Genomic DNA, 210,376 nt, shown 5'->3' with positions numbered 1-210,376 from the left:
TTGACACTCTTTTAGGGCTAGAGCCAAAGCCTCAGGTTCAGGCCCCTAACAAGCAGACAGCAACACTTCTTCCAGGTTGTGCATCAATCAGCTATTGATTCCTGGAGTGCCTCTGGCTTGGTTTGCTGCAAGATCTTATTTGGTAGCAAGTTACAAACCAAGCCTATGCTTGTGCAGCCACGAGCAACTGTCTCCTTCTTGCTAAATAAGCAATTCAACAACAGTTTAATTATTTTTTTTTCTGACATTCTTCTTTCTCTATTTCATTATTAGTGTTTCTTGTAAGTTAATTTTCTGATCTGGGCCAGCAAACAGCGGTGGCCACCTTCTGCCTTCTTCCAGCCCATGTGAGGAGGATGGCCATGAAGATGTTACTCTGAGCCTGAACCAAGAGCTGGCTGCCCAGGATCCCAGACGTCCTTCCTGTGAAGCATTCAGGTTTGTGAATATTACTCTGAACAACACTGACAAACTCAAAAGTTACTATAGGAGTTTAAGGGGGTTGTGTACTCCGTCTTCTTGATGTATATTGCAGGAAAACATGTTTCTGAGAGAGGGAAATAGGGCCAAACAAATTGTGGCCCTAGCTTGGAACAAGACATCTCACTATCTGGACTCGAGAAGGCTCAGATCAGACAAAGTGGTCACCTGCTCACAGAAAATAATTGGAATGATTTCCCCTTCTGAAAAGGCTCTTGGTCCGTTCATACTTAGGAAGAGCTGCAACGCCTCTGAGACAGGAACAACCGCCCCAGGCACACCTCTGAAGGCAGTGGCAGGCACAGGTAAATAGCACCAGCCTCTCTGGGTGCCTGCCCACAAGAAAAGCAGCAGGAGCTGCCACTGCCACTGCGGGAGCTTTTTTTCAACATGATCCTTTAGCAGTCCGTTCCCCAGGATAGTTAACTATTATACTTAAACACCATGCATCTGCATGTGTCTCCCAATACTACTGCTACCGCAAATAGTAAACAGAAGCATCTTTTGTATCTTTTCTGTAATACATCATTTTTTACCTTGCTGTGCTCTTCCTCTTTCTTGCCCATTATCTAAAATACATGCTGTTATCCCTGATTGCTCTTCAAAGAAATTTTTGACACCCTCTTCAGTCTCCCTGAGCTCTGAGCAGGACTTACACTGTTTTCTAAATGTCAGGTCACCATCGGTTCCTGTTAAAAAAAGTATTTTTTATTCCACACGTAAGGATTGTGGAATTGGACACAGCTTTTAAAATGTTTTCTTCTATTACCAATAATCTGTCTGCTTTTTTATGTGGCTCCTACTGTCATAATATGCAAATATCAATACCATTCTTCTTTGCAACAACACAGTGGGGAAGGAAAGTGTTCTTAGTCACTCTGCAGAAGAACAGGTGCCAAGAGACTTAGGTTCTGGTCCAGAACAGTATGTGGGCTCCATTTCCTACTGCCATTGCTGTCTGTGACAGTCTGGAAGTCTAAAGTCTTAATTTGGACTTTTTCAAGACATGAAAAAATTATAGTCCAGATGAGAATTGAATATATGTATCTGTATGCATAAATAGCTACCTTGTATTACTAACCAAACACAGTAACCACAGGTGTGACCATTTCTTGGTCACAGTCTTTAAAAATGGTCTTTTTCTAAATAGCTTTTCCACCATCGCTGTCTGTTTCATGAGCCCTTGCAGCTCTGAAGGTGAAAGAGTCTCTGTTTGTAGTCGTAACTACTATTGCTTATGGAGGGGCAAATACCTGAGTGTTGTAAGTAATGGTCACGGGGTCAGGAGGACAGGATAGGTCACAGATGTAACTTAAGGGGCTTACGTTAAAGGAAGAGTATTTCTAAACTCTGAGATTAGATATTATGGTAAAAATTCTCCTTTCCCTTTTCACAGTGTAAACAGTAAGTAAGCACAAAAACTATAAATTCTAGCTTATTAGGAGCAATGGTAACAAAGTAATGATTTTAATGCACTTAAAAAAAAACACACCACTGAACATATTCATTTGAAATATCTAAAAGGTTTAATTATACTGAATTTTTATAGTCATTGAATTCTAAACCACTCTTCCACATTAAAAAAAAAAAAAAAAAAGTTAAAGCATTTCTCAAATTTCTGAATATCAATGATTTAAACTACATTTCATGTTTAAGATAACTATCCACTAAGAGCAACATAATCAAGACTGAACTGGGCTTGTATTCGTAATTCATTAGTGGAACTGCAAGGCCCTCTTCTGGATTATAAATTACTGCACGGCCAAGCAAAGTACATGGAAATGACAAAACTAACCAGCACTATGAAAAGATACAGTATCTCAGATATTTTATTCATTCTATTAGCAATTTCCTATCCTTGTGTTGACATGTATCTGACCATTTTAACGAATGTAATGTAGTAGCTGAGAATGACTCGTAGCAGATTCTTAATGATAAAGCATTTCTTGTGCTAAAGTGCTAATATTCATGAGAGGAGTGGATAGTCTGATGAGATTTCACATTCTCCACAACTTTGTATGAAAATGCTGCTGTATGAAAAGCCAAGTGATGTCTGTTTATGTTTATTAGCAATAGCATGTGCAAACTGAAACATGCTGTTTTGCATATAGTCTTGTCTAGATATCTATATGACTTCTAGAACCTTTTTGAAATTTTGGTGTACGCTAGAGGGGGTGTAAACAACAATGAAGAACTGTTATAACAGTCTTATCTCAAATCTTCAAGGACCATACAGTGCCTTAGAATCTTTAGATTAAACATATGCACCAGAATGGTGAAGGCCTTACAAATGTAAGCTTCTGAGAGATTTACGTACTTGCCTAAGCAAACATTTGCTATTGAAAAGCAAGATGCTTCTCCAGACAGATGAAAATATCCTAGAATGTGCTGTACAGAATGGCTTCATTTTAGTGGATCCATCGGGCTGTAAATATCTCAACCTGAACCATAAATCTTCCCCTCACCTCAGAACAGTCACTTATTGTTCTGCTTGGTAATATATATTAAGAAGAAATCACAGACATGGGCAGAGACGCAGGAACAGGTAGTATCTTATTAGTAAAAACACCACATAGAACATATTTAACATAGTTTAATTTGACCATACATTCTGAAAAAGACGGATGCTGAAGAAACCTTCGCATATAATGTTTTTGTAAACTTCTGTTTCACATCAGCATAGGCCTACTTACGACGATCTTTTTTCCGTACTTTTGATTTTGGTGCTACCATGAAGAAACAGAAAGGGAGAAAAAAACATCAGAAGTGAATTGCAAAATATGAGTGCCAGCATTTAAGTTGGGAACAAAATAGATCCATTAATGTGAAACCTACCATTAGGATTTTCTTGTCTGTAGAAAGCTTTTAACAGTTCCACTGCTTCTTTGGCATAATAGCCAGACATGCACTGTTCAAATTAGAATAATGTTTATGAGTGCATCTGAAAATAACATAGTCCATGCTTCAAAATAATGCCTTAAGTATAGAGTAATTGTAAACAACTGCACTGTCTATTCTGCTAACTTAACATGTGCCTTTAACTATTTGGGGGTCAGAAAATCATCTTTCCAGGCAGAATACCTAATGTATTTTAAAAATACAATGTCCAGACTCAGCAGAATAAGCCATTTCCCTAGTAACTTAAAAGTTAAACTCTATTACAAATTAGTGTGTAAAAATTTTACTTAAGTTACTTCCGTGCATTTTCAACTTACACCATATACTTGGCAAGCACTTGGAAATGTAAGAGATATACGTTTGGGTATTTGTGGAAATTACCGGAAAACATTCTTTCACACACCATTTTTTATTTCTAATACTTCCTCTTAGACCTTGTTGGTCCTTCCAAAATATTTTTCCCATCCATGAACACTGATGACAAAGCATTTAAATGTCACTAACACTAAAGGAAATCCCCATCCGCAACAGAAAGGAATTCATTACACCTATACATCCCATTGCAGCTGCCTAAAGAAACAAATGAAGGATCTGTAGTTATCATAAATCTTCTCCTTTCTTTCCTCTGAACATATAGAAAGATTAAATACCACGTGCCAATGTGAGCAAATGAACGCTCCTGCAGTATGGACAATACTAATTAATTCAGATGATGGTCTCACAAACACCCTGCCAGAAAGATGCTTACTTAATATGTTAGCAGAAGACTGCCAAATGGTATTGTCTTGGTGACTTAAATTCTTTCTGAACCTAGAGCCTTTAGTGTTTATTTACAATGCTGAAATATATTACCTTTTACATTCATTAAATCATAAATGTTAAGTGCAGAAAAATTCTAAGAACCCTAATCTTAAACGACAAAGATGTCTCTTTCTCCCCACTCAATTCCAATACTTCAGTATCCTTACAGTTCAGAAAAACTTCCTGATACCTAAACCTCTGCCACTTTTGCAGTCCATATTTATTTTGGGATTTGAACTGTATGAAGTCAATCTAAGGTAACACATTTCACCTCATGTATGAATAAACCAAGAGCACGAATACAATCACTTCCAGTGGCTCAGCTAAAAAAATAACCTAGTAAGTTGCTGTTACCTGATCTTTATTGATTATATGTTTACATATTCTACAGCTTAGAACAATTTTTCCCTTGTCTCCTCCTGTAGCTGTTACTGTTCTGAGTACTGCTCATCTTTTAGATATACTTGTTCTTTACCTTGTACCATGAGTATAATTCTTTCCTCTCCTCTTTGATGCATCCTTTTAAATAATTTATGATTACCAGGCTTTCCCTCAATTTTCTTTTCTTTAAGGACTTATAGTTCTCTTCTTAAGTCAAGTTTCCTTGACATCTTATCATCTTTCACCTGAAACCCCTTAATCTGATCCATAACATTCTCAAAGCAGAGTACCCTAAGCTAGGCATAGTACCCTAGCTGAAAACAAAGGAAAACGTTTTATAGCTTACTTCAAATGGTTCTCCTGTGTCTACCATATCATCAGATGAGATGCTCAAAACTGAGCCACAGCCTCCAAATCGCTCGTTTTGACAGCCATATACGACCCGTGGAATTTATGTGAATGAGTTAAGGTATTAAGTGAAAACCAAGCAGGAAGTAAAGTAGCCTGATTAAAGTAGTCATTAAATTTCACTAAAATGTGCTTGTACTTTTCAAACAAAATTAGTCTGCACTGTAATTCCTCCCTCCTAAAATCAGAACTTATTTCTGAATAGTCTAAGATGCACTGCTGAAAATCCACAACATTCCTCAGAAGCATGAATTCCAAAACAGAGGCATACAAAACCTTGTTTTACTACCTCTCACACTGTTCAGAACTGAACACTGAACTGAGACTAGCTGATTTTATGTAATAACAGATATTTCTAAAGCGTATTTTTATATCCCTAAGAGAAATCATTGTTTGTTGAAACTGCTCTTTTGTTCTTGAATCTCTCCTTACTTACCGTGCAGTAAATGGAGGATGGCACAGACTCTCAAGCAGTAAGATGGTAACCTTGTTGGCTTTGCCTGACAGTGTCAAGCCCCTCTCTGTAGGCTCAATACCAAACGACTGACATTTGGATGTGTGGTTTCCCAGCATGAGAACCATTAAAGGATACTCATCAAGCGCACTGCAGCCGCACACATGATGCAAGGCTCCACGGTTACGTACAACACTGAGTTTGAAAACACTTCTTCGTGATTTTTATTGTTTTGCTGGCACCAGTCCAGGACCTGATCAATTGCCACCATTTCTGCATGTCGAGTAGGCTAGGACATAAAAATAAACATTTTCTTAAAGTTCATATTGATTCACAGCTTGGAACTTCTCACTTATACAGACACAATGGAAACAGAATACAGTGCCATAAAATTATTCGTTCAAGTCAAAAGCACAATAGCCTGATGTCTAATTTATTAGTAGTGCAATTATTTTCACTTCTGTTGAAGAAGTAACACAAGACTTTCTTGAGAAGGCTCATGTTAGCATACTACTTTGCTCATTCAAGTTGCAGAAGAGATTTTATGAGAAAACATTTCCAATTCTGTGCAGCCCAAACTGCAGAAGAAATACTCAACCCAAGGAAGAATACATTCAACTTCAGTCTCATACGCAGCACACACAAGATCCACAAGCTCAAACCTGTTCTTTCTTCTACCTGTTCATAGAGAGAGGAGTCTGCTTGGAAATTCTCCTCTCTGTCAAGCCAGCATAAGAAAAGCTCTATTTGCAGATCATGGGACATAAAAAACCCACTAGAACAACTCATCCAGCCCACAGCTTGCTTCCAAGACCAAGGATGCAGGTCAGGTGAATTTCTCTGGCAACAGTAAGAAACTGCTCTCAGCTGGTACCTTTCCCTCTGACAATTTCAGTGTGCATGCACAGAACTGAATATATGGTAAGTACTTAATAATTTCAGTGCATTTCTGGAATTTGTTGGCCTGCTCTGGTAGGCACAGCACTTTCAGTTTGCATGAGGTTTAACACTGCTCAGGAATACATACGTACACAGCAAGTCTCATCTAACAGGCAGGGAATGCAGCACATGCCTGATTACAAGGATATTGATTTCTCTTTTTTCAGTCCAAGATGACTGAGTGGTAAGTAGCACAGAGGTCATAGCAATGGGTATGGCACAAAAATGTGAACACAATAGAAGTGCTGAATTTAATTGCAGAGAGCCCCAGAACCATCTGTGTTCTCCCAGTACTGCTCTGTAATGGCTGCAGCAGCGTGTTTTGCCGGTGTTTTGCCGATCAAATGTTACAGTAAAAACACGACAAAGTACTAGCTATGCAAGAAGTCTCTGGTTACACAGCCTGATACGTATTTAAAATAAGACTGTATTTTTCTTGTTCTTAATCTTCTTGGTAGAAGGGATGTTTCTGATCCAGGAGCTAGATTAAGACTTCAGCAATACAAATTCTACTCCTGCTACATATGTCTTTGTGTGATCTTAGATAACTTCCTCTCAATACATGAATTTGGGTTAGTTTCAGTACTGCAAAGATAAGTGGCGATAACTGCAAGTTGCTGTATGCTATATGGCAAAGGACTCACGTATAAATAAGTTAATGGTAAGTTTAATATTGTTTAAAAACGTTTTAAAACTCCTACAGAGATCTATGTTGCCTGCGCCTACATTAACAGCAAGAGCATATCCACAGAGCAGAACAGTGCTGAGGACTTGACACCAATTCAAGGGAGATCACACTGGACTAGCTCCAGTTTAGTCGCATGGAGTATATTCCCATGGACAGCTGGAGTGCATTAGGTATGCTCTCTGAGTGCATCTTTTCAGCATAGCTTCAGCTGAAAGGACAAGTTTGCCTTCTCTGAGACACAAACCAAAGCCTGGTAAGCAGACAAGGAATTTATTCCAGGAGCACACTTGTAATTTCAACTAACATAGTAATGAGCCCCCTAGGAATGAAAACATGGATCTGAATCAATATGCAGACATGATTCCTCCAGGCCTACTAGTGAAATGCTGTCGTGAAGGTTCCCTTGTTGAATAAATGAGACCACATCAGCTGAAGTCTCAGTGCAGACACATTATGGAGACACCAGATGCAATGCTCTCCTGCAGAACGATCCCTCAGAACTACTACAGCTACCGTAACTCAAAAGTGTAAGTTGAGGCTATTCTAGTTCTGTGCCCCTCAAATCAAAGAGACATAAACAGCATAGTGGCTTTTCAACTTTTGAGCAGGAATTCAAAAAATACAAACAATCAGCCCTCGTTACCAGAGCACAACGTGACTCCAACCTACAACACTGCTTTATACAGTGAGTAAACGAAGTGGCTTTTAGGCCTCTGCTCATCTTGGGAGCACAAATTAAGAAGAGCCACACAGTCAGTGTAAGTCATACCAGCTTCTGTGGTAACAGAAAAGAGAGACACTGAAAAGATTATTACACTACCATAATAAAAAATATTATTAGCTCCTGGTGCAGCCACAACTTCAGTGATGCATAGTGTTTTGCTGTCCTCACCTCATCAAGTTATGGGAGCGCCAGAACAGATTCACCACAAGGTGAAAAAAAAGGTCCCGTACAGAGACTAACGGGACTATGTCTCTTAACTCACCAGATGGCACCATTAGTTTTCCAAGTAGAGACAACTATGGTAGAGGTTTATAAAAATAATGAAAAATGTGGAAAAACCACAGTAAATTTTGATCTATTAATTCCCCTAACAAGTGGGCACCCAATGAAATTATCAGGCAGCAAATTTAAAACAAACAAAAGGAAGTACTCCTTCACAAAGCTCGTAATTAAGTTGAGGAACTCATTCCCACAGGATGCCATGGAAGCCAACAACATAAAAGAGTTCAGAAAAGGTTTAGACAAATTCATGGAGGATATGTGCACAGACAGCTATCAGAAGCAATGATCCAGACGCAGTCTTGGGCTCTGGAAGTCCTGAAGTTATTCACTTCCAGAAGTGGAAAGGATATGCAAGGGAAGACTGTACACTAGGCTTTTCTTGTTTCTTGAGCTTCCCCCCTAAGCATCTGCTAAAGGTCACTCTTAAAGACAAGACACAGGGGTGGAAAAGAATGGCCTTCTAGGTCTGTCTTATGGTTTTAATTTATACTGAGCTGTGTCTAGATAACTCATTTTACTGACATGCTGTGTATAAAATAACATATGAAAAAAAAATGATTTTCATCTGAGTCACTGACTCAGTTCAACGTGTTCTATAAGCCCTATAATTTTTTAATTTGCCCAATCTTTTATGGTACTGTAAAGCCAAGACGACAAAAGCAGGTAAAAGTAGAAAGGGGAAAAGAAAACTTATAGAGTGGCAAATGGTGTTCCAAGGAGGAATGAGAAGCTGATGTCACCAGGGAAAAAGCCTTGACATTATTAAAATAGTACCCCAAACTGTACAAATGTCTTTACAGAGAAATAAAGATATCATCAGCACCCTGAAAACCTCACCTTCTGGAACTCAGACAAGCATTAACAAGTAAGAACAAAGGGGGCCAAAGCTCCAATTTCTATATTGTCCTGCGGCCTCATTAGTAATTTAAGAGTGCAAACAATACTTAATTTCCAATTATCACGTACTGTACATGCAAGATGCTGTGGGCAAAGACATATGCTACAATGACCCAAGAGGAGATAACAAAGATGAGAAGCCTGCATGTATCAACAAATGACCTAGAAGAAAGAACATTTCAGTGGGAAACATACGATTGCAACATACATGGAAATAAAGATGCCAAAAAAAAAAAAAAAAAAGCTCTAGTTGGGAGGGGTCATACACATTATAAGGAAGAAAATTTTCAGGTTGGTCTGAGGCGAGACTGCGAACAAGCAAACAGATGTGGGAGCTGCCAGAGGGAACACAGAACTGGCACGAGCTGGAGAACTATCGCCAGGCTGTTGAAAACGAGCGCCTTACACAGACATTTGTTGCACTATTGCCCAATGAATGCAAGTAGTGACATGCCTAACTATTTTTGAAATGCTGACGCCACAGCCATGCTCCTAAAATAAATAAATAAATAAATAAAATAAAGAAACAGAGCTGTATGTAAACTCCTGTCTTCCAATATCAGCTTTTCCCAGAAGAATATGACGATGATCAGTAATTTTGAAAATCACTCCCACTGAGTAAGAAGCAGTATCTCTAATGTTAGTGTGTTCTGCTATGGACACGCAGGGCAGAAACAAAGTATGCAAGGTGACGAGAAACAGACCGAAAAAATCTGAAAGCTTTCAGCAACTTTTGACAAAACAAGCAGTTTAGGAACTGGATGAAGGAATATAGAAGATACTACCTGCACCTAATGCCAGTCAGTTACATCAGAAGATGCAGGGACTTACAGAAGGAGAAGACAGGGAATTTATCTCACCCAAAGCTTAGCGGTAATCTGATTCCTGAGCAAGGGCAAAGATGTAGGGAAGGACTGCAGACCTAACTGGATAAATGACTGTTTTTTCAAACGTGAAAAAAGTTTTCTAGGAATGAAGAATGACATCATGAATCTACATTTTGGATGTCAGCAAGCAAAGGCTAAAGTAAGAATCACCAAAAGTCGACCACGTAATATAAATTATGTAAACAGTAAAAATGTCTTGAGATAAAACATGTGAAAAGGTTAGAGCTACTACAGTGACCTTGACGTGAGACTTATATATAACGCTACTCCAAAAGCAAATTAATATTTTGGTTCTTCAGTAAGGATGATACTGAGAATGGGGTGAAAAGGCAGCATAAGAGTACAGAAGTTACTGTGAGATACAGAACTGAGACCTTGAAAACACTGAAAATACTTGAGGCACAGAGGAGGGGCAAAAAACAAGTTGATCATATCCATCACAGAAATACCAAAGAACTTGTGCAAGTGGCTGCCAGTCCCATAGCAATGCTTTTAATACATCAAGGAGAGTATCACATCACTGAAACCTGTCAGAGCAAACAGAGTCACTGCAACAAAAAATAGGAAGGACAAACTATTCTGACACCAGCAGATCCAGGCTGGTCTCAACAGAACAGCCAATGCAACAACCTTTGGGCATAATATGAGGAATAGTCTGTAAAAGGGAAACAAAACAAAATACAACATGGATATACATCCATTAGTTGGCACTAAATTAAACTAGTAACTTTCTCTGACAAATGTATTTTCTAGGCAAAAGAAACATTGATCTCTACTCTCTGGGCTTCAACAAAGTATCTGGCATAGCACAAGGCAAGTAAGTATTGTCAGTCTGGGGAAAACAGCACAGTATGAAAAATCTAGGGTGGGCAACCAAAGAAGAGAAGTTGCACCGAGAGGGGAAATCTTTGCACAGAGGGAACTGATCAGTAATGATGCTCAAAGATTATTTTGATATAAACATTTTGATTATAAACATTTTCAGCTGAGACACTGGCATTAACTGGATAAACACCTAGATAAAATAGCTAGCAACATGTGATGAAGACATCATCAGAAAAGACAGGGTCAGAGTATCACTCAAGAAATGGACGGTCTTCTTAAAGGCAGGAGTGGGGAGAAAGCAAAATACTAAGCATTACAAAATGGCACTAAAGACAAAGGCAGCTCCAAAAAAGAGGAGCAGACTTACTTCCAGGGAGAGTGGAAGTATTACTGCTATCAAACAAGGCGCAAGAGAAAGTCCATCTGGAATAAAACATACAGTTCTGGTTAACTGAATTCAAGAAAGATGAATCAAAACTGGCATGGATGTACAGAAGAATTAGAATGAACACAAAAAGAGAGCTTGTCTTCTGAGAGGCTTGGGGAAAACAAAAGCTGAGAAGGGTTGTGACTTTAAATACATCCAAGCTATGTAAAACAAAGGACGATGCTGGCAGGAGAACAGACATAAATGGGTCTTAAGTTTAAACTGGAAATCAGATGTTTTCTAGCCATCTAAGGAATGATGTTCTGGAGAAGTCCTCCAATATGAGACGAGGCAAAAAATTAGATTTAAAGTGGAACTTGACAAATTTCTGATGTCTGCTGGAACTGTCTCAGTGGTTCCAGAGTTGTTTTTTTTTTGTTTTGTTTTGTTTTTTCCTTCCTCTCCAGGACTGTTCCTAAACAATGCCAGAAGTCCTTAGGAGAAAACTGAAAACACTTTCCCACATCCACATGTCCCAGTAAGTGCTTCTTTGGAGCTCACAATTTCTTTCACACTGTGTGGAGCAATTAACTGCATGGTCGGAAATTTGGATGCAGTGAGCACATCCAGTGTTTCCTGTCACTACAATGTAAATGTTTATGAGAATTAAGTGACAAAAGAATTGCAACTTGAGCTAAACAGAAACTTAAAACTGACTTGGCTTTCAAAGATACTAACAGCGTACTGTTTCCAAAATGCAGCTGGAAATTTTGAAATCAAGCCACTTGGATTTATGTACGTACATTCAAGCAAACCTGATGCTAATATAAAAAAGGCAGAAAACTTCCCTAACATTTTAAATCGATTGTGATTTAAATTGATTATGATTTTATTATCAGCCTCACCAGTTATGTTCTGACCATCTACTATCACACAATTTGTACACAGCATTAGTATCTCTGGCAGACTTTTCCCAAGAACTATCTGCGTTCCTCTGGTGTTTGCATGGATATAAATTGAAATACCTGCCTTCTATGCCACCGAACTTTCTGGAGTTGTAACAAAATAGTTTTAATATGTTATGAACGTCTTATTACAATTAGTATAATGGTTCATCTTTACTCATATGTTTTTGAACCTACGAGACTTATTTTCACCTTTTATCACATTTTGAGATTAGAGACACTGAATATAAATTTCAGGTAGATCTTGCAGTCAGATCCATGTATACAGATCTTCCAGCTGCACAAAATCCTTGCTGAGTTTAATGGGTCTTTCGGCATGTGTAAGACCTGACTTTACGGCTAAAACTGCGAGCATCAGGTCTAAAACTCTAAAGGTGATGCTTTTGTGAACGGAACAAGTGTGGAAATGACCCGTCAGGTTTTGCGAGCCTACACACTCCGCAACCGCACACCACTTCCCAGCTCCTCGTCTTCTTTATCCATCCGAAACGATCCCTCTGGTTGCATGGGAGCTTTCCTAGAAAAGCAAGAGAGCTGGATTTTCCGTTCACATTTCATGACATGCCCTTATCGTGTAACACGGCATCGGGAAGAACCTCTCCGTGGAGGGGGCGGCCAGGCAGTGCAGCAGCAGCCCTCGGGTGCCAGGAGCACCACCAAGGGAGGCAGATAGCGACGCCGCCTCCTCCCCCCGACCCTCCCCAGCCCCCCCGGGGACCCCCCAGCCCCTCACTCACATTCTTGGTCTCGTTCACCTCGTTCCTGCCCTCCCCCAGCACCCGGCCCTCGTACACCAGCAGGCAGCCCACGGGCACCTCCCCGACCTCCAGCGCTCCTCGGGCCTGCGGGGGGGACACAAACGGCGGGGGTGAGCCGCGGAGGGGGGGGGGGGGCAAGGAGCACACGGATCCCGGCCGCCCCCCCGGTGTCCCCCGGCACCGACCACGTCGAGGGCCCGCTGCATGAAGGCGACCCGCGTCGCCTCGTCCTCCATGGCGGCCCCGGCGGAGCGCGGCGCCGTTTTCCGGGGGACGCCCGGCGAAGGCACCGCGGGCGGAGCCGGGGCCGCCGCCGCCGCCGCCTCCTCCTCCCCTTCCGCCGCCGTGGGGAGGCGAGGGGCGGCCGGGCTGAGGCGAGCCGATCCGAGCCGGGTGGGCAGGATGCTCCGCTCCCTCTGGAGCTTCCTCAAGCGCCACAAGAAGAAATGCCTCGTCCTCGGCACCTTCCTGGGCGGTGAGGGGTTTGCCCTGCGTGGGGGGAGGAAAAAAAAAAAACAAATCCCAGGGAGCCTTCCCGGGTCTGCACGGGGTTTGGAGGGGCTCCTCGGGGGTTAAATATTGGGGGCTGAAGTGTCTCAGCAGCACGTCTCGGCTCTCAGCTTCTGACTGAGGTGAGGGCTCTCGGGGAGGTGGCTGGGTGTACTGCTGCCTCCCCTCATCTGTTGTGGCCTCCGCATCCTCCTAGCACGAATTCCTTGGGTCACAGGCTAGCTGGTGGGTGCTGAAAGCAGCCCTCCAGCAGCTCTGCCCCTTCTCCTGCAGGCTTTCTGGCTCTACGAGTACAGCAGAAAGTGATGTTTGCCGGCTCCTGAGCCACCCTGCTTGCAGGTGTACCCTCATGTGCCAGGCTGTAACCTGGAGGCTGTGCTTCTCCCCTTAACCACCCGTGTGGGACTGCCAGGTGGGCAAAGGGGGCTAGGAGAAGTGCAAGTTCTCCTGGGCTGGATGGGAAAGCAGTTATCATGGGGCTTGGTAGTCCTGATAGCCTGAAATCCTAAATTCATCACATGTAAGTGGCCTTCTGCCAGCGTGGGAACCATCCTAGTGTCCCTGGGCTTGCAGCTTCTTGCTTACGATGGATGCTGTTCAGGTAGTTTGGTACAAGTGGCACTGACATGCTACTGACTGCATGAAGTACACTGAAAAGTAAAAATTTGGGACTCTGTAGCAAATTGGAGCAACCACGAGCAGGAGAACATCGTTAGCTGCCATCAGCTGCAACTTGAACCATAATATTTTAAGGCAGCTAAGGAGATGGAGGGGTTTACTGCAGAATGCTACGCTTGTTTTGCAGCTGAATCAGGAGTGCTTTGGCCATCTGAATGTTAGTTATGGATCAGACCTTAATATAACTCCAGGAGTTATGTCACTGCTAATGAACGAGAACCCCAGAATCCACGACTGATTCTCCAAAAAATACTGCTTAATGCTGAAAGGTTGAATGCAACTTCACCCGATTGCTTTTATTTAAAGACTTATTCTGAGTTGGCTGAATGATGTGCGAAAAGCAACCTAATAGTCTGCTGATAAAATGTCAGAGAGTGGACGGTACGTCTCTCTGATGTATTTTTCTTAAGAGCTGTAGTTGCAGTTTCTGGGAAGGGGGATGTAACAAAAGAAAATGGGACATCACAAGCTTAATGATTTTAAGTCTTTGACTGGCAAGTGTTCAGAAGTTAATGTGAATATTTAATTATTCATTAGACAACACAGGAGAATCCCTACATTATTACTGGTACAATGTTATATCAGTGTTGCATTACTGAAGAATAACAAACATCTGAGTTGGTTGGTACCTTTGCCTCTGCTTACAAATTCCATGCATGTTATCAGTGGCTGTCGTTAATGTAATTTCTGTGGCTCCCAACACTCATATCTTCATAAACAGAAAAATCTGATGCAAAACCCATGAGGTTAGAACTCAGACTGATGGAAAAGCAACTGAACTGTGTGCAATTTTCCCTTTGATTAAGAAGACCTCAACTTTGTGAAGATCTTAGACCCATTCTTCAGGGGTTTGTTCTTTTAGCAAGAACATACTTGAATCTCTTCCAGCAGGTAAAGATCTAGTGTTCAGGATTCAGAAACATTATTTAAAGAAGAGAGAGTCTGAGTTCCAAGGATGTAATAGATTTACTTGTTCTTGATGGATGGGTAGATTTAAAGTGGGTTATATTTCAGTGCCTGGCACTGAAGGCAAGTTAAAAAGGATACTACAAAATGATTCACTGGTTAAATCCTCGTTGCCTTAGAAGAGCAAGTTCAGCGTGTTCGAAATGTATGGTTCTGATTTCAGTGGTGAATGAGCTGTTACTCAATTTCATCTGTTGCAACCTTCAGCTTGCAGAAGGAGCATTTCAGTTCAGATGTCTGCCTGCTTGCCCAAGACAGTAGTGTTGGCTTGTGAGCGAGTGAAAGGGCATTACGTGGGTTTTGGTAGAAGTCACTGGTGCCAACAGAATAAGGCTTTGGTGCTTTCCTATTTTATATATAATCTTTAACCATAATGAGATGGTTGTATATCCGTTGATGCATGGTCTGCTCGAACAAAAGAACAAATGACAACTTCGGGAGCTGTTGATGTTCAGGAAGGATCCAGGCTTCTGTGTGTTTTCATTTCTAAATAATTAAATTCTTGGGGGGCGGGGGGGGGAGAGGGAAGAGGAGGGAGATATGGCAGTGAGAGTAAAGTTTGCACGTGGTTGGAAGGAGATTTCCTGAAACTTGGTGCCTCCCAGTTACTGGTTCCTCTCTTCTGCTCACCTTTCCATCCCACCTGTGAAGAAGGGAAAGGGCTGAGGGAGAAAGTCATAATTTATGCGATGTAAGAGAGATCCCACCTGTTTGAGGCCACTGGCATGAACATGTGACAGCTGGTGGATTTTGTAAGCTGCTTCCGTTACTTATGTTTGGATGGGAATTAGCTGTACAGCAGTGATAATTACCTCAGTTCGCTGCTGAGAGGAGAATCACAGTGTCGCTTCTCAAGGAGATGGGCATTGTAGACCCCAAATATTCATGTGGTGTAGGACAGCCAATACAAATGTAAATGCATTTCACTTTGTAGATCAATTTGAGAGCAATGTGAAGTGTAGTTGCAGGTCCTTACTGAGGCTCCTGTACCTGAATTCATCGATGCCAGCTGCTGTAATCCTTGTTTGTATTTTCCAAACCATGTGCGGTTCAGAAATGCTGGGACTGTAGTTGTTTGTGGAGTTCATACATGAAGAAGAAAAAAAGATTTACATAGAAATTAGCCTTTGCGCAGTCTCATCATTGCTCAATTTTCTTTATTACTCCTGGTTCTGTTTGGGACATAGGGGAAATGTACTACGAGAAGTTCTATCGACACGACTATGTAGCTAATCAGACATGAGTAAAGTGTTGCTGCTGATACTTTTTGCTGACCTCCCATCCCCTGCTGAGAGTACAATTGAGATACCTTATCTGTTGTAAAAAATTGGTGTTTCCTCTGTTCTCAACAGAGATTTTCAGCACGTCAGTTTAGTTTCTTACCATCACATTAGCTGATGTTGACTTTATGGCAGTTCTTAGGACATGGCTTCCTCTGGTCCTGCTTCCATCTCTAAGCGATGGTATCGTCATGTAGTGCATTCAGCCTGGACTTCTAAGTCTTCATTATTTTCTAGTCTTCCAAATTACTGTTCTGGATACCCATACGGATACACACAGCAGTTCTACAGCAAAACATGAACACACACACAGACTCCAGGCTGGCTCTGCTACTGAGTACAGGCAAGAGTCACCCCTGTGCAGGCATCCCTTGTCAGGGCTGGAATTTCCCAAGCACCATGTCAAGTCCTCCCAGCTGCTCAGGGGCACTGAGGAGAGCCCTTCCAAGCCATGCAGTTAGTAACAGACTCAGTTTGCTGCGCACATGCATTTTTATTTCTATTTTTTTCCTTAAGCTGCGTGCATGATGCAACTTTTCCCTTGGCTGGCTTCTAACGCGTTGTGTTCTCAAAGATGAAACAGGAGTGCGTGATATCGATTAATGATGGGTCAAAGTTACCACTTCGCTCTGGGCAGGAGGAGAGAAATGCAGCTGCTGATATCTGGTGTTGCATCACTTGAACAGAGTGGTGTGTTTTTTTTCTGGAAACTCCTTGTTAAACCCGGGCGGCTGCTAATGCAACTTTGGACCCTGGTGAGACGCAGCGGTTGGTAGTGCAGAACACTCGCACCACTTCAACAATCAGCTGTTAAGCAATTAGCTGTCTCAATCTTAATTATAAAGGTACTGCTCCAGCCTATCTCTCTAGGGCATGCACGTGATTCTTCTTGAGTTGTTTTGCTTCTTATGGTCTCATGACTGCCTCTGCCCTGCATACATGCAAGAAGAGCCTTTTTTATTTTATTTTTTTTATATACCTGTGTAACCTTTCTGCCAAAAAAAATTGAGGGAAATGATTTATTTGGGGTGGAAAAATGAAGCAAATGTTGTCTTTTGGGTGAATGGTTTTGTCTGGATGCATTGGGAAAAATGAGGTTGGAAAGAAATGATTGGGAAAATATTGTTTTGAAAAACTTTGCTTATACTAAAAAAAAAAAACTAATTGTTGCTGGTTCAGTAAGCAGCAAAAAATAAACTCAGTACAATGAAGGTCATGTCCGAGATACACATTTTTGTCAGGAAGGATTATTCTTTGGAGAAAAATAATTGTTAGTTTTGAAGTCTCGTTTTGGTTAGCAGTTTCCAGGGGTAAAATTGCACTTAATGTCTATGGAGCCGTAACATTGAAGTTTGTGTCTAATGGGGCAAATCTTCCACTTCTGACAAGTGGTCAGTCTGCTGAAAGGTTGAGGCAGGAGGGACTGATTTCCACTTCTTATTTTTGAGGCTTTGGTGAAATAAATGAAAGTGATTGCAGTTGTTTTGAACTGATCTGGTTTGCAGTTGCCTATTAGGAAGCATACTACTGGTACGAATTACCAAATTTATTTTTTTTGTGACCGTAAATATTAGGGCACAGAGCTGACAAGGCTCCTGAAATACTGGTGATAGTTCTGGCGAACATATTGAAAGGTTTTAATGATCTAAAAATGTAGCTGAACTCAAAATCGGGGGTGGTGGTGTTAGTTTTTGTGGATGGAGTTGTAAAAATAGTTCTACAACTCCCAGGGTTCAGTAAGTGTTACAAGCCTCCTTCATTCAGATAATAATTTTGGATCGAGAAAAGTGGGCTTCAGACTGTTTATGACTCCTGGAAGTGCTTGGTGGACAAAAAGACTCAATTTGATACTCAGATTTCTTCTGTGTAGCATTATTAACTTGAAAGAGTCGGATCTGGCACGCTGTGGAGGGATGTCAATATTTAGGGGATTGCTCCCCACCTTGTACAGTGGCCTTTTCTGCTTGTTTGCTCTTCCCTTTTTCTCCCCACTCTCTCTGCAGTGGGCAAAGGCACTGATAAGCAGCACAAGAGGCATAGCAGCACCTCGAGGGATGGCTCAGAAAGGGAAGCGGAGATGAGGAAGGATGAGAAGAGGGCTGTAGGCAGGCTGGGGATGCCTGCGAACCCCCAGAGGTGTGGGAAGAGCGGCTGGGGGAGCCTTCAAAGGGTTGTGTGTTGGGAGGGGAGGAAGTGAAGAGCAAATATTTTTGGTGAGTCTTTGTGGAGGTTCATAGTGAGGGTGAGGTAGGGTGATTAGGTCCTCAAGGGTTGGAAAAGAATGGAGCTGGAGAGTAGGAAGCAGGCATGGTAAGAAGTAAGATCTGAGGATGGGAAGAGGGAACGGAGGGGCCCGTGGAGTTGGTGGGGCACTGAGGGCTACGCTCAGGCCCTGCTAGCTAGCCAAGGTTCTTCCTATGCACACGTTACAGACCAATACTTCCTCTGTTTGGACCTGAAATGTTTTTCTTACATGAATTTTAAGATTGAGTTTTATCTTTAACTTCTGCTGTTCATTTTAGAAAGATATCTTGAAAGAAAAACTTTTCGTCCTTTTCTAGGCTTGTGCATTTTCTTTCCTGTTCCTTGTTTCTGTTGCCCTACGCCTTTCTCTTCATAATACTTTCTTCAGTCCCTTCAATTGTTTGAAAGGCAACGTATCTCTTAAAAATGTTTCTTTTACTGATTAAAGACTCTTTACATTTTACTTCATTTTGTAAATGCTATTTCTGATTATTACCTTTGCTAATTACCATTAAAATACTCAAGACCCACTTATCTCCCTCAAGAACACTCACCCTTATGGCTTAAAACCAGTGAAAAGGGCTGAAGGGGGGGCTTTGCTCACATTTTGAAAGCAGCTTGTAATCTGAAAATCTCTCTGCAGGAGTCTATTTACTGGGAAAATATGGACAGAAGAAAATCAGAGAAATCCAAGAACGAGAGGCAGCTGAATACATCGCCCAAGCACGAAGGCAGTATCATTTTGAAAGTAATCAGAGGACGTGCAATATGACAGGTAAGACAAGGAAATAGTTACTGTTCTTGATAGCTGGAATTATTTGGGGATTTATACTACATATAGACAGCAATGAATAAGAATTCAAAATCTTAATTAAATACTAGTACATAAATATAGTAATCTTACAGCATCTTACTGAATCTGAAGAACAGAAGATTGAAGAGATTTTGGGGGGTCATGTCAACCCTTAGCTTGAATATACCCATTTATAATCCGTACAAATATAGATACAGGCTATAGTTTTTCTCAGTTAAAGATCCTTGTTATATTGCCCTAAACTGCACATAGTATAAGGTGTGAAGCAGCACCCAGAACTTACAGCACAATTAATTAATTACCTTATTCACATAGTAAATTGGTAGTAAGCTACACAGATCTTTGTGGGTAACTTTTATTTACAAATAAGAAGCATATCAGTCTAGTAATTCCCTACATTTGAACAGTTAAAAGGTACTTCACTATATGGGGAGCAAAAATGAAAAGTCATTTTATTGTAGTGTTTGTCTTTGGATTGTTTAGAGGTAATGGGTAGAATTAAAAAAAAAAAAAATCCCTGTCATTCTTACAAATAGTTTTGAATGGCTTGTATTTCTATAAAACAAATTGGGCAGCATTTTCTTCTGTTGAAATTTGTAATGGCTTCTCAAGTGGCTGCAAATGGATTCTGTGTCCCTTGTTTACCCTGACCAATTTGTATTTTATTTTCATGTTTTCCATTTTGTAGTGCTGGGATTGATTTTCCTGCATGGACTAATTTTTTCTTTGCCATTCTTTGTGCAAAGTACATACTGTCTGGTAGCATGCATTCCTGTCAAGATTTTTCATATTTTGTTCATGGTATTTATTATGTTACCTGCATGCTTATTTACTGTTTTCTGTTCCCATTGTACAATAGCAGATGAGACCTTGAATCTTCTGAAAGTCAAGGACTTTATCCCACCAGCTTTCCTTTGTTTAAAACAGATCTTTCTCGAGTTTTCTTGTAATAAATAAATAAATAAATAAATAAATAAATAAAATAAAAAATCAATTTTTTCTTCCCATTTGGAGAAATGCAGCAGTATAGATTTTCACCAGTTCTTCTTCAGCAGAGTTGAAGGCATTTGTATGCAGACCTGCAGGATGTAAGCACATATCTGCAGACAGGCTAGGAAAAGCTATGTAGCCACGTAAAGGCATTTGTGCCCAGAATCATGAGGCGAGCAGGTAATTGTACTTCTGAGTACTTCCAGGATTTCCTATGTTGCTTGTCCTCCCAGCTTTGCATGTTGAGCAAATAGGACCAACACTGTAGCAGCTATTGAGAGAGAGCGGGGTATGGATTTATGATTTTTTTTTTATGTTGACAGATTTTGGTTTGTTTTTTTGTATTTTTTTATTTAATAACAGTGCTGTCAATGCTCCCAACACTGAGGGATACCTTAATGCATCAATTAAATTCTGAAAGTCTCACATCTCTTCTTAAAAATAGGTAAGACTGTTTCATTGTGTTAAATATAACTTGTTTTGATCACAAGATATTTTTTTTTCAAATTATGTATTTATAATGTAGAGAGAGTCAAGCATTTTGTTCTTGTGTCCCACTGAATCACTTAAAGTATTTTGAAATTACCACATAAATATTTTGTGTCTTGTTAGATACAGTTTGACAGGTATGGTTGGCATTCTACAAACATTACTGGAAATAATTGTTACTTTAAGATGCTGCAATGGGAGCCATGGTTTTTGTTGAGTTTGTTTAGGATAGATAAAGTACTTAAAGTATCTAGTCTTCTCTTAAACTGTATCGTGACCAAGTTGTTGTTGCGTTTGTAAAAATGTTCATGTAATCTCATCGAGGTCAGACATGTTGAATGGTAGTGGAAAGTACCAAAATGAGTTTACAAATGGAAGTGAGCTATAAGAAGCAAAAGGGGCATGTCATAACTTAAGACAAATGTCTCCCTGTCAGAAAACACCTTTATTCTCATTATAACTGCAAGAACAAATGGCATATTTTTTAAATACATAAAATGCATAATAGCATACCTTAAAAACTGCTTGGCATTTAGCAAGGAGTAGAAGTGTTATGTAGGAAGTTAACACAGGGTTTCTGACTCACTCAAGGCTGTCTTTTCAGTTTACCTCCCACTAACTTATTTATATAGCTTTAACTTAATCTGTCCAGCATTTAATAAATTACCTGTCCTATCATTCTCTTTTTTCAGTCAAAAAAATCTCTTATAATACAACAGAATGTGATATTTAATATAGGAGTTATAGCCTACGTCATGTTTTTGTAATAGTGGATCTGAGAACTGGCTACTGTAATTGAGGATTATTTATCCCAAACAGCAAGAAATTGGAAAAAAAGTTAGCTTCTATGGAACATTTAATATGTTTGCCAAAATAAGAATTTTACTTAATAAAAAATTAACCTGAATGAACAAGAAATGTGGATGATCAAATTTGTCTTCTGGACTGTACAACAAAATATTCTACAAATGCTTGTAGTCCATTGTTCCATGGTAAAGACAAGTAATGGCTTAGTTTATTTTTTGTAGCATATGTTCTTTTATCAAAATATATCTGTTATCTCTGACTTGTTTGACTAGTTGGAGCAGTTTACAGGTACAGTGACGTATTTCTGAATTCCAATAATACATGCAGCTGAGGTCATGAGTATTCTGTAAGCATGGGCATCCATTTAGAGTCTATCTTAGAGTAGAGTTTGTGTCTTAATGCTTCCTTTTTTTTTGACTTACACTTAGAAAGTTTTAAATAGATGCTTACCCTTTTTGATCTGAGAAGAGTTTGAATGAAACAAGGCTTCAGAATTAGCTTTAAAGTCAGTCTTTCAAGGAGCTTTCTTGTGTTGCACATGAAGGTATAGATTTGTTTTCTTTCCACTTTGATTTCAGAAGATGAATCAAAGGGTTCCCTTCCAGTGTCAGTCAATATATAAAAGGGTAGATGGGGAGTTTTACCTTTCTTAATGTCTCTGAAGATACAGTCTCTTTGTTATATTATCTATGAGAAGATGTTATTATGTTACTATGTTCTTCCTTAAATCAACTGCTTTATCTTGAATTCTTCTCAGTTCTTAAATTTAAATCCTTTTTACATTGCTTTAGTAATTTGGTATGGCTAGGGTTAGGTTGGATGTTGTCAGTCTTCCAAAGAAACTTTTAAACAGGAAGCACCACACAAGACCACTGATATTCTTGCTCTGTCTGTCCTCCTCTTCTTAAAGCAATGTGATTGAGTGAGATCAGGTGAAGCAGTTGCTGCTGTAGTCTTGCAGGTGTTACCTATCTCCCACTTATTCAACCTAAACTTTGTTCTAAACCTCTAGTTTAGTTTTGCATTACTTTCTGCCTTGCTTCTGTAGCCGATAATGGTTTTCCAAATAAAGAAATGTGAAATAAAAGTTGAGTAGCAGCTGAGTATTAGTAAGTTGCAGCAAATGAAGACTAAAATATCCGGTTCCATTGTTAGGCTTAATACTCACAGTATTAAGCTGTTACCTGGTTGTTGCCTTATGTTGTGAGGAGAAACTTTGTAAGCATGAGCTCTGTGTTTTGACATGATGGTTGGAAATGTAGTTGGCTGATGTTGACGTATTGGCTTCTTTGTCTTGCTTCAATTGGCATGGAAAACTTACCACTTATAAGCAAAAGGTGTAGTTTTGAGTCCTGTCATGTGTTTCACCTACAGAAGTATTACTGTATCTTCTCTTTTTTCTTTTCTTTTCTTTTCTTTTTTTTTTTTTTTTTTAACTCTTCGTTTGGCTTTTGAATGGCTTTTAAAACTGTTGACTTTGCTTGCATAATGTAAGGTGTGTAAACTGTCCTTGTATGCGCTATGGATCCTTCTTGTATCTCTTCTAGCTATCTTCTTTAAATCTCTCTCTGCTTTCTGGAGTTTAATAGTGCTTTAATAGGTTTAATAGTTTATAATACCTGTTCATTTGCATTATTTGATAGCAATGAGTTTAAAAATTAATTGTTTACGTAAGTGATATAATGGGCAAACTAGTGCCAAAGTGCATGTGTTTGTTTCAGAAAGATAAAAACATTCCTTCGTGGTTAACTGGGCCTGTAAGGAGAAATGATTTCTAATGAAAAGTGTGTTCTTTTAATAAATTATGTTACTGTAAAATCTAAGCACAGGCTATTCTGAACCATCTGTGCTAAATATTTAAATACTACTTCTGATCCCAAGAAATTACCAAATGTTTTCCTAAATTACTTTCAGAAATTGTTTCCTCCACAATAGAGATACAGTAGCCATTCTTTACTAACAGTGCTTAACAGAAGGGAATGGTTGATTAAATTTCTTGGATGGTTAGCTTGCTCTTACCTCTGCTACTGCTGCTGTATTGTTAAAATTGCATCTGGTTAGTAGTTTTAAGTAACTTAGGTGGTTCAGATGTCTTTATACACACAGAGTAGGGGACAGGAGGTTGGAGAGCAGCCCCACAGAAAGGGATCTGGGGGTTCTGGTTGACACCAAGTTGAACACGACCCAGCAGTGTGCCCTGGCAGCCAAAAGGCACAACCACGTCCTTGGGTGCACTGAGCACAGCACAGCCGGCTGGTCGAGGAAAGGGGTTGTCCTGCTCTGCTCTGCGCTGGTGTGGCCTCACCTCGAGTGCTGTGTGCAGGTTTGGGCATGAAAAGACAACAAGGTCATAAAACTATTAGAGAGCCTCCAAAGGAGGGCTACAAAGATGGTGGAGGGTCTAGAGGGCAAGACATGAGGAGCAGCTGAGGGCCCTTGGTTTGCTCAGCCCCGAGCAGAGCAGGCTGAGGGGAGGCCTCATGGCGGCCTGCAGCTCCCTCACGAGGGGAGCGGAGGGGCAGGCGCTGAGCTCTGCTCTCTGGGGACAGCGACAGGACCCGAGGGAACGGCATGGAGCTGGGACAGGGGAGGGTCAGGCTGGGGGTTAGGGAAAGGGTCTGCACCCAGAGGGGGGTCAGGCACTGGGACAGGCTCCCCAGGGCAGTGGTCACAGCAAAACATTTGGACAACGCCCTCAGCCATAGGGTTTGCTTTTTGGGTGGTCCTGTGTGGAGCTCGGAGCTGGACTCAACGATCCCTGTGAATCCCTTCCAACTCTGGATATTCTTTAATTCTGTACAATCTGCAGTCTTGCTTTTTGACTGCAGAATATATATAGTCTTAGGAATCAGTCAGGTCAAAAAGGTAGATGTTTTTTTAGAGAAGAAAAGAACAAACGATTTATGTGGATGGTGCAAGACTCCTTTTCCACAGATGGTCATGATCTATTTGTTTTTAGATTATCAAGTCTGAACTTTAATAGAAAGCCAGGGAATGGTAAATCCTGTAAGAAGGTAGGATAGAAATTCTGATCCTGTGCTGTTTATGCACAAGTAGATTACCTGGGCATACTTACTGAGCTGAGGTTTGTGTTAAATATACCCAGGATCAATGCCCCAGAAAAGACTTACTGCTTTGTACCATCAGTGGGCTTTTTCTAACTGCTTAGTGTAGGAACTCAAATTTGGTAATATAACTGTATGTCATTGGTATCAATAAACACTATACTTACACGTTGAAATGTGAAAATTTTTCCTGTGACTTCGTAATGCATAGTTTATGTACTGTTTTCTTGAATGAGGCAGATCAATGTAGGTGTAATCTGATGTGAATAATTATAATAGTTAAATGAACTTGCCTTAGAGCACTACAGTTTTAGTTAATGTTTATTAATTTCCAAGTAAAATATACAATGGCTAATATTTGCATTTATTTTTCCCACAGGCCAGCAAACAAGTTAGAAATATGGGAGGATTTAAAGATAATAAGTAAGTGTAAATAAAAGATTACATCTACATAATATCTAATATAAATTCTAAAATCTTTTATACCGTTTAAAATGCGCACTTCACACTACAGTGAGTTGTCCTTTCAGTAGATATGAAGATAATGTAGCATACTACATAGCAAACTCCTCCATGCTCTGCCAAAGCTCCTCATTAAGGATTTTTTTTCATATCCCCCAGGGAAATCAGATGCTCAAAAAACACCTTGAAGAATCTTTTTGGCTCTCATGTTACCCTGCTCAACAAAACTTTGTGCAGGCTTTCTGTACCACCACAGAAAAATCACACCTCCCAGAAATGCAGACCAGCCGTTATATGGCCAGTGATATTCTCTTTTTGAGCCTGTTTGAGATAACCACTGCTGTGGTGGTTATGAACCCTATCATTCATCATTTTATGTACTGGCTGGTGAAAGCAGTGGAAGGGAAGCAATAACAGTGAAGTCAGATAATTATGTAGTGAAACATTACTGAGATGCTTTTATTTTTTTTGTTCACTACTTCTGTTTCCTTAGTGCCATTTGTTATCCCCACCACCACCACTGCCTCTCTGGTTTTCTTTGCTTCCTTAGAGTTTTGCTTCTCCTTGTCACGACACCTCTATAGATCCTGCTTTTGATCTGGTTCGTTTTTCCCTGTGTCTTTGATAATCAGCACTCATCCAAATTTATTTGTCACTTCCCCGCATCCTCTGCTACCTGGTGGCTGGTAGCTGATGCTCATTTTCATTTTCTTTATGTAAATATTATCTGCTTCTGCCTTAGGTAACATTTTTCTTTCTCTGAAACTGCTGTTGTGCCTTCTGTGTCTTGACTGCATGATGAGGGCTAACATACTATGTGTATTTCGTGGCCTTATGATGAAGGAGGGTTTGGTGGCACTGTTACGTGATGCACCTTCTGGAGCAACTTGTACAGCCTGTTTTTTTTTGTTGTTGTTGTTGTTTTTTGTTTGTTTGTTTGGTTTGGTTTGGTTTGGTTTTTGTTTTTCCCAAAATAACTTGTGTAATGTGCTAAATTATATTAACATAGGACTTTGGGGCACTGGAACAGGCTCCCCAGGGAGCCCCCAGGTCATGGCAGCAACCCTGACAGTGTTCAAGAAGTGTTTGGACAGTGCTCTCACATACAGTCTGATTTTTGGGTGGTCTGTGTGGAGACAGGAGCTGAACTAGATGATCCTTGTGAGTCCTTTCCAGCTTGAGATATTCTACGATTCTTGGATTTAAATGGAACAACACTTTAGCTGTAGCTCCTGTACATATTAGACTCATGAGCATTTGGGGCATGGTATGAAAATACATGTTATGACAACCAATGGGAGGAATTGCTATGTATTTAAGAATCATTAGCACTTCTTGAGTCTTGGAAAATACTCTTCCTCTTGACTCACCCTTTTTTCATTGACTTTGAAGTATTTTTTTTTTTGTCTGTTTTCAAGGTTTCACAAGAAGTATTGTAGCGGTGTACAGCACCTGTATGCTAGTAGTTCTTTTGCGAGTCCAGTTAAATATTATTGGTGGTTACATCTACCTAGATAATGCTGCTGTCTGCAAGAACGGCACGGTAAGTTTCTTGTTTTGTTTCAAAAGTTGAAATTACACATTCTTGGAGGTGAAAGAATTATTTAGATAAAAAGGGCATAGCTTGAATGAAACAGTTTTCTAAGGGTGGAAGATGTGAAAGCATTACTGACAGTAAGGTATATTGATAAGTTGTTACAGTTTCTAAATTTGGATGATTTGGTGATACTGTTGCTGACAAAATACTAGCAATATCAAATAATACCTTTTTGTCTGCATTTGTATTGCTTAAAGAAGGCTTCTTCATATCTGAACACCAAACTAAAATAATTTTTGCTTTCATTAGACATTTTTGAAACAGTAATACTGTATGAATGACCCAAGATACGTAAGCAAGTATGTATAAATGCTTAGCTCTTCATAGCTTGTACATTAATTCCCCCAGTTATTTTTTTTCTAGAGTTAAAGAAAAGCATTGTCTTAGAAATTTTTACTATTTTTAAACTGCAAAAGGTCATTTACCGAAATGTTTCTTGATGAGGCCAAGCAAAGTAGAACGGGTTTTGCTTACATGTTTTATCTGTTGCTCAATAACAGTAAATCCTAGAGTAAGCAAATACGCAGAGTAAGTTGTAAATTGTTGAACAGATCACCTAAAAATAATGGGTGCAAATCTTAATTAGTTGTCATATGCCCCTCTGTGATATCTCTTACTGAGAGTCAAGGAAAAGCAGCATGTGAAGGCAGGTCTGAGGGTTTTGAAAAGCTTTCATTAGGGAGGCCAGAGATGATGGAGGTCATGTTTCATTTTGCAAAGTCCAAAAAACTTTTTAGACAAGAGGATCTGGAGTAGAAATGTTTCCTTTCTGCAACTTTTCCAGTAGAGGAATGGGTTGATGGGATCAACTCTGAGGCACTCTGCTGGAGCGATTTGAGAGGATATCCTCATTTCTGAAAGCTCCTGTTCTGTCAGGAGATATCTATGGCTTTGGTTAGGGTTGAGCTTAAATATCCTATTCCACCAGGTTTAATTCTTAGCATGGTGGAGAGTCTCATTCTATTTGCAATACAATTTTTTTAAGAAATTTTCCTATGTAAATGAAAAGTGAAAGAAGATTTTAAAGATTCTTCCGTGACACCAAAATAGAAGAGATGTCTATAGCACGGAAGAGAGCAATGCCATAGTACTCAAAAGATCTGTAGGTTGGTGGCAGGAAGGGAGAATCAGAAGCTACAGCATCCAACTGGTGAGAGAGGATATGCTTTGGGACTCTTGTCTCCCAATTCAAATATGACAGCCTGCAAGTGCACATTTGGATCTTCAGAAAAGTGTCCTGCTATTCCTTGCGGTCTGCCTGAGTATAATGACGGTTGGTGGATGGGCAAGTGCTTGGCCATTACGTTTCTGACTGTGATGATTCACATGTGGTTGGAAGGATGGCCACAGCAAACTGAAAGACTACAGGGAAGTCATGATCTATTTTTGATGTCTTCTTTCTCAATTTTTATTTGAATAAATTTTTAATCTCCTTATTCTGTTTTGAAACTAGCGTGATTAAGAAGGAACCTCTCTTTAGCAGGGAAACCAAATATAGTTGTTTTCTAGAGCTTCATTGATAATGGGGGAATCCATCTGCTACATGGTATTAAAATATTAAGGAAGGTGTTTGTAACCTGTTTGAAGCAGGTTTTGTGTTGTCTACTGTTGATGTGTCACAGAACTTCTTTTTTCCCCACAGACTCCGCTAGCTCCCCCTGAAGTTCAGCAGCAATATTTATCAAGTATTCAGCACCTTTTAGGAGATGGTAGGATGCTTGTTATATATATACCACTACACTTACAAAGTGCTACTTTTTTCTAGACTTGAGTGAAACATTAAAATAATTCTGACACTTTTCTTGTTCTAGGACTGACTGAGTTAATAACTATTGTTAAACAAGCTGTGCATAAAGTTTTTGGAAGGTAAGAGTCCGTATTTTTCTGTGGTTAGCTTTTCGTCTTTACTGTGATGACAGTTCCCAAAACAATGAGTTGTATTAGAATCAAAACCAAGGAAGGCACCACTGACTTTATTCAGACAAAGATTTTGGCAGGCTATGAACCTGACATTGCAAACCAACTTAGCAGACTGGGGTCCTGTTACTTGTGAGCGTATTATCAGCAGATAAACAATGCATCATTACAATGTTGGCTGCAAAATTAACACTTTTTCCTTTCCAGTATTTCCCTTAAGCATGCCCTTTCCCTTCTGGAGCTGGAACAGAAACTTAAAGATATCAGGAAAGTAGTGGAACATAAAGATTCAGATCAGAGCGCACCTTATTCTCCCTTATGTCATTATCTGATGCCAGATGAAGAAAACCCCTTGGCTACCCAGGTACTTGCTTCAGTTTTTCATCTGCCTTTGTTTGTTTATTTTGAAGAGGGAGGGGTGCATAACAGTCCTCCAGATGCACCATGGTAACCGTATCTTTGATAAAAGATCGTGCCTCCTCCTTTGTAAGTGAAGTGTCCTTATCTCTTACCTTCTTCAGACTCGATTGAAAACAAGGGTCTTCCTCAGAATGCCAGCTTTGAACTCAGAAACATAGCCAGATTAGTTGCTTTTAGTCTGTGACGTACGCTGTAACATTGTGCAGCTCAATGTGGCCCTAAGCCAAATTGTATTATCTTGTACTTGTGTACCAGCAAAGAGTGTGGTCAATTGTAGCATCTCTGAGAGAGAAGCTTTGCTGGAAGAAAGTGATGGTGTGCTGGAGTTTTTTTGTTGCTTTGGGCTGGAAAATGAAGTCTTGGAGTCAAGGGAAAGGTGCCTCTGATCTCAGTTGTAACATTAAGTTCCAAAATTTTCTGAAGGTGTTTGTCTCCAGCCACATCATGGATTGGTGAAAACTTGTTCTTAATTTGTAATATTGCTGGTATAAAGACGAACTGAGGCTTCAGTGTGTAGCCACATGCATTTATCCTTTAACTTATGCTAACATGCAGTGTTTATGTCAATTTTGGTAGTCAAAAGTAGAAAACATCCTGCTGGATTAGTCTGATATTTCTTGCTAGTACTAAGAACCAAACAATAAAAACACACCACACACACACACAAACAAAAAAAAAGCAATCAGTCTGTGTACATGCACAAATTATAAAGAAATCTGATTTACTATCACAAATCTTTTATTTTAAATAGATTTGACTTAACACTCATCTTGACTTAATTCCATGGTACAAAACTATTCTATTTCTACCCTTAGAGTTGCCAATGCATTTCTCACTAAATAGCATCTGTCTTTGCTTTTTCCAGGCCTGTGGACTCACAGAAAGAGACACTGCTACGATTAAGCTACTTAATGAAACTAGAGATATGCTAGAAAGGTATACAGAAATATTCTCTAAGCATATTAAATTCCTCCCCCCAACTATAGTTTATATAAGACAGTTAGTTTCATATAAAAAGCTGGTGAACTTTCATTTGCAAAATGTGACCGTTCAGCCACCGTGTTGCATTAAATATTGATTTATATTCACTGATCGCAGGCTGGGATTTTCAAAATCTGAGTGTTCTGAAATTCATTTATAAAAAGCAATCCTGCTTTAGTAAGATGACGAGGACATCTTTCCCCTTATCTCTTCCTCACGTTTTCTGTACTTACGTAGGAACAGAGGAGTACTTCTCTTCTGTTATACCAGGGTAAATTGAGTAGTAATTTTATTGCATTTACTTGCTCTGATAAAATGAACATCAGTTTTGGCTTATCAGAATTTGTTTTTAATGCATAGTTTAATGAATGGTCGTATGCATCCTTCTGCAGGAGCTACTGCAGTGAGGCTTTTATGATAAGCATTGAATAGGAGTGAACTGAGCCAAAACATTCTTAGAATTTAACTGCAAGAGATCTGGGGCATTTTAAGGACAGGTCCCTTCTATGTTACTGCTTAGTAAGAAATAGAGAAGTGAGGAATGCTTTAGATTTATGTCTTTGAGTGTTGACTAGTTTGCTGTGGAGACACTTGGGGAGCCGGTCTCTTGAGATTTGCAAGGTTTTTTAGTTTGGAAAAATAAATCCTAGGAATGAAAACAGCACTTATTTACTTTTTCAGTCCAGACTTCAGTACAGTTTTGAGCACGTGTTTAAACAGAGGATTCAGTCAGCTGCTGGACAACATGGCGGAGTTTTTCAGACCTACAGAACAGGACCTGTTTCAGAACGGCTCTGTAAATAGGTGAATGTTTCCTTTTGTTGTGGTTCTTACACAGTAATTCTTTTAGCCTCACAGTGAATTCTAAAAAGGGCTAGTGATTATCTTGCCTTGTTGAGGTTCTCATGCTGGAAAGACTTCTGTTTCCTGTTGTTTAAGAATAAATACAGTCTCCTCACTTCAGTCAAGCAGAGCTAGGAGTATGGCATGTTTCTTCTCACCCATGAGCTTGCAAGAATTTTTTTGAGTTAACTTCCCCACTGTTACTTGCAGATGTAACAGAAATCAGGAGACCTACACTTACCAGGGTTTCCTAGTGCTGTACAAGCAGACTGCCTTTCTAGGTTGGAGGACTTATGCCACTGGTGGTGTAGTACTTGCAGTACTCCCGAGAAAGATAGCTCTATAGGCCCCACTTTCTGATTGTTAATTATTGTAGTTCTCGAGGAAGCTGGGTATTGCTGTGGTTCTCCAAATATGTATAAGCATAAGTACCTACTGAGCTTTTGTTTTTTGACTGGTATGCTGAAAAAAATCTAACATTGAGGATCTTCTGCCTCCTCCCAAAGGACTGTAACAATGTAGCTTTAATTCTGAAGTTGGTTTTAAAACAGTGTGTTAGAAATCTGAAAGCTGAGTTCCAATCCTAGAAATATAATTTCTAAAATATTAAAATGAAGACTTTGAATAATAACTAGCTTATAGATGTTTATTTTAATAACTAATGGCTTTTGAGTCATAAGTTTGTATTTAAATGTAGACTATTTGCAATGCTTAGAATAAGCAAAAGTCTTTAGGTTGGCTCTCTCTCCTAAGCTTGGTTTTGAGTTTGAAAGTGTGTGATCAGAAACTGACACTTCTAACAACTGTTTACATACAAACACACACAGACTGCAGCTAAATCATGTTTCCCTTGCATGCGATGCAAATGTGAAACTGTGTAATAGGAACACCAACAGGCAGGATAAAATTTGCTTTGGTAGTTCTCTGTATTCAATGAAAAAGACCTAACAGGGACAGAACCTTCATTTGTATACTCCAGTTTGTGGTCTATGCAAAACTAAGTTCTTCCAACTATTAGTTTTGAAGTAGTCATTATTTAGAATAGTAGTATTCACTGTTTAGTAGTTTTACAGATACCAGAGCGGGTCTAAATCATTATTTTTTGTTCTCTTCTAGTCTTTCCAGTGTCAGTCTTCCTTTAGCCAAGATAATTCCAATAATAAATGGACAGATCCATTCAGTATGCAGTGAAACACCCAGTCACTTTGTTCAGGTAAAAATCTTACTTTATTTAAAATATCCCAAATAAAATCTTGAGATTTTGTACGTTTCTTTTTAGGTAACATATCACGTTTTGTTTAATTTCAATGGTTTAGAGGAAAAAAAAAAAGTAGAAACTGGCATAACTTAAACTTTACAAAAAGTTGTATCTTCCAAAAAGATGTTTCTTTTTTTCCCATGCAATCTCTTCTTTGCACTAAACCGTGCAGAAGCAGAAAAAGGTCTCAACTTGGTTCTATTTGGAGTTCTCTTTATCAACCTTTCTAATGCAAGAAATTTGAGTTAGATCTCTGTGGGAGTGCCAGGTGCTTTTCTCATGATGAGTGCAATCATGCACTGCAGCAAAACCAGAGAGATGGCTGTGTGCTTTTGATTAAGTGGTGGGTGTGTTTTTGATTAAGCAAATTCATTCCTTAAATTTCTTCCAGGACCTGTTGATGATGGAACAAGTGAAAGATTTTGCTGCTAATGTTTACGAAGCTTTTAGTACCCCTCAGCAACTAGAGAAATGAGCTGCACACTAATAGGAATAGATCATGTATTTATAACACAACCCGTGTGACTACTGATGAGATTTGGGTTAATTTTATAATGGTGTAGGAGTGGTAGACCAGCAGAAAGAACATACTGAAAAAACTGGGAGCGAGCCGTATTTGTTCTATCTAATAGAATTCTGTTTCAAACACCCATTAAAAATATTCTTGTTGAAAGAATCATTGTATGTAAAGACTTTTCTATTAAAAGTTGTTAAACTCTTGCATAACTCATTTGATTATTTTTATTGCATCTGGAAGGCATCTGGTGGCAGTGTTACAACAAGTTATTTAAGAAAAAATAACTTGTTTGTCTGGGGTGTGTTAGGTTTTGGGAAAAACACGAATGACGGTGAGCTAAGAATAGCAGTATGAAGTACAGCTTTTCTATTCTTCCGCCAGATTTTTCTTTCTGTAAAGAAAAACTCTTCTTTCCTTGACTTTACAAGTGTTATTCCAGAGGGTTTCTCATTCTTCAGAAAGCCTTTGCCAACGGATGCACGTGCCTCTTGAACAGGCTGGGGGTGGGGGGTGCTCTCTTTGTTACTTAAAAGAATGTGGATTTTTAGAAGTTGTTTATGCTGTTCAAACAGCTACACTGTACACATTGACTTGTAAATATTTTAGCTTAATTTGTATTAATTTTGAGCCCAATTGTCTGTATTGTAATAAAATATTTTAATGTAAAATTTGTGCGTGTGATAACGTTACTAGCAGAAAAGGCAATACCTTATTGGCCTATTACTTAAAGACAGTAATAGTTCTGCATTTATTAACGTTACTCAGGAAAAAAGTCTACATTAAAACTACTCATGCTTTTTGTTGTCCTGTATCTCCCCCTTTTTGCAAACCTCACATTGCAGGTCTACAATTACTAATCCTGACACATGATGCGTTTGGGAATTTTTCAAATTGGACACAATCCACCCTCTGCTTAAGCTGCTGTCTTCCTGCCAAAGCTGAGGATTCCTAGCAACTCCTCATTATTTCTCAAAAAAAAAAAAATATTGTTGAAATATATGGGGGTTTTGATTGTTTAGTAGTCCACAGAAGGCACCCTGGTAACTGTAAAAACAATGGATGTAAACAGGAGTCAGCCTTAACCTATGAAATCATACAAAACAAAAAAATAGACAGAATTACTCAAAGGTAGGAGTGTGTAAAAATGAGTGATTCTCATGATGAAGAAATGTACATATGCATTGCCTCCATGCACTGGTAATGAATTCCTCACCTTTATAAGATGGTTTTTGTAGATGCATTATCCATCTCACCTGAAACTACCAGCTGCTGGTTGTAGCACACAATGGGGAAATTCATTCTTTTCTCTAGAACTGATGGGTTTTCACAATGCAGGTTTGTGGAAGTTAAAATTTCTTTCATTAAAGAAGGTATACAACAAACATACGTGTGCAGTTGTCTGATCCCTTGACTATAAGCTTGATCTAGCTTTTGTTTTCTCATGGCTTTAAAAAAAAAATCTACTGCCCCTATTCTTCCCTTCCTTTCAACTTGACCTCTGCTTTTTTTTTTTTTCTGTCCAGTTCCTTGGCAAGGTAGATGCTCAGTTAGTCACACAAGTTCAAAGAAGCAAGTTGTACACAGATACAACAATCTAGTGCTGGATTTCATTTGAGGTTCATTTAATTCCACCCTTTAAAACTTTTTTTTTTTTATAAAGGTAGTCAAGCAAATAGGAATTAAACAGTGCAGTGAAGAAGATGGGCAGGAAAAAACAAACAAACCCTACTATCTAAGGCTCCAAGGTACGGCTCACTTTACGTCAGTCAGTTGCAAGGTCCAGCCCCACTGACATGGCAGTTGCTTAAGCGTTAACTGAGGTAGAGCTATCATCATTCCCTTTTCTCCTAATGCAATCCATTTCAGTGGCTCCTTGTAGCCAACAAGCTTCACCTGAAATAGAAGCCAACAGGACAATTAGAACAATGGAGTTTTAAAGTGCATATAATTGCATTTTCATCAGGGGAGGCATTCTTCCATCGCTACTATTTGATTATCCATAAATGCTTTTAACAACCAAATTAATGTAACACAATGAATAGAAGTAAAGGAAAAAGAATTGTGAAGTAGGTATGTAAGTAATAAAGCTTGTGATGTTTTGTCTAAATCAGTACTCGGGTCTGTAAGAGGTACGTAAACCTCTGTCAAGAGTATCTGGGATGGGATTTGGGTCTCAGCAGGTGGGTAGGTTGTGAAATGCCTGCTTCCTATGGCAGAGCTTGTAGTTGTGAATAAGCATCAACATTTCTTACAGAGTGCAGCCAGAAATTCCAAAGCTGACTGAAGAACCTGCTCCACTAAAAACAATGTTTTGCAGGGAGACTTGTACGCTAGCTAGTATGAAACGCTAAAAATAGTGGAGCAGCTTAAGGAAACAGTTGAAAATGTCTCTGCCCCTGAGGAACATGATTCTTTTGTGCACAGATAGTCCAGGCGCCTCTCTGAAATTCAAGATACATCTACATTTGTATTCTACATGATGGTTGGAGTGCTTTTGAAGTGAGACTCTTCACCTCACAGAGCCACCTCACTAAAAATGAGATATTTTTTCAGATGACACTATACAAGAAGCCACAGTCCAGAAAAACACCATGCATTTCAACAGCTAGTGGACATCGACCGCGTGAGACCAGAACTGACCTAAGCCAAAGCAAAGCCTTTAAGTGCAGTAGCGTGGATATTAAGTCCTGAGCACCGTGTGTTCTGCTCTATAATTCTGCTTCTAATGGGTCAGGCTACTTGGAGGTGTGGTATCAGCATCCTCAGCTTCTGACCCCTGCTTGCTCTGAAGTGCACATTTAGAGTCACATCCAGTAACTGTTTTACACTCCCAGGCAACCCAAACCTCTGTGTGCGTTCCCTTTGTGCAAGGCTTTCACGTGAAACTACTGGACCATTACAGCAATTACAGGAGCATGAGGGTGCGCATTTATAAAGAAAGGTCATCCTGGGATAGATTCTACAGCGGAAACAAGAGGTGGCTCTGTTGCTTTCCCGCTACTTGGCCTCTTTTTATGATCCTTAGTTTGAAAGCTAAAATATATCCCAGCAACAACTCGGTTTGACTTTAAGAAGAAACATCCCACTGGGACGACTATGACAAGGAAGGTCCCAGAACAAAAAAATAACATTTTGCTGGGTCTCTTCCAAAGTACTCTGTATGCATTCCCAAAGATGCCAGAAACTAAAATAAACACTGATGGAACATGACAAATCCTGGAGTTGTTTTCCACATCCCTTCAGAGCATGTTCATTCCTTGTAACATGTTAAAAAAAAAACTCACAGTTCTAAACACAGGGTACGAAGAGTCTTTTTACCTGTGTTTCCCCAAGCTTAGCCTGTGGCTCACCAAGTTCCAGAGCCCCAGAGATTGGCCAGTTAAGGAAGATGGCATTAACTTTGCCTTCTGTAGGTCTGAATGTGTACCTGTTGGAAATGGGGAACAGAAACACATTTCAGTCTTTCCTTGTAAATTTTCTGAAGCAATCTATATCATTCTTTCAAGACTGGAAAAAAAAAAAAAAGATTCGCAAAGTCAGCGTTAATTACATTTTCACATGCATAACTTTCACTTCATACAGTCTATACCCTTTATTAAAGTACTATTCCTTGAAAACACATTCGGACAAACTAGAGGTAATAGAGATTATTCAAAAAGTTTATTTAGAAGTAAACGTTCTAGTTTAGAAGTAAACACTCTAGTAACTTTAGCAAGCTTTTATAATTCTGCTTGGAGCAGGACTAAAGAAAGCCAAGTGAGGCAGAGAAGAGGGTCAGAACAAAAGCCTCATGGATCGCGACGGAGCTGTAACAGCTAGGAAGCACAAAGGCACAGCAGAGCTCAGAGGCTGGCTGAGCTTTTCACTGACCAAACAATTGCTATTATTTTCCTGTGCGTTTTTACCTTAAAAAGAAATATATTCTTCTAGTTTTCTAGATTTCTAGTTTCTTTCTCTCCTCTCTAAAGATAAAGCATTCCTATTATACAGGTAAACACCACCTCAGAGCAGTTTTACGTGTCTGGATATTTTATTTACTATTTTTTGTTGTTTCTGCTGCCAGCTCCACTAATAAGCACAAGATCATTAAGGAAACTCTTGCAACCGTCCCTTCAGCCTTGGCATCATCCCATTAGTACATTCTCAGACACCCACTGTCCACCTACATTTTTATACACACTTCCATGCAGTTTCTTAAATAGACAAAAGGGTTCATTTCTTCAGAGCACACAAAGCAAGCTGGTGCTTTCCGTAGTATCACACCATGAAGAATTCAATAATTTCCTCACACACCGCTGTACACAGCCTGTGTATTGGTTCCGTGGCCTTACCACACGCCTGGTGTGACCGTGTCGTTCTGTGCTCTCCACGGCTTTGTTCCATAGATGGCTTCTCCATTGACTTTCAGCCAGGCACCCATTTGCCTCAGGCGTTCCTCAAATATAACAGCGATGCGACCGTCGTGAGTGGGCCCAATATTCATCAGGAGATTTCCTCCACAAGACACTGTTTCTACAAGTTGCTGAAATGTTTTTAAACACATACACAGAACATATGGTCACGACAAATTAAATGGTATATTTGAAGTTCTTACTAAAGCCTGGTGTGCTCCTTCAGAATGATGGATTGGGCTAGGTGCATTACTGCTGCGTGCTCAGGCTTTGGACGCCATCTCAACAGCCAAGACAAAATTGAAGCTCCCATAAAACAAAGCTCTGCTGTCAATTTGCGTGGCAGGAAGTAGCCCCAACTACATTTTCACACCAGTATATCTGACTGAATCTACATTAGAATCAGATCCTACAACTTTTTAACATTTTGACTTCTCAATTTCATGAGAAATTTCTCCATAGAACAGGCAGAGGATTATTTCTCTGCATGAGAGGAAAACAGGGCTAGTAGATGCCACTTCACTTTTGACTGAAGCTGGGAAAAGCAATTTCATACTTTTCCTCTGTGTGATGCTTTCCCTGTTTTACGGGGACATCTGTAAAACACTATGAAGCTCTACATATTTAGTATTTTTCATAAAATATTCAGAAGAAAATGAAGCAGTCTCAATAATTTATGTAGAAAAGAATAAATCTCGTCTCTGAGAGTACTATTAGGATCTACCTAGTAGTCTACCTTTTGCAAATGGAGCCAGTGACAGAACGGGTGTTCATTTTTATGCACAGTAGTCATAGACCTTAGTGCCTGTAAAACTCACATTGTACATAACTATTTCTATAACACACAATGCACAGACTGGGATTCAAATGAAATGTTCCTACTATTAAGAGTGGGATGGAAGAGGATGAAAAAGGGGATGGAAGATTGAATGTGTTTTCATGTCTGTGCACATGGTAGCAACAAAAAAAAATCCAACATCTAATCTAGATTTTCAAAGGGTTCATTCATCCAGGAGCACAGCTTTTCCCAGACCTATTAATCCAACTTAAACAAGAAGAGGCAGGCAATTTTACTGATACTTTTTTTTCATCTCATCTTCTTAAGATCACATGTTCACCGAGTCTACGCTAGTGCCGTATTATAAACTTAACAATCTGCAAATAGATTGATGATCCTTCTAGGAAGTCCATAAATGTGTTTCCATCCACACTGGCCTCCAGAGATCAGCCTGAGATACACAAGTCTGAGGAACAGACAACTGGAGACAAGCTATTGAATGAATTTAAGACCTCCTCCTCTGAAGAAAGGTTACTTCAGTTTGAAATTATCTTTTGCAAAGACAATACAAAGGACAGATTTGGATTAAGCAACAACAATCTTCCTCTTCACTAGCTGAGTTTTGCAATTAAATGCATTTTATCTGAAAGATAAGTCTTCCTTTCATTCAGTTTTTCCAAGCTTCAAGTCCTCTTTTTTAGTACCGTAGACTAGCTAATGGAATCAATTTTCCATTAATACGGGCTATCTATGTGTCTGGGAGTTTTTTGTTTTCATTTTTTTCTTTTCTTTTCTTTTTTTTTTTTTTTTTTTTTTTAAATATGAAGTAGAATGGAAGGCAAGTTTCTAGCTACCAGGTGAAAGACTGTTGAGTTATAAAATGTTTCTAGCTAGAAGGGGGAAAAAACATAGCCTTCAGACAGGAGTCTCTGTGAAACTGCAGCTGTTTGCTTCTTGTCAACTCAGAAGTGCAGTCACTAGAAAAAAATCCTAGAACAACGATTATCCAGATCAGTCTTTGACCACTTCCTCACAGAGGGAATAGCTTGTAAGAAACTGACTGAATTTTTACTAGCTAGTATTTTTCACAGTATTTTCTATGACATTAGTAAGAATTACACAGCTATTCCATGCTGCCACTGTTAGGCTGCAAATGAACAAAATTATTTCATTGTTTCATTATTTAATTAATAATTTTCATTAAAACAGATGTATAATTGAAATGTACAGTCTAGCACAATAACCAGGAGTTGGAGGCAACTCCTTTGCCCCACCGTACCTTCACCAGTTCCTCAATTGTGAAGTAATCGTCGAGTTTCGCGTTCCTCCTGTACCCCCATGACCACCTGTCAATGGTCATACAGTTCTCCCACTTGTGAGGCAGAAGGTGTCCGGGGTTGTATCGGTCACTGCACGTGTAGAAGCCGCCGTGCTTACAGATGCTGCCAAGTCCCCAGCGGTCATTGGTCACAACGGTGTCCCGAACTGGGCTGAAAGCAAGGAATACTTAAGTTTATGATTTTTATTCTAGAAATTACAGTCACAGCTAGCATCATCTCTCCCCACCACCCAACCACGTCCCTCCCAGAAACTAACATTCTGATGACTTCTGCACTATTAATTCATTACTATTAGTTTAAGTGCAATTTCAGGAATCCAATTCTCATCCTTTTCTAGTAGAAAGTCCAGCTTGGCATTGTTGGGGAAATATGCTGCAGACTTTCATAGAAGGCCTGCCAGAAAGCAGTCTGCTCTTCATATCCACTGCCAGATATTTGGGGTGTGTTGACAACAATGCACCCTATTCTCAAATTATCCCCCTATCCTGTTTGCCTATGCAGCAGACAATACTTAGGAAAGAAAATGATTAGATAGAATAACCATTGCCATCTTAACTGATGAACTTGCAAACATGGTTTAAAAAAAAAAAATAGTATGAAAGTCCTTTTCTAAAGTAAGCTTCAATAGTTTTAGGGAAGACCTGGACTCCTGGCACGCTGAGTTTCAAGAAAATTAAGATTTAATGAAGTGCCCATAAGTAGAGGTAACAGGTTCCACAAAATACACAGAAAACGAGACAAACTAGACACAGAGCAGAATTTCAGATTAGGAGCTAAAATAGCATCATGATACACCTGTCATTATACAGCCAAGCTAGAAAGCCAGTGCTGTTCCAGTAAGTATCTGGTGCATTTCCATCCCCATCAGACCAAACTATTTCTGGTTGGTACTTGGTCACAATTTCATAGAGTTCTGGTAATGATTTACTGGTTGGAAACTTTCTTGTCTTGAAGACGTTGGTGGCATCTTCACAGAAGAGAGGATTAAACCATTCAAACAAGGAGTGATACAACCCAAAACGCAAGTCGGTCCTGTTTCTAACAGACGTTGCAAGTTCAGCCACAAGATCTCGTTTTGGTCCCACATCAACAGCATTCCAGTTCCAAGAATACTTGGAACCCCACAAAGTAAAGCCTGCAAAAAGATAATTAAAAGGTAAGAAAGAGAAGCAGAAGAGGGGACATAACAGTTCTTCCTTCTGGGAAGTAATTTACAAGTGTGTTGCAAATAAATAAATAAATAAATAACCATATTAGTACATTTATTATTTTTATTTATTTATCATGGTATAAAGTACGCCTATAATCTGTTTATGCATTGTGGCAGTAGCCATAAAATTAGAATACAATGCCTGATACATTTATATATTTTATACACAAACGTGCATTTTCTAGTACTGGACTGCTTAGAATAATTATTCCTTCCTCTTTCGCTGTTCACTCATACAGATGTCCCAATTAAATTAACCAAAAATGCAGCAACTTCTGAGGCAACTAGAGTTTCACGCAATGCAGTAAATATGAACTCTGAATACACATTCAACAACTGGAAGATGAAACACTGTTGCAAAATACACAAGCTATCATTTTCATTCAGGTTATGCTCCTCCCTTGTGTTTACATCTTATGCAAATGTTCACTAGTCATTTGTCTTGACATTTAGAACGGCTCAGTACATGTATATAAGCAGAGTGCAAAACCTCCTGAAACTGCTTTTAAAGTATCAGCATTAAGTATCAGGAGAGATTTCACTTTTCAGGCATTTGGCAATCCAGCCTGAGCACTTCAGGTACTACTGCGCTGCAGACTTAAGCCACTGTCAGAGGAGCTCTGCTCTCACCTTCACGCTTATTGCCTAATAAATCTTGCAGTATTTTTGTGAACTGGAAACGTGTAATCATATCAACCAGAGATAAACAAGCTAAAAATTCATGCCCAAGGCTACGGGACAGACTAAATGAATCTTGGTTCTTTTGAAGTCAGTGGGAATTACACCACTGGCATCATCAGGATCAGGATTTTGTTTGTCAGAGATGGAATTAAAATTCACACGTTACTAGCTGAGCCCACATCTCCCCAAACACATTCACTAAATGCACCGTCATATTGCTGCTTAGTATTTTACACTTTTCTTTGATATTATGTTGCCTTCTAACCACTTCCTTTTCTTTACTTTTCTCTGCAGAGTATCTTGACTCTTGGAACATACTGCTGAATTCCCTGGGGAAACCCACAAAGCTAGTTAACTGCCTGTACACAGCAGCTCTCTGTACATGAAACAGTGCAGGATGCACTTTTGTGCTTGCTTGAGCAATAAATTACACAACAATCAGAAATTAACTCATCTAGAAGCTGACCCTACTTGACCCCACCACTTCAGGCAGTCTTACATATAAGAAGAGAAACAGGGCACATTCTATTCTTCCTTCTATGCAAGCCTCATGACCATACCATAGCTTTGTGTATGCATTTTCCTGACTCTAACACATTTCCTAGGCATTTTTAAACTCATGGCTTGGTCAGGGCAGGTAACTGTAGCTTTCTCTCTCTCCTAGTAGGCCAGGAAGTCAGGGGGATTTTTCTTCAGTTAACAGAAATGCAACAATTGCTAACATTCACAAGCTTTCCACTTACCTTCATGATGTTTTGAAGTTAGGACCACATATTTTGCACCCGAAGCCTGCAGAATATCTGCCCACTGGTTGGGATCAAAGAATTCTGCTGTAAACATTGGCCCAAAATCTTCGTAACTGAACCCAGGTGGGTAGTTTGCCTCCATAAATTTCACATAGGGCTCTCTCTTTTCCTTCTGCCAGTACCACCTACAAGATACAGATAAAAACCACATACGCTGGTGATGTTTTAGACAAAGAAGGCAGAACTGAAATGATCAGCTCTTACTTGTGTTCATGCTGAGTAGCACATGACACTGGCAACCAGATAAAATTGCTTCAGAACCTAGCAGTATTGCTAATAAAAGACTTCCTTTTCTCTGTCCTCTTTCCCCACGCTCTGCTTCCTTTACTCATTTCACTTTGGAAAGGTCCCAGGATTTCACGTGTCAAGTCCTCATCCAGCAATGTCACTACTCCAACTGTTCCCATACACAACAAGGTTTGGAGCTGCTCTGTGGCCTGAAGGTGGGCTCTCACCCTCACCATGGGCAGAGCTCATAAACTGCCAATAGAGCACTATTTCTTTTTCGGACTGCTCTTTCGCTCTCTCCCCTAGAAATGAAAAAGGGATTCCAAAGACAGCATGCAACAGTCCTTACAGAATGAACAGCTTTATTGCTGGAAGCCTTCTCACAATATATGTTGTGATTGCTAATATTTAGGGGAAAAGGGTTTGAAAGCATTCACCTTCCTGTGAATTAAGCCAAGCAGCAAAGCTCCTGTTGGCAAATTAAGGCATACATGAATACAGTTTGAAAATGAAGGAAAAAAAAAAAAAAAAAGGAATAAAAAAGAAAAAACAAAGGAAAAAAAGAGGAAGAAAAAAAGGAAAGAAACAAAAAATAAAAAGGAAAAAAAAAAAAAAAAAAGAAGAACAGAATCTGAATGTCTGAAATGTGCTTCTCTCTCCTGTCCTGAGCTGGTCTCTGACCTCAGCTTTGCATGACCACAGCAGCTGCACGGAACTTGTTGTAACCTTCCCAAACAGACTTCAGCATAAGCAAGCAATCTCTAGCAGCCAATGAGGGAAAAAAAAAAAAAAAAAAAAAAAAAAAAAAAAAAAAAAAGAGGCTGTGACAGTCTTCCTCCATGCAAGAACATGAAAAAAAAAAAACAAAAACCCTCTGATTTTAAAGTATGTAATTGCATAAAGAGAGGTAACATCCTTCCTTCTTTTAATTTGTCAACAGCTGGCTAACAACATGAACACTTGTGTTCTGGCAGGATTATGTTTTAGAACCGTACAGACCACGGCTGTGCAGCTCTGAAGGGAAGAAGGCAGAGTGGGTGACCATAGGGGTTTTTGACCTTCCCTTTGAAGCTGTCAGCAAAGGACCTCAGCCACCTGACTGTGCATGCTGCCAGAAGGCCCTGAAGCAGCTCCACACCTATACATACCTAAGGATGGGAGGCAACGGGGACATAAACAACTTTATCAACTAAGAAGAACCAGGGGTTGTTTTTAGAATAACAACAGAAAATTAATACTTGAGCCTGAATCTGTGTATGAATCCTACTCTGGGAGCACAGCACTCAGAGTAAGGCTTGATCCAAAACCTAGCTTTTTTTTTTTTTTTGCCCCACAGAGTCATTACTTCGTAAATAGAGCATACATTAAAAAACTCCTGGTATCCTTAAACATAACTCTGTAAAGATGAAGCCAAATACTGCCTTCAAAAAACAGTGGTTTGCTTACACGGAAGTTGATTTGTTTTATGATTGTTGCATTTAAACTTTCCGGTAGCTCTGCTGGAAAGCTGTTAACCTTCACGCTGTACACGATGCAGGGCGCCTCACTCCAAGTCCTACAGGAAGCATTTGGTAGAGAAGGGAAAGAAGGCGGCAAAACAAATGGCCACAGCCAAAGGGCCTGAGCCAGCGAGCACTCAACAAACCCAAGGTTTCATCCAGCCTTTGAACTATTATTATTTGAAGGATCTGGGCTTTAGGTTAAGTGGAGAGCAGTGCTTAATAATACCAAATAAAACCAGCACAAAAGGTGCAGAGGAAAGCAGCAGGCAGCGTGCCAAGCAAGGGAGGCAATGTGGGGAGCGACGGGCTTCACAGGGGCTGCTCGAAACCCTCTCTCTGGGGCTGTGGGATCTGCAGTGCCTGTCCCGCACAGATCCTGGGGCAACCTGCTCCTTCTGACCCTTCACTGTGGCACCTGAGCGGTCTCCCTCTGCTGCTTTATCTCCTTGACGAGCACCCTCCAGCTCAGGTCCCCCTGCTCACCGGGTGGCTGCCGTTAGCCCACCCGCTCAGCAGTGCCAGGGTTGCACACACACCTGGCCGTGTGTACCAGCCTCATTCTCCTCCTTAACCAGGGCCACGAAGCCCGAGGTCTCTCTGCTCGACCCCACCTGGGGTACAACCCCCTTGGGCTGCGACCCCCGCCCTCGAAGCGCTGCTCCCCGGGGGCCGCCATTTCGGGGGCGGGGGGCGAGGGCGAGGCGGGGAGCTCACCAGAACCACTCGCTGCCGAAGCTGGGCACCGAGAACACGCCCCAGTGGATGAAGACGCCGAATTTCGCCTCGTCAAACCAGGCGGGCAGCGGCCGGGCGTCCAGCGAGCCCCAGGTGGGCTCGTAGCGGGGCCGCCCCCCCAGCAGCCCGGGCAGCCCCAGCAGCAGCAGCAGCCCCAGCGGGGCGGACATGGCGGCGGCAGGCGGCCGGGCGGGGGCCAGGCACAAGGCGGGGCTGGGGGCGGTGGCTCCTGCACAAGGGGCCGGCCCCTGCCCGGAGTGAGAGCCCGAGCGCAGCCGGGGCTGGTGGGGCTCAACCCGGCCACGCTTATCCCGGCATGTGCCGGGTTCCTGCCGCTACCTGTGCACCCAACCCTAAGCCTTGCTCCTTCCCTGCCTGCCCCCAGGCTGGGCGACTGAGCCTCGCTGTTCCCCTCTTCTTGTGTGGAAAAGCATTCGAGTCGAGGTGTTGCTGCCTGTCAGTGCTGCTTCACCTGGCTGCTCTATCAGCAAGGATTGCCTGAATAGGAGGATTTTAATAAAAAGTAAATAAGTAATTGGCTTCTGTCTTGGTCGATAACCTGCCCTTCCTCTTCCTCATGCCACAGGCTGGAAGTGCCTGGCCACGCACGGCTGGTGTCCCAAACACCCAGCTTTCACCCTGCAGTTTTTTTTATCAAAAAAAAACCTGCTTGCAGGGAGCAGCAGGGCCTGCAGCCAGCACCAGGACTGAAGGTTGGCTCTGCTGCCAGCACCCGCCTCAGAGGCAGCCCCAGCAGCTGCCCCGTGGTAGATAAGGGCTAGTTCAATTCAGCTCCAGAGGGACCTGCTGCTGACCAGAGGTGAGCCAATATGTGACACTGGTTGTGTTTCTGTGACAGCAGATTTAAGGAAGGGAAAAACAAACAAACAAACAAACTGCAACAGCAGCTGGGAGAGAGGAACAAGAACCAGCTGTGCAGACCCCCAGGTGAGTGCAGCAGGAGGTGCTGCAGGCAGGCAGCAGCAGTTCCCCTGTGGGCTGTGGAGAGGCCCCTGGTGGAGCAGGCTGTTCCCCTGCAGCCCATGGGTCCCACATGGAGCAGATCTCCACGCTGCAGCCCCCCCATGGGTGGAGGAGCCCCCAGTGGAGCAGGTGGATGTGGCCTGGAGGAGGCTGCGGCCCATGGAGAGCCCTCGCAGGAGCAGGGCTCGGGGGGATAGCTGCTGCCCACCTGTGGGGGCCCCGTGCTGGAGCAGTTTGCTCCTGGGGGATGGACCCCGTGGGATGGAGCCGTGTGGGAGCAGTGCTTGGAGAGCTGCTGCCTGTGGGCAGCCCCAGCAGGCTCAGTTGGGGAAGGACGGCATCCCATGGGAGGGACCCCACAGGGAGCAGGGGCAGAGTGACTGTGAAGGAGCAGTGGAGGCAAAGTGCTATAGACTGACTGCAGCTTCCATTCTACTAAAAAAGGTAATGAATTTCTCTAATCTCCCTACACTGAGTTTGTTTTGCCCATGCCAATAACTGTTGAGTGATTTCCCTGTCCTTATCTCAACCCTTGAGCCCTTTCCATCATATTTTCTCCCCCTTTCCTCTTGAGGAGTGAGAAAGCAGTTGTGGTGGAGCTCAGCTGCCCGCCTGAGTAAAACCACCACACTCACCTCAGAAGGTGAAGCTCTTGTGCAGCAGATCATGGGTTGCAGGCACCATCTTTAAGACATGCTTTTTCCAGCATCATTTTTGCCCAGGCTAATGGTTCTCCACTCTCTGATGCCTGAATTGCATATGTTTTCATCAGGCCCTAGTGGCCACTGGACGGCCTTTGTGAAACAATTTGGCTTAATCATCAAATAACAGCTTTCCAAAATCATCACAACGAGTGACAATTTCTTTGGCAATCTCATCAGAACAGTTAATAAATAAGTAAATAAATAAATGAGCAGTCAACTAAATTAATCTTTCTCGACGTCTGAAAGATGTATACTGCTAGGGCTTTTCCTGATCTAGGGAAATGGAACTTCAGTTTCCAGAGCCGTTAACCACAGCTGTTACATTGCATCCAAAATTATTTAAAGGGCTGTGTAAAAAAGGGAAGTACCTTAAGTACCTTCTTTTTTTTTGATGAAGGGAGGAGGGCAGCGTTCTCAGTTATATACCTCTATGATAGAGGCTGATAAAAAAACATTTTTACTTTCACAATATCATTTTTTCTGACTGATCATTCACATTACTCTGATCTACAAGTGCACTTTGATATCACACTTAGGAGCCCTTAGTTTTATTTTATTTTATTTTATTTTTTTTCATCTTCTGCCTCTTCATATTCAATGCTGACCTACTTTCTCTGGGTCTTCTTTTACCTTCGTTTCTTTAGATGTCATTTTGCTTCTGAAAAGAAACCCTTAAGCACCTTTGACCTCTTGCTATGGTATCTTTTCTAGTTTATCTTTAGATTTCTTCATATTCTGCAACCTTTCTTTTTCATTGCTGCCAACAATAAAGGATTAGATATGGAGTGGCTCCTTAACGTGGGAGTTTTGAAGTAGACTCTGAAGCTTATTCTTTACAGCACGACAACATTACAATTGCTCTGTGGCCCAAAATACTTTGAAGGAAAAATAATCAAAAAAAAAAAAAAAAAAAAAGTCTCACTCAAAGCTCACCACCATCAGTGAACTATTGACTTTAGTGAGATGTAAAGCATGAACTGTATATTTTGTTTAATGACCTTTCTCACATCCTTTGAATTAAAAAAACAAAGGTAGAAAATGGTAAATAGAAGTTATGAGTACACTTCCGATTAAGTCTTAAACAGGTTCAGAAAATGTCACCAGCCCACACATGTTGACTCCTCCTGTGAGAGAAAAGGTCCTCAGTACACAGCCACACCTGTAACAATGCAAGCTGTAAAATCATGAAAACAACATGTTATTAGACTTGGTGAATAGTGCAGGACCGGTGTCCGTGACTTTGCAGGAAGCTTTCTAAACACAATTTTTCCTGCGCAATGCTGGAGTAACCTGGCCCCACACAGGAAGGTCTGCAAACATGGAGCTCCCTGCCTCTCCCAGCACAGATCTACTGAGAAAGCTGTCTGCAGATGGGAGAGGAGGAGAGGAACTAATGGAAGCAGTCCCCTGGGAGGTGCTGAGCAAAAAAGACCTGCCTAATTGCCGACATGTGAGCCTCGTGTACGGGATCACTTGCTCGGAGAAAGGCGAGTGGTGTGACTGCTGGGAAGGCTGCAAAACGAACGCACCTGGGGAGCTGTGAGGGTTTGGCATTGCAAGGAGGGCCTGGTTCCTGAGCGGGAAGCAGAAGACAGAAAATGAACAGACGTGGGTGCATTTCAGACCTGATAGGATTTGGTTCAGACCTGGCGAGGATAGATGTGAGGGTGTTTTCATGTGGTCTGAATGGGACCTTGCACTGGATAGTGGGTTATCTGAGAGTGGCTGGGTTAAAAACATTAAAATGTTTTAAATGCCCTGTTGATCTTTGCTATTAATAAAACTTCGGGTTTTCTTCAGGGCAGGATGTGAACTCACTTGCCCAGCAAAAGCAGTGGAACCATTCCTCTGACGTTGAACCGCGTTCGCAAAGTATGTCTGCGAGACAAACAAACAAAGAATGGAAACCGCAGGGCTCGGCTTCCCTTTGCACCGAGCTGAACGTGGATCCTGCTTCTCAGACGAAAAGCTTCCCAGCCTGCTGGGCAAAAAAAGTTGAGCTGTGGGGCTGCAAACTTGTCCCTACAGCACTGCCGGAGAGCCGGGGTGTGTGTTTGACTCATCGCGGCTATAGGGGGGGGTTCCCCCGCGTCCCCTCCCTCCGTTCCTCTGCACCCTCCCGGCTCTTCTGCATCCCCCTGGGGCTCTTCTCCCCCCGCGGTACCACGGGGGCTGGATGCTGGCAGCCTCTCCGAAATCGCTCACCCCCCAAAAAACCCCATCGCCCTCGCGGCGGGGCGGCTCCGCGGCGGGGCGGTCGGAGCCGAGGGGCGGCTCTTCCTCTGCAAACTTTCCCTCTGCCCTCCCCTCCGGGCTCTCCCTCGCCTCCCTCCTTCTCTCGGCTCCCCGATGGCGATGGCCGGGCGGCCGGGGACCGGAGCGGGGGAGCCGCATCCCGCCTGGCCCTTGCCCGGTCCCCGCGGCCGCTCCCAGAGCGACATCTCGTCCTTCTCCTCCTCCCGGAGGAGCTGCCTGCTCAGGTCCAACGTGGGCGGCTCAGGTAAGGGGGTGCAGGGGGCGAGGGAGCGGGGGGAGGCAGCGCACAGGCTGCCCGGACCCCCAGCGCGGGGGTCGTCCTGGTCCTTTGCTCCTCCTGCTCGTTTTGGCGATGTGGGGTTGGAAGCTGGCCCTGTGAGGCCAAGCAGGCTTCCTGCAGCACTAGGAGCAACTCTGCTCTGTGAACGAGAGGAAGCGAGGACCCTACTTCACAGCGTGGATATTTAAAAGTGGCCGAAGTAAAATCAATGCATACTTGGTAAAGGCTGTTCTTTGCTCAGGCTGTTTCCTCAGGTTGGGTATTAAGGAAAATGAAATTCTGGTCTCACATTTTGGAAACGTGTGCTTGCCCGGTTACAGATCAGCACTGCCCTGCTGACTAAAACCAGATTGTGAGCACGTGTCCCTGGTGCTGCGGATATTTTGGATGGGCTCACGCACCGTTGCACAGAGGTACCTGTGATCCCCATCACCACCAAGGCTGTGTGTGAGCGAGGCAGAGCAGCTCAGTAAGAGCCCCAGAGCACGCAGGGACCTCCTGTGCCACAGCATCATCTGGACAGCATGGTGTGTGGTTGGGTCTGCACCTTGCACATTTGCTCCTCAGGGGGCATTAAGACAAAGCACACCATTTGCCTGGGGAAGCTCAAGTATAAGGGTACCTGAGGAGTAGAGAGGGAGGGAGGCTTGCAATAGCCAGGTAAGTGCAAGGAGCCTGTAGCAGATTCAACTCACAGGGCCAGAGGCTGCAAACAAAAAGAAGCGTACGTGCCATCTTCTGCATCATTTTCTGCTTTACATTTTTATGTTTTTCTACACAATTTGCATTCAAGCACACGTGGGGCATGGGGAGGGAGGAAGTGTCAGCAGTGTGACCAAACCAGAAAGGACCACTTTTAGGTGTAAGGCGTTTCATCTGGAAGAGCGCTGCATGAACAACACCCTCCAGCTCGATGTGTACACGAGATGTTTTAACCTGGACGCAGAGGGATCGTCACACAGGTGGACAGGGCTGAGCCTATGTCAGTGTTAGCATGCATTTGTTGTCAGCTTAACTTCAAAGACTACTAGCAATGAGCTGGGTGCTTTAAATGAGAATGGTAAATCCAGTAGAGGTAAAAATGGTGGTGTTTCCAAAGATGTGTTGTAATTCATAGTTTTCTCAAACAGAAAATTTAGGTCTCCCTGTTGCCCTACTAGATTTTTTTTTTCTTTTAATTTTGAGGATGTGCTTCCTGCCAGCTAGTGACAAGTGTTGCTTTCTCTGTTTTTAATTTTTTCAAAATCTCTTCTTTCATTCTACATTTTCTCCATCGCTGCTTCCTGTATATCCTTCTGGCTGCTCATTGGGCACAAAAAAAATACTTATGTGCTGGCACACAACTGTTGATTTGCCCTGTAAAAAGGAAAGCACACATTAAAGATTGAAAGCCGTTTAATTTTTAACGTGGTGGTCAGAGAATAGTTTTTGTACAGAGATGCCATTAAAATAACCTGCTTTTGCATTCCCCCACTAACCTGGAGAGCAACCGTAATGGGGACAGAAATGTGAAGCACTTAGGGGAACCGTATGAACTGCCTTATTATTATTGCTTCTACTTCTTTCTCTGGCTGCATCATTTGATTAATTTAAAGTAGGTCACACATTTACATCAGATGTTACCTGTGCTGTAGCTGCCCCATTTAGAAAAGAACAACTTGCATCTAAAATAACCTGCAAAATGTTTGCTTACTGCCTGTTCCTAGAGTAGTTCAGCTCCAGCTGTTAGTCACAAGTTGCAGTTTCTGTTGTGTGCTTTCTTTTTTTCTTTCTTTTTTCTTTTTAAAATTTCTAGATTCTGACTCTGGTTGCGTTGGGAAGATGATTTTGTCTCCTCACACTCCCAGCGTGATGGGTTGGTACCTGCCAATGATTCACACCATCATTTTGCCACCTCCCAACCCACCGCTATCAGTGCAGGGTCTGTCAAGAGATGGTATCTGTAGAGACCCTTCTAGTTAAGGAAAACACATCATCCTTTCTAAAAGCAGATTTGGCAGTAGTTTGTGAAATCCACCTGCCTGTTATTCCAGGTCAGAACTGCACATATCTCATTAGCACAGTGAGTCTGATGAGGTTCTCCCAATGCTTGTGCTGCCTTTGCTTTCTTACCCCCCCTCCTTCCTCTGCTGCTAGCATGTGCTGAAAGCAGCAACTTCCTGGTATCACCGTACAGAATCTCACTTCATCAGCCACAGTCCAGTTAGTGAGGATAATAAATTTTCAAGTTCCCCCTACTTCTTAAAGCTGGCCTTTTCAGTTAGGGTTAGCAGTAGAGGTTTACTTACTTTCCCTCTCTGGGTTGCATCACATCACCCACTGTTGTGTCAGGCCTAACCTTTACCTTCAAACACTTTTTCTGGTGCAACCCTGGGAAGAAAAAAGTCATCCTTGGCATGAGTAAGGGCAGCACAACCTAGGCTTTGATCTGTACCCGAAAAGGTTTAATGTCATACAAGTTCATAGTCTCTGTGGAGGGCATCGCTGTGAATCATTTAAGCATCTTGGCACACCCTGCCTAACAAGGGGCTGTAAGAGCATCTCGAGGAGATTGGTGAAGAAAAGATGCTCTCCTAAAGTTTCAGAGCAGTGTTGGTGCCACTCCAAGACCCCTGCTTGGGTTGCGTACCCTTAGGCAGCCTTCCACATTGAGCGACTAGACTGCAACCCAGCTGATGGCAGGTCACATTAGCTGGTTTTCTTGATTTGCCCAGCGCAGAGGGGACTGAACTACATTTGAAATGCAGACTCTATTCAAATGTGTGCTCAGAAGTTATTCAAAACCCAGGTTTGGTGGCTGTGGGGCCAAGGGCAGCTCTGAGTCCGAGTGCTGGGACCCAGGCCCCAGGCGGAGGGGGATGCCTCTGTTTTGTGTCAGCTGCCTGCAGTGCAGTTCGTGACAGGTTTTATGCTCAAACCCCAGCTGCTACAGCACACAGCCAACACCTAGCCATGCCCATTCTTTATCTGCATGTCCACGTAGGCAGTTTTTGGTTTGCTCTCTTGTTGTGGGTTTTGCTGTACAGCCTGAAGCACAGAGTCTTGCATTTTATTCAGAAGGTGGTGAGGTTTGTGGTGAGGTGCGTCTTCATGAAAAGGGAACTTTACTTCTCAGACCAGAAGTCAAAAAAAAAACACATTTCTCCACTCCATTTAGTGTACTTTGTGCGATTGACACTGTCATATTGTTGCAGTTCCTCTTGAGGTTTACTCTTTAGCAAGAAGTAGACATGTCGGATAATTTGTTTCACTGCTAAGAAGTGCACCTTTCAGACAGAGAGGTGAGCTCCTAATGCTTGTTTCCAGTTCCTTTTTTCCTGTCTTTCTGATGACAGATGAAAAAAAAAAAAAAACTACCCAAGAATTCAGACAGGAATTATATCAGGCCATACATCAGATGCACACCTTTCAGGTGAAAGGCTGAGTGAAAATGACAGTCCTGACTCAAAATTCATGCATCCCAGGTTTATCCTGGGAATATTGGGGTAGCAAAGTGGTCATTTGCACATTAGCTTACTCAAAATGATAATGAGTAACAGCTAGGATTGCTCTTTCTGCTGCCCCAGAAGAGGGTGGGTGAAGAGGTGGCTTAAAATCACCCCCTTCATGCCATCACCAGAACATCAGAGTGGCTGATGCTGGATGGGAAGGAAATTGATGAATTTTGGACATATTGTAGCTTCCCATAAACAGAGCACTCCATATTGCAAATTTCAGATTCTCTTCTTAAAGTACAAAGGTTTTGGTTGATACAAAAGAAATAAAATACTTTTGACAACTGGAGATATTTTAGCATCTAGCAAGAGTGAAACCCCAAAAAACTCTTATTTTAGATGTCGGCCTGGCTATCTGGTGCATAAAACCTAGGGAAAAAGGTAACTTATGGGCAAGTGGGTACGTAGCTGTTTATGTTTGCCTGTATTTCTTTGTGTTTGTACAAATATTTGCCAGAATGACTACAGCTCACATCTTCTTGGATCTTATCGCCATGTACACCAAGCAAGAGTCCTACCAAGGTCAATGGGAATGGAGCTCAGTGTTTGTAAAGAAGGCATCAGATGTGCTTTGGGAGGGCTGTTAGGAAGACTGTGTCTTTCACTTAGCACACAGGGGTGAAGGGGGGCACAGCCTCATGATGTGGAAGTATACTCACAACTAAAGCATATCGTTTTGGTACATTATATGAAAATACAGAAGTTGGGGAAAACATATTTCTCCATTGGATTTTTTACAGCATAAATCAAACTACAGAGTTTTGCAAGATAAGGCAGATAATTCAAGATAGAAAACTATAGTCAAAGTAAAGAGGAATCATCAGCCTTGTGATTCAGAGTCTAAACTCAGCACCTGTGACTGGACTGTGTCATTTCCCTAAATCCACATTGATATTTTCCCACCAATTTGGAAATTTGAGCTGTCAGGAATAGGCAGCAATCACAAGCACATGCAATTTAACCTGTACTTATACAATTGGAGCATCTACTTCTTTGTAATAAACTGGAAACCTGCTTAGGCCATCATCTGATTAAATCTGATCCCTGTCATTCTTATAACTTGTAGTTTCCAAACCATGCTGAGGAAAAATCCAGGAATAATTAAACATTATGCAATGAAGAATCTGCCTGTTTTATACTGGACTAAAAGACATTATTCCACAGCAGCTCCTGCAGGATAACAAGAGTAAATTCATGATATGAGCTCAGATTAACTCAACAATTTATAATATGACATTTACATATGACACAGTTTCTGGAAAAGCAACTTTGCAACCAAATATTCAGACTTGGTTTGGATAAAAAAAAGAGTATTTTCTAAATGTGGCAATAACCACTGTGGTTGGCTAAGTAGAGATTAGATTGCAAACACTTGCAGCGTGTGATTGAATGTGTCTTTTGCAGCAAGAGATCAGTGGCTCACTCTGTGATCTGTTCAGCATTTTGCCACTGTGTGTGCTTTAGTTTCTGAAGGCCCTTTTGGTATTTAGCACTTCCTGCTGATGTGTGGCTTCTAGCAAGTAACCATTTAGTATCAGATCTCACTTCAAGTCAGCAGCCTGAAGTTATTAAGTGGCTGAAGAAGAATTTGTACTCCTTTAGCTGAATGCAAATAATCTGTTCTGAAAAAATAAACTAAAAAAAAAAAATAAAAAAAAATGTTTCTAGAACCTAACTGTTTCATCAGTCAAATCCATCGTTATTGTATACCATGTAGCTTTCTTGCCCTCTCCCAGCATGGGATGTGGGAATTTTTTGATGTGGGAATTTCTCGGTGTCAGAAACCCTGTAGGATTTCATTTTTAACTAACGTTGGTATTAGTCTTGCCTCTGAATTTTTTAGTGGTTCTCACTGAATATATTCTAACAGAAAACTAAAATTTTACCTAGTAAGTTGTTATTTTTAACAGATGCCAAAGTTTTTCCCAGGTACAAAGCAAGTGGAACAAAATAAAAAATACTGAGAAAAAAATAGGAAATCCTGATTTTGTTTTGAGTTTGTAATTACTTTAAAAAAAAAAAAAAAAGTCTTAAAATTGTTAGTCTTAAAAACCAGTACAAGAGAAGCTCTTGCTTTTCACTCACGTGGAAAGCATCGTGGTATTCCTGAAACACAAGCAGAATTTATAAGAAGACAACACTTCCCTGCATAGTCAGATGAGAAAAGTTGTTCCTCGTTGCACAGTTTTGAGGCAGAAGTGGACTTTTAATAATACGTGGTGTTGTATGAATTCCGAGTGCCATCAACGTTAGTGAGATTTTTGAGTTTTAAAAGGCTGAAACAGTGAAATATTGGTAAGGTTTATCAGTATCAAGGACTTTAATATAGCCTTCATTAACTCACAGATGATAAAACGCAAGTCAGCCTTGCTCTCAAGTAGAGTATTTTGTAAGAAGTGTGGCTAAGGAGCAGCTTAAACCACTGACAGCTTCAGTGGTAAGATATTTTTCTATCTCCTCTTCTTTCTTATTTTTCTTGTATATTTCTGGCAGAGACTAGATTGCCCTTCCCATTTCTTGTGTTATTTCTTGTGTTAAAACCACTTTGCTGTATTCAGAGAAATACTCAGCCAAAACACTGGGGGCTGAGAGGCAAGTGAAGAAGAGGAAGTGTTCTGCCAGTGATGGCAATGTGACTGCTGTTCAAATGCTAAAACACTGTGTGAACATGAATACTCATTAAAATAGTTGTCATATTTTCCCTAAAAGCTTTATTTTTTCAGAATATATAGCATTGAATGGTTATTTTTAATTAACTGTATTTTACAGCTTGCCCCATATTTTTTAACGTTTGCACAGTCTTATAGTATCACAGAATCACAGACTGGTTTGGGTTGGAAGGGACCTTAAAGCCCACGAGTTCCAATCCCCTGCCATGGGCAGGGACACCTCCCACCAGACCAGGTTGCCCAAAGCCCCAGTGAAAAGGCTGAACTCTGGCACAATCCTCTCATTATTTAAAGTTTTTTTTAAAGTCTTTGCAAATATATTTTCAATAAAATTATTTAAAGTTTTTTAAAGTCTTTGCAATTATATTTTCAATAAAAATGTATTCTCTTGGAATAAAGTCTTGTAAAAATCTCCCCCTCCCTCCCCCCCCCCCCTTTTTTTTTGTCTAAACAATTCTGATATCAATAACAATTCTGATATCAATAACATTTCTGTATTTTTCAGGAGAAATACTTGACAAAGTTTGAAAATGTTAACTTGTCACTTCAGAAAATCATTCTGCAATTTTTAGAAAGTTTCATCATATGAAAACTCAATATATTTTTTTTTCCTTCTGATTTGGGGAGCAGGAATAGGAACAAAAGCAGCAGAGAAGTGTCAGAATTTTCCTGGCACAGAAATTTCACTATGGCAATTTCATGTACCCCATCCACCTGCACAGGGAACACGGATCAGTGCCACTTTATTTTGTTATGACCAAATTAGTAGATAACATTTTTTTTAAAGGTTAAAATGCTGTCTTAAAGGAGTAAGAAATTTCAGGATTTCATGGCTCCAGAACCTAGGGAGCATGCTGAACAAAGGTACCCCCCCCCCCAAGTGCACATTTTTTCTTTTCCATTTTTGGTGGAGAAGCACAGCCTTTAAGATACATCTGTGACTAATATACCCAATACTCAAGAAAATTACAGGCACTGACTGGAGTTGGTGTTGAGGTATTGTTTTGTATCATCTACAAGCAGAGGAAAAAAAGGGGTTGTGGTACATTTGTAGTTGAACATGTCCTAATTGTAGGCCTTCTTTGTGTGCAGTCAGGGGCAGCTATGTTTAAACTTTGTGAGTGAACAGATAATTAGCAGTCATCTTTTTCTTTCTTTTTTTTTTTTTTTAATTTATTTATTTCCACTCTTGCCTAGTGTCATTGTTGACAGCTAATGTTAGTGGTTTAAACCACTGTTGAAATGATGGTTATTTTTAGTCTGAAAAAAAAGATGTGTACTACCAAAGCAAAGAGTGAAAAGGCCATGTCTGCAAGGCATAATTCTGATTTTATTTTCTGATTAAGAGCAGTTTGGACAAGATCAGAGTGCTTGGATTTGAAACATGTCCTTATGCTTACACAACTGGCACAAGTGTAATCCATAGCAGACGAGTGGCAGTCCTGAGAACATCCCAACACATGACATTAACTGCTCCAGCCCCAGGGATGGAGCATGGTGTGCTGCTTTCATTACTTGGGCTGCAGTTTTATGGTGTTTCTCTGAATAGACTCCCAATTCTGTTCTTAGGAGTGAGCAGAGAGGTAGATTTACAGATCCTCAGGGATACAGCATCCCTCTTCCATCCTTTTGAATTTGGAGTCCTGAACCTTTTTTTTTTTTTTTTTTTTAAATGGTATCTTCCTGTTATGCCTTGCTGCAAACAAAACTGAATGGCAATATTTCACATGATGTTTATTTCAGTGGATGGCAAATATAAAAAATATGCTGCCACCCAGCTACCCAGCTATTTAAGTCTTTGGAGGCACATCTGCTATGAGTTTTGTCATATTCTTTGGAATTTGAGAGATAAACAATGGTTTCTGATCTGCAAATAGCAAAAATCATTTTGGAGAAAATTTTCCAAAGGACTGATTCATTCCTTTTCAGAGTTTTCTGTTATTTACCTAATGAACTTGGAATTTGTCCAAAAGGACCTTCACATGGTGAGCAAGTCAACATGTGATTGTGTAGGTGCTTGTAGCTCACAAGCTAGCAGCACCCATTTCACTGTGTGGCATAGATGTTTATCACAGGGTATATGGTACGGTAGGTTTTTCTCTAGGATACAAAGACAAACATATTTTTAAACTCTAATAGAGCTTTTAGTACATATTGATATATTTATCCTTAAAGAAGAAGGCCAGTGCCTTCTAATGCAGTTCAAAGCAGAATCTGCTTTTTCAGCCAAGTCTATCTAGCTAGCACAATGAGTTAAATTGTGAGAGGAAGGGCAGGAGCAGTTCTGAAAAAGGAATATAGCAGGTTTCTGAAACAGCTCTCCAGAGAGGGGAATATTTCTGCCAAAGAGGTTTCCTTTCCCCCAGCTGCCACATATCTGAGAGTAACAACCAACCTCCAAAAGACCATGTTGTACAATAGTTTGTGCATTTAGTGGTCTGACAGAAAGCTACAGCCTTGTTGTGCAGAGTCAGCCAGGCCTGGAGGAATACAACAGCATAAATTATTTTATTTCAGCTATCAGGCTGACAGACCTTGGGGTGAGCTCAGGGCTTCGGACGTGCTGCAAGCTCTTTTTTGGCTCTGTGTCAAAGAGCTCTCCTGACCATCCCCAGAGCCTGGAAGAAAGTTCCTCCCCTTGCAGCTCCCATGGGGATGCCCAGCACCGGCCTCTGGCCGTGGGGCAGCGCCAGGAGGCGGCAGCTCTGCAACTTCACCCGTCCTTGGGTGGTGGGGTGGCACACGATCCTGAGATAGCAAGCTCGTTGCTGCTCCCAACTCCCGCTGGATTAAGTAAAATGCAAACAAAGCCACTTTTAAAGTGTCTAAAATTGCACAGTTGCCAGTGTCTTGAAAAGGCAGAGGAAGCATCTCTGACAGAGGGAGTGCTGAAAATGTAATGTCTGTAATGGGTCTGCTGAATTTGGGGCAAGAAAGACCTGTCAGTATAGGTCTCAGTGTCAGTAGTATATAGAAAGAGCTTCTTTCCTATTTTTTCTTATGTATTCCATAGAGTTTGTAATTATATTGTCTGTTTGGGATGTTTTTGCACTCTGGTGGAGAAGTTATCATTTTTTAAAACTAGAAATCTTCTATTGCAAGAAGCACACAAGCTGGTATCACATAAATTCCTGTCAAGTAAGCGGAGCACACAGATTTTGCAACTTTATTGCATTGTTTCATAAACTCTGTGGGGAAGAAAATTCTGGTTGCCCTAGTTCTAGGCCAAGACTGGCAAAACGGTGTTAACACAGACAGGGACATGTAGAAAATAGTTTTCTTGGGAGTGGGATTTATTGGGATGCGGAATAGTCTCCTGGGAGAACCAGGGAAAGCCACCCTGCTGGAGGCACTCAGAGTCAGAACTGCAAACATGCTGAAAAGGATGTGGAAAGAAACAGCTCTGCACTGGCAAGAAACAGGATCTTTTGCAGTTGTGGTGTTATTTGTTTGTTTGTTTGTTTGTTTGTTTGTTGTTGTTATGTGTTTAGGCCAACTACACAGGAGGCAAAGGAGGTAAAGACGAATCTTGGGTTTTGGCTGGGTGGAAGATCCACATCTGTGTCTTCCCATCTGTAGCAGAGTGTCCTCTCCACCTCCAGGGAAAGGCCAAGGGAAGCAAATGAAAAGGGAAGAAATCTTCTGGAGCAGCTGAGAAATAGCTGACAATAAGAAGAGAAAAGGGAATGGGCAAAACCAAAAGAAATCCCTCTGTACTTTGAAGAATTGTGTTACACTCACCTTTACCCTATGATTAAGATAAACATACATTTACATGAAGTTAGATGGATATTTAGATATTTAGATGTTTAGATGAATTCTAGTCAATAGGATCTTGGCAGTGAGAAGTCCATTGAATAAATTTTGTCTGTCTTCTAAACCCATCACTAATTTTAAAGACTTGATGTCAAGTAACTTCATACTTCTGCTTCAGCCCCAGAAAACTAAACTTTGTACATATTACACATGAAGTAAATGAGATTTGATGCAAAATGTTTTTGTACAAACACTGATTATCATAACAATGAGGGAGACAAAACCCAGAAAGAGCTCTGTAAATGGCAGGTATGCATCTGCCTCAGACTCGGGATTAGATGCTCCAGATTATGCACATTTATAAAAAGGATATGAGTTTGAAAAATGCATGCAGAAATACATCAGAAACTATTTGTTTCTGATACTAATCCTTTTATATGTCAATAAAAGCTATCAAAATATGCATACCTTCCAATAGGCCTAATCTCCATTTTTTTTCATAGGAGCTTAATCTTCTTGAAACAGAGTTGTTGCCGCAATAGCTTTCATGTTTGGAGGCAATTTGGGATTACTATGGAAGTGATTTGGCCAGTGTAGTAATTGTGTTGAGGAGAAATCAGAAGCTAGTTTCCTTCGCATTTGCTAGATGCCAGATGTCTGCACTATTCACTGTGGCACTGAGGACTCCTGTAGCAAAGGCTGGGGTGTTTCAGGGCACCCAAATTCCTTGCTTGTCTCCTAATGGCATGTCTTCCCTTGGTGCTGCTCTGAAGAGTGCAGTTTCCCAAAGCTTACTGCTCTGAGCCCAGGAATTTCAGAACAGCACTGAACATAGCTTGAGTTGCATGGATAATGGCATTGAAAAAGTTTGATACCCACCTGCAGGGTGTTTTTTAGTAGAGGAAAATATTTTATATGTAGAATTGCAGTGTGGGTTCCTCTGTTGAGAACTCAGGATATGCAAGGAATAAGAGTGCACTAGGCACGCCCTGTCCGTAGTCATTGATAGTTTCTTGGTATGATGATGTGTGCTTATGTGAAGAATGTAATTAACCACCTTCAGTTCAGCCCAGTTCATTTAAATGCCATTTGTCTAAGTGACTGAAGTGTAAACATCGAGCTGCCAGGCTGGTAGGGCCTTGCTAGAAAATACAAGTATGTATCACAGATGAGGAAGGACTCTGTTGGTACTGACCAGGCACCTGCAAGAGAAAGGCTGTAGGCTGCCACATGGCCCCTTGCTCCCAGCGGGGCGGCAGGTTTTGGTCACTGTGCTTTTAGGCTGCTACTGTCAGAGAAAAGGCTGAGCACCTGCTTCCTTTCCCCCCCTCCAGCCTGTGCCGATGTTCTTCCTCTGATTGCAGTGTACTCTGTGTAGCATTGGTAGGATACATGGACATTTTGATCCCTCAGCTAATGCACTGGCTTTGAGAAAAGAAGACTCTCTGCTTTTAGCAGAGAGCACTCCTCTCAGGAGCATGCAGCTCGGGCGGTGGCTGCACGCCAGCCTGCCCCAGCCAAGCCTTCGCTGAGGCTGCCACCCACCCACCCACTGCCCGCCTTCAGCCACTGCACAGCCGCCTCCTCGTACCCAGCAGGACGCTGCTGCCGAAAGCTAAAGCTGAGTTTCTGGTCTTGAGATTTCATTAAGACTTACCAGAGTTTACTGCTGTTTTGGTTGGGCTCTGTTGTCTCCTCTGTTGTTTTCAGTGGCTGCTGGGCTTCTTTGGTGCAGAAAACTTCTGAAAATATGAGCCTGTCATGCTTGGGCATTCAGAAATTAGAAGAAAGAAACATAGAAATCTACTTTTTATTTTATTTTATTTTATTTTATTTTATTTTATTTTATTTTATTTTATTTTATTTTATTTTATTTTATTTTATTTTATTTTATTTTTTAATTAAATTATAATATGCTTTGTAGGTCGTCCTCATGTTTCTGGAGGCCTGATTCACGTCTGTAAACTTGCGGCTCGCACTTCTGTCGTCTTCAAGGGGCTGTGGCTCAGGATGAAATATATTGCTGCAGCTTTTGTCCCAAAAAGGGCCCTTCACAACGCTTTACAGAGACAGGTGACTTGTAGCTTGATACCACAGTCCTTTGGGAGGCTGTTTTGTTTTGTTTCATTTCCCAGTTCCAGTCTATTGAGAAAGTGCTGATTTGAATAGACATGAGAAGTATTAAGATAACCTGTGATCACCCAGGCTTAGCAATGATTAAAATAATTAAAATAAACTTGCCATCCTAAGTACTGGGAGATTGTTTTCCAAGAGAAAATAAACAAGGAGCAAGTGGAAAATATAACCATTTAATGACAGGTAATGTTATAGAGCAACTTCTAACTTCTTTCTCTGAAAGCCCCATGAAGGTACACCTGAGGATGTGGGGTATCCAGGCAGCCTAGCTTCATGCAAGAGAATTTTCTTGTGGGATGAGAGCCCTACTTGGGCTTCTTGTTATCTTGCTAGGGACAGGAACAGGGTGGAAATGTCCGTGGTACATGGAGTTACTCCCACCTCTCCTTCCTGGGAGTGGGGCTGAGGAGAGCGCTGGTTCTCTTCTTTGGTAATCCATTATGTCCACAAACAGAGCAAGTGACTTTTTTTTTTTTTTTTACTAGAAAAATCATTTTATTCTCTTCCACCTCTTCCATTATATCCCCAGCAAGCCACCTTTTGATTCTGCTCCCTTGGTGCCTGCTCAGTGGAAAATCTATATTCTCCAGACCCGTTGTATTGCAATACCCAATGAGTATGGAGGTAGTGGGGAAAAATAATTGCTCACCATCTGGCATTGGTTACTGCAGGAGCCCATCTGCCTGTGCTGGCCAGCAGAGTTGATGTGCTGAACCCTTACCAGCACTGCCCATCCATGGAGATGAGGAGAAAAATTGTACACAGCTCAGGAATTTTTGAGCAGCCTGAAAGCACTGTGTCTACAACAGAAAACAGCGAGTGAGAAGGCTGTTGCTTTTAAACAATTTGTTTGCATTAAAGTTACTGAAGAGAGTCTCACTTGTAGGAGTGATCATTTTTATTTCTCCTTGTGCAGGGAATGTATAAAGCTCTTTCACCTCTCCAGCTCATCGAACCCCTCCAGCTGCAGGGCTGGTGGCCGGGGGTCAGCTGTGTGCAACTGGGGGTTGGACCGATGATCTCTTGAGGTCCCTTCCAGCCCCTCCAATTCTGTGATCCTGTGACTGATGTCGCAGGGCCAGCAGGCGGCTGCTGCATGGGGCCGGCACGCTAGATGGGGCGGTTGTAATGTCAGATCCCAGCCCTTCCCACGGCGCGGAGAATTCAAAATGTTGGGCTTGCTTTTGTCAGTGCGCAAACCCTTCTGCGGCAGCACTAAGAGACCGCTCAGAGCCGGCTTTGTTTCACGTCTGAGCCTTTCTGGATGTCCTGGCAGAGCCTTTATTAGTTTTGGTGTCTTTAAATGCTAACTCAGCAGTCTTTAAAGGCATAAAACCAGAATGCGATAGGATAGCATGGCGCTGTTTTACACTTCCTGAAGCACCCCCTTTTAAAAATCTTTTTCTTTTAAGCAATACAATGTATATTTATTTAAACAATACAAACTGTTATCATCAGTCATCTGCTCTTCGCTCAGCTGAGGTAATGCTGCCGGCTTGGCATTATCGGTTGCACTGGTGAAATGGGATCTCCTCGCAGCATTGATTCTGCTGTACTTTGGGTCCAGGCTCGCGGTTTCTGTATTGATCCATCAAAGAAACTGCTGAGGAGCAGGTGAGCAAGGTCTGTTGTCTGTGCTGTTTGGGAACTAACAGGAGCTATTATTCTTGGTGGGAAGCCTGTTGCACACGTAGACATTGATCCATTATGAGAGAAGTCTGCTTTAATTAGAGCCACGTTTTCCAGTATTCGTACAGAGTGCTTCGACCCTGCTCCACAGCAAGTTCATAAATGCAGACTTTCAGGCTGAGTTGTTCATTTATTATGTAGTCTTCTGGAAAAGAAACCATTAAAAAGGATCAGACTGAAATTTTTGTACGTGCTGAACTCTGAAGTAGCCTTTTCTAAAATGAAACTCAATGGGATCTATACAATGTATTCAGAAGTACATACTTAGACTTCGGTTGGCATTGTGCATGGAAGCAGATGCTGCTCATCTTGGTGTTTTCCTGGCCAGCTAGAGATTTAAAGGTTATGTATGCAGCTGTAAGGGCAGAAGTAGAATCCCTTAACTGAAAGAGACTGAAAATAAGAATTCCTTCTCTCAGCCTAGAAATTCTGGAATTGGAATGACCTTCCCCAGAAGCATAAAACAGAAATATCCCTCATTATTTGCAATTTAAAAACAATTTAATGGCAGGGAAAAAAAAAAATATATATATATATATGCATATATATATATATATTATTTCTTTATTCTTGGAGGAGGATGGCCTGTCTAGGTTTTTTGCTTTTAGGCTGTCTTTCATGATAAACACCCTGGCAATGTTAAGTGCTTCACATACGATTGATAAATATCAAAGATAACATCAAAATATTCATGTATGCTAGTACATGTGCTGCAGATTTTTTTTTTGTCTATGAGAAGAAACAAAAGTATAAACACTAAATATGACTACAAGTAAACAAAGACATTTCCCCTTGTCACATCCTTATGCTTTATTGTTTTCCAAATGAAACATAAAAAGAACACTCTTACTAAATTACCAAATCGTCTCTCAATAATTTATTCAATATTGGCTGAAATGATCATGAAAATGTCTTAGTCATTTCTCACTGAGTCAATTTTATAGAACGTACTCCATGTCCTATAAAATGATGGCATTGTAGTAGTACAAACAAAATCAGAATTTCAGTAAATTATATCTGTAAGTTTTGGCCTTTTCTGATAGAGTTGTACAGATTAATGTAACAGGAAAAAAAAAAAAGTGCCCCTACAATATCTCTTATTAGCCAAGTTCTGTTTGAGTACAAGCATCTAGCAGGCGTACACCTCCAATCACCCCCCAAACAGCCATTGCAGCATTTACAAGGCTAATGAACCCCAATTCCCTCACCCCACAGCAACCACAAGAAGTGCTTAGTGTTTTTCAGCTCCAGTGTCTCAAGAACAGACAGGACTGCTGCTGGCTTTCCAAAAACTTTGGGGTAGGCTGTGTTGCTAGAGCAAAGTGGTGAGAGATCTTCATGACCTGGACTCTGGTGGAGGAAGCATGGTGTACTTCCATCCATGTCACAAAGTGTGTAGTTTTATCCTTACAACAGAATATTGTTATGTCAGGACATAAGAGCATAGCTATTTCTTTACTGATTTGAAAAAAATGCACCAACTTATTTCAGATTCACACATAACCTTGACCTAAAGATGCAATAAATAAGGTGGCCTACTTCACTGCTTGTTGCAGCCTTAGGACGATGTATTATCTGAACACTTCCTTTTACGTTAACTGTTCAAAATGCTGCCAAAGTGATTTAATTCTTGATATGGACATAAAAACCTGTTGCAGACATATATCAGAGAACCAGCAAGTCCTGGCTAAGCAGATTAGAAGGTTTACCTATGGCACCCAACTTTTCTGTCGTCAAATAGAAATGTGATAGTTGGATTTGTAATATGACGGTCTCTTTGTGGACTAGTCTAGTTAAATATATATACACATATATACATGTACATAGTTTGCTTAGTTACCTTTAAACATCATTGTTTTCCAAACGAAGTATGTAAAACGAATACCAAGTCACTAAAAACATTAAATTCCTGAAATATTATAGGTGTAGTGTAACTGTGCAGAGGATGACCGGACTGCATGTCTGATTTCTCACATGGATAAGCAATTGGCAGGATTGATCCTTTATTTGATATGGGCTCATTGAAATATGCAGGACAAGCACAATCTTTTTTGATCAACTTCATCTCTGCCAGGCTATCTTGTAGACCACGTGGCAGCAGCTTGAGAGATTGTATCATCCCAACTGATTATGATGCTCATCATAACTACTTCATTTACACTGTTTTCTTCCTCTGTATTTGCTGGGCGTCTCTATGGGTTCTTATGCTTAGTTTGTAGGATTTTCAGGGGCAGGATGTGTTGCTGTTTTTTATTGATTTCTGTACATTAATCAGAACCTAGTACTGGAAAATTCTCAAGCTCAACAAATAGGCCATGCTATTCCTGCTATAAATTAACTGTAGTAAATTGGCTAATCACTGCCACTGAAAAGCGGTATGAATTCATGAAAAACTTGATGCAACCCAAGAAAAAAATCTTGTCCTAGTAATTCTTGTTCTGTGCATTCATAGATCTTTATCAAGACAGTAGATAGTGAATAATCACTAAACATTAGTCGTTTGGGGATAAGGGTTGGGATGGGGGGAAGTAGGGTGTGGGGAAAGCTTCTCTACTGCAAAGAAGAGTATTAGTGAGTGACTTGGTATTCCTTTGTAAAAGGTGTGTTGAAAGGGGGAGTGGACAGGAACATGATTTACCACCATGTTTCTATATGGTAGCTGTAGCATTTCTCCAAAGCATTTTTTCAAACATGTTTATTTTAAGAACAACCTGGATGTGTTGTTGTTTCCATGTAGGCAAACCATGACCATGTTGGCACAGCAGCCCACTGCATGGACCTAGGGCATCTGCCTCAGCACATAGCCGTGGCTTGTTAGGGTGATATCCTGCAAATTACTGTTGTTTGGCTGTGCCCTGGTCTCAGCGTGGTGTTTTGTAACAAAAGGTGGAGACCAGTCACGCTAAATTTCATCTCAGGAACATTCCAGAGTGAGATCTGTTGAACTGAAGACAATACAGTCGATAAATAAATGAAACCAAATGAGTGGCAACTCCATTGAATTTTCTACTTTTCGAGGGCTAAGTAGCCTACTGAAGGAAAACACTAGATGTGTCTTGCTTTGATATGTCTTGACTTCAAAGGGGTTTTGAGACTGCTCCACAGGACTGTGTTTTACTGATGAGCTAAGGAAACATGGCCTAGATGTAATCTCCATGAAGTGGGTGTACAACATTTTGATAAACTAATCTCAAAAATATTTCTCAGGGGTTTTCTGTCAGATTAAAAGGGCATCTCAAGCAGAATCTTGTGGAGGGCTGCCCTTGACCCAGTTCTACTCAATATTTCAGTTTTGATTTGAATGTTGCAAAATTTGCAACTTTTAGCAAGCCAGAAAAGATGCAAGCACCTGAGAGGACAACACTGGGAGTCAAAGCAGTAGTCGCAAGCTCAAACAATGGGGTAATGCAGCTTTCCATTAGTTGGTATAGTCTTTCTTTGGGCTGATTTTCTTGTAAAGCATTATCAAAACATCAGTAAAATTCCAACAAGCTTGAAAGATTAATCACTGTCAAATAATTTGTGCCCAACAGTAAGGTTTCACATGGATTAGAATAAAAAAGTCTGAAAAAAAATGCTTTGGAGAAACACAGCAGTTAACATGTAGAAATATGCCATTTCAAGCTTTCATTAAAACTCTTGGAGTTCAGGACTCTCCAACGTGAAAACTGTGGGATGAGAGGGCAAGTAAGAGCAGGAGGTTTGGGAGATTATGGCTGTGTATGATCATGCCTCAGTCCCACATTGCTAAAGAGAAAGCAAATTAAAGGAAGGGAGTTATAGAAAGCCAGTGTACCTGTGCTTGAAAACCAAGATGGGAAATTGGGAGTAAAAGAAGAAACAATCCCCATTGTAGTCCCATTGTCCATACTGACTGCAATGACAAAGGAAAAGGTATCAGCAGTGAAATAATTAGCTATTTCAAATTCATTACATTTTAATAATTCAAACATTATCAATAATGCAGGTAAAAAGAATATTTCAAATATACTTTTTGCCAGGGTCCCTCTATAATATTCTCCTCCTCACTGAAACAAAGCAGATTATGCTTCTCGCCACCCTGCAATGTAAAGAGAAGGGCAGTGTAGCTCTAAAATGCCTAACCACCTTTTGTAACATTTTAATGAGCTTTTCCATATTGCTCTCAAGAGGGCAGCTTTCCCTGCATTTCTAAATATGTTCTCTGGGTAAATTCAAGCAGCAAGTTCCTGATGAAATTTTGTTATTTTTAGAAATAAATGAAGCAGGATACATCATTTTCCCTCCTACACCTTTGTTGATGCCTTAATATAAAGACCTGTGTTCAGAAGTTAATTACAGCATCCTAGATTGTGCACCAAATAGGCATTGCAACGGCAAGTGGGTGCTATTGTAAGGGGAAAATAAAAGGAACAATGCCATACAAATGTCACTTTGGAGTTCTTTTTAGGTCTGATTACCACCCCAGGAAAACAGTACTGGCTTGTTTGCCACAAAAAGGATTAAACTGCCTCACATGACACTCCGGGAATGGATGCCCAGGTGAAAGGCGTATTACGGTAAACATGGTATTTTGGGTAATAGCTAAGGAAGGAAAGAAACATCACAAAACAAATTGCAATGCGTATTTGTCCCGTTTTTGAACTTTTATGCAATCTTATACACTGTTTCACGTAGGAGAAGGAATTGTTAGTAGGAACAGTAGTCACTTTGGTTTCTTCATCTGTTTGTACACCGGCTTCTGTGTCCGTGAAGACAGCAGGAGTCAAATGACAGGGCATAGTTTCATTGCTCACAGCTCAGTCTTTTTTTCAGCTGGCGTTTGGTGAAGAAGATCTCCCTAGATTTTTTGGGAGATGTTTTTCCATAGTTGCCCTGGCTTCACTGTGGCCTCCTCGGTCAAAGATTCTGGTCTTTCTGCCCTTCTTACCTGGACACTCATGATTTTGAGCAAAGTAGCTTTTGCTCCCAAAGTTTTTAACCAGATTTGTAACATTTATAACATGTCATTGAGTTCATCGTGATGCACCTCTAAGCAGCGGTGCATCACCAACAGTTACCCCCTGCCTCTGTGCACAGCAGAACACTGTCAGGGTTTTGACTCAGGATAAAAAGCTTCAGCTGCTGAACTACCAGCAGTACTACCTGAAACAGCTGTGAGGGGTCATTTTTCTTCTGACACATTGGACAAACATGGTCTATTGAAAGTACGGCCTATGGTGACACAGCCGCATCCTGAGCTGAAAAATATTTATCTTGTCTGTTCATTCACCAAAAGCAAATTGTCACTAATGCATATTTTCCCAACACCTGAATATGGCACGCTTCCAGCTTGCCAATTTGTCTGATGTGCTTTGCTGATATCAGTTTTGCTCTGTGTTTGTTACACATGCTTTCCAGTAAGTTCTGGCAAACACATTCATTATTAGATCACAATGAAAATAACTAACGCAATAAACTAGCCTTTTTCAGGGCAAATGTATTTTTATAAGACTTGAAATATACCTGTCCATTTGTTACTTTTGGAGTGTGTTTGAACATCTGCTTTGTTGCTGGTTTTGGAAAATCACCAAGTTGTGTGAGGTACAGCAGTCCTCTCTCTACACGGTACCTAAGGCAGTGAGGACAGGCGTTTAGCAGAAGTGAAAGAGAACAGACCCTTGTATGACTAACAGAGGTTCTGAGGGTTAAGTAACACATCCATCAACATGCAATCGATTCACCACACTTTCTGCACTTGAAAAATGAAGTCAATTTCTGACTATTAGTCATTAAAAAAGTATCCTCTGGTGCAAGTGCGAAGCACCTTGTACTGTCAGTATCTGGAGCCATGATGCTGGTCTAGATGTATCCCTCGAGGAGGTTGATCAAATACAGGAAGTTCTAGTGCATAAATATCTCACTTTGCATCAGGAAACAGCAGGTGAAGCAGACACAGGGAAAAACATGAGCGTTTTGTTTCAGGTGTCTCTGCGGGCATGATGTAGATTAATCCACTTGGGCATGGCTCACAGTTACACAGCCCATTCAGCTCATGCTCCTGCCCATGTAGGAGGAAAGTAATCCTTGCAAATCCATGGAAACTCAGGGGCTGATGTGATAGTAATCCTAAACTTGAACAGATGAGACTTGAGTCTGTCAGACCTCATACAGTTGCTCAGACAGATGCCATGACTTGGACTTTTAAGTGGGTAGAGTGAATCCCTTCCATAGGGAAGAGAAGCTGCAATTACGAGAGAATGCAATTCTAGTTCAGTAGTGTAGAAAGCATATTCATATATAAATATAGTGAGGTAGCCTTTAAGTCATTTAGGGAGACACACTCAAGCAGAGTCCTGTGCTCTGCTTTGGTTAAGTCCTCCTGCCATTCTCTTGTTTCTAACATTGCAGAACATCTGGCAGCACAGAGATGCTCCTTTATTTAATGGCAACTTCTGGCTGATGGATTTTACTTTTTTCAGGTACAGAACGGAGCACAAAAGCCAACCCTTAGCAGTGAGACTGATGTGATAACTAGCTGGACCTCAGGGGGAGAGATAGTAAGGAAACAAACTGGAGTTATAGCTGTCTTTACTGGATCTTGTTAAGTGTCTCTTCTGGTTGTTTCTGATTTATGTTTGTTCAAATTTCTGTCTCGTGAATAAAGTTATAAAACACTAACCTCCAAAGAGGCAGTCAAGTTTGGCAAAATGTACAGTGCATAATGTACAGACCATTCACACTAGATGTTATTCATCAGCTTTCAGTTTTTGAAAGGCTTCTTTTTCTCACTCAGTATTTATTTGATGATTTTCCTAAGAGTGGCATTTGACATTTAAGTGATAATTGTCTAGCTGTCACTTGCCTAAATTTTACTCCAAGTGGGAGAGAGGGATTAAGCCAAATGTCAATATATATCTCAAATTAACTCAATTCCCTTGCTTGAGTCTTTCTTCTTGCATTTTTACTCATACTCCTATCCTTAATACAAACCTGACCACATGTTTTATGTGCAGAGATGAAGACCTGGCCCCATAAAATGGAAATTTTGGTGCTGGCTTGACTGTACTTGGGATCTCACATCAGCTCCTCAGACCAGAATATGTTGTTTCTCCTTGGTCTCCCTTTCCTGAATTATCTGTTTGCACATTTTAAGAGAAAATAGAAAGAAAGCTACATTTATGCCTCTCAGTAAGGTTAAATTCCTTTTTTTTTTTTTACTTTACATAAGATTACAAGAGAGAAATCAAATCAAAACAAAACAAAACAAAACAAAAAAAAGGAGGAAAACTAGTGAGCAGAAGCCGAGAATAAAGTCCCAAGATAAGGAGCAGGGTAAAAATGTTTTGTAAATCTATTACATACAGTCATTAAGGCATGATAGAAGTCTGGTATTTCATTTCGGCAGGGATAATGAGGACAGGCCTTTTTACATAGATTCATAGCACCAATGACAGAGGGGTTATTAGGTCTGATTTGTGCAATATAAGCCCTTAAATTACTCTCATTTACCTTTCTGTTGAGCTCAGTAACCGCTGTTTGATTGGTGTTATCCAGAAAGACACCCAGTCACGATATGATGACCTCCAAAGACAGAAAATCCACAGGTAGCCTTGGTAGCTTAATCACATTTGCTGTTGCAATAGATACTTGCTTTCAAGTATCTACTTGATAGCTATCTACTTGCCTGTTCTCAGTTTCCAACCATTGTTTCTTATTGTGACTGTCTCTGCCAGACTAAACGTCCTCTTTTTAACCTGGTACTTTGTCCCTTGTGCAGCAGAAGGCTGCAGCATCTATGTTCATGGGAGCCATCCTCATCCAGTCAAATGCTGAGAGTGGATGCTGTAGCCAGAGCTTCAATTTTGTCTCTTTATGCAAAATCTGTCCAAATACAAATATTGCATCTAGCCAAATACCACGATGGTTTCAGAACATTCAAAGATGTTCATGGATTTTCAAAGCCAGAACATTTGATAAACAGGCTTGAAAATTGCCTAGTCCAGGTGTGGGAAGCTTGCAGCCCATAAAACGGGCTTTGAGTCTGGGAATTTTTTCTGCATTGTACATATGGATACAGATTTTCTGCTCTTTCTTATTACTGGATAATAAAGAGGATTATATCAGCCCTCTCCTCTACAATTACACTCAAAATTCTTATTTTGCCCTGATTTGCCCCTTTTCCTGTACCTGATTTAACCTGGCACTCTGGATAGCAAAGGCCAAGCTCTGAGGTAAGGCTTCTGTTGAAGCTCATCTCTGTTTCCATAGGAATTGCAACATGTTTCAGTGCACTTGTTTGTGATATTTAAAGAGAAAAGGAGAGAGGCTATTTCAGTTTGCTTGACAGAATTCACTTATGTGAGCAATATGCTATATTAACAGATGAACACTGATAATAGACATTATAAATATCTGTCCAGGCCTTGCAGTCTTTCTTGCAGAAGAACACGATATCCCTAATTCCTTCATAGCCATTCGATTTTTTCAAGTCATTTCCATTTTGGGGAGATGTCAAACAGCAGGACATGTTTTGTTTCTGAGGGTTAACACGTTGCAGTTCTGTGGAAGATGTGGCCGTCTGGGGCACAGGCACCCTTCCTCCATCCAGCCCTGCCCAGGCATGCAGGAGCTGGCACATGGCAGGCTCTGAGAGCTCGGGGTGCCTGTGTGTGGGTGTGAGATGGAGACAGGGAAAGAAGAGTAAGTGCTACAGCAGTAATATCTGTCCAAGTGGGAGGAGAGGGCATGGATGAGTCTGAGCATCCAGGCATTTTTACCAGCATGTCAATTAACCCTGGCTCTGAGTAGATTTAATTGGACTCTGAAGGCAGCCAGTCTGCCAGTAGTTCGGAGCTGGTCTAAGGAGCAGTAAAAATGTTGGAAGCCATGAGCCAGCTTGTTTCTGGGGCTCCCCCTGCCAGCTCTGCAGCTGTGTCTGTGGTCACGCAAGCAGGTCTTTCAGTTTTGGTTGTGTCAGGATGTGGAATAACTCGTTAAAGCACATCCAGCTCCAAGAAGTCCTCTGCAGGTCTCCATGGCTGGGTGGGCAGCGAGGCAGGCATGGAGCTGCCTGATGCCACAGCAGGATCAGTGAGAAAACCAAAGGAGAGAAACAGGTGCTTGTTTTTCAACAGTGGCTTGTTCATTGCAAATAGATGCTGTCTCTGGAAGAATAAAGCCAAACACATGCCGCACTTCTTTCTAGGTGTGCATTTGTTAGAAGCAGCAATTCAGGAACAAGTTAGAGTTTATTTAAAGAATGGAGCCTTTAGGGGTGTTTTCCTTGTCCTTGCCTGTATCTCCTGCTGAGCACCCCACTTCACGACATGCTGAAATCTCCTTCTCAACCTCACCCCGTGCCTCTGCCTTCCCCTCCCACCGCCCCCATGCCTCCCTCCACCCAGCCTTTCCCTGCTCTCCCTGCACCATGTACTGCTGTGCCAAGCCCCTTCCTGCTCCCTCTGCAAACCCATCTGTGCTGTGAAACTCCCCACCTACAAAGACCACACGCTGCTGTCTGGATCCCACTCTCTTCTTGTTTTGTATCAGTTTAAATCTGTTGGCTTCAATGGTGTTGCTTCTCCCCTTGCAGCTTGAAGCAAGAATCACAACTCGGTATCTGGCCGGGCTGTTCAAGGATAAAATCTTCCTGGGGAACAAAAGGCTCCCATTGTTTTCTCAGCAACATAAAGCTTCCTCTGCACTTAGATCTGCATGTTTTTAATTGTTACCATGTATAACTGTATTTTTTTTCCCAGGCAAAGAGCATCTTTGCTTGCTGCTGTCCTGCTCTCAAACTCTTTTGTCTCAGTGAGGTGGGGGTAAGGTGTTTGCAAACCCTTCTCCCACTGATACTGGGTATGGTTGCTGAGGCTGGACTGGCCATATTGCAAACACTTAGCCCTGGCCCTGGGAAATGTGCTCCAGGTACACCAGAAGATGTACACAGGTACACAGGTTCACTGCTTCCTTGAGAGACTCTCCCTGAACATGCCAGGAGGGAGACAGTTCTCATATACCTCGGGCCCGAAGACCATGAGTCTAATTACTGGGACATAGGGATGTTCCTAATCACGAGTTTTGGTGTGTTGTACAACACATTCTCTTAGTGTTAGTGACAATCTTGGTTACTGGCTGGAAGATTGGAATTTAGCTATAGCAGAACCCATTCCTCTACCTCCAGCATGTCCTTCCCCTTTCCCCCATGAAACCACCCCACTGCTGACAAAGAGCAGGAGGATGCTTCGCAGGAGGAAACACCTTTTGGAGGGACACATGTCCCTTGTACTGAGAGGTCGTTGTCCTGAGACTTGGTGGATACCCAGAAGAATCACATGGAGCTGTGTATGTAGAGAGTTGGCGTTGACTATAAAAACCCACCGCATCTAAAAACAAGGACAGCTTCTCCCAGAGACACCTGCACGATGCTTTCTGCGTGGGAAGAAACAGACACAGTGAAAGCGAAGTGCAACATTTTGCCCGAAATGGCATCTTACCGAGTCAGAGCTTCACAGTGACAGCTCCGTGCCCAGCCAAGCCAGCTTCTACATTTTCTAAATGTATTCTCCGGCGCCTTTGTCATGATTGGAAACACCACAGCTGAAGCTGTTCATCGATTCTGTGGGTTTGTCAACCTAAAGTGTTTTAGATGGCCATGCGGCGAGGTATCTGTTTACCCTGCTTTCTCTATTTGCTTCTTACCTGGGCAGATTGCTGAGCCTCTGTGAATCCTCATTGATTTTCCTGGGAGTGAAATGTCATTACTGCTGCAGGCTGCACACATCAGGTACATTGGAGAACGGGATCATTAGGGGGCTGTGTCATTAGCTGCGCTCCTAATGTACTCCACAGTGCTTTCTTCTCGAGGAGGTGACACTGATTATCCGAGCTGGCTGCCTCATCTGCTCTCAACACAGTACCACTGGGTCTTGTACAACCTCTGGTGTGTTTATCCCCACACAGCTCAGGTGCAGGGTACACAGCGTTCCTGCGGGAGGTCGGGTGCTAGAGGGACCTACACAAAATCACTCTGCGGCCAGGCAAGGAATTGAGCCCAAGCCTTAAGAGCCTGTGGCTGAGGTGAACGGTGAGGCAGGGCTAGCTTGTAGCTGGAAGACACCGTGACAGGACCTTTGGGCCCCTTCAGCCCTGGTCTCTCAGTCCTTACCCAAAACTGCCCTTTAGCAGACTGAGGTATTGTGGTATCGTGCAGCTATGGGTTGTGATGAGGTTGTTCTGTCCTCAGAGTTTAGTTTATGCCTGCAATATACGCATATTTGGCTTTTAAATAGCAGTCACAGCCTGCTATTCAACTCCGCCCAGTATCTGTATCTTTCCTTCGCCTGTGTGCAGTCAGGGAGATATGGCTTTAATCCAGCAATTGCATCTGATCACACACATCTGTTAATTCCTGTTCAATAATCTAATTGCCTACAAGAAAAAAATGCCGTGTGTTTTGTAAAGTTTTCTATTTTTGGAAAGTTCCTAGTGAGATATTTTATGTTCAAACGGCAGAGATATAGGTCACAAATCATATTAAGTTTCCATTTTTAGTCATCTTTCAAGAGTTAATAACATTTTACTTGTCACACAGCCCCGATAAAGCACCCAAACTCATGGCTTATCAAGCTGTTGCAACTGAGACTTCCCACACCCTCGTTAGCACCTTGCAGTCCTGATCCTCAGCTGACCTGAGGCTGTGACTATATCTGAATTGCATGTCAGGACGGGGTCTGGGCACACATTATCACCTTCCAGGGCTTCTTGGGAAGGAAACGTGTGCGTGGGCAGGAAGGGACATGTGGCGTGCTCCCACGGGTCTTCTTGTCTGCGTGGTTGGGGGTCCAGCACCCTGAGGGTCACCATGAAGCCCATCTGCCCTGCAGGTGGGGTTCAGCCATGGTGCACACACTGGGACCTGCCTACTACATAGAAATAGTCACTGCCCAGACCTCTTCATTTACCTGAGCTCTGAGTAGGTGCAGCTTTGTATCTTCCCTTGGGCTCTTGGGCACTAGCTGTTGCCCACCTTTATCCCCAGCCACCAGGGTCAGGCCTGGTTTCCTCCATTGCCTGATGCATAGTCCAAGTGAAACTCACAGCAGATTGGTTTAAAAACCAGCTGCTTTTTAAACCTCTTAGCTTTAACCATCACAAAACATTAGCATACTCACTAGGATTTAAGATGCTTGCATGCCCTTCTGCCCTGACATGGCTATGATACTGGATTCATCTACCAGGTGGCCATCTCACCACCTCCAGCCAGGTGCTCCCAAGCAACCAGATTTCATCAGGTGTGCCTAAGCCAATAACCTCAATTGCCACATGAATCAATTGTCATTAACCGATACAGGATCCAGCAGGCAAACAAGCTCCTTATTGGTCATTTTTAACCTCTTGCATCAGTGTAGCTACAGCTATCTGAAACACACACTAATGCAACATGCTCATGATGGCTTCTATTTTTTTTATAAGCTCTTTATAAGCCACTTATAAATAGAACCTTAATATGAAGTGTGACAGATTTCTAGTCTTTATTCTCTCCTTAGCCCTCCAAGCGCTTCCTTTCTGTAATACAGAATATATCCAGCGTGCCCTAGATATTCTCCATTCTTGCTGATGACTTTAGCTCTCAGCCATTGATTCTCTCCACTGCTTTGTCAGTGCAAATGGATCAGGGCTGCAACTGTCTTTTCATTTAACATTTAGAAAGGACAAATAAGATCAAAGGGGCAGTGAAGGGGTGATGAATGGATGATGTATTTTGTTGCTCATGTGATGCCCTGAGGTTGAGGGGTTTCATGTCAATATAGTAAAGACACAAAAATCTGTATTTCATTTCCATTGCAGAAGAGAGAACTGGAGTAGCCAAGTGAATTATTAAAAAGAAAGAGAAAAACATGGTGAGGACATTGTGTGACGTTTATGTAGCATCAGTACTTTGTGATATTCTGTCTCACCAATGAACTTCACCAAATTCAGTGTATAATAGTCTCGCTTTCACCCCTAGGCAAACACAGTGGCACAAAATGCCCAGTTTAGGGTTACACAGAGAATCAGTGGCAAAAGGGGGATGGAGCCCACATTCACTGTAGCCTCCAAATACTGCTTCTGTTCACCCTCTGCTGCCAGGAGAAAAATTTTTTATATATATATATATATGCGCGCGTGTGTGTGTGTGTATATGTATATATATATATTTCATTTATAAGGAGAAAACTCTAGAAGTGTATGAAAAATAAATGTTTAGAAGTCTATTCTGGTTTTGACTTTTTTTTCTATGGGGGAAAATTCCGTGCATCAAAGACTTGTGTGGTGTTGAAAATTTAGAAGTAATACCTGTTCACTTCAACATATGTTGTTCAGATTTTACTGATCCCAGTCCCTTCAGTGTGCTCTTACTTTACCATTAAAACAAGCAAAGCCCTGTTGTTTCTCTTCATCCTTTCCTTACATTTAGCTATGAACAGTATAATGATGGATGTCTTGAGACAGTTAATAGATTGGCAGGCAGTTGCAGATAAGCACATCTTCTGTTTCTCACGAACCCCAGAGAACATCAGGTGTAGAACTTGTAGGATTTAAAGCACAGCCACAGCTGAGGTCTGCGGACTATAATCTAACCTAATACTTTCTCAGCCATAGATTCCTTCCCCTTTATTTCCTTAAAACTTTTGCTCTTGCGTCACTGATAAATCATAGCCTTTTGCTTTGTAATATAGCCCCTTTTTATTTAAAGTTTTGCCTCCCTACCCATTAAACATATCCTCATTAGTGCTGCTTTTACTTTTCAGAAACGTATATTCAATATTACAGGCTTGGAGTTCTTTTGTTTTCTCCCTGAAGAGGTAAAACCCTGGGGGATTTAAGTATCTACTTGATAGGCTCACACAATCTTAATCAGCCTATAATGGAGCTAATGGCTGTTTGTCATCCTTGGAGATATAAATTTCCTGGTGATGTCTACTGCAGTCAGTGCATGAAGTATGCTCTGACTGCCAGCAAGGTCTAATAACCAGGAGAAGGGCAGCCAGCTTCAGCAGTGAGCAGGAGACTGTACTGGCTGCTTTTCTGGGGAACTCTGCTTTTTCAGTACCGAACGGGGGAAAATGGATAATGCTGGTAAGTGAAATAAAACAGATCTTCCTTCTTAGCGGAGCTACGGGGCTCGTTTTCTGCCTCTCTCACTTGCTGCAGGAGATGTGTTGCTTTAGCCTTTAGCTCCTTCCATTTCAATGTCCTTTATTAGAGCAAATTTCTATGTGTAAAATGTGACACGCTTAAGTTTTTAACCCTTTATCAGTCAGCTTTTCTGTTTTAAGTCTGTTTTTCCTTGAAATGTGATCAAAACTGTAATGTAGGATCTGCCTTCCTAAGATTTTCGGTTCTGTTTGAAAAGCTGTATGCAGGAAATGTGGAAGGAATGGGAAATGTATATAGCTGAGTAGGAAAATATCTTTCACAGACTGCAATAGGTGTGTATAGGTAACTAAAAAAGCCGACCAAAAGTGGATAGTGCGTATCTTGTACCTGCATCATTTTAAACTGCTTCTATTCCCTCTATATACTAGTTTGCTCTCTTATATTTAGAACATAAAATACTGAATACATTTGCACTTTTTATTGTTTTCTTTGATGTTCCAACTTTAGATCATGCATTTTCATGCCAAATAATGCACTGCATGGTTTCTAAGGAGGTGCACACAATACCACCATTGCATATGTGATGAAATGGGTTATTTGCATTTCCCTCTTGCATTACCTTGTATCCCTAAGCGTTACAAAAAGTGCTTTTTTGTGATAGATGTTTTGCATGTGGCTTTGACTGCTGTAAAACTTGAAGGTGTCAGTGTCTCAGTGATTCACTGATAGTAGGACAGTTCGTACTGGGATATAGAATTTGCAGGAGACTCTGTGACCTTTGAAACCTGCTCCAGTCATCAGATTTGTCTAGTATTAACCTTAAAAGTGATGATCACCTCTACAATGTATGAGAAGAAAATCTATGGTAGAATTCAGAAATGATGCTATGAGTGCAGCTTTCTTATTTTCCTATTATTATTTTTTAAATCTTATAATAATAGGAAAACTCGTACCTATGTCTGCTTAGCTGTCCTGGTCAATACCACCTCAGGTGTGCTATGTTTCTATGACAAAACAAATTCTTGCTCTTCTCTCTATAAAATGCAAGACCAAAAAAAATCCCCTTTCTGAATTTAAAATGTTGCCATCATGGAAAACTACATTGCTGGTACCTGTGAGCTCAAAAACTAACTCTGTCCTTATATAATGTTCATTTCTGTGAAGCAAGTAAGATGAGGAATACTCTGCGCTTGGTGCTTTGGCTAGCTCCTGAGAAGACTTAACCTAATAAATGTTAACAATGTGTGTTTGATATTCCATGACGAGGCAGAATTTTCCAGTTAGAGGGGAAGGATCCCTGTTCTCCAGTACAGACTGCCTTTGGGCAAGAGATACCCTAAGCAGTTAATTCCTCCAGGTTTTTAAACTCTCCAGCATCAGCAACTAATACTACTGAAGTCTTGACAGAGCTATCACTTTAATCCAGCTATAAGAATCTGCTTTGGAATGAGTCACATTTATTTTAAAGGCCATTTTTTTGGAGGGGGGGGTGAAGAGGGAAGCTGGTATCTGAAAACCATAGAAACAGATTTTCCTATGCGTTTTTTTTTTTCTGCCTTAGGAAGATTCCAGTTTCCTTGAGGTCTGCAAAATTTGGAAGTTAAAGTAAGTAAGGCTTTGCCCTCTGCACAACTTTACCAACTATTTGCAAAGCCTCTTATAAGGCCAGTTTGCTGAATAGCTCCAGATTTATTTATTTATTCAATTTCATGCAGAAACAGTGACTGATACTTTTTTTTTTCTTTCTTTTTTTTTTTTTTTTTCAAGAAAACAATTTATATACAATTGAACTTCATTAAAATAATGGAAGAATAGTTAAGGACTGGGTAAGAAAACCCAACAACTGGTGGCAGTAAGCCTCACTGAGAAGGTCGATTTGTTCCCAGAGTACCTGCAGAAAGACTTTTAAGGCACTTGACCCCTAATTGAAACCACACGGAGCTGGGTGCCAGCATGGGAAGTGCACAGCTGGCACCTCTGTGGGCCTGGTCCATTCCCCCCTTCATTTCACAGGGATGTCTTGTGCTGAAATCTGGGCATTTACCAGTTGGTGATCAAACAGAAAGGAGCGGGCTATCTGCAGCCATAAAACCAACTGCCCTATCAGTTTGTTCTCCAGTAGCTCACCAATTGAAATGTAAACATGCCCGTGTATACAGACTGGATTACCTGCCTGGATTCCTCCTAAAGAGATGACATTTCTGGCAGCACAGAATGGCATAGTCCTAGCTGAGCTGGAAGTTTTAGCCGCCGAGTGTCAGAAATAACAATTTAGCTATCGGTGTCAGTGAATCAGGCCTTTGTTATTACATTCATCATGCTGCCAAAGAGACTTTCAGAGTCAGACCATGGATAATTGTTGGGCAAAACTCCATCCCCTGCTCCACATAGCAGAAATATCTCTGTAATTCATCAGTCATATTCTGTGCCATCATCAAAATCATTTTTTCTGGTCCAAACTGTTATTTAGAAAAATCAGTGTTACTAATAAGTCAGCTGATTAGGTCCATGCTATTTCATGGTTTCAAGAAACAAGGTTTTCATTTAAGAAGTCCCTTCATTTCAATGTTGGGTTGCTTATTTTAATCCATGCCACTGAGACGGCTCCACACAACTGTTGTCTCATGTGCTCTTTTAAAAGCCTTTCCTGGAATAACAATAAAATATTCATCAATCTGTGTATGGCATGGCAGGGCAGTTCTAGCAGCATTTTTTGGCCTGTTTTGGCAGCCCTTGTCTCTGACAGTTTGGCCGCAGGTATTCAGCTGTGAGACTGCCTGCTGCTGCAGGGGAGGCACCAGCAGCCCCCCTGCCCACCTCCCCCAGTGGGGCCAGGGCTGCAGCTTTGCTGCCTGCCTCTGCTTCGATCCAGGCACACGGCTGAAGTCAGTAATGATACAACAACACTCACATCAAGAAAAAAAACAACAAGGGAGGGCTGGAAATAACTCATGGGAAAGAAAGAGAATATAAAAGTAGCAAGAAACTTGTGTAGCAGGAAGAGAGGAGCTTGCGGAAACAGACGTGCTCCCAAGTGATGCTTTTTTTGGGATTTCCTGCCAGAAGGAGTGAGATCAGCACTATCCCTTCCCCCAGAGCTCTTCCTCCACTCTGTCCTGCCTGCCTGGTATCTCACCTTCAAGTGGACGAGTCTCGCGTGCTAATTCATAACCACAAGGCATGCTGGTGTGAGGTGCCTGGGGGCAGGGGTTTGACAGGGTGAGCCACACCACAGTGAGGTGCCACATTGTGAATGTGATCCTAGCCTCAGACAAAACCAGGGGGCCTTGTTTCATCTTTCTTGGGGATTTACGTGACTTCTTTGCACTTGGAATATTACTGTAGCAGTAATGAGCTAGCTGTGGTTAATTGTTACCCTGAATTATGTCGACTATATGGCTGGGGTTGTGGGCTGTGCTTCCCAGTAAATAAGCTGTTTTAAAGGGACTGGCAGTCTTGGATACTGAATATCCTATCTTTGATCCAATAGCATACTGAACTTCTTCTCTGACCAGCAGTGAAATTTAGATTAGTCCACAGAAGCAAGACTGCACTCACTCGTGGTGGGGCAGGGTGAATAGCAAGTATCAGCTGAGCCTTCTTCTGCATGATGGCACGTGTCACAGGAAGGTTAGGAGACACAGGAAGCTGTCTGCTGGCTGTAACTCCCTTGCTTTTGAATTAATGTATCATTTTTGTCTTTCAGTAAGTCAGTAGGACTTATTTAGCATCCTTTAGATGTAGGAATGCCAGGATTGAAAGCTTGTTAAGAATTGAGGTTATAGATACCTTGTAATGTCTTACCTATACTTGTGGCAAACAGTGGACGTCTTATTAAATTTTGAGGAAAAAGAGTAGTTGTTATTAAATGTTAAGGAAAAACAAGTAGTTGGAAGAGGAAGCTGAGATCTGGGATTCAGATTATGTTCCTGGTTTTCTGATGAACTCTCCATGTTCTAAGTCTGGTGTGGCACAGCTTGTCTGTGTGCAGAGCCAGCCTACCCAACAGCCTCACCATGTTCTGTAAGGTTCACTTGGTGCCCACAAAGGGCTCTGAAATACTTTGGCCATCCATGGCTTAAGCTTGGCTGAATTGTCCCTTTCCATCCTTATCAATTTGGAAACCTGAAACAAAACAACTTGCCCCGCAGACACTGGCAGTGTGTGTAACTGTGGGTTTGCCAGCTCTTAGCGCAATGACAGCTCCAAACTCCAGCAGCAAAATCAGCCTTGTCCTACTGGCAGCTTCTGTTTTGACCTTGGGTAGTACCTTGCCCAAGTGACTTGTGTATGTGTGCTTGTTCTCCCCCCACCCCTCCTTTTTTTTTCTCCATCAGTGTGAAGATGTTTTTGGAAAGCACATCAGCATCTCCTTCCTCTCTCCACCCCACGCTTACGTAAAAGTTCCCTCAGTATCTTTGCAAAGCATGGTTATTAGTGAAGTCACGCTGACTTCTGCTGGGTTCACATGCTTTTTGCTATAGATCACAAAATGGTTGTCACCTGGACAATAAAATACAAAGCAACCATCAGCTCTTTTACACTACAATGTGTGTCTTTATTTGCCTCCTATTTGTGTTCATGGCCTCAGTTGAGGCAGATGTTGTAGTGTGTCACAGGTCACCACCATCTCCTAGAAAGCTGACTTTCTTCCTCCTGTAATTTTAGAATAATACCCGTGGCATATGCCCCTTTACCCAGAAGCTGGAACAGAACATTTATAAAGTCGTATTCTTGGAAAATGTTTGTCAGGATTAAACTTTCCCGTGAGGATGCAGCTCCCAGTCTGTTTTCAAGTTGGCATTGATGTAGCCTCTGAGTATCTGTAGAAACTTGTGCAAGACTAAAATGATGGTACATCTTCTAACCTAGTGATGGTCCACCAACTCTGCCTAGAATGGTTTTTGGGTAACCTCTTGGCCGGAAATGCTGGGGTTGCACTTCACACTCATCATACTCCAGCAACAATTCCAGCCTCCACAACACTTCTTATAAAGGAGCCCCATGAACTCTGGCTGTTCTGGGGAGGTTGTGTGATGCAGTTTTCATTTTCTAACAAATTCTGATTCTGTTTCCTGACCAAAAGAGCTAGCAAGCACCAGCCCATCAGGTACTGAGTCTGTACCTTATATTTACGTCTACTGGCTGTGTGTTTTTTGGCAAAATGCCCTCAGACCCCCCTGTTCTGAGCTCTGAATCATCACTGCCACCTGTTGTGAGGAAGGAAGTGTTGTGCATGGACATAGAAACCCGTTTTACAGGTACTGTTTCCTTACATGCTTCTAGCAACAACCAGACCACTGCTGCAGGAGCCAACCATTCTGAGAGCACAAGGGAGCAATCAGGAGGAGGAAGGGTTGTGTTAAGAGACGCTGGCACAAATCATTTGGATAAAAGCAGCCTGGGCTCCAGGGCCTTGGAAGACCCCAAATTGAGGGGCTTGAAGTTATCCACAAAGGGGAAAGCAACATCATGTGACTGAAAAGCAGGTGGCCGATAATAAGGATCCGGCCTGGTGCCGTTTAATCATCGTTCATTGTCTCTGGCTGTGAATCTTGTAGGAAATTCGATGCTTAATTATGGAGTGCTTTGCAGGGGTATTGCTTTGGGCGCTAAAAGCAGACTGGCTGGAATTCTATCAAAAAGCCTCTCCTCCCAGTGTTTAACCATTTTTTACATTTTCATATAAAACATTGATAAAACTTCCTCCTGAAGTAAAATTGGAAAAAAAATAAGTAGCTTAGGACTATAAGGCTGCCTCACAGCCTTCCCCCAGCAGGCACGTGCCAGTCCTGAGCAAAGCAGCCCAGCTGCTCTCATCCCTTTCTGCTGGCAGAAGGGGCCAGATGAACTCGACCCTGGCCTCTTGGCAATGGGGTATCTGAGTTTCTTGGAACGCATGTCTCAAATTGGGGTGGGATAAGGTCCCTGGTCACATCTAGTTTTCAAATAAGCAAAAGGGTCCAGAAGAAACTGAGCTGGCCAGAGCAAATGTTTAGTTATTTTTAGTTTGCTCAGCATCAACGTTTCTGTAACAATTATCAAAAAAAAAAAAAAAAAAATTAAATGCTAAAATCCTTTAAAATAATTTTCTGAGTAGTACCAGGATATTTCATAATCATGAAGACCATCCCAGGGTCTTTACAGGGATGCAGATGCAGTGGGGGACACCTCCAGAAATAAGCCTCTGGTCTCTTGCTTGACCTGTGCTAGCAGAGCACACTTCCATCAAAATTCCACAAATTCCAAGGCAAATGTGACAGCAGCTGGTATTGCCACAGGAGACAACGTTGGGACAGATTCATCCTCGCTGCAGCTCCTGCTGACTCATGAGTCCCTTCTGTCTTTCTCCCTGGGGCTTGAGGCACTCCAAAAAGTGAGGGGTTTTTGGTTACGGAGGCTCGCGTGGAAGCCATGTGGGGAGAGGAGCCGCAATATGGCTATCTCCAACCAGCAGAAAATGCGTGCTGCTAGAAGCTGCTTGTTGGCATTTAGAGCACAGTCCAGCGATGCTTTGCTGAGCTGGGGCCTTACTGCCAAAGGAAAAGGGCTGTTAGTGCAGGAAGCCTACAGAGCTCTTGTGCATGCATATATCACAAAAATAGTGCGTGTATTTTCACTTCTTTGATTGTAGCTGCGGTAGTTATTTCGCCTTTTATCTTCTTTTTTTTTTTCTTTTTTTCTGTTTCTGTTTTTGTTGTTTAATATTATTAAAATAACTAACATGACGCATTATTCTGTTTTAATTTCAAATGAAATTTGGCAACTTCTAGTGCTGGGATAAGGTTTAATTGCTCTTGGCATTTTAAGAAGAGATGCAAATGACAAAGACATTAAACTGACAAATTATGACAGTTCACATAACACTTTTTTCAATGGATTTTTTCCATGCATTTTTAATGCCCAGAATAGTCAGCCTTAATACTACCATATTTACAATAAATCATTATTCTAATGGAGACATTTTGCTTTGTCAGGCAATACACAATCAGCAGTTTTCAATAAAGAATCTGAAAACTGTTTAATTCTGTGACACAAACTTCTAAATGCCAGACAATTTAAAATTGGGGCCAACGTGCTGCCCTTAAATTGGGATATTAAGAAATAATTAGAACACAGTTAGGGCAGGTTGCCAAATGTAACTTTTAAATTCCCTAGTTCGTGTCACTTAGTGCAGTGATTGTGATGTGTTATATGTCTTCTGGAGGACGTATGCATGCATTTCCTACAGGGCAGCTTAAGGTTTTGAGGGGTGCCTGCAAGAGGTCAAAGTGGCTGCTTACTTAGACATGTGTGGCTTCAGGAGATGTAAAGCATCACAGAATTTAGGAACAAGGATGGGCTGGGGCTTAAAGGTGGGATGGGAGCCAGTAGCAGGCTCCACCTTGCCTACTTTTCCTACAGAGCTCAACAATTTTTTTTCCTTCAGCACGCTGTGTGGACTGTGTCAGGGCATTTGCAAGTTTAGACAGCCTAGACAGTGGGAAAAATGCTTTCTTACCTGCAAGTAGGGGGCTCTGAGGCTGTGGTGAAGTCTTGAGCAAGATTTTGGGATCCATCAAGGTAAACAACTTACTTTGCAATGTCAGGAACATCTGAGGGTGATGAATATTATTTTATTGTCCTCCGTTTCAAAATAATGCAACATCTGTTAATGATAATTGTTTTAGTGCTGGGTATTGAATGTTTAACACACACATCACAGGAGTTGAAGTACTTGTATGCAGAGCTCTGGAATTTCAGTTAAATTTCTGTCACCTGGGCAGCCTCTGGAGTTCTGTAGGTGCTGTGGGTACTCCTTCATACCCTGTTCAGGAGACTTGCCTGCAAAGTAAGTTGGGCAGGCATAATATTGGCAAACCAGCCAGATTGCTCAGTATCACGTAGAATGTTATTTTAGGAGAAAGAATAGCCAGCGTCCTTTCCACCCTCCCACCCTAAAATGTTCCCTGCTCCCAGGGAGGGATAAGAGAGGGTGGTGGGACCCCTTCCCCTCTCTGGTGGCTGCCTGCATCGCTTTTTCTTCTGCACTGTGTGCGAACAACCTAATGACATGCCACTGGCTTGAGGGGGCAGATTGCATGGCTGCTGTTTAAAAGCACTTTTCTGAGAGTGGTGTTTTGCTGCCGCATTAGCAATGCTGTGCGTGCGTTGGTAAAGGCTGCTTCTCTCTGCAGCCCTCTTACCCGTTGTGATGCTGTTGTCTATGTGACGCAATGCCTGGCTAATTCAGTGCCATGAAAAGCTCAACTGATGTAAAGAATGACCTCCCTCACCGCTGCTTGCAAGCACAGTTTTTTGTTTTTGTTTTGTTTTTTTTTTTGTATAAATAAATAAATAAAAACTTGAGAGAAAAATTAGCTTTTCTTATCCATCAGTGCAGATGGCTCTCACCTGTTGGAGTTTGTGCACCTCTTCTGGATGTAGACAGGCTTGAGCAGTACTTTCAGAGGACCGCCTCCATGCGAACACCAGGTGAAGGCAGAAGTTAGCATCCTTCCTGCGACCAGCACTGAACCATGGTTTTGTGACATTTCTGCCTCTTGTGCATGATCTTGGCTTCCTTTGCTTTGCCTTGAAGCTTTTTCACGGGTCAATAAATGGCACCTCAGGTAGTACCTCAGACTGCCAATGGAGAAGAGGGTAGTCACTGTCATGAAAGACAGCTGATGTGTGTTTGCCTGAATAACCAACAAAAATAAACTTAGCAGCATTGTGTGGATGGAGCTGTGTGACCTCAGTCTCTCTTTTCCTCTTCTTGACTTTTGCACCTTTGCCTTTTTATGGCTTAGGAAATACCTAAAAGCCTGGTAGGATGCAAAGTGTCTGTTGCCTGCTACTGTGATGGACTGGTCCTGATAAGTCCCTTGGTGCCCTCTGCTCCCATTTCCACGCTGCTCTGCGTGCTCTGTGCAAACCTGCCCAACTGGGGGGCTTGTTGTTGTTTGTTTGTTTTTTCTTCTTCTGCCAGCCTTCACAGTCCCATTGTATTATAGGCAGGATGAAAAAGGGAAAAAAGTGTTTTGAAAATATTAGTAGCTTGGCAGCTGAAGCTTTCCGAGGCTTTGCAGAGGGATTTGGAGTACTTATTTCCTGTACTTTCACGAGTTGTGCTATGCACTGTGCAGTAAAGCTCCAGCTCTGCAGCTGGTGCCATGGAAGTAGGTTGCTGTGCTCAGATCCGGCATTTGCCTGCACGTCATCTTCCAGGTTCAGCTGTAGCACTGGCAAGACCACACCTGCACTGGGGGCTTAAGCTGCCACCCCGTTGCTGTCTCACAAGGGGAGAGGGTGAAATTTTCGCACCAGTTTGGTCTCTAAAAACACAGAACAAACAAATTTGGGAAGAGAAAACTTACTTGTATCAAACTGGGCTTCTTTTCAGTGGAGAGAAATAGCAGAGAAAGTTATCATGTGCCCTATCATTTCTCTCCTTGTCAACTCCCTGATCACGTTGGCTAGGCACAAACACTCAGAAATTGGATGTTATTCATCACTGGTACAAGATTACTTCCCACAGCTGAGAAGTGGTCTCTCAGTTATTTTGGAATTTGCCATGTCAAAGATGACTAGTCCAAGATTTAAAAAAGCATCATTTTTTACCATCTTAAAAAAGCATATCAGCTCCTCCACTTTGCTCCCAATTCTTCCCTCCCATTTTAGTGAATGTTACATTACATCACATTCTGTTGCTTGTTCATTTATAGAACAAGCTATCTCTTTGCTGTATTTGTGCACATCTGCATCACATGCTTTGCGTGGTGCAGGAGGCATTGCAAATGCATGGGAGCAAAAATGCTTCCCGAGCAAAACAAGGCACCCTGCAGCACACGAGCACTGACCTGCGGAGGTGATGCTCAGCCACCACACGGAGCCTGTGGAAAACTGGATTGCTGAGGGTCAATGCTGGAGGTGGAGTGCTGGGCTGGGTGGACCTTTCCTCTATGTGTAGGATGAACACAGGCCGAGCAGAGAGATGGAGAGGTCCCAGGCTGCTGCAACATGTGTTAGTGTATCATAGTGGATGGAGGATTGTTACCAAAGAGCGCTTTTGTCTCCTTCATGAGAAAGCTGCATGCTTTTAAAGAAGTGATTATTAATCTGTTATACCAGTTTTTAAAAGCAGTAAATGAGGTACACTGGTAATCATTAACTGGTGAGTCTGACGTCCACCCCGAGCAAAAATATGGAACAGATGATACAGAGACTGAGCCAGAATGAATGAAGGGACTGAATATAAATAATTCCAATTAACATGGGCTTGAGGAAAAACAGGTTTGGGGGAATTATTTCATACATCTAACTTGCTGCATTGGAAGATGCTTGGCTTGGTTCTGCTGTGTAGACCCTAGACATTATACAATTAATATGTTATGTATCAAATGAACTATCTAGTGCCTAAATACTGGGTTTCAAAATACAAATGTAGTTTGGGAATTTGTTGCCACCCATCTGGTGTGATTCTGGAGGTACCCAGCAAGAGCTGGTTCTCTGCTCCATGCTATGTAGTGCTACCAGAAGTGACTAGCAAGAAAATATAAAAGTATTTTCAGATGAGAAACCAATGCATTCAATATGGATGGATGAAAGGCTCTATAATCAGGGAGGGAAATAATTAGGTCATAGTTACAGATTGGGAGTCACAGCATTGGGAAGCAGTGATTTTGAAGGATACTTGCATAATAGTATAATGCTGGAAGCACACAGTCAGCCAATGAACTGTGTCCCAGAGAGCTAAAGCACTCTTCAAATGTAGTTGCAACACTGAAAGATAGTGTCTTACTCTGCTCTGAGCACTGGAGTGATGGCTCCTGAGGTGTTAGGTAACTTCTGGTGTCCCCCATCTTGCTTGAAACATGGGGACTATTCAGGAAAGCTTTGTAACTCAGCAACTGGAGTCACAGTGAAGGACTGACCAAAGCTAATTTCTGATATTCTGGACCTTCTTTGCATCTCACCATAAAACATCTTTGCACTTCTGTAAGTATAATTTCACAAAGAAAACATCTCAATAATGTTTCTTACTAGAAAACATTAGTTTGTGCCTCTTCATTCACATCTGTGACTATGTATCACCAAGATCTATCTGTAGAAGTACCTTGTTGGGAATGGTACAGATTAGAAAAGGGAATGTAACTATTGACTACCACCAGGGGAAAAACAGTATTTCAGAAGTTACAGATGACAGACTGCTAGATAGGCTGAAAGTCAGGGTTCCAGGTGCTAGAAAGCCTCCAGCAGGATGCTTCCTAATGAAAGCTCACAATTCCTCCTTCCAGTTTAATAAAGCTCCTGTTTACAGGGGAGCTAGCTGTATCTGCCTTCATTGCCAGCTGTTGGATGCTGCAGCATGGTAACACAGAGGCATACAAGTCTTGGCTACCTCTCAGCATGAGAAAGGCTTCTTGAAATCCTGCCCACTGTAGTGTTTTTCAGTGCATGTGCAGTAGCTAGATGAAAGATGCTCAGTTCTTTCTCATCGTGGAGTCAGCACTGGCCAGGGTTCACGTGTAACACATTAACTCATGGTACTTTTATGCAGTGAGTACAAGTGGGGCTGGTGGGGCAAGCCAGAACCAATTAGATCAATTATCTCCACTTGCTCCATTGGAGGGCGGATTCTGGTGCTGTTCCAGTGTCTGAAATCAGGCATCATCCCCATTTCTCAGTGTTGCTGTCAGCCTGGCGATGCAGTTGGAACTCGGACAGGGCTGCAGTGAAAACTGGGGTTAAAAAATAAATAAATAAATCACTTTGCTGTTTTGTCTGGTAGGAAGAGCTTGCTGACTAAATCTGGCTGTTTAAAAGGCAAATTACTGGTGCTGCTGTTCAGGCTGCAAGGAACCACTTCCTGGCTTTATTGCTGTTGTTTTATGTAGATGCTGTGTTTTTCTCCTCTGAGCTGGTGAGAGTTTACTTACATTTTATTTTTCATGGGAAGAACCTCAGGAGGAACTTCAATGCCCTGTCATCCTTCAGGTTTACAATGTCTTTCTCTGGGTGGCTCCTAAGCCAGGGGCACCCCTTGAGGAGAGGCCCTTTGTGGCAGAGCTGGAGACACCCTATGAGGATAAGCTTCATTGTCTATAGGCTTTTCCCCCAGACATGCATTCCTTTGGCAGCCCTGTATCACCTGAAAGCAGGCAGGCTCCTCAAGAAGCACCAGGCTGCTCTCCAAGACTGTGTTAATGGGACTGGACAACACTTATCCAGCAGTGCAAGTGATGACAGGGCACTGCTGTGGGGCAGGCAGCCGTGGTGGGACCCGTGTGGACATTTTGGTACCAAGGAGAAAAGCTTTTGGTGGTGCTCGTGTGGTTCAGCAGCAGTGAAGGGGAGGGCTGGGGGCTGTAGAGCTGAGTGTTTGTGGGTCTAACCACAAAGGGAATGATTTATTGAAAGGGAATGATTTATTTAGTGAAAGGGAATGATTTATCAAGCGGATATGCTGCTACCCCCTAGATTATACCTGTAGCAGGCCTGTTTGCTGGGTACTGTGAGGGATTCAAACATTGCAAGGATGGGGAGCCTGAGACATGCCTTACCTCACAGCTGGTGAGCTCCCATATCTCACACCGTTTCAGCTACACGTGCTTTCAGGAGGAGCATGCCCCTATACGTTGCTCTCCTTCAGCCTGCAGTTAAGTGGCATAAAAGACCATGCACACAGTGGAAATGCCCTCAGAGTTACTACACACATCATATGCTTTGCTCATTGTGAAGGGAAAAGGAGTCAAGAAGCCAGGCCTGAGTGTAGGCTGTTTTTCTAACCTTTTGCTCACATTCAGGAACAATGACCTATTGTTATGTTGTTTCCTGCAGATTATACTAATAACCAGCCAGCAGTGAGGCATGAAAAGTGCTCGGGTTTCTTAGATTGAACTCTAACGTAAGAAAATGTGGCAGCTTTTTAAAGGCCAATCAAAAATGTATTTTATTTTATGCAATTTGCCTTCTTGTACAAGGAATTTCACTGTAACTCTCAAAACTTGAAAACATCCTGGAAGAAATGGATTTTATACCTTAGGGCCCATGACACTTCTGTTATTTTCAACTATTTTACAATTTGGTGATTATATATGTAAATTTCTTCTCTAAATGACTGTAGGCTAATGTTGGTAGAATTCATCTGATCGTGAGAAGATGCCCCATGCTGTGGGATCCTCTTGTCTGTCTTTGGCTGGCAGCACCAGCTGAAGGTGTTGGGGAGGGAAGATGTGAGCTCTTGTTGGGCTTTACCTTGCTGGGCAGCTGAACTGCACCACAACTGCTCTCTCACTCCTCCTCCTCAGAATAGGAGGGGAAGAAGAAAAGGAAAGAAACGACTCATGGGTTGAGATAAGGATAATTTAATTAAAGGAAAAATAACTATTAAGGGAAAATTATTATTAAATAATTTAACTAAAGGGAAAAGGGAATTATTCTCTAGTTCCCACCAACGAGTGATGCTTGACCATGTCCTTGAATCATGGCCTCACTGCACGTAGCTGTTGTTCAGGAGGACAGATGTTTTCACGAGTGCCCACCACTCCCATCTCCATCATTTTTCCACCTTTCATTGCTGAGTGTGACATCATGTGGTATGGAATATCCCTTTGGTTGGTTTAGGTCAGCTGCCCTGGTGATGTCCCCTCCCTATCACTTGCCCACCCCCAGCCTGCTGGCTCTGGGGGCTTGCAGGGAGTCCTGATGCTGTGCCAGCACTGCTCAGCAGCAGACACTACACTGGTGTGATATCACTGCTGCTCTAGCTACAGGTGCAGAGCATAGCACTGTGTGGGCTGCTGCAGGAGATGTTAATTCCATCCCAGCCAGTCCCAGCACAGCTCTGTGAGCTTACTCAAGTGTTACAATTATTTGTGCACCAGCAAGTCTGTAATATATTAGGTATAAAACCGATTGTCTCTGAAATACACTTTAGTGACTTCAGTGATATGGCACCAAAGATGCACTGAGTGATGTTCAGCTTTCATTTGGGCAATTCAGTAACAAGCTATTAGCAGCAGACTAATGACATAAGCATGTAAATTTTCTGTCTGCAGAGAAGGTCACAATCCTCATATTCGGGGTTTTCATTTGTCCTTTAGGGCTGGCTTAGCTTTTAGCGAGCTTTTAACCTGGGAGGTGCAAAATATCATGGCACTTTGAAGGCTTTGCTGTCAGACAAATGACATTCAGTGTGAACATTAACAGGGAGACAAGCCCAACTTCATTGAGGGGATGGCTTTTCCTTACTAAAGTGATGTGGTCCTTTAGTTAACCAATGTTACTAGAGAGCTTACACAAATCAAAAATTGCTTGAATTGTGGATTCTGTTCCTTTATATTAGCAAAGTCAACTTGACAGGGACAATTATTTACAAAACCACCTAATATTTATCACATGATAAGCAAATACCAAATTTGTCAGGCTGCCTGAACCATAATTTCTTTACCTACTAGTTTACTAACGTAATCTCTCAACACTCAGTTACTTAATTTTCTTTATATTAGACTGGTAAACAGGTCTCTATGATACATTTCCACACTTTTCCAGTGGATCTGAATGGCACCAGGTCTCTCTGCTGGAACTCCTATTCATACCTATAAAAATGGCATAGGAGTAACAGGATGCTGTAATACCAAATCTGTGCACCCAGAAAATTTTCAGCAGTGCTGGCTGCACTAGAAAATGTCTGCCTTTTCACCTGCATCAACATTCAACTGACTTGCATTAGTTTAGCATACCTACTCATGGATAAGCATAAGTCTAAGCAAATATGTTTGCTAAATAAATGTATTTAAAATCATCCAGCCCTTGTCCACAGATGTCATGTCCCATGCCGAGACATATGGCTTTTTTTGAATTCAGCTACACAAAATGAAGGTGGCCCTGTTTTGTCACTCAACTAGAAGGCGCTCTCTCCGAAGAGCAACTTTTGAAAGGGACAAGAATTTTCTCTGCACACATTAAAAAGAAGTCTCTGTGTTTTTCTCAGCTGCCAGTTCTGCACTCCAATTTATTTTCCTCATTTTGGGACAATGAGGATGGCAAACACAGTACATGCTTCTCAGTCACATAAATAAGTTGTAAAACATCCTGAGAGTTTTTGGCACATCTTCAGCAATGGATCGTTAGATAGGAGGAATAAACAAATGCACCATCAACTTGACCTCTGCGTAATGCACTTAACGACTGCCAGCTACATTCATAAATTTGCAGACAGTGGGTTTTATCACCATGTGTAAATCAAGGTCGAGTTTCATACTTGCTGTGGGGATCATGAGAAAATTGGAGCCTCTGACATCTTGCATTGCATTTTAGGAGTTTGAGTGAGTGGGATGTGGGCTTGAGGGTACTTGGGTACATCGTATGGTTAGGTGAGACTTTATATAGACTTTTACTTGCTATTTTGGTGGAAAATAATTATTTACTGTGGTACACAGCAACTGTTTTAAAATAGAAATTGAGTGATCTTGGGTGTCTTAGGGTTTGTTTTTTTTTGTTTTGTTTTTTTTTTTCTTAACACTATTTGGACAATGCAATCATGGAGCCAGCATCGCATGCCCTGGTGACAGGAAAGCCCTACACCATATAGCACTGGTTCAAGGGACTTCACAGAAAACGCTGGAGCACAATGCCAAGTTGGACTTTGCTGATCAAACGCCACAACTGAAGGTATCCACGCTGCAGCCAGTGGGCCCAGATCAGGTGGAAGGTGATAGGAAGTGACGAAACATCTTCAGGTTACACCAGGGGACATTTAGGTTGGATATTAAGGAGAGTTTCTTCATGGAAAGGGTGGTCAAGCACTGGAGCAGGCCACCTAGGGAAGCAGTGGAGTCCCCTTCCCTCCCCGGGCAGTCTGTGTTCTTGAAAATGTGTGTTTTCTTCCTTTGGGAGTGGGTCTGGTTGCATTAACTTTATTCAGCACTCAAATACATTTCAGCACAATAAACACTGTAAAATTAAGTCATTTTTCTCCCAGTAAGTAACATACCAGTAAAGATCTCAGTGCTGGCTCTCCCCCATCAGCTTTGCTGATGACATTGTAATTCAGTGAGCCACAGAGCTATGGATGTATCTGAAGTATGGTTTCTTTTAAATTGATTTTCTTTACAGACAAGTTTTCTTCCTGGGCATTTTTGTGAAAGTTCTGTCAACCCTATTTAATTGAATTGTAGCTGAAAACAATAATATTACATTTACATTAGCTCTAAAAGTCTCTGCATTTTTTCCCCTGTAGCTCATCTGGCTTTAATGCCTCTAAATTTTGATTTAATGAAATTTGTTCATTTTAACTAACTAAATGTGCTGCATTAACGATCTGCTGTATTAAGCAGGTAGTTTAAAAAAAAAAAAAAGTGTAATATTGATGTTTAGTATTGGTAAAAGCACTTCCCACAAGAACAATACAGCATTCCTGCTTCAGCTCGTGTAATTAGTTTCCTTCTGCGTGGGTTTTGTAACTGAATGAACCTGAGTTAAAAACGATCTGGATCAGCACATAAAAAAAAACAAAAAAAAAAAACAACATGACTGGTGTGATTACAGCGTGCTGGTTCCCTGGCCACCAGCACGCAAACGAATGATGCGTGAGAATTTAAAAAGCAAAATCAGCCCCACAGATTTACATTTGATTTAAACTATCAGTGCACAGAGACCAAGTGTGATGTGTATGGCAGTCATTATAAGGAAAACCTTGCCATGTTTTCTGACCCCTTAGAAATAAAAAACCTTCTCAAGGGAGCTGTTGTTGGGTTACTAGAGCAGCATTCCTCCACACCCATCAGAAAGGGTGTGAAGCCTGAGACTCAGTAACAGCCCTGTCCACAGTCATTCCCTCAGCAGGGAGGATGTGCTTCCTGGCATCAAGGATGGCTCTAGTAGAGGCTGTTAGGTAAAATCTGTCAACAGCAGAACTACATCCAGTTTGGAAAATTGTTGAAGATACTGAAAGACAGTGACTGGTTTTGAAGACCAATGGATGGGGAGCTCGCACCAGACCTGGCAGAGAACCAGCCTGGATCAGTACTCTGCAGGCACTCAGCTGCCTCTGCAGAGCATGAAAACCCCAGTGGAGCCAGCCTGGAGGGGATGTCACTCCCCTCTGAAGCCTGCAGAGAAGTGAGTGGCAGGGAGCATCCCTTCCTGCCGCTCAAAATAAGCACAAATAAACAACCAGGCTACACAAAAGCAGGAGATTCATTTTACACCCTTGTTTAGAACCCTTTTACTTGTTGTGGGTTTTTCTAATGAATCGGCAAAGATGCAGGCCAAGTACCACAGCTGTAATTGTGGTAGGTGCAAACAGGGAGTTTTCCTTGATAGCTGTAGGAGAAAACTGCCCAGGGCTGGGCTAAATGCCTTGGAGCAGCTGGAATAATCAGGCAGAAAATAGCAGGCAGGCTCTGCCAGCAAGGAAACGCAGCTGAGCACAATACCCTCACTACTTCTGTAGCCAGCCAGACACCCTGAAGAAGATGAGGTTGAGACAGAGATTTAGGAATTTTTTGTTCTGGATGTTGTCTGGGTGGCCCAGCCTGTGCTGGGGAGCAGATCTGTCCCTTCGTGACACGAGCTGGCAGCACTTCCCCTGTTTTTCCCCACAACGCTCCCGATGAAATGTGGAAATCTGACCTTGAGGATAATAATATATCCCTAGGACCGGAGAGGGGTGCTCAAACACTGCAATAAAACACGCTGTATAAGTGCCGCAGATGGAAAGCGGATACGGGTTCAGGATTTGCCAAGTGGGAACAGTAAGGTCAGGCTTACAGGAGACCCTTTGGGGAGCACCTTCACTGCTGCCCTGTTAGCTGCTTTGCAGGTACCAATGAATTGAGCGTGCTGTGCCGTGCTGTGCAGAGTAAGCAGACCAGACACAGGGAGATGTCTGACATACATTTAGAGGTGTATTTAATATTGCAGTGCTTCCGGATTCCTCTAACATGCTAGGGATTTTGGCACCAGGTCAATGTTTGCATCAGTACCATGTGTCTCTGGAACAGCAGTGCTTACTTTAGAGCTGGCTATGAAAATAGTTTCCATTATAACCCCTTGTTTTCACATGCTTCTTACTTTTCTTTCTTTTTTTTTTTTTTTTTTTTTTGAAAATCCTCTTTTGAGTAAAAAATTTCCATTCTGTATCTTTGCCAAAAGGTGAAGTTTTCCCCCCCCTCTTTTTCTTAAGCTTAGAGGAAGAATCTTTAGGATGTTTTTGAGTCATGGGAGAGTGGAGAAAAATGCGTTTTCTCAGTAGGGAAAGAAAAAGATGCATATTTTTGTAAAAGTAGAAAAAAGGGGGAAATGAAACTGAAGGCTGAAACTTGTATTTTTGGCCTAGAGATTCCTGTAGTTAACTCGCATCATAGGGAATGACTTTGATTTAACAAAGGCAGAGATTATTCTGACTTCTGGCAGTTAATCAGGCCCAGGTCCAGGTTTCAGGCGTTGCTGGTGTTCAGGATATTATTTAAGGTTGTGTCTTTACAGCTGTCCATTTAAAGGGGAAGGAGCTGGTCCCCTGTGGTCTCCTGCCCTTCGGAACTAATTATAGTCCAGCAGCACATTGAAATTCATTCCAAAATCTCACTGAATGGAGAGGAACTAGCAGAACAGTTGTGCCAAACACTCTCAGCTTTTCCAAAGATGAGAGTTTTCTCAATTCTCGCTCAAGCCAGAAAGAGCAAGTGGATGTGTTAAAGCCATGGGCAAGCTCAGGCACCTTGAAAGGGTATTCAGGGTGTTCACATGTGGCTGGTTTAAGCAGCCAAGAAACTTCATTTTTTAATTTGCTATTTTCTTGTTGTTACTGTTGATGAAGTCTCTTTTTCCCCCTTCATATAGGCTAGGAAGCATCACTGTAAAAATCTGCCGTGCTATGTATAGTTGCATTGAGTCAGTGAACGAGCAGACGAGGAAGGAAAGAGAGAGGCATCTAGCAGCCACCACGGTCAGTGGGCCTCTGCTCCGAGGCTACTTTCTGTTACTGCTTTTCCTGGTGGGAGCTGTAGCTGATGCATTCCTGGTAAATCCCCTTCCACACGTCCCACAAAAGATACCAGGGGAGCCCCTCTGTTGGGCTGATGGTACCATCGTGACCCTCAGATGTGCATTTTCTGTCCTTTTTTGAAACTTTTAGCTATGCAGCCTGAACATTTCATTAAATGTTTCACTTTCTATCCTTCAAAACCTGCTTTAAGTGTATGTATGTTTGGCAGAGACATCCCAAATGATGTGTTTATGTTGCTCCGGTGCCAAAAAGCAGTGATTCATTAAGAAGCCTGGAGACATGGAGGGAAAGCTGCAGCCAGCAACCACCACACATGCTCTGAAGAACAGAAAGCCATGTTTTCCTAAGGAAAATGGTCGGTGCAGTGGGACGGGTGTGATAGCTGACTGAAGGGAAGAGGCACTACTGGACAGGACGGATAATTCTCCTGGATAATTGGGCTTTGCTGCAGCAGCAACAGCCAGGAGGCTGCCATTAAGCACAAGTGGGAGAGGGAAAAAATATCCACGGGGAGCCAGTGAAGCTGGTAGGAGCCTTTCCTTGTGGTGCTGAATTGGGGTGTTCCTGTGCAGGGAGCACTGCTATGGTGAAGAAGAGGTGGAGGAGGAGAGGTGGTGTCCCACAGTAGGAACAGACCTCCAGCTGCTTCATTTTCTCTGCTGGGACTATGCCAGCTTCTATCAGTAACGGGGCCTGCTCTCTCTATTTATTGTAACTACCGATATGAACTCCAAGTGGCTGAAGTCTTTGGAAAGCTGGCAAAACCCCAGCTCTTGAGGAATTCCACAGCCCGGAATGGCATTTTTACACCAGCGCTCTCTTCTTCCCCAGTGGCCTGAACTAGGACAGGCAGAAGGCTATTAATAATTTTTAATGCAGTCCTTTTTGCCTTTCATCGTAAATCTGGAAACAAAGACAAAATTGATACCCGGTGATAAATACATGCTTGATTGGAAAATTTCTGGCAGTTGTTTTCTGTTTGGAAAAAGGAAATGTTGTCGTGTGCTATCATAGCACTGTCACTGTGTCACAAACCTCAGCGCAGCAGGCAGCTGCTGGGACTGCACAAAGAGACTGGACACATAGGAATAGCACAAATATTGATTGTTCTTGTTACCGATGATAGTAAAAACATAGAAGAGTTTTTGAACATTTAAAGTTTACAATTTAAACCCAAACTTTAGCATTTCAATTATTAAGTATGTGGGTGAGACCTTACAGACTTTGGATAATACATCATGGGGCATCATGGGGCATCTCTTCGGGGTTCGTCATTTTTTCAGGAATATCTGGTATAGGGTTAGGGACACAACGGGATCCAGTATGTCAGTTCCCCTTTGTGCTTTAAGCAAAGACAGAAGCTAGCATTTTTTTATTTTTATTTTTTTCTCCCTGCGGGCACAGCACAGTGCTTTGGTCTTGTTTAAACAATAAAACAAAATCTGAGCCCTGAGAACACATTTTAATAGAGTATTACTTTTCAGTAAGATCCAATAAATAAATAAATAAATAAATAAAACCTACACACCTCTGCTGGTGTCATAAGGGCCTAATTAATCATTATCTGAACTGTTCATTTGATCACCTTTTTGATCACATCTTGCACAATTCATTTGATCACATCTTGCACAATTGGGCTAAGACATTCTCTAAAACCTAGCTTACACCTCTCCTGCTACTTGTGTCATAAGGCTTTAGGCAGCCAGTAACACCTAAAATAGTAGATGTGAAAGTAATAATGCCCCAAGTAAATGTTGAAATACCCTGGGTCTGTGAGTAATGGAAGGTTCCTGTGTAGGTCAGGTTTCCAAAACAGCAACTGACTTCACATATTTTCAAGAGGGAAAAAAAACAAAAAGATTGGCAACAAACACAGAATAAAGAAATGTCATAGAATTTAGAATTTGCTCTTAAAGAACATTAAAGAAGGAAAACATTGTAAAGACACTGTGGGAAGTAACAGGGATGGAGGGAAAGCATGTAGAAGCTATTAGAAGGAGGCGCAGCAGGAGAGCAGGGCAGTTTCCGAAGCCAAGGAGCACGGTGCATGCAGGAGGCAAGCACATTCACTTTCCATGCCTCCAGAAACATCTGTGCCGGGAACATGCTCTTTCTGTTTTCCATTTTTTTTTTTTTTTTTTTTTTTTGACAATCACATGGATAGATCTATAAGCATTCATCACTGACCATTTAAAATCATATTGATGCAGCTATTGTGAAAGTTCCCTCTAGGTACAGACAGCACCGAGTCAGAGAGCATCATCAGGGCCACATAGCCGAGGGTACCCAGCACACGGCCCGGATAATAAATTATTGAGCTGCCGTGGCAATGAATTGTTTACGTGATTAACCACGGCCTGAAATTTGCTTACAAAGTGTTTGGTGAATAATTTAGGCTAGCAAATGCGTTCGTAAATGCACAGCCTATTTGCAGATGATTTGCAAGCAGAAAGAAAAACTGACTGGGCCAAATTGCCACGGATAGGTTTGCTCAGCTGTGCTTGCGATGGCAACAAGCTGGGGAGGACAAAGACGAGGAGACACTGAAACAGAGCCAAGGTCACCTGAATACTGATAAAAGTCTCAGCCCCTCAGATCTCTCATAGGTAACGGCCAGCCTACTTGTCAACCAGCGCAGCCTTACTGCTGTACAAGCAGATCTCATCCAAGGAATGCCCGCTATTTGTTTTAATCAGAATAGTCCTCATTAGCATATTAATTGCATTGGCCTAAGGCTTTGAACCCCTAGCTTCCAAATTTAAAGACTGAACTACAGAGGTTCCTCTCAGCTAGCTGCTCTGCATAGCTCCCTTTCATTCGACTATGCAGAAAGTATGTATGTGGGGTTGTTTTGAGGGGGGAAGGGGAAGCCACAGATTGGTGATGATCACTCGGACACAATGGCCTCTTTTTAAAAAGAGACTTCAAATTCTTTTTGTGCTGTATTTGTGTATAGGAAATGGGAGGTGACACTGCAAGGACACAGAATTGCTATCGAATGGTTATTCAATATAAAAAAGGACAAGCATTTTACCATATTTTAAAAATATTTTTTAAAAATTATTTCCAAGTGAGAGAACAATCTAGGGTTATTTTATTTTGACAGCGCCTGTTTAAGAACGACATCCAGTCGATGTTCTGGTCTTGAGCAAACAGGCTCGTGCAGTGCCCTTTCCACTCTTCCCGTTTGTAGCTACAAGCTCTCTACAGGCAGGCACAAATTCATCGTCCTTATTATAAACCTTAGTGTGAACCATGACTAAAAAAAAATTTTTATCTTCTTGTTCATGTTTGCTCATGTCATAACCTTTGCTTTGTTCACTTAATTATACAGTTCTCCAGTCTGTAGGATGCAGTGCTGCTCCTATTCTACCAGCTCTGCATATAATTTTATTTCATATTTGTATTTTAATTAATATTTTTTTCCTCTTACAAGTTGGAATGCTTTTGCCAGTCCTGCATTCTGAGTCCTATGGTTACACATGGTGTCCTCTCCTTAGAGCTTCTGTTATGTTTAGTGCCATAACTTAATCTCAGTAACTGAAGGAAGAGAAATATAAATTCACTTTTTTAAAATGCCTCTTTACTGAATGTGATCCTACAGAGCTCTAAAGATGGGACAATGGCATCCTACATGTTGTAGGTCATGCATTACCATCAGGCATTCCAGTATAATAAGCCCACTGAAATACAGCCCTCTTTGAAGCTTTACCGATGGGATGGAGTTTGTTCTTTGATGTGTGAGAGAGGTTAAAAGCTGTGCATTATTTCAGTCTCCCTTGGGAACTATTTTGAAATTTTACATTCTCTCCAGTACAGACATCTCATGCTAGCCATTTATACAATGTGCAGTGTTTGTGTTCTACAAACCTTCTGAAGTTCACTAAGAAGCTATTCTTCCTCTTTTGGTGGAAGATCTGAGCAAGTACAGAGTTTAACAGAATTTCCTATGGTACCCAACACAATAACCTGGGACAAGAAGGGAAGAAAGGTGCAGGTAGCACGATGCAATCAGATAACCACAGTTCTGACACCAAAACCTAAATAGGACACCACATCCACTGACCACATTTATGTGAGCATTGTGTCAGGGCAGTTGGGCACCACTTACTGGCACCTGTGCCACCCATCAGGTGAACCTCAGCTTCCCCACCTGGCTGGAATACATGTCCATGTTTCAACATCTTCTTGCAGCATTTCCTTCAGCACAAGATTAGCCCTGGCTAAAATTAAAGTGGAAATTTTAATCTTGAAATACTCACTTTTATCTTTTGGGACATTCTTAGCTTTGCGTGTATGTCTGGACTTCAAGAAACCACAGTTTTATAAAGACCATTACAACTACAAATGACCGGGTAGTCCATTTGTGTCTCTTCTCATTTGTTTTTTAAAGATGAAGAGGAAAAAACATCCAAACACCTCATAAATAAATCACATAAATCCTAAAAAAAAAGAGAAAAAAAAGTGCATTCATACAGATGTATTAATTGCAATCTCAAATCTCTGCTAGAATCAATTGTTATTGATATATATTATGTATATTATGTATATATTATATATATATGTACAATATATATTGACATATATATTGTAATATAGTAAACTTAACTTTTCTGAAAGCCAACTACATGGCAAGAAATTTACTGCACAGGTTAAAATATCTCTAACATACTGTAGATTGAAAGTCTCTAGACAACTGAGTACTAAATGTATTTTTTTTTGTGTAGATGCTCATAGGGGAATGTCAGTAGGATGCTAGAATCTCTTCTGTGTGGAGGCAATTGCAGAAATATAGCTCTACATATGAGAAATGTAATATATAATTGACTGTCCAGTTTCTTTCATAGTTGATACTGGTAGATGTCTTCTCACACACTGTTGAGGATTCAGGGTACCCTCTCATTAGTGAGTCATAAGGTGAATTCTTAAATCTAACACCTTAAAAAGCAAGATTTAAGCAGAAAAGTGCTGTTTTTTCCCCAATTTAAGATCACTAATGACTGTAACTTGAGTAGCCCAACAAATATATTACTTGTTTGCATCTCTAGGCAGGACATAAAGCAGAAAGAGACATACATGTAAATGTTCTATAGATCAGTGCTATTTAAAATATTTTATTTTTTAATGAATATTTCATATTTAACTAGTATTCCCTATTTGGAAACAAGAGAGAGTGTTTGCTATTGCCCACTTTGCAAAGGCTGAATAAAGGATCTATGGAGATAGTGCTGGATGCTCCCAGCACCTTGTCCCTCACAAATATAAATCTCCTTAATAACACCTTTAAATGTGCTAATGCAAGTAAATTATTTCTTGTTGAAAACTTGCTCTTTTGGTAAGTTTTATAATCAGAAGCTTCATTTTCTTATTCTATATGATATGCCTACAACCTGTTAGCATTATAAATTCATGTTTATCTTCCCTAAACTGGAATTGAACTCCCTGACTTTGTAGAGTAGTAATCCTACCTGAGTAGTTCTGCGACGTACCGCTAAGCACCACTGATGTATGGTGGTGACAGGACCCTTGCAATGAGATGGCTGCAAAGGAGTTATATAAAAGAAAGTCACAACCATCAATTATTTTTTGGGAGGGGGGAAAAGTACTGACATTTAATTCACCTGGACTGGAGAATGTGATAGCTATACCCGTTTTATGTGCTTATGAATAGATTTTGAGGAGTTTATTACCTTCACAGGAATCATTGTAGACAGATGATCTATACATTTGCATTGTAAACTGGGTAGGGGAACACAAATTCCTTTGATAAAATTAATGAGATCCACTGGAGGCAGACAGGAGCACTTTTATGTTCCTGTTTACAAGTAACTCCAAAGGGAGAATTCAGGTTTCTCAAAACAAACCCTTTTAAAGTCATTTTTCAAGGTAATAAATGTGGGGAATTGTTGGGAAAACAAAAACCCACCATCTTCTGAGAAAGAAGTGCTAGGATTCAGTTGTTTAAGAAGCTTCTCCTTGTGTGGAAGGAGGGATCATGAGAGCATCTCCTCTAGCCTCTTTCTTAACTCCTGCTGCATAGCTCAGTTTGGTGTCTCTGTAGGTGTCTCTTCCACTTTTCTACAACGCAGTGCTCTGTAGGGGGCTCCTGGATTGCCAGGAGCACTGTAATACTTGCTCTTCTTGCACTTGTATATTGAAATGCAGCACCTGTGTCAGTCTTTCCTGTGCACATCCACACCAAGCCTTTTGCTGGAGAGCACTTGTTGCTCTTTGCATCTCATCTTGTGGATTTTGAGTTGTCTCCTAACTTCAGGGTTTTTCTAAAGCAGCAGACAGCAGCACTAGAAACTGTATAGTGTTATAGTGTTGTTGTTTTTTGTCTGGTAAGAAGCACAATGATGTAACTGTATCTCTACTTACCATTTTCCTATTTGCACATCCAAATGAGAACATTACCTTTCCTGTGCATCAGCAGCAGCTCACACACAGCAGCTTTCTCAGATACAGCTCTGCAGGCTGTTTTGCTTAGTCCTTCAGGTCTGATTTTGTTCTTCTGACCCTATTCAAACTCACTTGGTTGAATGAGCTGAGTTCGTTAAATAATCCAGATAACTGTGACTGCCGTGTCCTTGTTATCACTCTGGTAATATTTACTCCACCTAAAATTGCTGCCAGGAGTGATTTATTTGGCCTTTCAGAGCTGTTTGAAATAATTCCTCTCTAGATGGCCGATGAAAGCACTGAGAGTCCCTACAGCTCCCCAACAGAAGCACCCTCATTAAATGTTAGTGCCCTGCAAGCAATTGGTCTTTTCATTTATCTAGTTCTTCATCTGTTTGTGCTTTAGTAATTTGGAGTTGTCCTCACTTCTTCCTCTTGTAATAAATCAGGTACCTGATGGAAGTCCGTTAGACTCAAGCCAGTACTTTTGGCAACTGAACGTGTTAATTGCATTCAACAAGGGAATACGTTTGTTTACCAAGACTAGTTTTCTATAAAAAAACTATGAAGATTGGTGTAGTATTCTTGACTATTTGTTGTGTTTTAGTTGACTGCAAGACTCTTCTGGCTGTGACTGATGCCAGGCTAAGCGGCTGCTGCTGTTACTGAATTTGCTTCCTGAGCACGGGCCTCATAGTTCTGCAGCTCCCAAAACACCATCGCAGTACCAACACACAGGAAGGCCAGAAATCTCCTCAGCCTCCCTCTCTAGGACTTCCAGGCCACACAAAACCGTGCTAACTTCAGCGTAGGTCTCACTAACAGATGTTCTCTGGCGTGTTCTTCACAAGAGCTTTCTGTGCCCTCGCGTGATGCATCTTCGTGCTTGTTCCTAGGTACTGAGCAGCAGTAACCACTAAGCACTTGGGATGGTTTTTGTGTGCGTTTTTCTTTTTTTTTTGCTCTATTGGCCAACAGTTACCTGTTTGTTCTAGGATTAAGCCCACAGCAGGGCTCGGATTATCCAGCAAGAGAAAAATACTAACGAAAACTAGAAACTTTGTTCCCTCTGCCCGGGTGCTACACGATGCCTCTTTGCCCCACGCCTTCCCCCTCGGCTGATCCCAGTGTCCCTTTTTGCCCCTTCTCAGCGCTGGCTGCCGGGGGCTGCCGTCCCGGCCTCGGGGAGGGCCCCCGCGGGGCCGAGGCGGTGCCGGGGGCGGGGGCCGCGGTGGGCGCGGCGCCGGAGCCTCCGTCCCGCTCGGAGCCGTGCCCCGGCAGCATGAGGGGCGGCCGCCGGGACACCGCCGCCGCCGCCGCCGCTCCGGGACCAGCCGCCCCCCGCCCGCCGGCGGGCGGCGCGGCCCCGGCCCCGGTCCCGGTCCCCGTCCCCCGGTTGCAGCCGCGGAGGAGGAGGAGGCTGCGCCCCCGGAGGGCGGCGTGACGGCGGGGCGCCTCCCGGCCGAGCCATGGGGCAGACCTCGGTCTCCACGCTGCCCGAGCCCTCCTCGCACGGCGGTGAGTAGCGGAGCCGCCTGAGCCCCTCTGCCCGGCACGGCCACGGGCTCCTCCTTCCCTGCCCTACCCTCCCCGGGTAACTGATGGGAGGGGGGGAAAACGGGGAGAAATTAAAAAAATAAAAAAAAAAAAAAAAGAGGGGGGAGGAAAGGGTTGCTGGCACCTCGCCCAGCCCATCTGGCTGCGGGACGGGTCGCGGTGTGAGCGGGATTTGTTGGGAGTAAAGGCAGAGCGTGCGAGGGGAACTTCTTCTCAGTGTTATTGTTTGGGACTGAGGAGTCGCGGTTACTTGCGGAGGGGCTTTCTGGAGGTAGGAAGGACCTGGGGGTCCCTTCCCGCAGCCATGGGGTGTAGGGGCTGGGTTAGTGCCAGCCAGGTCTGAGGCTTCCTGCAGAAACGGCACTGCACGCGTTTCTCCTCCGCGTCTATTTCCCTTGCGTTCGTTTAAAACAAACAAACAAACATATCCCATTGTAGTCCTTTGTATCTTCTGAACTTTATTCTCGATTCTCTCACTGCTCTTAATGTAGGAATGTTCTGTCTGCTAGGAGACAGTACAACACGCTTCCTTTATCCCCTTCCCCTCCCCTCCTTCTTCTCTTCATGGGACGTTCAAGTACAGTTTTGGTTAGGTAACCAGTCCTCCACTAAACCATATCCCTAAGCTCTACATCTAAACGTCTTTTAAAGATCTCCAGGGATGGTGACTCCACCACTTCCCTGTGCAGCCCGTTCCAATGCCTAAATCTTGCGGAAGGTCTCGCCCGGCAGCCAGCACGTTAGGGTTGTACCGAGGTAGGCACTGAGGAAACAGCTGTGAGGAAACAGATGTATGGGTTAAAAGCTTTTGTTAAACGTCCTGTACCAAAATGTGTCAGAGCTGCTATGTGCGAAAGTGTATTTTGAGGTTATTTTGGCAGGAGGGGGGCTGTATTTTGACAAATCATAGTTGTGGGGCTCGCATTGTCTCCGCAGAATGTGACTGCACTGTACCTGGGCTGGATTTGTAGGTTTTACTACAAGAAAAGAACATCACCCTTGAATATTTCCCTAACAGAAAATGGTATTTCCAATCAGCAGCAGTAAGAGGCTGTTATCTGAAGGTGTAGATTATAACAATGTCACCTTGGTAAATGTTTGTCATCACCCATTTAAGAGCAATGGGGTTCAGACACTGCTGGAGCCTTCAGGAGGTCTTGCAGAAGAGCAGTCCTGCTGCAGGTTCAGCCCCATTGGGAATGTTGGGAGAGCACGTCCTCAGTGAGAAGCCCTTGGGGCAGGTACATTCATGAGGGGCAGAGCTATGTATTTTCTCTCATCTGCTGTGTGGACGTGGCCTGAATGCTCAATAAGTCACGAAGTTTGGGATGCTTGGTCCAGCTCAGTCAGGGCGGGGGCTGGCTCCTGTTGCTTCCGATTGAGACTGATCACCCCTTACACAAGGAATCCTAAAATCTTCATTGATTTTGGCATGCCAGCCAACGACAAGCTGTTTAAGTCTTTGACAGCTGCTAGAGATTAGAGTTGAAGGAGATCCCTGTCTTGTACGCACAGTTTTAGTGTTTTAGTGCCAAGGAATCAATAGTGCATTCAGATCCCTCGTGAGCCAAACAAAAGCAGCTGTGAGAAGTCGCTTGCCTGTTGGCTCCATTCTTCTCCCCAAACACGCCAGCCTTTAGGGGTTGTGATCCTGCTCTCTCATGCCCTTCATGTGCCCATGTGGGGTTCAGAGGGACTGTTTTCTGGGCACAATACTGGTGAATTACAGCAGGGCCTTAGCTGGGCTGGTAGGCTGAAAATGGTTTGATACAGAAAACTCAAATAAAAGATTTTTCCTGAAAGGGTATTATAATAAATATAATATACTGTACAATACAATACTCAGTATGAGCACAATCCAATGTCCTGCTTTTTTTTTTTTTTTTTTTTTTTTCTCTTTTCTTTAAAGATTTACTTTAAATAAAAGATTTTACTCTTGGAAAGGGAAATATAAACTGAAATATTTAAACAGCCCGACGTCCTGTTGGCACTTTCCCACTGGGTGAAGTGCAAGACTGAGGCCTTCCTATAAAACTGTAAGTTCTCATCACAGCAAATACATGTTCACACCAGCCAGAGCAGAGCTCTATCCAGAGAGAAGGAATCGTGTTTCTGTGTCCCACTGCCTTCCAGCAGCTTCCAGTACATGCAATGTTTGTGTGCAGTAATGCTCTCTCCCTGGGGTTTGCTGTCCACTGTGAGTGTTCAAGTATTTTGGTGAGGAGAATCTGGGCTTTGGTCTCCTCCCCTAACTGTAATGGGTAGATGGACAGCAAAGCAGGTCTTAGCTGTCTGTGAACACTCAGCAGGCAATCTGTTGCTCCTCCTCTCCCTCAGTTCTAACTTTTCTGGCATTTAGATTAATTTTCTAAAGCTTGTTTGTTATTTGTCGTGCTCTGCAACTGTGAAGAGAAAAAAGGAATTGGCCAGTGATAGCAAGACAGCATAGATACGTGGAAAAGGATGAGTGCATACTGTCCTTGTTCATCTTCCTTCCTCTTCTGTGATTATCCTATGCCTGGCAGGACTTGATTGAAGTGCTCTCTCTTCATTCATTGGCTTGGGCTCGGTGCTTTTTGGGGTTATCAGCTCTCATATGCAAAGGCTATTACTTCTTTCTGATAAACAGCTTATCAAAAGATAAGATTTGTGCGTTTTTTCCTTTTGAGTTTGTTCTGGGGTGATTCAGTACCACACAGAGTACTGGCAAACAGCTGAGTCCTCAAGTGGAAGCGTGATTGTCATATTGCAAAGCAAACACTTAAAGGAAAAAAAAGAAAACGGTATTTTCAATGGGGTGGAAAAGACTTCTGGTGATTTTTTTTTTCATGGTTATGACTTGTCAAAAAATGAGACATGGTAAAAACATGTCTACAGGTGTTCCTAGAAGGGCATCTGTCAGTTCTGTATGGAGTCTTTGGAGCACAGCTGAGTGTGTAGAGGGGAAGGAGCAGGCTGTAAAGGGCAGGTCTCAAGAACCTCCTGCCCTGATGTGTTCAGTTGGGTGAGCTGAAGACGGGGGCCAGATCCCTCTACTGATCTGCAAAGAGCTGCGTACGTGCGTAGTCCATGGGTCTGTTTACTGTGGGATGGGTGGGAGTTCCTTTCATCTTATACATTTAGCAGAAACAGAGCACAAATTGTCAGGCTTGGGTTCATCCTGTTATAGACCAGATTTTTTTTTTTTTCCAGGACATGAAAATGTACTTCGACAGCACAGGAAAACCATTTCCCACCCAGCTCACCCCATGAGATGAAAGCAGTTACTCTCAGGATCCTGTTGTTTGTTGATTTTGGCACTCAGTGAAATAATTACCATAGGTCAAAAGTTAACATGTTTCTCAGACTGTTCTTTTTCATCTCTCTTGGCATTATGGGATTTCCTCTTAATTGACAAGAAACCAGCAGCTTCACCTGTGTCTGTGCAGAGAAATTGTAATTGCCTTAACTGTGCAAACTTATCTTAATTCTGAAATGAAATGGAGAACTGATGTTTGTTTCAGCAGTTCCAGGTGTTGACAGACAAATTAGTTGATTATCAGGGTTTGTCGTGGAAGAGAAGTTATTCCAGCAGCACTCCTCAGTAGTAGCTACTTCTGAGCCCTACTGATGATGCTGTGCTGGAGCAAGAATTTCAATTCCTATGGAGATACTCAGCAACAGCCTTAAATTTTCATCCTGACTCAGCCCACTGCAAATCTGAAGGCGCAGACAAAGCCCCTGTAGTAATAATTCCTAATTGGGGGGAAAAAAAATAAAGCTTATTTTTCGCTTCCAGCTTCTCATCCTTTTAAAAGTGGAGGAACTTTGACATCATTGCACTTTACAGCAGGGCATCTCAAAGCATTTACAAGTGCACTGAGCTACTCACAACACACCTGTTAGCCGGTCATTTCAGTTACTGGTGCACTTTAAAGAAAGGAAAGGCAAGATATTCAGCTGAAGAGTCAAGTCCCATTTGAGGTGAAGCACTAAATGACTTGCCCACAGTCTCAGAGGAAATTCTTGGCAGAGAGCATCATCTTTGGTGCTTTTTTTTTTTTCCCAGATTTAAATTGACTGAGGGCTCTGAGGCTGAATCCTCACAGTACTGCACTGGGAATCCTATTCCTTTTTTGTTCCTTTTTTATGCTTTTGTAAGTTCTGGGAGAGTTATAACTGCAATGTAAAGGGAAATCTGTTTTCAGTTTCTGCTAAGTTTGCATCCAAAGGTTTTCTGTTTTTCTGGATCTTGAGCATGGGCAACTCTTTCTCATCTTACCTGGGTTGTCAGATGGGGCCAAAGATGCGGTAGCTCCAGGATTTGGACTAATTAAGTGGGCAGTTTGACCCAGAATTTGGGCTGAGGGACTGGATATTTTAGATACCTTGTCAAAGGCCCCAAAAGCCCGTGTTTTCAGACAGAATGGGTAACCACAAATTCACCTATTGCTAATGGGATCTGTGTTTAGACCTTTTAAAAGTTGGTCCTTGTGTGTCGTGAGTTGAAACACCAAAATAATAGAAACTCCTGTGTAAATGTGGGTCTCAGTACCCAAAACCATGTTCTGGTTTGCACTGTCAGGGAAGGTCCAAGTGTGACCATGTGAAATGAATCACTGTTTATATATGGGGCAGTGTGTTGCCTCTTCTCACACTGAAGCTGCTTCAGGGATACCAAGAGTTGTCCCTTTTGCTGCCAGCAGAGATGACCTTTCTTTTCTGGCACGGTGGCTGAGATGGCTTCATGTGCTGATGTTTGGTAGTTGCTAATTACCTGTTTGCAGTGTTAGCCATCATCTTCCTCATCTGCTATGAGAATGAGAACTGACCCCAAGGAGGTCAGTGCCGGCGGGGCTGTGAAGCCCAGTGTGCTGACTGTGTTAGTATGGAGTTGTGTTACCAGGTGACCACCCCAATACTTCCCCCCAGAAGCTCCCAGGAGCTCTCATTTCCTGAGCCCCCTGTGCTAAGGCACGCTGCAAACTGATCCCACTCTGTAAGATCTTAGCCGCCCCTTGGATCAGTTGTCCTTCCTTCCTAGATCCTCTTCCTCAGCTTTCTTACTGCTCATGGATAATAATGTTCTTAGATGGCATTTTTTAATTACAGGTTCCAAAATACTTTCCAGTTGTTTTCATAATATTCCCTGATTCAAATGGGAAGACTGAGGCTGAGGAAGCAGGACAGCTTACCTGAAATCGCTCAGTGGGCCTAATACACCTCCAGAAGGAGAAAAAAAAGATCTCCCAAGTCCTTGACAGTGCTTGAGCCCTATCACAGACCCACCTATTAAAAGCAGGAAATGCTTTAATGTTAATACCTTACTTCATGTGTTTTTACCTACTTAAAGTTATCCTTTAGGTGTTTTGGACAATGATGCATTTCTAGGGTTAAAAATGAAGATGTGGTAACATTTCTGAAAAGTACTTCTGAATCACTGCTGGGTTGGGATTTATTTTTTTTTGCTTTAGTTCTTTTAGAACATGATGATTAAAAAATAGAGTGCATTTAATGCTTTGGAGCAATCACAGACACATTATTTACAAATACTTCAGCCAATACTTAGCCTGCTTCTGGAATTTACTTTTGCCTGTAGTTTTTCACTTGTAGCAATGGCTAGAAAGACATTTCTGATCCACAAAAATGCCCAAACCAGGTGCCATTCAGCCCCATATGGAGGAGGAGTGCTTTTTGAAGAGTCCCGTCATTGCCTTCTCTAGTGGGATTCCTGATCCTCTGCTCTTTCTGATGGGATCCGCGACAGTGTGATAGAGGGATTTTCATCTGAGTGTGTCTGGGCAGGGCCGGTGCTAGGCATAAAGGAAAAAAAGAGGTGGAAGTTTGCCGGGGTACCTCTTGTTGTTTTTGATGCTGTTTTTCTATTTTCTGAGCTGGGTTATAACATTACACTTTGTGAATCAATTTAGCCTTGCCTATTTGCAATCCATACGGTGTTTTGGACTAATAGTCTATACAGATGATGCAGATACCTCCCTCCATCACGTGGAGGCTTGTTAGTAGGGAATTTGATTTCAGACTGGAGTTGCTCACAGCCTTTATACAAGGCTACTGCGTAGGAACGAATTTGTTCTGGTTTTCAGGCATCTGGAAACAATGTCTCTGTCCAAAGTGAAAGTCCTGTTTACCTTTGTGTTTTCTCACTGCTTTGAACAGCCGTTATGATCAGTGCAAGTGGGGAAGAAAAGCTAGGGAGAAATGAGGATCTCGGCTGCACTGCCATTTTGTATGGTAGCCAGGGATATGCAGGCAGGTTGCATGCAAGTGAAATGAGGAAAAAATGTGAAAGTACTGACTTACTGTCTGGTTTGTGGTGATTGGCTATCTGTGAGTTGGACGCCACACTTCTATATAATACTGTGAACTTGTGATAACGCTGCTACTTGGCAGGTCTGACTATTTATACAAAAGCCTGTGACAACGATACCCTTATGAAAATGAAGTTTTATTGAAAAGATGTAAACAGCAAAGTGTGTGTTGCCTCTTCCCTTCCCGGTTCCAATAATTGGCTACCAGCGAATCTGCGTGATGTTTCCTTGAACAGAACCAGGCTGTGGTACCGCTGTCCTACCACTGCAAGCTCTCAGGAAGGCCAGTCCTGTTCCTAGAGCTTAACCTGCACCCCTCCCTGCAAATGTGCTTTTTAATTCGTGTTGCGAGATGTCTACACTCTCACTGCCCAAACCAGCAGAAAACGGTGGTCAAGGCAACTACAGACACAGGCAACAGAAAGCGGTCTGGATCCAAGCCTGTGTTTGGTAGCTACCTGAGCTACATAAAATAGCACTTAGCGGGAGTGAAATTGGGCCTGGGAAGCCAGCTCTGTGTGCCAGTGTCCTTGTCTTTGTCCTCAGCAAGCTGCTGCCTCTGCTGATGTATCCCAGATCCTAATCTATGTCGATGTGTGTTGTTGCACCGATGCCAAAAGGCACAGCAGTTCATGGAGGAGTCACAATGCTGTAGGCCCCAGTTACGTCCTAATATGCCCCTAGCCAGTTTTTGCAGATACTATAGCGAGTGAGAGGCCTGAGATACTTATTCCTAACCAGCACTTTGCGACCCATGAGGCTCTGGTAAACCTCAGTGTGGCTTGTAGGTCTCCAGCCTCTGCTGTTTAATGGACGCATGGAGATTTCTAATATTTGGCTGCCAAGCAGGCGATGTTAACCAACGCAGTAGCATCCTGAGGCAAAAACATGATGCAGCTGCAAATAGGAAGGGAGTGTCAGCTTTGTGACTTTTATCTTGTATGTTTTCCTTGCTTATAGCCCCCAGAGACCAACTTACCTGAAGCTTACCTGTCATAACAAGCAATATAAAGTCAGCCAGGCTGAGAACTAATCTCCTGGGGGCTTTTTTCTTTAAACACTCCCACTCCATTCACCCCCTCCCCAAATCCTGTGAGTAATCAAAGAACTGACACTTTCATTTCGTCTTTATGAAACACGTAGATTCAGTGGGGTACAGTCAAGCAGTTTGACTTGTAACCACTTAAAGTCATTATAAGCTGGTGGGGAATGATTGTTAGATACTGGCTGTCTTTGTGAGACAAGCAGTAAAAACACCAAACAATTAATTGCCAAGAAATTGGGCACATTTAAAGTACACATATATAATGTGTTATAATTCATTTCATTGGTAATAGCTCAAAACTGGCTCTGTATTTCCTTTCCTGTAAATGTATTCAATGTGTCTGAAGATTACTGGCTTGTTCCTTGCAGTTTTGTAAATTTATTGCATTTCTGAGTGGAAGGAAGTGTTGGTTTTGGCACAGATGCTACGAATATTCTTGTTCTGAAAATGTGAAGTAGTGTTCTAGTACACTGTTAATCTGGCCTCTTTCATGTTGACACAAAGAAGGGTGTAGTGGTTTTGTTGTCCTGTGTGTTATACCATCATGCATGGGCCTCCTCTTCTGATGAATTGTTCAAGTGATTCATAAAAATAAGGAAAATACTAGTATTGATAATTAGTATTAAAAATCCATATGTGACTTAAAACAACTTCACTAATTGTAGAGTAGTTCCTGTGCTTAAATACTGCAATTGCGGAATTTTGAAGGCTGGTCCAACTCTTCTTAGAAGATAACAGATTTGGTAATTTGGGAAGAAAATGCTGTTGTTGTTTCTTACTTGAATATTGCCACTTTTGAAACATGGAAATGGAATATGGAAGAACTACATAAGGCCCATTTGTGAGATGTGAAAGAAGCTATGTATGTGCAAGTGAGTGAACAATAACACGAACAACTTGAAGTTTGTGGATAAAGCCAAGTTGTCAAGAGTTGGACAAGCACCAGGCAAAAATGAAAGATGGTCTATAGTTTAGTTGGAAGGGAAGTCAGAGAGAGTAGCAGAACATGAGCCAGCAAGAAAAAGGAGATGTGAACTACAAAGCATTGCAGAAACTACATGACCATGACGCTTGGCTTTTAAAGCCTGTTGTTTGACAGTGCCATCACGTTTACTGTATGGTGAACATGATTCTGAAGAGAGGACAAAAGTTTTTGCTGGAAGAGTTTGGGGGAATTCACAGGGACCTGAAACTGAAAAACACATCCTGAGTACTTACAGCATGTTTCCCAAGCTATGTCCCAGTGCAGAATAAGCATAGCTAGCTGAAACCCTGCATCAAGGTGATTTAAGCTTTTCCACTGACTTTGCCCTGAAGTGGGGTAGGGGACGTTCGTGTGATCTCTTAGCACACAGGAGTGAAGGCCACAGCTCATCGCCCTGGCATGGACTAGGAAGGTTTGTGTCTCCCAGCTCTGAAGACTTCCATGAGCATTAATCAGTCCTGAAAATGTCCATTGGGTGGTAATTAAATGTTGTCATCCTCTCTCCTCACTAAAAACAGAGCATGCAAGACCTGGTGAAGTGAAATCTATAGACTAAGTAACCAAGTGAGCAGAAATGAACAAAGTCAGGCCCTGGATTTTTGCATTCACATCTTTCAGCCAGCTGTCCCTGCAGAGAAAACATCTCTCTCTGTGTCGCTCAGCCTGCAGTACATCCAGGGTTTGCTTAACCGCAGAAGAAAAACACTGCAAGAAACATCCGTAGAAAATGAGATGAACCAAAAAACAAATAAAGTCCTTCGTTAAGCGAGTTGATCATGGTGGAGGACTCCATCTGGAGATAGTTAGCCACAGCACAGGGTTAACTTGCTTGCTATCCCCTTAGTTTGTCAATGGGAACAACCTCCTCTCTCCTCCCACATCTCTGTTACTCTGCCTGTGGTTTAGCAGATAACATAATTACATCATGACAGTCCCTGGATGGGAATGCTGCTGTTTAGCATAATTGGCAACCTGTTTTTTCCCTGAGGGCTTGTTTCATGGGTTGTATACCAGCAGGGCAGAACTGAGCCTTCAGCACAAAGGTGTCTGGTGGCACAGATCGGGTTTTTTTAACCCCTAAGAGCTGACACACCCTCTGTGTTTATGGGGCCACAGGTTTTATTGCTATGTTCCAATTTATTTTTTTACTCTTTATGCACTAAATTCCACATGGGAGTGAGAGGAGAGTGGAGGAACAACAGAGGAGGCAGAACTAATTAAATTAGCCATTTCTTAAAACAAATAAATACCAGGCAGTTTAATCTCATTTAAAAAATAAATAAATACCAGCACGTAGCCCATTTTTATTGGTTCAAGCAGTTACTTCCATGCCCAGCTGTTAACACAGGAAAACTTGTGATTCTTGAGGGGTTTATTTTGTCTTACTCTATTTCTTTATAACTCACTTTGTGCTCCTACCATTTTTGGCATTTTTATTTTTTTTTACACGTGGGGTGGTAGCAAAAGTTTTGAGACAAGCCAAAAAAAATGTTGTTCTTTAGGGGGTAAAGAAAAAAGGAATGTGTTTGGGGTAAGAGAGTTGGGAAGTTTGGGTAATACTGAGATGGTTCACCAGGTGACCCTTCAAGAAGAGACAGTGAAGTGAAGAGTCTTTTCTGAGGATTTCCAGCAGCCCGTTCTAGCCAGCAGCTTGCTGTGAAGTTACGTGAGAAAGACAGTCATCAGTTCATCTCTGTTGTGGCTGGTGTTGTATTGATGTGTGTTTTTGTTTTGTTTTGTTTTGGTTTGGTTTGGTTTTTTTCCCTGACATAGGGACAGGAACTTTCCTTTTCTAACCCAAGGATTGGGGCTGGAGTCTCACAGAGAGATACAGACGTGTGTGCAGTCACATATATTTGTAGAAGTTTGTACTATCAGATTAAGATTTATATTATATTCTTTGTGTAAACTTCTGTAGTGAACTTTTCAAGAAAACTGAAATTTTTCAAAGTATTTCTTGTCTCTTATCAGTTAAAACAGAAATGCCAGAGCTCCGATAGTGATCACTGCAAATGGTTCTTTGTCTAAAACTACTTAAAGAACTGGGACATGAGACACTGAGCAGCACTCAGAGCTCCTCTGTAGCAGGATATAGTGGATTTAGGGTAAATTCTGCTACAGCAGGGTTTTGCTTAGGTCTCACCAAAGCTGGGTAGATGCCACAAGAGGTAAATGGGGTCCTTTAGTTTGGTGGACACAGCCCTCCATGTCACCTAGTCTTGCTGTAATTACCTGAGAAGAGAGCCATCTGCGTTACAGTGAAAGTTAAATTTGACCTGAAATGAAATTGTTGATGAGAACTTTGTTCTTAAAAAACAAACAAACAGACAAGTTCTGTTTTTTTGTTTTTGTTTTTTTATTGTCCACTAGGCATTTTCACCCATTAGTCACCTGCTCTTACTGGCGGGTGCTTTCATGCTTATAAACAAAATACCAAATAACCCCCCCCAGAAGTCCTTTGACTCCATATAAAATGTCAATTATGTTCTTTTCAACAGCTTGTATGAAGCACACCAAGGGCAGTATTCTGCCTGTGTGTATTCGGCTCTGCATTTAAGCTCTGTCTTGTTTTAGCCAGGAAATAGGTGGGTTCATCAACATAGTTCATGGAGACAAAGGTCCTTTCCAAGAGCCAGCATGCAGGGCCGTGAGCCACAGAGCAGTTGTGGTTCTGAAATCAGTTTGAAGACAGGTTTAAGACCAGAGGGGTGCTGACTGTGGAGGATGCCAGTGCTGGTGCTGGAGCTGGGTGGGCCTTGCTGGTGGGACCGGGAGCCTCACTCAGTGTGACAGGGCTGCGTCTGTCTGAAGCCCTCTTGAGAGCTGGTGGTGTGGCAGGGAATGGGAGAAACCTGGCCGAGCTGTTGCAGTGAAGTCAAAGCACAAAGCTGGATGAGAAGAAGGGAATGGCAGGATGATCCTGTTAACATCATTTCCCTGCCACAGCTGGGCCTCCTGCTGCTGGACACCTGTCTGAACCCCATAGGGCAGCCTTTAAAATAGGAGGTTATATGGCCTTGTTAATATGGTCACTGCTGGCTCCCATACGTTCCCTCACGGCCATCAAATGGTACCCATGCTACTACTGACACTAGACATTCAAAAGTGATGGGTCAAGTTCATGATATCATGATACATCAAAAATAAAACTCTGGACCTTTCCTTTTCTTTTCTCCTTTCTTTGCCACTTGGAGGTTGCTATCTCAAGCTGTCTCTTACAAACACGAAGCTGAAAACTTTTGGGTTTATTTTTAAGTGAAAAATTTTAAATAGAGAACCGGTTCCCAGTGACTTGCTATTCATAAAAGCATGAAATTGCCGTAAGATTTGCCAAGAAGCTTCGAGTTAGTTACATCATGCATACCTCTGGCAGGAGCCCTGCGGGAGCGGTGCGGGGTCCCCTGCCCATCCTCTTTTGGGTCCCTGCCGGGTGAAAATTGCCGCCCTCTCGCTGAGCCCGAGCCCAGAAGCCAGCTGGGGTGGAAGGAAGCAAGCTGGGGAGCAAGCGCTGGGCTTGGAAATGCTGAGTGCTTGAATGTTTGCACGAGCAGGAGGGAGGTTTAGGGGGAATTATAAACGTTTTTCAAGCCAAGAGAAGTGATTGAACCCTTGATCACTCCTTTTCATTTCCAGAATGTCACAACCACTCCCCTGAGCTCAGGAAACTTGCAGTCATTTGTTTGCAAGCTGCTTGAAAGCGCTCTTTTAAAAAATAATTGTTAGCCTCTCTGTTTCCTAACCTGCTTTTACACCAAGCCTGTTGAGCTGGAGTTGAAGTTACGCATCAGCTTTGTTCGGCCGTGTCAAAGAGGGATTTTTGGGAGGTGTTTTCTCAGGGAGGCAGGTTGCAGCTGGCTGCTGGAGGGGCCCCATGCCTTTGGCAGGCAGGGAAGCACAGAGCAGAGTGGGCTTCAGGCAAGAAAATGAGACTGCAGAGCTACAGCACCCACCTGAGCAAGGGTGTCCGTCATCTGTGGGCTCCTTGCTTTCCTTTGCCTCCTGTTCTGGGGGTGAGCAGGGTGCTGGGGGAACAGCCAGGCTGTGATGCCTGCTGTGTTCCAGCCAGGAATGCGATCGGGATGCAATCCCTGCGGCTGCTTTGTGCAGCTGTGTCGGACAGCAGGGAATGACAGGGAACTATTGCCAGGCAGGAAAGCAGGCACCCCAGAAGCCTGCTGGGAGCAACCCCGGAGAAGGACACTGGTGCAAACACCACCGGAGGAAACTCAGCATTTGAGGCTCATTTCTTTGGAGGAGAACCAATCCAAATAGCTTATAAATGAACGGATAAATAGCTCGCGCTCTCTGTTGTGGTGCCCGCAAACTGCCAAATCTGTCACGTGAAAGCCCATGATGAGAGTGTGAGGAGCAGTCAGGGCAGGAAGAAACTGCAAGTGGCACTTTCTGATGTATTCCTGTGGGCTTCTCGAAGAGATGGCTCACATTCCCAGGGACCTCTGGAAACAGTCGTGTGCTCTATCACATAATGTTCCCTCCCTAGGAAAACATTTGGTAGTAGTTTAAAAAAGAAAACTTCAGAGAGCTTATGTAAAGCCAAAGTGAATTTGTTGAACCCTGATGCGTACATACTTTACTTGGGATGATGTTGAATTTCCAGTGCTGGTTTGAGCTGCTAGCAATAGTTGCAGAACTTTTCAGTGACACTCGAGCTTTTGTACTTTTTAACAAATCCTTCCTTTTAAACACACATCTATATACTAACACTTCTGAGTTTTGTTCATCTGGATCTATGTGGCCACAGTGCTCACAAAGTGGGAAAATTTGAGCCTTGTCCTTAACCTTATACACACTTCTTACTGCCTAATCCTATTCCTATCTTTGGCACAAGATTGTGTGTGAATTTCTTCTATAAGTTCTTAAATGTTATGCTTGTTCAATTCACTTTGAAGTGTGTTATATTTCAAGTATGAGTGGGTTATTCTTTAATACAGTATTATCCTCCTGAAGATGTGCTACCAGAAACATTGACTCTTCCCAGCAGATTGTTTTATAGAAATATCCAATAATATCAGCTGTACTTCCAACATACTCAAGAACTTCAGCTATCTCTGGGCCCATGACATCCTGGTTTGCTTCGCTTCACTTCTCCAATGACATTTTATTTCTTCTGAATCATTAAACAGCAATATACTGAAATTTTTCAATGTTTAGGGTAGCTGTAAGTTTGATCTTATCGTTAACTAAAGTACAACAGTGAATGATATTGAGGTTGAGTTACTCATGTTTATAGCTGGTTTTAAGTTGATTTTTGTATTGCTTGCAATGGCCACAATATTTCAAGTTTTTTTTCACTAAGGTACTGCAGAATTGAATATTCATGTTTGTAGCAGTGGTACCTGCTGACAGAGCTGGGTGGTTGCAGTTCCTCCATGTCAGGCAAACGAGCATCACTGCTGAAACTAAGGGCTGTGTGAATGTTGATGGTGTAGCATGAATATGCATCGTCAGGACCGAGATGGGGTCTTGTGTTTTATAGCTACTCTGAGGCTTGAGGGATGCTCACCCACTTCCCACTAAAATAATTCAGCTTAAACTTGTTCACAGAAATTCAAGTTGATGCTTTGTTTTAGCCTATGGATTACAAAGATTGTTCAATGCCAGTGTATGACTGCGAGAGGTTTTAGAAAACGACATGCTGTAAAAAAGCAAAAACAAATAATCATATGTTTTTTTTTTGGATATCTAAAAAATCTTTAAGATGCAACAGCTGAGCTAAACATTTTTGTTGAAAAATCAGAACTCTGTTGTTTGAGCTCCTCTTTCATTTTGTAGTTAGAGTTGGTGTAAAAACAGTCTCTGTTTTTTTTTTGTTTGTACAGCTCTTGTCACAAACAGGTCCTGATCTATAACTATACCTCTTAAGCACTGTGATAATACAAGTCATTTATTATTAATGGAGAGCAGAGAATTGGGGACCTGAAATACAGCATGAAACAAGGAAGTGGGGAAATGAATGTATCAATTATGTATTTGCCGTGTTTATGGTGCTCTTAGAGTTGTTGTTTTCCCTGAAGGGAAAAGGAAAATTCTGCTGTAAAAGCTGAGCATGTTCTCAGTGCCTTTTCTGATGACAGGATGGCTTCTCCCCACCCAAGGCCTCATCAAGCCATGAGACCCTCTGGCTGACTTTGTCACAGTCCTCCAGGACCAGAGACCTGAAGGGGCACCCAGGCTACTTTCAGCCCCTGCTCTGCTCACCTCTCCAGGCTCAACACCTGAGGCAGCTCATGGGGCATCTTCCATAAATGCTGATTCAATGGAAAAAATAAAGTTCAACATGTATACAGATCAGTCTTCAAATCTGCTTAAAGATGATTCTCTAATTCTGTGGTGTTTTACGGTGCCACTAGCTTGCTTGATGGAATTGCTACTTCTTGATTTTGTAGGAAAGGGAATATGCTGTTTTTATTTATTTAAAGTATAACTAAATCCTATCGCAAACTGCATATGGACCTTTCTTTTTTTTTTTTTTTTTTTCCTTTCTCATGAAAATGCCCCTGAGCTTCAGAGTTTAATTTGGTAAAGGAAGAGCAGCTGGGCTGACAAATATGTCAGCTTGTGTCTGATTTTCTCCACCCTGGCCCTAATAAGGAGCAAGATGCAGGGAATAAAACAGCTGTGTGCTGTGCAGCGAGGCATGAGGAGAGTAATGAAACATGATGCTGAAGAAAAGTCAGCTGCAACTTGGCGACTCCCATTTTCTCACAGCAAATAAGATAACTTCAGCTGTATTCAGGATCCTGGTATTATACACACAGAAAAAATATGAACGGTTTTTGCATGTTGTAGCTTTAGAATTGACAAATTGGCATTTTGACTGAGAGGAGCTATGTTTAATCATTAGTAGTTTCTTGTGAGTGCGTTGGAGTTGTATTATTTCTGTTTATCCAAGCTAGTATCTAGCAACAAAGGCAAACAGTTTAAAGGCAGATGAAAAATAAACTTAAAATAAACACAGTTTTCTCTACAAAGACAGCAGGACTAATAGCCTGCAAAAACGCTTGCAATGACAGCAACACTCAGAAATTTGCTAGCTGGATTTAAAAGTGTCCTTGACCTCTGCTGGGTTCAGAGGCCAGCTGGGTTGCAAAAAGAAACTATTTGCTTCAGGTTTGACTTGTGTGCTTGTGGACAAGTGCAATGTGCTGTTTCCTGTACTAGAAAAAAGGTGTTGAAGTAGTGCCAGTATGAAAGAAAACATCACCTTTAAATGGCAGTACAGTGAGCTCGAGCTCGGGGCTGTGTGCAGGGAATTTAATTACACAGCAGATCAGATTGAACCTAGGATTTTTTGTATGTAAATATTCTGTTAATTGCAGATCCAAAGCTCCTTATTATTTTATCTAAATGTGAGGAAGCGCTGGGGTGGGAGCCCCCCAAAACCAAACCTGCTCTTAGATTTATAAACATGTTGACTGTGGAAGACTTGGTTAAAGATGTACGATAATGGGAAAAGCACATATGAAATGTTAATGCAGAGTTGTTTTTGGAAAGGATGTTGGGTTGTCAGGAATGAATTGGGGTGGGTGGACGGGGGAGGAGAGACGTGTAACTACCTTCCCTGGCTTCCTTCATGTGGAAGAAGGAAACAGCCACCACTGTGAGTGCTTCAGGCGGTCATCACGTGAGCCTTTGATGTGGTGTGGGGGTCAGGGCACACTGCTGTGAGGGCCTCTCCTCTCAGCTCTTGTACCCTCGTGTGAGATCTTACACAACAGGCAGTGAACTCAGGCACTCTTCCTGCTAAAACTCTTCCCAAACTCGTCCCCATCCCCTCCTGTCCCCTCCTGCTTGTTCCTGTCTGAACTCCGTGGCACACCACCCAGCTCAGTCCTGTCAGCACGCTGTTTAGCTGGCCCTCCTGTGAAGTAGTAAGGAACTCATTTGTTTTTAAAAATCTTTACAAAAAAGTTATTTTTCTGCTGGCTCAGCACAGTGAGAAAGTGCAGCCTCACAAATAGCGACTGACATGGATGTTCAGCTGATGTTTCTACCAAGATGCTGTGAGAATACAGGCTGAAATAGCTGGAGATATGCCTGTGGGCTTAGCATCTCTAGAAAACCATATCTGTGTACCTACTCCACTGGCAGTGTCGATGCTTTCTGGAGACATCCCACTGCTCATAGCACCGTGGGAAGCAGTTCTTTGGCCACGAGCTGTGAGGACACAACTCTGTCTTTCCATGTGTGCTGAGGGAAGGGTAGAAAGGCATCGGAGAGAGATCAGCAGCCAAGTTGGTTAGCCTGCACAGCAGGCCAGATGAGCTGCTGGCAGCATAAAATTCTCACTCGGGGTGATGTCAGGCTCCAGGTGAATCAGCCAGCTTAGATCCAAAGCAGCCCTGAGCTTGTGGCTGCTTAGGTATGGAGGGAAGTGAAGCCAGACAGCCTTTGAGGAAAAGCCCAGAGTAACTTTGGCTGTGCTTTGCCTCTTGCGAGGTTTTTGACTCAGCTCTAGTAGTGGGTCGCTCGGACTGTCTGAGGGTGTGCTGATTCACTCCTTGGGCTGGCTCCCGAGAGGAGCTGTCGTTTATCAGCTAGAGCTGCAGGGATTCAGCGGGCTGAGGGCACAAGGACTGCCCAGCACAATTCGCACCAGGCTACTGGGCTGTCACTTGCTGTGCTCCTTTCAGTTTTTCTTCCAACAAATTCCTGCTGACTATTTCTCATCAAGTTCCTGGGAGCTCTGGGGATGGCACATTCCAGTTTGGTGGCAACATAGCGTACCTATTACGTTTGCTCCCCTTTTGTCAGGACAAACCAGCACCGGGGAGCAGCAAGGACATGGCCTTCCCCTGTTTTCCTTCTCCTTGGCAGGGGCTGCAGCTAGGACAGGTGGTACAGGAGCTTCTGGCCCCACTGAGCAGATGGGGAGAGTAACTTTGCAGCTAGCTGGAGGAGTGGGAACAGGGCCAAAGGCTTCCACGTGGCACACTTGGCATGCTTTTATCTCAGCGTCAGTAGTGCATATGTATTAATTACTGCAAAAGATGTTTTTATTTTTATTCCTGCTTATTACCACATAGGAAGAGGGGCCACGTACTCACTTCAGATTATATTCAATAGCCAGTGTCTGGGAAGTTTTATCACTTGCCTGTAGATAAAAATATCCATAGTAAATTTATTGTAGGTATTTTACTCCCCTGTATTAAGACTACATCAGGAAAAGTCAGTCAGCAAGGAAATATTTCCAGTTCTGCAGTTCTGGTTTTCAAATGTGACGTTAAAAATATCATTAGGGAATTTAACAAGATGAGTATGTGCAGCACACTTCTAGGTTGAATTACAGAATTATCCAAAAAGGTTTTAAAACTATAAATAGAAATCTATATACCATTGTACTTCAGGGAGATTTATTCCTTAATATTCTGATACATAGCATTAGTTTTCAATCCTCAGCCTTTCAAAGCAATTTGGATGCTCTTTCACATGTGCTGCTTTTGTTGTTGTTGTTTCTGTCCTCCCACATCTCTGTTACTGTGCTTGGAGTTTTTTTCCCCATTTTTGTGGAGAAGTTGCTTGGATCTAGAAGGTGACCTTTGACCTGATGTTTCATATATCTGGAAAATGTAACTGTCTGGAAATTTTCCATTTGCTTCTTTTCACTGGAGTATTGGGGTTGAGAAGAGAGGAGCAAGCAACCCACGTTGAACTGCAGATCCCTTTTCTTTTGGTCAGAGCCAGCTGTGTTCCAGTCAGAGAGCAGGTATCGAGACGTTTGCAGCCAGATCACTTTCAGACCTGCATAACAGGATTGCTAAGCATTTGTTTATTCCCTTCCATTCCTTTGCCTTACCAAGAAGTTAAACACTGGGCTGGAGAGCAGGAAGTAGTGCAGATGTGTTAATACGGACTGTGTGATGCCAAAATGTAAATTCTTAATTTGCAAACACATTTGTGGGCATAATACAACCATAAGGTCAGGTCCTTACTCAATCTGTAAGCAAAATCCGAGTGCATTTTGACACAAGAAGGAGGTGAAAACAGAGTAGATGTGATTACAGAGGTAAAACCACTGCATTAATGCACCACAGAACACCCCCCACTTGCTTAAATGCCTGCGTAGATGTAGTTGGGAGCCTAGCACAGGTATGGCATGGGCAGTTTAGCCAAGCAAGGTAAAAAGACAGACAGCTAAACAAGCTCTTCCAGGCTCTAAGAAATTAATCCCAAGTGTGCAGCTGAAAGAGAGAGCTGGAATAAATGCATGTGGGAGACTGCACCATTGCTCAGGCAAATCTGAAACGTGTGACTTGGCTCGTGATCCTCCTCTCCTGTGCACAGCATCAAAGGAGCGGGTGGCAGGGTGTGCGTCTCCCAGCTTCCACATTAACATGCTGTTCTCTGAAGGGTTTAGAAGTGCCTGTGCAGGATTAGTACGGTGCTGGCTGTGCTTTTTGCAGAGCCTAGGCAGGGACCCACCAAAGGGGAGAGCAGAATATGGCCTTTTGTCCACAGATGCAAAATGACTGGATTTCCCTTGCTCTGGCTTTCTGCAGCAAGGTAACGCTTTGCCTGTGGTGAAATGGGAGTTGCATGGTTCACCCCATAAACGTTCAGCTCTCTGAACTTTGCCATTGCCGGTCCATGTGTGACTCTGACAACCCAAAGGGCATCACTGCATACATATACCCTTGCAGAAGCCCAGGGGCATTCAGGCTGCAGCTACCTGAGGAGAATCCCCCCGCTAGCCATGCCGGCTGCTTTCAGGCAGCAGCCAGAATCCATCTGAAGTAGCCGCAGCCCACCCTGTTTAGCTCATTGCCAGCAGGAGGCCCAATTAACATTTTGCAACACTGGCAGTTCCATATGGAAACTACCATTCAGCCGCCTACATTTGAACTTCAGCTCTTTCCTTTCATTTAATTAAAACACAATCAAGTCAATTAGCTCATGACAGAGTTTCCCCAAAGTTAAACTCCAGATGTATGGCAAGGCAAAAGCATTCAGATGCCAATTCATTGTGCTGCTCTGAGGTAGATTATAGCTCTCCCGTTTGTCAGTTTATCCTCTGGGGATTAGTTTCATTTTTTCCCCTTCCAAGTAGAAAATAAAAAGAGAAAAAGAAAAAAGACCTGTCTTTCCATCTGGTTTTGGTCAAGAAAAATTGATATAACATTACAGAACTTGAGAGATTTATTGAAAATGACATTGATAGTGTCAGAATGACTTCTGTTTTTTAATGACCACGTCAAACATTTTACCACGCAGTGTCTTGATTTTTTTCCAGTAAGCTCCAGGAATAAGTGGCTTACCATACTCTATAGTGAGTTGATGAGTTATTGTTCTTGTCACTAAATTGGGATAATATACAGCTGCACAAACATGTTGATTTTGCTGGCATGAAAACCGTGACTTCAAACTCTGTTCCCTTTGGCAAGACTGTATAGAAAATTATAACACTGCCAGAAAGAGGTTTTGAGGTTTCAATAAACCAAGATGACTTTTGCAGCACATCCCTGCAGGACAGCTGGGTGCAGTGAGAGGAAGAGAAAAATAACTGAACCAACTAACTGGTAGGTAGAAAGTGTAGAAATCCTGCAGACCTAAATTCACACCTAAGGTAACCTTCAACTGGAGCCATTGCATTTTCAGTTGCATTTCTCAATTCATTCATGATTAGACATGGCAATTCCCTGAGTCACCCATATTGCGATGAAGGTTATACTGACACAATTTAAGGGTGATGGGGTGATACCACACTAATATTTGCAACTGAGATATCCAGTGCCAGTGAAGATAGTAGGTATTGGTCCTACCATAGCATGTCAGTGTCACTTGGTTCTGTGTCTTTTCCTGCTTAGTGATTCAAGTAATGTTGTACTTTCTCTTATAAGCAGAGCCACAATTTTTCTTGCAGAAAGCCCATACTTATTGCATCAACCATGTACATGTGATTTCCCATATCTCTACAAATCAATTTAGCTACCCAAGTACAGCATCACCTTCTTCCAGCTCTTGCTGTTGGCTGAAAGGCTTCCAAACTGCTTTTTGCAGAGGACCAGGTAGGGTGTTCTTTGAGAAGGAAAGGACAGGAGGTTTCAGTGCTATTCATTTGGGAAGGAGGAGGAACCCAAGTCTTCTGCCTGCCCATTTGCCTACTCTAGGCAAATGCATGCTCGTTTAGTGGATTAATTTGGGCTTAGGCACGTGGTATGTGCTAGGCTGTTTAGTGCTGTCAGGTTCATGGCTACAATTTCATGGTATTCTGGCTGCAGCTGATTTAGGCTGTCTGCCCAGACCGATCTGGCCCATGCCACAGCTCTCTCCTTATCTGATCCCAACACTACAAGCGTCTGTAGGATTTTGCTGAATACTATATCACTACAGTGGCCCAGATTAAAAATAATCTTTTAAAAAAGGAAAGAGGGTAGAAAGGGGAGACAATTTTGGTCTGGATCATTGAGATCTACTTGAGATCAAGCCCAATGAACAGTTGTATTTTTTTACAACTGAAAGGATGGAATATTTTTTTAGGGTCAGGAATGAGCAGATGGAAGAGTAGAGAAGAAAATTCCTTCATCACCAAAGCCAGTCTGCTGTGAGAGTCTGGTCTGGGCTTATATTTTATGTGCAGTACAGCAGAGTTTTCAGATAATTTTAATCTCATGACTTGCAGCACCTGCACTTTCAAAGTCAGAGCACTTCTGATCAGAGTTCCTCAGGTTCCCAATAGCACAATTCTTGGCCTAGGGACCTAAATTCTACCTTATTTCTTTTGTTGGGTGTAGCCGTAAGAGCTTTTTTACTCCAGGATAAAAAGAATTGTTGTGACAAGAATAAACTAATTAAAATTTGCTTAGAGGCATTGATTCCAGTGTACTTGTTATTTAAACCACCTTTCAGATGAGAATTATTAATCAGCAGTTTTGAAAGATATTTCATACTAACAGCAAAGTCTACCTAATAAACTCCTTCTCATTAGGACTCAATGTGAATATGGACTAATTAAAGCTATTCAGATTCAATAAAGGGCTCTTTGAAAGACAATCTGAGTATATACCTACCAGCTACTTAAGCTATCTGGGTTTTATCTTTGTTAAATCATCACTGACAGAAGTTACTAGCAATAAACTACAAGCAACAAATTATGATCCATTACCTATTAAAATGTGGCTCTACTAGAAAAAGAATACCATAACAACATCATATATATTTATATATATAATCTGCATGACTCTGATTATCCAATAGTGAGGTTACGTTCTTCTGCTGGCTTTCCACTTTCATTACCAAGAGTAAAAAGTACAGTACAACCTATTGCATAAGTATAGACCTCTCCTTTTGTTCATGAATTATCTTTAACCCAAATCTTTAAAAAGAGATGGTCTAAATGCATTCTAGACCAAAAGGCATGGAACCAGTAGAATCACAGCTATTTATTTCAAAGTAATCTATGGTGGACTCACTTGAAACAATTTGATGGATAGTTTTTGTTGCATTTTGTAACATGTGTTCTAAATTCTTACCTGAAGAAGGTATTTGCGTGTTTCAGTGCTGATGTGAACATCTCAGTGCTGAAATGCACCATGCTATGGAAAAACTGCATATAATCCATGCTGCTGCTCCAGCCACACAACACCTCTGGAGATCATTCAGAGCAGAAAAGTGTCTCCCAGGCAGCTGCAGAGATCAAAGTTGTTTCTTGCAAGTAGCCTTGCTAGGATCAGATGTGTTCAGGCATTTCCATCTTTGGTTGTTTATAGGAAAGTTAAGGTCATCCCTAAACCAATCTAATCTTTGCTGGCTGCTTGGAAGCTCAGGGAAGGGCTTTTTATTTCTTTCTTCGAGTCTGTGCCAGTGTTATTTGGCTTTGCAGTGTCTCAGTGACATAGTTGGTCTTTTACAACACGATTTCCTCTTGGAGATTATGATATAATGCTTGGGATGACATCAACAGGAATGGTTAATAGACTTACAGGATGATGTTCTTTGACTTATTTCCCTTGCATCTTCTGCTACCTGGAGTAATAGGTCCCTGATGGTACTGATTTAAATGTTACCCTCTAGCTAACAAGAAAGGTCAGAAACAGATGTGTCAAGCACTGCAGAATCAAATGCCTTGAGCCTTTCAAATTACTTGACTGAAGCACTGCTGGTACCAGTGCATTGTCTCAGTTTATTCAGACAATGTCTACATTGGCAGGCACTGAAGTGTGGTGGAAATGAGTGTGTAAAGTAAAACAGTTGCAGCTGTTTTGGTTTTAGCTGGCTGTAGCCTGGTACCCCAGACTGATTGCTCCTCAGCACATGGAGCACAAGATGCCTTCCTGGAGTTCATCTTCCAGTTCAGTTGCATGCTTAACAAAACTTGTTCATGCTCTTTGTAGCTGCTGTGAAATACAAAGCAAAGCTCAGCAAGTGGAAGCAGTCTGGAGGTTTCCTTTGGAAGCAAGTCCTGATGCAAACAGAAACACTGACAGAGGCACACAATTGCTTACAGTGAGTGGGGAACATCAGCTCAGAACTCATCCAGGAACTTAGAGCTAGAATATTAATATCCAAAGCTCCAGTGATAACCCTTTTGTTTTTACTTTGTTTCTTAAACTCCATCTTGTAACATCCTTATTCTTGGACTCTCAGTTCAGAAGAACGTACATATAATTCTCCAGCCCACCCTTTTTTGTCCCCTGGAATCAAAGCACGAATGGCATTGGAGCACTGTCAGTACTTTTCATAAAGGAAGTCAAGTGAAACAGTACGCAAGCTCAAAATGTGTCTGGCTAGTCAACAATAAAAGCTATTTCTTTTTTAAAAACAAACTTCATTTAAATGAACCTTCTTATGTTTTCTCCAATATTCGTGTAAGACACTTAACCTTTAGATGTAAAATCTGCGTCTAGGATAAAGGACAAAGATATAACAAAATAGATTATGCAGTGTATTATATGCAGTATATAGTACAGTCAGAAGTCCTAATGTCAAACTTAAAAATTATGTTTGTTGAAGGCAATGGAATGACTCATTGGCTTTCTGACGATGGTGGGAAGAAGGGAGGTCTTCAAGACCCTGTACAAATAGAAAGAATAACACAAGTGACTGAATTCCTCATCTTGGAAAACTAAGGTGTTTCCTTTCATCTGAGCGTATAGTGCTTATAATGATTAATAGAAGGTACATAAGCTCTCTGAGGTGCAAAATACACTCCTTTATTCCTAAATAATACATGACCTACAAAGCAAACAGTGTAAATCTTAAACACCACTTTCCTGCTGAGTGTTTCACAGATGAGAACTAACAGCTTTTGAAAAGATCTTTCCATATATGCTGTGGAACGTCATTGCTGAATTTTTTATTTTTTTTTTCCTCTAGGCAACTTATTAGTTGCTAAAATATGCTACCTTATGATTGCTTTTGAATTTAAATACGTCATTTTTCCTAGAAGTGTTAGTTTATCTCAGATTATTTCTAAGGCCAACCTATGATGCTTGGCCATGCTTATTCTTTTTTTTTTTCAGATACATATTTAGATCCCTTTTTTCCAAATGAAGGAAGTGGTACAAGGTCAATGGATGAGTAAATTCCCAATTATGAGCGCTTACGGAGCTCATTTGATAGACTCCTCATGTTTTATGGTCAGAAGGAGTTAATGTTGAATCCCCTTTTCAAGAGATGCAGTCTTCCTAGACAGAATTATTCACCACTAAATTGATCCTTTTTTTTTTTTTTTTTTTTTTTTTTTTGGTATGTTGGCTAATTTGAAGCAGGCAGATTTCTTTAGCGGGGATGAATATCATTATTTCAGAGTTAAATATTTTCAGCAGAGGGCAGAGGAGGGAGTGATCCAAATCCATGTTTCTCTGTGGGGAACTATTGGAGCCGTAATCCTCCAGTCCCTCTGGCAGGCAAAGGAGAAAAAATTCAGATGAGCGTTTTGTGAAAGTGGTTGCCTGCACCAGGCTGGACTCCATGACCCAGGAGGAGTTGAAAAGAGCTATGTTCCCGTATTTATAAAGACTGTGCTGTCTATCACCAGGGCGCAGGCTCTTCACATCAATAACCCAGCCTTTCAAAGCCAGTGAAGACAAGAACATGGGCTTTGTCCTGCTGCAGCCAAGGAGCGGGTAGCCTTTCACTAATGAGCTCATGGACTGCCTCTGCAAATGAGATAATGCTTGGCTCCTGTCCCAGGACAAAACTCTTCAGCCACCAGATCCTCATCTCTTTCCTTCAGCACCTCGCTCCTGATTCTTTGGGCTTGCTAGCACAGATTTCACAAGCAGCTGTGGTTTTCCACAGCCCTGAGTGCTGCAGAAGCATTGACTGGGAGGTGACTTAGTCCAGCCTCTCGCTGTGAGCGGGATTACTCCTAGCAGGAGATGAGGGCAGCCCTGACTAAGCACTGGAAACCTCCAAAGGCAGCGATTCCCCACCCTGCACCCTCCTCCTGGAAGTGCATTCTTTATGTCCATCCAACCTGGCTCTCCCCAGCCACCATCTGCAGGCCTTGCACCTCCTCATGCCACCTGGAATTGCCAAGAAAAAGTCAGTTCTCTTACCTTTGTAACTACCCTTCCAGTAATTCTCCCTTACGTCCACAGTTTGCAGCAGAGGCTTCACTATTCAATACGGGATTATACTCCACAGGCAGTGACTGCAAACCTTCAGTGAAATGCAATCTCTAATTGCAGACAGGGTACCCCTGCAGAGGTCCTGCTGCTGCCCCACACCTCTCTCTTCCTGCCAAGCTGCTTGCTGGCTTGTGTCGGTGGTCTTCTGATCCCCAGACTCTCAGACCCACCTCTTAGGGGCTCATCCGCTGTATGGGAGTGTCATCTTAAACCTCCCAAAGGATCACCCTGAAAACATTTTCCAGGATGTGCAAGCAAGGAAGATGGGGTTTTGTACCCATGCGATCCATAGACCTAGCCTGGCCCTTACCAAAATCATGGCTTTTTATATTTAAAGCCTGTTTCAGTACCTTTCTTCCGTCTTATCTCTGTGTTATAGACCAAAAAGTACTCAAGGAAAACACTTGGAAAAAAAACTTTCAATTTTGATGTATCTGAATAACAGTAATTTCTGCTGGAAAAGTTTTCTTAAGCTGTTTGCTCCATCTCTCTGAGAGTGCAGAATTTGTTGCATTTTATGGGATAACTCATTGATAACTAATTGATTTGAATGCTTTCATTTTCATACAGAGTCATCTCTGATTTTAACTTCATAAATTTCAATGAAGTTATACAATGGATCTTTTTTTTCCCAGTACTTCATTTCAAGACATTGGGAATTAAGTTTCTTGGACTCTGATTGCATGACATCAGCTTTCTCACAGAAAAGATATTTTTTTTAGCATCCTAGATCAATCTAAAGTCTAGGACAAATATAGGTCTCATTAAATGCCATTTGTCTGAGAAACAGAGTAATAAGATTTCACTACGATGTTATGTGTCTGAATATGGATCTTCTTAGCAGCTAAGATACAGCACCAGGATTTAGGAAGTCATTTTGACAAATGTGAAATTAAAAACTTAACTGTTCCATGCCTCATATTTTCCATCGGTAAAATGGGAGCAGTGATATTTTGTTCTTTGAATAGCACTTTCTGATTTAATGGTCCATGATTATCATTATCACTGTTGACAGTGGCATCAGCTCTGTTCCAAATTGGTTATAATTGGAATGTTTAGATGAATGACAGCAATTACAGGGCCATTATGCTGCAAACATTTAAGCCTGTGATTAATTTCATGTATGTAAGTAATCGCGGTTACTTCAGTGAAGCTACTCACGTGAATAAAATTAAGCTCATTTGAAGTGTCTGCAGGATCAGGAGTGGAATGCTCTAAGAAACCTTAGTTCTTAAATAGAAATAAATAATAGACTTCTCAGGGAAATTTCTGGGAAATTTATTTGAACTCTATGTTGCTGCGTGTTGTTCAATGAGTGCTAATTTTGTTCACAAAACAGCCATTGATTATAAATATTGGCTTTGATATCACTCAATATGTTTTTGCAGAAAAGCAATCCTTCTTTAAATTTTGGCTACAGCCCAAAAGCTTATTGTTAAATACATTTTCTTGGTATGAAGCCTGACTCATGGCATGCTCCACTGTGTGTGACTGATTACCAGGGATATCAAACCGAACTATTTCCATTCTGCTGCCAGCACAGTTATCATTAGAGCTCTTTTAAAAAGGGATGTGTTTTACTCCAAAGAAACGGTTTATGTTTTTACATTGTGCGGATTTTGTTTTCTGTATCATGATAGTTAGTTATTCAGCTTTACCAAAGATAGAGAAAATGTCACAAAAACATGTGTTGAAAGGAGTTCTTCAATAGCGATGAGGAACCAGAGAAGCATGCACATGGCAGAGGCGTGTTGTGAGCAGCCTGCTCTGGCTGGCTCTAGTGGGGATGCTGAGCAGAAATGAAGCATGGGGCTAGCTAAGGTGAGGACTGGCTTCTGACTACAGGTGTGATAAAATGCCTGTTGACTGCCTTCTGGAAGAGAAAAATGGGGACTGCCCCACAGCCTTTTGCTGTCTGATAACGGAGTGCTTTATCTGTTAGCTACCACTTTGCTTTCCATCCTTCAGTTACCTTTGCTTTTTTTGTTTGTTTTTCAGTTGATGGCTTGGATAAGGCTTCAATCGCTAACTCCGATGGACCAGCCCCAGGATCGCAAACTCCCCCCTTCAAGAGAAAGGGCAAACTCTCTACCATTGGCAAAATCTTTAAACCTTGGAAATGGAGGAAGAAGAAGACCAGTGACAAATTCAGAGAAACATCGGCAGGTATGCAAGTGGCCCTTTGGTGGCAAATAGTAAGAAACACTGTAATAGCTTTGAGGATAATACTTGAAAAGGTCTTAGATGGCAGAAATTATTTAAGCACAGTATTTTGCATATACAAAAACTGTTTGATTCTTGGCAAGGAAAACCTTACTCAGCTTCTGTCCTGAACCTGTCACCAAAAATGTGCAATTTGTTCATTTAATATTCATTATGTATTATATTCTTTTGATGTTGAAAGTGTTATTTTTAATGAAGAAACACTAGACTGTATGCTACATGTTCTCAGGAATGTTGGAAGTGTCTCTGTCTTCTAATGGCCAGTGGCTTGGGTTATGAAATGAACCTTGCTTTCATGGAGACAGAAGTTTGGTCTGTTCAGAGGTGAGAAGCAGATGTGGTCATGCCCAGCAAGAGAACGAGGATCGGATTTGCAACCACTGCCTTCGTACTGGCTGCTCAGCCCCTTCACTCCCCAACTGGATAGGCTTGAAGAACAGTCTGAAATAAAATGCTGTGACTGAGTTATGTTCCTTCTGAAAATGAGCAAGATGGAAGGCTGGGATTTGGTCACCTGAACACAGGTACTTGGTACCGCTTGAGGTGCTCTGGACATCCTGGCTGCTCTCCCTAAAGGTTTTGCATTATGTTTGCCATCCCTTTGCAGATATCCCCAAAATCTTGGGGCAACTCAAGTGGCTGTAGAAAGTCACGCTGAGTAAACTGAGCCCAACCATGCATGTATGTCTCTGTGTGTCAGAGCTCTGTCCAAGCTTTCTCCAGAAAAATCCCAAAGTTCTATTCTGGGATTCACATATTTGATGCTATGCTTTTCTCAACTTGAGCTTTATCAGAGTCCATGGAGCATCTATGGGCTTTTCAGATCCATTTCCACAAGTCCACTGTCTTCTATGCCTTTAGATTAGAAAACCAGTATTAACCTCCCCAAATGTCCCTAGTAGGCTCTTCTGAACTGTCAGGAGTACACTGTTTTATATTTTAAACCCAGCAAATGATAATTATTACAGAAAGGAACTCTGTTTTTGCAGAGTAACTACTAAAACATGTTATATTTACTCAGAAGGCAAAAAGAAGCCATCTTTTTCCTCTGGGTACCCTGTGACAACCCCACCACAATTTCTTTTACTACTGCAATCAAAAAGTTCCCCTAAGCCTGATAACTCCTGCCTTGCTTCCAGTTTTCTTCAACTTTCCTAGTACTTTTATCATATTTCTAGGGCAAAGATCTTCCTAGTTAATCACTCCTGAAGCTACATTTAGGGAGGTACATGGTCTAATATGCACCAAATTCTTCAGAGTAATCAGTATTTTTATTGCTGTATACAGACATTCCCCAAGCTGTCACCAAACATTACCTTATGTTAAACTGTTAAGCCATTAAATAATAATGCATGTGTCATTTTGCAGTTATTTTTTACAAATTAATATCTGGTAAATTTATGTTAAATACAGTATTTCTTACATTATGCTATCTTTAGCAGCCTCAATACAATCGTACAAGCATGACATCAATTCATGTAATACCAAGGCAAAACACACGTTTGTGTTTCGTTTACAAAAGGAGGAAATGAGGCACAAAGCAATTGAGCTCAACATTTCCAAAAGTACCTGCGTAGTTACTTGTTTATACTTAATTTGCTTGTGTTGTTTATGATAGCATAGTCCCTGAAGTTTTTCAACAGGTGTGAAGAATCTACAGGTCCCATTGGCACTGACTTCCGATGAAGTTATTCAGGATGAAGGCATCTTAGATTGAGCACCTGAACGCTGGAGATGCCTAACAGTTGATGGAATGAACAGAAAAAAATAAATAGTTTCAGAACTGTAATAAAAATCTGGGTTTAAAATTATGCTATAGGTATAAATAAACTCCAAGTCACAAAATGCCTTTTTCAAGTGCTGTGCAGCAACACAAGTTGGTAATAAGGGATGCTACCTCTTTCATTGAAGTTTGCTGCATTTATATGCATGAGAGCTACAATATTGTTCGCGTTACAGCAGAATATGTTGAGCACTTTAGATTGAGTCTCTGATTTTGCCCCTGTGTGCTCTCAATGCATAGCTGTGTTTATTACTCTAAAGGAGGTAATTACTGGGAAGCAGAGTCTATCTCAACTACCTTATACCTAATTTTTAAGGGGGTACTCTGTCTTCTCAGTTAGCTCAGCTGTGTCTGCTTGCTTCCACTGCCTTCTGAGCAGTGGCACCAGTTCTGTGATGAGTAGATTGCAAACCTGATCCAGCAGAAAGCTAATACAGTGAACCATAACAAGAAGTAGTAGTTTTTAATTTTCTGCAAAGGTTACCACTTGCACTTGTGGTCTTGCTTTGTGATTACTGTCAAAAGAGCATACTGAAGCAGAGAGAAAACACAGAGACGCTCTTTGGAAGACTTAAAATTCAGACAACTGATTATTTTTATTTCAGCTGCAGTTATGCATCACTGTCTTTCAGGTCTGGAAGCTAAAAAATTAATGTAGATTTCCTTGTCTATTCTTCCAAGGTTAGAGTTTTATTTTTGTTATAAATCTTTTATTCAAAATGGGGAGCACCGGTGTGCAAACAGAAATCCATAAAAGTTAGGAGAATTTGCACTACGAATCAGCAGAAGACTAATAGAGTCAGTGGTGAAAGATCAATGCAGTCCATAGATCATGTAACCAGGAGCTCTTTTGGTCAATTGAATATGTGACTGTATATAATTATGTATTGAAAAGTGGAAGTTAATTATCAGCACAAATGAAGTATCTCTGTAAATGTTGTAGGGCATGAGAAAAGTTCAGTGCAGGAGGAGGTAAGAGTTAACTAATTAAAGTCCCCACTCTAAGTTCAGTCACAGGACTTTATATTTAATAGTTCTTTTTGAAAAAAAAATAATCTACTAGCACAACTGATTTACTAGAGTGACTAATGTATCTTGTGTTGAATATCTTTATATATACTTATAAATTATCCTTACAAAAAATCATTTTTTATATCATCATTTAGATAACATCCGGCTAGATAACCATGTAGTGTGTACCCAACCTTTATACTGTAAAGGCTGCTCTTATGTTTAATAACATAAAGTAATGTAAAACTCAGCTAGTAAAACATAAAATCATTCTAATAATCTAAATTATACAAACTACAAATTCAATGCATGTTTTGGTGAATAGAACATTTTATATGCAGGCTTGGGAACTTATTATATTTTTTCATTATTCAGTAGATTGTTTTTATTTTCTCTAAAGAGTCCATATGCTCTATTTTTAATAAGGATTTAATGATCTATCCCACTATGCTGTAACACTTCACTCATTTGAGTGGGATTGTACTAATGTAGTGATACAGGGAATAGATTTCAGGTTTTGAAAGCTTTTGTATTCTTTTGTACGTTCAGTATATCATCAGCTTGTATTTGTAAGGTTACATGCATTTTGCCAACCATCACAGTATTTAGTGCTTTTTTTTCTGTAAAAGTGAAATGCTGGGAGTTATGTAATATCTGAATGTCTCAACTTTCACCTAAGACATAGAAAGTCTGGTTTCCTAAGCTGGGGAGATGAAAAGAAAGTAAACCTGGATGACAAGAATTGTAAGTTTTAAAAATAAATGAAAGGTTCCCAAATCAATTTCCCTCTACTTGTCATGTTGGAGTTTTACCCCTTGTGGCTCTCCAAGATGTAAGCTTTGGCTAGATGAAAGTGGTACCTAATTGACTATACTGACTAATCTCTGCAGAGTGAAGATTCTGAGCACATCTTCAAGGCAAATTTAGTTCATAGTCTTGTTTAGATGTTATTGCCGTTTACTCTCTTGTCTACCATCAGAACTATTTCTTCCAAGCCTGGCTGTGCTGGTCTTATGCTAGTAGCCTGTTTTGAGCTAGATACATCTTTCATTCATCCTGATTGCCTACTAATAATACTGGTAGTGCTGGCAGGAGTGCACCAGCATAAGTCACTTGTGTTGACTTCCAGTGTATTCCTGCAGTTCCTCCTCTGTTTGGCCAGAAACACAGATGACCTCCTCACATAATTCCTTACAGAGAAATGATAGGGGTAAATTCTGCTGTTTCTGCAGCACTAAGGGACTGTGTCCTCAGAAATCCCAGAAACAGACAGGGTGCCAGCCCCAGCTGCATCACGAATGAGCTATAGCTACTCAGTGCAAATTGGGTTAGCCTGCACTGAAAGCATATCTTGACGTGCCTGGGGGCTATTTTGCTGTCAGGAAACCCCAGAGCTGTAGGGAGATACTCATTTGTTTTTAAGCTCTATGTAAGGAAGGTATGGAACCACTTATGTTTGTATACGTCTTTCCTGTGAGGCTGGAATTTGAAATGAAAACCAATTTGGATTGCGCTCATCCTGCTTCAGATGGTTGTTTCAGGGAAAAAAAAAAATGTTATCCTTTTATTTCTTGAGGAAACAGACCCAGGGCCAACAGAGATTAAAAAGATGCATTTACTTGGCAAGTCACCCCGTGTTGCTGGTTAATTGACACAGCAGAAGAAACTTGCTTATCTAATATGAGAACAGGGAAAACATCCGTACAAAATAAAATTCCTACAGGAAATCCTCTTCCTCAGACAACGCAGACAGAGATATATTTACATTGCAGAATAGGTTGTTTGTATATGAATATCTCACATGCAGGAGGCTAATCTCTTGTTCTGAAACCATGGTAGACAGTATGATGATTGTTGCTTATACTGCTTATTCTCTTAACAGGGCCGAAACTTAGTAAGTATGGATGCAGGTGAAGAAAGCATTTCTTCTAAGACAGAATATGGGATATTGGAAAGAATTTCTATTGCTGTAACTGGATTTTCAGTCAGCTTTTGGAAAGGTTCTTGTTACAGATTTGACAGGGCTGGACCATGCAGCGTGTTGACAAAATCTCATGTGCCTGTATTATGCTAGCAACTGAAAGATATTCATAAGCAGCAAATACCACGAACAATAAAAAACATGGAGAACTAGATGTGATGTGGAAGTATTTGGGCCAATGTAGGAGTGATGGTTGGATTTTTTTCCTTCAGCAACATATTTTCCATGCTGCATCTCAGAAAATCTGTTCTCAAGGCACTGGTTGTATACTTTCTGCCCATAGGGATTTCAAAATTAAGTAAAATCAAACAAGAGATGGCATTATCTCAAAGGGCTTCTTCCCGTTCCCTGTCTCAATATGTTACTCTGAAGGCAAGCAAGGCAGCAGTTTATGTCTTGGCATGAAGTAGATGCCACTTCAAAGCCCTGGTGTGGTGGTATGTGCAGACAGGGAGCAGGAGGCAATTTTAGCTCTTACTGGATCAGAGAAAAATTAAAAATCAGAATTCTCTCTTGCTTCTCTTGGACGGGCAAAACTAATGACTGGAGAATATCCAGAATCTCACATTGCTCTTTAAATAAGAGGATAGTTTTTTAAACTACTTGAGGTTTGTAACTGCTGAATACTTCTCTTTTAAGGAGGCAGTTAGGAAGTGATGGAAACTGCCTTTTGAGGTAGACTGTTATTTTTATTGGGTTTACTATTATTTATATTGGGCTAAAAATACACATTTGTGGGATCCCTTGGATGAGTAAAATTTATCAAGTAAAATTTGTCAAGTAAATGAGGGCTGCAGTTCAAGGCAACGTACAGTGTGATAAATTGACATGTTTTCTGGTAGTTACACCTGAAGTCAGTGGAAACTTCCCTCTTGATTGCAACAGGAGAAAGATTTTGACTTGAGATTTTTTAAATCTACTGGAGGATGATGTCTGAGAGCTAAGCCTGCCTCACCTCCAACTTCCTCAGCAGGCAAGGGATGGTAACCAATTACACTTACAATCAGGACTTGTTTGTGTAATTGATCTCACTATGCACACGTACACAGGTGGAGAAATGGTTATTCCCATTTCATTATTGCCTAGTGTTATAGACAATATATTACTGTTAATGTTGGAAAGTGTGCATATATGTAATATTTCTATATACACATTTATATACTTATAGATATCACAGATGCCTATAAGATTTATATATTTTTTTATATATATTTATACACACACACACATTATTATTATAGAATCATAGAATGGTTTGGGTTGGAAGGGACCTTAAAGACCATCCAGTTCCAACCCCCCTGCCATGGGCAGGGACACCTCCCGCTAGACCAGGTTGCTCAAGCCTCATCCAACCCAGCATCCAAAAATGAATGGACACACAGTGAAGGGGCATCCACAGCTTCTCTGGGCAGCCTGTGCCAGGGCCTCACCACAGTCTGAGTAAAGAATTTCTTCTAAATATCTAATCTAAAGCTACACTTTTTTTAGTTTAAAACCACTACTTCTTGTCCTATCACTATACTCCCTGACAAAGAGTCCCTCCCCGTGTTTCTTGTAGGCCCATTTTAGGTACTAGAAGGCCACAGTGAGGTTTCCCTGAAGCCTTCTCTTCTCCAGGCTGAACAACCCCACCTCCCTCAGCCTCTCTTCATAGGAAGGGTACTAAAGCCTCTGGATCATCTTTGTGGCCATCCTCTGGACTCGTTCTAATACATCTATGTCCTTCTTGTGCTGGGAGCCCCAGAGTTGAATGCACTATCCTAGGTGGGGTCTCACAGGAGCTTATACACCTGTGACAGAAAAGATTTGTGTTAATAAGATCAGTGGGTTACTCAGCTTAAGGATGTCCACTTCGTGGTGGTACAGCTAACAATATTTGTCATATATTTCTTCAAGGATAGTACTAGCCTTCTGCTCCTAAGTGGGGAATAGGTAATAACCTGTAAGATCAGAGATTGCAGGAATGAAGATCAGAAAGAAAGAGACAAAGGTGTGCTTATGGGAGAAGCACAGGAAAAGTGTACGGCAAGTTCTGATAGGAGAAGGAAAGAAGAGAGTTAGGTCTGGAAACTAAAGAGGATTAGCTCTTCAAGTGAAGGAGAAAGTCCCTGATGAAGTTGTTACAGAGGTGATGAGAGGAGGGAGCATGCCAAGAGGGACAGTGGTGTAAGCACCAAACTACAGTTCTCCTCCTGTACTGAATTCAGGAGACTTAAGTGTTTCAAAGGTGACAAATAGTGATACCTATCCCAGGTGGTTCAGAAAGATGATAACTTTTTCTACAGTTGTCTATGGCATTAGCTCAGCAGGAGATCACCTATGCTTATGACTTTCTTTCTGTTGACTTTATAAATAACAATTCAACTAGAATTCCTATGGCTTCTATTGTTGGGTGGTTGTTGTTGTTGTTTGTTTATTGTGTTTGTTGTTGTTGGTTGAATTATCACAATTTTAAGTGGGAAATTATACCTGAAAATTTACCTTAAATTATACGCTTTTTAAATGTCAACAATGTTTGATAATATGACTCAATTATGCTACGGCCAAAAGTTGCCCAATTTGCATCTCACGTGGGCATCAAGGAGAAGAATTTGCTTTCTTTGATTCAGTTTGGTAAAACTAATAGTTTTCTGTTCAAATTAATGTTTAGGTTGCTCCTCAGATTAGGTCACGGCCACAGTCAAAAGGTAAGGTAAAGTTAAAAATTTAGTCAAAGAAACTATTCACTGAACACAGTGCAGTCTGTATACTAAATGAGGCAGGGGTGGCAAAGGTAAAACATAACGAGCAAATAAAAGCGGCACCATCTGCACACTTGTCAGCCCTCATTGAAACATTTTTTAACTTCTGAATGCTTGACTTTGTAAAAAAGAATATTATTTTAGGAGAGTTTACTGAAACATAACAGTAGCCTAATGTGATCTGCACAACTAAATAGTTTGAGACCCTTAAAGCTCAGTGCAGTTGGGCTAGATAATCAAAATAGTTATTTGTGAAATGTTATATAGTCCAAAGACTGTAATAAGCATTAAATAATGAGTCCACCTGTCTAAACAGCAACCAGTGCAGGTTCATAAAAAGACAGTCTACTCATTCCTCTTACACAAGAATACATATTTTTGATCAATTTTATTTAAATTTAAATTCTGCCTGTTTGTAGGAATTAAAATATATTCATAACGAAAGCTAGTGAATTTTAAATAAATTATCTTTTTAAGCTGAATTAACTGAGCTTTATCAGTTTAAATAAAAACAACACTTGTGGCTAGCATTTTAGATGATTAAGGACTGGGGCTTAAGCTGCTTATCTGTTCATAAATTTTCTAATCTGTAAAATGGAGATAGTTATATCTAAGGGATGTCACAAGACCTTTATAATGTTAATAAAATGCTTTGAGATCTTCCAGTGGAAGTGTAAGGAGTTAATGTCTTTTAATTCCATGTGACATTTTCCATGACTCTTCATTGTTTAGTTTGGTACAATTATTAATTCAGTGTTGTAGAAAAGAAAAACAAAACCAAACACATCATCCTGAAAACTAGAGAGAGACATTGATGAGGGGATCAGATCCAATGTTATTGAATTTGAGGGAAAGGACGTAATTGTTTTCAACCAGTATTGGATTAAATCTCACAAAAAGAAATACATGAGAGAGCATCTGATTTCATTGTCCCCAGTAAAACAGATGCCAAAAGGAAGCAGAGATGAAAAAAGGTAGGAAGTAAATTATACTTGCAAAGTTGAAATAATAATAAGGGAGTATTTACATTGCCAGTGACAAAACAGGTATAAAGTACATGCACAAAGAGTTCATCCTTGGGGTCTATATCAAAGGAAATCGCACTCTGCTGATAAATACACATACTTTCTGGATTGATTATAGCTCTCAATCAGTGCCTGCCTGCAGTCTTCAGGCTTTATTGTCCCCATTGTCTTTTCCAGAAGTCTTTGTGAGAGCTGACCTACATGAAAAGCTCCTTGCTAGAATAGGGCACATTCCCATGTTTTGTTTGCTGTGCCAATAACTTGTGCGGCACACAGTTGCAGGATATATACCTTTAAAAGTTATGGGGAAAAAATGGAAGAACTACTGTTTAATTTAGGAATTGAACCCAGGGCACTCTCAACTGATCTGCATTTGGGCTGCCATCCTCTCCCCCATTCCTAGCTATGCCTTTCTGCTGTGACTTTTGCACCAACAGTAGTTTTTGTGAGCAGTACAGTCCAAGCAGATGCTTATCAGGGTTAGGATCAATTTCCAGCATAAAGGAAGCCAAATTAAGTTGGCAGCACTGTGCTCCTACCTCTCTAGTGCCCTGCCTTATGGCCACACTCTTGTTCAACCAATCGTGCCGGGAGCCAGTTGAGGGAGTTAGACCGGCAGAAAGTCACTCCTGGTGTGTTGGTTTAATGGGCAGCTTGTTGTGGTGGCTAACTGTGGGGTCAGGTCCCACTAACAGCACTGGGGAGGACACGGAAGTGGGCAGATGAGGAGGAGAGCTGGAACAAGACTGGCATAGGTTGGCTTGTGCAGCTGTGCAATGATGCTCATGGGCTCCATTTTATCTGAACACAGCAAAAGTTAGACCTTTCAGAGAGAGACTTCACAATGTATATACAAATACAGAACTGAAACCAACTTACATGTGCTTGAGCCAATATTGTTTTCATTCATGAGCTCTTGATTTTAAAGGAGTGGGTAGCTTAAACCAGGATGGTCATAATGGTTACTACCACCAATTCTTCCTCCAGAAGCTGGTGCTTTTTTGGCAGGCAAATGTATCCCGCATGGAGCAGTTGCTGAATCCCCACATTTTGCAGTGTGAAAAATAAAACTAGTGCTGTAAATTTGAGAAGTGAAGAATCTGCTTCGTGTTCTGCTCAACCACCCCCTTCCCTGGCAGAGAAGGGGAGTCTCTGCTGGAGAGCTGCAATTCCTTCAGGTGTCTGAGCTCAGCCAGATTGGTTGCAAGCCAGCAGCCACACCTACCTGCTGCTGGGAGAGGTGTTTGTCAGCTGTTATACACACAGGGTAAATTTCTCACCCACGTTTCGGCACTTCTGAGGACTCTTGTGTGTCCTCACAGTAGCACTCACTTTGCCGTATGACTGCTTCCTTCGAACTAGGCCAGCTCAAGTGAGATGGACAGTACCTCTTGCAGCATTTAATCTACATACAGCAATTAGACTTGCACTAGAGAGTAATTGGATTACCAGAGTGTTTGAATTAGTTGATGAGATAAATCACCCTATCCCACATCATTAATAGGATGAAGTCCAGCACTGCTGAAGTTTTGCTGTGTGATCTCAGCTTGTGCTCCAAACATTACTTGGGTTTCGATGCCCATATGTAAACAGAATCAGGATGGGTGATTAACTTTTACTAACAAAGCAATAAAAAGGAGATTTTACAACAGTGATGTTCACATTTTCTGGACCACGCACCATGGTTCTATAAATCATTGCAGTGGCTTCCCAGATTGTTGACCAAAATCGTATTGGTTTGGGGGTGGGGTGGAGTGGGGAATTACTCTATTTTGCCATTTGTAAATGCTCTTCCCTATAAAACTATTTAACATTTTCTTATGGGAAATAAACATAATAATTAAAATGTTTGATGTCGCAGTCTTTTTTTGTGTATGTTGTATGCATTTTTTTTAAACCTAAAAACAGGATGCTGCATTTTTTTCCATGACAGCCGACCAGCCTGGATGAGAATGTTGTTCCATTTTTGAACAGAACTTTCTAACTTCTGTTTAAGATTTTTTGTTTTGTTTTGTGTGTTGTTTTTTTTGTTTTGTTTTGTTTTGTTTTTCATTTAAAACATCTTGTATGGTCGTAAAGGCTACTCTGTGAGCATCTTTGTGACTTGACTGAGGATATTGCTTGTTCTGAGCACTCTCTCCCAACTCAAAACATCTACAAAAACAGATGATTGTATCTTTGGTTGACCTAATCCCCCTAGTTAGTGAGAAAGAGGTGCCTTTAAATATTAAATGTCTAAACTAGGATGAATCAAGTTTCACTCTGGAAGCACCTTTTCCTATTAACTGTAAAGGAAGCCTCATGGAGTCTGGCTCAGCTGTAGACATTGGATCAGGTGATTCCCACCTTCCGTGGCTGAAGTTGTGCGAGAATGTTTCCAGAGGGTGTCCATGAAAACCCAGGCCACTTCTCCTGCAGAGTCAGAGGAAACAATATTTCTCAGGGTTTCTTAGAAGTCTTTTTCTACATTTTTCACAAGCATCAACAAGTATGAGAATAAACCTATTCTTAACTGTGCTTTTTCTTTAGTGTTGGAAAGGAAGATTTCGACAAGACAAAGCAGAGAGGAGCTGATAAGAAGGGGAGTGCTGAAGGAAATGCCCGAGCAAGGTGATAACACATTACCTAGAAATTAGCTCCTAAATGCTAAAAATGGATGGTAAAACCCCTATTGCATTGTTTCTGTGTAGTATAAATAGGTATAAGGAGAAGCTGAAAAGTGTGAAAGGTAATTTGAGCCAGCTGAATAATTAAAGTTGGAGTCAAGAGATCCACGTTCTGCTCCTGCAGAACGCTCATAACTGCTCCTGCCGGGATGCACTGTCTGAGTTCTGGCCATATCCTCGAGAATTTTGATGCTCCCTGTAAACAGAGATATTTCACATATCAAAAATACCAGTGTTGGGATCATGTAAATCCCATCACTATCGCACAGACCATATTCACAAATGGCACAAACAGAAGTCTGTGAGGAAGACACTACTAGTTTCAAAATAATTTGAGGTTAATAACAGGTAACCAGGGTTTGTGCTTGGAAAAGCATGAGTAAACTATGGTCAATACCTGTGTGCTAGGTCTGATTATGTTTCTGAAATGCTCCTAGTGGTATTCTTTCTAATATTCTTGAGCTTCTATAAATCTAGATGTAATTAAAATACAATTGATTGAAATAATTATCAGTAGCTTAAAATTGAAGCATTCATCATTTTACCAAGAATTCCATGAACTCCATTTTTTCCAAAAACAGGTTTCACCTAGAAATTATATTACTCTGTCTCAGCTGAAGAATCGTGCACACTGATATTTGGAAGTAAAGGGTTTGTTTGTTGACACGTGACGTCACTTGTATTTACAGTGTTTGTCTAATTACTAGACCATGACGTCCAGTACAGCTGGCTTCTTAACTTGTCTCTGCCACTGTCTTTGACTCAAAACAAGAAATGTGAGCTCTCCATACCTCTATTTGTCCATCTGTGAATGTGTATATTTTTTGCTACATGCTTTCTGGGCAGCTATGTGACTCTGCTCACTGATGGTTGCAAATTGCATTTAGAGTGTAGGGACACTTAATGAAATGTGTTACTTGGTCATTAGTGTCCTCGACCTGCTATTCCACTCTTAAAAGGGGATGGCACTTTGTATCCCTTACAGAGACTGTACAGTTCTCTTGGCTCAGAACAAAGTGAGAGAAGGATGTAATGGTGAACAAATTTCACCCCTTCCACCCCTCTTAAGAAGGCCATCAGTCCAGTCTGTGCTGCCTTCATCACATTGTGCTTCATGTGTGATGAAAATGATAATCTTTAAGGAGCAGTTTGAAGGAATATAGGTTTGGTTTGAAGGAATCTCTAAAAACAGAGATATAGGACAGATTATAGGTTGAATCTCTAAAAACAGATATAGGACAGGTAGCAGTTGGGCAATGAAGCGAGTTGGAAGGAATAACTACAGAGATGCAATCTAGATGAAGAAATGACATGCAGTATTGAAAAGTAAGAGGTAAGAAATGTGAAGAAGTGACAGTTTCACAAGGGATGAAGAAGGAGGAGGTGGAAAACGGCAGGGGCATAGATGAGATGTTTGCAGAATGTCAAAAAAGTGGAAGTGTTACAAGTGGAGGCAGAAAGGTTGGAGTGGATTTATGAACATCTGGGAGGAAAAAGCTGACGCTGAATGTTGCTGTCAGGTAAGAAGGAAGCCATGTGCAAATAGCAGCTATAGTGAATGAGACAAGGTTAAGAAGGCAGAACTTAGTTTTTACACGCTGTTTGTATACATAAAGTTAGCGTATAGGTGAAAATGAAACCATCAGCTTAACCCCCTGAGCAGCCTAAGGGGGTAAGAGAAAATCTACGTAATTGTATTGAAACAAGGGAACTGCCAAAATCCAAGTCTGACAGCATACAGCAGTGAAGAAGAGGAGAAGAAGAACCATGCATGATTAATGAAGAAACAACAGAAGAAATGCCAGGTAAAGTTGCATAATTTTTGAATGGATGGCAAGAGCGCCTTATAGGAGGAAAGCAATCATCTGTGTGAACTGCAGGTGAGGTGCGAGCAACATAAAGATAACAAATCTGAGAAACAAACAGAGAAGAAAATCAGCAACATTTTTAAAATGCATGGAATAGTGAACAGCAATCAGGGAATAGAGAAAGTTATGAGCCAGCAAGAGTATGTAGCATTTTTCAGGAATACAGATACAAATAAGGACAAGAATTTATATTTTTTTTTTCATGAGGAAAAAGAAAACAGCTGGGGTAGTCCAGGTAAGTGAGTAAAATATCATCAGAGCTGAGAAAGAATTGGGCTTGCAAAATTTAATAGCAGTATGTGATATGATACAGGAGGACCTTACCTTGGTTCTTAAGATTGGATATTTACTTATTAATAATAAAGTCACATTCATTAGCTGGGTACACACATTCTGAGAATTCCTGCCTGATTTACCTACTGGGATGCACCATAGTAGTCCTACAACTCTACCCAATAACTGTCCAGATTTGGGACCTATGGAAACACAGTGCAGCTACACTGTGTTACGCGCACACGTTTCTTAGCTGTGTAAACCATGATGTGGGGAGGAAGAGTATGGGATGCTGATGTGTAGTGAGTTCATACCCCAAGATGGAATCATGATGACAGACCTGGAAAGTAGGCCTGCTTCAGAAGAGGTACCCACCCAAAGTGGCTGACAGCCTACAGAGGTCCTTAGTTTTCAGAGCATATTTATAGCCTGTTTTACATTTCAGTAAATCTTTCTGCTTTGCTTCCATGGAAACTTGAAAGTAGAGAGATGTTGTGTGTTGTCAATGGGTGCTAAGCAAGTAGTTAATTTAGACAATGGCTTTTTAATTTTCATTTCAGATGGTGATGTAACAGTAAATTTTGAAACTTCAAATGGACACACCGTAGCCATTGGTGAAGAAACCATACAAGAAGAAAACATAGTAAAAGCCAGTGGAGATAATGGTACTTCATCAGAGAAAGCTTCTGCATTGGAAGGAAAAAAAGAAGATCAAAAAGGTAAATGAACACATTTATCGCAAACTGTTTTTCACCTGCTTAAAATATTAACATGTTATTCCATTAACACTAACATGCTGTGAGTTCTGTTCTGCAACAAGGATGCCAGCAGAACCTGCCGAGAAGATAGACATGTGAAACATCAGTATTTCATCGCTGGTAGGCATGCTTTCTACTGTGGATATAGTAAGGTAATAAAGAGAAGCATGGTCTGAGCATGACAATACACACAGAGATGTTTGATTTCTTAATTCCCTGTGAGCATTTCCTTGAAGCTGAGGGCAAGCTCTGGTTTCAGGTTTTCCTTTTGTGAAAGAAGACACTAAGTGCATATGCATCACCTTGCAATATCATTGCAGATGTGGCTTGTGGCGTAAATGTTCAAATGTGTTTAAGCTACTTAAAAACTATGTGTCATTTTGAAAATAACTTCAGCAGCTCATTCTGAGTGGTTTTGATTACATCCTAAACACTTGTATTCCAAGTTCTTCAGAAATATTCAAGAAAATATCTTGCTACTGCAAAATGAACCTAGGTCATTTATAGAAAATATACTTTATGACCCTAGGATTTTTTTATAACTAAAACGCACATAATACTGATAATATTTATTAGGCACTAAATCCCAAGGTCCATATTAATTTTGTATTCAGATTCACCTTGGTAAAGGAGCTTGACTGAATAAAGAAAAGGTAAACACTAAGGTGGAATCACACGGGTTTTGACTGCTTATAAACTTCTTTCTCTAGCATCTTGAATACTGGACCACTTCTTCTAACCCCCCCCCAAAAAAAAAGCATTCGTAAATGCTGTTCCATTTATTGGGTTTTTCTACAGGAAAGAGCAAGGATACAAAAGACCGAGAACTTCATGGCTGGCTGTTAGACTGAGCAGTCTTTCCAATGTTTTCTAGTAACCTCTACCTAGTGATGAATGAGCCTCTGGAGGTTGAGAGGGCCAGTTCAGCTAACAACAATTTGAATTCTTCTCTGAACTATGTAAATCACTTAACTATGTAAAAAGTGGCTGGATATCCAAGGAGAACTGCCTTTCTTATGAGATTTCTAGTACTTCCTGTCTCCCAACAAGCCAGAAATACATGATTAGCTTTTTTCATGACATTTAAATACATCTATCTTTTGATGCCAACTAGAACCAGATGTGTATTGGGTCAGGAAAAAAGAGTTGCAAAAGCCATGGAAAAGTCCTTTAAAATGGTTCAGGTTAACTTTGGGGTTAGATCAGATCACTTATTATTTTATGCATCCGTAAATACAGCCTTCTGGAACTGTCAGGTTTTGGAAGTTTTCCTAAGGTGCTTTTTTTTTTTTTTTTTTTTTTTTTTTGGAAATACACATTTCTAAAATCCCATTTCTGAAATCCCATCTAGCTGACTCTGCAGAATGTAGAACTCTAATGAAAAGGGGAAAGTTCAGTATCTGTTTCAAACACATTATTATACTCTGCACACCCTATATATTGCACTAACCTTAAAGAAATTTGAAATGATTGCCGTACAGGAGTAGGCTCAGTGCCAAAGAATATATAACTATCGCTCCAGTCCCTTCATACTACATTAAGCAAGAAGGTGAGCCAGTCTCTTAACTCAGTGCAAGAGTAAGGACCACAGAGTAATCTCACCTAGCAGATTAATCCTCAGTGCTTTTTTATAACAGGTGCCATATGCATGCATTGCACATACAGCCACTGACAGAGTGAGAAATGAACTGCTAATGGGTTTATATTTATTTGATTATATATTAATATTTACCTGCCACCTCACAGAGCATCAAAACCAGAGCTGCAGCAGGACTGCAGGAATACCTAGGGTGGTATATTCTGCTCAGACCATAAAGCATGCTCCTGTTTCACATCACAGTCCTCTGTCAGAAGAACTGAGATAGGTGGAATGAATACTATCCAGGCTGCCACAAAAAATGGGTTCTTGTTCATCTTTACAGAGGCTGATGTTAGGCTTTTTAGAGTCATGAACTCTTGTGTGTAAATCTTAAAGGAAGTTATATACACTTTGCATGTTTATAAGACCTGAAGACAGGATTAATTCCTGCTGTTTAGTAGCTCGCTATGCTGCAGTTCAAACTCCTGCCAAATCAAAATGTTCCTAAAAATGTGTCCTAGCCCCTGAAAGCTATGAGGTTATTTTAAAACTCTTCTATGAAATTGTGGTGGTCTTTATTTGCTCTCCAGTTCAAGTGGGTCTTGACAATGAACTTCCAATATAAATATGATAACTGCTGACACTGAAAGTTCAAAAAGGGTGACATGCATGGTGATCAAGTGATGAGAGCTGGCACAATGCTTGAAAGAACTGGGAATATGTTAGGGGTTAAATTAAGTTACAGAAAAAAAGCTGTTTCAGCATGAGCCACGGAAACGCAGTGTCAACAGGGCAAATGATAGGCCCAGCCATACAGCCCAGAAACAAATTAAGCACAAGGGTATAAAGAAAAAGCTTGAAAACTGCTCACTGTGCTGCCAGACAGCTCTACAAACCTTGCCCCCCTCTGCTGCTTGTCAGCTTACAGGTGCCTTTCATATTTGGGGGAAAAATCCCTTTGGAAATTTCATAGTGTAACTATTACTGTTTGTAGTAATGATATGTCAGTCATCCGAGTGGGATGTTTAAAAGGAAATTTCTCCTTTATGGCAGGATAATAAGAAGCTGGTGACAGTTTTACAAAAACAGGTAATTGAGTGATAAAACTTTGCAGAGGAGAAACCAGAGCCTGGATCTTTTTTTCTAGATCATTTGTTCACATTACACATGTACCAGCTCAAATTCTGATTTTTATCTTTTTTTCTGCTTTGACTAAAAGTGCCTACCATCTTTTGTCTTTTGCAGAAAACACAAAGTTAAACTGTAGCCATTCTCTGTGAGCACCCTGGAAGGGGTGCAGAGCAGCAAGTGAACAGGCAGTGTGCCAAAGTACCTGCTGGCTGTCTGGCCAGCAGTCTGGACCATGCTGTCGTTCCAGGGCTCCTGACCTATGGCACTTGTCTTATAGTAGACCCTACAGACCCCAGCGCTCCAGGTTCACAGCGGGGTATGAGCATCGCATATGGGATCCAAGGAGGCTTTCTGCCTCCTGTCCCCTACAATAGTGGTAGAGAAGAGCAAAAGCAACATCAGTAGAATAGATGTCAAAACTGTAGCTGTTGTAGGTACAGGGACATAGTATGATGATACAGCATGCTTGCTGCACATTTTAAAACCCCCTGTTACTGTGTCAGAACTCCTTCTTATCCTCCCAGGATGTCTCTGGCATTCAGAAATACCAGAGAACACTGAGTTTGTATCTGAGTTCTGTTTGTATTATTTTAAAATTTATTTTTTTAAATCATGGGAAGCTAAGTATCTTTCCATGATTCTGGTAGATAATTTCACATTTCATTTTTACCCTGGGGTTGAAGAAGTGAAAGGTTCGGTAACCATTTGTAAGATATGGCCTGGAAAAAAGTAAGCAGAAGTTTCATTTTGCATACCATCAGTCAGGTCTGTGTGATAAAACTCTGATAAATAACTGCACTGCAGGAAGCCAGAGCTCTTTTGTGGGTGCTGTGGGTGTTGTGGGAGACATGAAGCATAAGCTTCTGAAATGTTCCTATACTGTTTATAGCAGACCTGAGGTCCTCTTAGGTTTTCTCACGTGTTTCAGTGAAGGAAACAATTTGTCGTCCTGTTTCTAAATGAATTCATAGGATCCATGTGTATAATGCTTTTCCCCCACCTGATAACTGACCTTGAGAGCTGGCAAACGTTCAGGTCAGAGTATGTTGGGTTCAGAGGTCCTTTTCCGTACGCTTTATCAGCTGTCGCTTAACTCTGCCTTTAAATTTAATCTTTTGTTTTTCTGATGGATAAACAGAAAAGGAAAAAGGGAATCATAAGCTCTGGTCTTTTGAGTATGCATACTCGCTGACCAACACTCCAGTTTGTGTACAAGGGATTGTTCTTCAAACTCAAATTTTCTAGGTTCCTTTTCTCAGAGGTCTTTGCTTTATTTCGTCTTCCAGGGTCTTATACAGAAGTCTTTCAACAGACCAATTTTGCAAACCACTCCCTGTGAGAGACAAGGCAGACTGTTCTCCCTCTTCTGTGTCTTGTTGGCTTCCTACAACCCCAAGCTTTGTATAACATCTATGAGCACAATACATAAAAGTTGTGGGTTTTTTTTTGCCTGGCTCGCGAGAATCTTCTTGTAGGTCTCAGTCCATCTGAGTTATTTGCTGGCTAAAAACAGTTCTTCTAAGAATAGTATATCTTCTATTCATCACCTGAACTATGTAAATGAGGCTGAATCCAAGTCTTCTTAAAAGGAAAGCTACTCTAGGTAACGCTCTGTTTGGTCAGAGACTGTTCACCAAGTCAGCCAGGCTATCCCATGCCAGTAGACTGACGTGAGAGGTGCAGGCTTTCACCCACATATGTTTAGTGGCAGAGGAAAGCTCCTAATTTATAAAGCTGCCATTTTTATATATTTTTTTTTTCATTTATAGAAAAGATATCCTAACATGGCTTCAGGAATAGGAGGAAGACAGGATTTTAGAAGAGTAACCACTGAATTGTTAGAAAATATCTATACAAAAAGCATAAGGGAACATAGAAACCAGTATGCCTATTCACTTTACAAGTCTTCTGTAGAATAAGAAAATAATAAAATCTGCAGCTAACAGTGAAGATGTTTCAGATATTCTGTCTTGACTTAATAGTTTACTTTTTACAATGCAGTTGGGCAGTTAGCAGTGTAAAATGATAGTCAGTGGGTTTGGGTTGCTGTTTTTTCTGTGTGTTTCCTTTTTTATCTTGGAACCAATGTGAAATATTTGAACATGGTTACTTTAGGTCAGATGTTACACCTGGCCCTTTCTTCCTTCTCCTTCTGATTTCTACTCTGTCTCTGTTAGAAGGCCTCATGCACAGGGTGCTGCTGACATTGTACAGTAAGCAAGATCTGGAAGCCTGCATATGTACAGATCCGCTCATCTGTCTTCAGGAAGGATGAATTCAAAACTCGAATTAATGCAGATAGGGCTGCTAAGAGTGTCATGAGACAGCTGTTCTTGTTCAACCTAGCAAAACAGAGCCTTAGTCTGAGTGCATTCAGTGAATGTGACAAGTTGGTATACAGCCAGGAGAGAGCATGGCTGAAGGACAATGCTGGCATGAGTAGAAAGGAATAAACAGTGGCTTGAAATACGTTTAGACTGGAAATTAAGGGAAACTTTCTAACAATTAAAATGGGTGTTTTCTCAAACAATTTTAGTAGCAATAGCATGGACAAAAAATGGAGCTGGTTAAATCTGAAGTTTATGAAAGCATCTGAATGAGTTGACCACCTGCGTCAGCACAGTCAGTGAGTCCAAAAATGAGACAAAAGACACCGTGTGTTTTCTGTCGTCCCACGTTTCTGAATGACAACTTCCTGGGTTTTGATTAATCATAACACAGGTCTCTGCATAGACTGGAAAGGAAACTCTCAGTTCTCAAAACATACTGAGTTTCTCTTTACAGGGATTTATTCTGCAAAAGGCAACAAATCATACATTATTTCCTACTTCGATTTTATGTAGTGTTATTCCACTGAGTTATGCTCATCTTCCAGGAGAAGGGTGCTTTGCAGTCAATATAGATTATATGCTTACACTGCAGCAGTATTGGTTCTCTGTGAGCTATCTTCATATCACTGCTCTATCTGTAAGAACAAAAGCATCAGTACTGTATGACAAAATCCTGGGGTAAAACAGCTTGGACCTTCAATTCCTTAGAAATTCACAAAAGTAAAGAAAACATACATGTATTATACAACCCGGTTGTGTATGTTTTCTGAGACTACGTTAAAGACTGACACAGTTCTTCAAAACCACCATTTGGTCCACACTTTACAAACGGTGTCACGTTTAGCTTCCAATATAAGTCATTTGATTTTCCAGTGAATACGGCATGTTGGAATCTCTGAAAATCTTTGAGACTTGAAGGGTTTCTACAAGAGCTGCTGTACACTGAGTATTTTGTAATCCTGGCCGTTGTTTAGGTGTTTATATGAGAAAACAGCATTCTTAAAAGCCTGGTCTCAATCACAGTTTCTGGGAACAAAAAAATCTGATCTCAAAGTGAGCTTTCTTGAAAATCTGGTCTTTGGAAAATTTGTTCCAAGTATAAACACATTATTGATCCAAATGCTTAATGAGATATTAACATTTGCTTTACTTTCCTATTAAAAATAATTTATGGGGACATTGCTTTTACAGCAGATGTCTTGATGAAGGCAGAAGTGAATAAAAGATACTCCTATCTGATGGTCATTTGGAGACCTTTTGTTAAAAGTCCAGTTTGTGATGAACAGATCTGTAAATTAAGAAAAGAAACAGCAACAAAAATGCATCACAGCTGGTACTGAGATACCTTGGGGATGGGCTTGAACAAATAGATGAACTGAGCTGATTCAGCCAGCTCCTTGATTTGACAGTCACAACTGAGATGAGAAAGAACAGGCTTGAAGACCAAGGACCCATATTCAAGCAGTCATGCTAGGGAGGTACAATTACAACATAATTTTATCTTGAGCCATTTACAGACATCAGACCATTCCTGTTGCTGTTCAAGAGCATGCCAGTGTTTTATTATTAGCTGTTTGTACTACTGCAGTACTCACACATAGACCAGAAATTTATTTTATGGTGGCTTACATAAATACAGAAAAACACAGAAATGTTCCAGTGGACTTGCAGTAACAGATAGTGGTGTCCTCTCTTTTTTTCAGTGACACACTGAAAAACAAGAGGAGACTACACCAGGAAAACAAGCACAATGCCAGCAGCTTAAAAATGGACAGCTTTGGCATCATAATAGAGTGTAATGTAGGAGACGACAGTTGATAGGTATATTTGTGAATGTTGACAAGGAGAGCCTTCCAAACCTGAGAGCAGCAGAGGAAAATCAATGAAATATTGTCTACTTCAACACACGGCTTGTTGGCAGCAAAAGCTAGTGTAATGGCCTAGTCAGGTGGGAACTGGGAATCAGTGTCTCAAGAGTAAGTGAGAAACAGCAGTTTGGGCAGGATCAGACTGACGCTGAGGGCCTTTGGGCTTGTACCTGATGAGATAAAAAGTGAAGCTAACAAAGTTAGTAAAGACAAAGATAATATGGCAATATGACATGGTAAAAGCAATGGGAAGAGCAATTCTCTTCACCATGGCTTTCCTTGTGAATACAAGATGACTCACTAGTCAAGGCCAAGAAAAGGGCATATATGTGATCAAGGTGCAGTCAAGATTCAAAGGGAGCTGTAACTATCTGAGCAAATAGGGTTCTACTGTGCAAAAAGAGTCTGCCAGACTTTGTTATGATGTACATAACAGTATGGAAAGAACTGTCCTAGATAAAGAGATGATATCCCAGTGATGGTGAGGTATTTCAGTTAAAATCAATATTATATAAATTACCAGTTTTAATTACAACTTAAGTCTGCAAGCAGAGACTTTGATTTGAATGAACTGTTCTGATTTTGTTTTTCATTTATACATTTTAGTTATTTTTCTACAGAACTGAAAATTGTTGGTTTGGTGTCATTAAGATATTCTTACTTGCAACTAAGTAAAGATTTAGCCTTGTATTTTGTACTTTTTTTGCTAATACATAAGATAAATTCTGTGACACATTATTTAATCACTTATATAGTTTAATGTTAATCGACCAAGATTCTAAATAATTGCACTGCATTTCCTTAGAATATGGTGAGTGGAGTATTTCTTTTTAATAGGTTATTATTCTCTCCTAAAGATTTTTTTGTATGAATATGACTGGAAGCAGAACACAGTGGCAATGTATAAATACACAAATTTACAGTTGTTTCTTGGTAGTAAATAAAGTTTTAACATGCTGGACCCATAAGGAAAAGGTATATCAAGGAATGGTTTACACTTAAAATTATTTCTGATCATCATGCCCTTCAAAATTTTACCTTCTCTTGCTATGTTACTATAATGGAACGAAAATTTTAAAATGTCCTGCTTTTTCAGAATTAAATCAGGTTTTCAACTTTGAATGAAGTTAAGTAGAGTTTCACAAGGAGATGCTGTTTGCTATAAAAGAGGAAAGCAAAATGTAACAAACATGTTTTTTTCTTCTTCCAAAGTCTTTCTCTGGTCCAGAAGAAAGAGGTAGGAAAACAAAGAGGTCATACAAGGATCTGTACTCGAAAGAATCTGCTTGCTAACTGTAAAACAATGGTTCTTGTACAACATTAGCAAAAACATATTAGTCTATCATGTGATTATTTGGGCTGGAAATAAAGGAGGAAGATGCTGGACTGTTAGTCTTAATTTCTTTGGTTGTTAAAGAGACACATGTGCATGTTGCTCTTAATATCTGCAGGTGATGCATTAGGTTCATATTAACAATTCTTAAACTAGAGTTTGAAAAGGCTTTGTTTCTCAGATAAAGAATGTCGTCATTGTCCAACACAATTTTTATTTTTCATTTACTAATCTTAAAATGAAAAGATGCTGCTTATCTCTTGGGAATCTTTAACAGAAGAAGGAAAAGGGTGAGGAATGGACAGAAGATCCAGGAATGGCCACTTAATGTGTGTAAGAGTAAGGCTTTTGTAGGAACATACTTCAAGAAGTGAATTGGTTTCCTCTTTAGTGATTAAAAAAAAAAAAAAAAAAGAGAGAGAGAGAGATTGTTGGAAGTAATTTTGATATGTGCTTGGCTTCTTTGTTCCCTGACCATTGTAATTTATACTAACATGCATGTAAAGCCCATATGATTTTGATTTTATGCTCTTGGTTTTATAACATCCTTTTTCCAAAAGGCTTGGAAAGGCTATCTTGAGCCCAAATGGGCACAGAGTTGGTGTGATGGAATAAATAAAGATTCCCATCTGACTACCAGCTACAGTCTAACAACTGTAGAGATTATATTGCAAAATGTTGTGCTGACTCTAAATGGCTCATCTACATTAGTGCTAGGAATGCAGTTCCAAAGTGAATTTCCAGATCATCCCTGCTTACCATTCTTTGGTTTGCAGAGCACACAAACCAGCTTCCCATTGAATGAAACTAAAACCAAAGCTGCATTCAGGAACTGGTGGTGCTCCCACCGCATCTGGGCATGTGGTCTACAGAAGTAGGCTGAAGCTAGTCCAACATAAAATCTCATGAAGTACACACTTGGGGTTATAGGGTCCTCAGTGTTACCAGTTTTCACCCTGCAGAGCCATTCCTACTGGACTACACGATGTAGATAAAGTCGGGATTTTCATGGGCTAAGTAACTGATGATTCTTAAAACTGCAGTCTGGTGACAGTACTCGGAGTACGCAGGAGAGAAGAGCATTCTCATGGCAAATGACATCCTATTTAATTTAGCTTCATCTCTTTCTGAAGAGTAGAAATACCCTGGGGAAGATACCCAAAATAAATTTGCTGTTTCTCTGAGCAAGCACTCTGCAGCTTAGGAGAATGGGTTCCTGCAGGGGATAGTTTCAGCTGCATAGCCATATTTGAACCTGCGGCTGAGGGAATGGCCCTGTTCACATTCAGATTCACATGAATCTGAGTTTTATAGCCTGTTGATCTCAAGAGGACTGGAAAGAATCTAAGGGAATTTGTGAGAGGAGTAAATGGTACATGTATTTCCCGTGCTTTGTTTGCAGGCAGCAGTCTAGTTGGGGATGTTGAGAGTTAAGGAGGGTTCTTGGAGATCTAGAATAGGCGAGAATGAGAGAAGAGCCAGGCAAAAGTCTTCAATGAGAGGGACTTGAGTGGAGACAGATGGCGATTTTTTTTTTTCTGAAGTAATACTTCAGAAGATGAAGAAGTCTGTACTGATTCCCAAGAGCTCAAGCAGCAAAAAGTAGTCATTGTCAAGCTTGCTATTAAATGTATGTGGCATATGTTTGTGTCAGTTGGCTTCTATTCACTTTCTTATCCATAGAGAGCACTACTGATCACTGCCCAGAAATACCGGCATCCCATGCTCCACCACTACCCAAGTCTAAGCCTAAATCTAAAAAAGCTCCGCTACCACCAAAAAATGCTATTGCTGCTTCAACCACCACCAGCCATAAGAGTAATGAAGCATCTCATGCTAAAAAAAAGGGAAAGGCTCCTGCTAAGCAGCCTCCTCTCCCACCTCCAAAGCCAACAAGTCACAGTGCAAATCGGGAAGCTGGTGAGTACTGCACAGGCCGTGCCTGCTGCAGTGGGTGCATGTGCATGGGGGTGCTTGACTTTGGTGAGAACTTTTGCTTTTGTAAATAGTGGTGCTACTAAAGAGCATGCCTCTGATGTTTTTAGCTAGCTTCCCACTGAGCTCTGGTTCTGCTGTCTGCAAACACCCCAGACATCAGATGAATCACTTCGCTGTCTAACAAATGTATGCACAAAACCAAGCACAACGGAGACTATATCGAATTCCCAGGTGACATGTAAGTGTTGGTAATAAAACAACACAGAGAACTGCCAAAGAATCAGCAGGGGAAAAGGCGACTTCTGAAAACAAATACATCTGAGTTGCCCCAAAGTAAAACTTTTTTGGTTTTGCTGTAACTTTCTGCTGGAAGTAACAACTATTTCAATTAACATGAAAAGATGAGAAGATTTCAAAGAGGTAAAGGATAAAACCAGGAAGAGATCTTTAAAGATTGTTGAGTAGTGGTTGTTTTAACTGAGAAAAATAAATAAATAAATAAATAAATAAGAAGAAGAATTATAAATCCTTAGAAATAGTCAGACTTGCTGAGCTTGTTGATAGCTTCTTGTGATTCTAAATATGCACTGAGAATGGAAAATGTCAGTCATCAGGCACATAATAGATGTTTTTATTACTGCACTTTTTAACCAAAATTCTGCAACAATGCTAGATTATAGGTAGCTGTTCTAAGGTACTGATCTGGAGTTTGAGTGGTTGAAATTTAGACAATAACCAAAATGAAAACACTCAAATATAATTTGAGTGCAAGAAGTATTATGACGAATGGACTGTATATATATGTGCACTGGCCAACTTATACAAACCTTGTATTTTCGATCCTCTTTGAGTCTTTCAAAGCCCTTCAGTCACTCCAGTTTTCTCTCCAAGTATACTTCTTCATAACTTGTACATTTTGGCAAGTTTTGTATTTGAAGCACACAGAAGAGGATTGTTTGAAAACATTGCAAGACTGCTAAAGTTACAATAATAACTTTGCCATAAAATATCCATTAACTTGGTATTAACTGTCCCTACTACATCAATAGACCACAAGAATAAACATTTTGAAAACCCAGAACTTGCTCCTTGTATTTCACTTGCAGCTGGAAAACTCAGTTCCTCCCAGGTGAAGGAACCTAATAACAGCAGACCTTTAAGAAACAGAACAACCCATCAGATAGAAAAATGCTCAGGCAAGTGGTTGGTAACAAGCTCTCAGGTACCTCAGTTCTTAAATTAAAACACATTCGATTTCCAGATCTGTCTTTTAGTAGCCTTGCTGAAATTTCATGCAGTACTTGAGACCATACAGCTATAAAATATATCAATGTACCTCTTGTATAAAATAGTACATTTTCTACTAGTAATTTCTTTCAGCATTAGGTACATTGTTTTCATTTTAAATAGGGGCAATGATTCATAAGGAGAATGTATCAGGAACAGTATTTAATACACAAGGTTTATCAGATCCCCATGAAAGTGAACAAGTGGTGCAGCCAGTGATCTAGTCCCATGAAGGAGAATAGGATTTGAGAAACTGAGGTTACTCAGAAGGTTTCCAAACTGAAACAGTATAGCTGGGAGAAAGGGGACATAAACGTAAGCATGTACTTGTGCCAAAAGGCAAATAATGGTCGTGAAATTTCTGTGTTTAATCAAAATTCAAATTTTCTACTGAAAAAGAGGCTTGACAGAAAGTTGTCAGGCAGCCCAGCTTAAAGCAACAATAGCAATAGCACTTCTGACCTGAGTGAAAGTGTGTGGGGGTGAATTTCTCTGGGAGAATTCTTTCAAGTTTTTGTATCTGATTGCAAGTCCAGGAGGGTTCTGAGAATAATGTAAGGTTTCATTCAATGGAAACATCTTTTGACGTTTTCCCAGTGATAATTATAGTGCAGCTGTATATTTGTATTGTGCTGGAGTTCTTAAGTTTAAGCACATAACTGGTTTTGTTGGCTGGGGCCTGTGTTTAAGTGCTTTGCTGGATCAGAACCAGAGCCCTTTGTTAGTACCATCTACTTACTCACTGAGGTTTCTGCTAAATAATATACAGGTTGGAGCCACCATTTATTTCCATTGCAATTAGGAACTGCCACCTGTACCATTTCTTTGTTTCCTTTTGATTTGCTGGTAAGTGAAGTCAGTCGGTGTGGCTGGTGACTGCAGTATCAGTAGATCCCACGCCGTGCCCCGTACAGTTACCTCACGGCACAAAGAGGGACACTGATATGCCTGAAGCCATGAGTTCCTGCAAATTTTTCCAGATGTACTGAAAGCCACACGGCTCTATAAATGTTTATAAACCATAACATTCTGCTGCAGGAGAGAACGGTGTAATGTGTCTTTTGAATTATTTTCCATCTTCTTTTAGACTAAGAGCAGTCACACTGTGAAAGCTATTTTTGTATCGTGAGCTTATTATGGCCAGTATCTGTATTTTGGTTCTATCCTAATCTGCTGGGGTTTTGTTTTTATTTAAATGCTTATAAGTAAAGTAGGCCTTTCAGCAGATTTTTATTACAGCTTTCTGTTTTATTCGGTAAGCTTAGCTTCAAGGCTGCCGTGTAGCTTTATAATGCTTTCATTTGCGCTCTTGAGGTTAATGCGTTTTTACTGCAGCAGAAGTGTTTGAATTGGATGCATTTTGATGAAGAGGACTGAATTTTAAGGTGGTTGTCAGTTTTATTGCTTTTTAAATGCAAGTCAGAATTCTGAAGCTCCCAGTCCAAGTGATGTGTGCATCAACACAGCCATCAGAAACGTGGCTGGGATGCACATGGGGCATACCTTGCTAGCTGAGCTCTCTTGCAAACCTGGGCACTGACTAGAGCCAAGGTGCAACCATATATGCTTCAGTATAGTATCACAACAGCAGACAGAAACATTACCAGCCAGTTTGTGCAACTAGTGTCAAAATCTTGTGTTACCACATTTTCAAGGCTACTTGAGTTGGTCACTGTCAAGACAAAGAGCTCCAGTATATACAGAAGGCCTGCAGTGCCTCTTTCCTTCTGGACATCATTTGTGTAGAATGAGATCATTGGTTTCCAACTCTGTTTTATGGACATACCAATCTGGACTCAAAATTACGTCTCATTTTACTGTCCCTCTGCTGCTTGACATTAACTAAGAGCATGCCACTTGCAAGAACATTGTGAAATGTAATTAACTGATGCTCTCAATGGTCCTGATGTTCATTGAAAGGTGTGAGGAAAATCATATTGTTCTCCTACTGCTCAGACCATAAAAATCACATAATAGAAAAGGTCAGACAATTTTCTTGGTCCAGTAGCATTTTTTTATTTAATTTTTAACTAGGGCAAGAAACGTTTTGGAAAAAAAGTAGTGGATGATGTCCAGGCAACTTCTAATGGGCCAACACAGAATGCTAGGATCAAAATCTCACCTATTTCTAAGGTTGATCCCCTTCACTGATCTTCGACAAGTATTCATCATTTCAGTCTTCCCATCTCTAAAGCTGAATTGTGAATTCCAACCTTTACTCATCTCAAGCATATATATGAAGAGTTATAGAAGTATCAAGTGTAGTTTTTTCATTTTTATCAGCATACAAAGCAATTCATGCAGAAAGGTGCAAAAAATGCATAGTTGTGAGACTGTAAAATGCTTTTTCTTTTCTTATTTTAGCTAGTTCTAGTTCCTCACATGCTAAAAAAGCACCAGTCTCCAAGTCTTCTTCATCGCCATCTCCTTCGTCCACATCATCTCATTCCAAAGCCTCTAAGGAGACTTCCAGCAAATCGGGCACATCAGGGACTCCCAGGGGCAAGAAGAAAGCTGGCAAGCAGTCAGCCCCACGAACAGCACCAGATGGGGCAGCTTCTTCCCCCTCAGGTGCCACAGCCAACAGGTTGGAAGTGAAGGCAGAAAAATCTGAGCCTGAGCAGCCTTCCATAGTAATTTCTGAAACAGAGGACGTAGACCAACGGAGCAAGCTGGTTGTCCCCCCTCCTCCCACCACAGCTCCTCCTCCACCTCCACCTCCTTTTCCTGCTGCAGCTGGTCAGCCCGCTGTCTCCTCAGATGCCCAAGATGCACCAGAGGGCTCGGTAGCCAGGCCATCCATCTCTGGATCAGATATGAAACCTCTTCTCCAGGCTGAGCAAGGCACAAATGACAACCTGAGCAGTACAGCCCAAGACGGTGGTCCAGATGCTAGTGGAGAAGACTCAAAAAGGTGAGATGGTCATTGGTAAGTCATTGCTGTCATGGGTAAGTGGTGAAACCTGCAGGAACCCACGTTTCTAGTGTTACCTTTGCATAAAGGATGCTGTAGGCATGCTGACTGGTAATGTGTGTCCATTTCTTAGGGGCATCCCAGCACAATTTGGCCCTTGTGAACATCTTGGAGCCATTCACCCATAATATTTAATGATTCCCCATGATGGCATTTCTCATCATGTGCCACCTGTATTGCTGCCTGGCTGAATACTGACCACTGCAGTCAACAGCTCAGCTAGCCACAGATAACACTTTTATTTCTCTCTCATAAAGGCAAGCAAGAAAGGATGCTTAATTAAAAGTTTGTTATTTAAAATATATATATATATATCTTTTTTTGGGGGAATATCATTTAAAATCTCATTGATAAAGCTCTCGATTCAGTAGCTGAATTCACTTGCAGACTTAATGACAGTTTTAAGCATTGGTTAGTAAATGTTTGGTCTGTTACTGCCTAATAGCTTTTCTAAGTCTCAGATATTATAAAATCTAGTCAAGAACAAAGTCATAATTATATTTTTTACGCAAAATAGTTGGCAGCAAAAAAGCAACTAGCTTATTAATCTGTCTTTTCCCTGCCACAAGACCCAGTGTCTTTCATAACAACCCAAGAGGTTTTGGTCTAGATGCCAGTGACCGAGAGAGTTTCCTTGAAACAGAGGGAGCCTTGCTGGTACATCTGTGCCAATGTTGCATTCCTGTGCTGCTTCTCCCTTTTCTCTACCCTTCGTTTACACAAAGGATTTTCCCAAGGCAGAGGGCCCTCTGCTGCCGATTTCCATATTCATCAGTGATAGAAATGAATGTTTTGCACCCAACAGCAATAAAACTATATTTGCAGTAAATAGAGTCAGGCTTCCAGAAGAGGAAGCTTTGCAATCCTGCCTGCTCTCTGACTGAGTCCTCTCACCCCCAACTTTATGAGCTGTTTCTCTCCTCTCATTAGCTTTTATGTAGCTGGTACTATCCCACAAGAAATAAACAAGAACAACGATGTTTCTGTACAGACTTTGCAGCTCATCTTTTTAGACTGTTTGCATCTTTCTTCTTAACACGCTTATCCATAAACAGATACGTACACCCATGCACATATATATACATTGCATATGTTTTACCTACATACAGTTTTAGAGAAAGAAGTTAGTTTGAGCAGCAGAACTTTTATTTTCATGCTTGCTTATGCAGGCTCTCTCCCATTCATGTTCTCTACTGCTTGCGTTAATGTGACACTGTGTCTGCTTATGAATTCATAGCCTGGCTACCAAGGATGACCAAGAAGCAGAGGCACCTGACCAGACCCACTCTGAACCACTGGAGGAGGCATCTGATGCTGCTGCCCCTCCTGAGAGTGAAAGCAGCAGAGAGAGCCACAGCAGCGATTCGGACTCTGACGGGCCGATCCTGTACACAGATGATGACGATGACGACGATGATGATAATGCTAGTGCTGAAAGTAAGCCCCTAACAAGAAGAGGGTGCTGGGGAGGGGTGGCCATCTTAGGGTATATCTAACATCCAGTTGTCCTGGGCTGGCTCAGGGAGCCTGCTAAGCTACTGTGGTTGCCAGATTGCTAACTGGAGCTCGCTGGTTGCATGCAGTCCATGATTCCTACGCCCAATGAGTTGTTGTGTAGATGACCCCACTAAGCTGTGGCCTGCAAGAGAGCAAAGACTTTGGGACAGAGCTGCAAGCAGGCCTATCAGTCTGTGGGTGATTCTCTTCCAGGATGTGGTGCTACTGCAGGGCATCCCACCAACACGTTGCAGTCCACACTTTGCACATTACATTATGTGACCATGCCTGACCCCTGTTTAGCAAAGTAAAGAGAGGAGGATATGGCTGCATGGCATGGTTTTAGATGATGTAGTGTTGTACCTTGTGGTGAATGAGAAATGAGTATCCTTCTCCCTTCCCAGACAATTGTGATCAAAAACCTGCTGGGCCCCAGATCAAGCATTGCATAGTTGGGAGTGGAGGTGGAAGTAGTGGGTTCAGGAGAACAGGGTAGGACAAGGCCTCCACGTTAGGGCATCAGCCCTAAGTTTTATTGATCGGGGCTTGCCCATGTAATGAATCTTTACCGTTAAAGCACCAGTGTGGCTTTGAACTGACTTGCACTAGAGATCTTGTGGGAATGAGGTGACTGGGGAAGTTGCTACATGGCAACCCAAATGCTACATGAGCCCCCAAATGGTTCAGCATCATGTAGCCACCATTCCAGGCTGCTGCTTACAGCGGAGCACACCCACCTCCAAGAGGACCGGCTCTCACTGGACAGTCCTCAGCAGCTTCTGGAAAGTCCTGCAGGAGATCCAAGGGCAAGGCACATAACAGCATGAACACTGGTGCAGCAGAAGGTGAAGTGCCAGATAGCTTGAGACACTGAAGTCTTCTGCAGTTCTCCCTTTGGTCTGAATACCATCCAAAGTGGTAGCAACTAAAAATTCATCAATTCAGACAGCAGCAGTGTCTTAATAAGAAGTGAAGTGGGAGCCTGTGACCTTAACAAACTGTCATACATCATAAAATTCTGTCATCATAGGACATAGGTAGCCCTCTCGGTCAGAATAATGAGAGACAAGGGAAGTTGTTCCACAGCTGGCTGATGCTAACACAGGCAAGATGGTGTGTCTGTTTTCCCTACTGTATCTGCTTTACGGGTGAAGAGATTGCTTCAGTGCCTAGGGCATCCTGCCTAGAATACTTTACAAGTTCTCAGAGAGTTTTTCATTTTATTCAACTTTTTTTTTTTTTTTTAACAATTTAAAGATGAAAGCAATATACAAGAAATAAGTAGCATTACATTGGGACTAAAAAGAAAAGAATGAGAAAGATGAGAGAACAAGACTTTGTTCTCATTTTCATTTAAAGATTAAGAAAAAAGCAGCATTTTGCTAACAGTACTAAGTAGATAAATAAATCAACCTGTAACGTATCAGACTTCAAAGACACATAAATGTAAATTTGTCCTTGTAAAGCTCCTCTGTCATTTAGGCTGTTAGCTTTTTCATGCAAGTCTTCCAACTTTTTATTGTTGTGAGCTGAGTTGAAACTATTTCCCTTTTGATGTTAATTAAAATTCTTCTCCTGCATGTTGGAACAAGGCTGCTTTGGGGAGGTATTAAAGTCCTTACTCAGAGTTTGTGTTTGTAACCTAAGCATGAATGAACTAAATTTACCCTCCTCTTCCTTTCCTCAGGCTCTTTGGCAAGTAAAATTCGTCGTAGGGATACTCTTGCTATCAAACTTGGCAACAGACCATCTAAGAAAGAATTAGAAGACAAAAACATCTTGCAGTGCACATCTGAAGAGGAGAGGCAGGAAATCAGACATCAGATTGGAACAAAGCTAGTGAGGTATTAGTTGCAGTGTAAATGTGTTTTTACTGGGTGGAGGTGGAGGAAGATGGTCAATAACATTAGGTTCATATTTTAAATTCAGCCCAATATGCAGTGCACGATCTTCATGGTAAAACTGTCTGGAAAAATTAAAATTAAAATTGTATTTTAATTTCTCACAAAACTTTAAAATGTCCATCTTAGATTTTTGTTCTGCAGGAGACAAACCTAGAGCTTCAGGGGCTGTTTGTTTGTTTGTTTTTTGGTTTTGTTTGTTTTTGTTTGATTGTTTGTTTTATATAGGAATAAAAATGACTCCAGAACAATTGGTGCCATGGTTCAAGCGTTTCCTCATGCTGGTTAGCAAGGACTTGAACTTACGTGTCCCCCTCTCAGTCAAGAGTTATAGTTTCAGACACACAAAGTATGCCTGTGCATGTTCTTCCCTTATGTTCCTTCCCACCCTTCTCCTGTTCTCTAAATGATTAATTATTCATGTACTGGTTCCAACAAAAGAAATAAATAGAGACTGACTGCAGATCAGTAGTGTGCTCACCTCTGAGCATGTCTTTCTCATGCTCCTAACTGCTGTGGGACATACATTACTTTCTGCTCCTGAACTTGAGAACATTGCGTTAAAAAATTTTTCAAGTAAATAAAAAAAAGTTTTCACTTTTATTTTTACAAACCTTAAAAAAAAATCATCCAAAGTGTTAATTTTCTTTTTTAAAGTCTCTGAGAACAGACTACAATACATGTGGATTTTCCCAGGCCTGTCGTTGTTTCTCTTGTGCTCAGCAATGTAGCTCAGGCAGGCTTGGAGGATGTCCTGTGTTTGTTAGATTTCCAGATACTGGGCAGTACAGCCAGTGCTACTCCAGTACAGAAGCCCAGCAGCCCGGGCCCAGCACTTAGCACATGTGCTGAGGTGCTCTGTGAATTGCATGGCTAGCTAAATAATTTATTTCATTCCCTAACTGTGAGAGGCATACATCTTTTTTGTAGAGCCCAAAGGTCATTTTTCTCCTGCTAATAAAGAAGCCTGGTTGTTATCAGTGCTTTCCTAACCAAATTCCAGCTCTGGTAATCACATCCTGCCTATCTGTATTCCCCCTGGGGCTTACAGTGAACAAGCTGCTCTTTGATTCCTGCCCTCAGCTCTCCTGCCTGGCATTGCCAGTTCTGCCAGGCTGGCACCCTCACCACACAGTCATAAAATAGATGTGCAAAGCTTATGGTGCCTGGTACAATGCCAGGTGCAATACCTGTGCTGAGAGGTTTGAAATCACAACTGAGTTTATGGCATCTTCTTTTAAAATTCCCAATGTCGTGGTCAGCACCTAAGAGCAGAGATCTGGTGGATAAGTGTCTGAAAGTAGTGGAAGTCCTGTTCCCACAGCCCAGTGAGTGCTGGGTCAGGAACTTCCTGCAGCATGGGCTTGCTCACTCCTTTCAAACCTCCTCACAATCCGAAAATCACATGAACACAATGGAAATTTTGTATGTAATGAGACCTGGAGCTGTTAAAAAAAAATAGAAGGTCTGCTACTGAAGCAGTTCATTACCAGAAATGATCCCCCCCATAGTGTAACTGGAAACCAGTCTCTTCATAACAGTGTTTTTTCTACATTCCTTACCAGAAAGTCCCTGTTTAAATCAAAACTCAGCTCTGCAGTCTCATTTGATGGCCACAAGCACACTCCACACCATCCTCTTTGTCTCCAGGTGTCACAGAAATGCTAAGGGTTGTTGGAATCAGGTGGCTTTCATGAGGCCACAAATGGTCTGTAGTGAGCTAGGAGGATTGCTGGGCAGAGGGGATTTCCAACTGTTAAGACATTTGCAACATCAGTTTTACTGCTGAAATTTTTCTTGCTCCTTTTCTCAAGCAAACATGTGAACTTGTTTATTAAAGACAACATCCACCACGTTCTGTACTATATAGACCAGAAAATGAATATCTCAGATATTTCTTAAATGGTCATTTTTATATATAAGTAACTAAATAAAATCAAGTGTTGATAGAAACTCCATAATTTCAATGTGCTTGCAAATTGATGAGGAATGCTCCGCTTATGTTTTGTTAAAACAAAATAAAACAAAACAAAACACACACGATTTGCATTCAAAACACCTGAGAATAATCTTATGCTTGCACAGCTTATCATAATTGTGATACCTGGGGACAAAAAAGGTTTATGAACTCTTTCATAAAATTATACCTCTAAATGAGGAATTTAAATTTGCTGGTACAATTTCTGTAATATTGTGCAAGTATCACTTATGTGTTCAAGTGGTGAGAATATAAATGTTAAAATAAATGCCCAGTCAGTAGTGAGGTTACATGCCCAGGTATTATAACTACATGTGGAAATTGTCTGTGGTTGAATACCTCAACTGGAAATGAATAGCTTTATAAGAATGGCTATGTAAGACATCTTTTAAACTGCATTACAAATCATCAGGTGTTATTTAGATCTGGTTTAAAATCAGTCACCTACTTTGTTCTTACAGGAGACTTAGCCAGAGGCCTACAACTGAAGAGCTAGAACAAAGAAATATCCTAAAGCGTAAGTATTTTATTCAGGTTTAAGTTAATACTTAGAAAGTGATCACAGCATATTTTGGATTCATATGGTGGCCTGGTCCTTGTTACTCTAGTGTTAGATCCATAATTGGAGAGTAATTATGTTCTTTAAAATCACAAGTCAACACTAGACTTATATGCTAACCTGTAGCTGTGAAAAATGCATATATTCAAGATGCTGCATTTTTCTTGTCACAATCCCACTTCTTGAAACCAGTCACAAAGCCCAGAAATGAATTAGATACCCCTTAGAAGTAGTTCAAGGCTGGTTAAACTTCCACCTATTTTTTCTGAGAAGGAAGAGGGAATATCAGTAGGAGTTAGAGGTGGGATACAAGGACAGAGTTTGGAAAGTGAACTAAGAAGAAAGGTGAAGTATTCAGAGGAAAGGGGACAGGCATATGCCAACTGCTTCAGCATGTTGGTCCTTACATCCATTTCTGAAATAAATGTATTTATTTGTCTTGTGTATTGAAACTTGGATAGTACATTCCTATTTAATATCTTTCTGATGATTTAATCATTCTTCAGTATCCCTGTAGAAAAATTTAAGTCTGTAATTCAAATAGGGGTAGATCTTTGGAAAACTAGATGTTTACATTCTATACTTACTTTCCAATTTAGTTATGCTGTTTTTGTTTTTAGACTGGTAAACTCTTTAGAACACACATTTTTTGTCTTTATGAATCTTTTTATAATATAGATATTATCTAATCATGCACTGTAACAATTGCCATGCCCAGCTCCAGCTAGCCCTGTATTCTTTCTGCAGGAGAGGCTAGTAGTTGATGAAGAAATAAACAATACAAACATTTACAAGGAAGAAAATGCACTTGGAAGTGTTTCACACATAGCAACAAATCTCAGAACTCATCTATTCTATGTGTGTGTGTGTATATATAGATATATATATATAAATTTCTTTACTTGATGTAGCTGAAAGAGCAGTTATAATGCAGTTGTTTCCAACAATTTTTCAAAAACTATGGAGTTCGTCTGTGTAACCCTGTCACACAGCATGCCAAGGGAAGAAAAGCTAATAGGCTGTTTTCCTGACAAAGTCTATGGACTGATCACTGTCACCTGTTCAGGCCAGCAGATCAAGGAGGAATAAGAATTACTGGCTTTAGGGCAACTATCTGCGCTAATAAAATCATTTTGCTGCTGTGCAAGCTCTTCAAAGTCAAATAGTGTCATGTCTTATTGAAAAGGGGAAGCTACTGTTTCTGCATTATGGTGCACAAGTTCAAGGGACTCCTGTCCAATCCATAATGTGAATGAGCTTTCTAAGGGCATAATTTCTTAACCTGTACATTGCATAGTCATAATAAAGATAAAATGGGAAATACAGAAGTATTTTACGTGACAAGCAGCTCACGCTGAACTAGGTGAGAAAGGTAATTCCAAAACATCTTTGGTGATTCAGGATATGGACACTGAGGTGAGAACAGCAGCTGGGCTTCTTATGCTCTCTGTCTAGCTAATCTCTAGATAACTGATCTACCAACATATTTATAGTGTATTTAGTATCGCCTTTGCCACTGTTTATTCTGGTCACTGATTTTGCAATAAGTAGCTCAAGACTGGAAAGCAGTTAATAGATTTCTACTCCTGTTTCAGCTTGTTTACTTGATGTTTTTGGCAGCAAACCATGCTTTGCACTCAATACCTCTTCGCTGTTCCTCTGTAGCCAGCCATCCTTCCCTGCTGCTTCCCTGTGTCTGGCTTAACGGTGCAAGGGAGAGCAAAAATAAGTGCTGAAACACAGACGTATAAGTGGAAAATAAATAAATAAAAGCAGAACCACTGACAAGCAGATGTAGAATACACAACTGCTTTTTGCTCATCACAGAGATATAAAATATTTCAAGTTAATCTCTAAAAAGCAAAGCAAACACAAGAAAAGACAGTGTTTGTGATGACAGTCTGACTCAGAGCCCTTCAAGTGTGCAAGTTTTCTCTCAGCTCTAAAACCTGCATATCATTTATCAAAATTATGGCATTCCCTTCCTGTGGATCATTCAGAAATGTTTACATCTCTTAAATGCCTTTGTTGTTGTAGGCAACTTTTGTGAATAAGTTGGGATTCCTTTCATAAAGCTTCCTTCCTCCTTTTTAAGTATTGCGTGGGGAAAATTATTGCTTGTATGTAAACTGCAACCAAGGAAAAGTATTGTTTTGAGTAATATTTATCAGACTTTGAGGTTACATTAAGTGGTAAAGGTCCAAATGTTTATTTCAGGATTAAGTTCAGCCCAAATCTTTCAAGAGGTTCAGAAAAAGTCTGAATGTTTTCTGTATTTCCATTTAAAATGAGGAAATCTGTGTTGCAAGATTTGTTTTGATAATATTACCAGATAAATCAGTTGCTGAAAATCCTGTAACTGAGTAAAACTGCAAAACATTGCAGGCTGCTTTGTGTAAAAACAATTTGGGTAAAACTATCTGAATTTTTGAGTCTTCCCACACTAAAACAGAGTTATGATAGCTGAAGAGTCCACTCAAAGGAATAGATAGAGCCTTGTGGTTTTAGTGCAGACAGGTTTCTTGTGTACTGGCTCTGAGCTGGTAGTATTTATAGCATTGTATTATTGAAAAAAAACAAAAAAACAAAACAAACAAACAAAAAAAAAACAACAACAACAACAACAAACTTTATTCTTCCAGGAATTTTAGATTGAGATAATTGTATTTTTTTCTGTATCTGTAAAGGATAGTGAACTTTTTGTCCGGTGCACCTGCACACTTGCCAGTACTGGCTTTGAGAAAGCAGTGTTTAGCCCTTGGTGCTAGTTAGGGAATATTAATGATTGTCTTTTCTTGTAAAACCGGGAAAGAGAAGCCGCTTTCTGTGTTCCACAGCATTCCAAGAGGGAGGCGCTTTGTTTGTCTTTTCTTTTTCTTTCCTCAGCAAGCCCACAGAGAAGTCTAAACATAGCTAATCCCCACAGGGACACAATGGAAAGTTCAGTTTCATGCTCCTGGAGTGCTTTCTGGTCAAGAGCAGAACAGTCCTCGGGCAGAGCAAATCCTCTCTTCTCTTCTCCCCTTCTGCTGTGAAGCAGATGTCCTGCAGAAACAGAAGTTGACAGGATTTAATGAGGCAGACGTTGCAGGAGCGATAACATATAGATGCCAGGGAAGCCGTTTATTCTACTTTGACCACTGGGCTTTTTAACCGGAGACCGTGATACTAAATAAAATGGTTTCAGCTGGGAGTCAAGTGCCCATTTGACCTGTGTGCTGCTGTGCCTCCCAGGAGCTGCAGTCAGGGAAGGAGGAAAGCCACAGCTTGCTGGGACCTGACCAGAGAGTGCTGCAAGCAAAAGGCAATTGCTCAGCTGGTCCTTTGCCAGTGCGGCTCTGCAGCAGTTTGAGGAGGGGACTTGGAGCTGGGAACACACTGTTTATGTTTTCCTTCTCCACATCCTACAGATCAGATCTGCTTTTAAGGTGGAATGCAGTCAGAAAGGTGTTTCAGTGTGTTAATGTGTTTCTGTTTGGGCAAGTCAGTCAGTTCATACCTGCAGCTGGAACAGCCTCTGGGTGGGATTGTCCATGACACCTGAAGGAGAAGGAGCACAAGGCCCATTATTTTTAGCTCAATGCATCTTCTTAAATCACTGTGGCAACTTTCAAAACTTTACAAGACAAAAAAAATGCATTATAGGTGTTATTCTTAGTAAGAATTTGTGTCAGGGCAGTGTTTCTGTTGTGCTCAGCAGTCTGGAGAGATGCAATAAGTGCTTTAGGTACAAGGGAGAGTGGTCAGTGCCAGGAACTAGCGGCCTTTGGCCTAACAGCATGTTCAGAATATAAACAGCAGCCACCAGATTTCAGTCCCTTTACTTCAGCTCTTGAGTTTTCTTTCTAGAAGTAAGTCAATTTGAATATGTAACTGTGTGTGTATATCCACTGATATGCATTATCCAGTTGCATCTTTTTTGCTACTGGAGAATTTCTATGAGGTAATACTGAAGTGACTCAGTTCCTGAAGGGGCAAAAATGTGTATGTCAAACAAATTCCAGATAAATGGAACCCCAGATTAATAATTTGTGCTTAAGTACTGTGCATTGAGTTGCTTAAACGAAACCCTACAGATGACTTACCTGTCCTAAAAAAGCTAGAGAGCTTTTGATTTTGTTAGGTGAAGATGTCATGAAAAGAGTTCTTATCTAAAGTCAAATCCTTAAATACACACAATTTATTTATTACTAGGTATGTCAGTAATAATAATAATAAAGTTTAAGTAAATTTATCTTTAACTCTCAATTTTTTCAGTTTACTCAGTTACAGATCCTTACAGATCCATTTCTTCATGATTTAAGAGAAAAGCTATTAATAGACCATGAATTATGTTCACATTTCAGTATCAATAAAAGCACCATCAACAATAGATCCAACCTAATTCTCACTGCAAGCCCTTGCAATTGCATCTTGCTAATAGAAATCTGGGGTTGGTGTTGGGGTCTTCTCCCAGAACAGTTCTTGGGCTGGTTCTTGTTACTGTCTTTTTTTTTTTTTTAAAAAAAAAGTCACTTGTCCTTCTTGCCACTGTATTATTCTTACATGAGAGCAATGAAATGTGCAAGTGCTGTTAGGTGACGTGTCACCTAACACATGTCCAGTGTACCAGCCATAACATGGAACCTTTTTGCAGCTAGGTTGCCTGTAGTAACACTGCAGGCTGGCCATAGCAGACAGAGTGTTGAACAACACTGGAATTTAAAAGTGCCTTTTCGCCTATGCAGGTTGGCTGCATCCACAATAGACAAATGAGCTTTATAGTTAGCCTTGAACTACAGCTTGGAATCCATAACCACCAACCTTGAATAAAACAGGATCTGAATTCTAAAAATATTTCTAGGTGGTATATTTCAGCCACATTGAAGTTAAGCTTGCATGTAACTATGAGGTGGATCAATAAATTAGATAATATTCTTCAGAACACACATCAAATTAAAAAAATGCTGAGTCCTTATGAATGTGCCCTTTTAAGTGTTCTTGTCAGTGGCACTCAAGAAATCAATTTTGGTTTGCTCAGAAATTTATTAATAGCACATTTCAGTTTTGTTCCCAAGTACATTGAGAAAATGCATGTGCAATTTTGTGTTGTACCCATTCAGGGCACAGAAGTTACACATTGCATTTGGTTTAGCTAGTGGACCTTAACCAAGAATATCCGAGTAATGAATCATATACATTCGTTATAAAGTCAGAAAAAATGTTAAAGTGACAAAAGTAATTTGCACTAACAGCTGGCATTAAAAAGAATTGTCATTGCTTCATTCCATTCTGTAGCAGTAGAGGACACTTGGCTGATTCAGATACTCAGAGCAAAGTTTTTTCTCTGACCCTTATGGATAATTAGACTCTTAGTCAAGAGATGGCATGTTGGAAGTAAAAGCAATAGTGATTTTAATACTAGGATGAGTAATTGAAACATTAGACAGCTCTTTCAGAGTACCTCTCTCGTACTGTTACACAGAAGCCTTCTCATTGCTACGTTCCTGACTCATCCTGGTGACTCGAGGTATCTACAGAACTGGGGGGAAACGAGGATAGGGAAAAGAAATGAGAGCACACAAAATCAAAAAGTAGAGAATACATGTAGAATCACCCCAAAATATGAGCAAGCATGAGCCAAGATTTGAAGTCCTGAAGCTTTAAACCAAGAGAATTAAGTATGTGAAGTTATAATACTTAAATATTCACTGCTTTTTATCTCTTCCAAAAACAGAGAAGAATGAAGAAGAGGAACAGGAAGCCAAAAGAGAAATAAAACGTAGACTCAGTAGAAAGGTGATGATGTGTTTTTTGTTTGTTTGTTTGTTTTGTTTTGTATTGTGTATTGGTGCGCATAGGATTATTTTTTTGTAAGATTCAAAAATCCAGTGTATATACATTAATGCAAATACGCGTTAGTCATGTCCTCGTATTAGAAATCCGTTTAAAAGGCAGTACCAGCCAAATCCTTCTAGGGAGAAACCCCATTCCTTCCAGTTTCCTCTACCTCAAAAAAAAAAAAAAAAGCATACAGTCTGCCTATGCTTAATATTTGTCCATGTAAGCAGGGGGAAGAAATGATCTGGGCGTTTCCTCTGAGCATGACCACCACTGTCACATATGTTCAAGGGCAGCCACACCTATAGATCCACTCTTCCCTTGGGCAGCAGAGAGGGCAGCAAAGCAGTGTGTGCCCGTTCCTTCACCCTTCTCCTGGCCACATCAGCGGGCTTGCCTACTCCAGATGGGATTGTGCTCATTGTCCCTGCAAAATAAAAATAATAAATAAATAAACAAAACAAAACAGTGATGTGCTATTCTAGCTTGGGGGTGTCATTGTGGGAGAGGATGGGAAAGATTTTTATATGTCTCCTTTGTCTGTCCTTCTCTGCAAAAATAGTTACAGTATTTTTTTTCCTTAATGTGATTGTCTTTAGCTGATTAAAATGAATGTTGTTTGAGGTGACTGGAACCCTGTGGCTGGGCATCGTAATGACTAAGACAGAACGCCTGACCACCAGATGTTGTTTTATTTTATTTTTTAGTTGGGCAGGTCCCTCCATATCAGGCTTATTTTCTGTATTATAGTTGAACATAACAGAGAGTGTAATCGTTAATGCAGACCTATCATCTAGTGGGGTAAACAGAGTGCCAGTTGCAAAGTCACAATTAATATTCCAGGGATAACTGTCAAGATTCTCTGTGACCTGTCTGACAAAGACTATTTTTATAATCGAAGAAATTAGGTTATGCTGCTCCCCCATTCCCATGCAGTGCTCCCAGGGTGGTGCCTTTTTTTAGACACCTGAAAGTGACCCTATTTAGAAACATCATTAAAGTTCTCTAGAGATTACATCATACCCTCAGCTTTTATTTTATTATGTCTTATTAAGTGTACTATTTTCTGTCTCCCGCTTACAGCTCAGCCTGAGGCCTACAGTGGCCGAACTTCAAGCAAGGCGAATCCTGCGATTTAATGAGTACGTGGAGGTCACAGATTCTCCGGATTATGATCGTCGTGCAGACAAGCCTTGGGCCAGGTTAACTCCCGCAGACAAGGCAAGGGGCAGATTTAGATTATAATTAAATTCTTACATCTTTCATTTTTGGTTCGTTCCTCTGATCTGCGATTTCTTGGTGCAAACATCATGTGTGGCATCTGCTGGAGGCAGCAAAATTGACATGGTGCTGTGCATTTACTGCTTACAGCTAAGAAAACTCACTCAGGTGCCCGTTAAGGGTGTGTTTGCCAGCATTTTTACAACAGAGCAGGCCAGAATTTCTTGCACTTTTAACGCCTTGCTAAGCCAAGTACATGCTGTTGGCAAAGATAGCCATGATCATTGGAGTTCAGGCAAAGTTTCTGCATGCAGAAGCCTGCATCAATATCACCAAGAGTTGTTTTTGCCATCCATTCAAGTGTAAAAGGTAGAAGCTGTTCCTTCTTTCTAAGCATTCTTGGCCATAACTATCAAACTTAGATAATTCTACGTAGGCAGCAGTCCTTGGAAAGTTTGCTCCAAACATACTGCAATTAATAGTTCCTCTGCCTAACTACAAGGAATGGGACAAATTATGTTATGATTCCCCTTTTAAAGGATAAATCAGTCAAAGATTGCCATAAAATATTTATCCATTTTCCTCCTACACCACTTCATAAAAGGAAAGTTTTATATGTTAGATTTACATTTCAAAAAGTTCTGACCCTTTTAGTACTGGATTTGAAACAACTTTTATGGAAATCCTATGACATGTGCTTGGTATGAGAAGTTATGTGTGCAAGAATCCCTTGTCTTTTAGATGAGGACTGTGAGGCACTGATTTCATTTCAGCTTGTATTTTAGCATTAATGACAGCTCATCTGATATTCAAGGGAGAATCTCATAGCAAGTCAAGGTGGAGACATTAAAAATGTATGTAAAGATGTTTCAAGATGTTGGTTCTGGGAGGTACTGAGCTCTCTCTAGTCCTTATATACTCTGTGGGAGGTTAGAGCACCCAGCACCTCCACTTTCACTGAGGTCCACCTTCCCAGAAAACCTGGGTAGCTTCACTAGAACAAGGAGGGGAGTTTCCTGTCTACTCTAGGGTGACGGGTTTTAATCTCAGTTCATTTTGTAAGGAACAGATGTCCATGGCTGCTTCTGATCCCTGTGCTCATTGGCCTCAGCAGAAAGGCAAAGACCCTGGGTTGCCTGGAAACTCCTTTGCCCTTTTCTCCCAAGGAATTCATTTTTCTAATTCCAGTGGGAGGGAGCAGAAGATAGTACTGTTACAATATTATGGAACTGGAGCTCTGGTGGTTTTGCTGCTGATTTGGTGCTCAGAAATGACACTCTCTTTCCTAGTTATTGCAGCAGCCTCGTGTAAGCATGCTGCTGTGGCTAAACAGAACCATACCCTGCTTAAAATGAAATTTCTCATTTATGAGACCCCAGTCTGGTGATGCTGTAATTTTATCATACTCTGTGTCTGTTCTGCATTGAAAGGCTTGCATGCCAGATGAGATTTCTTTAGGGATTAATGAAATGATACTGTTTTTATTTAAAATGGGGAAAGAAAAGAGGGAGCAAAAATAAACTGCATTTCATTTAGCAGTGAAGGTAGGAAATCATTTGTAATAGAAACAAAGACCTTCCTAATATACATTAGAATTTTTCAGAAATTATATGTATTACCTAATGAAGTAAATTGCTTATTATTCTTCTAATGTAAGCAACAAGAACTGGCATTTGTAAAGCGCACTAAATTTCTGCTGTTCTTTAGTATTTGCCAACTGAAAACACAAGCCTGAAATGTTCAAATATTTCATGCAATTTTTCATAAAATTAATCAAGCCAAGTGGCCAATTCCCACTTAAAAAGTGCTATTCATCTTGCATCCCTGAAGTCCTGTCTCCAAGTGGGAGATACAAGGATCCTGCTGTTTGTACAATTGTCATGCAGGAACTGTGACTCATTGGCTCCTCTGGAGCTTTGCATGGAGATTCAGTCCCCTTGCAGGTGCATACTCAACAGGTGACTGTTAAGGTAACAGAGTCCCTTCTCCTTTTTTTCATCTGTGCCAAGTGAGATATTGCAGTGAGAGGTTGGCTTGCCCACTGCAGTAGATTTTGTCTTTCTTTGTCGTTGTTTGATGCTTTGGTTTTCTTTGTAAGGTACTGCTACAAATAATTGTAAGTGGAAAGAAGTCATTCATGTTTATGATCAGAAAGGTGTGAGAGCTACCAGAGTAGGGCTAGCTTCCTCTCAGACTCTGTACTTTCCTTACAATTCATGTTTCTTATGGTTGAATATATATTTATTGTTTAACAGGCAGCAATAAGGAAAGAACTGAATGAATTTAAAAGCACAGAAATGGAAGTACATGAGGAAAGTCGGCAATTTACCAGGTGGGTGAATCCATCTTTTTGCGTAAGTCGGAGAGATGACAGCTGCCATCTGCCTTTCTACAGGTCCTCTGCAGTTGTCTCATAACTAGTTCCATCAACACATTCCTGCCATGAGTCTCCTTGAATTTTCCAGCTGAATTCCACCGCTGATTCTGGTGGGATGCTCAGTATTGCTGATGCAGTCCCTGAAGTTGATAGGGCAGTGAAGGTAACAGCAGTGGATTAGTTGCTAAATGGAGAAAGATTGGGAAACCTACACAATAATAGATTGAAAGGACTCAGCTTTTCTCCCAGATGAATTTATCAATACTCAAGCACAAAAAAGGGTCTTCCAGAAGTACTGCCTTGGTGATGGAAGTATGCATTTTTGCAGATATGTTTGGTAAGTGAAAACTAGATGATGCGTTGAACTTCAGAGAAGTCTAAAATATTATGGGGAGCTTCCTATGAGTCATGTAGACTCCTGACAGCAGTTTCTGTGAAACAAGGCAGACTCTAATTTTCTTTGTTTGTTGCTTGTAATATTTTAATCAGGACTTGTTTCATTCTATGTCTTAGATAACACCAAGATGTTGTTTGAAGCATTATTGTTTAAAGAGCTCTTAAGTGTCCATAGTTTTTAGTAGGACTTCAAAACTGGCAGAGTTATTCCTGGGAGGAGAGAGGTGCTTCCTGCTGTCTCCATGGCATCTGTTCATATCTTTTGAAATTATAAAGGTTGAAAACTGACACCAGCAAGCAGAACTTGCTGTTAGGATCAACCAACATTGCAAACATAGTATTACTATCTTCACTTTCACAAAGAGTTAGCAGATACAGCTGGCCTAGACTAGGTCTCACTATTTCAGTCAAATTTAAAATCCTAGGAGGTGAGTGTGAATCCTGTAATTAAAGAGAATATCAAAATTAAAATTCACAACGAGAAATGGGTGTTTGGTGATTTCTGGCATTTCCTAATTTAGAGCTTGGTTTCACAACTTTACTGATCTTTTTTCACCAAAAAAAATGTTTTTTTAAGTAATAATATATACACACTTCCATGTAGATATAATATGAAAAAAATAATTTTCAAAAAATAAACCACTTTCACAGAGAGCAAAACTAAGCCAGGAGATGAAAAAAGAGGCAGGGTTTTAATGAAGTGTCACATTCTGACAATTAGAAAATGTCCTTTTCAGATATGGATTTCTATATTCTCATTTGGCTTCTGGGGGTCATTATCTTTTCAGGTAGTAGGAAGTGTATCTTCTTCAGAACGATAGCAGTAGTAGTTAAAAAAAAATAGACTTCACAAGTGAAAAAAGGAAAATGAGCAGGAATAGAAATCTTTCTGTGTGCTGAGAAAGATGAAGTGCAACCTCTTGCTGAAGTTGTTTGATTTTCTGAGTTGCACTGCAGTATAGGAGAATAAGTGTGGATATGCATGAGTCACACAAAAAGAATCAGATACTTTTTCACTAGAATTGAAAACAGTTGAGACTGGTTACAGTTGTATTCTTGAAAGCTGAACCAAAAATCTCAGGGATTTTTTTAAGTGAAAACTTTTTTTGAGGAGGGCCTTGAAAAATAGAGTCAAAAATAGGCATGGCCAGATTGTGATAAATACAGCCAATGAATCTGTAGGGTCCTGGAGGAATTTCAACCTGAGGGAGATCAGATTCTCCTTGCTCCCTCCCTACCCTTTATTTTCACTGGATGTGTTGTGGAGCCACTGTACAAAACTCTAAATAGAGTCACACTAGGAAAAGCCCATTAAGGTAGTTAAATTAGTGCAGATGTTTTAAGTCAGTTGCAGTTTTGAACATATAGAGCTTCAGTTTCCTCCTGGACCTCTCATTAAAAATTATTTAGTTCACAATTATATTTGGATTGATGCAACAATAAAGTGATTTGTTTATGAAAACTGTAGACAAAAGTCTCCAGCCAGAGAAGAAGTCAGTCTTTTTTTTTAAAAAAAAAAAAATGTTTTGAAGGATGATGACTGAGATAATGCAACCTTGCATGTGCAGCAGGTTAACAAATGTTTATTTGTGAAGTTCTGTGATAGAATGAGACAAAAATAAAGCTTCTTACTAAACAAAAATGTCTTACAACATACAATTAATTAATCGGTATAAGAAGCTCTATTATTATAGTCACTATTCACAGTATCTTTGAATTGTTCAAATTTGATGTTAAACTTGGGAAAGAAAAGCCACTGTTTTTTGTTTTTCATGATTTACTGTAATGACTGTCAGTGGAATGGTTTTTCTACTAGTAATTTAGATTGATTCCTTCTGTTATTTTGTAACACAATCCAAGAAACTGAGTTTCTAAAAATACAGGAATAAACAAAAGTTTGGGAAGAGGACATTAGCAGATGCTTATAAAATGCTTCTAATGGAAATACTATATATAGTCCAATATATTGTTGTTCTACACAAATACAAAAATCCTGAGTCTTTTTTGCAATGCACTGTACCCTCATGTAGCAGATGAGCTGCATCCTTGTGAATGTCAGCTTTTGTGTGCATCTCCTGTATTTGGAAACTGCATCTCTGTATTGTGCTGTACCACATCGCTGAGATCATGTGGGGCTTGTTTTCTTTTTTCTGGATCTATTAGGAGAAAATGTGTTAAAAATTTTCATAAAGCCTTTCAAGTAGGCTCCCAACTTATTCTAGAAAAGATTGGTGACACCCTTTGTGCAACCCACGTCTCTCTGTCCTTCATACAGATAATCTGGACTGATGTACCTTACCTAAAACTCTTAAAAAAAACAGCAAGGTATGTTTGGGTCTTTATCTGCCACAGCTGGCAAAAATAGGAAGAAGGCATTTGCAGTGCTATAAAATCTGTTTCTTCCTTAAAATAAATAAATAAATAAATAAATAAATAAATAAATAAAATATTTTGTTAGCCTTATTTGGCAGAAGGATTGAAATACTAAAAGTTAAGTTTTATGGCTCAGCAAGGCTTTTCTGATTTACTGACAGTATCTCCAAATAGTACGTGCAATGTGACTCAGGCTGTGCTGGTAGACAAAGCGGACTGGAAGCTCTTCTCCAGCCCTAAGGCCAGCAGGTTTGGCATGGCTTGAATTCCTGGGGCTAACCTCTTCCCCACCACCACCAGGCAAGTTGTCGTGGTGTCCTCCAATGTCCAGTCTGCCCCTTGGCCTGCGCTCACCCTGCCATGCCGAGGCAGCGTCTGGAAGAGTGGTGGTTAACGCAAGCAAAGCTGTGCTTGGGACCATGGTAACAGGTGAATCACAGAAACACAAAGTTGGAAAGGACCTACAAGATCATCTAGTCCAACTGTCTTCCTATCACCAATACTACCCACTAAGCTACTAAATCATATCTTGTAGCTACTAAATCATATCTTGAAGCACCTCATCCAGGTGCTTTTTGAACACCACGAGGGATGGTGACCCCACCACCTCCCTGGGCAGGGAGGCTGTAGCGAGGTGGGGGTTGGTCTGTTCTCCCACGTGCCTGGTGACAGGACGAGGGGGAATGGGCTTAAGTTGAGCCAGGGGAGTTTTAGGTTAGATGTTAGGAAGAACTTCTTCACTGAAAGGGTTGTGAGGCATTGGAACAGGCTGCCCAGGGAAGTGGTGGAGTCACCATCCCTGGAAGTCTTCAAAAGACGTTTAGATGTAGAGCTTAGGGATATGGTTTAGTGGGGACTGTTAGCGTTAGGTCAGAGGTTGGACTCGATGATCTTGAGGTCTCTTCCAACCTAGAAATTCTGTGATTCTGTGTGATTCTGACCACTCTGAGAGAAAAAGCTTTTCCTGATATCCAAACTAAACCTTCCCTGGCACAACTTGTGGCCATTCCCTCTAGTCCTATCATTAGTTATCTGAGAGAAGAGGCTGACCCCCTCCTCATCACAATCTCCCTTCAGGAAGTTGTAGAGTGTAGTCAGCTCTCCCCTGAGCCTCCTCTTCTCCAGACTAAACACCCCCAGTTCCCTCAGCCGCTCCTCACAGGACTTGTGGTCCAGAACCCTCACCAGTTTTGTTGTCCTTCTCTGGACACACTCCAAGTCCTCGATATCCTTCTTGTAGTGACGGGCCCAAAACTGAAGTACTTGAGGTGCGGCCTCAAGTATGATATGGACAGACATACTCTGGTTCCTGAGCCTCACGATAGCCCTGTGTCGGCTGCAGCAATATAATTCTGATTGGTTTATCATTTCAGGTTTCATCGTCCATAATTGTTCGACCACATCCCATGTTTCATGTAACAATTTTCTTTGGGGAAATCATTGCGTCCTGAAGACCCGAGATTGCACTGGAACTTGACTGAGTGTGAGCATGTCTTGCAGCTTGCCCTGAGGTTAATGAAGGATATGGCCCTTGTCTTTATCAATGAACAAATGATTTGACTAGGAGCAGAACCCATATGAAGTGTTTGTTTTAACAAAGATACATCTTGATGCTAAGACAGAGCGTAGTCCTGTGGCCACCCCACAGAGAGACGTTGATGGCCTTTTTCCTCGGAGCTTGACAAGTCAGGAAGAGCAGAAGACAATCGCTTGAGAGCCTGCGGCCAAGAACTCATCAGAGCTTGTGGCATTATGACTGAGGGTAACTCACGGGGGAGTGTGAAAAGGACTGGGAGAGCTGGGGGAGAGACTTCCCTTGTCAGTCAGCAGAGTGCAGCGGGGTGGGTGGCACTGCATAGGGATGCACTTGGCCAGTGGGAGGAATCATTTAAAAGAAAAAACAAAAAGAAAAAGGAGAGTATGAGCAGCTGTGCATGTAGTTTTTAGTGGCCACAGCCTGTCTGAGAAAGACAGAAAGCCACAAGTCCTCATGTCATCAGTACTTTAGTGAAGAACTGTAATTTTCTCTGGTGCCAGTAAATACAGTTGCCAGAAATTAGTCCTATTATAACTCAGATGTCTTTTTTAAAATCCTGATGAGCATGCTTCAAGAAAATACATTGAATGTTCATACAGAACAAGTCATATATTTTTCATTTTTTAATGTTGATGTGCTCTGGATCCTCGGAAATACGTAAACAGGATTCGAAGGACAAAGGACACGCGACACTATGAATGCAATGAAGCGATTCGTGTTTAGAAACACTCCTTTCCACCTGTCATTTGTCATTCAAACCAGAGGGATCGCTATCTTCTGCACCTATGGCAGGCAGTAGTGGCAGCTTCAACATCACGCTAGCGTGAGTCTGAACTTAGAATTGGAACGGGGCACAGAAGTCCTTACTGGCAGGTTTGAGCAGTGGTTGCTGATGTGATGTTTTACATGTAAGAACCTTTGCACTGCTTTTAGGAAGGACTCGTGGGGGAATCTGTGTCTTCAGCCCGCGGTCTCGCGAAAGCTAACCGAAAATCCTTAGAGCATCTGCAGCCTGTTGTTGCTCAGTGTGAAGAATGCTTCCTAGACCCATAATTTTTTATACTATCTTGAAATTGTGTATGTGAAGACAGTGCTATTCAAATTAAGTGGTATGGAGTGTGAAAGGCAATACATGCTTTTTGTAAGTTGGCACAAAAGCCTATTAAAAAGCCTGTGGCATTGTTTACACTAAGGAATTCTCTGTCATATATTAGCACTTATTTATCCTTTGAATTAATGTACACAACATCTGGGGGGGGAGGGTTCCTGGAATTCACATATGCATACATTTAATGCAGTATTACAGTATATATGCTATTTATCCTTTCTAATGTGTGTACATATTACAATTTATTTTTGTCTTTTATGTGCCCTGTTTAGTTTTTTAATTATGAAGTGTAAGTATTTCTTTTTCAGGCAATAAAAGGTCTGTGTAGATGTGATTCTTACCTCAGAACCTGCAGTAGATTCTTGTGGAATGTTTTTACGTTATAGAATTGACGGTTTTGTTGTTTTAGATGTCAGCCTAAAGGCAGGAAGGCAATTTAGTTGCTTTAATTAAATCTCCCTCTTTCCTGATATTTACAGCAAGATCAGGTTTGCATAAATGTGGTGGATTATTTTAGTAAAGAGCACTTGAAGTAACAGGAGAGTGCTTTCCAACAGCTGGCATCCCATTATTTTTAAATGATTTGACAAACCTTTAAAAAAAACACAACAGATTTATATAACTATTAGGATTGCTTCCATCTTAGTAAAAATCCAATGACGTACAACCCAAAAATATCAATAACCAAATAAAATAGCCATCTACATGCTTGTAGCAAAGAAGAGGGATGAGCACCTTCCTTTTTTAATGGAATCAATGAGAGGCATTAGGATTCCATTTGCAGAAAAGAGTTCAACTTCTGCGTGTCCCATCATTTTATAAATATAGAAACACCACTTTGACATCAAGGAAGCAGTGAAAATGTATTCTTTGGCACTAAATTATACAGAAATGATCAGGGCATTAGAGTGAAGGTTTGTCAGCAATTCTGGTAGAATCCTTATTCTTATTTTTAGCATTTGAAGACCAAACTTAAAAGCTTACACTAGCACTTAATAAATAATTCTCCTGCCTAAGGCTTCTTTTTTTTGTTGCCAAATTTGGAAGTGTGTGTCCAAAATCCTATAAAGGTCTACTATGTTGACTTTTAAGTATAAAACACAATACTTCAAAGAAAACAAGTTGGAACAATTAAGTAGACATCAGTGCTGCCTTAATCACTTTCAAACATTTGGAAGGAGCCAAGATACACAAGGCAGAAAGATAGCTGGGGTACAGACCAATCGCTTTGGCCAAGGTCAGGTCAGACCATATCAGCTTGACAAAAGGTAGCTATTTCACTGACATGCCAGGGTATGCAAGGAGCAGTGCATACAACAGTGAACTAACATTTGTTAGGCTACTAGGATGAAGTGAACCAAGTGACACTTAAAGAAGACATTCCTCCACACCAAACCAGGAACATGGACAGCAAGAAACATGCCACCTTCTCATTTCAGAACTAAGACACAGCGATGAGGATACAACTTCTGGCACAGGCTTTCTCAAGCTGTGTTTTGCCATAAGGCATGAGGATACATAGGTGAGGCATCACTTAGGCTATCCTCCTCCTGGTTTCTTTTTTTTTTTTATTAAAACAACAACAACAACAACAAAGTATTCACTACAAGCCACTGCTACAGGCAGGGTACTAGCCTGGCTGGAGATGCTGAGTTATCCTTTATTTCTCATGTAATTTCTTAATACTTCCATGATAAATAATCAGATGCATTCTTTGGCCCATGGTTCAGCCAATTACTTAAGCAAATGTACATGTATGTAACTGGACAAAAAGAGTTGCCTTTATTGGGACCTTTGTAAAAAATGTAGTATATATGCAGAATCAGAACTATAAACTATCCATTGTGTATTGTACTCATGCACAGGCTTAGAATTGTACATATTATTTTTGTATTCTAAATATCAACTGGCAGGACAGCAACAGATGTAAAATGTTACCCGTGCAATAAAAAGTAAGATTTTGGTATGTCACTATGAAGCACTATGAAGTTTGCTTTACCTTATTGATCTACCTAAAGCAGAGCTTCTGCTGTATCTTCTGGTCCTCTGAATTGATGATTTTAAACATCTTCAAGTTGCTACAACAGCCTGTTGGAAAGAACATGTAATGTAACTAACTCTCCATGATGCTGCATGCCTGTCAGCAGGGAAAAATCAGGACAAGTTCCGAGAAACTCCTGAGTGAGCAATCCTTGTGGAAAAAAATCAGAAGATGTAGAAAGGGCAAAGAAAAAAACAGCACTTCTCATGCAACAAGTAGTACCATTGAGCTGGCTAAAGAGATCAACATGTTAATTTTTACGAGGTTGGACGGTTCATTTAAATGTCATCCAAAACCTGTGAGAAATCTTATGCACATACTTATGTTCCACAAAGTCAGATATGAACTCAGATGTCTACACCCACACAAGAGAAAATGAGTGGCCTGAAATTGTGTTTTCTGAACCAACCCTCTGGGTCATGTTTATTGGCGTGATCATGCATTGCAGCTGTAGGTGTAGGGGAATGGATACTTAGGCGACTCCTAATTTGTTCTTCACAAAACCAGTTGAAATGATTCTAGGATGCCTGTCTGCTTTCAGGTAGTATGAAAGTCCTTATATTTAGTCCTTATAATTGAAATATATTATTTCAAATGAAAAACAGAGTATTTGAAGTTCCTCGGAATGTGATAAATATGTAGAGTCAAGAAGTAGGAAAAAAAAAAAAAAAGGTAAATGCCAGTGATTATTTAAGCTAAAAACCATTTCAAGCCGTGGTTTGAAATGATGTAGGACCAGGAGCTGTGTCTCTTCCAAATCACTGAATGTATTCACAGCCACTTGCCAGTCTGCAAGGCTGCATTTATTTGCTGGATTTATCATTTGCCTACGGCTCTGCCTGCTCCTTGCTGCAGGGTGGTACTTTGGGCAGCTCTCTGCCTGGTTATAAATATGGCCTGAGCCCCATTTTTGTATCATAACAGAACAGATGATTAAAACATCATGTCTAATCAGGCCAGGCTGGGATGTGGCAGCCTGGGTGCCCACAGCCCGCACCCCAGGGACCCCCAGCAGCTGAGCACTGCTGGTGTCCAAAGTAGGGATGAGAGCCCTTCTCCTCACGTGCATGCTAATGTTTTCATTGTAACATAAACCAAGCTCAAAGCCTACATTTGCATTAAGTTGCCAGGTATACCAGGACTATGACATTTACTGCTTTCACATCATAATTTTTTATTTGTATCTCATGGAGTTAAGACCTGTGCCGCTGCTGTGAACTAAAATAAAGATGTACTCAGGGTGAAAAACAGAATAAACTTGCCTCCTGCCTTTAGGAGCTCTCACATTTAACTCTGTTATTGTTGCTATCTGTATTTTTATTGTACAAAGCTCAGTGCAATATTCACTGCTGGGACCTAGCTTTTGATAGACAACAAAAACAAAAGCAATTCTGAAAGTTTTTATTAGGTTGATACTAAAATATTTCAAGGGTCAAATAAAAAGAAAAGTAAATTCCCCAGAACACATCAAAGTTTCTATTTAACAGGCACCTGGAAAAAATATGGAAGTGTATCTATACAGAAAAAGGGAGGAACAGAGTAAAAACATTTCACTGTAATGTTTTGACAGATTTCTATTTATTAACTTTAATGATTAATGAGGTCTTGTTTCATTTTGTCAGTGTTCCCATCTCGTTTCAGGATTTTAATGGAAATAGAGCTCATACGAACTAGATACGCCATTTCACCAATATTTCATTGTTTTCTAGAAGCTAAATATTGCATTGGATAGGAACAAAGAAATTAATGGTATTCTCTGTATCTCCTTGTTCAATCATTAATTCTTTATATAAAAAGCCTTGCAATACTATGTCAAATTTAACCATATTTGAGCATTGTTATAGTAAAATGTTTCTAAACATATCTTCTCTTCCTTTCACTACTTTGTGTGGTGGTATATTGATTTGTAAACTTGTATAAATTTTGGAATTAAAGAAATACTGTGTTTTGGACAATTATTTTAGCTGTTATGATTTTAAACAAAACTAAAAGATGTCAATGGATTGTCTCAACAGGCATCTGGATGATTTGGGGTGGGAAGGGTGTGGAGGTGGCTCAAGTTTATGTCCCTTTCCATTTTTTTATAGAGCAATTGCTTGAAGAGAAGAAAGAATAGAATAGAATAGAATAGAATAGAATAGAATAGAATAGAATAGAATAGAATAGAATAGAATAGAATAGTTCAGTTGGAAAGGACCTACAAAGACCATCACATCCAACTGCTTTACTCTGTAAAGCAGTATTAATATGTCATGTTTCATAGACCCACACTTACCTTAAAAAAAGAGCTTTCAAGAACCTCCGTTTTCTGTGGCAGAGCTGCAGCTGATGGCCAGGCCCAGGGCACTGCTCAGTACTGAGCACCCTTGATCCCTCAATTCTCACTCCAGCCTGCAAGGGCACCTCTGAGAGGTGATGCCAGTCCAAGGGCTGGGTGACCCATCCACTGCAGGTGCTGGTGGCTCAGCTCCAGCAGGGTCTTTGGAAGTTCTGGTAAAGCCAGGAGGTTCTTACATGCTGAATTTACTGTGAGGAGGATTGTGGCTACAATTGCCTGAGATGAAATTTTGATCGTACTGCCTTTTCATGGGAAGTCATCGGAACTAATATTTTGCAGCATGTAATGGAGAGTGTCACCTACCAACAGGCATCGGGCCAGTTCTTTAATGTTTTTATTAATATGAATAATAATAGAAACAAACTGTGCTCAAAGTAATTTGCTTGAGTTTCACTAGGTGCTCCCATTTACAAGTAAAATAAAGCAAACAAAATTCCTGACTTCATTCCCCACTGCTCATCACGCTGGATAGTTATTGATGACTATAAAAAATGTACCTGGCCTTTTGAAATGTACTTTCCATATGTTCAATGACTTTCAGAAGATGGGAGGCTATGGAGAATCAATACCCCCAAACTTTTCAGCTTATGCAGAGGGTGTTTTAAATGAGAATTATAAAATTAATGCATTTACTTGTATTTTAGCTCTTTGACTTAAAGTGATTGAATATGGTAATTCTAAAGAAGTGGCTGGTCTGATACTGCATTTTAGACAGGTGTATGGATATTTGTGAATGTAAATAACTGGAAATGTTACAAACCATAGCTGCTTCTTGGGGTTTTATCTGTACGGTAGTATATACCTATAAACACATACACACATACACACAAATATATTCCAATAATGTTATCTGAAAAGTAGAATATGTACTATCTTTTTTTATACATGACATAGACTATGCTTCTTTTATGGTGTTTTTATTTCACAAGCAAAAAAATGTGTGCTGCCTAGTTGTACAGTACTGTGGGATACTCTGCTGTGCACAGCTCCAAGTGCCTTAGACAAGCTCTTTGATTTATAGAGATATATGAATGAATATAAGTAAATATAAAATGAAGCAAATTACCTCAATAAAATTGTTCAGAAAATCTTTACAGAAAACATTTCTGTTCTTGAATCTTCTGGCAAGCACATGGGTATGTGTAATGGGAGTTACATTCAGAGAGCAGTTTCTTGCTGGGAAGCAATCTCCAGAGACTGAATTAAAAGTTACTTGGAAATGAAAGGAAGTCCCTGAAACCTTCCTCTACATGTTGGGAGTCCTTCAGGCTTCTGGCAGCTCTGTTGTGGGCAGTGTACTCAGGGCCCTTGGTGGGCTGCCAGCGGGGCGCGGGGCTCCGCACCACCACCACCCCCGCTCCGCACCACTCCGAATAGGTGCGGCGGGGGCGGGGCCTGAGTGTCAAGCCACACCCCCGTGGCGGATAGCCACGCCCCCTCATCGGCCCGCTCCGGCCCCTTCCTTCGCCCCCGCCCTGCCGCGACTGCGCGTGCGCTTGGCCCCTTGGCCCGCTCCACCTCTTCCGCCATTGCGGCCCGCCCGCGGGCGGAACCATTCCTTGCTAACTGGGGGGGGGGGGGGGAAGGGGGGGAAGATGTATCTGTGGAGATTGGCCAGGTACCTTTGATGCGTTTAAGGGGCTCGCTCTCCATTTAAATATCAACTTTATTCAGAAAAATCTCGTCGTTGTTGTTCCGTGAGGAAAAATGACTCCTCTGCCGCAGTGGCACCGTATCGGGTTCCCCCCTCTCGGCCGGTGGTTGCTCCCAAACCGGAGGCCGCAGCTCGGCCGTGCTGAGGCCGGCGCCGCGTGAGCGTGAGGGGGCCGGGGCCGGGCCAACATGGTGAGTACTGGGGGGGCGCGTGCCGCTCCCTAACGGCTCCGTAACGGTTCCCTAACGGCCCCCTAACGGCAGCGCCGAGGGGCCCGCGCTTGTCTGTGTTGTTTTAGCGGCGGTTAACCAGGTGTCCTCCCGCAGCCTCACAAGAAGAAGAGGCCGTTCATCGAGAAGAAGAAGGCGGTGACGTTCCATCTGGTGCACAGGAGCCAGCGGGACCCGCTCGCCGCTGATGACACCGCGCCGCAGAGAGTGCTGCTGCCCGCACAGAAAGTAACCGCTGGGCTTCGGCGCTCGGGCTCTTTCCAGGCAAAAAAGGGTTGCAGGAGGGAAAAGTGCTGCGCAATCGGACAGCTCAAAGCCATAGCCTGAAAGGAGATAGAGTTTAGTTGAGCTTATCAAAAAGAAGGAGATGTGGTAGGGGTTTGGTAGTTGTGAGTCACTGATGGGTTAAGGAGGGGTAACTGGCATGGCTTTATTTCTTTTTTAAAATACATTCGTATACACAAACATTGACCAACCCAGCCTGGAAAAAAACAGGCTTTGATAGTTTTGCTGTGTATAGAAGAAGTTATTTAAGTGCTGAAGCAGATGGTTACAACATTCTCATTTACAGTGCATTAGCATAATGAGCAGAGAGGTGACTAAGAACTGCTGTGGAGTCAGCATACTTGGATCCAAGTTCACTTCCAAGTTCATTTGGATCCAATTCACAGTACTCTAGTTCTCACTCCTAATACATTTTGTTCACGTAAGTGAACATAACCAGTGCTGTTTTAATCAGGGGCTTCCTTCTCAATGTACGTATCTTAAGCCTAATTTTATTGCTGCTTTTTTTTTTTTTTTCTCCAAAAGCTGTTTTCAGCAGGGAGGAACTAGGGTGGTTGTTGGTTTTTGTTTTTCTTAATTGGTTGGTCATCATCAGTGGCATTATTAGTGGATGCATTGCTCTTCTTTTTGCTGATAAGTATTAAATTGACTTGAATAACTAATTGAATTTTTTCTTACAATTCCGAGGGTCAAGATGAGCGGAGGAGAGAAGAGCAGCGGAAGTATGGAGTCTTCTTCGACGATGACTATGACTACTTGCAGCATCTGAAAGAAGCCTCTGGTCCCTCAGAGCTTGTCCCTTCTGTGCGTGGACAGCAAAGCAGAATTATCATCACGAATGAGGGTCACATAGAGGATGAAATTCAACGAATTGCAGTAAGTGGTACTTTGCTACTAATCATCTTATTTTTGTACTGTTGAGAGTAGCATCCTGTAGACAAATTAATCATATTCAACAGGTGTTATGGTGGCTGTGGCCTATACGTGAAGGATGCTCTTGATCCACAGTCAGACTTTCCTCCAAGTAAAAATAAAAGTTGACAAGCCAAGATCTGTTGATGGTCAGTATTTTGCTACCCCAGTGTTAAAACATCTTATGTGCTCATGATAAGTTTTTCTTGATAGAGTATTGACCTCTTACAGAGGTATTTGAACAAATTATGTTGCTCTGGGGTTGGCATTTGTTCTGAAGAATTTTAAAGCTTTTGAATGCTCTGGGAGTTAGGAATATGGGGTACTGCTAATATAACCTGTTGTTTGTTTGTTTGTTTTTTAATGGAGTGTATCAAAACCCAGAGAGGATATAAATGAAGTTTTCTATTGCTGGCATAACTGGATCGTGTTGGAGTGGGAAATGTCATTTTAAGCAATAAAATATGCAGTTGCCAGTCAGTTGCTTTTAATTGAGGGAGTGTGGTTTAACAAAATACTGTACTTTTAGTCCCCAGTGATGTTCTTAGTTGGAAATACCTTTCAGGTACGGTTTGGTGACACTGTGTAAGATTTAAAGTTACTTTAGAGGTGCATGTTAGCAAGCCTTACAATAAAGTGGTAATTTCAAATGTATGTTATTGTTCTCCTAAAGAAAATTAAAAATTTCTCTGTGATTTCCATTCCTCAAAAATCTTCAGAGATACAAAAATGCTGTCTCAGTACATAGAAAATATTTATATCAGAATGAATACTGCCAATGCTGAACCTAGCTTTCATTGCATAACTTGAAAAATTTAAATAAAAATTTTCAATAACTTGAAAATTTGACACCAATGAAGTAGTGGTTCTTGTAATATTTAAGTAGCACTTGCAGAGTTTCTTTTGGTCACATGATTATCTGCATGTTGTTAAGTGAGCTCAACTGAGAACAGGTGCATTGTGGTATGGATTTTTTTGTTTGTTTTTTGTTTTAAGGCTCCATCTATTAAGTTGCCTTCCTCAGTATTTGCCACAGAATTTGAAGAGGATGTGGGCTTGCTAAATAAAGCTGCTCCCGTTTCAGGTATTGTGAAAGTCTTTTACCTTTCTATAGCATGATTTGCCATCTAGGTACTATTCGGTAATTACGGCTTTGATTGCAGTGCTACTAATTTTGTTTTAGAACTGACTCATGAGTAGACATAAAGAATAAACTATAGGAGATCTACGTTTCCATTTGAGACCTATTTCTCTGAGTCAGTAGTAATAGCTTTTCAGTGTTGCTTAGAGGAGAAAAAAGCCATGAGTTATTACTATTATGTAGCAGATATGAATAGGGAAAAATTGTCTTATAGTTCTAACATCGCTCTATACATAATGCTATTGATTTATTGCTCAATCTGTTTGAATGCATGTGCAGAACTGGATTTTTACTCAAAATTCCCCTTTTTAAATTCTGAAAGGTGTTTCCTTTGCTTCATTATTATAATTTCAGTGTTACAGGCTTAAAGTGTGCTTTTTATGAATATATGTTTGTACTGAACATTCACTTTTGAGCTATCTTATTTTTTTGTATTTAATTGTGATCGTTCTCTCTGTCTTTACAGCAGGGTGCTAAGAGACATTTCTGTTAATTGCAGTAGAGAAATACTTTCTGACCTTTCCTAAAGTAAGGGATTTTAGAGGGTAGGAGCCAACTAGGGTTGGCAGTTCCACACTGCTAGTTATCTACTGGTCATACAGTACTCTTAATTTGGATAATTTTTCTTCTATAATATTGTAAGTAACCTCTAAGTAACCTATAATACATTTTTGGAAGGTTAAGACATTTCTGAATGAGGAAAATTGACAAGAGGGTGGTGATTTGTCTAGCAATTTGAATCAAATCTACAAATGTTTTGTTATTTTGACTCTTAAGCTTAATCTTTTCCTAGTGCAAATTAACAGTCTAGTTGGATTGCTTTTCATACAGGAAAGTAATTTCATGATATCACAGCAACTTATATACTTGTATCTTTTTCTTTTTAACTTTCTAGGACCACGGCTGGATTTTGACCCTGATATTGTTGCAGCTCTTGACGATGATTTTGACTTTGACAATCCAGAAAATATTCTGGAAGATGATTTTGTTCTACAAGCAAATGAACCAAAGAAAAGGTGCAGCTTTGTAAAACTGCTTATGCCACAAGTGAATAGGAATGATACTATTTGGTATTTCTTGTGGTTATGTTGTAGGAAGCAAGAGTGGTTTCAGATTTCAAATAGAATACATGTATGTCAAGGGAATAAAGTATTACCATGTATTGTGTGGGTAGTAGCTTAAAAAAGCAAAATTTCATATGGTAGCCAAGATTAAGAGACCTTGGCACCTTGAGCTCACACACTGAGTAGTTGTTTACATATGTATGTATGATATACATATTGTATGTCATAGGCTTCCTGAACTGCATATAAAAACAACTATCTGTCACATTTAAAGTACTTCTGTTAGTCTTGATCAATAATACTAGTATTTCCAGGACCTTTAGAAATGTTTCACATTATACCCCACTGCATATTGTTTCTATTTTGGTATCTTTAATGTATTATGAGCAGTGATAAATTTTACTAGTTCTAGTATTTTTTTCCACTCTGACAAATTTAGTAGAAAGTAAACATAACCTTACTGTCAATGTACAGATGTGTGATCCAACAGTTACCAGAAACATTTCCATCTTTCAGGCAAAAGTAGTATGCTGACTGCGGCAACACTTCCATTGCTAGTTTTTTTTTCTTTTACTGGCTTGAGAATAATTAGTTTTTTAAATCATTGGCTCTCAAAACTTAAATCTGTAGTTGACATATTGTATCAGATAACTTAACATTGGGCATTGTTGTGGAAAGGACCATGTATTGTTCTAAAGCTATTTCATACTTCTCATTTAGGCGATCAGATGTTGAGGATGACGATGAATGGGAAGATGTGGAGGATGACAGTGATGAAAAGGATAGTTGTAATGATGAAGATTATGATTCAGAAGGTCCTTTATCAGATGATGGGGTTAATGGACAGGGAAAAGAATTTCTTTTTTTGCAAGAAGAAACCAAGAGTCGTTTCACAGAATATTCTATGACATCTTCAGTAATGAGAAGGAACGAGCAGTTAACCCTGTTGGATGACAGATTTGAGAAGGTAAAGCAGCTCAGGAATGTAACTGTTAAACATAAGGGTGCTTAATGCTTCTTTGGGTCATTCATAAGGTGGTGTCCTGCGTGCCTGTGCCAATTCTTCCTGCCTTTTGTAGGTGGGGCCTCTATCAGCCGTTACCTGCAAATACTCTGCTTTTAATGTTGTGTGCACTAAGTGGCTTGTATTAAATAGGTTGTGGTGTTAAAGGTCTAATGTTGATAAATTATTCTGGTGACTATAATCAGCATTCACAGTTGTTGTTACACTTCTCTTTGGTTCGGCACAGTAAACTATGTTTGTTTCTGATGCGGATTCACTTCATTCACCCATTTTCCCCACTATGCCGAGTATACATTCAAGAAATGATGTCAGAGCAGTGGAAATAGGGTGTTACTTTTCTTTCTGAGCAGTGACAGGCTTTTTAATGTACCAATTGATAATTAATCAAAATAAGAAACATTTTGCGGAAGCTGACTTACATGCTATCTTCCAATAATACATATTATCTAGCAGTAACTTTATTACTCCCATAATGAAAAAATATAGTCAGTAAGAAGGAAATCCTATGACAGATGTGTTCGATAGGTGTTCAGCAAGTGAGAGAGGAGAGGAAAAAGGGACAAATACAAAGAAACATGTAATTATTGAAGTTACCAACAAGTTAAATGATGAGTGTGGTCTAATTAAAGATATCCACTTCTTTATTTTAGTTTTTTGAACAGTTTGATGAAGATGAAATTGGAGCCTTGGATAATGTGGAATTAGAAGGCTATATTAACACGGACAATGCTCGGTTGCAGGAAGTCTTGAATGATTACTACAAAGAGAAAGCAAAGAAGTATGTAATCCCAGGTGTACTGCTCTGCATACATAGTTATGTAATTGGAGATTTGTGCTGAAAGTTTGGGTATGTTATTTCCTGTGCAGGGACTTGAAGATTGCATACCACAACGAAAACCTTTTCATTTCAGTATTATCTCTTTTTTTGTCACTGAATATCAGTCTGAAGTTAGTAGATGATAAAATTAAGTGGAGACATTTTGTTGGTTTATATGACATTATGCTCCTTTTGTATAATTTTATTTCATCTGGTATAAGTAAGGTCTAAAGGCACTCTTCCTTACCCTTTTTAGTGTAACTTAAAAACAAACTTTACATTATAACGTGAAACTTAACAGACTCTATAGCTAAGTATATACTTTCACTGCTGGTACGCAGCTGATTCCACTGTGTACCTACTTAGGTGATTATAAACTCCAAGGTGACTGTTATTCCTGTGCAACTGGAGCATAGCCAAGCAGCCCCATGCTGATGTACTGAATTTCCACAGTATATTCACTTCCTCTTAAAAACAAGTGATATTATCTCACAGCTAAATGTCTAAACGTTCACATGTCAGCCTTGCGCTCCCTGATTGGGAGTGAAAGGTAATGTGTCCCTTGTAGTGAAGTATGACTGGTCACTAGTGGAGTACATAATCATCTCTAGCACTGCAGTGCTTACAAACTAAAAAGTATATCTTCTTCCTTCCCTCCATTCACAAATATTCTGTGCCAGATGCTTTTGATATGCAGAAGTAGTTACTTTGTCATCAGTCTCTTGCCTAAAGTTTTTGTTTATATTGAATATGCTTATTTTTGTTGCAAGTTGTATTAGGAATAGCTTGCCTTTGGCTTGGGGTCTTGCTAAGGGAAGACTGGTTTTACATAATCATGCGTTTTCAAGAAAAGGTGAACTTTTTTTTTTCCCTTCCAATGTCAAATTAATTTGGTCACTTTTTTTTTTTTTCTTTTGTCTCTGTTTTTCTCTGGAATTCTTCAAAGTTGTGTGAAATTTGATTCTCTTGAACCCTGTGAAGATTTAGACTCTCCTGCAAATGAAGAAAGTGAGGAAGAAAAAGAAGAAATAGTAACTCTAGTTATTGAAAAACCAAAAGAAAAGTGGGATTGTGAATCCATTTTGAGTAAGTATTTTGGAGCTCTCTTACTTGTTCTTATGATTTCAAAGTAAATGGTAGGTGATTTTGTAATTTTTAACAATTTTTGGAGGTAAAATAGTATATGCTTCTGGGGCACAACAGCAAGAATTCTTGCTAAATAAAACTATTGCTTTTATGTAGATTACTGAGTTCTTGCAACTTTATGCCTTCAAAGTCTAACTAGTACTACAGTTCATGACATGTTTGTCTAATTTCTTCATTGCTACTTTTTTGTGTGTGTGTGACCTAGGTACATATTCAAACTTATATAATCATCCGAAGCTTATTATGGAGCCATCAAAGGTAAAATCATTAAACTTATTCAAAGTAACATTGTGGCTTGGGAAAACTTGAGACAGAAGTGATAGCTTTCTCCGTGGATGTCTCTTTTTAAAAGAAGGTGTGAGCAGAAAAAAGGGTTGGGTAGGTTATTGGCCTATGGTATTAGCTCTTCACTGAAGAAGGGTTTGGCTATATATATATATAAAACATATCAAAGGTACAGTAGAGGGAAATTGACTAAGACCTGGTTGATTATATCACTAGAAGTTCAGAATTCCTTTAATAGCTAAGGAGAAACTTAACAAGGAAGTAAGTTGTGTCACTCTCTGTGATACAACTTTATGCAATTTTATTTCTTACAACCACATATTAAGTTTATTTTCTTGAAAATAGGTTTCTATTTCCATTTTACAGTTTGAAACAATGCACTCTTGTTCTTTGGCCGTCCAGAAGCTCCCCATCAGAAGTAGAGCACAGCTTGATGTTCCAGCTGTGTGATTTTTAAAGGAAACCTTTTTCTTGAAACCCTATGAAGGAAATATTAAATGCCTGCTTAAGTCCTTTTTCAGTAATATTTAAATAAAGGGAGAAAATTTTTGGTTCTGGGGGACAGGTTCTGCTTACAGGTGTGTTTGGTTTCTTACTTCGAGATTAATGTACATCTTTCTGAGGGAAGAACATACAAGGTTCCTCATGCTATGTTTATTAGATTCAGATTTGACAGTAATCTTAACCTGTGCAGATAAGGCAGTGCAATCTACACTTCCTGCAGAGAAGACTGGGGGATCATTAATACATACGCACTCTCTATTTTAGCCCAAACCAATAAAGATTTCCCAGAAGACTGGAATTCCTCTACATGTCTTGCCTCAGAAAGGTCTCACTGCTAAGCAGATTGAGCGTATGCAAATGATTAATGACAGTGACCTGCCAAGAGCATCAACACAGCCTCGTTCCAAAAATGAAAGTAAAGAGGAGCGCAAAGCCAGGAAACAGGCAATAAAAGAGGAGCGAAAGGTATGCCCTATTTTAAATGAACCCTATGAAAACGTGTTATACCTTCTGAATTCTGTCTCACAAACCTTAAACCCCCTTTGGTTTTTTGTCTAGAAATTAATGGGCAAAATTTCCTGGTCAGAAGGGCTAATTATTGCTTCTTCTCAAAAGAAGATCAAAAAAAGAAAAAAAAAATAAGATGGCAGAATTATAACAATAGCTTTCTAATTTACTATATGGAAATTTGGGGTCTGTTACTGTGGCCACTATTTTGTAGGTAACTTTGGAAGGAGACCTTTTATATCACTTACTTAAGGAAGCAAAGAAAACAGTAGTAATGTTTCATATCACAGAAAATTAAAAATTTCCAAAAGAAACATAGAAAATCTGATTGGCCACATTGATAAACTAGTTGTTTTATCTAGGACCAGAAATTGTAAGCATATTAGAAACTTCAGCGAATTAAAGATGATAGTTCTGGAGGTAAACAGATTAATCTACCAATAAATAACGCCATAAATAAGATTATTGGCCAGGTGGCGGCTGCTCTCATGATCTGGAACCATTAATTACAATGTTTTCTATTTTGTACATTTGTAATCGTTCATATGCACAGGAGCGCAGAATGGAGAAGAAAGCCAACAAGCTAGCCTTCAAAGTGGAGAAAACAAGGCAAGAAAAAGAGTTGCTGAATCTGAAACAAAACATTCAAGGACTGAAGCTGTCTTAATGAAACTGAGGAACTTTCATTGTGGAAACATCTTCAAGTTTGCATCTGTATCAAGAAAGGAACTGCTAACTGATAGAGTTGCCAGTCACGTACAGTGGGGGTTATTCAGATATTACTGTAACGAGAACCAGAAGTCTTGTCATTCTTTCTGAATTTCTGAAATGAATTTATTTCTGAAACAATGCGCTAGTAATGTCTATTTTGTCATGAGTGACATGGCAACTGTTGTGAACTTCCATTACACTAGAAATGTATTTAAATTAAAAAATTGTATTTTTCTTACAAGCTGTCACTGAACAAAAAGTTTCATATATTTTTGAATGTGTTCAGCACATCAGCAGAATCCTACAGATTTGATTTGATTAGGTTTTTCTATTAAATTATTTGAGTTTGTACAGAATATATCCATTTCTCTTCTCTCCCCTGTACTGATAGTTAAATATAATAGTGCCTTGATATTGTACAGTTTTGTAAATCAAGAATTTTTCACCCACTTCTTAGTTCTTTCTTAAGGTTGTTTATTTATAATTTAGATACTATAGTGAAAAGAGGTAAAATAACCTTTTATAAACAGGTATCTGAAAAGCTGTTGCAATGAGCATTGCAATTGCAGTAGTCAACCGTTAGTGTTGCTTTTGAAAGCAACTTTGCTGCAAGTAGCCAGTCCAAGTAGTGTGGCAAACAAGGTGTAATGAACAGCAAATGTTTAGAAGAATATGTTGCAGATACCCATTGCCTTGATTTTCCTGAACTACTGTTCTTCAAGTCTTGTATTCAGTGTGGTTTCACTGAAACACAAATGTGTGACCCAACACATTTTTTGTAAAAACTTTCTGAAGGTGGGCAGAAGACGAGTATGGTGGATTTGGTATGATCTTACATTTCTTTATAATGCATATGAACTACTGTGACTGGTGCATACACTTGAATGAAATGAACAAGATTTTTAGTCAATCCCTTGAAATCTGCTGTTGGATGAGCCGTTACCTGTTTTACTGGTAAGAAACACAGAAACCAACACATCAGTAGAGCAGGTCAAATACTACTAAATTCAAAGTATCTTAAATATTGTTTTTTCTGAATACTAAATAGGGACTAGGTAATAGAAGGGCTTGGGGGACCTTTAATGTACAGAAAGCATTCAAAGTACTTCCTTATATTGGGGAAAAAAGCTTTCTGGAGATAGTTGATAAAGTAATGTGGTTTTACAGAAGGAATAAAGAGGCAACTAAGTCTGCAAGTTTCTTCCTCACTGCTCAGAATACTGAAGTGTCAGTATTAACATCAAAATTAAGCATTTTATAGAGTTGCTGAAGTTCAAACAAGCAGAAATTATCTGCTACATAAAAAGTTTGGGGCTTTTAATTAGCTTATATATGTGCTAGTTTTCATATGTTTCACAAGCTTTAGCAGGGGCTGCCTATGTCATAATTGTTTATTATGCGCTTGCTGATGCCTGGAACTTGAGCTACTACAAATTCTGAGCTTCTGAGTAACGAAGGCTGGCCACCTAGCACTCATGACTTCTGATAGCAGTGCTGAAGAGTAAATTTGAAAAACTATCACACTAAGATGAGTCAGATACCAGCAAAGGAAATAAACGGAACATGTGAGTAACAGATGCTGTTCAGTGGTTTAAGTGGAGTGTAATTTTGTGATTTACTAAAAAGGAAAATCATTTACTGAAGATGGTGCACATGTTCTTTACTAGTCCTTACCTCGTCTCCTACTGAACATGTCTAAGGTCACTGATCATTTGAAGCAGGCTGTCCTTTTTCCTGACTTCTCATTGCTGGTAACGGTGATATTTTGCTTGTACCTAAGTTTGTTTGAAAAAGTAAGTTGTATCAGTCAAAACTTGAGGGGATGAGAGCAGGATAAAACAAACGGGAGAGGTAGAGGAAGACACTTGGAGAATGTAGTCTGGACTACGCATAGACCCACAGAGATTTCTTGAAAACAAAAGTGGAATGAAATTTAAACAGGTAGTAGAGTCAAAAACGTCATAGAATTGCTTTTGTTCATCTACGCTTCTAATCAGTGAAACACTGTAGTAACCTTACTCTGAGCCTTGGAGTATGGTAACATGAATGAAAAGGTAACAAAAGCAGTCACACATCTGCTCCTGCTCAGCAATACAAAGATTTCTTTTGTTTCAGCAAAAGCAGGTAAAGAACACTTAAATGTAGAAGTCCTTCCCTCTAGATTACAAGTCCTGTGAAAAGGGTTCTTTGTGAAATTCAAGTTTTTCTAAGAGCTATCTCTTTTTGTTTAATACAGGAAACATCCCTGCAGTGAAAAGAGAATATGTAAATAGCAGTGGAGTCATAAAGGTGTAGAACTACTTTGCATACAACTTAGGTTGTGGTTTTTGTTTTCCCCAAAATTACTGATTTAAGAGCATGGAGAGAAAAAAAAAAAAAAAAAAAAAAAAAAAAAAAAAAACTTATCTAGAAAGAAAGATCATCTTGGAATGCTGTTAAGTGCCTCATGGAAACATTCTGTCTTCAGAATGAAGGTGGTGTTACACTCGGTGTGACACCTGGTAGCTTCTGGAGTGGTAAATGTTTACTCTGCTGTTACTTAATGACTTCCTAAAAGAAAAAAAGTAACCCGAGTGCAAATGACTTGCTCTTGATTTTCCTCTTCAATCATCCCTTCTCCCAGTTGTGATGCCACTGGGGAAGGACATGCCTGAGCAGTCATGTGGAGAACAAAAAGCTGTCACTCATAGTAAGGGAAAGCTTGTGTTTCGTGGGAGCAAGATGATAACGTGGTTGTGCAAAAAGGAGCCCTGGCACATGACTGCAGAGGTCCCTTTCTGACCGAGAAACAATCGGTTTCAGCGCCTTAAGGGCTGAACATCGAATGTACTGTTGATATTATTGCAGTCCTGTACCGTGTAACTGAGACTTTGCTGGTTTGAATTTCATACAGCTGCCGGAAGTCAAGACTTGGTTCCTTGTAGAATCTGTGGAAGACATTTTGCACAAGATGTTCTGGTAAAACAATACTTTTCTTTTAAAGGGGAGCATCAATGCAGTTAGCTGAAGGGGGTGGTGAGCGCTGGGGAAGGAGGAGGTGGCTGATTAGTGGAGAAATAGGTTGAACACATGTTTAAAAGAGCAAATGATCCAGTAGCTGCTTTCATTAGTAAAACTGATTAGAGAATAGGTGAGTGCTCATAAAAATATCATGACTCCATCTGCAATCTTGCGCTATCTTAATTTACCTGCTCTTCCAAAAACTGTTGCCTGCTTCGTGTCACGTTTAAAATATTGCATTATCTCTTGGTAAGACATCAATTGCTAACCTGGAGCTTCCTTTGTGCTCCAGGTTTCCAGACAGAATTTGTTTTTTCAGGCTTCCTGGGAAAAATAGACTAATAAACCATCTGATAAGTAGTCCCTTTGACAACATAATGTAGGCACCAGGCTCTGTTCCAAAGCCTGCTGAAGTGAAAGAAAAGACTCCTACTGACCTCACTGATCCCTGGATTACAGGCTAAATGGGTGGCTTCACAATTTGCCTAAAACAACCCAACTGCAGGATTTTTCTGAAAGGGCTGGCTCTGCACGTGCCCCTCCCCCTCTCAGATCAGCTCTGTGATATAACTAAAAACCGAATTAGGAAAAAAAAAAAAAAAAAAAAAAAAAAAAAAAGGGATGGGGAAAAAAAAAGCAAAACTGAGTAACGGTGAGCATCAAGGCAAAGGTGGAACCAGTAGTTCCCCATCTGGTACCTTAGATGCACGAAGCATGTGATGGCCTAATCTGGCTAATTTCTTTTAACAGACAGCTTCTCTGTGGTTTTGGGGTGGGGGAAGAGGGCAAGTTTCTTGTCAGTATGAGTAGCCTGAGGTACAAGCCCTGCAATGCCTCTGGTGATACAGGAGTGGTGTGCTCATCTGTGAGCAAGACACAGGTATCTGCTACCCTGTTTGCCCAGCAGAGGAGTCGTCTTCTTGTTTGTTTGTTTGTTTGTTTGTTTGTTTTTATGAGCACTTTTAGAAACAGATGGTGAGGACTTGAAGCACAAGAGTAGAATGGTTCAAAGGGAAATGAGTAATTAGAAAGGTATGATATGGTAAAAAGAGGCAATTCTCGGCCCAAGTGAACTGGAACTGAAATGCCTTGCTCAGGTAGAGGCTTAACTCAAATGAGGTAGGGAAGAGACCGGCAGATGAAATTTAAAACTTCTGTACACTTCCAGTTACAGATGACATTCTGAGTTGTCAGGTTACTGCGTGCTGTTAAGCAGCTGCTCCCTTTCAGCTTGTGGCTGTCCCTGTTTTAGTGGTGTTGATGGGATGAACAGTGCTGTTGTTTGCCAGAAGATCCCTGAGTCTGGGATACTTATCTAAACTCAAAGAACTAATAATGTAAATATCAGCCCTTTGAACAGGAGCAGTCTGTTCTCCCTCCTAACCAAGAAAGAAAGAAAACTGATTGTGGCAGGGCCAGGGAGAGAGTCCAATGAGAGTTCCTGTTCACGGTCCCATTCTGGTATTCTCTGCAAATATTTATTTGTGCTCTACTCCAGCATGTCACTGAGCAGAACAAACTGGAAATGGGTTCAATTTCTTTCTTTTTTTTTTTTTTTTTTAATCTGCAGCTGTACTTGAACATTTTTGTAAGTTTTGGTGAACTCTTTCAGGAGTAAAACTGAACTCGGTAGAAGTACTGCCTCAGCTCCCTGAATACGAGTAATTTTAAAGCCTAAGCAGCACCATTAACAAAGCATGACTTCAGCTCACGAACAATTATTTTTCTTTGCATCCCAGCCGAGACATGAGCCAATATGCAAGAAAGTCTTCAACAAGAAGCGCAAGCCCTTCAATTCTTTTAAACAGAGACTGCAGGGAACAGAAATCAGTACTGTGAAGAGGCAGCCCCCACAAAAGGTATGGTTAAAACTGAAGAGTGTGTGTTATCTCCATATGAAGTCTTTCATTCAGCGAAACTATTGTTTCCTCCCAGGACAAAGCCTGGATGTTGTGGATGAGTCTCACATATGTGCTTGACTCAGTGCCAAATCCTTTCCTCCCCCTCTCCGTGCTGCTAGTGTTTGAAAACATTTCTTAGTTCAGAAGCCAAAGTAGTAGGTATTGTGACTACTCTGGGAGCATGTCTTTGCTTTTCTAGGAAAGGAACATTTATGTATTTTAAAGACTACACAAATCTCTGACATATTCCTCTTCAAGGTTTTCTTCATGTAATGGTGATGATGAGGGAATACACATGTACATATATGTGTATATTTTTACCCTGAAATGCTAAATGATTGCTGATTTGGTGTCCATGCAGGCTGACATTGTAAAATATCCTTTAAAGACAGTTGTGGAAAGAAATAGAAGTGCACACAAGTTTAAAGGAAGAAGAATCTGAAAAGTGGGGAAGAAGGGAAGGCACTCGTCACAGAATCTTTTCTATTCCCTTTTAAGCACCCTTTGGTTTGCTATAAACAGAGCATTTTTGCTGGAAGACATTATTCTTTTATCCATCTTCTGGTGTTGTCAATGGATGGCAAAGGGCTAATTTAGCTTTCCCGTGCCTTTCAAAAAATCAGGTTTATTTTGTTTGCAACATTTTCTCCTTTCTCTTGGAAAGGAAGAACCCTCACTGTAAGACACTTCTCTGCCCCTTGCAGGGAGAAAATATTGTTTGTATCTTCCTTTATTTCCTTTACAGAATCAGCAGGTGAAGAAATCTAACTGGAGACAGCAGCATGAGGATTTTATTAACACTATTCAATCAGCCAAAGAAGTCACAAAAGCTATGCAAGAAGGCCGTCCTCTTCCGCCTCCTCCCCCACCAAGTATCAATCCAGGTTTGTGGTTTGGTTTATCTAATTATTAATCTTGTACTGAATTTTAGCAAAGCAGTCAGCTCTTGTTATTCACAGCTGGGCTTCAGTTTTGCACCTCCCTGCAGAAAACAATGCAAACATTTATTCCATCCATACTCTCTATTTTTCAGCTGTATTGGCTGAAGTTGAGTGGGAGAGCAATGAAGAGGTGGTGGAGAGGATGAGAAAACTAATTATACCTTTTAAGCTTATGAAGGTGGCAAGTCTGGGGTCTGATAATTCCTGCTGTAGGAATAAAGCTGGGATGCCTGTACTCTAGCACGAACTGTACCTTTATATAACAAAAGACAACATGTATCCCCTCACCGATCAAACTGCGTGTAGTGTACACAGGCTTCCCCACTTCCATAAGATAGGTTTTCCACTATCACCTCCCCACCCCAACTGCAGTAAGGGAAAGTCATTTAGAAGAATTAAACAGTCTGTTTTACTCCTAATAGCAGGTGTGGTCTCTATGCAGAGCTCACTGTATTAGAAATTACGGATCCAGAAATATACAGCCAATATTTCTCATGATGAGTGATTTATGAAATGTGGGAGCAATCTTGGAAAGGATCTCTGTGGGGTCCCTCCTGAGCAATAAAGGCAGAGGGACAGAGGGCTCTCTCGGCTCCCTTACGGAGCAGGAATTCACAACTGATATCAAAACCAGCTGTGAGGACTCCAGTCTTCCTCCTCTTATAGATAACAGCAATGCAGTATAAGCAGCAGGACACATTTTCCTTCCTTGATTGGGGTCATGCTCCCCTCTGAACTTCCACTGTTGAGTTCTTTAATTACTCTGTTATTTCTTGTCTGACTCTGAGAGCAAACCCCTCCCTTTCCTTATCCTTCTTTGAGCAAACTGGAGTTGTGCAAGAGCAGGGGGAGTTGTGGAGAAAGGAATCAGAGGGTTGCTCTGGTTCTCACTACCACAACCCCAAAGTTAGACAGCTGCCTTGTCTCTCTCCCTCCCCTCTTCCGTTTTCAGAAGCATTTTGCCCACGCAGCTGATCTGGAAAAGTGATTTGCAAAGGCTTTGTACCAAATAATATTAAGATAAGAACAACTGAGATACTTTTGTGAAAGGTGTTGGGCAGGTAGGAATAACTTGAGAATGACAAGTGCAAAGCAAGGGCTAAAAGTAACTGTGTTGAATTAAAAGGACACTGACCCTGAGCACTGACCATTCATTGAACTGAGTAGGACTGCACCAGTACTAAATGTAGGTCAACAACTTTCAGCAGAAGCACTGTCAAAAGCAACTCAAAAGCACTGCAGTGTGTTCTTTACAGTACTGCTTCACACCCAGAAACCTGGTTATTTGGTGTCTGGTGGGCACAACTTGAGCTGCATTTTGCCAGCGTCCAAAGGCAATGCATTTCTTGAAAACAAATAAAAATCTTAATAACCACCCTTAAATAATAGTCTTGAAATATTTTTGACTATTCAAGGAATTTTTAAATATTGCTTTTCCTGCAGACTTTTTAATTATGAGATTTTGAGGGGAGGGGTCTACATCAAAGATAGTAAAATTTGCTCTTATTAATCCCTAGAGATTTCTTTCTGGAAGCAATTACTGTTTGCTGTATTAATACTGTAAGCAAGGGTTTTAGGGTCCCAGGTGCTTTTCTTGTAGTTCTAATTTTCCAGTTTGGGATACCTGATGGAGCCAGGTTTGAACTGCATCTTGAGTGCTCCAGTAAAGTAAGGCAATTCCTCTGTTGCAGTATATAAGCTGTGACATAAATTTTTCCTTTCTTATGATCAGACTACGTTCAATGTCCATACTGCTCAAGAAGATTTAATGAGGCTGCAGCACAAAGGCACATCAAGTTTTGTGAAGAACAAGCTGCTCGCCATGCCTTTGCTGCAAAGACCACCAGACAGGCTGTGGTAAGCAAACACATTCATACTTGCATTGTCCTGGAGACAGACTTGCCAAAAAGTATTTTATGGTGAGTGAAGACCTGTATTAATATATAACCTAAGGTTAGAGGAAAGTTGGTAAACTCTTAAGACAAGATAGGAGTAGGTAGGTAGGAGTTACCTGAAACTGGAGTCTTTTGTCTAATATAAAAACTGATAGAATATGATAGTATGAAAATGTTAGACAACAATTTCTTCATCCTCCTCTGTGAATGGATTCTAGGATAACAATTGCAGGGAAATGGAAATCTGGGCAGCTTTTGCAAGATATTGATATATCTTATTATTCATTAGGTTTCCCTGCTGTTTGCAGGTTTGCTGTTTCCTGCAAATGTATAGCTGATTTACTTCCTGATCACTAAGCTCAAGGCCAAAGAGTCCCCTTTGGGGAACTAGAAAAGTGGAGCTTATTGGCAGTGTTTTGAAGTAAGCTCCTATTTTAGTGTAATTAAAAATATATATGTAGGAATATTTAAGCATTTCCTTTGTGAGGATAGTGATTAAAAATAAAAAATAAAAATAATAATTATAATAAAAAAGATGTTTGAAAACTTTGTTATCTATTTCAGGCATAAAAACAGCTTCCAAATGGGAGGGGTGCACTTTTTCCTGTTCCTTCCTAGCACTGCTTCATCAATGATTGGTGCTTTATCAATGATTTAGAGAGTTGTTCTTGGGCTCCATAGACTTCCTGCTAGACTTAAGTGTGCATTGTGCATCTTACTCTCTTTCTAGGGCAAGCAACCAGTGACTCAGAGAAAAAAACCAACCTTAACAACTGCAGCATTATCACTTCAGAAGAGAGTACAAGAAGCTGCCAATACAGATAAACCTAGTCCAGGTAAGGAGTTCAACCAACCATATTTATATTTGTCTTACAACAAAGTCTACCACTACCAAATGGTAGTTGTTGATATCAAATGGCTTTACAAGTCATTATCCTGGTCCGTTGCACCAACTGTATAGATAGAGGGTTTTGTGTAGGTTCTCAGAAGGGACTTAGCTTTTTGACTAGAGGTTCTCAAACAGAAGTTTCAACACAAACCTAAAATTTGCAGTCTGGGTGTCCAGTTCCCTCTGTCCCATAAATGATTCCATAAATGTTAATTGTTGATGTTAAGATTTATTACACATTCTTTATCTTTTAAGTTCATTTAGGTGAAGCACATCGTTCATTTCATGTTCATGTACATCGTTGCATGTCATTCATTTGATAGGACTCTCCCTTGTTGATTCAGTCTTAAAATTTATACCACCACATCCCTAAAATGGTTCCCTTTAAACAGGATTGACAAAATATGCTTGCTAGTATTCACTGCTACCATTCACTGTACAAATTCACTGTAATCATGACCAGCATTCCATCTGTTTAGAAGATGATTTATAAAGTAATTTTAGTGGCTATTTGTAATGTAATCCATGAATGATAATATATACTGCTCTTTGTATTACCAATACAAATCAATATCTTTGTATATTGATATCATTTACCCCTGCCTTTCTGGAGTTTATGTTGAATTTATGTATGTTAGAATTTTTTTATGACCAATAATATTTTTACAAAATTATTTGCAGAGACTCCTCATGGAACACTGCAAAAACCCAGAAAACCTTTGGCTGTGTCTCCTGGAAAAAAATCTTCAGGAGAGTTCAGGTAAGAATATATATATATTTTGTTGTTGTTGTTGTTATTTCAACACAATAACACAGTATTACCTCATTTGCTTTTGTGTATATACAATATTCTGGTGCACTGTTTACATTATCAACTTTTTTTTTTGGTCTTAATCAAAGCAGTTGGTTGCACTGAAATACTTTTGCAGAGCAAATCGTGTCACCAGTGTAGGCTGCTGAGAGTTATTGTTTTGGTATGAAATGTTCTTTGGTTTGGAGCAGCTTCATCTCAAGTAGGCAATGACCATGTTTTGCCTTAATAGCCATCTCGAGGGGGTTTGTTTCTTGACAATGCAGACTTCTCTAGCTGGTCTTGTGCTCTCCTGTTGTGCTTCTGTTGTCTGAGGGAGATGCCAGTATCTCTTTCAATTATCATGGTATCAGGATGATAGTGTGGAGGTTCTTCCTTCTCCTCACTGTTTCCTTTCCCAAACCATGATGTTTGGTGCTTCTGCTCTTTAGATCATGCAGTCAGAATTGTTCCCATCTTGGTCCAGGCAGAGCCACTCCAGATCAGCCATTAGGCCTCACAGACCCTGCCTAAGATGGCGGCGGTACCATTGTACAAGGGGACGGCTCGGATGATCGGCATCTGGCACCCCCACCAGAGCAGAAACCAAGATCTTGGCAGAGTATGTGGCCAAGAAGGATTCCCTGTATCTGGCAAGATATTTTGAGCTTGGGAGATGAGCTTGTTGGAGTGCCTAGGCACTCCTGTTAGAGTGTGGGATGACCAGGAATGCGCACAGAACATTCTGTTGCAAGAACTCAAGTTTGAAGTCTTCGCAGGGCCCATCTATGTAGAGTGTCTATATGGACAGTGCAGTAACTCATGGTTATTCATGCAGGGATTCACAGACCACCAACAGAGACTTATTGATACCACCATCATTCTCAGGGTTTAGTCACTGAACACTTACACTCTTGGCTAGATAGCCTCGGGGAGAAGGCTCCTCTTTTCCTAGTGGCACTGATGAAAGAGAATGTGAAATATTTTTCTCTTGCTGTCCGTTGGCACTGTGTGCTTTCCCTCTGGTGTTCCTTTCTGCTTTCCACATCTCAGACATCACCTTTTACCTCCCCGTGCCAGTTACTAGCCAAGCGTTCAAACCCTTCTCTCTCTCCTGAAGGGCTATTAGTGACTGTCCCATCCAAACAGCATCTGTGTGGTGTGATGTTCTTGCTAGAAATTGTGTAGGCTGTGGAATGGAATAACGCAGAGAAGAACTTGTCCAGGCTGCTAGCTGCTATGTGCATGGGCTATCACGATGGGACAAGCAATGGAAAACACACACCAGAGATGCCATGGTCGTGGACTTGCCTGATGCAGTGTTGGGAAGAAAGCATGTCCCCACTCCTGTTCTCCCAGGCATGTTGTGAAGGAGGGACCTGGTTCTGAGTTTCCCATCTTGTCTGGGACAGAGCTGAGTTGCTGCTGCTCCAAGCCCTGGAGCAGTGGGTGGGAAGTCACAGCCAGAGACACTGGGGATGAATGTGGGCAGTTTCCCCCCAGCCTGGAAATGAAGAGTCATCTTGTGGGCTGCTGGAAACTGCTGTGTTTTCTATAAAATTTGAGCTTTTCCAGGTGCTTTAGAGAGCACTTTGGGCTACTAAGAGCTAAATTTCAGTGCAAACCAAGAGTGCTTTTTAGCTGAGAAAGCAGACATGAGAAACAATGGCTTTGAGTAGTGCAAATCTCTCTAAGGACTATTCAATCTGAAAGGCAATGACAAAAACAACCAGTTCTTAGACTTGTCTAATTCTCACGGACTGTATTTAAGCTAATGGAAAAAAAAAGGTTTCATAAAGTTGATTTCACTGACCTAAAAATGTTATGAATTTAACCTTTGTGCAATTATTTGGAGGAGGGAGAAGGCGCAGCAAACATCTGAGAAGGGGCAAGAAGACTGCTAGAGGAAGTAATGTAGGGTAGCCATTAAAAGCTTAAATGCCAAACATTTAAAAAAAATAGTAAATACTTACATTTGCTTGAAAGATATTAACCATTAATATTTAAAAGTAAACCTTTTTATGTATTATTGCTTTGGTTTAATTATCTTATGTAAAATGGAGTTAAATGTGTCTATACAAGTAACAAGTATATGGCTTGCTGCTGCTTTCAGACTGCAAATGCACAACAGAAGATAGAGTGGCTGCTTGCCGAGGATGTGTTAAGGCCTTCTACTGAAGCATTACAGACCTTAACAACGCAATCCTCCAGCTCCTCTTCCACTTTGAGTGCTAAAGCTCAATACGTTGCAAGGCGGCTATAATAACAAAATGGTTGCCACCTTCGATTAAAAAGAAAGCAAACTGAAGTTCACTGTTCTCCTTTGTTTTTTCCTAGGCTAAAAGGGTTATTAGGCTATCCTGTGAGATTACCTGCAGTTGATGACAAAATTTAATTAAATAATCACCTAAAAGGGGATGGATCTTACCAGTATTTCATGCAATAGTTTCAACAAAATGTAGTAAGAACCAGTGTCATGCATTTTTTTTCCTAAAGCTTTGGTTTGAATATATTGAACAAGATAAATGAACATTTTGAAGTTGTGTATTTATAGAATCTTCCAATAAAGGATAAATGGTAATGATAAATAAGTTATATATGGGAACATATGCTGTACATCAGCTTCAAAGCACTTCATGTTCAGCCGAAAACCAAATCTAACTCTCCCATAAAAAAAAAAAAAAAAAAAAAAAAAAGTAATTGCTATTAGAAATTGATTAGTAGTAAGCCAGAAATATGGTGGATCACATCACCCTTTAATTTTTGGCCACCTCATTTATTAGCAGCCTTAGACCACCTTGCATAAACTTTCAGTATGCAGTATGTTGTTTTTTTTTTAGCCCAACAATTCCCAATAAGGCTTTCACTTAAAACCCATAAGGAATTTTTCTTTCCTATTAAATGTTTATAGAGCAAATGAAGATGAAAAGTACTTGGACACAGCAGTAACATATGAGACTTTAGTCTAAGACTAGCTAATAGCAATTAGGTAACTATAAAAAGGATGACACTGAAATCAGTGCAATTCCTATAGCTAGACTGTCTTAGAAATATACAACGGGCATGAAGTTAGCCCAAGAATATTAAAGCAGTGCTTCTATGTCTTTTTTTTTTAGTCCCCCTGTATATTTAGTATATGTTTAGAACTTCTTGGTGTTGATTCCACAGATCACTTTCCCATGTCTTGCAGAAAACCGAATTCTAGGGGCAGAAATATTTTATTGAACAACAACAGTTAAAAATTCTGCTAGCAGAAAATGTATCACACAGTCATCAATATATGAAGCGATTTCAGACTGACTGTAAAAAAAAAAATGCTTCAGAATTAACAGCAAACCACTGGTTAAGAAAAAGGAGAGTCTGACAGGAACAATTCATAAATAAAACCAAAGAAAAAAAAGAAATGAACATGTTTTCTAATATGGGATGGGAAATAGTTGTGTGCACAGAGGTTGTCGATTCTTTTGTTCCACATAATATAGTGTTAGCTCCTTAACATTATTTCAACAGGTCTATGTGGCTTCCATGTTTCCATGTTCTTGTTTAAATGAGTACTACTTTTTTTTTTTTTCTTTTTGTGAGAGCAAATATTTACCAAGATTTCAATTTTTCAGGATTTGATTGTAGTAATTCTGTTGTTTAGCTGCCACAGATCACACTATTTCTACAGATTTCCAAGCAGTGTTCAGATAGATATATAAACTATTTTCATTTTTATTACAATGTGAGATAAGATAACCATAGATGTTACAGAAGGTCATTGCCTGACCTGGACCAGGTCTTCCTGTTCTGCAGGTCAGTTATCTACAGAGCCAAATATTTTCCCAACCTTTTTCTTCCAAAAGTGTGCACAGAATGTGGTGCTTTTAAGAGCTCATTTCTTAAAGGAAGGTAATGTTTTTCCAGGAGAGAAATAAAACCAAGATAGTAGAATCACAGAATGATTTGGGTTGGAAGGGACCTTAAAGACCATCTAATTCCAACCCTCCTGCCATGGGCAGGGACAACTCCCACCACACCAGGTTGCCCAGAGCCCCATCCAGCCTGGCCTTGAACACTTCCAGGGATGGGGCATCAAAGGTGCTACACTCTGTGCCTTGGAGTACAGGAATCTGCTCCTGCTTACGTTGACGTCAGCCACAAAACTCTTGCAGAGCTCAGCATGAGCACAACTTGCAGCACGTCTGTGTGTGGAGTATGTGGCACTGACTGTGGTCAAACACGAGATGACCACTGAACTGTTATAGTTCTCTGTTTGGCCTCTAGGAATTGTGCTCGTGGTTACAGCAATAGGGATATTAGGGATACAAGACCTAATGATATCAAGAACACAGATAGTGGTATGGCAAAAACACGGTAACACCATTATATTAGGGTACTGTCATTGAGTGTTTATGCTGAGATGGCTTAATGTGATCAGACCATGGTTTTTAATGAATGGAGCCTGAATAGAATAATCTTTTCTGAAGTAGATATGTGATGGTGCTAGGATACTTTTGAAAGACAATTATCTTGGTTTAAGGAAGAGATGTATGCATAGGATATATGTACCCAAAGCCACAATTGTGCAAAATTAAATACAGATATATTTGACCTGCAATTTGGCTACATGCATTTTTCATGTCAGCCTAGAATAAGCCACATTCTAATGCAGACACAATTTTGTAATGGATAAATAAAAACTTATAACGAAGTGGTAACAGCTAAACTGCAGGCAAAAATAGGTCCTTTAATTTGCTGCACACTAGGGTATTTCTACCATATGCTGTATACAGAATACTGCTGAGCACTTCCCTTAGTTACAGCGTCGAGAATCTAGGAAAAAAAATTGAATAGACTGAAGAGCTAAACCAACAGGATCACCTATTTAAGGTCTGCTTCTGTGTTTTACTTGTAGACCCCATTATAGTGCGCTTTTAAAGAGTTTTAATATTACAAGGGTTCTTTTTTTCGTTTTGCTTAACTGAGACTCGGTCTTTAACCCATAGTTACATATGATAAACGCCTCTCATTAACATAACTTTGCATGTTTCAGAACAGCTTGTGACCAGGGACCAACGCATCTCTTGGCAGCCCAGTGCTCTGGTTCCTGATTGCAGTCGAGCAGCTCACAGAGCGTGGGTGTCAGGCTAGCTTAATGTTTGTGTAATGGTTCCTTCTTAACATCATTTTTTAATTCAAAGACACTTATTTTCATAATTAGTTACACCTCTTATAGAAGCACAAACGAAAAGGACAAATTGTCTACTAATAACATGATCAGACAGTGCTACACGAATGTGTTTTTTTTTTTTTTTCACAAGTACATGTTTGAACAAAGGCAACTGAGTACAATTTGCATGAACAAGGCAAACAATGCAGTAAATGAATATAAACGCACCTTTCCAAGTCTGGATAAAATTATGAGATGAGTTGTAAATTGTGCATGTTTTAAACTTCTTCACTATTCTGACACTTGCAATTTAAATAACTCCTAGCTGGACATGAACGTGCAGCTACCCACTTTTTCTACTGCTATTCTCATAATTCAAATGATCTTAAAATTCCTTTTGTTTTGTTCTATGCCAAAAACATTTGAAATAAAAATGGATCTGAAGAACATATTCTTGCACAAACTGCAGTAATACCACCTTTCCATAATCCAAATAATCATAAACTTGTAAAAATATTAATATCTGTCATAGTTCTTTAACAGCAAAATAGCAATCATTTAAAAAATATTTATTAGAACTTATCTGGAAATATTTCTGTGATTAATGGGGGCAACGAGAACAAACTTGTTTCATGGTTTATCTGTAATGATCATTAGGTACAATTAATTACCTTTTAATTTAATGGAAGAGATTGTGTATTCAGATTCAGAAATTCTGCATCTGTTTCTGCTGTGACAAAATCCACTAATAATGGCATCATACAGTAAAATGGGATTTTTTTATTTTTTTTTTAAGTATGGGTCAGGCAAGAAAGTAAATTCAGAAGGCTTTTTATTTATCTATTTATTATTTAATGTCATCTACTGGGAGATGTGATTTTTTTGCAATTTCTGCTAACATATTGGTCAGGTGATGGGACTGTCACACCACTTTCCAGCTGGAAACTGGAAACATACAAGGACAATTTACCACAGGAAACAAAGAGAAGTTCCTGTGAACCTGCTTTGGAAGAAACACAGGCTGAACGCCCAGCTCTAACTGCCCAAATACTAATGAGCAAAACAAACATGAGTAAGATGGCTTTGACCATTACCATACCCACTAACTTCATACGATGGTTTTGAGGCATAGCCACAACCTGTGGCTGTGACCAGGGCACAGCCTGAGGTAACTACCACAAGCCTTCTGCATAGGGACCTACCCCTGACTCAACGGAGGTTAAGCTTGGATGGAGGCAGGCTGCCTTGCCAGGGTTGGCTTTCTGTCAAGGCGTCCATGTCTGATGGCTATGATTAAGAATAATTTCCCATGCTAAACAAAAGCCTTTTAAAAAAAAAAAATAACAAAAGGTGAATAAAGGCCCCTTAGGTAGGAAGCATTATTTTTTATTGAGTG

At 40.9% G+C, this 210,376-nt stretch overlaps 5 protein-coding genes across 7 annotated transcripts; 3 read left to right on the top strand and 2 right to left on the bottom strand.

The window, feature by feature from the left end:
* Positions 1-1,995: 1,995 nt before the first annotated feature.
* Positions 1,996-13,056, bottom strand: ADAT2 (adenosine deaminase tRNA specific 2). The gene is made up of 6 exons (XM_082755856.1): positions 12,940-13,056; positions 12,734-12,838; positions 5,561-5,711; positions 4,907-5,013; positions 3,316-3,388; positions 1,996-3,206 (listed from the first exon to the last, which is right to left on the bottom strand). Exons 1-6 carry the CDS (start codon positions 12,988-12,990, stop codon positions 3,166-3,168), a joined length of 528 nt encoding a protein of 175 aa, XP_082611982.1. The 5' UTR covers positions 12,991-13,056; the 3' UTR covers positions 1,996-3,165.
* A 19-nt stretch (positions 13,057-13,075) lies between these two features.
* Positions 13,076-32,604, top strand: PEX3 (peroxisomal biogenesis factor 3). The gene is made up of 12 exons (XM_082755855.1): positions 13,076-13,229; positions 19,076-19,207; positions 20,600-20,681; positions 24,977-25,020; positions 26,478-26,602; positions 28,299-28,365; positions 28,468-28,522; positions 28,781-28,937; positions 29,859-29,929; positions 30,656-30,778; positions 31,934-32,030; positions 32,467-32,604. Exons 1-12 carry the CDS (start codon positions 13,157-13,159, stop codon positions 32,548-32,550), a joined length of 1,110 nt encoding a protein of 369 aa, XP_082611981.1. The 5' UTR covers positions 13,076-13,156; the 3' UTR covers positions 32,551-32,604.
* Positions 32,464-44,446, bottom strand: FUCA2 (alpha-L-fucosidase 2). The gene is made up of 7 exons (XM_082755853.1): positions 44,243-44,446; positions 41,736-41,923; positions 39,897-40,236; positions 39,041-39,251; positions 36,924-37,114; positions 35,911-36,019; positions 32,464-34,485 (listed from the first exon to the last, which is right to left on the bottom strand). The coding sequence occupies exons 1-7, from the start codon at positions 44,431-44,433 to the stop codon at positions 34,345-34,347; spliced, it is 1,371 nt and encodes a 456-aa protein (XP_082611979.1). The 5' UTR covers positions 44,434-44,446; the 3' UTR covers positions 32,464-34,344.
* A 3,821-nt stretch (positions 44,447-48,267) lies between these two features.
* Positions 48,268-181,333, top strand: PHACTR2 (phosphatase and actin regulator 2). 3 transcript variants are annotated; one of them, XM_082756929.1, is made up of 12 exons: positions 48,268-48,451; positions 130,216-130,383; positions 141,511-141,591; positions 144,349-144,507; positions 158,377-158,926; positions 160,224-160,423; positions 162,171-162,327; positions 164,824-164,879; positions 170,638-170,699; positions 171,825-171,962; positions 174,218-174,294; positions 178,482-181,333. In XM_082756929.1, exons 1-12 carry the CDS (start codon positions 48,301-48,303, stop codon positions 178,495-178,497), a joined length of 1,815 nt encoding a protein of 604 aa, XP_082613055.1. In that variant the 5' UTR covers positions 48,268-48,300; the 3' UTR covers positions 178,498-181,333. The 3 variants fall into 3 exon arrangements, with proteins under 3 accessions (XP_082613055.1, XP_082613057.1, XP_082613056.1); XM_082756931.1 differs by lacking the exon at positions 48,268-48,451 and adding an exon at positions 103,003-103,248; XM_082756930.1 differs by lacking the exon at positions 48,268-48,451 and adding an exon at positions 103,924-104,043.
* Positions 181,334-185,843: 4,510 nt separating this feature from the next.
* LTV1 (LTV1 ribosome biogenesis factor) lies at positions 185,844-195,910 on the top strand. Its single transcript, XM_082757829.1, has 11 exons — positions 185,844-185,977; positions 186,113-186,244; positions 186,989-187,177; positions 188,210-188,297; positions 189,250-189,370; positions 190,139-190,385; positions 191,093-191,220; positions 192,206-192,345; positions 192,611-192,663; positions 193,459-193,659; positions 194,255-195,910. The coding sequence occupies exons 1-11, from the start codon at positions 185,975-185,977 to the stop codon at positions 194,366-194,368; spliced, it is 1,416 nt and encodes a 471-aa protein (XP_082613955.1). The 5' UTR covers positions 185,844-185,974; the 3' UTR covers positions 194,369-195,910.
* The last annotated feature ends 14,466 nt before the right edge of the window (positions 195,911-210,376 follow it).

This window comes from Aythya marila (genome assembly GCF_965140915.1).
Source record: "Aythya marila genome assembly, chromosome: 3".
Taxonomy (NCBI): domain Eukaryota; kingdom Metazoa; phylum Chordata; class Aves; order Anseriformes; family Anatidae; genus Aythya; species Aythya marila.
The sequence above is the reverse complement of the archived record's forward strand: the minus strand, read 5'-3'. Positions and strand labels throughout refer to the sequence as shown.

What these genes read in the sequence shown, in the direction of transcription:
- LTV1 (XM_082757829.1), top strand. An exon ending in TAAAGCTGCTCCCGTTTCAG is followed by an intron (nt 188,298 to 189,249) that starts GTATTGTGAAAG and finishes TTAACTTTCTAG; the next exon opens with GACCACGGCTGGATTTTGAC. An exon ending in GCAAATGAACCAAAGAAAAG is followed by an intron (nt 189,371 to 190,138) that starts GTGCAGCTTTGT and finishes CTTCTCATTTAG; the next exon opens with GCGATCAGATGTTGAGGATG.
- ADAT2 (XM_082755856.1), bottom strand. Translation starts at nt 12,990, where the DNA reads ATGGAGGACGAGGCGACGCGGGTCGCCTTCATGCAGCGGGCCCTCGAC. An exon ending in TGCAGCGGGCCCTCGACGTG is followed by an intron (nt 12,839 to 12,939) that starts GTCGGTGCCGGG and finishes TCCCCCCCGCAG; the next exon opens with GCCCGAGGAGCGCTGGAGGT. An exon ending in GGCTGCAGTGCGCTTGATGA is followed by an intron (nt 5,014 to 5,560) that starts GTATCCTTTAAT and finishes ACTCATTCACAT; the next exon opens with AAATTCCACGGGTCGTATAT.
- PHACTR2 (XM_082756929.1), top strand. Translation starts at nt 48,301, where the DNA reads ATGGCGATGGCCGGGCGGCCGGGGACCGGAGCGGGGGAGCCGCATCCC. An exon ending in ATTCAGAGAAACATCGGCAG is followed by an intron (nt 130,384 to 141,510) that starts GTATGCAAGTGG and finishes CTTTTTCTTTAG; the next exon opens with TGTTGGAAAGGAAGATTTCG. An exon ending in AGTGGAGAAGACTCAAAAAG is followed by an intron (nt 158,927 to 160,223) that starts GTGAGATGGTCA and finishes ATGAATTCATAG; the next exon opens with CCTGGCTACCAAGGATGACC.
- FUCA2 (XM_082755853.1), bottom strand. Translation starts at nt 44,433, where the DNA reads ATGTCCGCCCCGCTGGGGCTGCTGCTGCTGCTGGGGCTGCCCGGGCTG. An exon ending in CAATTGAGGAACTGGTGAAG is followed by an intron (nt 37,115 to 39,040) that starts GTACGGTGGGGC and finishes AAAACATTTCAG; the next exon opens with CAACTTGTAGAAACAGTGTC. An exon ending in ACGGTCACACCAGGCGTGTG is followed by an intron (nt 36,020 to 36,923) that starts GTAAGGCCACGG and finishes CATTTCCAACAG; the next exon opens with GTACACATTCAGACCTACAG.
- PEX3 (XM_082755855.1), top strand. Translation starts at nt 13,157, where the DNA reads ATGCTCCGCTCCCTCTGGAGCTTCCTCAAGCGCCACAAGAAGAAATGC. An exon ending in GAGGACGTGCAATATGACAG is followed by an intron (nt 19,208 to 20,599) that starts GTAAGACAAGGA and finishes ATTTAATAACAG; the next exon opens with TGCTGTCAATGCTCCCAACA. An exon ending in CTGTCTGCAAGAACGGCACG is followed by an intron (nt 26,603 to 28,298) that starts GTAAGTTTCTTG and finishes TTTTCCCCACAG; the next exon opens with ACTCCGCTAGCTCCCCCTGA.